The 212305-nt window shown below is 44.2% G+C and overlaps 1 long non-coding RNA gene across 4 annotated transcripts; it reads right to left on the bottom strand.

Moving 5' to 3' along the window:
• Nucleotides 1-92376: 92376 nt before the first annotated feature.
• On the bottom strand, nt 92377-204072 carry LOC122237860. 4 transcript variants are annotated; one of them, XR_006216555.1, is made up of 6 exons: nt 199998-200134; nt 190966-191060; nt 154441-154592; nt 142762-142880; nt 134357-134463; nt 92377-92457 (listed from the first exon to the last, which is right to left on the bottom strand). It is a non-coding gene; the product is annotated as an uncharacterized LOC122237860 (long non-coding RNA). The 4 variants fall into 4 exon arrangements; XR_006216556.1 differs by lacking the exon at nt 92377-92457 and adding an exon at nt 119196-119421; XR_006216554.1 differs by lacking the exons at nt 92377-92457; nt 199998-200134 and adding exons at nt 131496-131634; nt 203876-204072.
• Nucleotides 204073-212305: the final 8233 nt, after the last annotated feature.

The raw sequence follows: 212305 nt of genomic DNA, 5'->3' as shown, positions 1-212305 counted from the left end.
CATGTGTCTGCCCCTATCTGCCTGTGGCATCTGCTGGTGCAGGGTCCTCTCCTCTCCTCTCCTCTCCTCTCCTCTCCTCTCCTCTCCTCTCCTCCCTTCCCCTCCCCTCCCCTCCCCTCCTTTCTCTTCTCTTCTCTTCTCTTCTCTTCTCTTCTCTTCTTTCTCTTCCCTTCCCTTCCCTTCTCTTCCCTTCCCTTCTCCTCTCCTCTCCTCTCCTCTCCTATCCTCTCCTCTCTTCTCTCCTGCCGACATCTTGTCTGGGACTGGAGCTCATAGTACTGGACTGTAGCTCTGCCTCCTTGGGGTCATTTCTTTTTGTCTCTTCTCTGGGGTTATTTCTCCCACCCTCCCCAGGACCCTTTCATCCTCTCTAAGGATCTGGAGCATGCAGAAGCATCCCTCAAATCTCATACCTTCTTTTGAGCCAGATGTCCATGGCTTCGCGCCCACAGCATCCAAGATTGGTGAATGTCTCAGACAAAGTGACACCGCACGGACCCTGTGTGCTGGTCACTGGAATGTTCCTGCACAGCTCTGCTTCTCACAGGCCTGAAGTAGAGCCCTCCAATCTGGTCTCAGGAAACTGCCCAGCGCATGCCATTTGGGCTCCAGGAACACCACCTTAAGCCCATGTCTCCCTTCTCCGTTAGTTATAACCCATCTAAGAGGCTGGCTATTCAGCAAAAAACACTGATTTTTCCCCCGTAGTCTTTCCCAACCTCCTTCACAGGCAATGTGATCTTAAAGATCTTAAAAGATCATTAAGTAAAATAGTTTAAACTTTACTCCTATTCTGGCTTTTTTTTTTTGCCTTAAGAGATTATTTCATTTCCCCTGGGTTTTTCTGTCTGCAGACTTGCTCTGGTCTTACCAACCTCTTCAAAATTGCACCCATTCTTGGTGAATGTAGAACAGAGTGCAAAAAGCATAACTTTGGAGGCAATAGTTCCAAGGAATCCAGCCTGTCATTGCTTGGCTGTGGGTCCTTGGGTAAGTTACATAGCATCTCTGAGCATCGGCTTCATGGAAATAATAGCAGCTGTGAGAATTGCACATAAGATGTACAAAACTCATAAAATACCACCTGGTGGTTAGTAGTTGATAATAAAATGCTGATGAAGGTGGTGATGATGCTCAAATCTGAGTGTTCCTTGGGGGGTGGGTGGGTAGTGCTGTCCTCACAGTGCCCACCCCTCTCCCTCCTTTCAGTTCTGTGAAGCGCATAAAGCACTTTTCTGGCCCTGTGTGTGCAAAGACAGCAACAATATCTACAGATTGAAATCTGAAAAAGTTCTGGAGTCGGGCTCCAGGCAGAGCCCTGTGAGTTCAGCCAGAGAGAACTGTAGTCTTGACTACATGGAACAAATATTCTCTTCCCTTAGGTTTAAAAATTGTTATTATTGCGAACGGGCCCACTGGTGACGGCAAAAATATCAGCGCTGTTTGCTGGGAGAGGGGGAATGTTCTTCACATCTTGTTTCATAGGAAATGTCCCTGAGACTCAAATGCAAATGAGCACGGAGCCAGCCTGTAGTTTCTGGCTTTTGCTCTCGGTAAACCCGGTTTTTCCCTCCCAAATCCACACGACGTGCAGATAGGATACTAAATTTTTTCTGTCAAAGTAATGTCTTTCCCTTTTGACTCTGTCCATATGATCTGCCTGTGCAGGAACCAAACATTCTTTCACTACGGTGCTTCCTTTCTGCCCCTGTTGCTAAAGTTCCCCTCACCTGGGCTCTGGCGCATCCACTCTGGCTTCATTCTGTGCCCTCCTCACTCGGGGGGCTTCTCCCTCTGCTGTGGCTTTTACAGTTGTTCTCTCACTTTGTTAAAAGTTTGTTTGTTTGTTTGTTTGTTTGTTTGTTTATAGTGATCTCTACCCACAACATGGGGCTCGAACTCACGACCAGAAGATTGAGTCTCATGTTCTTCCGACAGAGCTGGCGGGGCACCCCGAGTTGTTCTCTTTGTGTCCCCCTGCCATCCAGACGTCTTGTCCCCGGTCCTGCAGAAAGCACATGGCACGTAGTGGATGGTAGGCACCCGTGGAGGCACATGAGGAGGACCAGGAAAGCTGGATGTGCCAGAACGACATGTCAGAACTTGAGGTTTGCAAATTTTACAGAAGTCTAGTGTACGTGCAGAAAAGTGCATAGACCATTAAGTCCACAGCTCAGTGAATTTTCACACCAGGAGCTCACCTTGGTAACCAGCCCTCAGACCAAGAAATGGAACATTAGAACACGGCTAGAACCCCAGGCCCCATGAGCTCTTCCACTCCTTACCCCCTTCTCCCAAGGGTAACCACTGTTCTGACTTCTAGGCCATAGTTTTGCCTCATCTTGAGATTGACGTTAGTAGAATCATAGAATATACACTCTTCTGAGTCTTGTTTTCTTCCCTTAGGTTTGTGATATTTACCCATGTTGCTCATTTTTTTAAGATTTCAATTTTTTTAAGTAACCTCTATACCCAACATGGGGCTCCAACCCACAGCTCCAAGATCAAGGGTCTCATGCTCTACCGAATGAGCCAACCAGGCGCCCATGTTGCTCATTTTCACTGCGATCCACTCTTCTGTTGTATGCACATGCTAACATTTGTTCATCCGTACTGCAGTGAATGGACATTTGCACTGTTTTCTGCTTGGGGCCACGAGCATTCTTTCACATACCAGTTGGTGAACGGATGGACCCGTTTCTGTTGGCTACATGCTTGTAAGTGGTGCCATAGCCTCAGAGGGTAAACGTCTTGGCTTTTAATGAGGCTATTTGGATAACCAGGAATATTTGGAGGTGCTCTGAAAAGTCTTGGTAGCCTGGTGACCTGTGGATCAATAGTTTTATTTCATTTTGTGCTGTGAACTGAATTGTTGTCCTCTGAAATTTATACACTGAAGCCCTAACCCCAATGTGATTGTATCTGGAGATGAGACTTTTAGAAGGTAATTAAGGTTAAGTGAGGTCATCTGGATTGGATCCTAATCCGATGAGACTGGTGTGTTGATAGGAAGAGGAAGAGAGCCCTCTCTCGCGCGCGCGCTCTCTCTCTCTCTCCATGTGGAAAGGCCATGTGAGCACACAGGGAAGAGGGCAGCCATCTACAAGCCAGGAAGAGAGCTCTCACCAGAAACAGACCCAGCTGCACCTCTATCTGGGACTTCTAACCCTCAAAACTGTGGGAAGATAAATTTCTATTGTTTAAGCCACTTAGCTTGTGATACTCTGTTACAGCAGCCCAAGCAGATGAGGGCGTTTTACTCCAGTTTGTTTTTTTGAAGTTGGAAAAATATCATGTTAGCATCGCTAGTAATTTTCTGTTATTTTCCGAGCATTCTTTCTTTGAGGAAATAACCAGAATGGGCCCCTTGGTCACATGCCTCTAAAGCAGTCACTGCCTCTTGTTTGGGGAGACACTGATATCACCATCCCTGCCTTCGAAACAGATGCTTCACGTGAGATATGGGCTCTCTGTATATTCAGGGAGGCTGCGTCTCCGTCCTCTTGAGGGCTGCTTGTCTGTCTTTCCGCTAAATTTAGTTTCAGTTTTATTAGGATATAATTAACATATAGCACTGTATGGCTTTAAGGGGTACAGACAACGATTTGACTTATATATATCGCGAAATAATTATGATTAAGTTTAGTTAACAGCCGTCATCTCAGATACAAAGAAAAAAGAAAAAAAGTTCTTTCCTTGTGATGAGGACTCTTGGGATCTACCCTTAAGAATGTCCTAAGAGTCTTCCCTCTAAATTTGAATTGAGGGTGCCTTGACCTTCAAAAAATTGCCTGCTCTTGGGAGATGGGTGAAGCTCTTGGGGGTAGTTCAAGAGTAGCTCAGAAGGGACCAGCTACTGTTGAGTGCTGTCTCTGCCACACACTGTTTTATGCCCTGTAAAATGGATCATCTCATTGGTTTAGCATAGAGGTCTTTCAAGGCGGGTACTATTATTATTGCCATTTTATAGGAGGAAACCAATGCACTGTTGGTCTTAATAACTTGTTCAAAATCATATGGCTAGCAAGCTGCAGAGCTCAGATTCAAGCTCAGTGTGATTTTCGAGTCTGACCCCACCATCTGACACACACACACACACACACACACACACACACACACACAAACACAGGAAGGAGATGCAGAGTTGGTGTCTTTGACAATGCTGGAAGGAACGATCATAAAAATGACAAGGTTTGGACATTGCAGGTGGATGGGTCAGCTGGTGGCCCACATGATGTGCTGGCTATTCTCCTTCTGCTCTGCATCTTTCTCAACCCGTTCTCTCCGTTCTCTGCCCTGGGACGCTGGCCCCTGTAGGCTGCATCCTGGGAGCTCCTTGCTGACTGGCTTCCAGGCGGGTTTGGCCCAGGCAGACAGTGGTGGGGCGCCAGAGAGGGAAACAAGGGAAAATGGACAACTGCCTCCATCCTTTTGGTTTCTTACAGATTACTGACCCGTGGCCACCTTCCGCTCTAATGGGCTCCGTTAACTCAATTTCCTCCTTATCTCTCTAGCCTTAGTGGTAGCAGATGACTTCCCAAGTCACTAGTTTCTGGATACCTTCATTCTGTTTTTTCCCCCTCAATCGTGGCCGCACATCTATAAATAGTTTTTTACAAAATCCCTTTGAGCCCCCTGAGATGAATTCTGTGTCTTCTCAGACCCCTGAATGATACACGTGGTTCTGGTTATCACCAAACAGGTCAAACTTTGGCAAGTGTGCTATCAACAATTGTCATTGTCTTCTCTGGGTCGTGGAAGCAAGATCACTGTCAACCCTCTTAGGGCTTCAGATTCTTCTCTGGAGCCAGGGGAAGTTTTCAGTATAGACTCTAAGAAAGACAGCCAGGGCCCCACTGGTGGGCAGTTATCTGGCCCCTGTAGCATGGTGACAGGTAGAGAGAAATACTAAGAATAGAAAAGACCAATAGCAAATTCCCAGTAAACGGTCATGGCCAATGGGCTCCCATCAAATTGAGTTCAGATTGGTTAACAGTGACCCAAAGAATGGGAAAAGTTACATTGTTTCCTATTCTAATTTTATCAATAGCTTATTATTTTGCCTCACCCTCTTCCCCCACCAAAAATAAAACCAGAACACAAAAATAATAAAATGATACTTCAAGCTTCAGCCAAAAAAAAAAAAAAAGTGAGTGTTTAGCTTTTGGGATTGGGACATCAGTGTAATCTGTTACAGTTTTGGTTCATAGTTGTCATCATGTGACTGCAGAACAAGAGGAATCCGCCCAGGTGTGTCCTCTACAGCAGCCATGGTGTTTTTCTGCCTGCTCTTCCTTTTTTCCTTTTGGAACTCTTTCATGTTCTCTAAAAGATCTGTGGATCTTCCAATCGAGAGTTCTCGCTGCCTCTGCCATGGGGACAAGTGCACAACTCAGTCTGGCTGATTAGATTATTTGGGGGCCAGCGAGTGTCCAGGGGCGGACTCAAGGTTAACCAGGATCCTTTATGGATGTAGATACTGGGAGAGGAGCTGGGAGGGCAGCGTAAGCTCAAAGCTATCTCCAGCCATCTTGCTGTTACAAGGAGAAAGTCTTTCAGACAATGACACCAAACAAACAGAGTGAGAGATGGAAAGAGAGAGAGCCCATCTTATTCTTTCAACCTCTGAATCCAGCCATGCCTGTAGTCCACTCTTTGGACTTTCATTGATGTGAGCCAGTGATTTCGTCTTTTTTTTTTTTTTTTTTTAATTTTTTTTTCTAACGTTTATTTATTTTGGAGACAGAGAGAGACAGAGCATGAACGGGGGAGGGTCAGAGAGAGAGGGAGACACAGAATCGGAAACAGGCTCCAGGCTCTGAGCTGTCAGCACAGAGCCCGACGCGAGGCTCGAACTCACGGACCGCGAGATCATGACCTGAGCCGAAGTCAGCCGCTTAACCGACTGAGCCACCCAGGCGCCCCGCCAGTGATTTCGTCTTTAAACAAAGGAGCTAGTGGTTGTGTTTCTGTCCATGTACAGTGAAAAGGTCTTGACTAATTCTCTTGACCTCAAAATGACTGGTATCCATCAATACAAGGAAGTATGTCTTTTTTTTCTTAAAGCTTTAAAGAAGAGGGTTTTGCTTTTTTACCTGTTTCAGTAGTGAAAGCCTCCTTATATCGATCCCTCTAAATCTCTCCTGTAGCAATTTAACTAGGCTTCCTTTGTTCTTTTCTCAGGGAATGTGCAAAATAGCTGGTTACCATCTTTCTCAGAGCAATCTTTGTATACATTGAGACAATTAATGGGTTGCTTTGAAGCCAGGTTCCTCCAGGCTAAGAAATTCTAGTAGCTTAAGTGTATCTCAAAGATCTTTTTAAAGCACATTTCTCTCTGCATTGCAGAATTTTGAAACTTGTCATTTGATCTGGAGAGGTGAGCGTGGGGGGGGGGGGTTCCAGAAACTGGAGGTTTTTGTTGGGAAAAAAAATGCTCCAACTGTAAACAGATCCTCTTACTATGATTTCAATAGTAAAGAAATGTTGAAGTAAATAGGGTACAAAAAATTTCAGGCAGAGAAAACATAAATATGCATATCTATAAACCACTTTTGGGTTCAGTTTAAAAGCAGATGGCAACTTTCTGGGGATGCAGTTAGTGAATGGTTTGGCCATCCTGTAGATGTGCAGTTGTCAATGTGGAGAAGGAGGTGAGGGAACCTTTGATGTCTACAAGGTGGGGGTTTTCAGAGGCTCATCACTGCCATGCCCAAGTCTCTATCCTCAAAAACAGAGTCAACTCCCCAGAATTGGTTGCTCCTGGTCCCTGCGAAAATAAGCTTTTAGAGAATTAGGCCAAAGGGACCAGAATTTCTGGGACCATGTCTCATATCAGGAAGCCTTAATTAAAGAGTGGGAGGTATAGATTTCCTTAAAGAAAGACCTTTGCTAAAGATCTATTTTTAACCTTGATGAATGTGTTATTAATTAAAAAGTCTTTGGATAAGCCCCAAGGACTTGCCATGACATTATTGTCTCCTCCATTTAACCTAGGAATGCGATACAAAATGCTTTAAATAGAAAACTTGTTACATTTAGAGAGACCTTTCTCTTAGTAAAATAACGTGCAGAATAATTAACTTTCAATTTGCTTTAATTACTTTTAAACATATATACATTTTCAAATACCCAGAGAGCACACCTGCTGCAGGGAACCTTGGGGGCAGGGGGTGGTCCCGCAGATGAGCCGTTCTGTCTCCAGCAACAGTCCTGTGCGCGTGCCCACAAATGAACCATTGAACAGAAACGCAGCTCTCCTCTTTTCTGTCACTCCTTCCCTTTCTCTGGCTTCTAAGTATGTTCGATCATAGGTTTTGGTCATTTAATTAATTGAATTACTACCACTTGCAGAAAGAACAGGATCTATTCCTCGTTAGCTAAATTATTTTGAAGCAAATGGAACATTGAGAAAAGGGGTTTGAGTCCCTGTCTGCACATTAACATTACCTGCAGAGCTTTAAAAATTACCCGTACCCTGGTTCCACCTCCAGAGGTTCTGATTTAATGGGAGTAGGAGGGAGGGCAGGAGCTATTAGTAGTTTTTTCAGCCCCTCACCATTGTAACGGGCAGTCAAGGTTAGGATTCACTGATTCAGAGACTGAAAGAAAGAACACCACCACCAGTTCAAAAGCAACTCCCCGGAAAGCAGTGTGGCTTCGTGGAAAGAGTATGGGATTCAGAGCTGAGAATTCTAACCCTACCTCTACTCTGTCCACCGTTTGGACTTGCTTATGTTCTCTGCATCTTTGTGCGTCATCTCTTTAATGGTAAAACTGGGATTATTGTGGCCATTTTACAGGGTTGTTTTGAGGAAAAGAAATACCTAGCACATGGGGGAGCCTCCATAGCAGGAATTGTTATTAATGTAGTGTGTAGCTCGCCCTGAAAAATATTTTTCTCCCTGCTCTCCTTGTTTCCTTCTGCTGTGCTGATAGGAATCCAAGCCTATACTGTTCCTGGAGACCCTGCATTCCCTGAATGGGCGTGGGTGGCCCCCAAAGCTATAATGAGGTTGTAGTCTTGGGGGTTAGAAATCCAGACACCTGTCCCTTCCAAGCTGAAATGAGTCTGAAGGTCTGAAACCAGCTTTTTCACAAACAACTGTGTTTCTGTCTCCATTACTGGAAAGGTTACCAACCAGCTCTGGGCCCCTGCATTTCTTGATTGGTAACACGGGATTGAATTAGATGATCTATTCCATTCTCTTCCAATAACACGAATCTATGAGCTTTAAAGAGCCTTCAAGACTCAAATCAGATAAGCTTGCAAATATTTTTACCTGTCTAAAGGAGAAAATAGTGCCCAAGCATTGTCTGCAATAAGGGGGTCCCATGAAGACAGTGGACTCTGGAAAATTGGTTCTTTTGGAATTAGTAGTGGAAACGGGCCCCATCCTGACTTTTGGCTTGGGCACAGCGTGCCCAGTCAGTCTCCATGAGAATAAGTTCTCAGGACTGACCTTAGGGTTTTATTTCTTATTGAGTCCCTAGGAGATATGGAATACATTTTCCTATGTGAAATTTAGAGTGAAATTGTCAGGCTGGCTGGACCTTGGACACTCTCTAGGTCAAAGATTTTCACACTGAGTATGTCAAAGTGAGGAATGATGTAGGTCATCTGATCCTGGGACCACACTCTCAGGACCCCTGCTCTAGGTCTTATGGCAAAAACTCCTGTGATGCTAAGAATCACATAGAACACTTGTTAAAAATACTAATTCCCAGATCCCTCCAATGAAGAGTCTGATTTAGTAGGTTTGGAATGACTCCTGGGCCTGTCTTTCTTTCTTTCTTTCTTTCTTTCTTTCTTTCTTTCTTTCTTTCTTCTTTCTCTTTCAGGCCATTCTTATTATCAGGGAATTTGGGGAAATCCTGACTGGGTCACTACCCACTCATTACAACAGAATCACTTGGGCGGGTTGGGGAGGGGAGGACTTTTAACAAACACTTGGGACCTACTCCTACTCTCCAGAATCTGATTCTGAAGAGTAGGGCTGGGAGACTGAATTTTTAAATCTTGTCAGGTGGTTCTGAAGTGTAGTTAAGTTGTCTCAGTTTGTAGGTGAGGGTCCTAGGGACGTTGACGTATTGCTCTGGGTTAGTGGCCGATGTCATAGAGCCCGCATGGCTGAACTCCCTGTGCTTGGCCCACATTGCCATATTCCCTTTTGCCTGGACAGACAGAGGCAATGGCTCTTTCCTCTACCACTGACTTTCAAAAGGAGAAGTCCGAGGAAATGAATACTGAACTAAGTTCTGACACTGATTCTCTGACACCAACTGTGTGTCCTCCAACCCAATTTAATTCTGATACTAACTATCTGGAATTAGCATCAGATCTCACAAGTTAAGTAGCAAAGTTCCAGTTCTTTGAAAAGATCAACAAAATTGAGGCGCCTGGGTGGCTCAGTCCATTAAGCATCCAACTTTCAGCTCAGGTCATGATCTTGAGGTTTGTGAGTTTGGACCCCACATCAGTCTCTCTGCTGTCAGCACGGAGTCTGCTTTGGATCTTCTGTCTCCCTCTCTCTCTGCCCCTCCCTCCTTGTCACTCTCTTTGTCTCAAAAATAAATAAACATTTTAAAAAATCACCAAAATCAGTAAACCTTTAGCCAGACTCATCAAAAGAGAGAGAAAGAGAGGGAGAGAGGACTCAAATAAAGTAAAACAAAAATGAAAAAGAAATAACAACTGACACAAGAGAAATACAGAGGATTGTAAGGGAATATTACACAAAATTATATGACAACAGACTGGACAACCTAGAAGAAATGGATAAATTCCTGGAAACGTAGAACTTCCCAAAACTGAATCAGGAAGAAATAGAAAATTTGAACAGACTTATCACCAGCAGTGAAATTCAATGAGTAATCAAAAAACTTCCAACAAACAAAAGTCCAGGACAGATGGCTTCACAGGTGAATTTTACCAAGCATTTAAAGAAGAGTTACTATCTATTCTTCACAAACCATTCCAAAAAATACAAGAGGAAGGAAGACTTCCAATTCATTCTATGAAGACAGCATTACCCTGATACCAAAACCAGATAAAGGCACTACAAAAAAAGAGAACTATGGGTCAATATCTAGATGAACATAGATATAAGAATCCTCAAGAAAATATTAGCAAACTGAATCCAACAATACTTAAAAAAAAATCATTCACCGTGATCAAGCGGGCTTTATTCCCGGGGTGCAAGTGTGGTTCAATATTCACAAATCAATCAATGTGATACATCACACCAACAGGAGAGATGACAAAAACCATATGATCATTTTAATACATGCAGAAAAAGCATTTGACAAAGTACAACATCCGTTCATTATAAAAACCCTCAACAAAATAGGTTTAGAGGGAACATACCTCAACCTAATCAAGACTGTTTATGGAAAATCCACAGCTAACATCATATTCAATGGTGAAAAACTAAGAGCTCTTCTCTGAGAGATCAGGAATGAGTCAAGGATGTCCACTCTTATCACTTTTACTCAACACAGTACAGGCAGTCCCAGCCACGGCAATTAGACAACAACAACAAAAAAATAAAAGGCATCCAAATTTGTAAGGAAGAAGTAAAACTTTCACTATTTCCAGAGGACATGGTACTCCAAATAGAAAACCCTAAAGACTCCACCGAAAACCTACTAGAACTCATAAATGAATTCAGTAAAGCTGCAGGATACGAAATCAATATACAAAAATCCACTGTATTTCTATACACTAATAATGAAGAAGCAGGAGAAATTTAAAAAATTCCATTTGTAATTGCACAAAAAATAATAAGGCATCTAAGAATAAACTTAACCAAAGGGGTGAAAGACCTGTACTCTGAAAACCATTAAAAAACATTGATGAAAGAAATTGAAGACGACACAAACAAATGGGAAGATATCCTAAGCTCATGAATTGGAAGGACAAATATTGTTAAAATGTCCATACTATCCAAAGCAATCTGTAGATTTAATGTAATTCCTATCAAAATGCCAACAGCATTTTTCACAGAACTAGAACAAGCAATCTTAAAATTTGTATGAAACCACACACATACACACACACAAACACACACACACACACACAGGAACACACACACACACACACAAATACCCCAATAGTCAAAGCAATCATTAAAAAGAAGAACAAAACTGAAGTTATCGCAATCCCAGATTTCAAGATATACTATAAAGCTATAGTAATCAAAATAATACAGTACTGTCATAAAAACAGACACACACATCAATGGAACACAATAGAGAACCCAGAAATAAACCTATGATTATAAGGTCAATTAATCTTTGGCAAAGGAGGCAAGAATATGCAACGGGAGAACGCGTCTCTTCAACAAACGGTGTTGGGGAAACTGGACAGCTACAAGCAAAAGAATAAAACTGGACCACCTTCTTATACCATACACGAAAATAAATTCAAAATGGATTAAGGGCCTAAATGTGAAGAGAGCACAGGCAGCAGTTTCTTGGACATTTAGAAGTAGCACCATTTTTGTAGATATGTCTCCTGAGATGAGGGAAACAAAAGCAAATATAAATTATTGAGACTACAGCAAAATAAAAAGCTTCTGCACAGCAAGAGAAATCATTAACAAAACTAAAAGGCAACCTGCTGATGAGAGAAGATATTTGCAAATGACATATCCAATAAAGGGGTAGTATCCAAAATACACATAAGAACTTACACAACTCAACACCAAAACATTAAATAACCCAATTAAAAACTGGGCAGAAGACATGAATAAACATTTCTTCAAAGAAGACATACATATGGTCAACAAACACATGAAAAGATACTCAACATCACTCTCCATCAGGCAAATACAAATCAAAACCACAGTGAACTATCTCTTCACACCTGTCAGACTGGCCAGAATTAACTACTCAGGCAACAGCAGTTGTTGGCACGGATGCAGAGAAAGAGGATCTCTTTTGCACCGCCGGTGGGAATGCAAGCTGGTGCAGCCACTCTGGAAAACAGTATGGAGGTTCCTCAAAATATTAAAAATAGAACTGCCCTACGACCCAGCAATTGCACTACTAGGTATTTATCCAAAGGATACAAAAATGCTGATTTGAAAGGGCACATGCACCCCAATGTTTATAGCAGCACTATCAACAGTAGCCAAATTATGGAAGCAACTCAAGTGTCCGTTGATAGACGAGTGGCTAAAGAAAACATGGCATATATACAATGGAATATTACTCAGCCATCAAAATGAATGAAATCTTAGCATTTGCAGCAACATGGATGGATTTGGAAAGTACGATGCTAGTTGAAATATGTCAGCCAGAGAGCGACAAATACCATATGATTTCTCTCATATGTGGGATTTAAGAAACAAAACAAGTGAACAAAGAAACCAAGAGGCAAACCATAAGACAGACTCTCAGCTATAGAGAACAAATTGATAGTTACCAGAGGGGAGGTAGATGGGGGGAGGGGGGAATGGGCGAAATAGTTGATGGAGATTAGGAATACATTTATCATGATGATCACTGAGTAATGTATAGAATTGTTGAATCACTGTATTTAATACCTGAAACGAATATAATACTGTATGTTAACTACACTGGAATTAAAATAAAATTTTTTAAAAATTACACACACACACACACACACACACAAGGCAAGGTCTTCCACAAGACTGCCCTTACTTCGGATGCCAGTCGCAGGTGTCGTTCTCAAGCTACCTGCACTTCTGTCTGACTGGGCTACAAATTTGGAGCTTCCCAGAATGTCTTCCAGATTGTTGGTTTGCTAGAACAACTCACAGAATGTGGGAAAGTGCTATGCTTCCTCTCGCTGTTTCATTCTAAAGGATACCAACGAGCAGCCAGATGGAGAGACACAGGATGAGCTCGAAAAGTGCCCCCAGAGCAGGAGGTTCTGTCCCAGTGGAGTCAGGGCACATCACCCTCCCAGTGAACATCAATATGTTCACTACCAGGAAGCCTCCTTGAGCTTTGGTGTGCAGAGCTTTTACTGGGGTTTCATGACATAAGCATCATTGATTACATCGTTAACTACGTGATTGACCTCCATCTCCGGTCCCTCTCTGCTCCCTGGTGATCGGGGGTTAGGGCTGAATGTGCCAACCCTCTAATGACATGCCTGATCTTTCTGGTATGGCAGCCGCTTCATGAAACTATTTAAGGTCCCACCCGAGTCACCCTGTTGGCTTAAACTTAGGTATGTTCAAAGAGAGCTCATTATAAATAACAAAATGCACCCCTATCACTCAAAAAATTCAAGATTTTTAAAGCTCTGTGTTAGGAACTTGGGACAAAGACCAGATATATATTTTTTTACTATATCGCATGTACCCACATCCTCCCAAACTTGGCCTCCCAAACACAGTTCCTTAGAGTCTCATCTTCCCATCCCCCACCATGTACAGGGGTAGAGCAATTTGGCAGATTCAAATGCAGGCCACATAGCCGCTCAGCTCATTAAAAAAGATGTTCTCCTCACCTTCATAGGAAGAGCCTCCGGGTTCCAATTCGGTCTAGCCCCCTGAACAACTCTTTTTCTCTCTGGATGTGTGTAGGAAATGTGGCTCCCGGCCAGCCTGGTCCCACCTGTAACTTGCTCATTCCAAGTAATGCAGTTCAGAGACACACGTCTCTCAGTCAATAATACCTAACTTTTGTTTACTGCATTGCAGCTTTCAAAATACTTTTACGTTTCTACCATAGGCCCCTCAACAAGCAACCTTGTGAAGTGAGTAGGGAGGAAAATAATGATTAGCATAGGATCCATTCAAAAACCACTCGGTGTGTACCACGGATGTGCCTGGCATTGTTGGAGCCACCGAGGGACAAAGAGAAATGAAATTTGGTTCCTGCTCTCATCGGATTGGGGAACCCTTGTTCACATAAATGGAAGGACTTGCTCAAAGCCGTGTGGGTCTTTTGGCTCTTTTCTCATTGCTCTTTCTATCACAGCGTGCAGGAATCTTTCAGAAGAGTCCCCGGGCTAGCCTGGCAGCAGGCAGGGTGTGCTTCCCTAGGACGCACGGGGTGGGGCGCAAGGTGTCCTTGAACCTTAGGTTAATGTACCGTGTGGCTGCTGTAACAAATAGCCGCAAACCTGGACGCTTAAACCAACAGAAATGTGTCTTTTCACAGTCTGAAATCACTAGCTGAAAAAATAAAATCACCGTTCTTTGTCTCTTCCAGCTTCTAGCAGCATTCCCTGACTGTGGCCTCGTCCTCCAGTCTTCAGGGCCAACATCAATGAATCACTCCCTACTCCGTCTTCACACCACCCTCTCTCGTGTGCGTGTGTGCACGTGTGGTGTGCGTGAAATTTTCCTCTGCTTCTCTCTTGTAAACACATTTAGAACAGCATTTAGGGTGCCTATGGGTAATCCGTGGTTATCTCCCTCACCCGTCTCAAGATCCTCGATCTCAGGTGCAAAGAGACTTTTTCTATAGGTTCCAGGGAGGGTCGGGGACCATTCTTCAGTCTACTACACACCTGCAAACCAAAGTACACTTTGAGAAGAGACCGTGAACGTTTACGTTTTAATCTCCACAGGAATCCCGCTTGCCGGCCAGAATGCTGGACTTAGAGGGAGTGCGGAGAATCCGGTACAATGGAGGTCCAGGGAAGGAAAGGTCTTTCACAGTTTCCTTGTGCAGAGCTAATAACTATGGAAGGATCTGGTCTATTCGCCTTTCAGTCTAGGGCTTTTTTTGCAAAAACATTGCCCACGGAAATCAGAAATGGGCACTCTGTACCTACAGGCCTCCTCTCCTCTGCTATCATTACCCTCTTGGGCCTCTCTCAATAGGCCTGTTATGACTGTATACGGGAGAAGAAAATTTTACTGCACGCTTCTTAGTTCTTTGGCTGGTCTAATAATTACATTTAATGTGGGACAAATTAACAGGAGAAAAACAAATTTAATTACATATGTATGGGGGTCTCCTAAGAAAACGAGACCCATAGGCGGTCAGGCAATGATGCTTATATACTGTTCTGAGCTAAGGAGAAGGGGGTAGGGGTTTGGGACTTCAAAGAGGAGGCAGACAGTTCACAGGAAGTTGGAAAGAGCACATGTTTGGTAAACAAAGAGTTGCCATGCCACTCAGAGACAATGAGACACAGAGGAATTTGACCTCCAGATTCTTCGGAGCTGAGCTCCCCGCAAGCTTTCCACACCTTGCCCGTATTCTTTGTAGTTACCTCTGGTGATAAATCTCTTCTTGGACCTGGACTCTATTTAAATTCTTTTAGGCAGTTAAGGGAGAGGTGAAAATGTTTCTTCAATCTGTTGGATCTTGATCGCTTTCAGCTCAGAACAGTCCACTTGCCAAAGCGGCACATTTTAGGGAGATAGGTTCCTTCGAACCCTATCACTCACTTGCTTCCTCAACCACTGTTGCTACAGGAGGGACCTTAGGAGGCGAGGCAGGCGGTTCCAGCCTGGTGTGGGAGCAGAGAGGGACAGGGCAGAAGCTGTTCATCCGGCAGGAGGAAAAATCCTGGTTCTGGTCCCAGTAGACCACTGTCAACCGTTCCTTCCTGCCTCCACCTCTGAGCAGAACTCCAGCAGAACTTTCCAGGTGATCTATCTCAGGGCTGCCAAGGCTGACGAGCAGCCAGAGCAAAGGCACTGCCACATCTCATTAGAGCCAGGCGCCAAGGTTAGGTCTCTGCGAATGATGAAAAAGAGGAGCCTTTGAAGTGGAAATTCCGAACTGCTGAAGGGTCTTGGTTGTTTAAAAGATTTCCGCCTAGTGACTGATTAGATGGAAGTTCTGGAAGTTTCACGTCACACAGCATAAATGCCAAGTACTAGGGGGCTTGCCTAGAAGGACACACATATTAGAAAGAAACCTCACCTTCCCCAAACTAGCTACTCCTGCAGATGTCTGGCCATTCTCTGTCACCCAGGCTGCAAGCCTGGGAGTCCTCTTCCTTTCCCTATCACTCCTAATATCGAACCGGTTGGCACATCTTAGAAACTTGGTCTTTGCAATTCAGCTCACAGCAGTCCCTCCCTTTCATCTTCACCGCCCTACTTCTGGCCCTCTTGGCTTCTCCCTTCTTTCTTTTAATCATAAAAGTAACATATACTCGTTTCAGAAGGGGCCAAGAGCCAAGGAACCAACAAATACAGCTCTAGGAGCTAGAAAAGACAAGGATACCAATTGTCCCCTGGCACCACCTAGATTTTGGTCTAGTGAAACAGATTTTGGACTTCTGACCTCCAGAACTGCAAGAGAATAAATGCCTGTGGTTTTGAGCCATACAATTTGTGGTAATTTGTTACAGCAACCATAGGAAACTCATACAGGCTGTTTCCAGCTGTTTGGATTTATAAATATTTTATTACCTTTTACCTCTTGACAGGAACCCCTGACTCCAATCTCCCCTAGCTTCAGCCTGTCCCACATGGCCATTCCTCTGCTCTAGGACCTTTAAGGAGTCCCCAGTTCTGGAAAATGAAATCTAAATTCTTTAGGTAGAAGGCCCTCCGTGCACTAGCCTTAACCCACTTTTTTTTTAGCCTTAAAATTGATTATGCTATGACCACCCTCACTCTCAGCACAGATACTTCCTATATTCAATACTTGGCTTAGAAGATTTTCTATACACGAAACGCCTTCCCTAGCCCATCTGTGTCAATGGTATTTGAAGCTCCAGCTCAAATGGAAAATCTCCCAGAAAGGACCCTCTCTATCCTCAGCCGACCCTCAACAAGGTATGGTCTTTGCCTTTTTTGAACATGCATAACACTTTGCGTCTCTCTTGTGGTAAATATCAGTTCTACCTTGTGTTGGAGTTGTGTATTTATACGTTAGGTACCTAGCATTTAAATGATTAGCTGACTTACTTGCTCATTAAATATCTGTTGAATTGAATTGACATATGAGCCTTGCTACAGAATGAGGCTTATTTCCTGTTTGTGTTATAACTTGATACCCATGGTGAGATGGAAACACCACTGATTTTCATAATGGAAGATGGACATAAGAAAGGAGGACAGAGGAAATGACTGGGCTTACATCATGCTTCATTTTTCAAGTCTCATCCCTGTGTTGTGCCTTGAGAGATTCTAGAATAAATATGATAGTAGTTCATGAGTAAAGAAAGGACTTGAGAATATTTGTTGACCCCAAATTCAGGGATGATTCCCCACTATGATTTGTCGTGGAAAATGCTCATGCCATCTCAGGCTGCACTCACAGGGGTCAAGTTCAGAACAAGAGGGGATTGTCCCATAGTGCTTTCGGACACATCTTCTACGGTAGGTTGGATCAATGTGGTCACTGTTTCCCAGACCTGGATCAGCACCAGAATAACCTGCGAAGCTGTTTGAAAAATGCAGGTTTCTGGATTCCACCTTCAAGAAATTCTGAATGAACAGGTTAGGGAAGAACTGAGGGATATGCATCTTAACCAGCACAAATTGTTTGGGGCTCCCTAGGCTAAATCAATCTTTAAGGTTGTTTCTAATTCTGGAATTCTATTATTCAGAGTGTTCGGTTTCTGGTTCCATGGTCTCCAGCTCCCGGCTTACTGCCTCTGCTGGTTCTCATTATTGTTAGACTCCAGTTTGGGTCTCCTGATGCCCTACCTATGGCAAAGAGGACACCTCTGGATTGGCCAGGAGGTAAGATTTGGGGTTTTAGCTAACTGGTTATTTTAGTGTCAGTCACTTAAGGCAGCAAGCCTCAGTTTCCCCATTAGTAATAAGGGCTATAACTCACAAGCCTCAGCAACTCAGTTTATCCTCTAGAGATGAATGAAATGGACCTAGGATATTATCCCAGCAGAGGACCCACCAAAGAAAAACAAATATGCAAGGGTTGTATTAGATGATCTTGAGTACCTGAAGGTGAGCAGATCCCAGGTGGCAGTGATACAGATAGAACCGGGATCTTGTCAGAGCTGGTTGTGTATTCTAGAAGGAGGCCTGAAAAGAAGTTGTGCTGCCCATAACCCCTTCATCACCCTAGAGGCAGAAGCAGTGTTAGTTGTGGGAGAAGGAAGCCAGCTTCTCTGGCTCTCTTGCTCTGTCCATTCTGATTTCGGAGGTTTACGGCTGCCTTCTAAATAAAGAAGGCCACTGGAGCTTTAAAAGCCCAATCCAGACAGATGACCAAGAGAAAGGAGTTATTTTTTAGCTTTAACACTATTTGTTTATCGTGTGTCCATTGTTGTTGACCCCTAAGAGTGAAAGCAGACTGGGTCATTTCATTTTCCGTTATCTAGTTTATGATGTCGTTAAAATTAATCGAGTGTTCATCTCAGTATATAACGAGTGGGCCATGTGGAGGAGGCAGCGCTCCTGGAAGATCACTGGTGGCGGGTCTGAGTGTGTCCTCCCCTTCGGCACAGAACAGCCCGGGCCCTGTTCCCATGAAGGTCATGCAACCTGAGCTAGGACCGTTGTGTAGTTAAGACAACGGTCACTACCTGCTCTCAGCACACTGTTTCTTGGTAGAAGACGCCTCAGGACTGAAGCACTGCTTGGAGTCAGAGAAGAGAGAGCAAGACAATTTGCATACTTATTTCTTCTGGATTTAAGAGAAAGTGGAGAGCTTCTGTTTGGGATGATGACAATGTTTGGGAAGTGGGTGGTGGTGATGGCTGCACAATATTGCTGAATGTACTTAATGCCACTGAATTGTACACTTAAAAATGGCTGAAAGTTCATGGGTAAGTTTTATATTATGTATATTTCACGTGTGTATAGTTTACCATTTTTTTTTTAAAGAAGTGGGTTGGCTTATCCATAGACTAGTCCAATCATTGGGCGGGAGATAATTAACACTTGCCACCTTCCCTCTTGGTTTCAAATGGCACACTGAATGGGTGACCTTCTGTCTCTTCTGTGGGGTTGACTTATCTTGGGAGCAGTGACAAAAGCTGCCTTTTATTGTCGGAACCATGCAGGTGTTTATGCCCATTCTAATTCTGGACCAAATGGAAATTCCCTAATTCATAATACCTAAATATGTTTTAGAAATATGCTTGAACTCCTTTTATCCTCCAAAAGATGGACCTAAGAGTTTGTCTCTGGGGTAGACCATCGTACTTCACCTGTGGAAATGATAAACAGTTCGTCCCATTTAGTATAGGTACACAATACATTTTTTTTTTGAATGCCAACTCCCTCTACCCCGCCCGTGCCCCCCCCCTTTTTCTCTTCTCGAACTGAATACTTCAGTGCAGAGCTAGAAAAGGTAAAGGCTTTGGATTTATGACCCAGGCTCATGCCATCTTTGGGACTGTGAATGTCTTCACCGGCTGCAATTCAGAAACACATAGAATCGGAAGGTTGGGAGAGGACTGGATGGGCAGATTCACCACCCATGTGATGCCTGCCAAATGGTCACAGTCTTTGGTCAGACACATGCAGAATGGCTTTTCTCTTTGATAAAGGTCATACCCTGTGACCATTACTCACCCTGTCTCTCTAGAGAGTCCTTCAAAGTTTTAGACACAAACATATTTTTAAAGTATCTTCCACTCATCCAGAGGCTTATAGTTCTGCTGGCTCTGGATTGGGTTCAGATTGCATTATTTTACTGTTCCCGGAAGCCTTTTTTGAATTCAGAAATTTCAGTTCAATTCACGTTTTCTACTTGTAATTTCTAGCTGGAAATTATACACAGAAGCTGAGTTCACCTCCCCTCGCTCCTGGAGCTTGCTGGCTGTTTCCAGGGCCTTCCTCATTATTCAAACCACTACTCATTCCCATGAATACCAAAAGCAATACTTGATGGTTGTGAAAGATTTTCATCCTCACAGGTCGTGAAATGGAACAGAATACTTTCTGTTTATCACCTACACTAAGGATTTACGATTGCCTAAGTGTTATATTTCTAGACACTATATTCTGAAGGAAAGCATCCTGCCCTGAGGTAAGGACAACTTCTTTATTCATATTGAAAATGACAGCAAGTAAAGGGAAAGAATTTAAAAAAAAATCCCACTTTTGGTATGTTCAGAATGAAAATCATATTAAAATAAGACCTTTAGAGTGCCTTCTTTCACTGTTCACTTGGGAAGATACTTCACAGACGGTACAGATATTCTGAAATGTTGCCTTGTCTGAAATGTTTTATCTGTAGTTTTAGAAGAGCAAAGGGTATGACATATGGAAAGGAGAAACCAGCCATGGGAAGGCATGGCTAGGGACAGAGACAGGAATGTAAATTATATAACTGATTCTCACCTCAGAAGATTTCTGGTCAGTTTCTAGCCGTGGAGTCTCACACTCGAGTACAGGAGGGAGCTTGCCTATGGGGCAGTTAAGGGAAGATGTGATTCGCTGATGGTGACGTAGACCTGCAAACTTTGTAAGGCCCAGCCCTTGACCAAAGCCACATTGTTTTTAGGTAATCATGGTTGGCAAGGATTGAACTGTGTCCCCCACACCCCAAATTCATATATTGAAATCCTAGCCCCCAGTATCTTAGAATATGACTTTATTTGGACATAAGGTCACTACAAATGTAATTAGTTAAAATGAGGTCATTCTGGAATAGGCCCCTAATTCAATATGACTGGTGTCCTTATACAAGGTGGAAATTTGGGCACAGAGACAGACATGCGCGGAGGGAAGATGATGTGAAGACACAGGTGGAATCCCATCTACCAGGAACACCAAAGATTGCCAGTAAACCATCAGAAGCTAGGAGAGGAGCACGAAACAGATCCTTCTATTAAAAACAAGACAACGGCACCAAATGGAGTTGCTTACGTTAAGCCCCACATCACCAAACCAAGACTTAACTTTATTACGGTTTTGGCTCTCCAGAAATGGAATCTTAAATCATTCGATCACAAATTGCTTAATGAGCATTAGTTAGGTAACATGATAGATCCCTGTCACCCCCTAAAACCTTGCAATAACCAGCCTGTTTTTGCCTGGTATAACTTCCTTGTTCCTGCTCCCTTCTGCCTGGAAAAGTCTTTCCTTTTGGATAGTTGCTCAGACCTGCTTTCTGTCAGTTAGACTGGGTGCTGCCTGATTCATGACTCGGTGAATAAAGCCAATAAGATCTTTAAAATTTATTCAGCCTAAGGGCTCCTGGGTGGCTCAGTGGGTTGAGCATCTGACTTTGGCTCAGGTCATGATCTTGCAGTTTGTGAGTTCAAGCCCCACATCAGGGTCTGTGCTGACAGCCCAGAGCCTAGAGCCTGCTTCTCCCTCTCATGTTCTCCCCACTCATGTTCTGTCTTTCTCTCAAAAATAAGCAAACATTAAAAAATAATAAAATACAATTTGTCCAGTTGAATTTTGTTTTTTAATACCACACAGCACTCAGAAGGAACCAACTCTATCCACACTTTGATCTCAGACATCTAGCCACCTAAATTGTGAGAAAATAAACTTCTACTGTTGAGGCCACCCAAGTTGTGGCACTTTGTGGTCGTGACCTGAGCTGACTAATGGTCAACCTGAAAGCACCCAGTGTGTGTCTTGTTTTGCAAAGAGTTGTAGAGGCCACAACACCTAAAGGTGCGATTTTATTTTCAAAACATTTATGATTAGAAATGTTTCTTCTTTTTTTTAATTGTTTAATGTTTTTTTATTTCTGAGAGAGAGAGAGAGCGTGAGTGAGGGAGGGGCACAGAAAGAGAGAGAAAGACACAGAATCCAAAGCAGACTCCAGCTCTGAGCCATAGAGCCCAATGTGGGGCTCGAACTCACCAACTGTGAGATCATGACGTGAACCAAAGTCAGACACTTAACTGACTGAGCCACCTAGGCACCCCAGAAATGTTTTTTAATATCTTGATTTCTAGTCTATTGCTCATGTACACTCTTCATGAGCCCATGTAGATTTTTATGTAATTCGTAAGGTCTTTCTCTACTCCTGATTCCTTGAAAACTTTCCAAAGACTTGAGAATCTTGATATCTCAATGCTATCACCTTAAAATACCACATCTAAGATTCCTTAACACGTGTTCCACTTTGGGCATCCCTTTCTGTCCACCTTCCTTCTACCTTGAAGAGCTCCTTGCCCACCTGTGTCATTTTTAAAAGTCTGTATGTCTCTGGGGTTATACCGGACAAGTCCATGGGCACTTCCACAGGCAGCTGGAGGTGGGCTCTCTGCTTATGTGGTCCCGGTTGTTGGAAGAGGTCTCGTGTAATTCTGGGGCCTCTAGTGAGGTGACAGGGCAACAGGCACCCCACATTTATTATTTCCAGATCACGTTTGCTCTCAGGGAAGCCGCGGATTCCCTGCTCCCATCCCACTTCCAAATCTCCAACTGCAACTGCATTCTAAATCTGGATGTTTTTGCATTTTGCTCTCATAACCTGAGCCGATACATCTTTGAAGTTGTCATTTCTTTCCCAAACGGTTTTGACGAGGAACCAGTTACACATTTCATATTTAGAAATTTATGTTTCTGTGTGTACACGTATTCACTAAGTTGGCAATTATTAGGCTAATAAGTTTGTTCCTGTGATCAGTCTGCTGAGCTATACTCTGACTTTTTGGGTTTTGGGGCCAGAGTTTTCTGAGGTAAAGACATGGGCAATGACGCCTCTGTTACCTGGAGGTGGCAGGTCTCAACGTGACACTCTTAGCTCATCGGTGCGACTCAACAGAACTACAAGTCAGTTCTCCTAAGAGCATGGAAAAGTCATGCAGACTCTTGAAAAGGCATCGAAGCAGAAATTGCAAGGCACTGAATGTCATGTGGTAACATGTTCCAAAGTCCTTCTCACACAGGAGTGACCCTTCCCTTCGCCATCTCTCCCACACTGCAGGGCAGGTGGACAAACAGACTAAGAACAAGGCCAGTCTGCCCCAGCCCTTCCTGCAATTCACACCCATGGGTCCCTCTCTGGGCCTTTTACTCTCGGGCTGACATTAGCATCATACTGATTCATTTAGCATCTCCTGGATTTTTCCACGTGTCGTTTTCACTCTTATTTAAATCGGTGGTCTTCAGGGGCCCCTGGGTGGCTCAGTCAGTTAAGCATCCAACTTTCGCTCAGGTCATGATCTCATAGTCCGTGAGTTCAACCCCTGCTTCGGGCTCTGTGCTGACAGCTCAGAGCCTGGAGCCTGCTTCCGATTCTGTGTCTCTCTCTCTCTGCTCCTCCCCTGTTTCTCTCTCTCTCAAAAATAAATAAACATTAAAAAATAAAAAATAAATAAATCAGTGGTCTTCAGACTTTTGACTGTTTATACCATGCACAAAAACGGATAAGCAGAGAGAGAGAGAGAAAGTTTTAAAATATGTAGATACTATTGAAGTATATGTGTTATCCATTATAAAATATACATCAAAATTTTAAAAGTTTGAGACAAAGGTCATATTTATAATCTCTTTCTGTGTATATATAATTTTTTTAATGTTTATTGATTTTTGAGAGAGAGAGAAAGCGCAGGCACATGAGCAGGGGAGGAGCGGAGAGAGAGACAAGATCTGAAGTACGCTCTGAGCTGAGAGCAGAGAGCCAAGTCGATGTGGGGCTTGAACTCACTAACTGTGGGATCATAACCCAAGCCAAAGTCAGACGCTTAACCAACGGAGCCACCCAGGCACCCCTCTCTCTATATATTTGAGGTAATTTATTGACAAATTAACAAAACTTTGCCCTCACTCTATAACTCATTAATAATAGCTTTTGATGAGAATGGTATGATTAAATATATTTCATTATTTTAAAATAAATTGGTTTAGTACTTGTGATACACCAATTTTAATTCAGGTTATAGGTATAGTTCTCTCTCTGTCTCTCTCTCTGTCTCTCTCTTTTTTGGCTTTATTGCTTATAGCAGCTGAAAAAGACACACAGAACCAGATGGAAGAAATGGCTGTTTAAAGGCTCATTTTCATTCCATTCCACTGGTTATGCGAAGGTTTTTGTTTAAATTCTGCTAGTAAATTTTATCTTCTCCGACATCAGTCGGTGGCTCTTCCTAAATCATCACAAGTTATTTCATTTTTACGCTTTTAATCAATAGGTTCAAAATCCACTAAAACTCTTGGAGAATTTTCAACAGATTTTTGATAGTCTCTCCAAGTGTACTGATATGGGAGTTTTTATGGGTGACACACAGATTTTTTTTTCAGGTAAAAACAAAATCACATAGACTTGGAGATGTTTCCAAATATCCCCTTTCAAATTGTTCTTTTCATAACACACGTCTCCTCAAAGAGCACTTTCTACCAGATTGACCAATGTCTTTTCAAATCCAGTAGGTCATATCTGATTTTTAAAATACCCCATGATGTGGGCAGATGAAGAATTCACTTGGGGAGTGGGGAAAAGGGTCAGCTCTCCCATGGTCTTGATATTCTCGTGCTTGCATTATTATCTTCAATTGGCTATTTGGGTTGTTGGGACATTTCTAGGCAAGCTTTCTGTGGTAAAGACATAGGCAATTCCTTGAAAGTGTCATTTTAAGCCACTTATTCACTTTGTGAGGGTAAGTTTACTTAAGTCTAGATGACATGATCCACAAATCCATGTAGCCAGGGACATGTCTGCTGCAATATCTCTCAGTGACCTGCCAGGTTGGGACTGTCATCAACCTCCTCGATCAAAGAGTCTCCACTCTTTTTTGAGGATATTGGGGATACCACGGGGCTCCATGACCGGGTTTGAGACATACAGACTGAGTGAGGGTACCAATTCCAACATGCATATCAGTATTGGTTAGGTTAATCTTCTTTATTTTTTAAATAAAACTAAATATACATGAAAGTTCTAACCTTTTCTACTGCATCCCAGTGGATCAATGCTGGACACCTCATTTTGGAGATCACTAATCTAGATCAACACAATAAAATCACAGGACCCAGAGAAACTCAGAAACCTTCTTATTGGGAAGGGTGGCTGGAACGGCTATAAAATGCTCTGATATATATTTTTTTTACATTCTGCTATATTGTTTACAGTCACTTTGGGAAACACAAGGGCGAAATGGATCACCATTGTCCAGTGAAGGAAACCCACAGCAAGGCATCCGGGGCACGTCCAGGAGTGTGCATTACTGGGACCATCTCTGTTATATGACCTTGAATCACTGAGCTTTTGTTCCATTTTCACAAAGCTGTGCTGTCCTTCCCTTATGGCTCCAGTGGGGCTTCTAAAGATAAGCCAGAATATCCAATAGCAAACCGTTAGCAACTGTATCAGACTCATTTGTTAGGATTTCTTTTTGGTCAATTAAAAAAATCGCTTTCCAAAGCTCTCACAAAGGCTTTTGCAGAGCTCGTAAAGGTAATGTTCAAACTGTCTCTAATGATTCCTTGACTATGATTAAGCAAAGCAAACAAAACGAAACAAAAATCTCTCTATTTCCCAGAACCCTGGGAATATCACAAATGCTGATGAGGTTCCATAAGGTTGGGAGTGATTATTATGCTTTATTTTTCTACACACACACACACACACACACCCATGCACTGATTTGTTTCCGAGTGATTTGCAAGGATATTAAAAAAAATCATTTGGTAAATATATGTGCTAGTGTGAGTGGGTAGAAGTTATTAGTTTTAAATACTTTATGTTATATGAATTGAAAGGAACAAGCCTCTCAACTTAAATGAATTTTTAAAAAGTGATACTGTAGAGGGTGCCTGGGTGGCTCAGTCGGGTTTTGGCTCAGGTCATGATCTCAAGGTTAGTGAGTTTGAGCCCCGCATCTGGCTCTGTGCTGACAGCTTGGGATTCTCTCTCTCTCCCTCTCTCTCTGCCCCTCCCCTGCTTGTGTGCACGGGCGATCTCTGTCACTCTCTCTCAAAATAAGTAAATAAACTTAAAAAAACAAAGTGATACTGTAGAAACAAGCGTGGTCCCAGAAACTCCCGTATCAGTGTCACCTGGTGAGGTCCCTCCCCCCAAATTCTGATGTAACAGAGCAGTAACACAGCCCCTAGAGGTGATTCTCATGGGCACTGAAGCTTAAGAACCACTGCTTTCGGCTGTGCGTCAACTGGGATAAAGATATCAATCCCGGTGGGCACACACCACGGATCTGCCGCACCAAGGAACAATCACTTCTTTCTTCCAGATCCATTCATGGCTTCTGTTCATGTCAGAATACCTTCCGAGACTCGGCAGTTATACAACAATGAATCCGTTTCCTCCAGATTCTTGGCTGTCACTCTCCTGACCTGCCACCTATGTCACATTCCATTAGGTTCTGAGAATGAGGCATGAGCACTTGTCACAGACTGACGCATATTGGGGCAGAAACCTGATAGGATAGGATAGGCTGAGCCAAAGAAAGAAAGAAAGAAAGAAAGATGAATCAAAATACGACTTTCCTAGAAAAGCTTCTCAAACAAAACCAACTCTGTGACACAGCACTTTGGGGAAAGTTTGGTCACTGATGGAGGTGAAGTCTAACAGGTCTGTTCTCTCTCTATCAGAGCAATGAGGACAATGATAGCTGGTTCAGAACCCAGTTTCTGTGACATGCGTATCTCAGCGTCTGTTCTGTAGAACACGAATCCTACCGATGCTGCAGGAACAAAGGGTCTCATGGTTAAAATCTTTTCTTGGACGTTTTAAATTATTTTTTTAAACTTTCTGTTTTGAAATAATTACAGAGTCACAGGAAGTTTCAAACTGGCACAAGTAATCCCATGTATCCTTCACCCAGTTTCCCTCATAAATACATTTATATAGCTGTAGTGCAATGCCAACCAGGAAATTGACATTGGAACACTGTTATTAACCAGACTATAGGCCTTATTCACCGTTTCACTTTTTACATGCATTTATTTATTTGTGTGTGTGTGTGTGTGTGTGTAGTTCTATGTAATTTTATGACCTGTATAGATTTGTGTAACCGTGACCACAATCAAGATACAGAACTCTTCCCTCAGCGCCAAGGGACTCTCTTATGCTATCCCTTGGTATTCATACACCACCCCCCAGCCCCCGCCATCTTTCCTCTGGAAACCACTGATCTGTTCTTTACCTTTACAATTTTGTCATTTCAAGAATGTTATATAAATGGAATCACACAGCCTGTAACCTTTTGAGATTGCCTTTCTTTCACTCAGCATAATAATCTTAAGTTTGGTCTAGGTTGTTGCATGCATCAATAGTTGGCTCTCTTACATTGCTGAGTAATTAATATTCCATGGGAGGGACGATTAGTTTAACCATTCACCCAGTGAAGAATATCCGGGTTGTTCCCAGTTTGGGGCTGTGGATAAAGATGCTATGTGCACATCTGTGCACAGGTTTTTGTCCAGATGTAAATTTCCATTTCTCCAAGATAAATGCCCCCAAATGTAATTGTTTGGTCGTATGGTAGTTGTGTGTTTAATTATAAAAGAAATGGCTGGCGTCCCATTTTATATGCTCACAAGGGAATTATGAGACGTCCAGTGTCTCTGCGCTTTCTCCAACATTATTGTTTTTATTTTAGCTCTTCTAATAGGTATGTAGTGACATCTCACTGTGATTTTCATCTGCACTTCCCTAATGGCTGATGTTGAACATCCTTTTTATGTGCTTATTATTCATCTGTATCTCGTCTATGGTGAAATGTCTGTTCACGTCTTTTGTTCATTTTATGCTTGCATTTTTGTTTTGCTTTATTACTGTTGAGTTTCAGAGTTCTTTATGTTTCTAGGCCCAGTCCTTTGTCAGGCATGTGCTTTGCAAATATTTTCTCTCAGGCTGTAGGTTGCCTTTTCTTTCTCTTAACTGGGTCTTTTGCAGCACAAAAGTTTGTGGTTTGATAAGGTCCAGCTTACTTTTTCTTTTATGGATTAGGCTTCTGGTGTCATGTCCAATAACCTTTCACCTGGCCCTCTGTCCTGAAGGTTTTAGCTTATGTTCTGAAAGTTTTATAGTTTTGTTTTTACATTTACATCTGCTTAAATACAGTATAGAGTCATCGTTTTACATTTAGGTCCAGGATTCCTGTGGAGTTAATTGCTATATAAGGCATGAGATTGAGGTCAAGGTTCATCCTCAATGCTTTTTAACATTTTAAGGGCTGACGTTCTGTAATGACAGACATTTATTTTTAGATTTAAGTTGAGTTCCCCATACTTGGCCATCTACTCATGCAGCAAATATTTGTTGGACACTTTCCGGGTGCAGGCACAGGTACAGGCCCGGTCTTTGTTCTTTAGTAACTGTTTGCATACTCACAGTTTGCACAACATGCTCACGACTGTATTTTGTGGAAATCCTTTGGGAAATTCTACTCGAGACAGCAGACTCAGAGACTGAGTCAGATACCGCTGTAAGCAATGAGAGAGGGAAAACTGAAAGAGCGCCCGGGGAAGAGGCAGCCTCCCTGAGAAAGCTGGACTCAAGAGCCAGAAGAGTAGAAGAAAAAGTGAGGACTCGGGAGGCGGGGAGAGAGCGCCAGGGACAAGGCACCTTGTGGCGGACTGTGTTGTCTGCACCCGCCCCCTCCTTCGCGTCTGAAGATATCAGGTGCCTTTTCTTTCCTTACTTGCTGGACTCTTCAACGTTAACGTCTGGCTCCAACCAGCTACGTCATAGATATATGAGTAAGTGTATGTATGTATACATAGTTGATCCTTGAACAACACCGGGGGCGGGACTCTAACCCTCCGGCAGTTCAAAAAGCAGCCTATAACTTTTGACTCTCCCCCAAACTTAACTACCAAGTGCCTACTGTTGACAGGAAGCCTCATCAATAACATTGACTGTCTGTTAACACACATTTTGTATGCTATATGAATTATGTACTGTATTCTTACAACAAAGCTAGAGAAAAGAAAATGTTATTAAGATAACCATAAGAAAGGCAAAATACATTTGCAGTACTGGATGCATTTATCGAGAAAAATCCTCATATTAGTGGCCTCGTGCTGTTCAAACCCATGTTGTTCAAGAGTCAACGGTGTATATACATATATGTAGGTGTATATGTGTATAACTAATATGTACATGTATATTTGTAAGTGTGTGCATATATACATATATATACATATATGTGTGACACATGTAATATACATGTACATATACAGTAAAACCTTGGTTTGCAAGCATAATTCATTCCGGAAATGTGCTTGTCATCCAAAGCACTTGTATATCAAAGTGAATTTCAAGAACTGTTGGCTCAAGACACATGAAAAGATGCTCAATGTTGCTCCTCATCAGGGAAATACAAATCAAAACCACACTCAGATACCACCTCACACCGGTCAGAGTGGCCAAAATGAACAAATCAGGAGACTACAGATGCTGGAGAGGATGTGGAGAAACGGGAACCCTCTTGCACTGTTGGTGGGAATGCAAACTGGTGCAGCCGCTCTGGAAAACAGTGTGGAGGTGCCTCAAAAAATTAAAAATAGATCTACCCTATGACCCAGCAATAGCGCTGCTAGGAATTTACCCAAGGGATACAGGAGTGCTGATGCATAGGGGCACTTATGCCCAATGTTTATAGCAGCACTTTCAACAATAGCCAAATCATGGAAAGAGCCCAAATGTCCATCAACTGACGAATGGATAAAGAAGTTGTGGTTTATATATACAATGGAATACTACTTGGCAATGAGAACGAATGAAATCGTGCCATTTGTAGCAATGTGGATGGAACTGGAGGGTATTATGCTAAGTGAAATAAGTCAGGCAGAGAAAGACAGATACCATATGTTTTCACTCATGTGGATTCTGAGAAACTTAACAGAAGAACATGGGGGAAGGGAAGGGGGAGAAACAGTTACAAACAGAGGGAAAGAGGCAAACCATAAGAGACTCTTAAATACAGAGAACAAACTGAGGGTTGATGGGGGGTGGGGGAGAGGGGAAAATGGGTGATGGGCATTGAGGAGGGCACCTGTTGGGATGAGCACTGGGTATTGTATGGAAGCCAATTTGACAATAAACTATATTAAAAAAAAAAAGAACTCTTGGCTCAGTCGTGATCATGTGACGTTGGGCGTCACATACTACCCGTATTGCAAGACATGGCTCATTTATCAAGTTAAAATTTATTAGAGATGTTTGCTCATCTTGTGGAACACTTGCAGAACAAGTGACTCACAATCCAAGGTTTGACTATATATATTACATGTACACACAGTTAAACATCACCTTTAACGTACAATTGTTTCCTAGTCCGTATCAGTTTGGAGGTAAAAACCTATGGTCCCAGCCACCCTCACAACAGATTTATCTGGCATTTCCAGATGCCTCACATCCTTTCCCATCATTATAGAAGTGCTCATGCGTCGCCCTGTGCTCCCTGGTCCTTCCTGATGACTCTAAGAATGACGTCTGTATTCTTTCCTGTTCCCGCTCTCAGTGGCGACATCTTACGTGGATGCATGGACGTCGGTGTCAAGGGGGCTGCTGATGTCACCGGCTCCACTCTGCCCCCACCGGAAGCACTCGTGTCCCTGCTACTGTCCTGCCTCCAGTGCAGAAAGCATTTCCAATGCACTATAGCTGTGAGCACTTTCTCTGGTTTTTTTCCTTCTCTTTTTCTCTAAGATGTGGGCATTGGTCCATGGGCCCGGCCTGGAGTACGGCATCCGATATTCAGTCACCTTGTTCTCTGACCTTGACTCATGGTCTAAAAACCAAAGTGTGTCCTTGCTTGTCTTCCTGAGGCACATAGGCCCTCTTACAAATATGTTTCCTGCGGGTCCTCCTGTCATTTAGAAATGCTCTTACTTATCTGAATCATAGTTCTGGTTCCAGTCATTTACAAGAGAACTGGCTGTTCCCAATTTACAAGAAGGTAAATTCTGAAAGTAAGTCGGGAAGCCAGTTCTTTAGAATGAGGGCCTCACATCCCATGGTTACAGAATTATACATCATGGCAAAGTTCCCAGGCCCATCCACAAAAAAACCTACTTATCCAAAATGTAGCTGAACCAAGGTAATAAAGCTATATGCAGCTTAACCATGCTTGGTAATGTTTCCATTGGAATGCGAGTCTTGTACCAACTGGGAAGCCAAGAAGGCAGAGTGAAATAAATCTTAAATTTGAATCTATCTTGTTGTTGGGGATTTTGTAGCCTGTAAACCAGGATCCCGAGGGGGTTGAAATGTTGGATGTAGACGTTCATGGAGTCATTTATGAAATCCTGGGAGCTTCCAAAAGAATGTGCAAAATTATAATTTAGTTCTATGGAAGGAAAGCCTCAATTTAATACCATCTACCAAAGCACTGCCACATCTATCATCTTGGAATGAGGTTGAAGTCCCAGAATCAAGAGCGGATGAAGGCACAGCTCTAGGGGGTGGCGCCATGTTCTGGAACACGCCCAGAAATTGATGGGCAGAAATGCAGGTGGGACTCTGGCAGGGATAGCATACTGTTGGCCACCTGGTTTGGGAAGCGGTTTTAATCCATTTTGATTACAACTACATCATGCTCTCTGTTCCTAACAGATGGCTTTCTCTTACCAGTTTGCCCACTCCCCATTTCTCTGTGCAAGGCGTCTTTATCACACACTGATCAAGAGAACAGACCATTAAACAATCTAAGGAAAAATAGCATTAGAGAGAGATTTCTTTAAAACCTAGCAGATGGCAAAGAGGCTTCTTGACCACGGGGAGGAAAGTCATGGATGGAATACCTACTATGTGCTGGGCATTGTGCTATGTCTTTTCACACGAGTATCTTCATCATCCTCCTAAAAATCACAGCACATGGACATTATTATCCTTATCTAGCTGTTGGAAACTGAAGCCTGAGGGGTTATGTTAGACCGAGAACCTTGGACCAATTGTGAGGATTCAAACACAACTTCTGGCTCTAGAGTGAGGCTCTTTCTCCAGCTCTATACCTCCTACCATTGGAATAGAGTATTTCACTGTCCTAGAAACAACTACATGTTACTCACTGGTTTTCAACCTGTAAAAAAGAAAGAAAGAAAGAAAGAAAGAAATTACTCAAGAGCAACGATGCCCCCATTTCTTCTTAACTATATTTAATACAGGGCAGGTGGTACGTGTGCAAAGTAGATTTGGCATTCAGTGGCTTAGCCTGACCCTGCTGGTCAGGCTGAATGAGAAGCCACAGTTTTCAGAGAGTCATGGCAGACACAGGGCTCCTTTGACATGGACCCCAAGCTAGCCAACGCTAAGGAGAAACGAGCCCACCCACTTGTTTGACTATGTGGAGTGCCAGGCTCAGTGCCAGGAAGAAGAGAAGATTATATGTATTATTTGATAATAGAAACGGGGGAAAAACAAAAACAAAAGCAAGCCGGTGTTACAGAGAAAGCGTTTTGAGCTTTTCGGATTACAAGACAAGGGAGCTGTAACGTTCACCAAAATTAAATCTAGCCACAAAATCATATTGAAGCCAGTATACAGAAAAGAGTTGTATTTCCAGTGAGAAGGCGCACACACACACACACACACACACACACACAAATCCAATTTTTTTTTTTTCCAATTCAGCCTCTTCAGTACCGGCTCCTCCTGCTGCCTGAGCTGCGTTAGACTCTCCCCTAGTGGAAGGCTGGGGCATCGCAGCCCTGAGGATCATCTGATTCAGAACAATAGAAAGGGCTCAGGATTTCCATTTCAAAATGTTTCTTTAGTTGGAATTGAGCGAAGACTGATGGATTTTTATGGAGTGGGGGAGACAGTAGAACTCTTTATACTCCCCCCAGGCTTATGCTCAGGAAATCCTAATGGAGCGCATGTTCTGGGAAGTACAGACAGATACTCTGCGCAACCTCATTCACACCTGTGCACACATCAGTTTCTCCCCATCCCTCACCACCAGTGGGACCCAACAACAAAATGTATCCCAGGGTGTGGCAGAGACAGCACACAGCGTAGACCTGCTCAGCTCTGACTCGGTTGGGTGGGTAGAATTCCATCTTGGCATCTGCATTTCCTTTCCGCTTGAGGGTTGACCTTGGTTTGCACTCAAAGGGCTGCTGACAAGATCTGTCAGGTGACGGTTTGCTCTGGTCCCTTCTCATTTTACTAACAGGCGGGCAACCCAAGCCAAACATGAGGAGGCTGCTTGCCCCAAGTCACGGTAGAAGGTTGAGCATATGATGGCTATGAGAAAGAATGGGACGCAGTCATGGTCGCCAGCCTGGCCGTGGAGAAACCCTCAAAGAGAAGTGGCTGTCTCTCCCCTGGTGTGCTGGAAGGAGCAAAAGGTACAGGTCAGTCCGCTGGCCAAACCCAATTGTCTCTGGAGCTGTGCAACTCACTGGCTCTATGGACCCCTTCCAGAACACCGAACACCCTCAAGAAGGAATGGAAGAATGAAATGCACTTTCCAGGCTGCAAACTCTTTCTTTATGTCACAGACCTCAGGACAGGTCACCCATGTAAATTCAAAAGCAGTGGAGCTTTTAATATTAGAAAAGAAGAAAATGACTGCAGAGAAAAGGCCATTTGAGTAATAGTTGCAAATCTTCTGGGGAGTATCTATCCTCTTTAACTTGTTGGCACGGGGGGGGGGGGGGAGGGGGAGACAGAAGGTACAAAGAAAGTCATCACACAGTGGTCTGATAGAATTCCCAGATCCCACAGACAGAAAAAGTCTTAGGACATAGGTATTTGTGCAATATCAATACTGAAAGAAAGTTGATAATGCATTTCCGGCGCTGAAGGTTGGTAATTTGCCAATATAGAATTTGAATGTTCTGAAATCAGCACTTTAGCTTGGGTACAGCAGGGGCCACAGCTCTCCTGGAGCTGGAGATACAGTGGGTGACAGGAGCAGAGAGGTCTTGTCTCTCCAAGACGCTGGGGGCAGGGGTTAGCCCGAGGGTCCACCACATCCAAATGGCTCTCCTCCTGAGTTGGGGGGGGAGAGGAGGCAGGGAAGGCCCGAAGCCTCATGGGTGAGGGCTCCCCAGGGTCCTTGTGGCAGAGACGAACTTGTGCCCACACTTGAGACACTGCAGAATCCGGAAAGCAAAGTCGAGCAGGAAGTTAAGGCCGGTGAAGCAGACAAGAGCATCTGAAGGGACCTGGGCATGAGCGGGTCTGGAGATGAATGGGCAGCCAGTGTTGGTCAAGCTCACGGACCAGGCATTAGAGCCAGGCCTGGCTCGGGTGAGTCAGCAGCAGCCGTCCCTTGGGGGAGCTGGCAGTATGTGAACCAATGAGGCATTTCAAAAAGTTCCACCCCTAAACTGTGGAGGTTTTGGCCAAACCTTGCTCAGGTCTGTCAAGAGTAGTGTACCTGAAGGAGTCCCCTACTGGTTTGGTCCTGGTTAGGTGTTTGCAGCATCCTTAAGTTAAGTCAATTACAGAGATGACCCCGAGAGCCAGTTTCATTCTTTTCTTGCCCAGTGCTGCTCCCCTAAATCCAGGCCGAATGGACACCTTGCAAATACCGTAAGAGGAGGTACGTGAATTTGGGTGGGTCCAGTTGCTGCCGTGGAATCTGTTTTGTTGAGCCATCAGGGATTCGTTCTGATTGGGTTGGTTGGGTGGTAAATTAGTTAACCAGAACCCAAGAAGAGGAGAGAGCTTTGTAAAACCTGCCCGGTACTAACACTTGGCACTAAACACTGGGGAAGTTCCCATCTCTCTCCAGGGGGGTCCTAACAGGTAATCTCTCCATCCCCCCTTCCCCGCCCTCTGCCACCATTTCACGGGCTAGAAGATAACAATGCACGTGTGCAAGCTCCCAGAATGCAGGGGCCGTGTGATGAAATCCTTTACGGCCAACACAGCATTGTCTCATACGGTAGCCACCAACCACATGTGGCTTTTTTTTTTTTAACGTTCATTTATTTTTGAGAGAGAGAGAGAGAGACAGAGCATGAGCGGGGGAGGGGCAGAGAGACAGGGAGACACAGAATCTGAAACAGGCTCCAGGCTCTGAGCGGTCTGCACAGAGCCCGACTCAGGGCTCGAAGTCAGGAGTGGCGAGATCATGACCTAGGCTGAAGTCGGACGCTTAACCGACTGAGCCACCTAGGTGCCCGCGCATGTGGCTTTTAAGTACTTCAGAGTGGCTACTCAGAATTGAGATGTGCTGAATTCAAAGGCTTAAGATGAAAGTATAATGTAAAATATCTCATTAGTACGATTTTATATCAAGTACATGTTGAAGGGATAATGTTTTGGTTAAATAAAATCAATTATTAAAATTGATTTTTTTTCTATTCCCTTTTACTTCTTAGAGAATAGACTTTCTATTTTAGAGCAGTTTTAGGTTCACAACAAAACTGAGGAGAAAGTTCCTAACACCTTCCTGTCCCCACACACAGCCGCTTCCCCAACTATGGCTACCCCACACCAGAATGGTACGTTTGTTAGCGTTGATGAACTCACAGTAACTTCGTTAGCACCCAAAGTTCATATTCCTTCACCTCTTTTTTAAAAAAAAATTTTATTTATTTTGAGAGAGAGAGGGAGAGATTGCTGGTGGGGGAGGGGGAGAGAGAGAGGGAGAGAGAGGAGGAGAGAGAGAGAGAGAGAGAGAGAGAATCCCAAGCAGGCTCTGTGCTGTCCGCACAGAGCCCAACGTGGTGCTCAATCTCACAGTGAGATCATGACCTGCGTGGAGATCAGGAGTCAGATGCCTGACCAACTGATTCACCCAGGCACCCCCTTTAACCTCTTAATGTGGCTACTTGAAAACTGAAAACTCCATTTGATGCATTACATTTCTGTTTTGTTTTTTTTTTAAGTTTCTTTATTTATTTTGAGAGAGAGACAGCATGAGCTGGGGAGAGAGGGAGAGCGGGAGAATCCCAAGCAGAGCTGATGCGGGGCTCGAACCCATGAAACTGTGAGATCGTGACCTGAGCTGAAACCAAGAATCTGATGCTTGACTGGCTGAGCCACCCAGGCGCCCCTGATGCATTACGTTTCTTTTGGGTAACATTGTTTTATAACTTTTCAGGTGGCAAATCTAAAACAAAAAGTTTTCTATATGTTGGATGATCAGCCCACACCTCTACACGAATAAACTGATTTCAGAACGTTTGAGACCTTAACATAATTAAAAGCTGACCTTTGTCCCTTCTTTTTACAGCTAATTAGGAAGGAAATGACTCAGGAAGATCTCCACATACTCTATCAACTGAAAGTCTTGTCTCGCACCCAGACTGACTTTCAACCCATTTTCTGACATTTGACCACCCAGCAGCAGCTTGCTGTGGCTCACTGAGCTGAGACAGGAATCCTCTGGAAAGCAGAGGAGCCCGTCTCAGGAATCTATGCCGGCTTCTAGCTCCTGGCCCTGTTCCCTCCAAAGGCCAGTTTCAATCTCTAAGTCCCACAGGCCATGCACTAGAGTGACTTCTCCTCTCCCTCCCCTCAGAGGCCTGGTCAGCCAGGGAGAGTCCGAGAGAACGTAGTGTTTGGAGTTGTTATTCTTCCTTGGCTCCCGTGAAACCTCACTGAATACTTATCTTGAAGATTGTTTTTCCTACATTGCTTTCTGCTTGGCTGGAGTTACATGGAAGACTGTGCCATTAGCAAATTGGCTTTCCACACCTCACAAACCAACTCATGTACTTACTCCCAGCACGCACACAATACCTGCTCTAATTTCCAAAGTTGGCCGGCACTTCAGGCCCGAATCGGTGTGAGCCTCTGTCCAAGGCCTGGTAAGAAGGGCCCGTTTGCCTAAGAGGATTAAACAGAGCACAGTCAGCCAGGCATCCAGGAGACCATTTAATGACTTCGGCTCTAATCTCACACTGGTGCAGGCCTTGTCAGCCACCAGCGGTCGTGACTGGGTTTCTTTCTGACTGCTGTGTCTCTCCTTGCCCTTCACGAGCTCCATTTTTATTCTTCTGCAGAATCCCCACCCCCCTTCCTCAGAGCTCACATTCTGCTTCTCTCATCTACGGGGTTGGGCTTCTCAGTGACCCCCTTCAGAGCCTACTGAAATTTCAGACAGGAAGTAGAACTGTAGCACAGGCTCACGGCATCACGTAGGACGAATTTGCCTAAACGGAACATCCACCTTCACAAAAGAAACATCTACTTGGCTGGAGAAAACAGAGTCAATGTCTGGGTTTGTGAGCCATCTCAGTCCCCAGCTTTTCTGTGACTTGGAAAACCCAGTGACCTACAGTCCACCTCTTGATTCTGAGTCAATATTCTCCCACCCCATGCTTCGAACACCGACTCTGACCCAGAGGTCAGGCTCAAGAGTCAGTTTTCCCACAGTGCCCCTCTGTATTGTAGAGATCGTTTAATGGTTTCTTTCTTTTGTAATAGGGATGCCTTTCCCCCTCCGGTCAGGGAGAGGTTAGACAGTGTGTCAGTTGCAAGAAAGAAAATCCCAAGGAACATATCAGTATTTAATTTAAGATTTTTGCATTAGATTTATTAGTAAAACCGATCTGCTGTTTTTGTGAGTTCTGTGTGTGCATGATTCACCATCACGGCCAAGCTTTGGTATCAGGACTATGCTGGCTTTAGAGGAGAGGACTTTGGAAGCGTTTGCTTTCCTTTCCCAGAAAAGTTCTTAAAGTATTAGAATGCTCTATGTTTTAAAGATTTAAAAATAATTCTCATGTGAAACTGTGTGGGCCTGGCAGCCAGACAATGTCTCAGCTTCATATACTCTTTAGGTTTTCACATTCGTTTGCTTAAGGTTGAACACAGAATTTTCTTTAGATTTCCTCCATCTTTGCGTTCCTTCCTGATTCTCCTTTCCAATTTTCTGTATTTGCATTTTGTCCTTCCATCTAGGGGAAGGGGGCTATTAAGGGTTTATCTATTTTGTTTAAAAAACATTCTATTTCAGATTCATTTTTTTTCTGCCAACTATTTAAGTTTCCAAAATTTACTCATTTCAACTCTCATCATTATTCATTCCTTCCTTTTGCTTTCTGTAATTACCTTGTGCTCTTTTTCAAACGTCTTGAGTGGAATAATGAATTCATTGTTTCAATTATTATTTTTTTATTTAGTAATGCTGAGTGCTTAAGCCTACAAATTTTCCTCGAAGCACTGCTTGCTTTAATCATATCCTTAGGTTATGAAGCATAGCTTTCACTTTTATTTATAATTACCATTGTTTAGGTTTTCTGCACAAATGTTCTGGGCTTCCTCCTCTGAATACCTTCCTACTTCAAGTTTTTGGCTTTCCTCTCTTTTGTGGTGAGCAGGGCTGGGGTGGGGGTCTTAGAAGGCCCTGGTAGCTCTGGCCTAGGGTTCCATCCTAGGACCCCCACACGTCCTTGCCCCTCGGAAGTGGCAAACTTTAGAACACCACTATAGAAATGGCCTTCTTTCTTCTGTGTTCTCTCCAGGAATTTAAACTTAATGGCCCCCAGTCTAGCACTCTTGGTCGGGTTTTATGGAGTTCTTTTATTTACTTTGAGGGACTTCGGCATCCTGCTTTAGATCTGGAGAGTCAATATTTATCGAGTGACAAGGGCTGGTCTGATTGTTAGTCTTCCTTCCTCTTGTTACTCTGACTCAGACAGGTCCAGAGAGTCTCCAGAACGGTTTGGGGGTTGTAAGATATCATTTCCAGAAAGGGAAAGAGGCAGACAGCATTTTATTCCATCATCTGTTGTCAGATGTATCAGTTCTTCATTTGTCGAAGAGTACTTGTAAAGTTTTCTAGACTCCTGAGGCTCATATGAAACCTAAGCTTGATTTCCACGTGACCACTTTCATGAATAGAAAAAGAACGCTCTCATCTGAAACGTTTCCTCAGTACTAGCTGATTTTTCATCTCGTAAGTAATATTTAGCCTCTATGCCTTTTACTTTCCATTAAGCAAGTAGAGTTTAACGGCCTGATTTATTCTGTTGAAAACATGGGGCACAGAGGGCTGGTAATAAAAGGGGGATAGCTGACTTCTGCCCTTGCCCAAGGGGAGTACCCAGACTCCAGCCTTTTGTAGACTTGACTTTGAAAATGTGCTTAGTTTCTCCTGTGATTGCCTGAGGCTGTCTAAAGGGGTCCAGCCACAACAGCTAAATGAGGAAGGTCATTAGGTATGTCGATGTGCCTATTGTCTGGACTCTTTTTTAAACCTGCACAAATTGCTTTGGTCGGCAATGAGCCTGAGTAAGAGGGGCTATTGGTCTTTGGGTCATGCCGTTCCTATGACTTCCCTGGATAAGACAACCTCCAAAGGAAGAAAATAAAAAGCTAATCATAAATCACACTGGAAGGTTTATATAAAACCACAGAATCATCAGATGGGGTAGAGTGTGTCTCAGTCAGAGTTTTGCTTGGGGCCTGCTAACTCATCAGTGTTTACGCCTCCTTCACCCTCTGCTGGATGCCATAGGCTTTCTGCGAGCAGCTGGGAGATTGAGGCCAACTCTGCATTCAGGGAAGCCAAAGGCAGTGTCAGGTAAGCGGGTTGACACTTTTCAGCCACCTGCCTTATGTTATGATGCTTCAAAATGCCTCCAGGCAAGAGATCCATTTCCTATGCTGGGTCAGGCTTTTCAAACAAACAATCCTCCTGAAAAAAGAGTTGGCAGGCTCTCCTTTAGGGATGTGGCAAATGCAAGAATTTTGGCCCTGTCTCTGCACAGCTTTGGGTTATGTTATGTCTTTGAATTTTGCCGTTATTTCTAGCACTTTCTGAAAGAAGACAGTATAGCCAGGATATCTTCCAAGACAGATGGCTCTTCTATTTACTTTTGCAAAGGAGGGTGTAGAAAACAGAGAAAAGGCAATTAGAGAGATGATGGTAGGGATGCGTGATCTCCAAAGAATCCGGTGATTGTGTGAAGCGAGAGTTCAGGCTCAAGACATTAAACGCATGGACAAGGACTTTACGTACATTGCTTCCTGAAACATGGTACCGAGACACTATATGACTTTCATCCTGCGAGGTTTGTCAAGCTCCAGTGGCCTGGCCGCAGGAGAAAATGCCTGGGCCTTCACAAAGCACAGAATCGAGTAGAAGACCTTCACCCAGAAACCTGGGACCCCAGTGGGTTGTATCTTTAATGTAAGCATGAATTAGATATATGCTAGCCCCTTCCCCACCACCAGCACTCCCCAAACAGCAAGGCATATCGCCTTCCTTCAATCTTAGCACTTGAGGAAGGAAACAAAATCTCCGCCTTGATTATTCATAAACACAAGACCATTGTGTAATTTTCCAGCTTCAAATCACACTACCTGAGTAGTCCCGAGAAACTCAAGTTGAAAATGGGTGGGGCGCTTCCGGCCTGGCAGCAGCCCTAGTCTCATGGCACTAGGAAAAGTGAAGCCTCTCAGATTTATCTCGAAGAATTTCCATTGAGAAAACTTCCAAAAAATATGAGCTCACCAGCACAGATCACAAAACTCACAAAGATACCAGGCTCCACAAGCATAATACCACTGGGGGAGAAAAAACAACAGATGGGATTCAGCTTCTGAAAGGTCTCAGATATTAGATTATCAGCCAAGGAATATAAAACAAGTCGTTTAAACTACATCCAAAGGAAAAACATCGAGGGTCTGTATTAGCTTTCCAGGGCCTCCATAACAAGGTACTACATACTTGGAGGCTTAAACAATAGATATTTATTCGCTCACAGTGCTAGGGGCTAGAAATCCAAGATCAAGGTGTCAGTAGGATTAACTTCTTCTGAGGGGTCTCTCCTGGACTTGTAGATGGCCATCTTCTCGCTGACTGCACATAGTCTTTCCTCTGTGTATGTCTCTGTCCTAATCTCCTCTTCTCATAAGGGCACGAGTCATTTTGGATTAGAACCCATCCGCATGATCTCATTTAACCTTAATTGCCTCTGTCAAGGGCTCATCCCCAGAGGCGCTGGGTGGCTCAGTCAGTTGGGTGTCCAACTCTTGATTTCGGCTCAGGTCATGATCTCACGGTTGTGAGTACAAGCTCCACGTTGGGCCCTGTGCTGTCAGCACAGAGCCTGCTTGGGATTCTCTCTCTCTCTCTCTCTCTCTCTCTGCCCCTTCCCTGTTTGTGTGCACTTTCTCTCTCTCAAAATAAGTAAATAAACTTAAAAAAAAAGAATAAAGCGCCCACCTCCAAATATACTCGGCCCATTCTGAGGCACAGGGGGTTAGGATTTCGATAGATTAATGTTGAGGAGACACATTTCAGCCCATAACAGGCTGTATTCATATAGGTGAGGGACAAAAAAAATTACAAAAATTTTCAGGCAGATTTGAGAAAATATCCAACCAGAACTTCTAGAAATGAAAAACATTACGACGGTTTTTGTAAGCCTCAATGGATGGTTTCAGAGAGGCTTAGCACAGCTGAAGAAATGATTAGAAAACTGGAAGGCAGACCAGCAGTTTGTCTATTTCACAGAGAAATAAAGAGCAGAATTTGTCAGAATTGACAAAAGACTCCAACCCTCAGAATTAAGCATCTCAAGGAACCCAAGCAGGATTTGCAAAAGAGGGAAAAAGAAAAAGAAAGAAAGAAATGTACACCCAGATAGGGCTAAAACCTGAAAGCCAGGGAAAATCTAGAGAACAGGCAAAGATCGATTACTTACAAAGGAATAACACATTTACAACTGACTTCTTCATAGCAACCATGGGTGCTGGAAGACAGTGGAAACATTTTTAATATGCTGGGAGAAAGTAGCTACCAATCTCAAACCACATGTACAGGGAAAATACCATTCAAGAACAAGAATGAAGTAAAGGCATTTTGGGGCAAGAAAAAACAGGCTGTGATGAAAAGAAATTCCAAGGACTTGTTTGAAGTGGAGGGAAGTTATCTTGTGTATTAATATTGAGAGGAAAAATGGCATAATGAGCCAAGAAAGTAGCAAATGTTTGAGTGAATCCAAAAAATACTGACTGTATAAAACAATGGCAATAGAAATGAAATACACAGGACCAATAGCAGAGAAATTGGAAGGGATAACTGGGTTAAAGTGTTCTAATGTCACTAGAATGTGCAGAAGGAAGGAAACATTAATTAAATTTAGAATATAAGTGAAGTATGCTTGTCAACAGTCCTGGATAAGTTCTAGAAGAGAAGTACATTTATAACTTACAAAGTAGTAGGAATAAATGAGAGGAAATCAGCCTCAAAGAAGGCGAAATATGAGAGGAGATCTGGAGATAGTTATGGAACACAACATAGGATAAAGAAAGAAAATATTTCAGTGATTCTGTTTAAATGAAGACCCACTAAATGCCTCTGTTAAAAGTCAAAGATGGGGGTACCTGGTGACTCAGTTGGTTAAGCATATGACTCCAGCTTGGGTCATGATCTCACGGCTCCTGAGTTCGAGCCCCAAGTTGAGCTCTGTGCTGACAGTCAAAGCCTGCAGCCTGCTTCAGATTCTGTGTCTCTCTGTCTCTCTGCCCCTCTCCCACTCGAGCTCTGTCTCTCTCTCTCTCAAAAATAAATAAACATTAAAAAAAATTAAAAGTCAAAGATGGCAGACTGGATTTAAAATATCTAGTTAAAAGCTCTTTTAACAAGAAACAGCTAAAACATAAGGATCAAAAGGTTTGAGGCACAGAATGGAAAAAAGATACAAGAGAAAAATCTAAAGCATTTCTGTGTTGATGACTTTAATTTCCTGTTTGGAACTTTGTTAATTCTGTTATTCCTCTTTTAACCTCTTAAATTAGATGTTTACCCTGTTAATTTTTACCCTTTCTTCTTTCTTTTTTTTTTTAAACTATGAAGTTCAGTGTACTTTATTTATTATTTATTTATTTTAACATTTATTTATTTTTTCAGAGACACAGACAGAGAGAGAGTGTGTGTGTGAGCAGGGAAGGGGCAGAGAGAGGAGACACATAAACCAAAGCAGGTTTCAGGCTCTGAGCTGTCAGCACAAAGCCAGATACGGTGCTCGAACCCATGAACTGCAAGATCATGACCTGAGTCGAAATTGGAGGCTTAATGGACTGAGCCACTCAGGTGCCCCTTATTTATTTATTTTTGAGAGAGAGAGAGAGAAAGAGAGCATGAGTGAATGAGGGGCAGAGAGAGAGGGAGAGAGAGAGAATTCCCATGAGGGGGAGAGAGAGAGGGAGAGAGAGAGAGAGCGCGGAGTGCAGAGCTGGGCTCGAGCTCACCTGAAGCGTGGTTCAAGGTCATGAACTGTGAGATCATGACCTGAGCTGAAGCCGAAGTCGGATGCTTAACCTACTGAGCCACCCAGGTGCCCCAGCCTTTCTTCTTTTTTAATATAGGAACTTAAAACTGTAAACTTCCATCCCAAATAGCATGTCAAGTTATAGCCTATACATCTGGGGGAGGGGAAAAGGATTATTATTATTATTTTTTACTATATACCACTTTGCATTGAAAAATATTTAATGGCATGGAGATACACTTTTAGTAATGTGTTGTTAAATATCAAAACCAAATAAAGTGTGAACATGATTCAATTATCCCGAAAAAGATACAGCTGTATGTATTTGTGTCATACATGTATAGATACAGGACGAGAAGGAAATAGAGTAAATTATAAGCAGCAGTGAACTCAGTGGCAGGGCTCCCGCACTTTTGGTTTTCCCTCTACTTTTCTGTAATCCTTTTGTACCTTTCTGTATTTCCATAATGAAAATGAATTATTTTTATAACCAGAGAGGTTTACAAAAGAGGAAAAACAACCAATACACGAAGCAGGATGCTGGAGGGAGAAACAGTCTGCTCGTGTTGTCCCGAATAAGCACTATCGGATTTCCTGTTAGAGTCCCAGCCTCCCGGACACGAGCAGACAACCGGGAGAGAATCAATGTGCCCCGGGACACTGGGTGGCTAAGAGCTGACCCGTGTCCGGTTTTGTGATCTCACGTGCCTCGTGCTGTGCTACATGCAGCCTCGTTCTCTTCTCCCTCAGAGACAAGATGTGAGGGTGGAGTGGTCAACAGTCTATAATCCGCATTCGAGACTGGGGTTTTAAAAGAGTAACAACAAATGCTCCGGGAATCTGAATGTTTCATGTGGCACATACACAATTTTTGAGCTACATTTGCTCTTCTGGGCTTTCTACTAGAGAGAAGGAAAAGTAAATGGCTTTTCTGATGAAATCCCAAGAGAAGGCTCTGATGACATTAGAAAAGATCTCCCTCGTTTATCCACTCATTGTTGACTTGGAGGATAGGTCTCCCCATCTTCAGAAGCAAGAACAATGCTTAATTCCTCTGACGTCCCGAGAGAAGAAATGATATATCGCCAGAAAGGTTATTACTGAAACATGGCATTTTCTATCAGTTGCGGGTCTGAGTCAGTCCATCCATCCGTCCAATCATTCATCCATCCATTCGTTCATCCATCCATCCATTCGTCCAACTATCCACTCAGCCTAATGAATATACATATAAAAATAATTATGCATTATGCATAGTAATGCTGCAGGGAAGGGAATAAGATATTATCCTTGCCCTTGAGAGCCTCATGAGCAAACAAAGAGAACTATGTACAGAACTAATTATAATGCAAGTTAGACTAAGTGCTAGTGTTTATCATCTGTATGTGAAATGCTGAGGGGAGACAATATAAAAGCATAAGTTATTTCCCCTGCCTTAACGTGATGGACAATCTCACATTCTACATAGAGAATGAAACCCGAGAAACAGTTCCATAACAAATCCTGATGATATTCCCTTGAGTGACCTTGGACTCAGAGTTCAAGGAGAGCAAGCTAGGAGAAGTACATTCCCAGGTCCAGAGATGTGCTCTCCTCCAGGTCCTCTGAGGCAACAATGGTAGGTCTCTGTGAAAATGTACATCTCCTCTGTGCGTGGGCAAGTCTGCTGGCACAGGGTTTTACAAGCTGTTTTCATCAGCTTCTTACCTGCTCAACTGCGATTCCCAGGCCTCACGAGACCTATTGCTTAACCAAGATACAGCTCAGGTGCACTGAGGACTGACAAGACTGGCATTCAAGGCAGTGACATGAGCAGGTGGATGCCCTAACTGCCCCAGGAGCCCATTTTCTAGACCAGCTCTGCCCCAAAGAACTTTCTGCAATGATGGAAGGACATTGTGCAATACTGCGGCCACCAGCTCATGTGGTCCCTGAGTACTTGAAATGTGGCCAGTGAGACTCCAGGATGAAATTCTTAATTTTATTTCATTTTAATTTTAATACATTGAATTCAAATTAAAATGCCTTAATTGTGATTAATTCAAATTGAAATCGTGGCTGCTGGCTTGGAAGGCAAAGGAGTTCTGGATCATGGAGCTCAAGGACATGTGAAGGAAAGAGGTTTCCTTGAGCTAATGGGCGCCCTGGTGAGTCACAGAATCACTCAGCAACCAAAGTGGGTCAGAATGGACCTTGACTTTCAACAGTCGGATGGGCTCATGCCACAGGGTTCAGCTTCTCCATCCCCTCTCCGCTTCCACCAACAACTGCAATCTGGTGGTTTCAAGAATTTTTAGTCTGATGAAACAAAGGACTCACAAGACCACTGAACCCAAATGCCATCAACCTAAATGCTGTCCTCTACTCGTGCCACTGCTGGACTCTAAAGATCAGGACGCCTTCAATGGCACAGCAATAAAGCCTACGATGGGGCCCAAGAATCCAAATTACTAAAAAAAATGGATCGGGACTCCTGGGTGGCTCAGTCGGTTGGGTGTCTGACTTTGGCTCAGGTCATGATCTCACAGTTTGATTCGTGAGTTCGAGCCCCACATCAGGCTCTGGGCTGACAGCTCAGAGCCTGGATCCTGCTTCGATTCTGTGTCTCCCTCCCCTGCCCCCTCCTCCCTCCCACTCACACTCTGTCTCTAACTTTCTCTCCCAAAAATAAATAAACTTAAAAAAAATTGATCTAGGTACTTCTCCTGTGCCTTTAGAAACCATGTTGGCTCACATCAGAAGCAGTGATAGGGTATAGAATATATTACGGTGGGAGCATTTACTCACACAACAAATATTTATTGAGAACACAATATGAAGAAGATATGAGTGTAGGTTAGGGAAACCGCAGTGAACAGGACAGGCCGGAGGGCTGTACTACAGTCTAGTGGGAGACAAAAATAACCATGAGCAAATAAAGAGATGATTTCAAGTAGAGGACGTTTGTTGACGTGTGGAAAACAAACTGTGTAAGGAGAAGAGGGGACCGGGTTTAAGAGCTGCTTTAAACTTGTGTGGTCATATAAGGTCTGTCTCCGGACATGATGCTGAAGCCGAGACCTAATCAGTGCTGCATTCATTATGTGGGGGTCTGAGGGAAAAGCATTCCAGGCAGAAGGAATAGCAACGTGCAAAGTCCCTGAGATAGAAACAAGCCAAGGCTGTTGGAGGGCAAAGGGAAAGGAAGGCGAGAGGACAGAAGAGATCCAGAGGTTGGATCCTGGGGTGTCTAACATTAACAGGGCAATCAGGAAGAGAGTAGGAGAAAGCAATAATGTGACAGGAGGAAAACTGAGAAAACGAGGTATCACGGGACCCCAGAGAAGAAAAAATTTTAAGGAGGAGGGAGGAGTCAACTGTGACAATAGCTGCCATTGTTTTTGTTTTTCTTTTTTGTAAGATGGATCAAAGAATGGACTTCTGGGTTAAGAGGAGGTCAGTGGTCTCACTCTCATGGGGGTAGGGGTGAAGAAGCTGGCTGGGAGAGAGTGGGAAGTGAGAAGATAGAGATGGTGATAACATGTAATTTTGGAGGAATTTTACTATAAGGGGAAAGAGATGAGCCATGGTTGGATGGGAATTAAGGTCAGGGAAGTTTTTGTTTCATTTTTTTAAAATGTTTATTCTTGACAGGGAGAGAGAGAGAGAGCGAGAGCGTGAGCGGGGGAGGACCAGAGCAAGACAGGGACACAGAATCCAAAGCAGGCTCCAGGCTCCGAGCTGCTGCCCCCACAGAGCCCGACACGGGGCTCGAACTCACAAGCTGAGAGATCGTGACCTGAGCTGAAGTCCGACGCTCAACCGACTGAGCCACCCAGGCGCCCCTGTTTCATTTTTGTTTTCAACATGAGCCATTTCAAGTCAGATGTACATATCAGTGGGAATGACACTGGAGTAAGAAGGATTTTGATGATGCAAAATGATAAGCAATTCCCACTATCCTATGAGAAATGAGTCTGCAGTCCCCTGGAGAACACTTCCTCGCCCAGGAGTCAGACAGTGAGAACTGCCTCTGTGAACACTCTTGAGTTTCCACGTATGAAAACAAAGGCTTTTAGTTGGATTGGACAATGGGAGTGTGGCCACTAACAGCTGACGTCATGGTCTTTTAACAACTCTTGGGGTGTGATATCATCAGTTGGCATAAATCTTACCACCCAGGGAGGCATACCGCTCATGATATGGCCCCTGGAGGAGTGGGAAACACTGAGGGACTCCCCGAGCCTGGCGCTCCCTTGAGTGAGAGCCAAACATAGAGCAGTCTCCTGGGACGTCCACTTGCTACTGCAGCCTAGTGCCCGTGCTGTGCCCCTCCCGAGATGACATGGGTGGGTCAGAGGTTTAGGATCGTTGGCTTGCTCAGCCGGGATCAGCCTCCTTTTACCTTTATCACCCGTTGTCCTTTTTTGCCCTTACCAATCAGTCCCTTTTAGGCAGTGGACACTCAGGAGGCACCAGGAACTCGGTGTGGGAGGGCTGGTTCCTTCCTCCACCTCTGTCTTTCTCCTGAAGTGCTCTGCCGTAGGTGGTCGAAAGGAAATGCGTGAGTGGAGATGAAACCCGTCGCACTCTACACATCAATAAGATATGTTGCTACAGAGCCTGGCCCATGAGATGGTTTCTCTAAAAGGGATAGAATATTTCTGCTTTCCCCACAAACCCCGAAACATAGGATTTTTCAACAAGTGCCTCCAAAGACCTGATCATGAACTTGGCAGAGCAAATGGCTACCCTCCAGACCCTAACAGTGGGCAAGGGACTCAGATCCACCTGTAGAGTCGAGTTTGCAAGGAATCAATGCAAGTTTAAAAAAAGGCTGCTTCTGGGGTGCCTGGGTGCCTCAGTCTGTTGAGCGTCCAACTTCAGCTCAGGTCGTGATCTCACGGTCCGTGAGTTCGAGCCCTGCGTCAGGCTCTGTGCTGACAGCTCGGAGCCTGGAGCCTGTTTCGGATTCTGTGTCTCCCTCTCTCTCTGACCCTCCCCTGCTCATGCTCTGTCTCTGTCTCAAAAATAAATAAACATTTAAAAAAATTGAAAAATAAATAAAGGCTGCTTTTTAAACAGCATGACACGTTGCACCTCCAGCCCTCCCTGAACAACTGCCTCGTCCTTCCCAACCAAACTGCCAGCGATCCATGCTGGTGAGGGCACCCTCCCATACCAGGGTGTCTGGGGTGAGAAACGCACGTGCGGGTACTGTTCTAGAATAACTTAGAGGGCTACAACACTCAGAGCCAGGCGTGGTTAAAATGAAGCTTACTTACTCAACACAGAGAGCTTTGGTGATTGCTGTTACTGGAGGAAGCCATTTGGGCAAATACTAGAAAGCACAGCTGTGGGGTGCCCTGCAGCAAAACTGCCTTCTCTTTGCTTTCACAGGAGCTTGTGTCTGAATGAGAGAGCTCCAGTGGCCGCTGGGGGACAATAGAAAGAAAGATCAGATGTCACCATGTAAGCATTAAATAACCTGTGACTCCAGGAAATACCACTGAGGCAGGAAGTCCGAGGAACAGCCCTGGGCTGGCAGGTTCTGGACTGAAACCTTGCCGGGTCTTCCCCCCACCCCTTTTTTTAATTCTTGAGGGACTGGGCTAAAGGCATTGCTATGGAATTGCAGAGCAATTGATGTAATAATTCATAAGCAATATCAATTGAAATAGTAATTTGACCATGGTTTGTGAGTCATAATAGAATAATAACATTGTACCCATCACACAATTATGAATGGGAAAAAGCTTGACAAGGACAGAACATTTAAACCCGAATGAGCAAAATAATAGAAGCAGGATGTTCTGGAAGGGTGCATTTGCCCTCTGCATGTTCTCATTGAAATGGACTTGCTCCTACCCCTTCAGCTAAATGTAAAACCTCGTGATGATGGTTGACCAGGACACCTGGGAAGGACTCAGCAAAGAGAACTTGGGGATAGTCACATCCTGCTTCCAGCACAAAGATCTGAGGGACTACGTGAGGTGTTCTCAGGGCAGGAAACAGTCACTAGGCGGCTTGCTTAGCGAATGCGTTCAGCTACCATGGAATTTCTAAACTACTTTGCTTTAAACGGCCTTTCTGTATCCAGAGGGGGACCCGTATGTGGCAGAAATGGTGAAGTTGATCTTCAGCAGCTGCCCTCCCCTTTGCCATCCCTTCCCCCTCCTATAACTAGCACCCTCCTAAGCGCTCATGCCTTTGATGAAGCAGAGGGGCCCTTTGAAAAGCAGGACTGGTTTGGGCTAGCAGCCTGGGCTTGAGACCCAACACCATGGACTGGTTGTGTGACCTTGAGTAAGTTATTTCACATCTCCGGGCTCAAGTTTACTCATCTGAGCAGATCTCCCAAAGGTGCCTGTGCATTAGGGACAGGGGGGTTGTGGGGGGCGCCTGGGTGGCTCAGTCGGTTAAGCGTCCAACTTTGGGTCAGGTTGTGATCTCACACTTTATGAGTTCGAGCCCCATATAGGGCTCTTTGTTGTTAGCGCAGACCTCGCTTTGGATCTTCTGTCCCTCTCTCTTTGCCCCTCCTTTGCTCACCCTTGCTCTCTCTCTCTCTTTCAAAAACAAATAAATAAACATTAAAAAAAAAAAAAGGGACAGGTGGGATGGGGAACCAATGTTGAACACAAAGACATGAATACCTGATCCTGACTTCCAAAGCCTGTGCCCACTGGGAGGCTTCTTAGGCAGGTGCATTCAAATGGTGACCAAGTCTTTTCTACTTGGACATAAGGTCATCCTTGGCTCCAGATTCCTGGGTACACTTTGTGTGACTGTTTGGGACACCTCATCTTGTCCATATGCCCTTTGAAGAGCCAGCAAGGAATCCAGAAACTGGATTTACTGAGGGCCACAGAGAATGGACCTAGATTCTCCCAGAGCCCCCTCTCCCTAGGAGTATGGGGCTCCCTCCAATGGCGAGGGGCCTCCTTCAGATATTTGGACTTAGCAGGGCCAATGCTCATACCCAACCTAAGTACTTTTGCTCTGTTCCCTTGTACACAAAAGGCACAGGTATCCCCCCAGGACTCGCATCGGGGGAAAAACTAACTAACTAATATAATTTGACTTTGTCTGGTCCTTGATGGCTGATTGATTGATTGACACTAGTGCTTTTTGAGTCACAACGGCAACAAACCAACAAAGAAACAAAGATGAATGACGTGCGAAGGTCGTATTTTCATAAATGCTTATGAGCAAGTTGGAGGGGATACAAAGGGAAATCATGCTTTATACTCAGATGCATCCCTTCCCTTGTGTTGCCAGAACACGCTACAGTAAATTGGGTGGCTTGAATCGGCAGAAATGTATCCTCTCGCAGATCTGGAAGCCAGAGGTCTGAAATCAAGAGGCAGCAGGGCCACGCCTCCTCCAGAGGCCCTCCGGGAGACTCCTTCCTTGCCCTGTACCTCAGCTTCTGGTGGACCCACGCATTCTTTGGCTCCCAGCAAAATACCTCCAATCTATGCCCCCCTCTTCACATGGCCCTCTCTCTCAGTGTTCCTCTGTGTGCCGACCTCCTTCTCCTTTCTCTTACAAGGGCATCAGTCATTGGACTTAGGGCCCTCCCTAAAGCCAGGATGCTCTCAAGATCCGTAACTAATTACATCTGCAAAGACCCTATATCCTCAAGGTCAGAATCAGAGCTATAAATAGAGAAGAAACTGATGGCTGTCAGAGGGAAGGGGGTGGTGTGGTGATGGGCAAAATGGCCACGGGGAGAGGGAGCTGGGGGCTTCCAGTCATGGAATGAATGTCACGAGAATAAAAGGTACAGCACAGGGAATATAGTCAGTGGTACTGTAACAGCACGGTGTGGTGACATATGGTGGCTACACTTTTGGGGAGCACAGCATAATGTATACATGTGGAATTGCTATGTTGAATGCCTGAAGTTAATGTAACATCGTGTGTCAACTATACCCAAATTAAGAAAAAAAATACAAAACAAGTCTTGAATTCTACTCCTGAAACCAATGCTACACTCCATGTTAACTAACGTGAATATGATTTTAAAAGATCTGGGGGGCACCTGGGTGGCTCGGTTGGTTAAGTGTTGGACTTCGGCTCAGGTCATGATCTCCTGGTCCGTGAGTTCGAGCCCCGCGTCGGGCTCTGTGCTGACAGCTCACAGCCTGGAGCCTGCTTCAGATTCTGGGTATCCCTCTCTCTCTGCCCTTCCCCTGTTCATGCTCTGTCTCTGTCTCTCTCTCTCTCTCTCTCTCAAAAATAAATAAACATTTTAAAAAATTAAAAAATAAAAATAAATAAATAAAAATTTTGTTTAAAAAAATACAAAATAGGGTTATGTCCTGAGGTTCAGAGTGGACACGACTTTTGGGAGAACACTATGGAACATGCCGCATGAGGGAACATATAAGTTAGTAAGAGAAATAAGACAACGGTGATTGGTTAACATACAAGGCAAAACATATGTTCTTTGAGAGACTTGCAAGGAGTTATGGGCATAAAAAGGAAAAGATGTTGGGGTGCCTGGGTGGCTCAGTGGGTTGAGCATCCGACCCTTGGTTTTGGCTCAGGTCACGATCTCACAGTTTCATGGGTTTGAGCCCCACAGCAGGCTGTGTGCTGGCAGCGTGGGGCCTGCTTGGAATTCTCTCTCTCCCTCTCTCTCTCTCTCTCTGCCCCTCCCCGGCTCGGTCTGTCTCTCAGAAAAATAAATAAATAAATAAATAAATAAATTGTAAAAAAAAATTAAAAAAAAAAAAAAAAAAAGGAAAAGATGTTCCCATTCCGCAGATCTGGAGGACACTGGTACATAAAGTAATTGAAGAAATAGGCCCGGTCGGATGAGAGACATCTTATAAGGTAGGACATTTCTGGAAGGGGAGAAAGCCTGAGTACAAAAACAGAGAAAACAAGGGTTGCTCAGGAACTGTGGGATTCTGCTTACGGTATTATTTTGAATAATCATTGGCCACTTTATATGTGACATGCACCTTGATCACATGTGCCCAGCACAGTGCTCTGCACACACTGGTCAGTTAATATTTATTGACCGGTAACATGGAAAAGCTTAACTCCGCCTCTCCAATCGAAATTCTTGAATTGCTAAGCTAAGCTTTGTGGTCCCACGTGCTATTTTTCACCAACAGGCACTAAATAATATAATCAATGTAACGATGACAATAAAACTAATTCAGACAGGGGCGCCTGGGTGGCGCAGTCGGTTAAGCGTCCGACTTCAGCCAGGTCACGATCTCGCAGTCTGTGATCTCGCCGTGTCAGGCTCTGGGCTGATGGCTCGGAGCCTGGAGCCTGTTTCCGATTCTGTGTCTCCCTCTCTCTCTGCCCCTCCCCTGTTCATGCTCTGTCTCTCTCTGTCCCAAAAATAAATAAAAAACGTTGAAAAAAAAATTAAAAAAAAAAAAAACTAATTCAGACAAACAGCTAATTAAAGTTGAGCCAAGAAGGGTAACATGGCCCTCATTACTAAATTGACTAATTGTTTTCTCGATTCCTGGAACGAATTCCCCCTTTGCTGTCCTATCATGCAACAAACTGAGGGTTTACAGCGTGCAAGGTACTGACTAGGGAAATCAGCAATGAACAGCATAGACCGGTCCCTGTTCTGTCCCAGTCACAGGTGAACATGTAACCCAGATGCTCATATGTCATCCGCCAGTGACTGCAACAGGAGGTCCCGTGTCTTTTCATACCCAGATTATGATCATTCTGGCTTCCCACCTGTCGACTTCCCAAGGGCCTCGTTCAACAGATATTCCCGAACAGTCGTGAGGTTGCCTACTTTGGTTTGCTGACTGCCAATGCTGGAGGCCAGAAACCCAGGGACTCTTCGCCTGACTCCTAACTGCTGCTTCTAGATTGCCCTGCGTGCAGGAGGATGAGCCGGGGGCCATGGCCCGCTCTGCCTAAGTCATCCTAGCTTTCTGCAGAGACTGCCCTCTGCTACCAGGATCCCGCTGTCCCAGGCATGGTCCAGTCTCTGTTTGGCATCTGAGATGCCCACAGGCTTAAGCCTCTGCCTGGCCACTTGATGGTTTAAGCTCCATCTCCTGCACTTGTGCTCGGCCTCCTCTGGGTGCACCTGTCACTTCTCCGCTCTCATTGGCAGGTGCTATCCATCAAATGGCACTGAGAGGACCAATATATCAGAATCTCAGGGAACCACAGGATGCAAGGGATTTCATTAACCACTTGTTCCAGCTGCTTACAGAGGTTAAAAGATTTTTTCCAAGGCCATACATATAACTGTATAATTTTATTGATACTTAACTTTATTATCAGTCTCTTGTATAACCACCCTTGAGCTGATGTGAAAAGAGGACCGCAAACCGGGTGGCCTCAACAACAGAAATGGGTCCTCTTACATTTCTGGAGACTGGAAGCCTGAGGTCAAGGTGTCAGCAGAATCGGCTTCTTCTGTGGCTGTGAGGGAGAGTCTGCCCCACGCCTCTCCCCTAGCGTCTGTGGTGTCCTTGGCTCGTAGATGACACTTCATCCTGATGCTAGCCCTCGTCTTCACGTGGCGTTCTCCCTACGTGTACATCTGTGTCCAAATTCACCCTTTGTATGAGGCCACCAGTCAGATGAGATCAGGAGTCCACCCTACTCTGGGGTGACCTCGTCTAACCAGTTACAGCCGCAGGGACCCTATTTCCCAACTAGGTCAGCTCTGAGATACCGGGAGTCAGAATTTTAGGGGATGCGATTCAACCTCTAACATCTGTCCTCACTCAGATCAAAGGACAGCAGGTGTGGACAGTCCTCTCCACATGTGATCAGAGTCTGTCAAGATAAAAAGATCATGAGTTCATGGAAGCCCACACAACTGTTTTGTGGCAGAGGTGTCCTGTGTTTACCTTAAAACATGTGTCTGGGGCGCCTGGGTGGCTCAGTCGGTTAAGCATCCGGCTTTGGCTCAGGTTATGATCTCACGGTTCCTGGGTTTGAACCCCGCGTCGGGCTCTGTGCTGACAGCTCAGAGCCCAGAGCCCGCTTCAGATTCTGTGTCTCCCTCTCTCTCTGCCCCTTGCCTACTTGCACTCTGCTTCTCTCTCTCAAAACTAAAGAAACATTAAAAAAAAAAATGTGTCAACCTTCCAGGCAAACTCCATCTTCTTTCTGTCGTTTAAACTAGTTTGCATCAAAAACGTGTACAGAGGGCTCAGCAGCACCTCTCTGGAAATACAGGTTGTCTAAGTGCAGAGGGTGCAGTCGGAACCCCGAGCCCTTTCAGGGGGCACGGCCAACGTAGACACTGTCTGTGGCTGGCCACTTCATTCCAGCCTCGCATTCAGAGCCTCCCCCAGAAGCCGCTGGCATTTATTTAGAAACTAATTGCGCTGCGGTTTGGGACCCGAAATGGAAAAAGATCAGTTCACATTGCAATCCATCTTGCAATGAAATGGCTGCTGTGGCACCAGAAGAAAATCGTTCCATGAAGTCAAAGGCAAACCTCAATTCAAAGGACAGAAAGGCCAGAGCCCTGAGCTGAGGGGCTCTGTGTCTCAGCCATGCCTGCTTTTTAATAGCACTGCCATCACCATGGCATTCAGCTCTTGCGCCCGTAAAGCCCCCTTTCTCTCCATCTCTTTCCCATAACAGATACTTCTAATTATCCGTAAGCACTTTTAACCACAGCGACATTCTATTCTCAGACTGGTTTGACCCTCCTCTTCTGAGAAAGCGGTGCCTCCCCCTCTGCCATTTGGGGCTGTCTCCATCCTCGGAACCATGACCACCTTTAAAATCTGGACCCCCTCATCCAACGCCCAGGAGAAAAGCTCATAGGACACCCGTTCAGCTGCACGCACACATATACCTGGATTTCTCCCGGGAGTGTAGTAGGAATGCAGAGTCTTGGGCTCTACCCAGACCTGCGGAACCAGAATCCTCATCTTAGATGCCCTGTGAGTGGAATACACACTAAATTCTAGAAGTATGCTCTCGCAGGATTAGGGCTGGGTGCAGGCCCTCGATAGCTAATTGTCAAGCCGGTAAATGACTCCTTCTTATCTCTCTGGCACATATTTCGTCCTCACTTGGCTGGCTGCAAACCATCATTAGCATTCATTATTTGTCTCCCCAGACCCACTGAGTTCTCTACAAAACAATCAATATTTTAATATGACTCAGAGGATGGTCAGTCTGAATTTCTGAATTGAACATAAACACTGGATTTTCTGCTGTTTTGGACTCTCTGTGTCATTGTTATAACAGCTCTAGTACACTGGGCACATATAGAAAGTTAAATGCAAACTTTCTATATTTTTAAAATTGAGGATTAGAGAATGTTAACTGTGAAAGGGAACTTAGGGGTCACTAAGGTCAACCTCCTCACCTGACAGATGAGGAAACCAAGTCACGGTAGAGTCTTGGCCTTAGACAAGTTCACGTATCCCACAGGGTCAGGAACCTACACCTTCGGGCTCCAGTGTGTGGGTTCTGGGCCGACGGATTCATGCTGCCCTGGGCTGGTGAGCAGACTGCATTTATCTGGCCTGGTAGTCTCTCACCTCCAGCCAAGCGGAGAGGACTGGATGCTGAACAGGGCTTCTTGGGCTGTATCCTACCCTCTAAGCTCCACTCCGAGCTCCCTGGTGCAAGTGGAGAGTGAATGAAACGAGAGCCTTCATTGTGTGTTCTCGCTATCATAATAAAATCCTGCTTAAGGTGTCTGCAAACTGTCCCAGGTACAAGGGACCCTAAGGGGGAGCATTCTGATTAGAAACCCAGAAACACTGAGAGGACCCACCACCTCCAGATCAATCCATTCTTTGTGAAAGAACCAGACTTCAGATATGGCTTTGCCTCTCCATCTTCTGTGTTTTCACAACACTGAAAAGCCACCAGCAGTGGGGACACTTGGGAATCAAGCTCCCAGGTTCTGAGTAGTTAACTCACTGGACTAAATAGAGGGCAAGGACTATGGGGTCTTCCTGAATGTCATTGCCCTTGGGCACGTCGAACTCTCTAAGTCTATAGCTCCCCAAAAGCCATTGCTGCCTCATCACCACCAGCCTCACATCCACCCCCACGATTCATTGAGTGCCTGCCCAGACCAAGCCTGGGCTAGCTGTTCTCTGTTTCTAATACCCATTAGCTTTATTCACTGATAAGCATCCTGAGGCCCAGAGGCTGAGTGATCTTTACCCCGACGAAATCAAGTGAAAATATACATTGGGGAGGAGGCAGAGATCGTAAAGTATGAAGCCTAAGAAGTACGTGAAAGGCAGAAAGGAGCATGTCCAAGTTGACCTAGAGATGGCCCAGGAATAAATATGTAATATTTATATAATGTCTTCCAATAAATATTTATTTAAATCCTTATGTGAGTATTTTATTTACCTTAAGTAAATAAAATAAAAATATGGGCGCCTGGGTGGCTCAGTTAAGCCACTGACTTCGGCTCAGAACATGATCTCACGGTTTGTGGGTTTGAGCCCCATGTCAGTCTCTGGGCTGACAGCTTGGAGCCTGGAGCCTGCTTCAAATTCTGTCTCTCTCTCTCTCTCTCTCTCTGCCCATCCCTTGCTGGCTCTCTCTCTCTCTCTCTCTCTCTCTCTCTCTCTCAAAAATAAACATTTAAAAGAATTTTTTACAAAGTAAATAAAAATAAATGTGTTGAATACTAACTAGCTGGAGCTCATTCACGCACACAACACGAATCTCGTATGCATAGACATATATCTCATATCTCATATACATTTCATATGTAAAAATAAACCCATGTATGTATATTTATATGCGCACATAATCTCTAGGACTATGGGTCTGATCTGCTCACACTCCCTAAGGATATCGTTCTTGGGCTGTGTTTCCTTATTGGCATTCCATGAGCCTAGAAGTTTGAAGTGGATGTCGGGAAAGTTCATTTGCCCGGAGAAAAGTACTTACTAACAAAAACCAGACCAATGCCATCTGTAGTGAGTCGGTCTGTCCATGGGGTGGTGGTGTTAGTACAACTGACACGGGAGGGAACAAGATCAGGGCACAGAGACAGGTCCATCGAGTTGATTGTGGACTAATAAATCTATGCCACCTTCACCGACTCCCATCCCCATGTCCGACGGATGCCTGGCCTTGGCCTCAGGGACGTTGGAGATTCCGTAAACACAGCTTCCCAGCTCCTAGACGAGCCCAGCTGGAGGCTTGGAAGCAGCCCAAGTAAAGGGAGCCATGAAAAGCCATGAGGAGGGCCGGTCACGTCAAGAGGGCTTGAGGGGAATGCTCCCACGGTACCCGGACACCCCTCTGTGGTCCCCGGCTGGTGGGGGTTGTCTTCTGCAGGCACTGATCGCCGCAGGAAGCATTCCAGCCGACATACCATGCCTGGCCCGGAGACTCCTGCAGCCCTTAGCCTCCCTGGCAAGCTTCTTCTGCCTTTTCAGCACCCACCTGGAGGCTTCCACTGGGCTGAGTCTGTAGAGACAGGACCCAGGTCGATGAAAGAGCTCCGCGTATTGGAAACATTCCCAAACCCCGCTCTTTGTGAGCAATGGCTGCTAAAGTCTGAACCACGCTGAAATAGATATTCCCTCTCTGCAGGATCTTGGAGGAAAAAAAAAAGATGCTACGAAAATAATTCACTACTAAAACCTTCCCTGGGGCCACAGTCTTGTTTTCTAGTTTTATGAAGTTCCATTTCCATGTGAAAAAGTACCCCGTGTCTTCACCACAAAGAAGGGAAAAGCCACGTTGGTTGACTCTGTCTGCTATGGGCCAGGCACGCTACATTATCACGTTCAGCTCATCAGAGACCCTGCCCTTTAAGATTTTAGAGGGGAGAGTCAGGCTCTGAAAGGCACCTGCCTGAGGTCACACGTGTGTCAGACACAGAGGTGGTGCAAACCCCGATCTCTTCGGTTTCCTTCACTCTATTGCCCAGTAGGTAGATGCTAACAATTGGCTTTTGAATGAAAAGTGGTACCAATTATATAATGACACGCCTGCACATTTGGGTGGCCCTTTCCAGTACGCAAATGCTTTTCGGTTGCCCGAGACCTGCTAGGACAAATCCTAGTACTGAGGTGCACCCCCTTATGCTCTGGGTCTCTTCCTCTCTCCTCTCACCAGCCCCAAGCGATGGGTAACCCTACTGGAGCTAGTCCTTGCTCCCCAACCCACTGTAAGCCCGTTGGTTGATTGCTGGCAGTGGCTGCCACAGATGTCCCTGCCCTCGGGGCTCCCAGGGTCATGGATCCCGGGTGGGCCCAACGTGATGGGGCACTAGAAGGAGGCTGCTCCATGTAAGCAAATTTGGCCTGTCTCTCAGTTTTATCCAGGGCCAGGCTTGGCTGATCTGAGCAAAATGTCAGGGGTGAGGGCACTCCCCAGTCTTCCTTTCTTACCTGCCAACAAAGGTGGTCTTTTGGTTAAAGCCCTTAACTTTAGAAAAAAGTCTTCTGTGTAACTCCGAAGTTAAATTGGACCCAAGAATGAATTGGATCTTCATCGAAGAGGAGCCAGAAATCTAATAAGCTCTGGGGTACCTTGAATTTGTTATGTAACAGTTAATTATAATGGCAGATATTTTTTGAGTTCTTACTGCAGACCAAGCTCTCTTCTACGTGCTTCACTCTATCAACTTCTTGTTTCACAACCCTGTCCAATACGTACTATTTGTGCCCAGAAGGCACAAAGAGATGTAGTCACTTGGTCAAGATCCCACGGCTAGTAAAGGGAAGAGTCCGAATTAGAATTTGAAACCACCACTCAGTAATGCCAAAATGGCCCCTGACCTCCTCCCACAGCCATGCCTCACCTTTCCTCTGGGCTCCGAAGCTCCACTGAGATCCTGTTATTTAGGAAGACCTCAACTGAGATCTGACCCTTGGGAGAAGCCCCAGGACAAACCAATCTCTGTGGACCAAATGGGTGGAGACAAGTCCTCCTGATGGTAGCCCGTCATGAGTCTTGGAATCCTTATTTTCTCTCTTTCCTGCTGTTGCTCCCAAATCTTTCCTGCCTTGTCTGTCTTTCAGCTGCTCAACTCCAGTGAGGCCAGTTGAGAGAAAGAGGTCTGAGGACCCCAAGTTATGACTCCACATCGTGTCGATGTTTTGTTTCTTTTAAGGTCAACGGCAGCAAGAATGGGGCAATGTCCATCCTGAGCGACCATATCGAAGTATATTCTTCGTCTTGGTCCGTTTGGGCTGCTTTTACAAAATACCACAGGCTGGGTGGCTTATAATAGACAGAAATTTACTGCTCACAGTTCTGAAAGCTGTAAGTCCAAGATCAGGGTGCCAGCATGATGGGGTGAGGGCCGTCTTCCAGACCGCAGATTTCCCGTTATAGCCTCACATGGAAGAAGGGGCTGAAGAGCTCTCTGGGGTCTCTTTTATAAGAACACTAATCCCATTCATGACAGCTCTACCCTCATGATCTAATCATCCCAAAGACCCCCCCGGCCTCCTAAAACCATCAACTTTGGGGGTTAGGACTTCAACATAGGAATTTTGGAAGGACACAAACATTCAGACCATAGCACTCTTCAGTCTTCACTCTGGCCTCCCGACTCAGACCCCAGCCTGCAGCTCACACAAGCGGGTTGTACTCTGTTTACCCTTATCTTGGTGATATGGCCATGTGGCTGTTTTGTATAGTGGCCTTTTTGGCCCCAGTACATAGGAAATGGGTTTAATTGAAGCTATAAAGCGTATTTGTCAAGAACACAGAATACACTTCACTGCCTATGCTCACTCTGACAGAGACTGTCAATCTAATTAGAAAGCTTGAATTATTAAAGCCCTAACCACTTAGAGCTGCAGGTCACCAAGTCATCACGCACATGTCCCAGAGCGGCACTGGATTAGGAAGCAGCTGGCTCATGACTGGTTGTTATTGTGGACCCCCAAATTTGTCTGATGATAACTCATCTCAATCATGAAATCCCAGTCATCTTTTCTAGGCCTGATCCTGCAGATAGAGCTCTGAATTGGCTCAGGTCCTGGATTCTGATCCTACCTCCACAGTTGACCCTTGGGGTCTTTGGTCAGTTATTTTTCTTCTCAGTGCCTTCATATTCCCACCTGTGCTGTGTAGCTACAAATATTTGCTTAGGATCATTTTAGCAGCTGTGAAGTGTCCCGGGATCCTTGAATGAAAGACGCTCTATTAAAGCTTAGGAACCAAGTGACGACTCTGGCCCCATCTACACTGCAGAGCTCTGCAGGAGACAGACTGGACCCATTCATCCTTCATACAGCCCTAATTTTATTCTAAAGACTCACTGTTGGCCAAGGCAGCAGGGCTTGTCAGAGAACGGAGCAGTCTGAACACTTTCAAAGTACCTTCTATTTCATAGGGTTGCTTTTTCTTCTTCTTTTTTTTTAACCATTGCATATTAGCAAAGGTAAAGCTATCATGCAGGAGAAAGAACAATCGTGAAAAGAAGAGGCCCTTCTCAAGGGAGATCTGCTTCTTAGGCCATTAAAAAGGTCAAGTTGGGATTTATACTATCCGTATGTTGGGCACTTCTGGGGCCCGTGCTGCATGAAGATCAGGGCGCCATTGTTGCGCGTAATTTTACAGAACTGTGCACGTTGTTCCAGGGCACCCGCTGTGCAGGAGAGCAGAGCTGAGAATGAATGGTTTGGTATGTCCAAGGCTGGCTAAGGTTAAGTGTGAGTGTCTTTGCTTCTCTAATCTGGCTCCGTTGTTGCAACCCACAACCCACAGTCTCTCGAGGCTGTAGTGACGCTGTCTTAGAGCTCGCATCTCTAGCTTCCCTGAACCCTGGGACTCTCTGTCTACCTTCCCACACCCGCGTCTCTACTAGCACTCACGAAAGAACAGCGGGTCTGTACTTTCTCTTCTTGAATCTAGTTAGCTTCCTTTTCCTCTGAACTCCTCACTAGCCCTTGGCCTCGGGTGTCCCACCCAGATACCATCCCCCGGCTGTGGACATGCAAGAAACTCAGCAATGACTCACTTCCTCGGGACCTGTCTCCACTCCCTGTGTGATGAGCCAGAACCTGGATGCTCTGTCACCATGGCCTCTAGCATTGCTCTGTTTCTGGGTGAGCATTGCTCTCAGGGGCAAATGCAAACATCTTATGCAAACTTACCGAGGGCTGACGTGATCTGGTCCGTGTCTTCCTGTTTGACTTCAAATCCTCTCACTCACTTCTTTGTTCACCAAGCCCAGCCACACTCTTCTTTTGTTCCTCAGACTCGTCCAAGTTCATCCCTACTTTAGGGCTTTTTACTTTTGCTGATCCCTTGACCCACCGACGTTGATTTTTTGGCTTCTTATCATTCAGATATTTGCTTCAATGTCATTTCTCAGAGGTTAACTCCTTGAGTATCTTGTCTAGAATAGCCCTTCCCACTTACATTGTGAACATCTTAATTGTCTTCAGACTTTAAAGCCGCTGACAATTACTGATGCTAAAGTTGTCTCTGTCCTTCCAACAGTAGAATAGAGATGCCATGAACAGGGACCCAGTCTGACACCCTCTGTGCCATATTGTCAATATTATGTAATGTATCTGGTACTTAGTAGCCTCTCTCTATACATGTTTGTTAAATGAATCAATGAATGAACAAACCAGAAATATTTGTCGTGGACTCTAAGAGGTTGCCAGTGAGGTTTATGTCTCAAACCTCAGTCTTCAGCATCAACACTGGGAGTCCCATCCCAACCCCTTCTCGACCAGTGGAAGGCCACAGTGCTGGGACTGGTTTGGTTTGTGGTGTCCCACCACTGGACTGGTTTGTGGTGTCCCAGTCACCTGGGCCGTCTGGGACTTGCCTGTGACCAGTAGACCATAATACCAAGGTGAGCCAAGAGGCAACGTCCAGAGAGTCCAGCTGGGCCACTGCTCATTGGAGGATAGGCAGAACAGGAAGTTCTTGGGATGAAGAAAAGATGATAGATTGGGGAAACTAAAAGAGGGTGAGAGCCTGCCACATTGTCTAGAGCCAAGGGAACAGACCCGAGGGAATGTGGCCATGGGCCCTTTGTTGGAAGGTCCCTATAGTTTTGGGTGGGTAGGTGAAGCAGTAGTGAGAACCACTTGGCTCAGAGCCACAGCGACCTACACTCCTCCTCGTGAAGGCTTGAGTTGCTATAGTGGCATCTTGATCCATTGCTGAGGACGTGGGGTCAGCACCCAGCAGTGGGTTCTGGGTGGGGTGGTGGTGCTCACTGCTGACCACCTGTCATGCTGCTGGGCAGGGCGTGTGTTTAGAAGGAGGGAAGTCCTCATTAGAAGACCACCCAAAGAGATTACTCAGCTGTCCAGAAAAGAGGGGACGAGAGCAGGCAAGGGCAGAAGAGAACAAAGTGCAGGCCAGAGGAATTATTGATTCATACCGAGAACATGTAGGTTAGATCAGATTCGATGGATGGAATGGAGAAGCAGGGAGGCATGTAAGGGCTGGGGGGTCTGACTTGTTTGGCTGCATAGAGGCTGTTGCACATCTTGACTAAGGACAGCAGGGGAGGGACGGAGTGGAAGAGGGTGATGTGATTTATTTCTGGACAGGCAAAATTTGACAAGCTCATAAGCCCTTGAGAAAGAGATTTTTTTCTTCTTCTGTAAACAGATGGAAATTTAAGCCTAGAGCACACGGGAGTTGAAGAAATTGTATTATTTGGAGTAAAATGAGGCTCCTAAAAGTAACCAAAAATTTTAGTGGAAGGAGAGGGAACCAGGAGCACATTTTTCCCTTGAATAAAACCTAATACTGATTGAGGTAAAGCCTGAAGCTGGAGGACGGTCTCTCATTCAAATGGAGGGCTGGAGATTTAATTTTCAGAATTGATCAGGTGGTTTCAGATATCTGCTTCTTGCCTTACAAAGAGAGAGAGAGAGAGAGCTCAGGGGGATCCCTTGAGGGGCAGAGAGGCCCAGAGGCCAAAATTCAAAGGACCAGATCAGGAAAATATAGTTCTTTCCAGTAAAAACAAGAGAATGTGTTCCTGTTCAATGCAGCTGTCCTCACCATAACCACCTGTGAAGAGCATTCTGTCATGTCATTCTGGAAAAAAAAAAAAATCATATTTAAAAAAGAATCACGTTATGAATACTAAGCATGAAAGCAAAACCGAATTAAGGTCTCTTCTTGCCTCCATGTGAAGAAAAACCAAATGTCAGAAATAAAAACAAGTAAGATAACACACGAAGACGGAAAAGCAGATCAAACCTCAGAGAACACACACGAAATTAACACAAAGAATTATTAACGATGTGAACTGGAGGAATCCCGAAAGAATCCCTCTGCTCCCCAGCCCCCCAAGTTTTTAAATGTGAGAAAAGGAAATAATATTTCACAGGCCGGTGTTCCAGCAATGAGAGACTATTCATGCTGTAGCCTGGGCCTTCTTGCTGAGTTCTTGTCCTAAGCTCAGGGCCGGGGCTGAAAATATCAAGGAATGGGAACAATCAGGAGTTAGGGGTGAAGCTCGCAGACAGGGCTGGTAAGGGGATGTGAGTGGGAGGTACGACTGGGGTGGGGGGAGCGGGACAGGTCTTAGTGAAGAACAGGAAGGGAGACTCCCCAGTAGGGAGCAGGGAGCAGAGCTGATGGCCCTGGATGGCTGGATCCCCTGCTGTGGCCTCACAGGCTACCTCCAACTCCCCCTCCCCCCACCCCAAGCACGGGCATTTTCCTCTAGAAATATAGAGTGGACTCAAGCAGTGTGGACCAGGAAGTAGGAGGGGGTACGGTAGTCAAATCAACTTGGGAGATACTGGTTATAAAACCTGTTTTTGAATTCATGGTGCTCATTTGCATATTTAAGGCTCTGAGAAGTTCTGCTTTTAAAGAAACCAGTTTAACCCCAAGGAACATGCCAAAAAGCTAGAGATCCACAAAATATGCTTTATGTTTGCTGCCTTCAGGTTATTCTAAACAACAAGAACAATATTAATGATCACCAAATTCGATTTGGCTGATCCGATTGACTGTGTCCATTCCCTTTCATTGTGCTCTGTTTCTGTCTTAAAGTTGCCTGTTACTCTGAAGGGAACAACTTTCTCTGAGAAGGCTATCTGAGTAGGGATCTAGAAAACTGCAATACTGATTATCAACGTATTTGTAGAACACCCTGTTACAAAGCACTTGCACAGAAATCCTATTACTTATCACCTCTCACTATAATATGGCCTCTCACTTCCTACCATGTAGGAAGCTGATCTGATTCCATTCTAGGAGCGCAGCAAACAAGTTTGGTGCTTGGACAGTTTAAATCGGTGAGCTAAAGATTTAGGATAATTAGACACCTACTTTCTACAGCAACTTCGCTGGTCAAGAGCACACCCACTGGCTGCTTCGGAGACGTTTCTCCCACTGTTCCCTTCTCAGGTTTAACCTCTGATGACCACCCCTAGAAGGCTAGGTGGACAGGTGGTTTTAGAGTGGAAGACCTAAAGTTCATATTAATTTCCAGCTCCTTGCTGAGTTATGTGATTATTAGACCATTGCCAACAGGGTCAGGACAAAATGGTTCAACTTCCCTTCACATCTGACAGTGACCCAACCTCCCAACATCATGGCCGATCACTTTCCAGCCCTTGAGTATTGCATTCCGACTCCCCACAAGCATTTGGGGATGCTTCCTCCAAACCCCGCCCCTCGACACACTCTGCCTGTGTTCTCTTCCCCTTTTCTTCCCCTGCCTGCAAATTCTACCCTGGCACCCCAAGGCAGATCTAGTCCCTTTTTTTTCTAGGCCCAATAGGACTCTGAACCTAGTTTTAGATAGTGGCCGAGCAGTTTGAAATTGTTCATGGATCTTTCTGGTGCTTCCTGAAGGCAGGGCCTTTGTTTCATGCATCATGGTAGCCTCTGGGCTTGCACAGTGCTTAATGGTGCATAGATGATGCATAAGAAACGTTTGACTGCACAATGTCTGGGTTCGAAAGCTCACCAGTGATCAGTCACCAGCAATCAACAGAGAAGGGTGAGAAGAAGGAACCAGAGCTGGCACTGACCGTACCAAAGAGGTGGTGGGTAGGACAGGCTCGGGCCCAGTGGGTGCCTCTCACAACCTCTGGGGAGGGGGTATATATGATAATTTTTTTTAAAAATGCTTTTCAAAAGGAGAATGGATTAAAAGAGTATGGAAAACATGGCCCAGAGGAAGAATGCACTCCAAGTGGGCCATACTGGATGGGAGAGGGAGGAAGAAACAGGACAAAGGGCTATACCCGGGCCCAGCTGTGCAGTGGGGTGGGGGATGGGTTTCCTCCCATATCCTCAAGGGTCCTCTTTGGCTCAGGGACCCCAGGGCTGGGGGCGGACTGAACGCATTGGCCACCTTCAGCCTCCATGTCATGGATGGGGCTCATTGCTTCTCCTGGAGAGGAAAGAAAGCTAACAGATTCTTCATTATCTGCTTTTTACCTGCTTTTATGATATTTCCTCCTCGTATTTAACCTTTGATTATTTGATTAAGATCTCTAGGAACGTCTTGATTCATTCTGAGCTCATCCACCCTTGCTAACTCTCCTAAGAACTTCTGAACTCGAAGGGACCTCACCCAAGTGTCCGGACGTTTAGCTCGGCCTTGCCAATAGCCCCTAGTAATTCCAAGCCAGTAGCAAAGACCAGTGGCAGATGGGGCAAGCTGTAGATTCGGACTTAACTTTGTCTCTGAGATTATCCATAGCAGAGAGACAGAACGAGTCATTACATTGTGTTTGTTTTCAAAAATTGCTTTCCCTCTTTTGAGCCTAAAAACCCAGCTGTGCACAAAAGGGGACCACAGGCTATTGGAATTAAAAAGGACTACGGGGGTAATTAGCCCTTCCTGTCTCACTTCGCGAGGTGGATATTGACAGTAGGAGAAGTGGAAATCCAACATTTATCGCCGATTTGATAGCATTCTGAAGCTCTTTTCCTCTAGAGACCTCAGACTCAGTTTAAGGTACTTGTAGATAGGCACCGTTGTCTGATTTATTCCTTCAGAAGCAGGACAGCAAGTGCAAGGCTGGAAACGGAAGAGCGAGGAGCGCAAGAGAAGAGTGGGTACAAGAGCCTGCCTGAGCTTACTCAGATAATTGCACTTGAAACCAATCCTTGTGCAGAGGACACTCCACCAAATATTGAAGAATTAGGGGGAAATGCTGAGTGGCCCACTCCTTAAAATGTACCAATCGACAGTTCCAGTGAGAAGGATACATATTTTAATTGCTAATTCAGTAAACATCGTTAAACATCTACTCCGTACTAAGTCCGTGGGGATTACATTAAAAGTAAGGCCATCAATAGGAGCAATGAGCAGTGACATTTATGGAAGGCTGTGACATTCGAGGAGCTGGGCCAAGAATTAGCTCCTCTAACTTCGACGGTAAGTGCAATTTTTATAGGCAAGGAAATGGAGACTTAGGACAATGAAGTCCCTTGCCTGAGGTCACGCTGGTAGGTGTGGTGGCAGTGCTGAATGTCTGGCTCAGGTCAGCCTGAGTTCCTAACCATTAAGCTCTAGAGACTCCCGACTCCCTCGAGACTAGATCCCTGGAACTTGTAGTCGAATGGGTGGGGCACACCTGAACAAAGAGTCTGTCCGGTAAGGACTTCTACTGGGAAAGGGAATGACTAAGGAAGGTCACAGAGAAGGTAACACTGAGCAGGAGCTTAAAGAATGAGGAAGGAGACGTCCCTTGGGAGAGAGGTGAGGGAAAGTTCGCTTTAGGCACAGTGCCAGGATAAACCGGGGCATCCTATCTGATGCCACAGAAGAAGCAAATGGTCCTAGGGTCAGACCGACCACACCCCAGGGGCTCCGATCCCAGCCCGAAACCAGCTCAAGAAAGAGAACAATCTTGACACAATCAGAATGAGGAGTGATATCTGTAGAGCACTGGAGAGAGTAGCTGGTGGCCATCAGCGTGCAATCGTCACACAATCGTCACGTAGGTTGGTCCACTACAGCCTTCCCGGGTAGCGAGTTGGACGCTGCTCTGGGGTAGACTTGACCCGGGAACTGTCAAGGGGCAAGACAGATCTAGACAGATCTGTCAAGGACCGGGGAAGTTACTGAAGATAGTGTCAAGTTAGTGCATCTTCTCTAGAGCGGCCCATGGCTTTATCCAGCCTCACCGTTTGAGCAGGAGCCATGTGTGGTCGGGGCGTCTGGAAGAAAGACAAAGTAGAGGCTGGGTCCACCGGGGCTCTTCATGCCCAAGGCTCTGTCCGTCACCCGGTGCTTGTTTAGGTAAGTCATCCGGTTCACACGACAAAGACCAAACATCGTGGTCTCCAATCATCTGCGTGACCCCCAGCTCCTGGTCATATTCACTCACTTCTCCTTACAGAGTCATTTCCTTTCTCTCCCCTCCATACGGATTTCCTTTTCCCCATTTTCTGCTGTTCATGGTCTCGAATGCTCCCTATTTCTTTCTTTTTCCAGTTTCTCCCATCAGCCTCAGGGGGACTAGCTTCATGGCAGGCAGCTCTAGACCCAGGCTTTTGCCCTGGTGTCCATGGACCACCTAAATCTGAATTCTCTCAGGGAGCTGGGCTACTAGAGAGCCCTGGGCCCGCCCCAGAGCCCCCGAAGGCGACTTGCTGAACCAGAAGCTGTCTTTTAAACAACTCTCCTAGGTAGGTCACTTGTTGTGCACTGAAGTTTGAGAACCACTGCCCTAGAGTCGAAGACCCTGGAAAGCTTCCGGTCTCTGACGGCTTCCTCCCTCTTTCCCCTCAAACCTTCTCTGGCAAATGTACATGCAAGGTAGAGGCACAGGGACAATGCGGGGTTTATCCCTTCTCTTTCTTCCTTTTGTTTTCACTCACCTGTCTCCTCTGCTAGACTGTGAGTCTCTGAGGACGGGAGTCATGTTCTACTCAGCTCTCGACCCCTGGGACTCGGGTGGTCCACGGTCACAGTGGACATTTCACAAATGTTTGGGAATGGAATGGATAAATTATTGATGTAGGGCACAACCACCGCCCCCATCCCTTTCCCTGTCCTCTCCTCCTCTCCTTTCTCTTGGGGCCCTCTTGGCCTTGGGCACTAAACACAAACGTTTTAAGAGATGGTTAATGTTTAAAGGGAGACAGTCAGACACAGGCATGGCAACAGCAGGTTGCTCAACTGACAAACAAACCCACCTTCTTCTGTTCTTTCCTAAGCCAACAGGAAGCAGCCAAAAGTCGGTCACTCACCCAGCAGCGGCTCAGACGGGCTGTCCCGCACGGCAATTGCGCAATGTTGCTGCAACCGCCTGAGGCTATAAATAGTCTTTATTAGAAGCCCCATCTGGGATTGGACAGGCCTGATGGGTGGCCCTTATTTATGGCCCCTTCAAACAAGTGGAGGAAAAAAAAAATTTTTTTTTTCGAGTGTCACTTTATAGAATCTAACCCTGGGGCAAAGTATTTATCTTCCCCTTCCAGTTCCACCTGCTCTCTCGGCTTCTGGCTACATTTTAGGGTCCCTGTGGGGCTCTGACTCTTTCTGCTTACTATTAGCCAATATGATATAGTGGTGATAATGCAGATGATAGTAATGCTTTAGCAGGCCTTTCCTGTTTTCCTCATTTCTACAGTTCCTATACTGGTCTAGTCTCTTATCTCTTCCATGCAGGCCACTGTCATGCTTTCCATATTGATTGGTGGCCCTACTTCCCTCCAGTCTACAGGATCAATTCTCCTACACACTTGTGTTTTCCTTGCTCATCCCTGTTTGGAATTTTTCAATGACTTCCCATTGCTTAAAACAGTGGCTTCTAAACCTTTCAATGCATACCCTGCTCTTAGATCTTTAAATTTACTTATTTTGAGAGCGAGAGAAAGAGAGAGAGAGAGAGCAAGGAGGGGAGGGCAGAGAGAAAGAATACCAAGCAGGCTCTGAGCTGTCAGCACAGAGCCTGATGCGGGGCTTGAACTCACAGACTGTGAGATCGTAACCTGAGCTGGAACCAAGACTTGGATGCTTGACTGACTGAATCACCCAGGCACCCCATGCATACCTTATTCTTAATGTACATATTTGTTTAGAAATTAAATACATGTGCTACTCATGGTCCATACGAAGTATTGGAAAAGCTAACACTTATTGTTAACTTTTGACAAACATAAATATAAATAGGAGTTCTAATATTTTCTACTCTAATTGTGGAGCACCCCACAGTGGGTACCACTGAGAGCTGAGATTGTATCAGTTTGCTGGGTCATCAAGGCCTTACAAGACTTAGTTCCAGGTCATTCATTCACTCACTCAACATTTCTTAGAGACTATGATGGCCAGGCATGGGGTAGGCTCAGAGGGTAATAATAGTCATAGGCCCTATGGATAAGAAGCTCACAGATGAATGGAGATAAACAGATAAATAAATAACTCTCGGAGAGCCACGTGTCTCACCATAGAAGTTGCACAAGACCTTAACAGAGAAAAGAGAAAAGAAATAATTTTGCCTGTGCGAGTCAGGAAAGGCTTCACGAGGACTATTTGAACCGGGTCTTGAAGGATGAGTAGCAGTTCTTCAGGGGACAAAAAGAAAAAGGGCCTTCCAGGCACAGGGAAAAGCACAGGCAAAAGCAAAAAGATTTTAAAAAAAAAAAAAAAAAAAAAAAGAACATGGTGCATTTGACAAGTGACCAACAGTTCTCCGAGGCTGGTGGAATGTGTGGGGAATGAAGAAGTTGGGTATTGGAAGGGAAGACTGAGGTAAAGTCATGGAGGACCTTGTCTGCCATACAGATAAGTTTGGATTTTACCCTGACGTTAGCGGGAGCCGTGAGACATTTCGACAAGCTACCTTTCCCTCCGATGTGTTTTTACCTATCTTCTCTATGGGAGTATGGGGAATAGGAAGTCGGAAGAAGAACGTCAGCTGTTTCTCAGGGCAAGTGCGGCATGCCATCCCTTCTCTTCCCTGTACGTGCTTTTCACTTCTGAAGTATTTTCCTTCACACTTGAAAATGGTGCAGAGGACAGCCATCTCCTCAACGGGCACCGTGGGTTGTTCTGCCCCAGAGGATGCCAGACTCGTCCCAAGCCACCTATACTCTCCCTCTTGTGACCAGGGCCAGGCATTTATAAGGCCCTTGGTCTACGTTTGTGATGGTCTATGTTCAAAGACTGGAACTTTCTCCTGCAGAGGAGGGCTTTACTCTGCACACTGCTAAAAAAAGTAGCGTTGAACTTTTGGCCCTATGCGCTAACAAAACGAAATATTCAGAGGGAGGACATTGTGTCGAATTAGAAATGATAGAGATCCTCATCTGAAGTGGGAAAAGACCCCCTGAGGTCATAACGCTGAAAGGACACACATGAGGAGTAACTTTGTAGGGACGTGACCGTCAGGGCAGCTGACACCCTGGGAAACAGCAGGGTATGGTAGACGGTGGTCCAGAGTCAGGGACTGCAGTGCTGGTCTCAGTTCTGAACACCGGTCATGTTCTTGAGAAGCTCACACCCTTTCTGTCTTTCCACACCTCACTCTGTCAAAAGAAAGTACGAGGTGCTTGCTGGCTCAGAAACTGGTTCTGAAGTATTGCGCTTACTTTCTCATATTTCCACAGAGCACCAACTAAAGCAAGAAATATTAGGTCAACACTGCCTCTTTCTCTGAAACCTGGCTGCTTTCATAATTCTGGTCTAGATAATGATACTGGCCTGCCATCTTAATTTGGAAATTCTTCGGAAGGGAAGAGAATGAAACATTCTTTGCTCTCTGCCGTTCTCACCCAGGCTTCATCCTGCAGCTTTTCTAATATCTTCAAACAAGGAGTGAGGATAAGGAAAGAGGAAAGAGGCATGCAAGGGCAAGCAGGGGACTGATGCCTCGATGGGAGGCAGAAAGACCGAGAAACCATTGTTCCACCCAATCATGAAAGTTGATTGTAGCACCTTGAGTACTATGTTTAAATGGTCTCCTCTTTGCAAACGAGAGTGACAAAGCCAGTTTATGCCATTAGGGCATCATAGGAGAAATAATCACACAACTTAACAATGCATTGTCATCAAAGTGTGCCAATTGTCACAAGCAACATTAACTGCTTCTTATATGGGTAGTGGTTACCTCCCAAATAAAGCCCATCACCCCATTTTTCCTGCAGGAGACATGCCCAGGCAGCACTGGCTAGGGAGGGAGGATGGTCTGCACAGGGTTTCCTTGGGACGAGGGCCCAATGAACCTCTTAGGCCAAGTGGAGGCTGAAGGCTGGCCTCTGCTTTAAGACTACTAAGCAAGTCAGCATGGATGCTGTGGTCTAGGCCAGGAAGAGCTCAGTAAATAGCGAGATATTCTAGCGGCTCTTGAATAAGATGGCCTTAGGGCTGGGATACAAGTAATTTCACTACTGGAGGCCCTAAGTCAGAAAATACAATGGATACGTGTATTTATTTATATTCATAGACTATTGATATATCATTTATTTATTAGTATTTCGATTTCGATTTCTCACAACCACTGGAAGGCAGACCTTACCTCCAGCCCTCACCTGTGCTTTGTCTCAAGCAGAGGTTGGCAAATTATAGCCTGTGCTCTAAACCCTGCCCTGGGTGTGTGTTTGTGCAACCGGTGAGCTGAAACGATTTTTACATTTTTAAAGGGCTGTAAAAAAAAAAAAAAATCCACAAAGAAGAACAAATAACAGAGGCCTTGCATGATACACAAAGCTTAAAGTATCTAGTACCCAGCGCTTGGTGGGAAACCTCGCCCACCCCTGGTCTGGAGGCCTTATTGGTCTCTCGTGTATAACCTGATTTACGGCTGTTTTCTCATTTCATCCTTTCAGCCACCCTGTGAAGTAGGTTGGACAATTGTTATGATGTCCATTTTAAAGGTGAGGACACAGAAGCCGGGAACAGTTACATAACTGCTCCAGGGTCACGGACATGGTCGTAAGGCTGGGAATAGACCTGAAGTCTAATCCCCCATCCAGGACTCTTATCAGGACATCACAGAATCACTGACCCAGCTCATCTTCACGGGGCAAAAAAAAAAAAAAAAAAAAAAAAGGTGGTACTGCATCCAAACTGATTTGAGGGTATTGGGTCTGTCCACCCTTTCTTAACAGGCAGCTCTCTGGGGGGAAACCATGAGAATTTGGAAATACTAGAAATGTTTAACTAGCCTCATTATAGACTTAGGCAGGTCAGGCAACAAAAGTTCACGTTCCCTGGCAGCCGGGGTCTCGGCGCCGCTGGGAGCTGAGCCCGACCGGACCGCCGCCCTTGCAGTTGCCCGAAGAGCAGCCCAAAGGGCGGCCTCCCGCTTGTGCTTTCTGCCTTCTGGCTTCCTCCTCGCCCCGCTGGGCTGGGCACGCCGAGAGCACTTGCGCATGCGCGGCGCCAGCGGCTGGAGGGCTTGAATGACCACATTATCCCCCCGCCGGCTGTCAGTCGCTTCCCCGCGCGGTCCGGGCGGCCGGTGTGGAGCGCCCGTGTCCCCGATGTAAACAGCCGCCGGCTGAGTAGCGGCTTGTTCTCCCTGCCGCCTGGGCAAGGGCTCCCTGACCCTGGGACACTCCCGCCCCCCTCCCCCGCTGCCCCGGGGGCTGAAGAGGGGCCTTGTGCCCTCGATTCAGACCTTATCCTCCTGAATGCTACCAGGGTAGAGACCTGAAATAAAGACAGGCGTAAGACTGGTGTCTGTGTCACCTGCGGGCAGGAGGGATTGGGGGCTGCCAAGACACAGGGCTTTAGGAAGTTTCCGTGCACATGGTAGGAGGCTGGACTCTGTGCCTTTAGGGGCTCTTCCAAGAACTTACAATTCCAAGTCCCCAAATGTCTTCCTACCCGCCTGTCATGGAGCGACAGAGTGCCGCTCCTGGAGATAGACCTCGAAGAAGCAAATTGGTTGGGTCATTATAATTTAGTCATTCTGGCCATTTAGTAATTTAGTCCTCACTATGCAGAGAACCAGGTTGCTGGGGAGGGAGAGGAGAGAGGGGGAAAGGAGGAGGACAAGCAGAAGTGGGCTCCTGCTGACTTAGTCGCGTTGGGGGGGGGCGGTTCTGAGGATGTGGCTGAAGTTGCAAAGAAGGTCAAGGTCAGGGAGAGGTCGTACCACTGAGGGGCCTGTCAGGGGTGACCTCTTGCTCTCCTTCTACATGGCTTTATATATGGCTTTGAGATTTCCTCATATTTCCTCTTGTCCCTGCCTTGCACTTCTAATGACCCTTCTTTCTTTCCACCTTGAATTACAATTTGCAGGGTCCTGCCCTCCTTCCATCATTAGCTTGAAAGCCGCTTGAGGGAGGGCCCTGCCTGACTCAGCAGCACCCCGCACGGTCCCTTGTCCCTAGCAGACATGCAATAAATATGGGGCCACTGCAGTATTTCCTCGTGGTTCTTCTAGCCACATGCGAAGAAAACCTTTTAAAACCCTAGGTAAGGACCACCTAGGGGACTGAGAGCAGCTCTAAATCTAAGAGAGATTTCTTCTGGTCCAGAACATTTTTTTTTTTAAAATAATGTTATTCAGGACATCAGTTGCATCAGACACTAACAGACATTTCCAAACTTGTTAGCAATCCACCCATCCGATACTGCTGCCAGTGCAAACATTGCCAACGATGGGGGAGAAGAAGGAGCCTTCTTTCCCTCTCAGAGTTGTTCACATATAAAGATCGGCTAGGATTTACAGAAGACAATTCTTACAAAGGGGCTCACATGCTTGCTCTGAAACCACATTTTTCTCTCTCTGTTGCATACTTTGTAGGTCCCTTATTATACCTGCCAAGAGAGGCAACCTGCTGTGTCTGCTTACCTGCTGAATCATTGCTGATTTAAACTCAGCAAACAGCAACAAAAAGCTGTTTTAATGAGATTTTCAAGTTCGGCCGTGAAAATTGAAAACTACCCACTCCCAAACCGCCCGACCATCCCTAAAATGTTCTTGTCACTCACAGGGATTCTATTCCTGACCGGTCTGCAGTAGTGGGAAAGTGCCACGGGGAGGAAGGACGAGCTGAGCTGCTGTTGGCTTGCCTCGGCTTGCCAGGGACGCCTTTGGGAAAATTACAAAGCTGAAGTTTCCAAAGGGCCCAGCCTAGTGCCTGACAAGGAGGAGATGCTCGGTAAATGTCGGTCATCCTGTCTGCACTCCCTTTTCTTACATCTCATCTGAGTCGGGTTCGTTTCACTGCTTAGCAGTCTTCAGTATGGAACTTGGAGAATGAATACATTCATCACTGTGAATAATTAAATAAATGCATTCACCCAGATGCGAAAAGAAACCATGCCTTGGCCAATGATGGCAGTGTGCCACAAATCAAGGGTTAGGGTTCGTCCAATTCTATTGCTGAGATGTACTAAAACTAAAAATATAAATTAATCTGTCCTTTATTGTTTCAATCAATCACTTAGGCCCCGACTTGGCCTATTAACAGGAAGTCAAGTATCTGCCTCTTGAGAGCCTCTGTGTCTCCTTCAAAAAGTATTCTCACGGCTCGGGGCTAGCTCAGTCCAAAGGAGCTGATGCTCCGTCCTGGTTCCGAGGCCTGGCACAGGGGGAGGGAACTGAAGACTTTTAGTGGTCAGCTACAGTCTCTGAATGTCCATGGCACCCAGCATTACGGACACAGCTTCGTGTGGCACAGACCACAGATGCTCGCCCATGCAGTGGCCATGCCCCGAGTTTCTGCTTCTGAACTCAGATATTTAGACTTCAGCGTCAGTCACATGTTGTGCAGAAACCAGTCTTCCCTCAGGTTCAGGGACCCTCAGACTAGGGGTTGAAAGATGCATACCTATAGAGCAGGCAGGTTGCAGAAATGAGCAAAGTGGACTGGATTTGAGAACAGTTAGCACACAGGCTTTATTTTCGATTGAACTTTAATGCGTGCAGGTTATCCATAAATATGTGTAACATTGCTCATATTTTATATTCATAAAAATGCAAATTGAGAGAAAGAGGTATTTAATAATAGAGCAAAACTTTCTTTTTATAAATCATTTTTGTCTTTAATATAAATCTGGGTATCTGACACCTTTTCTTCCGTACCAAAATGTCCATGTCTAGTCCTCTATTTGGTTCTCCAAACACATATAGAATATTTGCCCTGTTAGAATTCTGGTACTTCCATATTGTCATGCTTAGCTTTTACTGCTATTTTGCCCTACAATTCAATAATATCAGTCTACAGTGCTCCCTTTATCTTATTAAGCTTAATTGACAAAAGCAAACTCAACAGAGTTACTTCATTTTCATTAAGCTTGAAATACCCTTTTTGGAGTCCAGTCTTCCAATCTACAATTTTGAGAATGAAGTTCAGGCTATCGCTTTTCTTTCTGGGAAACATATTCCAGGGTAAGTAAGTGAGCCAGATAATTCCTCCACAAAGTGAGTTTCTTAGAGGTTAATTTCTTGATAAATGAGTGAATTGCAACTTACATTTTTAGACTGAAGTGTAGAGAAACATAACTCAAGGACATTCTTGAAGAGAAAGATTCCAAGCTTTTCAATGGTCTAATTTTTTTGTGGGTTGGTGTGGAGAGTTTTCCTTGGGTCATACGAACAAGTCAGTTGCCGTCAACCACTCAAAAAACCCTCTCAACTCAAGACCACCTAAAATGATCCAACCCAAACTCCACGAAATACAGCAGAATATGGTATCCATGCTTCAAGAGGATTCCTCAACTCATCGAACTGCAAGCAGTTCAGGCCACAGAAACATATCCAATGCTAGTGTTAATTATTACCTCCCTGACAGTTTCCAGTGCTAACCTTTTATGACTAAGCAATTTCTGGAAATTAATGTAATGAATAGGCATTAGTTCTATGTCCTTATAAATGTTGCCTTACTAAGTTTCATAAAAAGTCAGACATCAACACAGACCAGATCACAGGATCACAGCCTGTAACCATGCTAATATTGACCAGTCTACACCCAAACTATCAAGACTGTCTTGGCAACTCACAATATGCCATTTTCTGATAATTACATTTATCATAATGGTATCCTATCCAAATGGTCTTCCAGCCCATGAGTCCTAATCCACTCCATGAAAAAAATGTATATATACTAACATACTAACTCATCAGATGCAAGAAAACTCTAGAAATTATTTAACTTTCTTATGTAAATTTTGCTGTAGATTTTCAGCCATGCTTTTAAAACACTAAGCAATGGGCTTTCTGGTTGCTTCTGTTTGGGATGTATTACATCTATTGCATTTAATAGATACTGTTTAATAAACTCACTATCTATCAGCATCTATCGTCTGTCATCCTTCTTTCTTTTTTGGTGCCCAGGCAACATTTTCCTTTAACGTATAGTGGCATTTAATTATAGCCTCATTAAATATATTCACATTTAAAAAAATGTTCTAAAAATGAATGTCCTCTTATTCTAGTTTAGAGCTTTTCCATCACTCATCTTTTCCATACTGATCATAGTTACGACTGCATTTTATTGCACAACTTACATTCTTTTGACACAGAAACACAAATTTCTCAGAGTATCTTTCCATTCAGGAGAGCAGTGAGTGGGAATTCAGTCTAGCTGGCGTGTGATATTGAACTAGGCAACTTCTCTGAATCTCAAGTTACTTCCCCCTCCATGATGACTGGTGACCGGATTACCTCTGGGGTCTTGCCAATCCTAATAGTATTTAAAAATATTATGGCCCAAAGTCCTAATGGATCTTGTGGCCCCAGATGTCTCTTCAACCTTCCGGGTGAGCTGCTTGAAAGAGGGACTTTTCCCCCAAGGAAAGTGAGCTGCCAGCTGTCACAGAGACTTGTAGCAAAGCAACAGAATTACTATCCGCCCTGGCGTTTCCTAACCTAGATGTGATCTCTGCAGATCATTTGGTTGGTTTTCACTTTGTGTCCACCCATCTATAAGGCAGAGAAAGGGAAGCAGGAAGACAGGAAACTTAGATGTGGGAGAGGATCTAACATTATGCACCTATGGCAGATCAGCAGTGTGAGTCCTTTTACGTGCATCCTTTCTTCCTCTCAGTCAAGCTGTGCATGCCAGGATGATACTATCCCCACCTTACAGATAAGAAAGAGGAGCTCAGGGGCGCCTGGGTGGCTCAGTCGGTTAAGCGTCCGACTTCGGCTCAGGTCATGATCTCACGGTCTGTGAGTTCGAGCCCTGCGTCGGGCTCTGTGCTGACAGCTCAGAGCCTGGAGCCTGTTTCAGATTCTGTGTCTTCCTCTCTCTTTGACCCTCCCCCATTCATGCTCTATCTCCCTCTGTCTCAAAATAAATAAACGTTTAAAAAAACATTAAAAAAAAAAAGAAAGAGAAGCTCAGAGAAGCCAAATTTCTGGCCAAGTTGGTACAGTTAGCAGCAGATCCAGGACGTGAGCAGCCCAGCTCAGCAGCCCAAAGCCTACACTGTATCTACTAAACACTGCATGATTCTTGGTGCCAGTGCACAGCCTTCCTTGCTAGTGAGTTTTCTTGGGTCCCTCATCTCCTGGGTCATCTGTGCTAAACAAGAACACTCTACTCTCTTTATGCTTATTGGACCCGGGGCCATGGATCAACCTTGGGTTGAGTGGCTTGGAGGCCAAAATGAAGGGAGACAAGGCCAGGATGAAGAGCCTGGTGTAAAGGCAAACAAGCTGAAGGCCAAGGCAGAGTCCCGGGTCCTCGCTGGGTGAATCTGAAGGAGGCAGGGTCAAGAAGAGGCTGACCCTCGTGACCAACTAGGAGAGGGAGGAAGCCAGTCTGGGGCACAAGGCTTCATTGGACTTGGGGTCTGCAGCACCTCATGCCTCAACTTAAAAGCAGTGACTGACTGTCAGAGAGTCCAATCCTTCTCAGAAGGAGAAGGAAAAATCAACCAAAACCATCAGACTGATTTTATACCATCTGATACCTGTGCTGGTTTGTATTAATAGAACATCAGTGGTAAGATATGGTGAGAGGTAACATCCTGATAGCATTTGGCATTTTCTTTTCTCTCTCTCTCTCTCTCTTTCCCCTTCCCTCCCTCACCCATCTTTCCTTCTGTTCTTTCTTTCCCCTGTCATTTCCCTCCTAATGTTTATTATGAACATTGAAAAAAAGGAAAAGAAGGAAGAAAGGGAGGGAGGGAGGGAGGGAGGAAGGAAGGAAGGAAGGAAGGAAGGAAAGAAGGGTCTTATAATAAGAAGCTACAATTGGCCACCCACGCTTCTTAGGGCCTACCCTAGTTTCCAGAAGTGAATGCTTTCTGCTCTTAATTCTGGTGGTTACCAGCCTGACTTTAAATTTACACATGCTTCTTGACTTATTAATTTAAGACATGGTCTAATCATTCAGAGGATTTAATGCACTTTTTCCTCTCCTCTCCCCGATTTTTTGTGATTATTTTTATCCTACTATTCATGTCCGTTGTACCTCTGACTAATATTGTAAACATATATTTTTATATCCCATCAACTTTAGAAAGTACCTCTTTTTTCCCCAACTTTATTGAGCTATAATAGACAACTGTGAATTTAAGGTATACAACATCATGATCTGGTATACATACACAGTATGAAATGATCACCACAATAAGATTGGTTAATATATTTGTCTTCACTTTTCACGTAGTTACTTTTTCTTTGTGTGGAGAACACTTAAGATCTACTCTCTTAGGGGCACCCGGGTGGCTCAGGCGGTTAAGCGTACATTTTGGCTCAGGTCATGGTCTCACAGTTCTTGAGTTCAGGCTCCGGGTTGAGCTCTGCACTGACCCTGGAGATCCTGGAATTCTCTGTCTGTCTCCCTCTCTCTCTGCCCCTCCCCTGCTGGCTCTCTATCTCCCTTGCTCTCTCAAAATAAATAGATAAACCTTAAAAAACAAGATCTACGCTTTTAGCAACTTTGAAGTATACAGTACGGTATTGTTAATTATCCTCACCATGCTATATGTTAGATCCCCGGAATGCAGTCCTCTTATAATTAAAAGTTTGTATCCTTGGACCAACATCTAGCCATTTCCTTGACTCCCCAAGCTCTGGCAACCACCATTCACCATTCTACTCCATATTTCTAAGAATGTGTCTTTTTTTTTTTTTTAGATTCTACATGTAAGACTATGTACTATTTGTCTTTCTCTGACTTATTTAACAGAATGCTCTCAAGTTTCATCCATGTTGTCCCAAATGGCAGAATATCTTTCTTTTTTTTAATGGCTGAGTAATATTCAATATTAAGATTAAAAACTCAATAATATTCAAATATGTATATACATATATATGTATATATATCACATACATATACATACATACATATACATACATATATACATATATATGTATGTGTGTGTGTGTATATATATATATATATATATATATATATCACATTTTCTTTATCCATTCATCTTCCAAAAGACACATAGGTTATTTCCATATCTTGGCTGTGATATATAATGCTGCTGTGCACACAGAGTATAGATACCTTTTCAAGATAGTGATTTTGTTTCCTTTGGAAAGATACGCTGAAGTGGGATTACTGGGTCATATGGTAGTTCTATTTTTAATTTTTTGAGGAACTTCCATACTAGTTTTCCATAATAGCTGTACCACTTTACACAGAAAGTGCCTCTTGATTCCCAGCTAAATTGGATGAAGATGTAAGTGCTCTACTTTTCTTCTCTCTGTGTCCTTCTCATTTTCTGACATCTGGAATATGTTTTTACACTGTCAAGGTTGATCCTGGTATATTTTTTATAACCATATTTAAGTCTTCTGTGTTCTAGTAGGCTGATTCTCAAGGTTAGTAACCAATAAACTTTATGTTAATATAAACTGAAATGACTAATACCTTAATCAATTCTTTCCCTACATATTGAGGCAGGCACTGGGCTGATAATATACTATGGGGCCCAATATCATGCAGCATGTCCTGTGCCTTTAAGTTAAATGGATTTCCTTCATTAAATCCATTGGCGTCCCAATACCATGCGACCATTTGGTGGGGCTGGTTGATGGGCAGGCTTCACTTTGGTGTGAGCAGAAAAAGGATTCTGGCTAGAAAGCTATCAAATGTCAAAAGCAGGGGGGTAGTTAGGGATTCAGAAGCCCTAATTTTCAGAAAGAACATTCGACATCTGTAGAGAAGGGAGCTCTGATATTTGCCTGGCGTTTGGCCATCCAGGGGAGGAGAATGTGGGGTGCCACCAACTGGCCAATTCTACAGACAATTTCGGTGATCTCTGCAATCCCACCCCTCCACCCTCACCACCATTCTGGAACGTGGCTTCTTTGTGCCTCTTGGATTTCAGTGCCTGTTTCCTTCCCCAGATCGGGGAAGTTCTCAGCTATGATTTGTTCGAGTACACCTTCAGCCCCTTTCTCTCTCTCTTCTTCTTCTGGAATTCCTGTGATATGGATAGTGTTCCATTTGATTGCATCACTTAGTTCTCTAATTCTCCCGTCATGCTCCTGGATTTTTTTTTTTTTATATATATATACGTTTTTACATTTATGTATTTTTGATAGAGAGAGACAGAGCACAAGTGGGGGAAGGGCAGAGAGAGAGGGAGACACAGAATAGGAAGCAGGCTTCAGGCTCCCAGCTGTCAGCACAGAGCCTGACGCGAGGCTCAAACTCACTAACTGTGAGATCATGACCTGAGCCGAAGTCGGACGCTTAACCGACTGAGCCACCCAGGTGCCCTACTCCTGGATTTTTTTATCTCTCTTTTTCTCAGCTTCCTCTTTTTCTATAATTTTATCTTCTAAGTCACCTATTCTCCCCTCTGCCTCTTCAATCTGCACTGTGGCTGCCTCCATATTATTTTGCACCTCATTTATAGCATTTTTAAATCCATCATGACTATTTTTTAGTGCCTTGATCTCTGTAGCAATAGGTTCTCTGCTGTCCTCTATGCTTTTTTTCAAGCCCAGCAATTAATTTTATGACTATTATTCTAAATTCTTGTTCAGTGACATTGCTTAAATCGGTTTTGATCAATTCATGAGCTGTCACTACTTCCTGGGATTTCTTTTGAGGAGAATTCGTCCGTTTCATCATTTTGGCTAGTTTTCTGTCCCTTATGCGTTTTAAAAGCTTGTTGTGTGCTCTGCACCTGTGAGCACTGCTATATGAAAGGAGGGTCACACACTGTCCAGGGCCTGGCCCTTCAGGAGGTGTTTTTCCGGAGATGGGTACTTGCTCTCTGTTGTTGTGACTGTGGTTATTTTATTGCCCTACTCGTAGTGATATTTTGGACCCTCCACCAGGTGTGCTTTGATTTGTCCCTTGGAGGAGCCCTGTGTGGCAGGGCAACGTTTCTATACCACATATTTCCTTGTCTCATCTTCCTGTGATCTGCCTTCTTGCCTTTTGAAGCGCCAGACCCCCTCTCCCTTTCCTTAGCTCAGGATGGTATATAAGGCTCAATTGCTTGCGTTTTGGAGTCTCGTATCTTTGTGGGGCTCCTGTACATAATTACAATGGCTTTTCTGCCATTAACTTGACCGACTATTGTGTTTCATCTGTCGGAATGTGGCTTCTTCGATCTGATTATCTATCAATGGGCTTTTATTCTCTTCACCTCCACTGAAGACGTGTTGGGATCCCTCCTACAACTACCTCCACCATTTTGAGTTTATTCCCTCATTGTAGTTTTACTGAGGTCTCTGAAAAGAGGCATAAGACACGATCGTGTGTATTTTATTTTGTACCTGATTATAATATAGTTCAGCTTTATTATAAAGAGAAATTTCAAACAATCAAGAAAGATACAAAAAGGAAGGAAAATCCATAAAATCTTGCAGCATGGAGATAACCACTGTGAATATCCTGATGAAAATCCTTCCTAAATCCTCCAGCTCTTCTGGCTCGGCATGGAATTTCCAGAGGGAGTTTGCTTGTACTTTTATCTCTGAGTCTGCACTCCTTGGGTACCATTAAGCTAAAAGTAGGAACAAATAGAGGAACGCTCCTCACTTTCCATACTGTAGTCACCGTCCAGGTCTTTACTGAAAGAAGGAGTCTGGGTATATTATTTTTCCCCCACAGGATGGTCCCCTTCTTTTCTACTTTAATTGCTTCTGACTTTTGAAGCCTCTTATGATAGAGATGTTGTATCCCCTGAGCAGTCTTTGTGCTTCTTCAGAGAAGCCTTTCTAGAACATTCTTCTGGGTTCTTTTTTCCCTGAGTCAGAGTGTGGGCATGTGAAATACCAAATTTATTGGTTTCTGAAACCTCATAGTTAGATCAGGCTGCTGAGTATTCTTGGGAGTTAAAAAAATAAATGCCCATCAAGTCTCCTTTTCCTGGTGAGTGGGCCTTCTCTCTGAATAGTGGCTGGGGTGGAAGGGAGGGGGTGCTTTGGGACAGATTTGGTCAAGATTGGAGGACCTGAAAGTAAAATGCTTGGGGAATAGCTATCCTTACCATCCTTCTTCTCCTTAGGAGCAAGGTCATTTCCTTTCTTCCTGTTTCTCAGGAGCTGTGTTTGTTTGCTTGTTTGTTTTGGATATGAGTTGGGAAAGAGACAAGTTTGACTCTTCTCCAGTTGATTGCTGCACCCGCTAGAGTTAGCAGGAGGTTACTTTCCCTTCTGCTGTGCGACGTGACCCACGGGGTCACCCACCAGAGAACTCTCCACGGGCGTGGGCCTGCCGAACCCAGTTACAGTATTTTTTACATGAGGGGTCCACGCAGGAACCCGTATAAAGACATCAGATGGTTTGTGCTTCTCTGGGCCATCAGTCAACTTGGCGGAGTCTGGGCTCCGCTTCTGACTTGGCCCAAGCTCCTGGCAGAGAAGGGGCTGCGGAGTGGGGAGGGCCTCAGTCTCTCAGCCACAGACTGGCTTAAAGGAACAAAGCCATCACAACCTCTCTCTGAGAAGGACTTTGGAAACTTCTTTGAGTTCATTCTTTTCTCCTCTATCCCCTTGTGGGACACTTCAGACAGGACGCTGAGGCTCTGTGCCCGGGCAGGGAGCGCGCAGAGAGGACAGGGTTCTGCCCCGGGGACAACAGCTTGGAAAGTGGCCTCACTCTCTTGCCAACACTTGATGACTGTCCCAGGGATCGGGAGACAGAAGTTTCTCACCTTGGATACACAGATCATTGGAGACCTTGATTGAATCTCACTTTTTCTGAGTCATGGTCCTTGTGGTCCATTCTATGGTTATTTTGGAAGTAAATTTCTCTATAAGAAATGTGTCTGTTCTAAATTTGTTCTCATGGCCAAAAATTCTGTAGCTATAGCCTGGCAATGAACCCTTTCCAACATTGTTTTTTTGTGTTTTTTTGGCAATGCCTCAGGTGATTGAACCGAGAGATCAAATATGGACATAGAAACACAAAAATAAAAGTGATCTTGCGAAGCTTCCCACACCGAGGAAAGAACTGGTTATAGAACAAGGGCTCCTTGAGAACAACTACTTATCCTTCCAGACCCAACCCCCTTCCCTTATTGAGGGTAGGTTTCTTGGACCCCGAGAGACAGACCTGAACGTGCCGTTCTTTGTGCTACAGAATATATTTCTTGTTGCACCATTCTGTAATTATTTGTTTATGTCTTTCTTCCCTATGAGAATTTGAGCCCCTCAAGGGTAAGGATTCTTAACTATTGTTGTATTTCTATCACTGAATATAGGACCTCCCTCCTAAACTTTTAAAAAAAGTATGGTAAATGAACAGATGAATGACTAGCATGGAGGTCATACACTTTCCTTCCCAGCTCAAAAGTCCAAAGGGGTATTGTCCCTTGAAGCATACCAGTAATGACAGAAATGACAGCTACAACTTACTGAGCACTACCGTGTGACAGAGACCATGCTAAGCACTTTATGCGTAGTATCGCATTTAATCTGGATCCCTCCCCCAAATATGCATACATCGTTATATGATCCCAGAGTATGTTGTACTTCCCCATGTGATACTCATCACACTTACAAATAATTGTTTACTTTCTGTCTTTCCTCGTGTCAAAAGCCCCTGAGGGCAGAAACGTTCTCTTTACTTATATGACGCTGAATCATCCAGCATGTAGTCCATACGATATAACAAATACTAAATTCATATTTTCCTTTTAATTGATTCTTACAAATCCCTGTTGAGTGTTACTGCGAGTACTCTTTAGTATAATTCTTGCAATCCTGAGTGTCTCTGTTCCTTTCCATTCCTCAGACAGAACATAAAGGCAACTGGCAAATTTTCCTCGTGGTAGTTGAAAATATTGATGACCTCTAATACCACCTCTGGGTTACTCTGTGCCTTGAAACGTGGAAGAGACTCTTCCCTGCTCTCTGACTGCTTATCCTCTTGGTCACCATTGACACATCTGTGGTGTCGTCTCCACCAACAAGACATCGCTTCCAGGCATTACCATGGTTGCTTGGGGATCCCAAGCACTAACAGAACTAGAATAAAGTAGGCACATGCAGGAACAAGGAAAGGCAAGGCAGCATTCAATGCAAAAAGTGCAAGAGTCTGATGTTGAGATTCCCCAGTCCTGGGTCTGAAAGCTTAGAAAGCTAAAAGCGCTCCCACTTCCCTTGAAGGAGTGAGGTGGGTCCTCGGTCGGAGGGGATTTCACTTTGACTTCAGCTGGCTCCCATCCCCAGCCCATTTTCCCTTCTGCCACATTCCACATTCCACATTTCCATCCTAATAGGATTGTCTGCCTTTGTCTGTGGTTTGTTCTGCTTACTGGGGCTCCTTGCCATCATCATAGATCCCAACTTCTCTTCACTGTTCTATTTCCAGAGGCAGCCATCTCCTTGTGGTCTATTCCCCATGCCAGGACAGAGTCGAGCAATCTCCACAAAGTGGGCTGAGAACATCCCCATTATGCCAGGGCGCGGAACCAAGTTTCTGAAAATGGTACGTTTGTTGGACGCTGTTCTCCCTTTCTCCTTCACGAATTCCAGAAATGCGGATTACCCCCACAGATCCTGGACACTCTGCCAACCTCTGGAGTTTTTGCCATTCTGGTTCGGGGCATCAGGAATCTAACCATTTCAGAACTAAATTGGCTGAGAGTGGCGGGAGTGTGATTTCAACTGGCACTGGACGTCTTTGGCATCCCAGGCTTGTTGTTGGGATCATGTAGGGGAACAGTGGCGACTCACAGTTTCCATTTTAATAATAAACTGCAGATGCCTATTTAAAGCACGCAGACACTTATTTCAAAGCTAGGGAGGCAGCCTTGAACAGTGGAAACAAACAGGACTAGGTGCTTGGAGTCTTGGTCACTCATTGTGTGACCTTGAGAGTCATTCAATCTCCTTGGACTCAGTTTTCTCAGCTATAACATGTGGCATTTGACGGGATGGAGGTGTTAGCTGACGCCATGGTGGTTGGTAGTCATTTTGCAATAGGTAAATGTATCAAGTCAACATGTCTACACTTTAAATGTACACAATGGTGTAGGTCAATGACATCTCAATAAAGCCAGGGAAGAAATGAGGGGGCTGACTAGTTCATCTCTGAGGTTCTTCTTAGAGCAAAAACTAGGGTTTGGGGAAGGACTTTTATTTCTCCAGTGAGGATCACTTCAATCTTAAGGCAAGATACCTGCCCATCACTGGCCCCTCTCTCCCATCCTGAGGTATTTATTGGGAAGTTACTTCTTCAGATCCATGCACCCGGACTTGAACCAGGCCCCAGGTATTCCACCTTGGAAGACGGTCTCCTTTTGTAAGTCACAACTCTGGAAATGGCCTTCGCAGCCAATCTCCAGTATTGCTGAAACTACCTTGTCCATTGTGAGTCGACACACACAGCTTTATGTCACGTAGGAGAACAGCTTCAAATGGAAGATAAGAAAGGTGCCTCATGAGAGATCATGTTTGCTATTTACACAAGACTTTCTCTGCTTCTTTTTAGAAAGATTGCTTCTTAATTACAAAACGAACTCATTCTCATTTAAAACTTGGAAAACCATGATCAATTTAGGGAAAAGGGTAAAATCACTTTTAATCTCATCACTCTACTCCTCCTATAGAGAAACTTTAGCATTTTGGTGTATTTTCCACTTTCTATGTAGTTTTTTTACATCGTTAAGATCGTGCTACCTGTATTATTTCAACCTTTCTTCCCACTTAAGACTGCATAGTAGGCATTTCCTCATGCCATTGAAGCCATATCTAATATTTTAATGGCTTCATAAGATTCTATGTTTTGGGCACTGCCCTGAAGTTGACCAGCTAAGTCATTTGTAGCTTTATTATTATTATTTTTTTTAATTTTTATAAGTAATGGTAAGATGAACATCCATGTTCACGTATCTCTGGAAATTTCCGATTATTTCCTTAAAATGCATTCCTAGAAACGAGTTGCTAAATTAAAAAGTATAAATAGTTTTTAAGAGCCTTGAGGCTGTTTAGGTCTTCATTTTTCCGGCACATTTTAAGACTTAATATCACCATTTTTTCTCTTAAGGACTATCACATCCATTTTCATCAGGAGAAAATTTCTAACATTTTTCTTGAAGCAACACAGGCCTACGTCTCCTCCCAGAAAACATCAGAACCCAGATCTTTGTCAGCAGCTGTCAATCAGCTTCGAGAATGCCTGTCTGACCCCAGGTGACTCTAAGGCCCCAGGGTACTTATTCTCAATGCCATTGTGAAATGGGGGATTATAAAGAAAGCGAGAGCAGGGCTCTCGAGTGTAAGGAATAGAAAATGAGTGCAAAAAATCCTAAACTGTATTTATCAGAGCCCCAATTCAAAACCCTGTACTTGAGCCACCTTAAAACATCATAGGGCCAACTCTCACTAGGACAAGCTGTGTGACTTTGGGTGTTCTCCCCAGCCTGGCTGTGGTCCAGGCTCCTCCTGTGTAATGAGAGAAGAGTGAGCCAAATGATTTATAAGGTGTTTGTAGGCCAGCATCAGATGATTCCATATTTCTTAGGACTGTGCGGACCGTGAGGTCATGCCCTAAAGCTACCTTGAAACGATTTTGAGGTTGACATTTTCTTTGATATGATAATTATTAAAAATGGCCATCTTGGGGGTGTGGGGTGTTGCAGGAGTATAGGTGAGGAGTTTGGATTGAAGCTTTGCTAATTATTAGCCATGTGTGTCTTTCGGTCAACGACTTAAATACCTTGAGTATTTGTTTCTTCGACTGCAAAGGGGCTGATAACACAGCCTCTTCCCCCAGACCGTTGGAGGATTAGGTAGATAATGTGTGTGACGGGCACACAGGAAACACACAGGAGATACTGTGAATTTGCTGTGCCAGAACGAGCACCGCCCCGAGCGCAGCGGGGGGAAAACAGGGTCAGGGAAGTTGCCCATTGACGAGAACCACACGGCAGGTTAGTAACAGCGCCGGCAAAGCCAACTGCCAGCCTTTTGCGTGTACCGTCATATATTATCCAAGCAAGATGGGAACGTCCTGAGTAGTCACCACCATCTGAGAAGGATGAGTTCTGAACTCTCCTGCCTGATGTTAGGGATCTCTCTTAGCTTGGCCTTGGTCTACCTTTCCATTCTCACCCCCCACCACAGCCCCTCAGGGCCCCAGGTTGCACTAAAGCCTGAGTTCGGCATCCTCCCGACACAGGGGTTTCACCGGGGCTCTCTGCAGAAGCCACCACCTTCTTCCAGAACACCTTAGCCCTGTGCCACCTGCAACTTCCTCCTCATCCTTGGAGGCTTAGCCCAAATGATGGCCCTTCCTGGATGAAGGCTTCTTCCCCTGCCCGGACATATTCATTGCTCCTGGCCTTGGCTGAGTTACCAACACGCCCATGTGGTATCACCACGTTACATGGTGTGACCGCTGCGATTTAGCTCCAGGACGTGTGGGCAGAAGAGGTCCTCCTCCTCTGGCAACTCTAGCCTAACCCCGGGTGGGTCGGATCTTCCAAAAAGTGCACAAGGTTCACTTCTGCAAGCCCTCAGAAATCCAGAGAGTCTGAAACTGAACACAAAGGCGTGGTTGCTCTTCTAAGAAGACAGCTAGAAGGAAAACGTTATTTCCATTTTTTTTGTTGTCTCATTCAATAGCAAAAGCAATTAAGAAACAAATGCCTTAAACACACTGCCATGCCACGATCATTATTTATATTTTTCTTCCACTGTTAAAATGGGAATCTATTTTTGTTTTTCATCTGTGGAGCCCCGATGTCTACAGTAGGGCACGTTAGAACAGCCACGGTAGCTGCTCTGTGGTTCACTAAGGGCTCTGACAATGAGTCAGTCACTTACTGCATGGCCATTACCGTGACCGGTAATTTGCTGGGTGCGCTGGAGACTCTCGGAGACACCTGCCTTTTCAGCTGAGCTCAGATGTAGCCACAGCAATTAGCCTTTTCAACCCCAGAGATGCTCACTCTGTTAAGTGTTAGTATTAAGGAGTTGGGGTGGGTTAAGGCCCCACAGGGGTCTCTGTGGTTCTTTGCACCTGCATTCCAACCCTTCTAATCTGTGTTTATTTCAGCGTAAGCTTATCACCCCGCATTTCTGCCGAAGCACCACCGTGCCCAGATGGGTGTCTCTCCTCAGGACGCCTTCCGGTCACAGGTAGGCTTTCAAACACAGTCTCCTGTGTTTCACTTGAGTGGCTTTACGCTCGCATGTCTTATCTCCTCTGTAAGATTCTAGGTTCCCACACAAGGGGGTTCTCATCTTCTTTTCAGCGCTTCGGGGTCCCTAGCAGATTGAGGGGCACACAGCAGGCACTTAATAAATAAATCATTCGTGAGGACGGACATCCTTCACGTTCCAACAGATGAAACTGGGATCCTCTAATTTCATTACTCAAGTGTGATCTGGACCAGCAGCATCAGCATCTTCTGGAAACTTGGTAGAAAAGCAAATGGAGGCCTGGCCCAGACCTACCCCCCGCGAAATCTGCATTTTAACAAGACCTGCAGGAGAGTTGTATTCTTGAGAAGCAGTACACTAAATGACACTAATCGCCAAGGTCTCCACTGTTTCTTCCTCACTCGGTCCACCTTTTTTGCTTCCCTCACCACATCCCCTCACCCCTGTGCTGCATCCCCCCCACCTCCCAGGGCATCACTCCAACCATTTTCCCTATGATATCCTAGTTTTCTCATTTCTTCAAGATCTCTGTTCCCATCCGCAAAATGCCAACAGCTCACTTTTCTCCATCTTTGCCTATTGTTCTTTGAGCTTCTGGCACCTACCGTGCTGCTGATACACGGAAGGGCCTCCTGTTTTGTGAAATCAATGCTCACGTTCCTCACCGAACTTCCCCGGGAGAGGTATTCAGCAGGAAATCTGAACTCAGTCTTTTCGTGAATGGGTTATAGCTCTTTCTGCTGCCTTTTCTGTTTATCAACTGACTCCTAACCGAACATAAGTTAGGAATTCATTGGTCAGCAAAAAAAAAATGTGCGGTGGCAGTGAAATCCGGGCTCTTCATTTAGAGATGCAGCTGCTAGAAAGAATTTGAGAACTGAGCCGTCTTCATTAGTCAAGCCTAAACCTTTGACTGAAAGAAAAGTATGCCTCACATTAAGGCAATCCAACACAGAAATCATACTTAGAAGAAAGACCGGCAGAGTTTGCTTTAAACAATAATTCTTCTACTTAAAAAAATTCTGAGAGGTTTTTAAACTCTCTTTAAAGTGACTTTGAAAATTACACATGTGGGGCACTGAGCTGAGCACTCGGCTGAGCTTCCTACTTTCGATCTTGGCTCAGCTTGTGATATCAAGGTTTGTGGAATCGAGCCCCGCGTCAGGCTCTGTGCTGACCGCATGGAGCCTGTTGGGATTCTTTCTCTCCGTCTCTCCCTCTGTCTCCCTTGCTTGCATAGGTGTGTGTGCACGCTCTCTCTCTCTCTCCCCAAATAAATAAAGAAAGAAGCATGAAAAGTTTTTCGAAATAAAAATTATATTTGTTCACATCTTGATAAGCACACAGATGTCTTCAAATCCAAGGGAGGCTTATTTTTAGTTTGAGTTGCTGTATTTATGTGGAGTCTGGGAAAAAGCAGGTTTGGGCCTGAATAACAGAAAATTACTTCAATTCTCCAGCCCCATATTTTATAGCAGGACCTAAGCAGTTAAGTACTGCTATGAAGATCATATTACTTTTTGACTCATTTCCTACCTGAGGCTTGATTTACAGTGATAATTTTCTTTAGACATTTTAAAAAGCGATTGTTCATAACGAAAAGAGATATATTGAATAGACTTCCTTAAGGCCAAGGGCTGACAATAATTGGGTCGTTTGATTTCTATTCATTTTTCTTAAATCTCCGATTGCTTGCACAATAACTTCTTCCCCAATCAATTAGTCTAACAATTCATATCAATATTTTATTTTTAATGGTTGACTACTCATTTCATTAAAAATGTAAGTGCATTAGCTCTGTGTAGAATGATTCCATTGGGATAGGCTTATTTAAATATTCATACCATAAAAATTAATAAATCTGAGCACAGTGTTTGCATTTTAAGAAGTCAGGCTACTGTCAGGTGTATTTGGTCCTAGATGAGATTCACTAAATTAAAAACCTTGAGTGTCATCTTTTTATTGATTCTTCTTTATAATGAAACAATGCAACAGAAATGCTATGAGAACAGAATTACTACCCAATAATTCATTGGTTCTCTCAACTTCATCCACTGATAATGAGTTGCCTTCCCTTTTCTTTCATGCTACTCCCCACTCTTATCACCTAGATTCCGACCACTGAATCAGCCTGTCTGAAAGCAAGGAAGTTGAACATTGATGATGGATGTATTTACTCCCATTTTATTCAATCTCCCTCTTCTCCCCCTACTTCCTATCCCCACCACCAAAGTAAAATCAATGAATCATAATGGCATACAGCAAGAGCTCTAGGGACAATTGCTCCCAACCGGAAGAAGAAGCATACCTCTCACAGGGGGTAAGGGCTGTTATATGTTGGTTCATGAGCACATATAGCCTTAGAATTGGCAGATTTGACAAATCTATACATTGAGTTAGGACGCGGAAGAATCCAACTAGAGCAGGGCGTCTCTGATAAGCTACCAAAGGCTTGGAATGCCATTTACCTCATGCACAAAAATGAACTTCAGATGGATTAAAGACTTAAATGGGAATGTAAATTGGTGCAGCTACTATGGAAAACAGTATGGAGGTTCCTCGAAAAACTAAAAATAAAACTTGCATGTGATCCAGCAATCCCACTTCCAGGCATTTGCCCAAACAAAATGAAATCACTATTCTGAAGATAGATCTACAGTCTCAGGTTCGTTGCAGCATAATTCACACTAGCAAAGGTACAGAAGCAACGCAACTATCTAGCTATGGATGAATGGACCGAGAAAATGCGGTTCTAAAATTCAGCCTTAAAAAAGAAGGAAATCCTACCATTTGTGACAACATGGATGAAACTAGAGGGCTAAGTGAAGTAAGCCAGACAGAGAAAGACATGTCTGATGGCATGGTATCAGTTACATGTAGAATCTAAAAAATAGTAATTGTTTAATTATAGAATTAATTGTATTACATATTTAGTGTATAAATATATAATATGCAGATAACTCTATTATATATTTATTATATATATGATAATAATAAGTATTGTTGTTATATATCGAATAAATAATTATTTGACTCTGATAACGAAGTCAAACTCCTAGAACCAGAGCGCAGAATAGTGGTTGCATGAACAAGGCGAAATGGGGAGACGCTGGTCAAAGGCTACAAACTTCCAGTTACAAGATGAAGAGCTGCTGAGGACCCAATCGATGGCACAGTGACTGTAGTTTCTAATACTGTGTTATATACTTTAAATTCTCTAAGAAAGAAAATCTTAAGTGATCACAACACACACACACACACAAAGTAACTATGTGAGGTGGTGTATATGTTGGTTGGTGATCATTTCATAATGTGGAGGTATTTCAAAATCATCACATTCGAACATATATACAATTCCAATATATACAATTCTATTTGCCAAATATACTTCTGCAAAGCTGTGGGGAAAATAAAAGGAAGGGGGGGGGGCGGGGAATCTGAAAAGTGCAGGGCATTACTGAGAAGCTACCAAAGGCTTCAAAATTCAGAAATAAGGACATGGGGGTAGTCAAGGCATGCTCTCCCCTCAGAACGCTCAACAGCCTGGTCTGGGGTTGCTCTTTTCTCGTGCTCAACCTCAAATCACTTCTGTTAGCAAAGCGTGGCTGGATTCGCTAGAAAAGGCCTCTGCTAGAACAGGAGTAGGCCCCTGGCAGAATGGGACCCAGGGGGTCCCATGCATCCAGCCTCCAAAGGTCCCACCCGCACCAATATGGATAATGCTTATGAAGAACACAGAACACAGAACACAGAATTTGGAATCAGGAGACTGGGCTTCTAACCTTTATTCATGAAACCTCTAAATTCTTGTCCAGTTCTAAAATTGTGTATAAAAAGAGTAGGCTTTTGGAGGAGAAAACTCAGGACTGGACTGGCAAAGAGGTGGTACAAAAGTGACCCCATCCTACCCCCTAGTGACCCAGATCACAGTTCCTCGTTGGGAGCACACAGAGGGCCCCAGGATCCTTCTGTACCCACTCCTTTGGTCAGACTTTACAAAGCGCTCACCATCAATTCATGAGTTCAGACTCACCTGCCATCCCTGAAGATGTTGAGTTAACAGAGGAGGAGATGTCATTTCCACTTGGCCAAGGCCGGGCAAGGCTCTGGAGTAACAGCTTCTAGATCCCCGAAGCCTCCACTGGGCATCAGACTCTGGAGGTCAAAACGCAGGTTCGACGCTAAAAGGAAAGACAAGGAATCAGCACAGTCAAGACAAGGTCCCCGAGTCCTTTGGAAACAGTGCCTGAAGTCGAGCGCAGAGACACTTCCACGTTGAGTTCTCAGAGATGCGGAGCAGTGTTTGTGATTCTGGTTGTCCTTTATAAATTAAATTCTTCTCGGCCAAGCGAGGAAAGAAAATACACAAGTCTGTACACCGTATTTATTTGGCTTTACCAGAAACTTATAAAATTCAGTTGTTCTATAATAAATGAAGCACCCACGGAATCCTTATACACAGAGGAGAGACAGATGGTATAGAGTCTCTCTCTGCTTGTGTGCACAGAGGGGATGAATGTATAAGATATACAAAGAATTGAATGTTTAGAGATTGTGTGTATATTATACACAGCTGGAAAATCCTGGAGTCATCTGCTCCAGAGTTTCTTGAAATGAGGTTTATGAACCATCTGCCCCAGAGCCTCCTGGTGTCTGGATGGGGGCCCCACCACAGACCTTCCTGAGTGGGTCTCTCCCAGACTCCACCAAGACTGGTCCTGGGCAATGGTGACTCACTGGCTGGCAGCTGTCTCTTAAAGCAACAAGCGCTACCCTGTGACTCTGGAGACCGAGGCACGTGCTTCCGGGCACAGCTGAATTTCATAGGCAAATGTACATGCATTTTAGACTCAATAGTGGATTTTATCCCTCGTTAGCCCTTTCTTCCACTCTCGGCAAACTGTGGCTTTAATCAAGCGTGCGTTGCTTTCTTTCATTAGTCCTTCCTTCCGGGTTTGTAGTACACTATGTTGAGCTACGGTGAAGCTTCTAGAAGCATCCTTTGTTACCTCTGGACTTGCCTCTTCCTCCTAAGTCATTAGAGTCTCTTTGCGGTTTCCCGGCTGTGCCCTTGACACCATTAAATGCTCCTGATTTTCTGAAATCGAATAATGAAATGGGCAAGAATGAGCTAAGGCAAAATGAACATGAGCAATGCTGCATATTTATACCCTTCTCCCTGCGTCTGGAGGCAGCCCACAAATTGAAGCTCATATGATTAAGCCAGAACGCAGCGATCTCTTTATCATTATAGAAAAGCAGGCCCCTTGGAGGAGTACATTATGGCACCTGTTTAGTTGCATTACAATCACTACCCAAAAGGTATAGATAAGAATTAAGTAATATACCATAAGTAACAGAAACCGAAGGGAGAATTTTGGAAGTTAAATGTACTAAAGGTCTCAAGTTGGCCGGGGCCCCGAGCACAGAGCCTTAATTCGTGGAATCCAGTGACGGCTGCACCTGATAAAGGACAGACAGATCGAAGGGCCTCCTAGCATCATTTCAGGACCAGAGGGAGGAAGGTTGCTGTCCACTGACGAATTACCTGGACTATTCTGCACAAACAAGGTGGGCCGTCAGCCTGAGGGTGAAAACGGCAGCCTCGGGATTCCAAATGCTAAGCCAAGCTCCTGAAAAATGCTGAACCACATCCAACGCGTTTTGGGGTGTGGAGTGATTTTCTCCCGGAGAGCTATTTTCCCTTAGCATAGGCGGGCCTCTGGGCCGTCTTTGGGAAAAGAGCCGTTGGCAAAATTTCTGCTAACGGAAGAATCTCACAGATCTTATTATGCTACAAATTGTTACATGCAACCTGGAGTAAAAGTTTACGGCCTGACCTGTGGGAGTCAGACCCTGATACAACACCTTGACTGCTGCCACCTCATCCGGGAGCTAACATCACCCAAACCCCACTGCAGTCGTGCAGACGGGACTCTCATACCTTAATACAGAGGATACATCAGGCAGAACTGAGTGAGAACGCGTGACTCAGACGATAATGGGTGGTCAGGAGTGGCAGAAGAAATCAGCGTGAGCCACAGTGGTTGGGAAAGATCTCCTGGAGGAAGGGGATTTGAGGTGCATAGAAAATATGGTGATATCTGGAGATGCAGAGAGCCATTTAATATGCATCTTTGCACCTAATACTTCCATATGTTCTCCATGTGCTAGACATGGTGGGGAGGCTGAAGAAATATGAAATGCACTTTCTACTCTTAAGCGGCTTAGAGCCTAGTTGGTGAAATAGAACATATGGGAAGTGACAGAGATCAATACTAACCAATATCCAGTTTAGGGCTAAATTTTGCTCCATTATCTCAAAGTGCTATAGAGTTTCGGAAGACGAGAGATCAGTAAGGGGGGTGGGGTGGTCAGAAAAGGCTTCCTGTGGGAGGTGGCCCTTGATCTATGGATTCAAGAATGCAGGGGCTGGAAGGAGGGAATAACACCCCTAAATGCAGGCGATGGGGACAGGACATGCTGTGTTCGTGAGTCAGTGAGCAGGGGAGGGGGCAGGGGTGTTGGGAATCTTCAGTAGCATCTCCGTATTTGCGGGTTGGGAGAAAGCAGGTCCCTCAAATTTACCCAGAATAATTTGGAATTAAGGTCTATACTCTATAAGTTAAACCATGAAAGTCATATGCAGGGAATCAAAGCAAGAAGTACAAAATCACCCAAGAGAGCCTGCCTCCAGCCCTGTGGCGCTCAGCAATGGCAGGGACTTAGACATGTTTTCTCTTCCTCTGTAAAGATAGGGCCGTCAGAAAGAGGGATCGTCGACCACAGAGCTAGGAGCCTCATCGAGTGAGTGTCCGCTATACCCGTCTCAGGTTGTCCACTCTGAGTAGCCGGGGTAGTCGATATTTTTAATCACAGCGGCCTCTGCGAGCATAGCGAAGGTGGGTCCTTCCCCAGGAGGACCTCGATTCTTCTCACAAATGAGGTGGTCAAACCTCTGAAATGAATGGTAAGTCCAGACTGTGGCAAAATTGCCCCACAAAGCCACTCTCTAGGGATGTGCTTATTAGCCACCAGACTTCCCGAGATGACCCCAGGGCCATTGCACATGCCTCCCTGGTTGTGCACTCTACAACTCCAGGTGTCGTCACCCTCTCTCATGTGTGCACCCGGCAACCCTGTGGGATCCCTTAAATGAGGTTCTATTCGAACTTCAATGAATAGATGATGAAGGCCCTCAGAAATTCTCGGTGCTGGAGAGCAAGGAGAGCTAAGTTAGAGCCCCTTTCTGGGCCCCCCTTGGGCTCTGGCAGCTGATTGCTCTGAGTGCAATCACGGGCAGCAGGGACCACATATGAGGGAATGACTTCTCCTTCGCCACCACCACGGGGGGAAATACTCCACATTCATGTCCTATCTTTCACAGAGCCCCGGGTTCTGGCAACTGTCAGAAAATCATCAGCGTTCCCAGGCTTGTGCACCAAAGAAACAAGATTGTGGGACCAGCTACAGCAGATACTTGAAAATTCCAGGCTGTGCTTATCTGACCTGACATTGACCTGATTTCAGAGACAGTCTTGTTTTCCTGATGGTTCATTTTGTGCCGGGAAACGCTGCTGTTTTATAAATGACCAGCCAATACAGCTGGGCAGTGCAGGGCTCCTGGTGTTGCGGTTGAGGCAAATGGCCCCAGGAATCTTGAATAGAAATGAGGCTAAAATGAACAAATCAGGAGACTATAGATGCTGGCGAGGCTGTGGAGAAACGGGCACCCTCTTGCACTGTTGGTGGGAATGCAAGCTGGTGCAGCCGCTCTGGAAAACAGTGTGAAGCTTCCTCAAAAAGTTAAAAATAGATCTACCCTATGACCCAGCAATAGCACTGCTAGGAATTCACCCAAGGGATACAGGAGTGCTGATGCATAGGGGCACTTGTACCCCAATGTTTATAGCAGCTCTCTCAACAATAGCCAAATTATGGAAAGAGCCTAGATATCCATCAACTGATGAATGGATAAAGAAATTGAGGTTTATATACCCAATGGAATACTATGTGGCAATGAGAAAGAATGAAATATGGCCTTTTGTAGCAACATGGAGGGAATTGGAGAGTGTTATGCTAAGTGAAATAAGCCAGACAGAGAAAGACAGATACCATATGTTTTCACTCTTATGTGGATCCTGAGAAACTTAACAGACGACCATGGGGGAGGGGAAGGGGAAAAATAGTTACAGAGGGAAAGAGGCAAACCATAAGAGACTCTTAAATACAGAGAACAAACTGAGGGTTGATGGGGGGGGGAGTGGGTGGGAGGGAGGGGAAAGTGAGTGATGGGCATTGAGGAGGGCACCTGTTGGGATGAGCACTGGGTGTCATATGGAAACCAATTTGACAATAAATTTCATATTAAAAAATAAAAAAAAAAAGAAAGAAATGAGGACATCCCTGACAATAAGAAGGTGGCTCTTGAGAGCCCTGGGGTCTTTCACAGAGCAGGGGCTCAGTGCATCTCTGCACGTGGTGGAGGAGGCATGCCCACATTATCCGAGCAAGGGCATGATCCAAGCCACCTCGTCACTGATAACTTTCCCCTCGGTGGAAGGAAGCCAAGAGTCCTTTCGTGCCAGCTAATCTCGCTTGATGTGTTAGGGTCCTGGAACCTGGAGAGGAAGAGAACAGACTTTGGGAACGCTAAAGCAGGAGGGAGAAATCGTGTGCGTTGGAGGAGGGTTAGGATAAGAGAAGGGTAAGGGGTTTTGTTGAAGCTGGCTGGGAACTGGCAGGAGGGCTCCTACATAACACCCAGTTTCTCCATCTGAGCTCAAAACCCATAGAGAGAAAGATACAGTCAACGGCTGGAGAGCCACAGGTCGGCTTTATTACGAATAAGACGGCACTCAGTGCGGATGTAGATCTGTAGCCTAAGGGGTGTCCCTGAAATGCCCAAGCAGATGAGAGCTCAGCAGTCCTCCCCCATGGGGATGGGCCCCTCTGCAGGCAAAGGAGCACCAGGATGAATCCCCCCTGTCTGCAGGCAGATCTGGAGCAGGAAGGAGCCAGGAAGAGCTGAGCCACAAAGACCGAGATTCTTCTCCTAACACACCGACCAGACAGCTGACTTCCTGCTAAGCCCGAGGGTTGGATGTAACTAAGGTACCTTAAAAGTAGCCCCCTCCTCATGGAAACATAAACCCAGGGAGCAAAGTCCCCCCAGCCCTTAACATGCCCTATGCAGGCACAAAGCAAGGGTTAGAATCCCCAGTCACTGCATGGCAAGGCTTCCCTCATGTGCGCCTGGTCTACACGGACTAGGATCAGATACCTCTCTGAATGTCCTGGAGACTTCCAGGATGCGCATTGGTCATTTGCTGTCACCAGGCTTGGTTTTCCAGGCCCAGAGAGGCCTGTACGTTGCTATAGTGCAGACCGAATTCTGGGAACAGAAGAAGAAAAGTGTTTGTGTAGGTAAAGAGGGCAGCCCCAAACTTGCCTGTATGCCTGTGCTTACTGAGTGTTGGTCGTACCTCTAGACCAGAATGTTCGCTCCTTGAGACTAGGACACAGGCATGGTCTTTCTCAAAATTATCGCTGTCCGTCCTCAGTTTGCACACATGATGGTTCGACGATCTGGTCCCCCTCTGTCCCATGTGACTAAAAAGTGGCAGACGGAGAGTCCCTAGGACCGTTCCCACCCATCATTATCGCCAACAATAGATCCCACAGTTGAAAGGTCACCTTGTCCAATCTCCTCCCCCATTCCCAAAAGATTCCCTCAGAGAGGCAGGGGCAGTGTGTGTGTGTGTGTGTGTGTGTGTGTGTGTGTGGAGGGGGGGAATTGGGGGAAGGAGGCCAAAAGGTACAAATGTCCAGTTAAAAGTTAAATAAGTCCCGGGGAGGTAATGTACAGCATGGTGATTATACTCTATTTTGTATTTGAAAAGTTTCTGAGAGAGTAGATCTTAAAAGCTCTCATCACAAGAAAATAATTATGAATATGTGAGATGATGAATGTCAACTTATTATGGCAATCATTTTGTCATATATGCATGCATCAAATCAATGTGTTGCACACCTAAAACGAATACAGTGTCATATGTCTGTTCTATCTCAATAAAACTAAACAAAAATTGGGGGCGCCTGGGTGGCCCAATCAGTTGAGCATCTGACTTCGACCGAGGGCAGGATCTCACAGTTTGTGAGTTCGAGACCCGCGTTCAAGCCCCGAGTTTGAACCCAGCCTCACTCCGGATTCTCTGCCTCCCTCTTTCTCTGCCCCTCCCCTTCGCATGCACTCTCTCAAAAAGAAATACAACATTAAAAAAGGGAAACTGAACAAGAACTTGTTAAAATTCTCTCAACAATCCCTTTCAGAGAGTTGCCTGCATAGCTTCTGTTTTCCATACCTCCTTTAGTAACGGTATTGAATCCCACATTCATTCCGGGACTATAATCTCAGTTAGCTGGACCCTTTGTGGTCGGATTGTGTTCAAGTTCATCTTAAGCTTACCTGGTGCCTCACCCCTTCTTTTAAAATGCTGTGGTGTTACAGAGCTTTCTAAAATATGTTGAAGGAGTTGAGGCTCTCCTTGCTGAGCCAGTTTGGTGGGGTTAATCTGAGACAGGACGACGCTAACGGGCTAGGGTTGAATATTTCGATGCCGGTGGGGGTTACAGTGGGAAGCCAGGTGGAAAACATGGGGGGACCCTCTCGAGGTTGCTAAGTCAGGCCACAAAGAGAAGAGGTCAGAGTCAGGGAGGGTTTCCCATTAGGGCCCAGAGTCACAAAGAGAAGGCCCTCAGGGGCAGAGAGGGAGCGGTGGGGTCTCAAGCACCAGTGAAATTCTCTTCACGAAATGAGGCTGCTGGGTGACTGTTAGTCTCCAGCGTTCTGCTTCCTTTTCAAATCCTGGCACCCTGCCGTATGAGCACCGGAACCTGGACACAACTACAGACGTTGCAACACCCACCAGAATAATTCTGAACCTCGTTGTCCTATGCCAGAAGACTTTGCCTATATTAAGGCATTAATTACTTCCGCGAAGCACTTCCATGTACCTAACAATGGTAGTAAAATATTGAACGAGGTCTAGCGCACCACGGATACAGATGGAATGGAAACTGGAGTTTTTGGTGTCCACGTTACGGAAAGGTCAGTGTAATCGTATTTAGTCTCCTTTCCAACTGGCTTCTTGGCTATGCGGTGATGTTCACCAAGACTGGGAAGCTCTTCTTCTTACGGATCTCCACCCAGATCTGAGAAAATGCTGCTCTCCCCCTGACGGAAGTAGATGAGGTTAATCTTGCTTCTCTGTGTGGCTCTGGAGGGCACCCAGGATCTAGACAATGCGACTTTAGGAAATGAGGCTGCCTGTGAATCCAGTTTATTTTTGGACTCCCGAGGCTGGAACATTCACCAGAGCAAAATAAACACGTAGGAGGTAACTAATTCCGTGAACTGCCTTCTGACCACTGTTTCTCTCTCTTTGCCCTTTAATATAGTTGAAATGTCCCAGTTTGAGCTAGAAAATGAGTCTGTGCTTGTTGATGAAATCCAATTGTGTGGATAAGATGGTGTTCATAAATCCCCTGAATTCAGCCCTCTGGAATTTTCCCAGATTGAAATCAAGTACTCACCCTCCTGCCTGGCTTTCCAATTCCAAGTCAGCAGAGTTTCCCATCACACACAACCTGTACGTGACATTTTAGTGGGAGGTTATCATAGCGTAAGGACTGTGCGAGTACTTGGGGCTTATCTAATCGGGTTTTCTTGACGCTTGTTTTATTGCATTCAAATCTCACCACCTGATCAAGTGACTGCACTGTTTAGCCAGCTGTCGGAAAAGAGAGCTTCCTGACCAATCTCTGCCCTTGTTTTAAACCCATTCTCCCGCCAGGTAGAGGAGTTTCTTTTCCGGGTTTGGGCTATATCATTCGTTCCCGCCTTGTCACTGACCTGGAAACCTGAGCCCTAAACCATCTCTCCAGTTTTAGGAAACATTGCTGAATGGGGTAGGTGTTGGTCAGGAAGATTCTTAAGCTCCCTTTCAAGTGTTGTTCTCAAATGTGGTTGCTACAGCATTCCTGCCCACTGCCACCAAAATAAACATTCAATAAATGTTCGTGGAATAAGTGAATGAGTGAAAAAAGGAACGCATGAATGAATCAATGAATAGAATTGTCAAGTGACCACGGCCTCAAGTCCTTCTCCTAGGTTCTCCCCGGAAAACCATTCTGCTTTGGATAAAAATTCATGCAAATCGGTCCTCTGATTCCAAGCACGCTCCCTGATACGCCAGAGGTCCAGGTAGGCCAACAAATGTTACTCTGGGGGTTCTCACACCATGGAGATGTAACCGATACCCTTCAAAACAGATCGGGTTCTGGGGCGCCTGGGTGGCTCAGTCGGTTGAGCGTCTGACTTCGGCCCAGGTCATGATCTCACAGTTCGTGAGTTCGAGCCCTGAGTCGGGCTCTGTGCTGACAGCTCAGAGCCTGGAGCCTGCTTGAGATTCCATGTCTCCCTCTCTCTCTGCCCCTCCCCAGCTCATGCTCGCACTCTGTCTCTGTCAAAAATAAAAATAAACTTAAAAAACAAAACAGATCAGGTTAGCACTTCCCCCCATTAAGATGGCTATTATTTAGAAAAGGAAAGCAAGTGCTGGTGGGGATGTGGAGAACCTGGAACCCTTGTACGTTGCTGACAGAGATGAGAAATGGTGCAGCTACTGTGGAAAACGTTCTGACAGTTCCTCAAAGAGTTAGGCATAGAACTACCATGTGATCCAGCAATTAAACTTCTAGATCCTTATCCAAAAGAACTGAAGGCGGGACCTCAAACAGTTACTTGTGCATGAATGCTCATGGCAACATCACGCTCAATTGCCCAAAGGTGAAAGTGACAACCACCAGGTGAATACGTAAACAAGATGTGCTTAATGTCTACGCGAAATATTATTCAGCTTTTAAAAGGGACATTTCGATACGTGGACGGTATGCACGAAACTTAAAAACATCGTGCTAAGTGAAATAAGCCAAACACAAAAGGACACATTTCGTATGATTCCACTTTTTTAGGAAATACCTAGAGTAGGCATATTCACAGAGGCAGAAAATAGAATAGAGGTTATCAGGGGCTGAAGGGAGTGGAGAATGGGGAGCTATTATTTAAGGGGTACAGAGTCACAGGTTGGGATGATGAAAAAGTTCTGGAAATGGGTAGTGGCGATGGATATACAATATTGCGAATGTACCTAACGCCCGTGACTTGTACGCTAAAAAATGGCCGCGATGGCAAATTTATGCGTATTATAGTGCAATAAGAATTAGTGAAAATAACTAAACAAAACGAAAGGGGTATGTAAGGGACCAGAGGTAGAAGAAGGACATCAGGTAACTTTTGCCTTAAAATCCTGCTAACCACAGGGGCTGGCATTTCATGGCGCTCTCTCTCATATATCACGACCTCAAGCCTTACAACATCCCTGGGGGGGATTATTATCCCATTTCCCCAACGAATAAACTGAGGCTTAGAGATGTTGACTCACCCTACATCACGTCACTAGCCAGTAGCAGAGCCGTGACTCGAACACCTGTCTTCGCACTGGAAATGCGGAGCGCTTCCAGCCTCCTCCCCAGCCGCCTCCCTAGAGTGGTCCCCCCGTCGCTTGCAGAAAGGCTGCCCACACTTAGGACCAGCCAGCGAGGCTGATGAGGCAGGGGGGTGTGAGGACCCCGAGAACAAGAGCTTGGCCTACAACCCCCAGCTGACCTCACTCTCACCCGCCCTAGGAGAGAAGGCAGGTCCCAAAGCCAACAGCTGCACCGAAGGCATTGAAAGGCGTTCGCTTTGAAGATAATATCTCGACTGTAAAATAAACAGAACCCTCAAGCCCCCCTTCCTCCTTAAGGCTTATATATTCAGGGATCTCTTCAAGGCATTTGACATCAACTTCTAATCTTCTGCACATAGAATCGCACACTTCTCCCACGGCCCCACAGGCAGTCTTTCAAGAAAACTTTCCCACAGTTTGACGTTTGAATCCAGCATCCTTGGTGTGAAATCAGTATCTGTGGGGATCATGAGGCATTTCCCCCACCTGGTAAAATTCACGCATATCATTTTTACTTTCTAGGTGAGGTTAATCTTTTCAGGGCCCCATTTACCACAGAGATAGCCATACATCTCCTGATTTTATGGTCGCAGAAGTCACTACATCAAACCATCCCCCGGCTTGTTCTGAGCAAAATGATCCATCTGTGTAATTAATCTTGACCACTCTCCTGCCAAAACCGGGCATGTTCAGCGCTGCCTGTTGCTGTCCATCGCAGCTTGAAAGGTGGCAACAAAGGCCCCTCCATCCTGATTTTCACCCCCAAGCCGTTCACCCGTGGACTTCTGTTGTTCTTGGCATTAACAGCAAGTGTGCTGTTAATTAAACTCACCAAATTGGTATTTTCAGACAGTGGCTGCCTCAGGGTGCCAAGGGCAGGCCATGCACACTCCGCCTACCGTCCATCTGGCCTTGATTTCCAGTACTCTGTCTCTGAAACAGTGAGTCTTGAGTTCCCAGGCCTGACAGCGTGTTCTCCCAAACACCTGCCCACTGCAGCCAGGGGGCAGTAGTGGTACCTAGTGGGTAGGAATAGGGGCTCAGAGACACTGCTGGGGTTTTAACTGCCACTCCACCATGAACAAGTCCTGCGACTCAGTTTCCTCGTCTATAAAATGGTGACAGTAATAGTTTGCCCACCTTTGAAGTGGTTGGGGTTCAACAGATTCTACTGTGTAAAGCATTTAAAATAGTATTGGCAGCAAAGTAAGAACTCAATAGAGGCCAGTCCCTACTGCTCTTAGTATTATTAATACGTACCAGAATATACAGAGCAATTCACCGAAATGCTAATCTTCAAAAATTTCCTGGCAGCACCTTGTCAACACCCACGATTTAAGTTCTCAAGGGCAATCATGTTGAGTGACCATCCTTGGCCTTCCCCAGATCCTCTATAAATCTTCAGAGGCTGCAGCAACTTGGAAGTCGAAGATTATGAATGTTCAACTGCCAGAGTTTTTGAGTCACTTACTCCTACACTGATTGTTTGAAGAGCACTTCATAATTTACAGGAAACTTTGCCCTCATAGTTCTCGTCGCCTGCCATATTGATTGAGCTCTTTGATGTCATGTGAGTTCTGGCGCTCCTTTTGCACATGCCTTTTTCTTTGTGTGGCATGGCTCCTAGAGGACATTTTGACTTTCCCCTATTCTCCATAACTCCTCATGTGGCTCATCCTTCTAGACCTTCATGCATTGCCTTAGGTTTCTCCTTCCTTAGGGACCTTCCCAACAGGTCTTGGCCCAGTCCGCACGACAGCATCTTGTATTCATCACATCCCACTGTCGTCACATGTTACTTTTCTCTGCTAGACCCTAAGTTCCTTGAGGACAGAGACCATTATTTCTTGTGTTCTCTCTGGTCCTTACCATAGTATTTGGCATCTCAAGAGTGTTCAGAAAATAACGTGAACCACCCCTTGAGGGATACAGAACTGGACAGGGAGGGTCCTTGGAGAGGAGAAGCAGTCAACATGACTGGGAAATTTGGGAATGGCTTCCCAGCATAAGTGACATGTGGAACTGAGCCTTAAAATTTTTTTTTAATATTTATTTATTTTTGAGAGAGAGAGAGAGAGAGAGATAGTGTGTGAATGGGGGAGGGGCAGAGAGATAGAGGGAGACACAGAACCCGAAGCAGGCTCCAGGCTCTAAGCCTTCAGCACAGAGCCTGAAGCGGGGCTCGAACCCACAGACCATGAGATCATGACCTGAGGTGAAGTTGGTGCTTAACCAACTGAGCCACCCAGGTGCCCCTGGAACTGAGCCTTTAAAGGTGAGAATGATTTGGCAAGCAGAAGAGGGAAAGCAAGGGTCTCCAGACTCAGCAACTGATAGGAGTGAGTGAGACTGGGGTTGGAGATCTGCTGAGGCCAAAACCTGGAGGGTGGGGAGCTGGAGGGAGGGAGCACTGGGCTGGAAGGAGGTGGCCAGGGTCTGCCGAGAATGGGAATCTGTTAAAGTATTTGAAGCAAGATAGTGTTTTAATTTTTTTAAGTTTATTTATTTTTGAGACAGACGGAGACTGCACACGAGCAGAGGAGTGGCCGAGAGAGAGAGGGAAAGAGAGAAAATCCCAAGCAGGCTCTGTACTGTCAGCACAGAGCCCGACGTGGGGCTCGAACTTCAGAGCTGTGAGATCATGACCTGAGCCAAAATCAAGAGTTGGACACTTAGCCAACTGAGCCACCCAGGTGTCTGGATGGTGTTTTAGAAAGACCACACCTGAAACAGCCAGGTGTAGTGGTGCGGCCTGAGCTCACATCCGCGGAGAACTCGGACAGATAGGTCCTTGTGCTGATATAGGCACTCGCCATCTCTGGAAAGACATACTCCAGAAACTGGTATCAGCGATTGACCCTTCACAAGGGAGCTCTTTGGGGAGACAGGCGTGGTAGGAAGACAGTTTTTGTGACATTCTGTTTGCACGGTTTCCGTTTGCCCATGTGTTTGTATTATATTTTCTAAAAGAGTACAGGTTTTAAATAGCTGGTAAAACTGAGCATGAAAAATGAATTGACAAAAGGAAAGAAAGGAAGGAAGGAAGGAAAGGAAGACAAAAGGAAAGAAAGAAATGAATCATGCATGGCGATGTGAGAAAGTAAATCAGCGGGGAGACAGCGGGGACAGGGAGGGGGAGGGGTGGTCATCGCCCACCCAGGGCTCTCCTGCCCAGACAGCCAAGCCCATGGCAGCCTTGAGCTTGCACGCTCCCAGACGCAAATTCCCAACCATAAATCTTATTTCAGGGGCGCCTGGGTGGCTCAGTCAGTTAAGCGTCCAACTTCGGCTCAGGTCATGATCTCACAGTTCGTGGGCTCGAGCCCCATGTCAGGTGCTGTGCTGACAGCCCAGAGCCTGGAGCCTGCTTCGGATTCTGTGTCTCTCCCTCTCTCTGCCCCTCCCCTGCTCATGCTGTGTCTCTCTGTCTCTCAATAAGAAATAAACTTAAAAAAAAAAATCTTATTTCAAACTGTGATCCCAGCCTCGAATGTTCAACAAGGCAAATTCCTCCTCAGTTGTCATCGGAGAGATGGCTGTCGTTCCTCTGTTGACCTCCGCTCTGCCTCACCCCCATCGGCGTCCCCATCGGCGTCCTCAGCTGACAGACCTCTGTGGGCAGGGTCTGCTTCCACTCAGCAGGTCACATTGCTGTGGCTCTGTGCTGAGGCCAGCCTCTCTTGGGGACACCAGTGGACACTAGCAGGAGGAAGGAGAAGAGGTGCTCCCTTCCTTGGAAAAGCACTTCAGAGTGTTGACCAGAGGCTTCCCCTCCCAGCCTCCAAAGCCTGCTGCTCTGTTTTCAGAACATTCGGAAGCTGACGACCAGGGTGAAATGCCATGTCATGTGAGAAGTCCAGATTCAGGAAGATCAAATCAACAGGGACACCTATCTGGGCTCTTACAGTGGCCTTGGGCTTGTGACGAGCTAACAGTTTTGGGCTGCCAGTGAGAGAAATTTCTAGAAAAAAATATTCACCGTATTTTTCACTCAGGGACGTATCATTTAAGGCACTGACGGCAACACCAATACAGGTATGCCTCGGTTTAAGAAAACCCAATTTTAAAAAATCTGGTCTTCGGAACTGGATGTTTTAAAAGAGTACATCAAACAAAAACGTAACTTTCCCAGGTCTGGTCTCAGGAAGACCTCTCCGGCCCTGTCTCGTCAATCTTGAGCAAATCATTTCACCCATCTGGGCTTCAGGTTTTCTTTTAGATCCACGGGATACATTTCAGCTGTCTCCTTAATTCTAGCAGCAAATATTTGCCCTTGGAAAACTTATTTGATTTATTCATCGATGCCGTTACCCGTTGACCTGAAGTACATCCAGCACTGTTTCTCAAGCTGCTGGCAGCCGGTCTGAGGTCAGGTCGGGGTGGGGGGGGGGGGGGGCGGGGGGGGGTACCTGGGGCATTTTGATCACCCAGAGCTTTAGTCTTTCAAATGTTGGGGAGGGGGCTGCTTCGTTTTGCTCTAAGAACACCCCCGGTGCCGCCCATCATCTCACGACCCAAGCTGGGAGGTGCCCGTGATAGGGGCCCTCTTGGTGGCAGCAGGAACCTCCTCTTTTGCACGTGAATTTGTTGAGATGAAAACCACGCTTCTGACACTCCTCGCAGACCAGCGCTTGCGTCTGTCAGTTTTTCAAAAGCCTCTGTGGATGGGAGCTGGACTGCTGCTTGCTAACAGGGATCCGAAAGCGGTTTGAAAGAATTTGAACAAATTTTTCAAGATGTGCTTGCCTTTTAGGAATATGCAGCAAATAGTAAATATCGTTAAAATTAATTGCACCGAACACACTCTCACAATTTAAATGGAATTGTCAGCTTTGCGTAATAAAAGGTTAAAATTATGCGCCGCACAAGGAATAAATTTGACCCGATTATTTGACTCAAAATTAAATTAAAGACTGAATGCACTTACATGTTAATATGTTTTACGTTGTTATATGACTTCCCTTAGAGTCATTTATATCTCAGCCATATTTCTTTAAAGCAGGTAATGTAAATTTGCTACTTCTAGTGTCTTTTACATTCCCAAAGCATACGATATTTCTTCTAAATAACTTTGTTTGCTGGTGATAATAGTTCATGCATCTTAGTATTTCTTTTTTTTTTTTTTTAATGTTTATTTCTTTTTGACGGGGGAGGGTGGGAGGCACAGAGAGATAGGGAGACACAGAATCCAAAGCAAGGTCCGGGCTCCCAGCTGTGAGCAGAGAGCCCGACGCGGGGCTTGAACTCACGAACCGTGAGATCATGACCTGAACTGAAGCTGGATGCTCAACCAACTGAGCAACCCGGGCGCCCCTGCATCTTAGTATTTCTAACATTTGCTCTCTCTTTCTCTCTCAGATTCACATGGAGAACAATCTATTTCCATATGGTCTTTAATCTGGGGTGACCCTATTGGCCATCGTAGCAAATGCTGAAGATACTGATCCTTACTCCTCCCTGTCCAACAGATCCTGTGGCGTGGAAAGACCAGACAAAAGAAAAGACCAACTGGCCTGGACTTTTATTTAAGTCAGGCAACCCAATACGAGAGCCCTGCTCCCATTCTCAGCCTTCCACCTCTGCCTTGTTCTTCCCCTCCTCTCTGTATCCTCTTCGTACTATGCCCACTGTCCGTGGTCTTGCTCACCTGCTTGCTCTCGTGGCCCCCTCCCACACTCACCCATCTTGAAGCGCTGACCCTGTGGACAGGGTGCTCCCCATTGTAGGCCTCCATCTCTAGCCTTGGCTAGACGGATGGATGGACAGCTAAGCTTCCCTCTCACTCCCTGGGCTCAGTCTTTTGCCGAATATTTCCTATGTCTGTCATGCCCACGTGCTCAGCTCTTTGCTGAGGGTGACAGGAGGGATTCACCCCGGTCCTGAAGCACCTTTTTTTCATGGCGGTGGGTGACCAGAGCACATGGATGAAACTAACAGGAGACAGAACCAAAAGACCATCACCCTGGGCTGGGTTCCTAATGTACAGGAACTTCTTAATGTGAGCAGCCCTCGGCCAAGACCACAACCAAACCATCCTGTGTGTCTACAGACCATCCAGACCCTAGAGGATGTGCATCTGCTTTCTTAGTACCGAGTCACTATGTCATGAAACGAGCTGGACTCAGAAGAGCCCAGGCAGAAGGCAGTGACACTATTTTCTCTGTGCTAAGTTGACTGCTTCTTCTTTGCTCCTGGATGAAACCCCAGGCAGGTGCTGTGGGATTAACAAACCTCATGTTTCAGATAATAAAGTGTCCAGGTCAATCCAGATATCCATTTGGCATACAATTTACAAGCCCTCGTTTCCTGCCAGATTGGGCCTGATACAAGATTAGGAACCGGAGGTGAAGTCAACTCCGTGATTGGCTTCCCTCACGACTTTCACTCCTCCTGTCGGATTCAGGCCACCCCGGAACCGGAGGAGAGTGAAAGGAAGGGAAGCGGGAAAGAAAGGACTTGCTTGATTGTCACCATTATCATCTGCTGTCAGGCTGATTCTTCGTCCTGTGCAGCATTTTTGTGGGTTCTCTGGGGGGGTCTTCCCCCGGCACCTTGCTTAACCTCATGGGGTTCTCCAACTCGAGCTCTTTCAAAGAAGTCACAGTCGTACCCAGTTGGCCACGCACCCCCTGTGCCCGTTGCCCCTGGTATACCCCACGTTAGGGTACCTTTGCCTTTTCATCTTGTCTCTTTACTTGGCTTCCTGGCAAGGAACTCCAACCTCCCACCTTCTCTTTGGGCTTTCCAGATGGAAGGCAGACATCAGTCTACACCCACACAATTCCGGGCCACACAGGTGAAGCTCTCTGAGTGGTATCTGAAGTCTCTCTCACTTTGCTTAGGTTGAAGGGAAGATACCTTTTCTCTTCCTCCCAAGCCAGGGTGAGGACAGGGTGGTGGGGATGCCCAGCTACTGACAACTGTCTTCAAGCTAATCCTTGCTACTGGCTGCTTCGACTTCCTAATAAGTTCCTGGCCTCCTCTTTGAAACTCTTGAAGTGGGTGGCAGGCAGAGCAAGTTTTGGACCACTCCTTTGCCAGCCCCACACAGATGGTCTAGCACCCTCTTTGGAGCTTTGGGGGCTCACCCAAATTTCAATGCAGGAAGAGGGTCACATTAATATTCTATTACAGTTACTACTTAGGAAACTATATGAGAGAATTGAAAAGTCATTTATAGTCAGAGAGCTTGTAGAAAGCTAATTGTGCTAAATTTTGCCCTGTTTTTATCCTGCATTGATTTCTCAGGTGGGTGAGGATCACACAAAGACTACTGAATGTACTAGGGGTGTTCGGAAGGGAACACTGGACACAATTACACGAACTCCTTCTATTTTTTGGAAAGGAGATTTCAAAGGAGGAAACGTGCATCTCAAATGTTCCCATGCGAGGCACTAAAAGGGACATGGGGCCTACGGTACTCTGAAAGTCAGAGTTATAACAAATGCTCTGGTGACAAAGACAAGGGGCGAGTCTCTAAGGAAAGCCATGTGGTCGTAGAGTATGTCCCGTTGAGCTGGGCACCCGAAGGACATGGGCGTAGGCTACAGGGAGACCACAGGCAGAAACACACAGAGAGGAGCAGCCTGAACCTGGAAGGGAAGTAGAAGGAGAGTCAGAGGCCACGATGAGTTGAAGCTTGTGAACAGTCAGGACAGCACATGTTCTGTGTTCAATGCAAAACAAACAAACAAACAAACAAACAAACAAATCCACTAGGTTCCACTAGGCTCAGTTCTATGCACTTATATTTGAACGTGTCTGCGCATCACAATGACTAGGTACTACTATTATCTGTATTTTACAGGTGGGGAAATGGAGGTGTGGAGAGTTCAAGCAATTTTCCCACAGCCAGACAGCTAGAACGTGGCAAAGTCACGATTCAAACCCAGGCACCCAGACTTCGGAGACCGCGCCCTAGACTCCCACCCGCTTCCTCTCTGTTAGTTCGTCCATTCTGAGTTCTACCAGGAGCTCTGATCCTCTGAGGGGGTGGATTGTGTTTTGCTCACATTTGTAATCCCAGGCTTTAGCTCAACGTCTGGCGTGCAGCACACCCCAAGTTTGTCCGATTGAATTAAACAAGTGTAACAGGTAGGATGAGCGCCTCCTGTGTCCTGCTTTTGCCAAAGCCTCCAAAGGCTTTTAGAAAGTATTATCTACTTTCTAAAGAGAGGGGCTGGCCACATCCACCTTGAACTTACAGGAGCCCGAGCAGACCCAGCAACCCCCTATGCATATGGCTTGTGGCTCTTAGGAGAGAAGAAGATTTCTTTGCACTTGTGGCCCCACAACATCTCCATTTCCCCACCTGTAAACATGGAGGTGGGGCCCCTCCCCTTCCTCCCCGCAGCCTCCTAGGAGAAGCGAGGAGGGACCCTAGGGAACCACTGGTGGATATTAGAGTTTTCTTTTAAGGAAGGGGGTGCTTACACCTCACTTGCTGGCCAGGTCCTGGCTGATCTACCCGACCTCTGGGGCCTTCCTTGTGCTATGGCTGGACGAACACAGGAGGGCTCCTGGGAGAACGTGAAATACAGTCCTTGGGTTTGCTGGTCATTAGACTCTTCCCTCAAGTGGCCTGAAGGTAGGGGTTGGCTGAAGCCCCTACAGGTGGCTGGGAGAGGAGAGAGGGCAATGGTAGGAATGCCTTGCAATGCCCTGGCTTGAAAAGGACCACAGCCAAGAGGGCTACCAGCTTGGACGAAGGGAGCCCAGGAGCAAACTGCAGAGAGGCAGAGCTGAGGGGCATTCTAAGAGGCCATCTAAAAATGCATTGCCCCCACTGGACGGTAGTGTTTTCCTGAAAAATCCATGTGCATCTGAAATAGAGTGGGTTGGGGATGAGGGGAGTGATAGTGGTAGGGAGGCGTACCTAATGAACCTACAAAAGGATCCCCTGGGAATTTTCCAGTGTGTGCACATTAGCAGTAAGAGGGGAGCAGTACACAGCTGAGAAAAGTACAAACCCATAGGCCCTTTTCCCTGGCATTGGCCTTGGCCCTGGCTCTGGAGTAACCAGAAGTAGCAGAGAGAGCACCGGAGGGGCAGGTCTCAGACCTGAGCTCAGGTGGTGGGCTGGAGAGAACAGAGAAGCTTCTGCTGAACGGAGGGAGCAAAGTTTTGATTGGATTGTGCTGGACTTTCTACTGCTTGAAAGTGACCAGGGCATGGTAAGATCTGCTAGAGATGCCACCAAGGCATGGGGACAGGAGAGCCGACTGAATGGGCCTGAGGGAGACCATGGAGGGAGGAACACAAAGCTACTTCCTGATTTCCTCCTACCAAATCTGGCCTGTTCAATAACCCATCACACAAGGAAGTTTCCAGAATGTTAACAGGTAACACTGAGTTTTCCAATTTTAAGACACACTTTTTTTTTTTTTAACATTTTTAGTATTTCTGAAATCTGGTGCCTTATAAATCCAAATGCACATTTACTATTTTTCCCCCTGAAAACATTTTTTGAATTTATGCTGCCTTAAAATATATTGCATTTTAGGACTGAGACTGTTTTGTGGAGCCATTTAGAGGTTTTACAAGTTTTCAAGTGCTCTCACTTGCATCACTGCAAGTTGAATGTCACTCTCTGACCTTCTGGCTCTAGGAAGTTGTGTTGTCCAGCCTAGGTTGGGGTGTCAGAAAACGGGCAGGATAGGAATGAACAGTGAATGGCCGGAGACCGTAGGGCAGAAAGTACAAGGATCTCCCACGCCCATTCCCCGCAAACGATGTCCCGGGAACCACAACACAACACAAGGTTTCAGAAACGGACCAAAGGGGGAGGTGGGGGTGAAAATCCAAGCTAGAGTAAAGGGTTGGTGGCACAGCATTGTGAGAGTGAGTCCAGAGAGATTTTAAAGGATGGAACCTTACAAATTAAAACGAAGCAAGACAAAACAAAACAACAACAACAAGTATCCATTCATCTATTGATGGATACTTAGGTGTTTCCTTATCTCGGCTCTTGTAAATAATGCTGCAGTGAAGGGGGGTGGGGCGGCGTAGATATTTCTTCAAGATAGTGGTGTTGTTCCCTCTGGGTATATACCCAGAAGTGCGATTGCTGGATCATATGGCAGCTCTGTTTTTAATTTTTTGAGGACCCTCCGTACTGTTTTCCACAGTGGCCGCACCAGCTTACATTCCCACCAACAGTGCCCGAGGCTTCTGTCTTCTCCACATCCTCGCTGACATTTGTTATCGCTGTGAGGTGATGGATGTTAATTAAACTTACAGTGGTCATCGTTTTGCAATATATACATATATCAAACCATTATGTTGTACACCTCGGAATAATACAATGTTATATGTGAATTATACCACAATAAAACTGGAAAAATAAGCTATGGCAAAAAAAAATTTTTTTTAAAAGAGTTGTAAGTGCATTGGGTTGGTTCTATTGACAAAAAGGGAAGCTAAGGGGGCCAAGATAGTATAGATAGTCACAACTGTGTAAATTTAGCCTAAGAAAAAGTTAAGTTGAACACTTTAAAATAAGGTTAAGCAATTTGCTCAAAGTCCCGCAGCTAATAGCCAACGTCATGAATCACCCCCAATTTTTCTTCAATTTTATCCTTTAATGCAAAAAGCCTTTAAAATGAAAATGAAATAAGACAAAGACACATAAGGAAAATAAAGCTTAGGATGGTAATGAAATCGTGCAAAACATCTAGCTCCAGATCAGAAATACAGCCTTCTGACACAGCCATGCTTCTCATTGGGGCCAGTGACTGACCTTGACATTGCATGACAGCAGGACTTCTTGCCGAGCCTGGATAAGGCTTAAGAATCCTGCCAGGGTCGCGCCTTGGGCAATAACCACCAACTGGACCTGTCTGCCCCCACAAAGTTGCCTCTACTACATGAATTTTGCCCTCCCCGGCCTGGATGTGATCTCACAGCGTCCAGGAAGAATTTAGAGGCAGATCCTAGAACCTTTGTCATAATCTCTGAGACATCTTGGGGAAGGAGATCTCCCAAATTTCAAAAAGGACACAGGAGGATTGCTACTTCCTGGCAAAATTCTAGAATTGAATATTAAACAGAGGAACTGAGGCTTCTTAGAAAATAAAGATCTGAGAGTCCACAAAAACAAATCATGCAATAATAACCTCTTTCTCTTTTCATAGTGTTTCTATCCTAGCACGTAAGGGGAATTCACAGAGTCAGGCGTTGGATAAAGTTTCTTAAAAACAGGTAGAAATGTATTCATTGAATGAACGACGGTTTGGTAAACTCATACATGATTGAAAGCCTATACCCAAAGAGAAAAAGCTGTTCCATGAGTAGGTATTAATAAATCATTGTCAAAAGAGAAGGAACATTCATTTATTTATTTTATTGCCTATATTGCAGTCAACATTCCTATTAATGATTTGAGGCGATAAAAAAATATCTGTTGACGGAGTTAACTGACATTTCTGACAAGAACATGATTACTTGGGGAAAATAACAGATGTCTGATCTTTATTTGTGGGTAAGGATGATTTATACCCCTTGTTTATGGAGAACAATGGCTTGTAGAATATCCTAATTTATACCCCAAATCTTGTTTTTGGGCGAAGGGAGAAGGAACTTCCACGCTTGGAAGCTACTTTTGACTATCCCAGGTCCTTGGATGGTACAGTATGGATGTTGCTTCATAGTCGTAAAATTTGTATGAAGTTCAAAGTATCATCTGATCAATCTTCGTGTAGCTTTTGGTTGTTTCTTCTGGCTAAACATCCTAAATTCTTTTAAGGTGTCATATGTCGTGACATTTATAGTTTTAGCCTCCTACACTCTGTGCTCTGAACACAGTCTAGCTTATCAATGTCCCTCTTAAGACATGACACCTGATTATCAATTCCAATACTCCAGGTGGGGTTTAATCACCTAAGAGCACAGTGTAATGATGTCCAGACTTGATCTAGAAAGTATCAAAACAGCCTAGTATCACATCAATTCTTTAATATGTGCTTCATACATTTGGTTTCTACTGACTTGTGAACTGAAGTTCTTAGATCTTTTTCATTTGAATTGCTGTTGAAACAAGTATTCTCCCCCTTGTCCCAGTGGATTTTTTGGAAACAGAATGCATGGCTATACATTTACTCCTGTTACATTTGAACTTACTAATTTTAGCTTAATACATCAGTTACAAGTTTTTAAAAATTTAAATGTATCACCAGTGTATTAGTTTAGCACGGCTCATCTGCAGTATTCAACAAAAATTTTTGTGCTTTGGATATTCTGGGCATGGCAAAAGCAACAAAATTTAGGTTACGAGTTCCAAATATTTGTAATCTGCCATAGAACCAGTATCTGTTTATTTAAAGATTTTTATTTTCTATTTTTTTAAGTTTATTTATTTTTGAGAGAGAGAGAGCGCATGTGCGTGTACACGAGTGGGGAAGGGGCAGAGGGCGAGGGAGCGTGAGAGAGAATCCCAAGCAGGCTCTGCACTGTCAGCACATAGCCCGATGGAGAGTTCAGTGTGGGGCCCAAACTCACAAACCATGAGATCATGACCTGAGCTGAAATCAAGAGTCAGATGCTTAAATGACTGAGCCACCCAGACACCCTAAAAGATTTTTAAGAAGATTTTTAAATAATCTCTATAGCCAAAGTGGTGCTCAAACTTGCAACCCTGAGATCACCAAGCCAGCCGGGCACCCCGAACCAATATCTTTGAGAAGACATGATGAAGGAATTCTAGACAGTGGGAATGTATCCCTACTTCCAGCAGATTTCTCTCCAAGCATCACTTTGTGAAGCAAGGTTGTCCTGAAACAGGCCACCAAGCGTCCCCTTGCACTCTGCTTACCAGCTCCCAACCCTGCTTATTGCAGACAAAGGTTAGGTTCACGTTTTTCTAATTGTCTAAACAAGCTCTTCCGAAACTAGATCTTCCAATGACCCCGGTCCTGTCAAATGTCCTGGATGCACATGTCACCTCTCATGCCTTTGATGCTGGTGGCTTGAACTTTTTGCCCTACCATTAATTAATCACTGGAATGAATAAATACGGAACAGTCAGGCATTCCTTGGGGGGGGCATGGTAGCAAGAAAAAAATTCTCAGAGTGAGGAGAGCTGATTTTTCCTAAAGCCTGGCTGTGTGACGGAGAGGAAGTCATGCCACATCTCCAAGCTTTGGTTTCTCTGTCAGCTGGGGCGGGGAGGGGGGGTGGGGCCTGGCCAGGCGAGGATGCATCTCAACCATGGGATTGGCAAAATAACCACAACTCTTCCTTTTGCATGAGAGCTATTAAAGTGGAGCATAGAGAAAAATGATTATAGTTGAACAAATAGTTGTAGACAGTATGCTCATGTAACCACTGGGAGATCCTTTGGGAACTGCTTAAAATGCTCAGATTGAAAGTTCAACGGGGTGCCTGGGTGGCTCAGTCAGTTGAGCATCCGACTTCGGCTCAGGTCATGATCTCACGGCTCATGAGTTCGAGCCCCGCGTCGGGCTCTGGGCTGACAGCTCGGAGCCTGGAGCCTGCTTCGGATTCTCTGTCTTCCACTCTCTCTGCCCCTCCCCTGCTTACTCTCTCTCCTTCTCAAAAATAAAATAAAAACATTAAAAAAAAATTAAAAGTTCAACGCCAAAGTGAACTCACCGATCCCAGGTTGTCAGCTCACAAGAGCTGAGGGCCCCAGGCCTCCGTCTGGCTGATTTCTCTCTTCCAAGGCTGGAAAGTGTAAATGGCCACCTGCATGCTAAGTGGTCCTGCCTTGCCCCGGCTCCAAAGGAGCAGGATGGAGAACCTCCCAAAGGAACAGGAGAACAAGGGGCTTGCTGAGGTCACCTTAGGCTTCAGCCAGGGGTCCAGCCCTGCCCTCTGTCCCACTGGAAAGGCCAGCCCCAGGAAAACTTGAGAAACAGGGACACACATCATTGGAGCTCTTCCGATCCCTCTCAGGTGTCCCTATTAGTTACCTAACTGTCTTCTTTTTGATAAGGACAGGAATGCATTCATTGCTGTTGTCACACACAATCCCAGTAAGCCGCAACCGAGAGTGAGCTGAAAAGGGCTTACAGAGTAAATGCTGGAGAACACCCTGCCAGGCCAGAAGGGAAGGAGCTCCGAAGCCGAGCGACAGGAAGAAAAGCGGAATACGTCCCTCTGCCCCCTCTCCCCTTGCCCCAGGGATGGCCGCAAGGTCACTTCAGCACAGGCACCTTCCAGCGGGGCTCACCAGCTGTCATCCGTCCTCCGCTCTCCCTCCTCCAGGCCGGTCTCCCTCAGAGGTCCAGGAGTTTGGTTCATGGGCCTAGACGCACAGCTAACAAGAAAGTGCATCCAGCAAAAACTAAACCAAACCTAAAAGTGTGCATTTGAGTTTGCTGCTGCTCCTCACACAGGTACTACAGCAAGTTCGTGGTTGAGTCTAGGTGAGCACGGAACTCACAGCAAGACACTTCTATGGACACCCCAAACCTTAGCTGGTGTCATCATCGTTATCAATGACAATTTAAGGCCACCTCACCGCTGAGGGCTAAATACGGCAACATCTACCACCTGCACTGTCTGTCCCTTCAACTGCTTCCTTTTTCTCCATAAGAATTAATACCATCAGACACACCGTATTTTTTCTCATTTGTTTGTGCACTGCCTGGCGACGTCCCATGGAGTGTCATGTCCATGAAGGCAGAGGCTCTGTTTGGTTCATTGCTATAGAGCATAGATCGGCACCTGGCACACAGGAGGTTCTCAGTAAATACTTGTGGTGGATGAATGAATGAATGAATGAATGGTATTTATAACAATACTTGACACATAAGAGGTCAAGCATTGGGTAAATAAATGAATGAAGAGCATTTAGATTGGCACATAGAAAGCACTCCATGTTGAATGAATGGATTGAAGCATTTAGAATAGTAACAACACAGAGTAAACGGTAATAATCTGTTTATTATTCAAATATCAAAATTCCATCAACACAGGCTACTCCTTTCCCCCATACCCTCGAAGGACAGGAGAAGCTCCTAATTTGGCAGAAAAGGAAGGTCACATCAGCCCATTCCTGAGATCTCCTGTTTCAGAGGGCCCGAGGATAGGAACTGGGAACACAAGGACCCTGTATGGGACTGAAGGCTTTCCTTGTATGTCCATACGGAGGTTTCCGTGATTCTCATCTAATCTGACTGTGGATCTCCAAATATTTGAGGGTTACCAGTATCATCTGCTATTCCCAGATGCAACATTCCCTTTCTATCAGATTAAGGAGCACAAGAAAGGGAAGTCTCAAGACATAAAACCTTTTTGCTGTTGGTGTTAATGAATGAAACACCACCATTCAAGAGCTTAGCTTTTAAACCCTGAAAGTGTGTAAGCAGGATGCTTGAATTCGCAAAAAGTGTTAGGATCGCTCCAAGGATTTATCAGCTATTTACTTGTTAGTGTGAATTCGTTTGCTCCAAACTCCTTATTGATGCCAGTCTGAAGTCGAGAATGGGGGTTTTGCTTGGGACGAAGAAAGACTGAGGGAGGGGAATTTTATAGCCAAGCCAGCAGGGGAAAGAACAGTGGAAGCGTTGTTGCAAATATTTGGGTCTTCGAATGACAGAGTCAAGCGGATAGGAGGAAAGAAGTTTGGGGGCGAGGGTGGGATCGAATGTAAATTTCTCCCAAATGAAAACCAGGCATCACCAGCGTTGACTGTGCTCATTGTGTGAGGCCAGGAAAACCAATTCTCATGACCCTGTTCCAGGGCAATGGTTTGATGCTAATTCAGTTGGGCAGCTGGAACCCAAGGGAAACCTCTATGTAAATGTTCCTCCAAACTTATTTTTTCTTTTCACTCCTTTGAAGGGTGTCAGTTTGCAAGACTAGGTCAATACTCAAGCAGTCCAACCGAAGCATCTAAGTATACCGTGCTCTGTGGCCAGGGATTGGCCTCGATTCAGTAAACGCACAGGCCTGGCAGCATTTGCCTGCCTCTCCCCTACTTGCACAGACGTTTTATTACTTCTGTAGGCGGAGCACGTCACCTCTGCAAATGCTGGCTCTTATCTGGAAGCAGCACCGCCATCCCCTTGCCTTGACTCTGCAGCTACAGAGATGTTTAGGAAGCATCCACTATCCTCTGCAAGGATCAGGGGAGTTGCATGAATAAAGTTATACACAGGAACCACATTTCAAGAACACTCGCCAAAGGAAACCTGAAAGTCAACCAATGAGGGGGCTGGTTTGCAAAGTTTATTTCTAGATTCTGTTCCTTGATGGGTAGTCTACAAGACCAAAGAAACCTGAGGCAAAAATGATAAATCTCCAGGGCTGCTTAGAGACCTGTGATGCCCATTTGGGCTCTCAGAAAACTTAAAGTCATCAACACAAACAATTTGCAGGTCCTTCCATGTCCTGTGCTATGTTCTAACCAAGAGGTCCACAGCCCTACCCTTAAGCCATCACCTGCCGTGGTGATGAGCCCTCACCTCACTAAAGCAATCGGTCCATCCTTGGTTAACTTTGCCTGCCAGAAAAATCCTTTATGACTGGCAAGAACAGGCAACTCAAGTTAATGATACATTTAATTTTACAGAATTAATTATGATTTTTTTTATGATAGTAGGGATAGCTCTAAGTACTCCCATTTTGGTTCTTACAAATCCATGGTGGTCACTGCTGATAAAATCCAAGTCTCAAGGTCCATAAGAGTGGCCCCTCCACCCTGCACTGGATGCTGGGAGCCTTAACAACAGGCAGGTTGGACTCTGTTAGCCATGGATAACTAACAGTTACCAGTGATGCAGTATTTATCACAAGATGGGCATTACGCCAGCTGCTGGCCCATACATGGATCATTCCATTCCCACCATAGCCCTTTCAAAGAGAATGGCATTACCTCCATGTTTCAGATTAAAACCAAAAACAAAAAAAACAAAAAATTGAGGTTAGGTGACAATGTGAGTCAGCTGAGACTTGAAGCCCAGTGGGTTTGATTTCTAAGTTCAGGCCCCACACATAATGTTCCCGCTGAGGGTGGTCCTATCCCCAGCCAGTCTGCATGGACCCTTCAGGGCTGGGCTGGATGACGGCAACAAAGGAGTTCTCAGCTGACCACAAAATGACCTGATTGCAGCCATCACAAGGTCATTTCCGTTCTGATTTCTCCGCAGCCTAGTGGAAATGTGACCTGCCAACTGTCAATGCCTGAAAGGGATTCCAAGAAAGCACTAATATGCAATGGCATTTCTGGATTCTCTTAAAACTTGTGAGGCATACCTTTATCTTTTATATAACATTGAATTGAATAACAGACTTGCCAAGTTAGTTGGGACTTTGAAGATCATCTAGTCCAGGCTTCTTCCTGATGTACCCATTGGGAATAACTTTACAAAGAAGGAACTGAAAATTGATGGAAACCAACCAAACATGAACGTGGACATGAACGTGGCTGGCGGGGCTAGAATAATTGCTTTTGCTGTCCAGCACCTTTGGGGAAGAAAAGAGAACCTGAGGTCCGGTTGTTTCCTTGGAAGGATTTGGAGAGTGGGGAAATGAACAGAGCTGAGTTGGAGTCCTACTGAGCTCTGGCAGTCTGTCTCAAAGTCTCCACGAACCAGCTCCTGTTCCACAGCTCTGTATATTGAGGCAAAGGATAGAGAAATATCCCTGAGCATATAGAAGGTTCTCTGCTAGCTACATGGAGCTAAGAAGAAAACTATCACCCACACTTTTCCTAGAAACCATTCAAGTGAGAAAGGTGGGGTCAGTGGCAGTCCCTACTGTGTGAGGATGACCGCTACCCTTTCAGGAACCCCAGCTGTCTGGATACCCTTCCATTTCCTGAGCAGTTGTCTGCTTCCTCCTAAGTTAGTTCGCATCTGCAAGCCCCAGGTTTCTTAAAATCTGCAGAAAGAGAATAACAAATGTATTTCTCTCCCAGGATTCCCGTGAGGGTTAAATAAGACAATCTTAGTAAAACTTGTGAAAATAAACTTGGGAAAGACCTTGGCACGTAGAAAGCCCTCAGCTTACACTGCCTGCCATCATTATTATCACTCTACCTACTGGCAAAAGCTAGACACGTCTTAGGGAAACACTTTTCGAAAAAAAGGGGGAAGCTTTATGTTGTGTTTCACTTTCTTTTTTTTCCCCCTTGCATTGTTGTTGCTGTTGTTGTTGTTTTTTTAATATAATGTATTGTCAAATTGGCTAACGTACTGTGTGTAGTGTGCTCTTGGTTTTGGGGGTAGATTCCCGTGGTTCATGGCTTACATACAACACTCAGTGCTCACTTTCTCTTTTAAATTTTCTTGAACCATCTAATGTACCAGTTTTCTTATAATTCAGGCTATGGGGTATTTAGAACTGATGGTGAGATTGAACTTGATTGAGATTGTAGATGTGACCCCAGCCCAATGGGGGTGGGGGGGACAGCAAGGAGAGGAGAAGGTGAAAATATAAATGAGGGAATTTTAGGGATTCTTGTCTCGTTTCCTAAATACCTCAACTGAGAGGGACTATTTCTGCAATGTTTTTTCCTAGGAGGAAATTTTACAGTGTCCTTAGTTAATGTTATTAATGATCTATCACTGATTGAGGATTTAATGTGCTTAATCCCTGCGTACATGATCTCTCTTGATCCTTACAACCACTGGTTGAGATGGACTAATTTGTCCCATGCCACATCTTGCAGGGCTGGGATTTGAACCCATTTTTATCTTACCCCAAGGCTCAGGCTCTCAACCACCCCACTATACTAGAAGCTCACTGGAAAGACAGTGGATCTGGGCCCTATGGTCAGGTTCAGACCAATGAAGCTGAGAAAGAAAGGAGTATGTCACTGTGCTATTACCCAGAATACCTGCCCTGGGAAACCTAGGGATCTTTGAATAAATCTCTTTAATAAAGAATGGTTCTTTGAAAAACAGTGTTGCCGGAATCGGGCTCTAAGGAGCCCTGCCGGGCAGGTGATGGGAGCAGCTTCTATGGGGAAGTTTCACCGAGACAGACTTCAAACTGGCCAGACCTGAGGTGATTCACTTCTGGAAACAAGAAGGCACATCCAAACAGCCTCCAGGGTCACCTATTGTGAAAACCGTCTGGGATCCCGCCATCATCCCAGGATATAAGGGCAGGGGGCGGTGAGAGAGGGCCCGCAGCCCCAGGCTCCATCACTTCTTCCATCCACCCCAAATACAAATGATAAAAATAACATTTGATAGGGACAATTAATATTTTCTTAACCTTGTTTACAGTAAATGAAATCATCTTGAAAATTTTTAAAAAAAATTTTTAATACATTTTTGAAAGCTTATCTATTTATTTATTTTGAGAGAGAGAAAGCATGAGTAAGGGAGGGACAGAGGCGGGGGCTGGGGGGGGCGGGTAGCGAGAGAATCCCAAGCAGGCTCAACACTCTCAGCACAGAGCCCAAAGCAGGGCTCGATCTCCCGAACCATGAGATCATGACTTGAGCTGAAGCCGGACGCTTAACCAACTGAGCCACCCAGGCGCCCCTTGAAAATTTTTAGGTGGAGTAATATGAAATCTGTTTTTTCAAATGCAGCTTTAAGGTAAGACCCCAGGGCTGGCCTCCTTACTGCCCTCATCCATGTTTCTACTTCATGTCCCTCCTGGCTTCCAGAGCTGAAGCCAGATGAAGCCTCACTGAAAACAAAACAGTTTGCTGACTATCTTCAGGATGTAGGGGAAGGCTGGAGAGACAAGTCGTCAGGGAAGAGAACTCTCTGGTCGCAGGTGGGGTACAGATGGAAGAGAGGTGACAACAGATGTACAGGGACAAAACAGCACTCATCACAAAGGCCCTGCTTTACGCACTTCTCTGAGAAGCGTCTGTGAAAGAGAGTTGGTACTTTGACAGCGACCACTATCCAATTCTTTCTACAAAAGGTAACATCTTGACCCAAGAGCTTAGAAAACGTAGCCTGTTTTTAAGTGTCTTTATTCTGCCCTCATACATTTGGTTATGGTTTTTCTCTCCCTACATTTGATCAGTTGTCTACCAGGGTACGGAATTCTACTTTGGAAATCACCTCCTTAAGGCTCTCGAAACCTTGCTCCAATGTCCTCCAGATCCCCTGTTGCTCCTGAGAAGTTTAAAGACATTCTGTTTCTTCTTTGCTTTTTAAGTTTATTTATTTATTTTGAGAGAGGGACAGAGAAAGTGCACGTGTGAGTAGGGGGAGGGGCAGACAGAGGGGAGGGAGAGAATTCCAAGGGGGCTCCACGTGCTGTGAGTGCAAAGCCTGATGCAGGGCTCGAACCCACGAACCATGAGATTGTGACGGAGCTGGAATGAAGAGTCGGATGGGCACCTGACTGAGCCACCCAGGCACCCCAAGAAGTTTTGTTTCTTAATACTTAGTGAGTGTCTAGTTCTTTAGGATCTTCTCTTTATTCCCAACTTCCGAAATCTGACAATGATGTGTCTTGATAAGAATCTATTTTTACCTACTGGCCTGGCATCAGGTGGGCCCTTTCTGTCTGGGAATCTATATTCATCAATGCTGGGAAACATCTGTCAGTTATTTCATTGAGTATTTCCTCTCTCTGTCTTCTTCGTCTGGATTTTTTTTTTTTTATTTGGATGTTCATCTTCCTAGACCAGCAATTTTCAATGACTCTCCTACACTAATCCTTAGATTTTTCTTTCTTCTTCCTATTTGCTTTGTCTTTTGGCTTTACTTTTTCATTTTTTTTTGTTGAATCCTTCATTTCTACTATCATATTGTTAAATTTTCAAAAGCCTATATTTGTTGTTTCCTAAAGGACTCCTTTCAAAAAATAGCTACCTCTTCTTGTTTCACAGATGAAATATTTTTTTCTTACCTCTCCAAGAGTATTCATGTTAGTTCTTTCCCCAGTTGGAGTTTTCCCACATGGACTCTTTTTCCTCAAAGACTGTTATTTCTTCCAGTTTATTTTCATCTCCGTCTTTCTTCTGATATATGCCCATCCTTGACTGTCCATGTTTATAAGGAAGGGAAACTGCATCCACGGTGAGATTTGCTAAAGAGCAGCGGTTCTCAACTTCAGTGTGTACTTGAGGGTCTTAAGATTTCAGGGCCCCACCCCTAGTGGTTCTGATTCTGTTAAGTCTGGAGCGGGGTGCAAGAATTTGCATGAAAAAAAATTTTTTTTAAGTTTATTTATTTATTTTTGAGAGAGCGAGAGCACTCACTGGGAAGGAGCAGAGAGAGAAGTAGAGAGAAGATCCCAAGCAGGCTACACAATTTCAGCACAGAGTCTGATGTGGGGCTCGGACTTACAACCTGTGAGATCATGACCTGAGCCAAAGCCCGACACTTAACTGACTGAGCCACCCAGGGGTCCCAAGATTTTGCATCTTTATCAGGTGCCTAGGTGGTGCTGAACCACTGATCTGACTGGTTGTTTTCTTGGGGACTTTCCAAGATTATCCTGAGGTATTTCTCTTTGGGCTGGCCAGGTTCCTCAGACAAGGGCCTCCCAATCTCATGCTCAGGGTCCAGGCCTGGCTCCAGTATTTCCTTAGCCTAAGAGGGCCAGGAGGGAGGATCTCATCATTAGATATGTAAATGGCCATTTGACCCGCCTCTTTTATTGTGGTGTTCTTGCCACAGCTACTTCTGGAGTCTTCCAGTCCAGAGGCTCTCTGTTTCACACTCCCCAGAGGTAGACACCTCTTGACCTGTGCCAATGTGGGGAGGGATAGTCCCTCAGCTGGGCAATGTGGAAGAAGAGATCTGGGGATCTAAATGCTCCCTAAGCAGACCGTCAGCTGATGCTTTTAGAGCCCCACCATTACTCCCCAGCTACCAGATCCCCAGTTTTGGGGGGAGGGGTGCGAGAGACAGTAGGTTTGCTTCTCACTTCCCAGTCTGCCAGCATCAGATTCCCCTTTCTTGGGCTTACAAACCCAACTGCCCTTGTTTTCCAGCTTCCAGCTTCCAGGATTCTGTTGTTCCTGTCTGCTGCTTAATTTCCTCTGACCTTATGGGTTTCTACCCCTTTTATGCCCCGAAAGGCTTTCAAGAGGACAGGGAAATAAATGAAAATGTTCAATCTATCTTTCCCCCAAAAGTCCCGCACCGCACTATGAAAAGATTTGGTTTGGTATTAACTTCAAACCATTCTGAGCTATTTGTATTTGTAAAGACAGATGTGGCCTCATTGTGACCATTTCGGGTTTATGGGCTATTTTTTTCTTTCTGTTGTAAAGAAAGCTTCCTATTTCAAAATTATGTTGTTTTAAGCACATCTCTAATAATGACCCCTAGAAGAAAATATGGAGACTCTCACTCCTCTGGCTTCTCAGACTTCTATTAATTAGCAAATGCCCTCAAGAAACAGTGAAGCTCTAAATCAGATTCATTTTGAGATTCCATGTAACATATTCAAGTTGTCTGAATTTTTACAATGCGTCTAATGAAGTGCTCAGCATAATGAATTGTACAAGTATAACAAAATGGGGTTCTAATGAGCAATTCTCATTCCAAGCAAGAACATTCCAGGGTCTTTTTATTCTCCTTCTCTCAAACTGGAGGCTAACAAGTAGTTATGAAAAAAAATTAATGGGGAGTATGTAGCACAGAACTCAGTTGAAATGACTCTTACAAACTGAGTTTTGCTCTAAGTTTGTAGGTGGCAATATAGCTTTAAAAATGGGTTCTCAGGGCTGTTGGTGGGAATGTAAATTGGTGCAGCAACTCTGGAAAACAGTATGGAGGCTCCTCAGAAGGTTAAAAGTAGAACTACTATATGACCCAGCAATCCTACTTCTGGGTATATATCCAAAGGATATATATATCCAAAGGAAATGAAAATAGGATTACTATAGTTTACTCATATGTTTGTTGCAGCATTATTCACAATACAGAGACAATATTCATGTCTGTCAATGGATGAATGGATAAAGAAGATATTGGTGTGCGTGTGTGTGTGTGTGTGATGGAATATTATTTGGCCATGAAAAAAGGGAAACCCTGCCATTTACGACAACATGGATGGACATGTAGGGCATTTTGCTAAGTGAAATAAGACAGAGAAAGACAAATACTGTATGATTTCACTAGTATGTGGAGTCTAAAATAGCTGAACTCTTAGGAAATAGAGAATAGAATAGTGGTTATCAAGGGCTGGGCGGGAATGGGGGGGGGAATGGAGAGATATTGGTCAAAGGTTACAAACTTCCAATTATAAGATGAATAAGCTCTAGGGATTTAATGTAAAGCATGGTGATTTTAGTTAATAATTCTGTATTATGTATTTGAAAGTTTGTAAGAGAGCAGATCTTCAATGTTTTTACCACAACAGAGAAATTATGTGGCATGATGGAGGTATTAATTAATTCTATGGTAGTAATAATTTTGTAATATATAAGTGTATCAAAATCAACATGTTATACACCTTACACTAAGGTCTCAGGTATGGTCCCAAGATCCTTCCTGATCCACATATGTGAGATGGAGCTGTATGGATGCGGAGGTCAGGCAGAAATTAGTTACTAGCTGCCCTTGGCTGTGAATTGTGTCTCTTCCATGGAACACTACCCTTCCCTTCTGTCCTATGAATTTGTGGTCTCATGTGACAATAGAAAGGTAAATGGCCCAGAGGTTCTTCATTGCCATCAAAGATCTGAGGCTGAAATGTCTGTGAATCATTGCTCTAGTTAAAATCTTCCTCTTGCTGAATGCCCATCTTGTATGCACTGCAATCACTACATTAGATAGATGATTTGCTGGAAGTGATTTTGTATTCTTACAATAATCTGCAAGGTGCGTATTGTACAGATGAGAAAAGCTGAAGCTTTGTGATGCTAAGGGAAATGGCCGAAGCCTATAGGCAAAAAGAACCAGAGGCAGGCGTGCCTGGCTCCACACTCCAGCCAGACTTTAAGGAGCCTCCATCTTGGCTGGACTCACCCTGGTTTTCTTACTAATCCTCTCTGTGACCCAGATGAATCTGTTTGCTCCCTGCCTGCTTCCGGGACCCTGCTTTGTACAGCTCCAGGGGCGCTGATCACGTTATGGCCTAGACATTTGTAATGTGGGAGCTCCGCTTTGACCGTCTGCTTTCCTCACTGGGATGGTGAGTAATAATAAAAAATTATCATTGTTATTGATTAGAGTGCTTCTACTGCAAAGAATAGGAAACTCCAATGTGATGAGCTTAGAAAAGTAAAGAAAATGGATTATCTCATGGAAAAGAAGTCTTGGTAAAGAACACCTATAAGCACGGTAAAGTGGATGACTTCACAATGCCACCAGAGTCCTATGTTCCTCCTGTCGTCTTGCTCTGCCATTCTCGGGGCACTGGCATTGCTTCAGCTGGGCTTCCCTGGGGCTGTAAGGGGGCGACTGCTATTCCAGGAGTCACATCCAGACACAACAGCAGCAGGTGGAAGAAGAGAAACGATTGGTGTTACCGCTCTTCCAAATCAAAGTGACAAGAAAACGTAGGAAAAAAGCTCCTTCGCGTGGACCCTAGAAATGATTTTTTGGATATGCCATCTAAAGCACAAGCGATGAAATAAAAAATAAACACGCGGACATCAAACTAAAAAGCTTCTGTACAACAAAAGAAATGATCGGCAAATGAAAAGGCAGCCTAGAGAATGAGAGAAAATATTTGCGAACCATGTATGTGTAAAGGGTTGATATCCAAAATATATAAAGAACTCCTATAACTCAATAGCAGAAATCAAAATAATCCAATAAAAAATGGGCAAAGGACCTGAATAGACATTTTTCCGAAGAAGACATACATATGGCCAACAGGCACATGAAAGGTGCTCACCATCACTAATCATCAGGGAAACGCAAATCAAAACCACAATGAGGTATCACCTCACACCTGGTAGAATGCTTATTATCAAAAAAGACAAGACACAACAAATGCTGGCAAGGCTGTGAAGGAGAGGGGACCCTTATGCACTGTTGGTGGGGATGTAAAATGCTGCAGCCACTATGAAAACCAAGATGGAGGGTCCTCAAAAAATTTAAAAAAGAACTGCCATATAATCCAGCAATCTCACTTCTGGGTATATATCCAAAAGAAATGAAATCACTGTGTCGAAGAGATATCTGCACCCCTATGTTTGTTGTAGCGCTATTTAGAACACCAAGACATGGAAATAACCTAAGTTTCCATTGACAGTCCATTGACAGATGAATGGGTGAAGAAAACAATATACATAACAGATATATCCATATATACATAATGAATATGTATATAATATTTATTTATTTGTCTGTTTAGGTAGTTAGCTATGTAGTGAAATGGTGTCCAGCCACAAAAAGAAGGAAATCTTGCGATTTGCAGCAACATGGATGGACCTTGAGGACATTGAGCTAAGTGAAATAAGTCAGAGATAGAGAAATACGATATGATCTCACTCATATGTGGAATTTAAAAAACAAACAAGCAGATAAAAATCCCAGACTCATAGAAGAAGAGATCAGATTTGTGGTTACCAGAGGCAGGGAGTGGGGGGGGGGGACTTGACACAAAGGTGGTCAAAGGTATAAACTTCCAGATGTAAGATAAATAAGTACTGGGGTCATGCACAACATTACGACCATAGTTAACACTGTTGTATGATGTATTTGAAAGTTATTGAGAGAGTAGATCCTAAAAGTGCTGCTCATAAGGGAAGACAACACATTTTTTTTTTTTTTGGTATCTGTACGAGAAGATAGATGTTACCTAAACTTATTGTAATTACTTTGCCATATATGTGAGTCAAGTCATTGTGCTGAGCATTTAAACTTATAGAGCACTGAATGTCAATTATATCGCAATAAAACTGAAGGAAAATAATCAAGGTGCTATTTCCAACAAGTCCCCACGTAGGCCTGTACTTACACCTCATTGGGCAGAACTGGGTCAACCTTAAGCCTATCACTAACAAGAGGTCCAGTTTTTGTGATTATATCAGACTAGTTTGGGTTTGCTCCTGAGTCAGGTTAGGAAGAAGTGGCCAGCTGGACAAAACCAGGGCTCTGACAGCAAGGAGTAAGGAAAGGACCGGCCTTTGGATTGACGACCGACAGCAACTTCTACTCAAGTGAAGTGTGTTTAAACTTCTCTGAAGACAGATCACATAAAAATCAAGATTTTCATGTTTCTGTGTTTTCTACCTGTTCTTTTGATTGGGGAAATGGGTCTGAAAGGGATTGGCTGGGGCCTCTGTTGAAGAGCTGCAAAGAAACTAGGGAAACTTCATCTATGTTAGGACTCCAACTAAATCTCCATGCGTTTGGAAAGTGCTGTCATAGAGAAGTGCATGTACCTATCAATATTTCAGGGCAGCAATAGGACTGAGAATCCACGAATAAATGGATATTTGTCTCTTAGGTTAAAGATTAAGCTACAGGCTGTCATCAGCTGATGAGAAACAAGTTGAAGGCTGTGCCAGAGACGGCATACAAAAAGAGTCACTGCAACTGCCTGAAATCTAATTTTAGGGTTCCGAGCTACACCGTGGAGTTTCCAGTTGCTCTGGTTCTCCCAACAGCACTTGGACAGAGTTCTCTGCCAGGCTGACAAGTGATGCCTCCTGCAACTCTCCTTACCCATTATAGTTCCATCAGTAGGGGGTTGGCTCAGTTCAGCAAAGTGGGTCATATAGAGACATTTGATTCTCCTGTGTTACTCTTGCAGAAACTGAAGAGTCATTATCTGTCATTTAGATGTCCACTGACCTCAGCCAACAATCAAATACATGGAAAAGAAAACATCTCTTTTAATAACATAAATCTGATTATGTTACTACCTATTCAAAAAGGTTTCATGGCATCCTTTTGTCTGTGGAACAAAATGCAAACTATTCACCCAAACATCCAAGACCCTTGGGAATCTAGTTTCTCTTCCCCCTCCAGTCTTGTTGCCTCCAGTCTTGCCAGATCCCTTGGTGTTTCTGAAGGTACGAACTTTCACATTTCTGTGCCTTGTCTAAACTCACTGCTTTATTTCGACCATTTTGATGATACCTAGTCATCATTTAAGACCCTGAACAAACTCAGTTCCTCTAGCAGACTTTGCTTATCCTGTGTTGATTAATCAGAATGAATCAATCTCATCTTTATGGGCTCCCCTCTGTGTTTCCACTTCTGTTTAATGCTTTTGACAGTTGTCCCCTAAGTGTCTTCTGGTCAATCTGGGCCACTAAATTCCTAGACAGAAGATCAGCTGTATCTTCATCAACCCTATTTCTTCTTTCTGGGCACACAGGGAGACCTCACCCAGTTTCCCTTGAAGTTAGTTTGAGGTTATATGTTTGGGTTCTGACTGATGGACTTGGGTAGAAATATAAGCATCTTCCAGGAAGGTCTTTAGAAAGCTAGTCTTTAATAATACCTGATGAGCCTCCAGTCCTGTTTTGACCTTCTGTGGATCAAGGCCAGAATCACAGGCTAAAAGGAGCCTGGATCCCTAAGCGATTGCTCGTAAGACAGCTACCTATGGGAGATGCCTATCCTCGCTGGAGATTGTGTGAGTGAGGAATAAACCAATAGTGCACCAGGCCATGGAGATTTGGGGATTTCTTGTTATTGCCATATCACCTAGCTTTTCTTGACTAATACAATTCCTAACATAGAGGGGATCATGTATTATTCATTTTTTATTCCCCCTGGTGCTCAGTGCTTTGCATGCCTTTCCAAAGCGAAACGAAGAGTGAATAAAATACCTGTCCTAAAAATTATATATTTTCATCTAAGAAAGGACTGAAATTCCCTTAAGAGCAACATGTCTGTTTTCTGTGAACATGAGATTAATGATTTAACAAACATGTGTTTCTGGTATTTTCTGGCAGACTTCAGCAATGAGAGTGAGGGGAAGGTGGGTGGAAAGGGTTGCTGCAAGGAACAACCCCATGGCGGTTCTCCCCGTGGTTGGCTTTCCTCCTCCTTCAGGACACGGCTTATCGTCCACCTCTGCAGCAAGACCTTCACAGCTCACCCCACTGTAGGAATTCCACTTCTCTAATATTCTCTATCTTAGCAGTTATCTTCATAGAGTTTGCCCCGGACTTGAAGTATTTGCTTGGTTTGTTTGAATTCCAGATTAGACAGGAAGCTCTGTAAGGGAAGCAACCACCTCTGTCTTGTTCACTGTTGTTTCCAGGTACCGAAAGTATGTGTGGTTCATGGTAGGCACACATGCATGATGATGAGTAAGGGAAGGAAGGAGACAGAAGAACCATGGAGTAACAAAATCACTATCTAGTGGTGGTCGTGGTGGTGGGTCCCAACAGCTCACATTTCAAGACCCCCGAAGTCACAGTTGTACACAGCAAAATAACTAACTCTACTTCCCAGAAGAGTTAAAATTATGTTCAGGAAAATATACTGAAGAAGAAACATGACCGATGCACTAAAAATATGTCCATATGGCATGGTTCAAACACATTTTCACATTTATAGAAAGAAGTCTTAGTTAACTGGAAAAATTATCCAACCCAACACAATTCCTCAAAGGGTCAAAATAAGTATGATATCGCCAATCATTCGTTCACCTATCCATTATCATTGCTCAACAAATATTTACTCTGTGTCTAGTACACACAGAATACAGAATATTTCCAGAAGTTGCTGGGAATTCTAAGCAATAGATGACACGCTCCTTCCTCCTCCTCTTCAGTGATTTATATATAATTGAAAACATAAAGGAAAGAGACTCTTGTCTCTTAGTTACTCTGGTCTCTTAGACCAGGTGCCATGGTCCTATTTCCATTTTGAGTCCAGTGTTGCACCTGATCTGGAACCCTAAGGAAAGTGAATTTTATACTAACCACAATCCCTATTCTCAAATCCCTGCCTGTAGCCACCCCTACCTCCTTCTATAGTACTTTTCATGAAAAGATGCAATGCATTCTACATAGTAAATACTCAGTCATTGTTTGCTATGTGGTTAAACAAACACACCCACAGAGCTCACATTTCTATGGATTTTCCCTCGTGAAGAGAACACATCTCCCCTCTCTTGTGATCTACCAAAGGACTGGTCTCCACATTGTCACTCAGTTCCTGTAATCTGTGGGTCAAAGGCCAGCAGTATTTCCTGAAACCCTCATGGTCACTAGGACCTTCTAGAGCCATTGCCAGCTTGTCTCCCAGACTTGCCAAAATGGCTGCCTGCCCCCTCTCCCCATTCTGAAACAGCGGCTCCATCCTGGAATCTGGGGTGAGGTTCTGAGAGGCAGAGGCTTTTCTTCCTTGATGCCTATCTCAAGTGTAAAGCAAGTTGAATATTTCTGTTGACTTTTTAAACTCAAATGATTCCAATGTGTTCCCTAGGAGGCAGCTTAGTAAAATAGAAAGAGCCCTGAATCCACAGTCCAGAAAACTTGTTTTCGTGTTCTGGGACTGCCCATAACTAACTGTGTGATCTAGGGCGCACAGGGTCTTAACCTCTCTGAGTTGGACCAAAAGGTCATCACCTTTCAACTCTAAAAAACTACAAATGTGTTTTTCATCCAAGAAATATCTCATATGGCAAGGTGTGCCTTTGATGTTTCTTAGTCTCGGTATTCACTTGACACGCGGGGCTTTATTTCTACGGAGGCTTTTCTAGAAAATAGGATGTTTAAATCAATAAGTCTTATGGTATTATTTAAGTTAAACAAACAGCAATTTTGAACAGAAGCTGATTTGAACGCCTTGAATTTATTTGCACGTGAGATGATAATTAGCTGCATAATCCACTGCTTTGTTCAAGGCTTGTGCTGAAATCCCATGTCCCTGGACTGTGATTAGACTTCCTAATAATCCAAAGGGCTGTTCAGAGATTATCTCCACTTCACTCTGGAGATGGGCATCTGAAGGATACTTTCCCCCGAGCTTCCTGAATATGAAGAAACAGCACTTACAAATCCTTCATTAAGTAACTATTTAACTATCAAGGTCATGAAACTGAATGAAATGAAGCACTCAGTCAATCATTAAAGATAGGCTTTTTAAGCAACGCTCATTGTTACTGTCATTACTTCTGCTATCAGGAGGGGAAAGAAATCACTACCTCGTTTCTTTTTGCCAAGGGGAAAGTAGCTTCAGTGGGTTCTGGATCTAGACCTGGAGAGTTTTTCGAAGTCATAGAAGTTAATGTGGAGATACAGACTCCCGGCAAGAAGACTGACAGGTGACCAGGGATGGTCTCTGCTCTGAACTAGTGGGGATGTCTGGCCCGTCCCCGTTTTCTCAAGTGGGCTCGTCTAGGGACACGTTCTCCCAGTGAGCCTACCCTGTATGTTCTTTTTTGTTTCTTAAGCCACCATCTGGAAGCTGCTCACGATGCTGGTCCAGCCTAAGGGGAAATCACTCCCTCTCCATCAACACCCACCAGGCAAAAATAATCAGATATCAATTACTTGGCTGAGGGAGTGAACAGTTGCTAATTAGAAAGGGACTGCTTTCCTTCGTGAATTGATAATTTGGCTTATTATAGTAAAAATAATTTTTAAAGTTTGTTTCCTCAGGAGAGACATGGCATAAACTGAAGGGAAGAGTGGGAAAGGTCAGGCATGGGAGGTTTCTCCTGCAGGATTTCTTCCCAATGCTCTCAATCTAAAGCCTCTGGCTATTTCACAGTGGCATTTCAAGGGATCCCACCACGTGCCTAGGTCTCAGGATTGGTGAATGGCTTAGCCATGCTTTTGGGAGGCACATGTGGACAGGGTGCCGCCATTGTTGTATTTTGCACATGCTGTGTAAATGACTAATGTAGTCACCCTCCCCTTCCTCCAACGTAGCGGAGAGACAAAGCGGTGGGTCCTCCACTTTGGGCAGGAGGTCATTTATGCCAGAATGCCAAAATGACGTGATGAAAGTCACCTGTGGTTCACCGTGGCTTCGTCCTCACCTCACAAGGAGGTGGCAGGGGGGCTAAGAGGCTACAGTGTATTGTCCTATTTTCTCCTCTGTTCCTTTTCCTCTAGGAAATGGTATTTCAATGGGCTCAATATGTGCCAGGAATTACTTTAAGGGCTTAACACGTATTAACTCCTTTTATCCTGACAACAGCCTACGTGGCAAGGGCCATCCCTGCCCCACTTTAAAGATGAGGTAAATGAGACACAGAGGATTTAAGTAACATGGCCAGATTCACAACTTGTAGCTGGCAATGCCAGGATTCAAACCCAGGCTCCCTGACCCCACTGCCCATGCTCTCTACCATTTCACAAATTGAAATTAATGAGTAGGTGCTAACTTTCAGCTATGTGATGATACTAAGAACACCAATGAGGAAAAACCACAGATACGGTCTTGTGCTTTCGGATCAGTTGCCTTTAGAGACTGCTCTAATTGGAGCCGAAAAAACTACAGACAAAGCTGGGCTGCTTTGTTCACTCCTTGAAATCTACCCTCCGCCTCCAGCCCAGGTCTCTGCTACCTGCCTACCTGGGAAGCCCACATCTCTTCACAGTCCTAACCTGTATCCTCCATCGACGCAAGTTCTCCCAATTGCTGGTCCTCGAGGCAACGATTTCGGCTCTGGGTTCTCCCCACTGGATGCACAGGGACTCCTGATCCCCTCCCCTCTTTCCCGAAAGGCATTCAGCTGCTGGCTTTCTTCCCTCACTTCAAGTTTCTCCTCACTAAGCATCTCATCCCATACAGTCTCTTTTCTTTGACGATGCACTGTTTGCTTCAACATAAATAGAAAAAAGGCCAAATTCTGACCACCCAATCCAGGCCCCTGCGGGTCACGTGCCGGGGTCCACGACCCAGCTGTCTCTCCGCCTGTGGGTCTTCTTGGTCTATCTGGCCCTCTTGCTTCCTCTCCACCTGCAGGATAGATGCCCTGTGGTGGGCTATACAGGGAGAGAAAAGCCGGGCACAACCAGAGACCAGGAGGGGCATCTCACAGTGGGAAATGGGCACAGCTTCCTGAGTCTATTACATCATTGCTGCTATTAAGGAATGACCAATACCTGTCCAAGAGTCACAGGCAGGAAGCTGAGCGGAGTTTCCAGAGTATGACATCGGAAATTCATTTAATTCAGACAAATAGAGGCAAACGTTAGACTAAATGAGAGAATGTTAAGAAATAGATGACTAACAGGCTGCCTAAAGTTGCCGTAGCTGCCAGACCTGGCAGTCCCCACCAAAGCGACTGTTTGTCCCCCAAGCCTCAACAGTTGCTGGCTTCCTTGAGTTCTCCTTTCCTTCACGTTCGGTCGGCAGGTCCTGTCGGCACCACCTCCAACGAACGTCCTAAAGCTTTCACGTATCTGCATCTCCGTTTCTGCCTCCCTGGTCCACGCCACCCTCCTCTCTGCCCACACTCTCCCTCCAATGTCCCGGTTCCACATCGCCCTTTCCCATCCACCGTCCACACAACGGCCAGAGCAAGCTTTTAAAAATACACAGTGGATCCTGTGACTACCCTGTTCAAGGCCTTCCAAAATCCCTAGACTGCATAACGGAATAAAACCCAACCTCCTTGCCATAGCTTGCAGGCCTCTGCAGTTCTGGACGCTGCCGGCCTTTCTGACCTCACCACGTGTCACTCTCTCTCTTGGTCCCCAAACTGCAGCCACACCACTTTGTCTCTTCACTGTGCTCACCTCTGGGCCCCTGCTCTTGCCGCTGTTCCCTCTACGTGGAGGACTCTTTCCCGAGTAACCAAGCGGTTGGCAACTTCTCATCACGCGGGCCTCAGCTCAGACGGTGTCTAGAGAAATCACAACATTCCACAGGTTAGAACAGTGCAGCTCCCGCCAGCGTTGGACGGCAGTGTTTCCTAAGTGGCTTCTGAGTAAGTCTACGAATCCGCCGGTGAACAGCTAAAGAGCATCTACTCAGAGAGAGGCCTTCGACGATGTTAAGTCGAAACCACCCACTCCTGCCTGGCCCTTTGATTTATCATATCACATTCTTGTAATTTGCTTTCTTCATACTACCTGTGCCCACCTGGAGTGCTCTCGCTCCTTTGTGTTCTGTCTTCCCCCCAAGATGAGAGCTCCCTGGCTCTTGCCCGCTGCTCTATCTTTAGCATCCAGAAGTGCCAGGCCCAGGGCACAGCATAACAAAGGTTACACACGGACACAAGGTACAAAAGGGCCTGAGACTAGGCAGCATTGAGCTTTCTTGCTGGCTTTCCATTTACGAGCTGTGTCAACTTGGAAATGCCGCTTCGGTTTTTCCTTCACTGAGGCTCGGATGATAATGAAAATGCTGTTAAGATCTAGGTTCTACACATGGGAGGAAAAGGCTTAACCAAGTGGAGCGCTTGGTGCTGGGTCTTTCAGAAATGGATGGGAGCAGGGCGCCCGGGTGGCTCAGTCGGTTGAGCGTCTGACTTCGGCTCAGGTCATGATCTCACAGTTTGTGAGTTTGAGCCCCGCGTTGGGCTCCGTGCTGACAGCTCAGAGCCTGGAGCCTGCTTCTGATTCTGTGTCTCCCTCTCTCTCTGCCCCATCCCCACTCGTGCTCTGTCTCTCTCTGTCTTAAAAATAAATACAACATTAAAAAAAAAAAAAAAAAGAAACGGATGGGAGCAGCTCTCAGGCCCTGAAACACTTTATGATTCAAGAAAAAATGAGCTTACGTTCTTTTTCGGTTTTAAAAGTCACATGTATTATATTCTAATTTCTCCTTAAATTGTTCTCTGTGCAAGGCCTAGGTTGTATTTCTCAATCAATCCCAGCATTTTCTAGATTACATCCGCTTGTCTCCTACCAGCATGGGATGAGTTAGTCTGTGACTCCCTCAATGACCACGAAAAACCTGGCTCATCATCTGAGTCTCTTGTCTCCCAGGTGGGAAGCCGAGGTCCTGAGGGTGTTATGAGATACCGGGGAAGATCTCAAATCCAGAAACTGTTCTTGCCTCCAGCCCACACTACAGCAAATTTCATCACCAAGAGAGCCGTCTGGGCTCATGTCTTGTCGATGGGCTACCCTGGGGCCCAAACAATGGTCTCATGATTCTTCAGCCAATAAACGTTTGGGTGTCTACACTGCCAGATACCATCCCGTCTCACAGAGTTTTCCCTCTGCGGCAGAAACATCAAAGAGTCTCACTTCAAGAGCCCAGAGTTCTGTAACCCAAAGCCGCTTTGGTCTCCCCTTCTAAATCGTAAGCTGAATAAGACCAGAAACTGCTCTATGACCTCAAGCTGTTGTAAACATACGAGGGTCTATTAATCAATTAAAACAATAATAAATCTATGAATGAATACGTTGGAGGTGGGGGACAAGCAGATGTTTTCAAAGAACTGGCACACTATAATCTATGAAAACCTGCATATTCAAGTAGGACACTTGAGATTCTTGTATGAATGAAAAGACTGGAATTTTTTTTTAAGCTCTTCCCAAAGTTGAGAGCTGGCCAAAGAGTTTTCTAGCCTACTGCCTCTTCCCTAGTTTCAGGATTAAACTGTATTTGATTTGATTATATAAGAAAAAGAGAAAAGAGACTTTGGCCTGAATAACTAACCACAGGGCCATTCTTATCTAAAAGTGCACATAGAGGTATTTTTTTCATCCCTAAAGTAAGGTCATTTCACACACGCACAGGCACATGAAACATGCCAGCGTGACAGATGGCTCTTTTTTCCGGGTCCTCTGCCTGAGGATGCAGAGCTGGTGGGCTGGTCTACACTGGCCGTAGACACAGAGAAAATCCAGGGTTCCTAGGAACTGGAGGGCTGCTTTGTCTTGGCTCAATGTCTTCAGCAAGCCAGCTGCTGCACATGGTTCCCTGGTCGTAATTCAGTCACAATGCTCTATAAAGTGGTGGCCTCCCTAGGGCTCCAAGGATCTAAGAGATCAAAGACAGAAGTGTAACTTCTGGTTCCCTTTGTAAAACTACGCAGAGAGCCCTATGGTCACCCCAGAAACACCTTCACTCTGCTTGGTCCTGGGTTTAACCCTATGTGTCCCCTGGGGACTTCAGTGTCTACTGAGCCTTCTGATAAGCCTGCTATGGAAATGCAACTTGGATCCAGCCACTAAGATTTCCAATCCCAAATCGGGACCCATGGTCTGGAACATGATCTGGTAAGGAGTCAATTCTGGAGTATTAATTACTACATTTATCACTTTACCACTCATGGGAAACTCTACTGGTTTTAAATACTGAAATATGGGAATATGAATCCTGGCTCTGTCCTCTGTTAACAAATCCCTCCTGATTTGTTAATAATAATAATAATTTTTATTAATTATTATAATATAATAATATAATATATGATATAATGATATATAATAATATATAATATATCATAATATATAATAATAATATATATAATATTATTATTATTAATTATATCATATGTTATATATGATATAATAATTATTAATAATAACTAATAACAATTATTAATTATTATAATATAATAACATACGGTATAATTGTTATTAATTATTAATAATTATTAATAATAATAATGCCCCTGCAACCACTTCCACCACCCAAGATGTCCACACCTTAATGGAACCTATAACAATGCTACTTTACGTGGAAAAGGGACAAAAATTCAATTAAGCCTCTTGAGATGAGATGGTGACCCTGGATTAGCCGGGAAACACAGTGTAATTATTTGGGGTGCTACAGGTAGGAGGCAAGAGGCAGGGTCAGAACCACAGGAGGAGATGGGACCATGAAAGTTTCAGTCAAAGATTTGCAGATGCCATCTTGCTGGCTGTGAAAATGGAGGGCGGGGTCATGGGCCAGAGGACGCCGGCAGGCTTCAGAACCTGGACAAAGCAAGGAAGCAAAGTCTCCCCCCAGCCTCCATAGGGACACAGCCTGAGTCTGGCCAGCACCTTGACTTTAGCCACATACAACCCATATCAGATTTCTGACTTCCACACCTATAATAGAGTACATTGATATTGTTTCAAGCCACTAAGTTTGTGGTTCTTCATTGTAGCAACAAGGGGACACTAATACAATAGCTAGTGTCATCACTTCTTCTAATCTATGCACAAATGCCTCTTTGACCACGGATTTGATAACCAAAACAGAATATTAACTCACTGGATGCTTGAGGAGATAAAGTCAAGAAGACCAAGAGAAAGATGAAGAACTCAAAAGTAGGGGACCAGGAGAACACAGATATCTCACGATTGCCCCTGCAACTTGCTTATTAGATACAAAGTAGGTAACACTGATTCGTTTTGTTTTATTTCATTTCATTTTTAAATGTTTATTTATTTACTTTGAGAGACAGTGTGTGTTCACAGGTGTGGAAAGGGGCAGAGAGAGACAGAGAGAGAGAGAATCCCAAGCAGGCTCCACACTGTCAGTGCAGGGCCTGATGTGGGGCTCAATCTCACAAGTGTGAGATCATGACCTGAGCCGAAATCAAGAGTCAGATACTCAACCAACTGAACCACTCAGGTGCCCCTTCACTGATTTATTTTAAAAAGAACTTCTAGGTTATAACTGGAATCAGTATCCAATTTGGCTCAAACTTTCTTTTTAACAACATCAGTATCTGAAGCACTAAAGTAGGATCCCAGTAATGAACTTCAGATCTTACAAGAGGCTTTTAGTTCATTAGCTCTTCTTTCTACTATATTTGCTCCATCAGGAATATGAACCGAACGCATTAGTATTTATAAACACCCTTCTACAACAATGTAAGAAAAAAAAAGAGTACTTGAGAGTTAACATTCTTTGGACTAGAAAATTCAGTTAATTAAAATATTCTCTAAGCTTCCATTTTAATCAAAGTTTTATTTGAATGTGCTAATGGGTATAGTAAATCACAAGGCTGAGACAAGAGGGAACTCTTTCTGCACTAGAAATGAATGGATCCGAGTGCAGATTTCATCACGCCAGAAAGCCCTTCTGCGACCCCCTACCCCATTGCCCGATTTGATCGTCTTCATTGACAATCGGAGCTTATGTTATTTATTTCCTTATCAGGTCCTTGCCTCTTTCTTCTCGCTAACATGCCAGCCCTTCAAGGACAGGAACTTTATCTTGTTCACAGCTACCTCTGTAGTACTCAGAGCAGTGCCCAGCACATAGTACGTGCTCAATAAATAGCCATTGAATGAATAAACTATTAGAAATTAGTCAAAGGGTCTTTGACTTCCATTGGCTTCCCCCATTCGGCCAGCATGGTGTGGAATTTCATGTAATCCTTGCAACTAGCATAGTAGCACGAGGATGTTGGTCCCATCCTACACACGAGGAGATGAACGGACAGCACGACTTCTCAGCGAGTTAACACCAGAAGCCAGAAGAATAGCTTTTTCTCTCCAAGGGTTGGGTGAGGATGGAAGGATGGTGAAAGAAAATATGCAAGTGTCAGCCTGAGTTTTAACTGAGAGTAGCAGTGGGGTTAGCTGGAAACCTAGACCTTCGCACAGGCTCAGCCTAGTCACTGGGGGCCTCAGGTCTGCCCGGCTTACTTACCCTGCTCTGCTCAAACGTCCACTCCCACCCGGGCTTTATTTCTCCTAAGAAACCATCACTCAGCTCCCTTCCTTTCCAGGGCATTTCCTCTGCACACCCAGGCAGAGGGGGCCGTGGCTCTCAGAGACTGAGGGGACTATTATGTCTGCTGTATCCATGCCGACGTGGTCGTTGGCGCCTCCTGTGGGGTGAGACGTGGGTACCGAAAGGCCCCTTACCCACAAGCCTCTTCTCCAGCCACCCCACAACGCCTACATTTCCGCTACTAGAATTCCACTTTTGATTGAAACAAGGTGTTTTCAGAAGGTATCTGTTAAAATACAGATTTATTGGTTTACTTATTTTATCTTGGAAAGGATCATGGACACTCATTAATGATCTGACGTGAATTATTGTGTAAGATTCAACATCTGAGAGCAGATTTCTGAGACAACGAATGCTTAAATAGGTAAGTGTGGTTGGGGCAGGTGGGAAGAGGTGGGTGGGGGTGAGGAAAGAAGGAAAGGAACACATATGTGCCAAGCAAGGATTTCAGAGTCCTAATGAAGACATGATCGAACATAAGGTGTGATCCTCATTATGGTGGAATCACTGTATATTTATCAGGCACATTTAACTGATCTTAATTTAAAATGAAAGAAAGAGAGAGACTGAAAGAAAACTTAAATAAATCTACATACCATGGATACCGTGGGACCCCTGCCATCCCACTTAACGGCCCATGTGCCCCACAGTGCGTGAAAGGAAGGAAGCATGAAATCACTGGTCTCGTGTCCTGGGGGCCTCTCAGAGTGTGAGCAGCTCCCTAGGCTGCGAGGGATTCTAGTGTTTGGAGACACACATTTTCCCCCATACAATATGGCCCCCAATTAGAAGACAACTACTTCACCAGGTGTTCCATTAAAGAAACATTATGGACACTGGAGGAAAAAACAACCTGCATTGGATTTAGTGGCAAATAATGGTTATCTTTGACTTATTCTTGATTCCTTTCTTTCTCCCACACCCCATCCAACCCCTCAGTTACCCCCATCAACTCGTCCTCCAAAGCATAAACTCAATCTGTCGCTACCCCCCAATCCCCGCCACCGCCCCAAGTCCGAGCTCCCAGCATCTCCTGCCTTCACTGCTACAAATTTCCTCCCCAGTCTTCGTGTTTCCCTCCTCCCACGCTGCCATCCCTCTCCATGCAGCTGCCAGAGAAAGCTTGAAAAGGGGGACCGGTCACATCCTGCCCCTGCTCAGAACCCTCCTGGCACACTTGGAAAACAAATGAGCCCGGAATAATGTAATTCCCCACCTTAACCCCCCGGCCTTAGTTTGGACGACTTCCCCTTAGCCTGCTTTACTCTGGCTCATTCTCTCCTTAGGAGCTTTATCCCGGCTGTTCCCTCTGCCTGGATGATCTTTCCTTTAATCTTCACGTGGAGGCTCCTTCTTATCACTCAGATCCCCGTTGAAATGCTGTGCTGTTGGAGGGGCCTTTCCTCATCATTCCTTCTTACTCCTAAGTCTGCGAGTAATGCTTAATGTTCACAGAAGGGTGAGGACTGTCCCCCTCCGCCAAATAGCTGGGCCCCATTAAAGCAGTGACTTTGCCTATCTCGATCACCTTTGGAGAAAGGTCTCTGACACGCCGTACAGGCTTCACGTGAATTCATCAAGGACACACCTAACTATCTTCGTTCTCTGCTTACTTGCTCATTTCAGAACCTGACCCCTGGGGAAAAAAAAATATGGGTCCACTATGAAAATAAATAAACATTTTATAGATGAGGAAAGTGAGCCTAAAGAGATTCAGTAATTTGCGCACACATTTGAGGCACAGCACATGTGAGGCCACTTCTCATGACCTTTAAGAAAATATATTTCCCACTTCAAGAGAGCAGACAGTGGCTCTTCTCAGCTGGAGACAGGTACTTCAACAGGGTAGAGTGTCAGTCTCTACAGAATACAAGTCCTCATTTAGAAATAACACCTATACAAGAAAAAGTGTGCCCCTAAAGTGTGTGTCCATTTGGGTTTAATCCAAAGGACCAATGACAAACGAGTCTCTGGTGTTCAGTGTAGGCCCTGGAGACCAGGGTCCATCAGCAGAGGAGGCTGGACTGCATGTCCCGGAGCCTGGGCAGCCCTCACACTGTACTCTCAGCTCGTGGTATCTCTAGAGCCCGTGACTTTCTCTAGAGGCAAACTCCCTTGGCTAGCTTGTCAGGAACGCCCAGGAAAACATTGGAATCAGGGTTTGAGTGGCAGTTTGTTGGGTCGGGCCAGAAGAGTCAAGAATCAGAATCCCAGAGCTACTAGGAGTCTTGAAGATCGTCTAGTCCAAGGGCCCATCAATTGCCTGGACCCTCTCTACTCCATCCCACCACTGCCCCTTCTGAGCTCGAACACCTGCAGCAACGGGGAGGCTCTTCCCCTTGTGGAAGCTCCCATCTCTGCAAAGATCTGGTCAAACTAGAGTATTAGAAAACTTGGCTTGTATTGATTGGAGGATCTGTCTTCCTTTTGCTTTTCTGCTCACCCTTGTGACAGTTCAAGGCTTTTTAACATGGAAAAGCAGCTCTGTTTCCTCTCCTTCAGGCCAACCTCCTACTTCCTTCAGCCTCAGCTACATTCGCAGGGATAATCTTGGGCCCTTTCGCTAATCTGATTACATTTTCCAGTCTGTCTAAATCCCTTTTTCAATGCCGTGCTCAAAACGGTGAACAACACTCCACATAGGATCTGATATGTTGTACACAGTGTTTCAGACAGTGTGGAGATACCATCCCTCATTCTGTATTTCTCTTAGGGTGGTGCAAGCATATGGACGACCATGTGCCTCAGATGTCTATTGCTGTGCTTACCATCCGATGGAATGCCTCGGTCTTTCAACACCCTCGCCTGTATACATAGGTATTTCAGAGTCAAGGAACATTTTAGGGAAATTCGACACCACAGAAATGGTTTCACATGCATCCTGTGGACTCTGGTCAACCAGTTCTGATGTTCCAGCCTTTACCCGTAGCAGGGTCCTCGTCAGGACCTCATTCTAGGGGCAGGGCTTGAGGACTATGGGCCAAGTCATACCTAGTCATGGTCCTAAGGAATCCAGTTCAGGTGGCCAGGGCTGGTGTTTTAGCATCTGATCTTACAGGTGTGGGCATCGTCGGGAATTGTGCAGAGCTATAGGGTTGACCATGGGAACGTGAATCCAAAGATAAGTCAAAGCCTGAAGGGTCACTCTACATGTTTGTGATAAGCAAGACATGCTTATTACCTCGTAAGAGCCCCAGACGTTGTCCAGTCCAGATCCTTTCTAGCAAAGATCCAACACACAAGTGAGCAATATCCAGAAGTCTGGGAACAGTCTGGAGAAGCTGGGTTCTCAGATCTGAGAATTAGGACACTGGGGTGCACAGCAGTCCTCAGTACCAGAGAAACCAAAATGCAGGTCAGGAATCAGAACGGGAACACTGAGGTCAGACAGACACTGACTGCATGATGAATTGCAGCCTGATTCCAGTTCAGCAACCTATTTCCTCACAGCCTGTAAGTGGAAGTGAGAAGGAGCCTCATCTTTGCTTGTTGTCCAACAGCATCAAAGGCTCACCTTCTCCTGTGTTCTCTGGCTTCCCCCGCGGAACCTCTGGCAACCTCATCTCTGGGTCCCAGGACACACAGTCAGGTCTGCACGTTCCCTGAATCACCAAACAGTAACAGCCGGTGCAGCTATAGATGCAAAATGCAAATTAGCCAACCACCACTCGATCTTTGTTTCCATTTTAAAAACCGATACCACAATTTCCCCCTTGTCTTCAAGCAAAGTTAGGTGCCCCTTTAATAAACGTTCATTGTATGCTGTGTTTTCCTTTCATGACTTTCGCCACAAACACAAGTAATTGTCTGTGTAGTAATTTGTTTGGTATCTGTCTCCTTGATAGACGGCGAAAACAAGCACTATGTCCGTCTTATTCATTGCCTTATCGCTTAGTACCTAAAACTATGTCTGGTGAGAGGCTAAGAGAAAAATTACCAGGTGTACTCACAACTGCAAAGAAAAGATCTTTCCCCTCCCCCGCCGTTCCCGAAACCAGCCAGAGCGCGCCTGTCATAGTCTGACATAAAGGCGGGAACCAATCAAGTTCTGCTGAATGGTCTGAAATAAAGGCGGGAACCAATCAAGTTCTGCTGAGTGTTCAAATTTAAATGTCAACCTATAACAGCTCTGTAACCTCAAAAAAAAATCCCTAACTTGTTTGTGCCTGTCTATAAAAGAAGCTGTAAGATCCTTGCTCGGGGCCTCTTAGCGTCACCGGCAACGAGTGTGCGGAGGACCGGGTTCGAACCTGCAATAAACGACCCTTGCCGCTTGGCTTTGACTCTGGACTCTGGTGGTTTGTTTTCGGGGGGTCTCTTGAATCGGGGCATATCATCTGGCACACAGTGTGTTCATAAATATTACACAAATACAATGAGCAAGACAAATCAGGGCCAGAGGTGGGATTCCACTTTGAGACCAAGATATTTGTATTATTCCCTATGTAGTCTTAAAGGTTAAAAGGTTTACCAGCTGGCCCACTCCATTGACTCAGACAGTTTGGGATCCGGTGCCTGATTCACTCCCAGCCTGTTGACAATATCCAGCCATCTTTGATGTCGCCTCCCTTATCCATTTTTCTGGTGTCCTTCCTCATTTTCCTGTCTTTGGATTCCAATTTCTTCCATCTCTGTTCTCTGGTATGGGTCTGACTTTCTTATTTAAAGGACTGTGGATACTATTTTTTCTTGGTTTGTTTTCTTCCTATACTATAGGCTGTGGTATTCTTGTATTTAAGGCCACCAATGTTGGATTGTCTTTTTGCATATTTTGTGAGCCCTTAGCAAGTTCCTACAGGAGTCCTTCTGCCAATCTGGCCTCCCTGAAAGGCCAGATGCTATGGCCTGGATATCTCTGCAGAATTCAGTTGACTCATTTTTGTGATTAATCCAGGGGGACTTTTATGCAACATTTATTTACATAACGATACAGAAAATTTAAGACTTCCTCCTTCTCCAAAATTGACAGTAATTTTTGAGGGAGGTGCTCTTTTACAACAGAATGGAGGAGAGAGAATTGGGACAATATCTAAGACAAAGATATCAAGAGGGGCAAAGTTAAATATCATTGGCTAGTTAAGAGGCATAGGCTGGCCATTTAATGAGCCACAGCTTCCAAATCTCTAAAATAAAGGAATTAGATAGTTTCTCAAGTCCTTTCCATTATGATTGTCTAGTATTTTGAATTTTAGAAAAAAGTCCTTTATAGAAATATTATTTTAAGAATAATTGCTAACTGTCACAGTTTGAACAATATCAGAACTTTGTGTTAATTTTTTCATAGTCCAAGTTGGATTTACATTTGTGCCTTTGACAAAATAAGTATTGGCTTTTTAGATTTTTTTAATTACCATGGGACTAGCATATTGACATGGTTCTCAGAGCAATCTTAGAGCACAGGGAACTGCTTGTAATTCTAGTAATCCCGCAGTAGGTTACTCACACTTTGGTATTTGGTTTGACATTTACTTTTCTTTTTCACTCAAATTGATTTAAATATCATTAGCCTCCCAAAATGCACCAAAGGGTAATTGCATTGACTATTTTGGCTCTGCCCAGCTATTACTTTGCAATTCATCTTTTACGGCAAAACTTCCCTTGTGAGCAGGCCAAGGAGGGCTGAGCTTGAAACTTGGTCACACCTTCTGAACAAGCGTAGAGTCTATTTTAAATGTAACTGAAGCAAATCAAAGGACAGGACAAAACACTTGCTAAATGGCAAATGGCTGTGAAAGGGCGGGCCTACACCGGCCGACTCCATCTTGTTCTGTGTTCTCCACCTTGAGTGACTATGTCCCCGACATGACCCCTTTTCCGGGAAAATCACAGAAACCTCAGACCGCGCCTCCTCCCCTTGAGTAACCTCCCGCTCACCCGTTCAAACTTTCTGATCAAAACACGCCCAGCGACCTGCGTAACAGGTCTCCGACCCTTCCCCAGCCAATCGGCTGAGGCCACAGCCATTACCTCACCAACTGCCCCTAGACCCCTATAAAACCTTTGTGCTTTTGAAACTCGCTCTCTCTCCCTGGTATCTCACCGCTGCGTCGGTGCAGGTAGGGGATTGAGCTCGAGCTAGCTCGAATAAAGGTTCTTTTGCTTTTGCATCGGACTCGGCTCCCTAGTGGTCTTTGGGGATCACGAATTCTGGGCATAACAGGCTGATTTGGAACTGCGTATGTGAGAGTGTATGTTAGGCGAGGTCTGAATGGAACTGTTGAATTGTGCTGTATGACAAAGGAAAAAAGGATAAACCAATTCCCATGAAGGCATCTTCGCTGAAAAATCTCCCTGATTGATTACACATCTCACAACATGGGTTAATTTGAAGATTCAAGTAACCCAAAGGCTTCTAAGAACCCATCAAAGAAGAGAGCAAGGACCTTTGGGACTGTGGGACTAACAGTCTCCAAATAAGATACTTTTCTTCCCAGGGGGTCAGAGCCTAGAAAAAAAGAAGAGAATAAGGCAGTCTCTGTCACCTAGGAATGTAAATATTTTGGGAAACCGGTTTTTTGAAATCTCCTTTTTCTAACTGAGATTCCAAATCTTGGGGAAGTTGGGTTTATATGGGAGGAATCTGACACCGTCATCTTATCCTTCTAAATATCTGTCATGATATTAACGTGGGTTCTGTTGAAACTGAAAAGGAGTACTACTACGGTGGTTCTAACCCTAAACTGAAGCAGTTTTCCTCGTGATTCTTCTGCTGAATTTGTGTTATGGATCTTACTTTGCTAATAAAGCAGCCAGTGCCCTGCCTTTAGGACAAAGGAAGAGTCAGCCAAGATGGGGCACGAGCAGACAAAAGAATAATAACAAGGCAACAAGGGGCGCCTGGGTGGCTCAGTCAGTTAAGCATCTGACTTTGCCTCCGGTCACGATCTCACTGCTTGTGAGTTCCAACTCTGCGTCGGGCTCCGTGCTGACAGCTCGGAGCCTGGAGCCTGCTTCGGATTCTGTCTCCATCTCTCTGCCCCTCCCCTGCTCGCTCTCTTTCTCTCTCTCAAATGTAAAAAAAATAATGATAAAAATTTTAAAAACATCAAAAAAATTTTGAAAACTAAAATTAAAAAAGAAACACAAGGCAACCAAAGCAAAAATAAACAAGTGGGACTATATCAAAAACCCTGTACAACAAAGGAAACCAACAAAAACGAAAAGGCAACCTACCGAATGGGAGAAACTATTTGCATATCTGGTAAGGGGTTAATATCCAAAATATGTAAGGAACTCATGCAACTCACTGGGGGAAGAAAGCAATCTGATTTAAAAATAGGCAGAAAAACTGCATGTACATTTTCCCAAGGAAGACATACAAGTGGCCAACAGGCACATGAAGAGGTGCTCAGCATTACAAAACACCAGGGAAATGCAAGCCAAAACCATAAGGAGATACTACCTTACAGCTGTTAGAATGACTATTATCAAAAAGACAAAAAAATAACAAGTGTTGGCAAGGCTGTGGAGAAAAGGAAACCTTTTTGTACTGTGGGTCATAATGTAAGTTGGTATAACCACGCAGAAGCAGCAGGAGGGATGCTCAAAAAATTAAAAATGGGGTGCCTGGGTGGCTCAGTCTGTTGAGTGTCCGAATCTTGATTTTGGCCCAGGTCATGATCCCAGGGTCATGACAAGGCCCCCTCCACCCACCCCCATCTGACTCCATGCTGAGTGTGGAGCCTGCTTGGAATTCTCTCCCCCTCTCTCTCCCTCCCTCCTTCTCTCTCTCTCTCTCTCCCCCTCTCGCCTGCTCATGCTCTCCTTTCTCTCTAAATAAATAAATAAATAAATAAATAAATAGAAATAGAACTCCCACACCATCCCACAGCCCCACTTCTGGATATTTATCTGAAAGAAACAAAAACACTACTTCAAAAAGATACCTCTGTGTTGATTGCAGCATTATTTACAATAGTCAAGATGTGGAAACAATCTAAGTGTGCCTTGACAGATTAATGGAATGGATTATTCAGCCAAGGAAAGGTAGGAAATCCTGCAACATAGATAGACCTTGAGGGCACTATGCTAAGTGAAATTGGTCAGAGGAAGACAAATACTATGTGATCTCCTTTTACCTGGAATATTTTGAAAAATGAACTGAAAGATACAGAGAATAAATTGGTAGTTGCCCAGAGGCCGGTGGGAAGGTGGGTGAAATGGGTGAAACTGATCAGAAGGTACAAACTTCCCCACAGAAGATAAACAAGTTCTAGGGATGTAATGTACAGCATAATGACTATATTAGCAACATTGTATATTTGAGAGTTGCTATGAGAGGAGATCTTGAAAGATCTCATAACACACAATAATTATGTGTGTAACACGATGGATGTTAATTAGACTTACTGTGCTGATCATTTCACAATATATACATATATCAAATCCTTATGTTGCACGTCTAAAACCAGTACAATGTTATAAGTCAACTGTAACTCAATTAAAAAAAAAATTTAGGGGTGCCTGGGTGGCTTAATTGGTAAGGGTCTGACTTTGGCTCAGATCATGATCTTGCAGTTCACGAGCCTGAGCCCTGTGTCAGGCTCGGAGCCTGGAGCCTGCTTCAGATTCTGTGTCTCCTCTCTCTCCGCCCCTCTCTTACTCATGCTCGCTCTCTCTCTCTCTCTCTCCCTCTTTCTCTCTCTCAAAAATAAATAAATACGTTTTTTAATGTAAAAATATTTTTAGAGAATAAAAACTCAAATTCCTGTAGAGATCCCATTTTGTGAGGAGTTCATGTACTTTCCCTGTGTATTCCCCTCCCTTCTCAATCTTCCCTCTCTCCCTCCTCTAGAATTTCTTCCTTTTCTATAGGTCACTCTTTTCTTACCCAAGTCTTGAAACTTGACAACTCCAACCCTGGATTGGCAACACCGAGTATCTCAAGAAATGTTGGAGTATTCTACCAGGAATACTGCTCTATTCAAATTAAAGTTTAAAAAGTGTATTTTCTCTCTTAAAAATCGGAAGCAGTCTCTCTCTGGTTTCCAGGTCTGTTTGTAAGGAACTTGGGAGTTTCCACCCCACTCTACCAACTGGAGAGCTGAGCAGACTGAAAAATTAACAACTCTTATTGGATCTGCTAGAGATGGAAGGACACAGGGCAAACCACTGCCCCCCAAGATTGGGGAGACAGACAGGAGAATACAGGGGGTCATGGTTTTCGGGAGCAGAAACTTGCCAGCGGAAAGTGCCCTGGGGACCAGTACCAGGGTAGGAAAACCTGAACTGAAATGGAGGAGTTGCTGGAGACTCAGTGCAGACAACACAGGAAAGTTAAAAACTCCAGGGGACCGAGTCATAGGGGAGCCTCACAAAATATGAGATTTAACTCAAGCAGCGCGGTCGGGTTCCCATAGTAAATATCAGGGGAAAATCCCCTTGTGCTTCTTGCAAGGTGGAAAGGGAACAAAACCATTCTCAAATATGCAAGAGCACTCTGTTCTCCTTAACAAGATCTGCCCTGAGGGGGAAACTAGTTAACCAAAGCCTAACTTACTGGGATATCATCAGAGCTGAACACCCATGAGGGAAAGAAAATACCCAACTGCAGCCCACTCCAGACAATTCCCCCTAAGGGATAGGGGAATGAGGAGAAAAAAATCCAAAAACACTTGCAAAGTTTGAATTTAGCACAGGCTCAGTAAAAGACTGAGACCTAGGGGTGCCTGGGTGGCTCAGTCGGCTGAGCGTCCGACTTCGGCTCAAGTCATGATCTCGCGGTCCGTGAGTTCGAGCCCCACATGGGGCTCACTGCTGTCAGTGTAGAGCCTACTTCAGATCTTCTGTTCCCCTGTCTCTGCCCCTGCCCCACTCCTGCTCCCCTTCTCTCAAAAATAAACATTAAAAAAAAAGAAGAAATGACAAGCCAATTGAGACAGAACAAGCATCAGAACCAGACATGGCAGGGATGTTGGAAATATCAGACGGAGAATTTAAAACAATGTGATTAGTATGCTAAGAGCTTTAATGGATAGAGTAGATGGCATGCGAGAACACGTGGGCAACATAAGCAGAGATGGAAATCCTAAAAAAGAAGTATTCCTAACTCATTCTAGGAGGCCAGCTATCAGGCCATGAAAAAATATGGTAGAATCTTCAGTGGATATGACTAAGGGAAAGAAGACAATCTGAAAAGGCCGTATGATGCTGGCTGCGTGATGCTCTGTAAAGGGCAAAACGATGGAGACAGGAGAAAGGTCAGTGGTTGACAGGGGTGAAGGAGGTGGGGAGGGAAGGGATGAGTAGGTAGAGCACACAAGGCTTCTGAGCAGTGAAAATTACCTTGAAACACACCATCATGATGGATATATGTCATTATACATTTGTCCAAATCTATAGAATGCTAAACACCAGCAGTTAACCCTCAGGTAAACTATCGACTGTGGGTAATTATGTGTCAATGTAAGTTCATCAGTTGTAAAACATATAACACTCTTGGGGCACCTGGGTGGCTCAGTCAGTTGAGCATCCGACTGGTTCACATCATGATCTCATGGCTCATGGGTTCAAGCCCCACATCAGGCTTTGATGGCAGCACAGAGCCTGTTCTGGATATTCTGTCTCCCTCTCTCTCTGACCCGCCCCCACACGCATGCGGGCACACTCTCTTTCTCTCAAAAAAAAAATAAACATTAAAAAAACTTTTTAAATATATCACTCTGGTGAAGGGTATTGGTAATAGAGGAGGGTGGGGGTGATGCAAGGTGATATGAGAAATCTCTACCTTTCCCACAATTTTGCCATGACCTAAAACTGCTCTAAAAACAAAAGTCTAAATCATTTTTTTTAAGCTTGACCATAAAATACTTTTTTAATGTTTTCAAACGGGGCATAGTGAGGGATTTGAGAAAGAAAATATAAGGAAGTTTCAGAAAACTAAACAAAGTTAATACACAACCACCATAAACGGATAGGAAATGGTTGAAATCTACAAACATATTGTAGAGTTGAGAGAAAAGGAACCACCAGATCAACATGCAGGGTGAAACAGAATGGGATGGTTGTTCACCAGAATCCACTCCCGCTTGTTTTCACAGGGATGAGTGGAGGCTGGTGTGCAGCCCAGGGAGCCACTGAATCTTGTGTGGCCCCTTGGAGGGGAGGGTGGTCATGTGACCACATTCTGGCCAATAGAAGGAAGTGTGCCGTTTCCAGACAAGCCTGTAACATCTGGCAAGCACACCTCTCCACATTCTTCCCACTTCCTGCTGGCTGCAATCTGAACTCGGAACACATAGAGACAAGGGAAATGGTTTAGATGACGGAGAGTAAGACAGAAGCAACCTGGGTCCCTGAGCCACCACATGGACAAAGATTCTTGCTGACCTAGAGCACCCATCCTGGACTGTGAGGTGAAAAAAGAAACCGACTTCTATCTTAACTGAGCCATTAAATTTTGGGTCTCCTTGTTAAAACAATTTATTCTGATGCTAATAATTCAGGTGCTAGTCTTTAGAAGTTAAATCCAAAGCTGATCAACAATGGGACTTTTTGTCAACAACCTTATCGTTGTTTTCTCAGTGGGGGGCTCTATCTCCGTGTCACTGTTCCTGACTGTGGGCCCTCTGAAGACTGGAATCACGCCTCCCCTCTACTTAACCGTTGGCACAGAAGCACTGAGCACGCACCTCAACAGCAGTCATGTCAGGTAATGCTCCATAGTGATGATGGGGTGACAACTCTCATGAACCCTTGTGAAATAAGTCTACATGTCTTTGTCTCCCTGTCCATTTGCAAAACTGGCTGAAGTCAGCAGGAAGGGAACCTAGCGTCAAGGTCACTCGCTCTCTGTGCCCGCTGATAACCACGTATAACCGACACCCATGGTGCCCTTATTTTCCCTTCTTCCAGAATGCAGCAGCTGTCCTGTGGGATGCCACCTGACCAGTGGCAACTTCTTTCACCAAACCATTGTCCGTACTAACGTTCTATCATCCTGAAGCTCCCTTGTGTCTATGATGATCGGCTTACCACAGCATCTCTTGGGTCTCACTCCTTCCGTGCTGCTAGAATCTTCTTTAGTGCTTTTATAAAAGGCCATCAACCTCACTTCCACTGCCTGACCACAGCCCATCTCTCCCTAAGAGTAACTTCGAGGTAAGTGGTTACCTTAGGATGGATCAATTCTTATCATTTTTGCAGAATATTGTAGATAAGGTAATTAACTATAGGACATGCTAGAGGTCCAAATAGCAGACATACAATACCAACTGTCTGTTCAAATCTATTTCTTAGTTGGCATGTGGCACGGAAGACAGCGCTGTTACAGTAAAGGATCAATCTTATTTCCTTGTGGTGTATTGGATTCAAACCATAGTAATAGTTCACATGTCCAGAAATTAGCCACCTGACAATCTCACTCATCTTGATCACAGCTCAAAGTCAGAATGTAAGGAAAGGGGCTTCTGGGTGACTACCATAGAGGAGGAGATGGGGGTTGAGTGGAAAACAGAGATGACTCACAACCTGGGCACTGAAGGGCACGTGTTTTGCTCAAAGAAGAGCTCCCAAGCCCCTCCATCAATGCCTGTGTTCTTTTTAAATAATAGTTAAGATAACTGATTTCATTTGGATTCCCAGTCCACAAGTAACCAGAAACAAAAGCTGATCACAACAAATGATACCTCAGAGGCCGAAAATGATGATAGAGACAAAAAAAAAAAAAAAAAAGCTATTAAAATGAGTACAACTAAGAAACCCACAGAGCCCAGGGGGCATTTAGTAAGTAGCTCACTCACCAACTAGCCTTTATCCCCTGAGGACACCTCTGTATTTTTATAATTCAGTTCCACAAATGATGCACCCAGTAGGTTTTTAAGCTTTGGTTTTAAAAACAACAGACTCTAGTTATCTGTAAATTTTAATGTTGCTGAATTTCTCGCTACCAAGAAATGCCTTTAAATGAGATATTCTTAACTCATTAATAGAGATAAAGTCTCAGGATTAATTGGCCTGTGTTGTATATACTGCTTATCTAAATTAGACCGCCCATATCCTAAAATACACTCACTCCAGAGGAGGCCAGCACTGGGGAAGCATAAGTGTTCTCCTTGGTGACAAAAGAAGTAGTTACATGGGATGCCTGGGTTAAGCTCAGTGGGTTAAGCGTCCAGCTTCAGCTCAGGCCATCATCTCATGGTTTGTGAGTTCGAGCCCTGTGTCGGGCTCTGTGCTGACAGCTCAGAGCCTGGAGCCTGTTTCAGATTTCGGGTCTCCCTGTCTCTCTGCCCCTCCCCTGCTTGCACTCTGTCTCTCTCTCTCTCAAAAATAAATAAACATTAAAAAAAAATTTTTTTAAAGACGCAGTTACATAACTTGCCCAGCCTGGAGGTGACCAGGACACTTGTAAGGCGCGTGCGCACTTTCTTGAGGATGGCCAGATGGCAACAAGCCCAAGATATGGCTGGGATACGAATCAGAGCCACTCTCATGGCTTTTGCACTCACAAAGCTGAGTGTCTTCTTTGCAAAGTTACTGAAGGAGGTAGTCCCCACCTAAAACACCCTTCCACTTCTACCCTTATCTATCACCTTCCTCTTCTCTTAAGGTCAAGTTCAAGGCCTACTCTTGCCCACAGTGCCCTCCCTTACCACATACGCCCTTCCTGGTCTCCTCCTCTCCTCTGCAGTCTGCTCATATTACTATCCGGAACATTCGTTTGATGCTTGCCGTAACTGTTTTATACCATCAGCTCTCATTTCCTTGCAAACTGGTGAGTGAGGTCCTGGAGGCCACAGACTGTCTTAGAGGCCTTTGAATCTTCCATTGAAAAGAGCATGGGGCCTTGAACATGGCATACCTTCAATAAACACAGGACTGTTCTGTTCCCTGAGCAAATGTTTATTGACTGCCTGCTATATGTCAGCTACACAAAATCCCTGTCCTTGTGGAGTTTGTAGTCTAGCGGGTAAAGACAGACAGTAAAACACGCTTAAAATGGACCAGACGCTAGTATTAACTGCTAATGAGAAATAACTATAACATGAAATCTGGGCGGTGGGGGAAGCTTTCAAATTTTAGATTGTGTGATCAGGGAGGAAGTGATCTTTGAGTGAAGACCTGAAGAAGTTGGAGAGTGAGCCATGGAGACACCTGGGGGAAACACGTTTCAGACGGGCATCGGCAGACACTACTGTTGAACCTCTCAGTTTTCAAGTTGGGATATTTATTTTTTAAATAAATAAATGTACATTGATATCAACTTTAAAAATGTCCTGCCTATTATATGTAATATAGATTTTATATTGTATATAATAAGGGTAGAATTAACATACTATTATTAACTTTTCAAGTATATACATTAAGATATACATGTACACACACACACACACACACACACACACACACGTATACATATAGTGATTTAATAAGACTGGTGTTAACAGCAACTCCTGTCGAATCCCCGGGAGCAGGACATTTTAAGCTGTAAGAACACGAGCCACATTAAACAAATCACTACTCATACCTTAGAGGATTAGACTGAGAGTCTTAAAATTTTTGTGCCCTTGGCCATATTGGCAGGTGATATCACTCCTTAGATTATCAGCCCCAGGCAGTTAGTTTACTTTGCCACAGAAGAAGCAAGATTGGCCCTAACGGATGGAAGAGCAGTCTCACTTGGGGCACGTTATCAGTGACGCTGTTAGCAAGCACTTCCATTATTAGCTCCTGCCAGAAATTGTAGTCAGGATACCTCCTTAGCTGCAAGATACACTGACAGCGTGAATTTTGCCCATCGTGAGGTTTGGTTTGCGGCTAGTCTGGAGTTGCCCAGAGGGGCTCAATCTGATTGGCTAAGCGGTTATTGCCTAGCCAATCAAAATTCAGTTACGTAGTTTCCCCTTATCCATGGGAGATATATTACAGGACCCCCAGTGGATGCCTGACAGCATACATAGTACCAAACCATATATATATACTGTGTTTTTTTCATATATATATATATATATATATATATATATATACATATATATACATATATACACACACATATATATATACATATATGTGTGTGTGTGTATATATATATATATGTGTGTGTGTATATATATATATATATATATGATAAAATTTAACTTAAAAATCAGGCACCGTAAGAGATTCACAACAATAAGAATAGGACATCTATAACAATATACTATAATAAACGTTACTCTGTCTCTCTCAAAATATTTTATTGTACTGCACTCACCCTTCTCTTGTGATGATGCGAGCTGATTAAATGTCTACTCAACGAAAGGAAGTGATGTAGGCATTGTGTCGTAGCGTTGGGTGACTATTGACCTTCTGACGCTATGTCCCGGGGAGGATCGTCTGCCTCCGGATATTGGTTAACGGCAGTAACTGAAACCACAGAAAGTGAAACCACAACCACAGATAAGGGGGGACTGCTACAGTCTAGACACCAGTTGAAGAAACTTTTCCCAGCCCGGCACTACAGCGGCCTCTGGCAAAATGAAGTGTGAACGTACTGTCCTGTCGTAACTTCTCTTTCCTTCTCCAATGGGCCAAACTATTCTCTTGCTTACTTTCCTTAAAGACCAGAGGTAGTAACCTCAAAGCTATTGTCAACACAGGATAGCATCAAGATTTTTGTCCTTTGGGAACAGCTGCATAAGATCACGTCTCCTCTCCATGTCCCTTCCCACCCAGAGCCCCTGAGCGGCCATAACGCTCAGCCTTGAGGGAAGGTCTTGCCTCTCCCTCCACCATCCTCTTTCACCGCTCCCCCCATCCCGCCCTTCTCTTCTGGAACTCCACAGCTGACTTTCGAGAGTTACTTTCTGCCAAGACTTTTTTTTTTTTTTTAAACATCTGGTGTCTGTGCCACTGCCAAGCTGGGATTGACTTACCGAACACAAGGACATTCGAAATCCACAGAGTCAGATCAATCTTTAATGAAAAACCAACAAACATTCAAAAGCTGCCACTAAGCAGCTAGGGGTTGAAGGCAACTCCAGCTTAATTGGCATCCATAGCACTTTCACCTGCTGCCAAGTTCCAGAGAACTGGCTCCTAGAACTGCTCCGCCAAATTAGGCCAGTTCTCCATCGGGCTCGTGTTGCTATGTTGCTAATTAGGGCGATGCAGAGCATGCCTGTCCAAATGGGGTTTCATCTAGGCATAGATGCTCCCTGAAACTGGAAGGTTTCTAAATGCTCCCTAAAACTCACTGCCATTTTGTAACTTGCATTGATCAGTGGTGAGGAAATCACTAAACAGTCTCTGTTCTCACCAAATGGTGTAATATCAACTCCCTGCTGGTTGGGCGACTCGATGAGTGGAGACGTCTTTGGACTAAGAAGTATAATTTATATTGGTGGGGTAATATAAAAGGATTTATGAAATCTAAATCTTTTCAAAGATAGAAATACAAGGATTCTCTTTGTTAACCTTTCAACTCTCAGGATTTTTCTAATCAGCTGATTTTTGAAAGCAATTTTTCTCACCCCCAGCTATGCATTAGGTTGGGCGTAGGGTGCTGGCACTCAACACAGATCAATCATTCAGAACCTCTGGAGATGGGGCCGACATTGGTCGTTGGCCTCCAAATCCCTTGATTGTAAACAGGAAGCTGGGCTGGAGAACTGCTGCTCCACAGGAATCGAGTTTGTTGTTTGAAACATTTATTTTAAACGAAGAATGGAGACAAAAAGTGTTGTGTGGGACTTCGAAAAGTCTGATGGTTATAATCCCTGCTTACCCTCGTGGCTTTGGGTATATTCTCTCGTGGGGTACTTTTTACCTGCACGAGGAGTATTTTTCTCAGAGATGTCGAGAAAACGTGTAGGGGCGCTGTATTAGTTTTCTCAGGCTGCCACAACAAAGTACCATGGACTGGGTGCCTTAAAGAACCAGAAATCGATTTTCTTAACGTTCCGGAGGCTGGAAGTCCAAGATCAAGATCAACAGCGTTCTGTCTTCTAACGCCTCTCTCCTTAGCTTGTTGATGGCCATCTTCTCTCTGTGTCTTCACATGGTCTTCCTGCTGTACATCGCTGTGTCCCAATGTCCTCTTCTCATAAAGGCACCAGTCATGTTGATTAGGGTCCACCCAACAACATAACCTCATCTTACCTTAACTACTCCTTTAAAAACCCTATTTCCAAATACAGTGAGCTTCTGAGACTAGAAGTTAGGACTTCGACGTATGAATTGGGGGAAGAAGCAACACAATTTAGCCCATAATAGGCACTTTTAAATAATAGTGGATTGTGAGGGGGGAGGTGAAAATTCCTTTTAACAAGTTTATTTTTAGGGGCACCTGGGTAGCTCAGTCAACTGCGTCAGGCTTCGGCTCAGGTGGTGATCTCGCGGTTTGTGAGTTCAAGCCCCCATCAGGCTCTGTGCGGACAGCTCGAAGCCTGGAGCCTGCTTCGAATTCTGTGTCTCCTCTCTCTCTGCCCCTCCCCCATTTACACTCTGTCTCTCTCTCAAAGACAAAATAAAAACATTAAAAAAATTTTTTTTAATTAAAGAAAACAAGTTTATAATTTATAAGTTTATAAGTTTATTTTTAAAAAATCGAGAAAAAACTCAAAAGTTGCCTGGGCATGTGTAGTGTAAAGATCTTGAACCATGGCCCATCATGATGGGAAGATCATGCCAGAGGAAGGAAGTCTCAGGACCCACTGAAATCCCAGTGCTGGGGTATTGCAGGAGATGCCTTGTAAAGATGTAAAAGATCACCTACTCAATCTGAATTCTTCAATTGCCTCCATTGTTCAGAGTGCCCCAGACAGCCTTGGGTGCTGTATCTGCATGATGTAATAGACTTTCCCTTCCCAAGAGGTCTCTCGTTTCTTGGCCCTTCAAGTTGCTCATAAAATTTATGTTAGTATAAAAGGTATACGATGCATAAATCTTTGGTAGTCTTGAATTACAGATAACTTTTAGAAATAGTAAAAACTATTTTTTTAATAATCTGCTCCCTACATTTGTGGTTCCTGGGAAATACCACCTCGGTGGGTTTGACCTTAGACACTGAGTTTAACTTTTGTAAAATTCAATATTTCTAGAGAAGGGAAGACAAGGAAGAATATAGAAGCGAAACAGAGAGGTACGTGGTGTGTGTGTGTGTGTGGTGTGGGGGTGTGGGGGTGGGCTGGGGAGGTGCACAGATAAGGCAACACAGAACCAGAAAAAGCCAAATGTAGGCTATGGCACTCTTGTGGAGGATACCATCTACCGGGGTTGTGGATGTAGAAGACCCTCACTAGGCAGGAGATACTCTGATTCTGAGTTACTGTTTGAATAAATCTCTCTGTCCCTTTACTTCAACAAGGGCAAATGTAATCATCATTTGGGGCAGATTCAGTGCTCCAAATCAGTCATTGTACCAGTCCCTCAAGAAATTGTTTCTGAGAAACTAATATGTGCAGAGTACTGTTCAGAGAGCTGTGGCCAACACACAAAGGTACAACCTATACCCACTAATCTCAATGAGCTTAGAGTCTAGCTGAGCACACAATACAAACACAGGTTCAAAGATAAACAACAGCATGAAACTTAGAGAACAAGGCAAAGGCTATTGTAAGATGATGGTCTATAATTGCCCGCGTAAGGCTCTAAAGGAAAATTTCAATCATTTCAGATTGGAGGCTGCAGTAAGAGATGTGAATTCAGAACCATCCTCATAGGCTGGGCTCAGGGCAAAAGAGCCCAGAGAAATGGACAAGAGAAACTTCGAGAATGAAAGGCAAGGACAAAATGGACTAGCCATCATTGTTTGTTCCTCACTGGTTTGTTTTAGGATGCACTTATTAGATTTGGGTTTCAATAGAAAAGCGCTGAACACATTTATAAAAAAAAAATGCAAGTCAATTTTCAGTCAATTTCTCAGTTTCTATCAGGTCTTTCAGCCCCGTCCCCACTCCAAACAACTAGGCAAATAAACACATGACCTGATGGGCCAGCTCACACTATGACCACTGTCAGTGGGAAACTAGATCTTGGCTACGGGCACGGTCATTTAAAAGGGGTCGGTTTGGTCCTCAATATAAACTGGTCATTACAGAACATGTGAGACCTGACCCTTCTTCAGGAACTTGCCCAGTGTGGCTAAAATTGGCCTCCCGATTTAGACATTGCTAAGGAGAGAAAACATACCGCGGGCTGAGAGACTTTCAAAAGTCTTTTCTTTCTCTAAAAGGAAACGAGGCCAAAATCAGCAACCAGAGTAGACTCAAGTTTATGAAAGCTATCTAGCTTCCACCTCAGGAATGTGAAGGAAACTCGGGTCTTTCTTAAGCAATGTCTTTTATCCAATTTGCTTTTAAAAAAACTTTTTTTTCAAAGCTGCTGCTGCGTTCAAATTACCATTCCTTTTCTGCTATTTTGTTTTTAAATTCTGTTGCTTTAAAATAAAAGCCAAGTATGTGGAATACCATAGGAGATGATTGTTTTCAACCAGGAAGATTTTTCTCACTTCTCTGTCCCAGGCTTCAACACAGGAGCACGGTACTGACCTGCTCTTTGGACCTTGGAATGTGTGAGCAATGGGGGGCATGATCTGCCTGCCCTTTGCCACTCAGAGAGCAGGGCACCCCTCCATTCAGTGGCTGGGCCAGCAAGCCATTGTGCAACCTATTCTCCCCCACCCGGATCCCATGCTATTGCTACACTGTCTTTTACTTTGATGCGTAGGGAAGGTACCTCCTTCTAAATGGTAAATCCACTCTTGTAAGTAAACTGAAACATTTGCATTGGTTCTTGATTAGTGACCAACTAGGTTTCCTTGTTCTTAGCTCTGCTGGGTAGGCAGCAGAGGCGAATTATAGATGAATTGAATTTGAGTAAGAATCCTCCCTCCCCAAATCTATACTTTGCCCTCCTCCTCTTCTTCCCTACCTCTTAGAAACACACATCCAGTTAGGGGCTAAGACCCTATTCTCTCCTTTCTAGAACCTCCACCTTCACCTAACTCTTATACCTCTCTGGCATTAAAGCCATCTTGAAAAAACCTGTGTCACACCACGTTCTTGATGGCAAACTCCTTTTGGCTTGCCAATCAGGAAGACCTAATGTGAGTGAATACAGATAACTCTGTGAACCAGCTAGACAACTCCAATATGTGGATTTGGTGGCATTTTTGCATATGCCCAGGGATCTTGGCACAGGCTGGTGTAATGGGGTTATTGTTATTCTACTCCAGCTCTTTGTTACCCTGTGGGAATACTGACCCAGTGTTATTGTAGGAGTTTTCAAGGGAAGCTCGAAGTCAGAGGAGTTGTATGTAAGATGTTCTAATTTTCCAAGGTTGGCTGAATTTTTTAAAGCATTGTGAAAGCCAAACAAAATATGTCTGAGGGTCATGTTCAACCTCTGGCTGCCAGTGTGAAATCTCTGCCATACTCATGGCTACCATCTTGAAAGGGATCAATACCTCCTGTTTGCATGAGAATTGGCAGTTAATGGAAACATGGGGAACGTTCACTCCAAGGTCTACCTGGTTGCCTTCATACTTTAAAAATTCAAGACAGAGGTATGAGTGCTAGTGGTTAGCTAACTTAACTGTAGCTTGGTTTTGACTTTGCACTCAAAGTCCCTGTATGGCAGACAGCATGCTAACCACACACTGGGCACCAAATGGTGAATGTCATCTCTGCCTGGGTAGGGAGGAGGGGCTCAACGGGGCACGAGCCTCCAATTCCTTTCTTCTACCTCGGCTGCCAAAGCATGGGTGAGCTTAATAAAGGAGGTACCAGGCTAGACTAAAGCAGCCTAGACTTTTCTGATTGGGTGGATTTGGGGGAAAGTTCTGGGTGAGCCACATGGATTAACTCTCTTTCAGTCCAAACATTGGCGGGGATAATATACTGCAGGGAAATTATAGCAAATTGCTGTAGGCTCTCCTTGCCTTTCTAGACACTCTCATCTCTGGCCCTTCTCAGGTTTCTATATGCGCCCTATGCACACACGTGTGCTCTCTGGCTGTCCAGTGCTACCTCTTGTCTCCCCCTTTATTCACACACCAACACACCAGGCCTTGTCTCAAAATGTCCACTGCTTCCTGCCCAACCCACTTTGCTCTAGTGATCCAGTTACAACAGAGGGAAGCTAGAAGCCATTTCAACCTGTAGAGCAGCACTGTCTCATACAAATGTCACATGAGCCACAAATATGAGCCTCAGATGTAATTTGACTGTTTTCTACTAGCCACATTTTAATAGGTAAAAAGAAACAGGCAAAAATAATTTTAATATATTTTATTTAATCCAGTATACCCCAAATATGATTTCAACATTTCATCAATACTTTTACAGTTGTTAATGAGAGATTTGATATTCTTTTTTTTTTTTTTTTTTTAGACACAGGCTTTGAAATCTAGTGTGTATTTCGTACTTACAGCACAATCTTAATGTGAACTGGCCACACTTCAAGTGTTTACCATCCATATGAGGATAGTGACTACAGTTTAGATAGCGCAGCTCTATATTTTGAAGGAAGAAATTTCCCTAATACGGTGATCAAATTTCCACCTCCAAGTCTTTGTCAATGGGACAAACAATGCAATTGCTTAAAATATCCTATACTGATGTGTCTGAATAAAAATTCAACACGTTTTGGGGTACCTGGGTGATTCAGTTGGTTAAGCGTCCAACTCTTGATTTTTGGCTGCAGTCATGATCTCATGATTTGTGAGTTCAAGCCCCGAGGTGGACTCTGTGCTACAGCTTGCTTGGGATTTTCTCTCTCCCCCTCTCTCTCTGCCCCTCCCCTGCTCTCATGCACACGCACATGCACTCTCTCTCTCTTTCAAAATAAGTAAATGAACATTAAAAAAAAATTAAAAATGCTTTTAACAAACTAAAATGAGTAACTGACTCTTACAAAATAAAAGGCAATTAGGCTAAATGCAAAATTCTGTATTCAGACCCATAAAAGTAAAACATAAATATAAAATGAGGGAGATCAGCTTGGCAATTCATGTAAAACAAAAACAAAAACAAAAACGCTTGTTTTTAAGTTAATCACAGTCTCCTAAGAGCCATACCATGACAGGATTTTTTTTTTCATTGACACAATCAACATAGTAGCCTGGAACGCAGAAAATAATTGGTCAGATCTAAAGCTGGATTAAAAAGTGCATCAGCCATGCCAGTGTCCAGGGCTCCAAACTACATGCTCAATATCATAGAACATGTAAAAAGATGGAGAAAATGTCAGTTACCAGAATAATTCGTTGAACTTGATGCTTTCCAATCAGCTCATTGGCAGGAGCGCTAAGCTTTCTGAAAACATGTTTGAGTTATAAGTGAGGCTCGCTAACTAATGTTTAACGAGGTGGGTGCTATTAGCTACAGGACTTGTGTCCACTGGGTAGGGTGCTCATGATTGCACAAGAACTGAGCCCATGAGGGCAACAAAAAGGACCAAAGCTGCTGCTGCCCAACCTTCCCAGCCTTACTCCAAGTAACAGGCAAATATTCAAGGCACGTCCATTTGAAGGAGCATAAAACTATTAACCTGTCTAGAGTAGGTATAGTGTCCTTTTTAGGCCACATCTAGAGAAGTATGCTAAATTATAAAGACAACATTTTAGGATGAACTTTGACAAATTAGAGCTTCTGATGAGTGGTGAGGAAAGATAATATGGATGATAAGCAGTTGGTCAATTATCTCATGAGAATTTGAAGAACTAAAGATGTCTGACCTGTTCAAAGGATTCTCATAAGAAAGATGGAGTAGATTCATCCTATTTTCTAATTCCCTGGATACCAAGTGGGAGTCCAACAATTCACTTGATTTCTGACACTAACTACCACGAGTTAGCATCCAATCCCCCAAGACTGCCCTCAATTCAGATGCCAGTACAGGGTCCCTAGGTTACCCACATTTCTCCCTGCTTTGGCTAAAAATTCAAAAGCTCCCACAACGACTCCCCTCAGCTTTGATAATTAGCTAGAATAATTCATAGAACTTAGGAAAATGCTATACTTACTATTACCACCTCATTATAAAGGATAGAAATGAATAGCCAGATGAAAAGGTCCATAGGGCAAGCCTCTGAGAAGCCTCTGTCTCCCTGGATTTGGGGTGTGCCACCCTCCTAGCACATGGATGTGTTTGTCAACTTGGAATCTCAACAAACCCTGTCATTTATGAGTGTTTATAGAGGTTTCATTACATGGGCATGATTAATCATTGGCCATTGGTTATTGAACTCAATCTGCACCTCTCCCTCCCCTCCCCAGGGGTCAGGGTGGTGGAGCTAAATGCTCTAACCCGCTAATGATGGCTTGGCCTTTGGACCCCCATCCTGCAGCTAGCTAGAGTTCCCACCTAAGTCACCTTATTAACACAAACTCAGGTGTGATATAAAGAGGCTCATTATGAATAACAAAAACACTCCTATCACTCAGGAAATTCCAAGGGTTTTAGGAGCTCTGTGACAGGAGCCATGGATAAAAGTGAAATATATTTCTTACTATGCCACGCTGTGATGGTTAATTTTATACGTCAACTTGGCTGGGCCCAGATAGCTGGTTAAACATTATTGCTGGGGGTGTATGTGTGAGGGTATTTCAGGAGGAGATTAGCATTTGAATCAGTAGACTGAGTAAAAAAGAACCTCCGTCACCAATGTGCTCTGGCATTGGCCAATCCATTGAGGACCTCAATAGAACAAGAAGACAGAGGGAGGGCAAATTCTCACTCCCTCTTCTTGAGCTGAATGTTGCCTCCCTCCCTTGGGCATCAGAGCTCCTAGTTCTCGGGCCTTTGGACTCAGACTGTATCATAGCACTGGCTTTCCCCATTCTCCAGTTTGCAGACAGCAGCAGATTGTGGGATTTCTTGGCCTCCATAACTGCATGAGCAAATTCCTATAATAAATCTCTTAAACATGCATTGTTTCTGTTTCTAGAGAACACTGCCTAATATGCATACATAGCATCCCCAGCACAGATAACTTAATGGAAGTTGGAAGACAAGTTTTAATTAAATATCAGAAAGGACCTCCTTAAAATTAGAATTCTGTTAGTCAAAAGCTGGGTACTTTTGTCCCTTGGGTACTGAGACACTGAGCTCCCTCATCTTCAGACATACGTGGAGGTAGGCTAAATTTGTCAGGGTTGTAGAGATTTTTCTGTGTTTGATAGTTGAACCCAAACACCTTTAAGATATCCTTACCATCCCTGATAGTCTGAACTATTTTTTGAAAAATCAGAGGGTTCGGATTTACATTTTGAAGGAACAGTTCTTTTAAAATGTCAGAGTAGGTGTAAACCACATGGGGAAATTTCAGGTTTTTCAGGTACCTTGCCAAATGTCAAAATGATGCTGGTGTTTGTCCTCAACCTCAAGCAGGAAATTCATAGAGTCAGCATTTGAGCTCCACACCATTTTGCTATTGCTTCACTAGGCACAATCCCCACCCCCAACTTGGTAAACTCATGCACAGATTTCTCTCAAACAAGCAAAGAGTTAGGTCTGGGGGAAGGGTGAGGGACGGCCCAAGAAAATCTGACTAATAGGAAGAAGTGTTAAGAATCTTCCAGGAAATGCAAACCAATTGGCCAATGTTTTCTTTTGCCTTTGAAAAATCTCAAACTAATTTGGTCAGAAGGCATAATAGATGCTGTTTGTTTAGTCAACGACTCCTCTCCAAGAATGCACATAATTATGACCGGACAAACCAAAATTCAGGTTATCTTTGTTAAAAGCGAGGAGATTGTCTGATTGGCTACAGTTTAAGTGTTTGCCTTATTTGGGAAGACCCAGTTGGTTGTTTGTGATTGGTTACCCTTAGGTTTCAATTTCTTAACCCTGAGGCTTTTATAGGTTTAAGTTTTGGTTTGCTTAGTAAGCTGCTAAGGTATGAGAACAACCTCAGTCGCATGGTCCCCTTGTTTAATCAATTTAATACTTTCTACTTTTATAACCAAATACCTTTGATTATTGGACCCGCAAGCTGCTCCAGGGCATCACTTTCCTTTAATCGGCTCTGTCTTCAGAATACAGTAGTGAAATTGCTTTCCAGGGGGCCAGCTAGCAACAGCATTGCTACTCTGTGCTTCTAGCACCCGAAAGTACACATTAATATGTCAGCTTAGAAGCATGGCTTCTTGATGAAACAGAAGACCTCCATATTTCCAAACCCCATGGTCACTTCTGTGACTTCATCTCGCTCAACTTCTCAATAGCATTTGACCTACCTCGTCACTCACTCCCTGTTGCCTGAGTTACTTTGTTTTCTAGGCTTCCTTAACAAAGGAGTGTGGCCCTCTTGCAGTAAATGTATTGTTGTCCCAACTCTTCACTGTTAATCTCCATGAAAGAATTACAGCTTTCCGCCCTAGTCACAATGAGCTTGAGCCTGGAAAGTAAGTGAACGAGAGAGGTGCCACATCCTGCCCCCTTGTTTAATGTGTGGGGTTCAGGAATTCCTAAATCACCTCCTCAATCTACAGCTGATATCTGAAATTAATTTTGGGGATTCCTTCCTTTGGGATTTCTATTAGGTTACAATTCTCTTGGGTGATGAAACCCTTAGAGACAACTGTAAGGATGAGGAAGTTAACATTTATTGAACACCTAATATGTGACAAGCCCTGTATTAGAAGTTGTATTGCTCTGTCATCACAATCCTAACATCATTCCCATTTTATAGATAGAAAAATGAAAGCTCCTGGAAGTTAGGTAAACTTATCTCTTAATCAATGGTCAAACATAAAAATTGGTTGCCGTGATTTGAACTGAGTCTGTATGTGCCCTAAGCCATAGTTCTTACCACTCTATTATGTTAGCTCCCTGTTTTGTCATAGACATTGAGTGAGAATGAAGAGGGGAGAGGGGCAAGAAAATAGCAGATGCCTTCATGGATGAACCCAGTGGACCCAGGATGTGGAAGGAAGCTGGTCACATTGCCTTAGAATCCTAGATGATTAGAACTGGAAAGGACTTGGGGCACCTGCGTGGCTCAGTCGGTTAAGCATCCGACTTCAGCTCAGGTCATGATCTTATAGTCCATGAGTTCAAGTCCCGCATCGGGCTCTGTGCTGACAGCTCAGAGCCTGGAGCCTGCTTCAGATTCTGTGTCTCCCTCTCTCTCTCTCTGCCCCTCCCCTGCTCATGCTCTGTCTCTCTCTGTCTCAAAAATAAATAAAAACATTAACAAAAAATTAAGAAAAAAAGAACTAGAAAGGACTTAAGATAGCATGTGAGCCAATCGGTCAATTTCACACGTAATGCAATAGAGGCTTAGAAAAAAAGATGTACCCTTTTCCAATGTGGAAGGATAATTATTTACATATTTCACTAGTAAGCTTTGGCTAGATTATACTATGATTACAAACAACTCTAGCCCCCAGATCTTAGTGGCTTACAATAAAGATTTATTTTGACCTCATGTTGCACATCAGCTGTGGGTTGGCTCTAGCCCACAGCTCTGCATCAGCTACAAGTTGTCTGAGGGTCTTTTTAATAAGAATCAAGGCTGAAGGAGCAGGCTCTCTTTGGAACATACTATTCTCATGGCACCGGGAAAAAGTAAGGGGAGCTAATGGAAACATAGGGTTATCATACCATGTCTGCTCATCTTCTATTGACCAAATCAGGTCTCAGGCTAAGCCTGACATCAGTGGGACAGAATATATATATATATATATATATATATATATATATATATATATTTCACAAGGGAGAATGGCAAACCACAGCAATGTGTGCGGATGTCTAACACTTTTGTAGAGAGAATGAATAACCGGAAACAGTAACACAATCTACCACACATATTAATCTGAGTTTCATTCATACTGGATTTTGCCTTTCCTAGTGAAGATGGGAGCCCAGCTGTTGCATTTGCTTGTCTCAGAAGGGTTCGCGTTGCCAAGGTAAAGCGTAGCTTGCTGGTTTTGATTTTAGAAAGCCTAAGCTACTTGAGATGTCTCAGGGTAGGGGAAGTTGAGGAGGCGAGGGCCTTCGAGAGAAAAGAGAGAAGCTGTAAGAACAAGGGAGAGATTTTATTCTTGAAGCTTGAAAAGGGAAGAGCATTTGGTGGCAGGGGGTCAGAAGAGGTGAATACCTGGTCTCAAAAGTTGTAAGAATCTTCTCTCTGTCTCTCCCTCTCTGTCTGCCGCTCCCCCACTCGAACTGTCTCTGTCTCTCTCAAATAAATAAACTTGAAAAATTATTTTTAAAAAATCTGTGAGAATCACTTGAACTCTGCTACATCATGCGGGCTGGGGATAAGAAGACCTCACAGGAACGCGTTTCTGAGGTGTTCTTGGGGACGCCGAGGATACGAGCCTCAGTGAGAAGCCCGGCTTGGTTCAGGCTCTGTTCTCCATGTGCTCAAAGAACAAAAGGCTTCTCCAAAGGTTCTGGATGGTTCCAAAGGTTCTCCAAAGGTTCTCCAAAGGCTCCCCAGGACGTAAGGTAGAGGGGAAGCATCAGGCCATCAAAGTGACTATCAACCTAGTGGGATGGGGAGCAGAATACATTTGATTTAAAGAAATACAATAAGTAAGACATTTCTTCCATCTCATAGTGTGGATAGAAGTCATTCATCAAGATCTCACAGCTTGTAAGGGGCCAAACAATACTTGGTACTTTCATTTAAACAAACGGCCATCACTCTCTGTGCCAGGCAGAGAGTACTGGTTTGTTGGGCCTGCCATAACAAAGTACCACAAACTGTGTGGTTTAAACAACAGAAATTTATGGTCCCTTAGTTTTGAAGTCCGCAAGTCCAAGATCAAAGCAGGGCCATGCTCCCTCTGAAGGCACTGGGGAAGGATCTATTCCAGGCCTCTCTCCTAGTTACTGGTAATTCCTTGGCTTGTGACAGCATAACTCCAATCTTCACGTGGATACTCTCTGTTTGTGGATCTGTGTCCAAATTTCCCCTTTTTATAAGGACGCCAATCATACTGGATTAGGGGCGCACTCTAGCCCTTAATGACCTCATTGTAACCAATCACATCTGCAAGGACCCAATTTCCAAATAAGGCCACATTCACAGGGGTCAGGACTTCAACATATAAATTTGAGAGAAACACAATTAAAACTGTAATAATTTCTGAGAGGCACTGGGGTATAATGCCACTGACCCAGTCACAGACCCCGATCTCATGGGGTCAACCGTTCAGGAGAGGGCAGATGCTGAGCCTGTCAGTGTGAGTAGGAGGCAGATTCCAGTTCTTTCCATTTCAACTTCCTGCCGTTCAGTCATTTGTGGGCTAGTTTCTAATTAAATAAACATCAGCAACACTCTTAAGAGCCTTTACTGACACCTGGCAGCCTCTGGTGCTATACACACCCACATCATCCTCTCCCCTGAGGAAAAACTCAACAGCTTTCCTCCTGTGATGTGGCTTTGGCCAAGGAACACATCCCATAGGAACCCTCTCAGAACAATGAAGTTAACGTATTCCTTGTTTCCTCAAGCTAATTGAGCGGCTGGTGTCGTATTTCTAAAAGCAGAAGAAAGCCAGCAAACTCAGGTGCCCTAATTCCCCCAGAAGCCACCCTGGAAGTGGTCAAGGTGGCCAGAGAACTGGGGATTATGTCTTCACAACTTTTGGGAAGTCTGTCTTGATGTGAGGTATCACTTCTCGCACTCAAGCTCATCCCGTGCCAAGCATATACACACACGAGGCTCCCCTGAATTACCCCCTCCAACTCTGTTTCATTGCCTTTCTCACCCATGTAAAGAGAGAAGCAACTTCTTTGTGCAGATTGAGCCACGTGTGGGACTTAAGAGTAAGTTTTTGAGAGCCTGAAATTGAGAACGTGCAGTTTGGACTACCTGGCGAAGGATGATCCCAATACATTTCATGAATGTTCTCCCACTTTGCATCTTTCCTGCACCAAATGATAATTTTTCTCATGCAATGAAAAGCTCCTGAGATCAGCTGATTTATGTAGAATCTGGAATTAGACGGCTGTCAAATGCCTTCAAACATGTTAAAGACCATGACCTTGTCTTCCATGTCAGCACTTTCTTTAAAAAAAAAAAAAAAAAAAAAAAATTAAGGTGAAATGAGATGGGATGGTCATCCCATAGCTACAGCTCTGGCTGGACATCTCAAACACCCCCACCCTGTCTGTTGCCTCCTTTTCTCCATGGTAGATCTCTCTTCAGGGTTTTAGAGTCAGGAAAACTGTCTGGTTCACCAGAAAGTGCCCTTGGCCAAAGGCCTTCTGCATCGTGAATCCGGTAAGGTTGCCCTGCCGCTCTGGCCCAAATACTGGCACTGTCCCTGGGCTATGAGGCCTGGCCTCGGACAAAGGATGGGTCATCAGCATGGCTATTCCTTCCCCTCTACCTCCTTCCCATCAGGGATAGCAACAACTGTTCTCTATAGCCATGTGTCCTGCCTTTTCCATAGCCTGGCGATCTAATTAAATAATCACGGGATCTACCTTTCAAGGTTCTGACTCAATTTGGGAATGCTCAAGTTCAAAGAAAGGCGTATCAGAGAGGCATCACAGCATGGACTGAGATCTTAGGCGTGGAACTAGACGACCTAGGTCTGAATTCTTTCTCGGCCACTTGCTACCTACATTAAGTCAAGTGATCTTGACCTGTCCTCTTGATCTGTCCTCTTACTCCTATGAATATTTTATAATACTAATAATATTAATATTAATTAATAATCAGAAATATTACTAATAATACCACATATGACTTCAACTTGGCCTAAGTGGGTTTGGGACTGTGGGTTTCTTTCTTTTTTTTTTTTAAGTTGGAGTTTTTGTGACTATTTTTCCATGTTTGGGTGAGTTTCAGAGGAAAGGGAAAGAGAAAAATGTGTTTATTCCTCCATCCAATAACTGGCAGATTTTCTGATGACAATCTTCAAATTATCCCAAAGTTCTAGTAGAGAAGCTATATTTCAACTTCTCCAGTCAGTAACATTCTGTCCCTTGAACTTACCCCTCTTCTCCATAAAGGAGCCAACATTTTAAGCCACTGAGAGCATTTGGACCTGAGCATGACACTCTACCTGGAGGCTGCAGGGCCGATGGGCCCTGTGTGGGGAGAGAAGGGGTTGATATGACCGCATGGTTCAGAGAAATGGACTGAAGGAATAAACATTAAAATGACAATAATAATGACAGTGGCCATTAATTGAGCACCTAGTACGCACCAGACTCCATACTAGGGACTTCAAATGTATTGCCTCATTTAACTCTCCCCATTTTACAGGTGACAATATTGAGGCCCAGAGAAGTTAATAAACTTATCTAACCAAGCAATGAAATGGCAGAGTTGGGATTAGAACCCATAAGGCCTCTACCTTTTGCTCATAGATTTTCTATTTCCCAGCTCCCCTGTGAGCAGGAGTGAAAGAATCTGTCTCATTTGACCCTCAGGGATCAAGACTGCAGCTTGGCTCCCTGCCTTGGAAAAGTAAGCCTCTCTCTCTGTCCCTCTTCATGAAAGCTGGTCAATTATGTGTATTCTCAAGCAGGTTTCTAGAAGAGAAATAAGCATTTGCCATATTTTGACTGCCCAGCATCCGAACACCTACCTTGAGTTCTACATTCGTGTGAGCCTACATGGAAAGCAGCCAGGATATGGGCTTACAATGAAACTGCAGCCATGGTTCACCTTTGCCTAAGATTTTGAGTCTAGAGCAGTGACTCCTAGGATAATTTATAACCCATCCTGGGGGCACCACTGGCAGCATTCATGGTCCAGTGGCACTCATACAACCGTAGTTGTGACAGCAGCTCCCTACCCCGCCTGTACCCGATGTGTGGTGGTCTAGCCTGGGCGACCATCCACTTCCCTTGGTGCTTGCCAGATCCTCCCTATTAATTCTGTTAGCCACCCCATATTCTACCTATAAGTTCCTCTTCTGCTTCTAATAGCTAGAGTTTGTTGCTCACAAGTACGGAAGAGGCATGAACAATTGCAGACACCCAATGAATAGGGCCGGCTTCATCCAGCTTAGGAGGAGATAAACCTTGCTCTGAGATTCCTCAGCTGTGATGCATCTCCCCTGGCCTCATCAAAAAACAAAAAAGGGGGCGGCCTGGGTGGCTCAGTCAGTTAAGCATCTGACTTCGGCTCAGGTCATGATCTCGTGGTCGGTGATTTCGAGCCCCGCGTCAGGCTCTGTGCTGATGGCTCAGAGCCTGGAGCCTGTTTTGGATTTGGTGTCTCCCTCTTTCTCTCTCCTCCCCCGCTCGTGCTCTGTCTCTCTTCCCAAAAATAAATAAATTTTTAAAAAAAAATTTTTTAATTGTCATCCTTTACACATTCTAAATTGCTTACCCTTTCACTGTGCTGAGCTGTTCTTTAGAAGAACTGCAATGAAGTAAGAATAGATTTTGAGCAAGAAGTCGAGGACATATAGGTGGGCCAAAGCCAGACCATCTCGCTCATTGTAGACTAAGAATCCTCTCTATTAGCATTTTGATTTTAATTTGTTGATATAATGTTTCTTTAGGTTATTTGCCACAGCTGCATCTTGGAACACGTTTAAGCAAAGTCCAGTTAGCCATGGCCACATGAGGAAGTTTGGAAGGAGCCACAACCTTCCTGGACCTGACCCCTGGGGAAGGAGTTGGGGAAATGGCCTGATGTGGTAGAGAAAACCTGATAAACCAGGACGAGGCCCAATACAGGCAAACAGCGTGTTTAGTGTTGGGACTGGCTATGACTGACACGAGGTATGGTTATCCCTTCCTCAGTCATGGGGGATTCCTGATTCCCAGCAGGCAGCTATTAGATAAGCAATGCAGCAGGAAGCATAGAACCAACCCTTGAGTGGAGAAGAGGGTGAAGTTCAGGACTCATGTGAAGAACAATACAGGGTCTAGCTTCTAAAGAGACTACAGAACCCCAGGTTTTACAAAAGAGTGATACAGAGAAAGAGAAAACAGGGCAAATACCAGTCGTCAGACCTGGGCACAAAGGAAAGCAGAGTCACCAGCAAAAATGGATTTGCAGCCCATGGCTAAGGTCATTACCAGGAGAAGGAAAGCTGTAGGGCCAGGCCCACAAATGGAAGCCTCATGTTCAAACAGAAAAAAGGACATTGCAAAGACTAAACAATCAACTTGTAATACATCTTGCCTCATTCAGTCTTTTCCTACAAAATTTTATCATGTTAGACATCTGGAAAAATCCTACAGGATGAGTTGGTCTTCATCCCATCTAAAGACCAGTAAGAAAAGCAGAAGCACTCCAAAAGCGCCATTTTCTTCAATTTGTTTTAGGAAAAGTTTCCAAAATTTCCTTTTGTATCTGACTCCACTCTTTATTTTCTACTTTTGTTTTATGTCTGACTCAGAACCCTCAACTTTGATTAAAATTTGTTCAAGTATACTTATGTTATGTGTATACTTATCAGTAGCCTCAAAGATATTCCTTATTTGCTTCAAGTTCAAAATGATGTCACTTTATTCAACAGTGTAGAGTTTACATATTGTATTTTAGGTTTTGGGGATTCGAAAATAAATAAAATACAGCCCCACCTTTGGGAAACTTACAGTATTGTATACAGCTGCCTTTTTTTAAGACAAATCAATCCCAATTCCTACAAACTTGTTCGAAAATTTTAAAAGGAGAGGAAATTGGCATAGGATAATGGAAAGATAAGAGGAAATGGTAAAAGAGATAAGAAAACATGCAGGGATGAGCCCCATCACTCCTATTTCTGGGATTGGCTACCTCCCAGCACGAAAGACAAGGGCTACCATGGTGGGACACCTACTGGTCCACAGCACTCATTTCACACACATAAGGAAAGCCAGTGTGATTTACTCCTTGACTGAGTGACACAGTTTGTGTGTAATAAACTATTGCCCATATGACTTTTGCCTCACTTAATGACAATAAGAGCACCAAAAATACACATACACACATGGAAAACTTCTCACTACACACACACATAGATATGGAAAGATTTATAAATATAAAATCAAAGGCAAAAAATTATGTATTCCTCTTCTATGTATCAAAAAGTATTCAGAAACAAAAGTTCAAGGCAAATGATCACCAGCAACATAATAAGAGCTCTTATACATAGAAGGGCTCTGATAATTTGGGAATAAAAAAAAAAACTAACACAATAGCTAAATTGACACAAAAGATTACTAGAAATTCACAAAAGAAAAAACACAAATAGTAAACACGTATGGGAAAAAAGTTCAACCTCTTTAGTAAATAAATTAATTAACATCATAACAAAATTATTCAAATGAGATGCCAACTTGCCTTTTTTAGGCTAATATTTATACAAATCTCAACATAAGCCAGAGTGTGGTGATGTGGACATTCTCAGATACTACTGTAAAAGAGCACATTGGTATAGCCTGATTGGAGTTCCACCTTCTCAGGCAAGTCACAACCACTCTGGATCCCAATTTCCTTGTCTGTGTAATGAAGGAGAAGATCTCAAAGAACTATTTACATTGAAATGGTTGGGATTTATTACACCAGTTCTTAAGCTCCAAGTCAACAGAACATTCCAGGGTGTTCTGTGACTGAAATCTAGCAACAGCTGTCTTCAGTCAAGCTAATGGAGAGAATGTCCAAAATGATACATTTTCCTCCAACATTTCTTTTATGAGACCCTGGGCCCTTGCCAGAGTAAAAGTAGAACAAAACCAAACAACAAGACGCAAGCAAACATGAACATGAACCCCTTGAAACAGTCCATCTTACTTAGTTGGACAGTTTTATGGGTGTTGTTTTTGTTGATGATGTTGCTTATGGACATATGTGTTTATAATTTGGTGTTACAAAGATCATATGGCTATACTTTCTGCTGATAAGCTGTTCCTACTTGATATGATGGGATTAAACATCAATATTTTATGCCATTCCACAGGAGTGTCATGATTTCTTCATGTCTTTTCACTTCAAGCACTCATTCCTGCCTTCAGTAGGTATTTATTACATGCGACTCATTGTTCTGAGTTGGGGATACAATCATGAGCAAAACAAAGTCCCCATTCTCACAGAGCTTACATTCTTATGGGAGAAAACAGACCATAAACAATAGAAGATAAATATCTAACATGATAGATGGTGATAAATAAAACAGAAGAGAAATTCAGCAGGGTGAGTAGAATGTGGAAATGAGATTGCTGTCATCTACAGGATGGTCAAGGAGGGTCTCACTAATAAGGGGATATTTGAGCAGAGTCCCAGAAGACAAAAGATAAGACATGCACTTATTTAAGGGAAGAATATTCTAATTAGAGAAAAGAGCAAGGGCAAAGGCCCCTAAGGTGGGAGCGTGCTTAGCATGTTCAAAGAACAGCAAGGAGGCCTGTTTGAGCAGAAGAGAGAGAGTAAGGGTGATGCTACTGTGTGATGAGGGCTGACAGGTAGTAGGGAGTGGCTTTATAGGTAGGGTGACCATACATCTTACCTGCCTAAGATAGTCTTGTTTATGTCCATTTTGGGGGATGATTCATAGTAACTCTCCTTTTTACTCTCAAACTGTCCCTGTTTGTAGGACAAGTTGTACAGTCACTCTACTTATGGGCCGTTGTAGGGGTTTTGGCTTTTGTTCTAAGCAAAGGGAGAAACCATTGGAGGGTTTAAAGCGAAGAAGCAGCATGTTCTGACTTTTATTTAAAAGGAACAGGGCTTTGGTAGAAAGAGAGAGATCAGCTAGAGACGCCTGCAGTTTAAGCCAGGCAAGAAATAATGGCAGCTTAGGCTGGGATGTTAGTAGTGATGAAATGGTGGAACTCTGAATATGTTTTAGAGCCTACAAAAGATTTCACTGGAGAGTGAGAGAAAGAACAGAGTCGTGATGACTCCAGAGGAATGTGTTTGGAACCCCTAATTTATTATATGTTTGGTTTCCACAGAACCTTCACACATCATGGGTCTCGACTGCTTGGAGTTTAGATCTTGGCACACTCACCGTTGACGTGAACAAAACATTTGTCACCAAAAATAGAAAATCTGGTAAATAGAGATTATGGTCTGGGAACCCAAAGACCTACCAAATGAGGAATAATACACTTCTGGCATTTTTCTAGAGTCTGGAATCATAACTGGTACAGGCCCTACAGACAGTTCAAGGCTGTCCCAAGCCGTTGCTGATTCATATGGGTGCTATGGCTCAACGGACAGGTGCTTTGTAAGCTCTCTGATTCCAGAGCAAACCACTCTTCAGCTGTGAGAGAAAATGCTGTTTGCTGAATCTGGTTAATTCCTTTTGACTGCATCTGTAATTCTACACAGCCATTCTCCAGCAAAAGAAAATGCATAGAGTAGATGATTTCTGCTTTGTGCTGGGATCTCAGTGATGATGAGTCTGCCCTGCCATTTAGGGCTGAGGGAAGATCACTGAAGACTTGGTTAGGTATGATATATACCTGATCTAAATCCCAAAACTATGAAAAGTATTGAATAGTGCTGAATAATTCAGAAACTTACTTAATCTGGAACTTGGATGCCGCATTGATGGTATTTTCTGAGCACTTTCTATAGAACCCTGTAGTGCTATTATTTGATTTTCCATTTAGCCAATAAGATACATGGTAAACACAGTCCTACCAGAGTAGCCTAAGTTATTGACCACTGCTGCTTCTCTCTCCATTTATTTCTTTGTGTTATTTCCATGAGAGATGTTTTATAGATTTCTTCAAAAAGATTTTTCACATTTTAAAAAATTTATTTATTTATTTATTTATTTATTTATTTATTTACTTACTTATAAGAGTGAGACTGGGGGAGGGACAGAGAGAGAGGGAGAGAGAATCTCAAGCAGGCTCAGCACTCACAGCACAGAGCCTGATGTGGGGCTTGAACTCATGAACCACAAGATAGTGACCCGAACTGAAATCAAGGGTCAGACACTTAACAGGCTAAGCCACCCAGGCGCCCCTTCACATTCCTTTTTAAGTATATTGTGAGTATTTTATGGTTTTATTGCTATTGTGAATGGATCTGTTTCCCATTAATTTTTTTAACAGATGATTGATGCGTGAAGAAAAGCAACTGAGTTTTGTACTTATTTTTTCTCTACATTTTACTGACCATAGTTACACGTTTCCTTTTTTTTTTTCAGCTGATCTTCTTGGATTTTTTCTGAATGAAAATATGTCATTGGAAAATAATCATGTTTATGTCTTCCTTTCCAACTTATTATATGTATTCCATTTTCTCCCATATTTCTTTGACTATAGTCTCCATAACAAGGTTAGATGCTACAGTAATGGGGGTGCACATTCCTGCCTTGTTTCATTTATAGAATTTCTTTATTAATTCACTATTTAATACAATGGTTACTATTGGTTTCTGCTATATACTCATTGGCATATCAAAAAGCTTCTTTCTATTTCTAGTATAGTAAGAATTTATTAGCATTAACTGTTTTTTTTAAATTTTTTAATGTTTATTTATTTTTGAGAGAGCAGGGGAGGGGCAGAGAGAGAGGCAGAAGCAGGCTCCAGGCTCTGAGCTGTCAGCACAGAGCCCGACGCGAGGCTCAAATCCACAAACTGTAAGATCATGACCTGAGCTGAAGTTGAACGTTTAACCGACTGAGCCACCCAGGTGCCCCAGGGTTTTAGAGCACCAACGGATATCACTCCACCTGTTCTCCACCTTGAGTCTAGAACCAGTTCTGAACACAAGAATCAGACTGATGCAGATTAAAACACCAGCTTAACTGGCAAGATTAATCGGAGAATGTGGCATAAATATGTGGACTCAGGTGGCTCCCTAATTGTTCACCTAGAAATAAATTCACCCAGGCAAATGTGGGTGATGGTAAGCCTCCTCCACAGAAGCACAGCTGCCCTGGTAAATATAATACCACATGGAGGAAAGCATTGCAGAAAGGAACCTCTCTGGCAAGTAAGCCCATCTAAAACAGAAAGATCTGAAGGGGCAGAGGCAAGAGATCTGTCTTTTCTTCAACATTCACCAGACATCCCCATGGGAGGAAAATACAGAGAGAGGACAGACACAATGCTATTAGAAATTCCTTTATGGACAGATGAGGTCCACTTGAATAGAGGTCTCCCTCGCAAAGATGGCTAGTCAATTTTGCCCAAAGATCATTAGGCATCAGTATTAGTTATCTACTGCAGCGTAACAAATTACCACCAAGTTAGCCACTTAACACAAGATACATTTACTGTCTCACAGTTTCTGTGAATCAGGAATCTAGGCATGGCTTAGCTGAGTCCTCTATCAAGGGTCTATTACACATTCAAGGCGTTGGTCAGGGCTACACTCTCATGTGAAGCCTTAACTGAGGGAAAGATTTGCTTCCAAGCTCACTTACATGGCTGTTGGCAGGAATTGGGTCATTTGGGACTGTTGAACTGTGACTGTTGAACAATTCCTAGCTGGCTCTTGGCCAGAGTTCCTTGCCACGTGGGCCTCCCCAACATGGCAACTTGCTTTATCAAAGCCAGCAAGGGAGTGAGTCTACTACTAAGGGGGAAGTCAGAATCTTATAATTTAATCAAACAAATGACATCCCCCTCAACGCTGCTAAAGGGTTGTTAGAAGCAAGTCACTCAAGGGGAGGGGACACCAAGTGAACACCAGAAGGCAGGGATCAGTGGGGGGAGTCTGGGATGTTGCCTAGCAGAGGCACCTATGAATTAAGACACAACTAATATATTTCTTAATTTTGAACTATCCTCAAATTCCTGAAAGGAAAGTTGCTTGAATCATGACACATTATTCCTTTGACTTCTAGATTAGATTGCCAGTATTGTAGATAAGATATTTACATGTATATTTGTGATGTATTTGGTCTACAACTTTTGCCAATTTAGTGGGTTTGGAATCTGGATTTCTCATCCTTAACATTGTATACATACGTCTTCTGAAGTGTTTTCCTGGCCACATTTACCAGAAGTTTGTCTCTTTTGACATTTAAAAAAAACTGTCTGTATGGTTTTGTCAATCTTAAACGTTTTTGTTGTCTAATTCTTTATTGATTTATTTTTCTAACTTTATTTTGGTCATTTTTTATAACTTTTTGAGTTAAGTGTGCTAATTTTCCATTTTTCTTGTTTGATCACAAGATAATTTAAAGCTGTGAATTTTTCGTGAGTATGGCTTTGGATGTAGCAATACCTACAGATTCCGATGAGTGCTATTTCACTTTTATAATTTCTGAGTAGTCTGGATTTTAGATTTGATTTCCTTATTTACTCAAGAGGTATGATAAAAATAGTTTCGCTTCAATTTTTAAGTCACTAGACCGTCTTTGTTATCTTCTAATAGGCAATTTCCAGTTTATTATATTATAATCAAATAATATATCCTGGAATAGTACTAATTTTTGCATTTTATTTAGATTCTCTTTGTGGCTTAGTACATGATCAACTTTTGCAAATATTCATTTGGAGATTTGGAAAAACTCTGTAAAGACCAAAATTTTATATGTCTACAATTAAGTTTATTATATATTCAAAACATTTATGGTCTTATTTCTTTTTAAACTACTTAATCTGTTTAACACTGGAAGAGTAATTTTAAAATCTACCACTAATTCTGAAATCTATTAAATTCTCATAAGCTTTCTAATAGTGTTATTGCATAAAATTAATATACGTTATATATAAATATACAAAAATATACATTTTTGCTATGTTAGTATAAAAAGCTTTATGATTATGATGGGTTTTGTGTGTTTGTATCTTTTGTTATTTATAATTATCATATAGTCCCGTTTAGATCCTTTTGTTGTTAGTTTTACCTTGTGTGATAATCTTACCATTCTGCTGTATTTTTTATCGTTCTAGTATACCTTTGCCCATCCCTTTATTTTAAACCTTCGTATGACTTACTTTTTAAGTCAATCTTATAACAGATATGCAGCTAAATCGTTTCTGAAACAACCTAAGAGTCTTTGTCTTGACAGATTTTAACCTATTCATGTTGATTGAGTGTACTTACTTAATGCTGCTAGAAATATAGTACACATGTCTTGGACACACAAGGTGGTGGGCTCGTATATTCCATAAGGGTTTTCTCCCTTGTTCCTATTATCTAGAGCTGATCCTGCAGAAAATGATCAGCTTTGTGCTGAATAAACATAGGACCTTGGTGAACTTCTTGGGGCAACAAAACTGGGTTGTTAACTGCCTCAACTTAGGTCGATTACTGGCATCGTATACTTAAATGAAATGGAGGCAAACAGTAGATGTCTGAGAGCTGTTCTCTGCATTGCAAAAACTACATTGACAATATTTCGGTACTTTCAGCTCTTCTGCGGTGACGACGAACGTGGCAGCAACGTTGTCCCTATAGCAATGCCCGTCCTATAGCAACGCGGTCCAGTTATCTGTAGGGTACTGGAGTACAAAGGAATACTGAGAAAGCTGCATTTGTCAATTCTGTCTTTCCTTTAACATGGAGATAGCATCCTTGCTCGAGGGATAGTATCCTTGAAGTTAATCTCAACAAATCCCCAGGTCTCCAGAAAACTTTTGCATTCTTCATCACCCGAACTTCTTTAGTAATTGGACAGAAGTCCATGCTGTGCACTTTGGAAGCTCTGGTGTTTCCCTATGCTGTTAATATAAGAATTTAAACTAGAAGAAAGACAAGGTGACTGTATTGAAAGGAAATAGATGGATTGGATAACAGTCCTCTTTCGGTCTGCCTGGGGTATGCTAAATAAAATCAGAGAAAGAAAAAAATGGCATGGTGTTATCCCATGCCCAACTCTGCCCCTGTAAAAACTACTTGAAAGAAGCTTCTACAAATGTGGAATCCTAAGTAAGAAATGAGACAGCCTTGCAGTGTCTTTGGAAGAATAAAAGGTAAAGTTTGCTTTACTGTACAGTTACTAAGGGTGATAATGTAGGAAGGAAAGATGAGGAGTTTTAAAATGATATTTTTAAGTTCATACATAATTTCTCACTTTTGTAACTACATCCAGGCACTTAAGCAGGTGAGGTGTTAAACGATTTTATGTATATTCTACGATTGGACAAGTATATAAATACATGAGGACAGGATTCTCACTGTCAGAGGAAAAGTTTACAAATGAGAAAGGAGGGGTTTGGACTGGAACTAGAGGTAATATATACTTATGGTTTTTAATATGTGCACAGATAGGTAGAAATGGAAACAGACGGGCACCTGGGTGGCTCAGTCAGTTAAGCGTCCAACACTTGATTTCAGCTCAGGTCATGATCTCACGGTCCATGAGATCGAGCCCTGGGTCGGGCTCTATGCTGAACATGGAGACTGCGTGGGATTCTCTCCCTCCTTCTCTATCTGCCCCTTCCCCACTTGTGTGTGTGCACATGCACTTTCTCTCTGTCTCTCCCCAAATAAATACATATTAAAACAAAACAAAACATAAACAGATGTGTGTCCAAAATACATATATTTCTTATCTCTGCCCACCGTGAGAGCCCAAATGGAATGACACCCCAAAAGCAATGAGAACAATTAGCTACAAGATCTTAGATTCAAAAATAGATTCAAAATACCATTCTCCAAGGAAAGGAACAGACTTCCTTGAGTAACTGGCTAATTCCAGGGCTGGGCAGCAGAAGGACAAAATGAGCCATATGTCAGAAAGTAAGAAAGTGCCCAAAGAATGGTAGGAACATGTCAAAAGGACACAGGAACCTCTTTGAAGGGGCTCCCAATGGCCAAATCTGGGGGTAACTTGAACAAGAAAATAAACCACAATGGTGATGAATTATATAAATCATAGAAGAAAATAAGAATCATGAACCTATGCTGATATAAATAAACAATTTTACAATAAATAAATAAGGGAGAAGAGGAAGCTCTTCCTTATTGTGTAATTTCAAGTAATAAACAGAGAAGGAATGATAAAATTAAACACATCCTGGGACGCCTGTGTGGCTCAGTTGGTTAAGCGGCCGACTTCAGCTCAGGTCATGATCTCTCAGTTCATGGGTTGGAGCCCTGCGTTGGGCTCTGTGCTGACAGCTCAGAGCCTGGAGCCTGCTTCCGATTCTGTGTTTCCCTCTCTCTGCCCCCACCCCCACTCACACTCTGTCTCTCTCTGTCTCAAAAATAAATTTAAAAAAATTAAAAAAAATTAAAAGCATCTCTGTGATAATAGCTTCAGGTAAGCATCGTAAGGATGCTGAAAGTAGTGAGTATCAAGGTATCTCCTCATAAGATGGAAAAAATAGGGAAAAAGGAACCACACTGAAGGAGTCTGGCAGACATCCTCTTAACCAAGTAATCAAAGTGGACCTTACCAGTAATGGGACATATCAACATCCTGATATATGCATGAAAATGCACAACCTGAATCTAATCATGAGGGACCATCAGACTAACCCAAACTGAGGGATATTCTGCAAAATAACTAGCCTATCATCTTCAAAAGTGTCAAGGTCATGAAAGACAAAACAGAAAAAGTTGAGGAACCACTTCAGATTAAAGGAAACCAAGGAGAGGAAAACTAAATGCCAGGTGAGCTTCTTGATTGGATCCTGGACCAGGGAAAAGAACATTAATGGGACAACTGGCAAAATGGGAATGTCTGAAGATTAGGTAATGACATTGTGTCAGTGTTAATTGCCTGATCTTGATCACTGTGGCCATGTAAGATGTTGAATTTGGGGGCTTTGGGTAAGGGATATATGGTACTTCGAAATAATTTCATTTCAAAATGAAAGTTAAAAAAAGAGAAAAAAGTCCTCCAGGCAATACTTTCCTGTAGACAATGTGTTCTTGCGACCTTGCCCTCTCCTTGTGGTTTTGAGCCCGGGAGTTTGTTGGGCTGTGATCCCCCCATACCTGATAGCACATATGACCGTAGTTGAGGTTTCCAGAGGCCGAGAGTACAGACAAGGTGATACTACACCACAGACACGGTCACGGTCATAGCCATGGGGCAATTAAATGAACTCAGAAGTTCCTGTACTGGTGAAGCCACGGAGAAAAGGAAAGTTAGAAGCCTATAGAAAGGGACAAACAAAAGTCTTATCTTTTTTCCTCAGTGTATTTTCTTTTTGCTTTCTGGCCGCATTGAACTAAACCTAGGCGAGGTCCAGTCTCTTCAAAATACGGGCTGACATAAGAAGACGTGTTTCTCATACTAGATTCAGGCCTCTAGTGAAAGCTTCTGAGAATGGTGAGGGACAGGGGGTTGGGGAGGGGACAGGCTATGGCTTACAGGCTCTCCTCCCCAACTTGGGGAAACTCTGCTGGCCAAAACCTGTAGCTGGACAGACAAACGCTCAAGTGCTCTCTGAAAGGAGCCCAAGAATCCAGCCTTCAGTAAGGAATGAAACTGACTCTGGTTCCCAGGCATCCTCAGGGAGCCTCCAAAGACCAGAAGGAGTCCTGACAGGGAGAGCCCAAGAGCCAAGCGTGGACCTCCTCTCTCCCCAGGCATCTTGCTGCCCGTGTCCACTTCTCCTGCAAGACTGCTTCTCTGCTGCAATTTAGAGGTTCCAGAAGTTTATTCTTTGTATTCGCATTCCTTGAACGCCTGGTCAACCCAGTTCATCTAAATGAAAATTATTTTAATTTAGACCCAATACTTGACATTTCTTTACAAAGGTTGTTTTGGCTGTGGGTTCAATTCACACTAACTCTGTTAGATTTATTCTAATCTCCTTGGCTACATGGAAAAATCCAGGGTGCACCAATTCCCCTCCGAATCATTGAGAGACTATAGGTACGATAATTCATGGTAGCTACTCTATAGGTAACACTAGGAATAGTTATGTTTTATCAGTGTGAAATAAGCAGCCACGGGTCCCCTTACACATTTCTTGCATTTTTAATATAACTAACGCTGCAAAGTGGGTCTGGTGGAAGGAATCCCTGCTGTATTCGTTTTCTGCTACAGATATGGAAAATCATTAGATTTGTGCGGGGGCAGGACATCCTATCTTTCTGTTTAGACCTTCAGACACTGTGTGTGTGCCTGGAATCTCAAACAGATGAGATGCCTCCCTAATGATCCAGGCGATCCGACTGGAGGCTTCATACAACCTCTGAAGGAAAATATGCAAGACTCCTGAGTGGTGCTAAGGGGATGCCATTTGCACCGACTTCTAAATTTTCCTGCAGGTGGGGAGTCAAAATGGCAATCGGTAAATTTAAATTTTAATTCGAACCCCTCTTCTACCCACTCTAAACTTCCTCTCGAGACAAGCCGCTTGGTCATCTGCATGCGTGACAAGTTCCCCACTCCTGCTGCCAGATGCTGCTTTGCTACTGAGTGAAAAATGTGTTTAAAATTAAACCTTTTTTTTTTCCTTAAAAAAAAAAATCCAAGACACTAAGATAGGGTACTTTTTCCCAAAAGGACTGGCACAAATGGAGAGTTTTTAATGAATACTGATAAGTCTGAGTGCGAAATGAAACATTAACAGCCATGTAAGCCAGTGACAGATGTTGCAACCCAATATAATGCAGCCTCAAATGCCACGGGCATCCCTCCCAATAGAATTAGAGAGCAGAGCTGCTCGTTAACATAGAAAACATCTCCCCTCTTTCTTCCACTTGGAAGGAGCCACTCGGTTTCTTCGATACCAGACTGGTTGTTTTAAACACTAGTTACAATGTATTGTCTTGGCATGGGCTCTCGGGGCAGGGGGAGCCTTACCGTTGAATTTTATTCATATAAATCTCATTACTGTTTAATTATTTTGCAGCAAAACCCAAATTTGAAGACAGCACTAAAATACACAAGCAATTCTAATTTATATTCTAAGATATAGCAAAATGACAGAAAGCCAGAGAAATAGCATTTTTAAAATCTCGACCACCTAAACCAGGCAGCATTCATAGAAATGAGGCGAATGAGAGCTAAGAAGACACTGTAGGTAAATGCTTTGCTTGGTGTTCACCAATCCGTAGAAAGGTAAATACTTTTCTCGGTAGTCACCAATTGGTGGCAAAACCCGCCTTAGAACTGGAAGTTCTGGGAGCATCTGGGTGGCTCAGTGGGTTAAGTGTCCCACTCTCGATTTTGGCTCAGGTCATGATCTCATTGTTCATGAGTAGCTCTGCACTGACAGTGTGGAGCCTGCTTGGGATTCTCTCTCTCTCTCTCTCTCTCCCTCTCTCTCTCTCTCTCTCTCTCTCTTTCTCTCTCTCTCTCTCTCCCTTTCTCTCTGCTCCCTCCCACTCACTTCGCTCAAAATAAATATTTTGAGCACTTTCCCTCAAAATAAATAAATAAACTTAAAAAGAGGGAAAAAAAGAACTGGAAGTTCTGGAAAACTTGGCCAGAACAGAGAACAGAAGGGTAGGGGGCAGTGGAACAAGATGTTCTTTGCCATGGTGAGATCATAAAGTCCTCTGATAGTCCATAGTTTAGATGGGTTGATTCTATTTCTCATCTCTCCTGGCAATGTTACTTTAGAGAACTAACATTGTGAATCTGAATGTAACGATGTCAGATGTAAACCTCCTTTTTCACTGGAGCCATAATTTACACATATATCAAAAATATAAATAAAAAAATAAGGATCCTATGATTTAAAAAAAAAAAAATACGACCTACTTTGGAGAATCTCAAAATGCAAGGACAGTACAAGTTAGGACAGGTTAGTGAGGAGGCCTGTTTATCTGCAATCACAAAAGGAACTCTCTTAGACATTTTCTTGGTTGTTTTCTTACAATTGGCTATTTGAACTTGACTTGGGGAACCGTGGGTCTGGAGGCACAACGGGAAAGAGCACTGGAAAACCAGAGCATTCCAAAACACTGGAAAAGCAAAAGGGTAGACAAATTTGTATTTCAATGATTTCTAACTTGACTTTTAATATTATGCCATGCTATGTGTTTTCTTCATGGCATTTATCACAATCTGTAACCATTCAATTCATTTATTAGTCAGCTTATTACCCTCCTCTCAGATGCAAGCCTTGTTCAGTGCTCTAAAACCAGAGCTTCACCCAGAACCTGAGGTGTGGCACACAGGCACTCAGAGATGCCTTGTAACAAATAAATAAGTATGTGAACGAAGGAAATTCATAATCAATAAACCAGTACAGAATCAATAAGGAATCACTGAGTAAGTACATCAATAGAAAATAAGATTTGATTTTTAAAATTTAATGTTCTTTTATTGCAGGCATTCCTATCATATAAAGGCCAAGTGGCCTCTAATGTTCTGTAACTAAGTGACACCATCTTGAATGTCTCCCATAGATCATGGGACCTATGACATGGGTACACCCATCACCAACACAAGTCTTTAAGGACTGTTGGTTCTGTTTTCAGTCTTGTCTACTCTGGAATGATCCATAGGCTTCATAGGCTATTTTTTTTTTCTGAAGCTTCTGTCAGAATGATAAAGGCTCCTAAGTTAACATTTTGGACTGAGTCACTGAGATACAAGCAAGAACATTTTATATACCTTCTTATTCTCAATTAGCTGAGGAAGCATTTCTTAAAAGTCTGTGGGGGAGAAATTACTCCTCAGAAGCCAGCTGGAAGTGAAGAGAAAGTTGTCTAAGAAAAGTATGGGTTGTCAGCAAAAGACAGAAGTTATATGACGGAAGTTTAAGTTTTTATGCTATTATTGTAACTTCTTTTTACAAGTAGGAACTTGAAAGGGATTTGAGTGAAGACATTGGGGCAGCTTGTGTAATGAGGGTGCCTAAGACACCAGTCGCTCTGAGGCAAGTCCCAGACTATCCCCAGTTCTGATTTGGTCACTCTGAGCCACTTCCTAAAAGGCATCTCTAGCCTCCACCGCCATCGAGAAGGCTACAGTCCTCTTGGCCCCGAAAAGCTGGAAGGTGCCAGAGTGTGTTCAGGCCCCTGGAAGGAGAGGCCACAGGAGGGTCTGTGTCAACACTGCAGGGAGCATTAGGGCTCTAAAGAAAAGAGAAGCATTCCGGGGGCTGATGCATTTGGGAATAAAGAGGAAAATTAGTGCAATGCCGGACCGTTCAGGCTAGAAAAGACTTTCATTTAATAAAAGAGTAGCTGGGACGCAGAGAAATAAAGTGGCTTGTATAAGATGAAATCATGGTAGAAAAATAGTTGGCAGGCAGGATATAGATCTTAAGAGGATAGAAACATGGGCCGCCTGGTGGCTCAGTCAGTTAAGCATCTGACTTCAGCTCAGGTCATGATCTTGTGGTTCGTGGGTTCAAGCCCCCTGTGGGGTTCTGCACTGACAGCTCGGAGCCTGGAACCTGCTTCCGGATTCTCTGTCTCCCAGTCTCTCTCCACCCCTCCCCCACTTGTGCACACACACTCTTTCTCTCTCTCTCTCTCTCTCTCTGTCTTGAAAATAAATAAATAAACATTTAAAAAAATAATAGGATACAAACAGAAGGTCATGTTTGATTGTGAAACAGACTTGTCAAATCCTCCTGTCCAGTTGAGATTGTTCAGGAAGCCCTTAGCCTAAAAACTGTTCTCTTTCTGGAACAGACTATCCCTGTGCCGCTACAGCACAAACAGAAAGGAGACAAAAAGAAAATAACACTGCAGCAAGTACACAGGAGAAGTTCTGGCATGTGCACCGATCGGAGGGGGAGTAAATTATAGAAAGCTGTCTCTAGAGTATTCGAAATATAGTTAATGAACCCAAGGACATTCCATTCTAAACTTGATTCAACTGTGCTCAGATGCAGGGGAGTTTTTGCAGTTAGTAGGAACGCTCTGGTAATGTCAGTGAGAGCATTCTGACTCCAACCTGCGTGGAACAGAGAGGAGGTGTAGCAGTGACAGAAAACTGTGACAATCAAGAGGAAGGTCCAGATGGACGTGACATTGCCTTCAGCCACTGCAGGCTAAGGGTTTCACAGCAGTGCCCAGCGCCTAGGTCTGTCACCTGCACAGCCGTGGATCCCAGGGTGCTTTGATGAGCATTGGTTATGCACATATAGTGGCGAAGGGCGCTGCTAAATTGTGTAGACATCATTCCCTACCAGGCTTCTGTTGTTCTCAACTAATCCATTTAGAGGGTCCCTGATGTCTGAAAATTTTTGGTAAAGGTAAGAATTAAATTTTCTGGGTTTGTCAACATTAAATCTTACCAACTCACAAGACTGGGGGACCCAGGTGGGATATCCCAGTGGAGAAGCACACCTCACAGGGATGTGTCTGAGGAAGGGCGATCCACCCTGAGCGTACTGCACATGACTCATGCTTCTCTGAGGCTCTAGAAAGAGTCAGAGAGGGGCCTCTGGGTGGCTCAGTTGGTTAAGCGTCTGACTCTTGATTTCGGCTAAGGTCATGATCTCATAGTTGGTGAGGCCAAGCCCTGAGTCGGGCTCAGGCTGACAGTGCAGAGCCTGCTTGGGATTCTCTCTCTCCCCCTCTCTGCCCCTCCCCTGCTTGTGTTCTTCTCTCTCTCTCTCTCTCTCTCTCTCAAAAAATAAATAAAATTTTTTAAAAAAAGGAGTCAGAGAAACCTGTCAGGGCAGAAATTTACATCCAGAAAAAGCACGAGTGTGGGGATTGGGCAGACCTGGGTCAGAACCCTAAGTTCTACAAAGAAGTGACTGTCCTGGCCTTTAAGTTCAATGACCTTCTCTTTCCTTATCTGTGTAATAGGAACAAGAAAGAGCCTAAATGTCCATCGACTGATGAATGGATAAAGAAGCTGTGGTTTATATATACAATGGAATACTACTTGGCAATGAGAAAGAATGAAATATGGCCATTTGCAGCAATGTGGGTGGAACTGGAAGGTATTATGCTGAATGAAATAAGTCAGTCACAGAAGGACAGATATCATATGTTTTCACTCATATGTAGATCTTGAGAAACTTAACAGAAGACCATGGGGGAAGGGAAGGGGAAAAATAGATACAAACAGAGAGGGAGGGAGACAAAACACAAGAGACTCTTAATACAGAGAAGAACAAACAGAAGGTGGACGGAGGGGGGGTAGTTTGGAAATAGGAAAAATGGGTGATGGGCATTGAGGAGGTCACTTTTTGGGATGAGGACTGGGTATTGTATGTAAGCCAATTTGACAATAAATTATATTTAAAAAAAAGTAAAATTAGTCTTAGCATAGCACCTGGCCACATGGTAGGTAAAATTTACCATCCCAACCCTTAAGAAAAATTTTTTTAACATTTATTCATTTTTGAGAGACACAGAAAGGCAGTGTGAGTGGGGGAGGGGCAGAGAGAGGGAGACACAGAATCCGAAGCAGGCTCCAGGCTCCAAACTGTCAGCACAGAGCCCGACACAGGGCTGGAACCCAGATCATGACCTGAGCTGAAGTCCGATGTTTAACCGACTGAGCCACCCAGTCCACCCACTCCAAAACTCTTTCCATCTTGAAAAAGTGAACTTCTATACCCATAAATAAGTCCCCATTTCCCCCTTCCCCCAAACGTTTTAACTGAAAAAGAACAAATCAAAAAGTAAGAACTTCAACCACGACACTGAACAAGTACTAAGAATCAAGTTTATCTAATGAACTCAACTCCAGATTTAAAAAATATAGACATCATAAGTTGTTCAACAATTAGCAGTTCGTGAAGGAACACGCAGTAAGTTAAAGTGTATGGGAAGATTGAGCTGGCAAAAGTCCATTTTAAAAACATTACAAGGGTCGGGGCGTCTGGGTGTTTCAGTAAGTTATGCGTCAGACTCTTGATTTCGGCTCAGGTCATGATCTCACGGTGGTGAGGTCGAGCCCTCAGTGGGCTCTGTGCTAAGTATGGAGCCTGCTTGGGATTCTCTCTCTCTCTCTCTCTCTCTCTCTCTCTCTCTCTCCCTCTCCTTCCCTCCCTCTGTCTCTCCCCTGCTTGCACACGTGCTCTCTCTTTCTCTCTCAAAATAAAGGAATAAACATTTTTTCAAACCCAAACATGACAAAAGTTTAAAAATCGCCATATTCTATTCAAACTGCCAATAGAAACGTATACCTTCATCACAAAGACAGTGTCCTTGCGGGGCAAACATGTCACAGGCCTATGTGACTGGGGTGGAAAAGAAAAGAGGAAAGTTGAGTACACAATAAAGCTGTGTTTTCCAGGCTTCTCTGTCGATAAGAATCATCCAAGATACTTGTTAAAACTACAAATTCTTGGGCTCCCTCCCAGACCCACTGAATCAGAATCTCCAAGTTGGATTCCAGATATAAAGTTTTAAAACAACAAACTTCTAGAGGGTAAGAGATCCATATCCAAGTACACATCCATCTTTGGCAAAAGCTGCCTGGTAACACTGATTACAATATAAAACAAGTAATCCAGTATGGTAGTTCCAATCTGTTCAACTCTGAAAGGTGAGCTCAAATGTTTATTCCAAGCACAGATGCTCAATTAGTTGCAAATGAGGCTAATTGCTAGGGGACACTGTTAGGGGCACTTGGACCAGAATCAGAGACATGGTGCCTGTAGGATTGGCGTAGAACTGAACTAAGGGCACAGGTCATAAATATAACACGGGAGAGCGGGAAGGGCTTATTCATACCCATGTCACAGGGCCTCTTCCAACTTCTAAAAGAAAAAGGTATAACTTTTCACAACATCATAGAACAGAGAACCAGTTTTTTTCTTTAAGTTTATTTATTTATTTTGAGAGAGAGAGCGTATAAGCACGAGCAGGGGAGGGGCAGAGAGAGAGAGGGAGAAAGAGGATCCCAAGCAGACTCCGCACTGTTGGCGTGGAGCCCAACACGGGGCTCGATCCCATGAACTTCGAGCTATGACCTGAGCCGAAATCAAGAGTCAGACGCTTAACCGACTGAGCCACCCAGATGCCCTGAACATGGAACCAGGCTAATACACATGGCTCTATTTGTTCTTTGACAATGAAAACTTCACTAATTTTTCATCACAGTGGAAACTGAAAGCAAAGAAGAGCTATGTACTACCTTTTAGAGAGATCTGTCTATACCACCTGGAGCTTCTAGTCCCAAGAGCAGGACCTACTGCCAGCAACGAGGGTGATAATGTCTTAAATATCTCTATTTCAATTTACATCAGAGAAGAAAACTAAGAAATGCTTCTGTGCAAAGTCACTCAACGTTCTCAATTCGTTGAAAAGCGAGCTTTTCTTACATCTGCACATGTCCTCCACCTCTAATAGTTTAAGCATTGATTCATATGCAATTCACTTGGCCAGATTTTCCATTGCTTTTCCTTCCGTTGTTGAAGGATTAATAGATTGTGTCTAACCAAAGTCATTTAGAAGGCCGTGGTGTGGGTGGAGGAGAATGTGGGGGCTGTATCAAAGCCATGCACTCCATGTTTAAAGAAATTCCATTACATCTAAATTCTGGACTAAAGCATGTGGCCTCAGATAAATCACTGTGTTTCAATCCCCACTTCCTTCGGATCTGCATTACTGAAGCGTAGCACGTCATTGTGAATGAATGTTATTCAAGTCACTGATGAAAAAGCACAAACAATTGTAAATCCCTTTTGCTATTGCAATGTTTCACAGATCTGCTGCTGTTGCTGCTGGATCGTGGTTCAACAGTAAAGGAAGAACTACTCAAGGTCAGAGGACGGTGGGTGAGGCAGGAAGAAAGGACTGGAAATACGGGAAGAATGGAATATGTCTATGAGGGTCCATAAGTTTTTAATAAGATTCAGTTCTCAAAACTGCCCAAACTTAACACACGTTTGCAATTCCTTAAAATACATATACTCGAATAAAAACTCTGCCAAATTTTTTTCAGCAAATACGTATTCTACAGAAAAAGTAGATTTTTAGAATGCTTCATCTATCCGATAGGGCGATCTTAGAAATTACTTCTGCTATAACTAAAGAATTAGAAGCACACATTTAAAGGCTACATTAACCTTTCAAGCCTCCTGAAAGTGAGATTTGTACCCAGGGGAAAGAGAGAGGATAAGGGTATATATAACTCCACCTTAGTGCCAAAGAGAAATGCAATGACCGAAATAATTTTAAGCAGCAGGAAGTACATTATTTTCCCAAGCTTCCCAGTAGTCCTGATTATCCACTGGTCATTGTGTCAAAATAATAGAGACGGAAAGCCGTATTATTCACAGAGATAAAGCTACATATACCAATATTTTATCTGGATTCCACACAGCAAATGCCTAGGTATAGCAACATGCAGGAAAGTACTAGGGAGAAATGAACCTAAAGCAGTAACCCTAGAAATAAGGAGAAAAACTAAGCCAGTGCAAACAACGGCTCACAAATTAATCCCACGGCAATTGCTTAGAAAGCCTGCATTATAGAGACTTGCAGCTCCTCAGAGAGAGCCCCGGTGATTGGGAAAGGTGGCGAGGAGTCCGGTGACTCACAGGGTCCCTGAGGCTCAGAAGATAATATAATATATAACATATGATTAATATAATAATGATGATAATTCAGTGATGAATGTTTATCAAGCATTTACTACCTCCCTATTCTATGCTAAGGGCACGAAATACATCCCCTCGTATAATCCACACAATATCCAGTGAGGTACTTGCCATTATTATCCTCACTTTACAGACTAAGAAACTAGGTCTTGCGAGGTAAAGAAAGTTGCTCAAGGTCACACAGCTGGTTGGTAGCACTAATGTTCATGGTAGAACTTTCTGGAACTTCCTAACATTACAGAGTATCGGAGCTCTACCATTTTAAACTTTATGTTCCAGTCAAGCAGGAGTGTTGCCTCCCTGCTCAGAAAAGCTTGGTCCCATCTACCTATGCTGACTGACTTCTACTCACCTCTCAATTTCAGGTCAAATGCATCCTCTTTGGGGAAGCTTCTGTTCCCTGGTATTCTCACGCTCCCTGACACTTCCCTGTTACAGAACTTAACTCTCGGTACCGTGAGTTCCTGATGACTTACGATTTCCCCCCTGGAAGACTACCCTCTTTGAAGGCATAAGTCTCATCTCTGCTACTCACTGTTGTACCACGGTGCTGAACGCAGTGTCTGATACACAGCAGCTGCTCAAAAACAGTTCTGGAATGGACAGGTCCTCTAAGTGTTCCATTTACTGCTGAGGAAATGAAAAGTCAGAAAGGTTATGTAGCAGGGGCGCCTGGGTGGCTCAGTCGGCTAAGAGTCTGACTCTTAATCTCGGCTCAGTCACGATCTCATGGTTCGTGAGTTTGAGCTCCGTGTCGGGCTCCGTGCTCAGTGCAAAGCCTGCTCGGAATTCTCTCTCCTTCTCTCTCTGCCTTTACCCCACTCGTGCTCTCTCTCTCTCTCTCAAAATAATTGAATAAATGAAGTTAAAAAACTTAAAAAATAAAAAAAAAATAAGAAAGGTTATGTAGCTCGCCCTATGCCCCACAGGACGCTGGAGCACACACAGAAAAGCCGGGTCCCTGGACTCCTGGGGTGCGGGGGGGGGGTGGCTCTTTCCACTTTGCTGTTGCCACTTTCTTACCTAGAATGTCCCAGTGCTGCTCATCACTATCTAAATCCTCCCGCCCCTCCTCAGGGGCCCTGCTCCTATCCCCTCCTTGCTCACACTGACTCAGAGGGTCTATCAAGGTCTAAAGCATTCACCAACCACCTTGTGCTAGAAATCCCACTGTGGTCTCCACTTGCTTTTGAAAGCTCTCCTACCCATAGCTAATACTCTTCGGGCCCCCCAGCTGCACCCCCACTTTGCTTGCAGCCTGCAATAGGGGTGCCAGCCAGTATTAATTTGATTTTCTTGCACCAGGCAACGTGCAGACAACCCTTCCTCTTTCCAAGGGGAGTGACAGCAAAACAATGAACTGAGCGTTCCCTACCCCAAGGTTGCTGGAGAAGGCAAAGTGGATTCCCCTTCCACATTCTTGCTGCAGAGCTAAAAGTGCTCATACATAATACCCAGTGATTCTAGTCCTAGTGGCCCAGTGTTTTCTGATACCTGTCTCCTCCCTGACCATATGTATTGGTTTAATGAGAGGCATCAACCAGCCCCGTTAGGAGCTATTCAAACCAGTTCATAGGATTACCTCCAGAAACACTGCAGGCTGGTCAAGGGATGAGAACAAATAATGCCGAGGTTTCAAAGCCACTACCGCATGGAATGCTGAGGGCCGGAAATCAAACACAAAGGAGAGAGAGGACGAGATTCAAGGAAGCCACCAAGCTGTCGCCCTGACCCTCAGGCAAGAGAAGTAAGGGGAAACCACAGACCGTTCCATATACACTGTCCCCAAGAGAAGAAAATATTAAAATATATTATCGAAGTGTAAAAAAATCTGGTTGCAGGAGGAAAATCTTGGCCCATTTTATTGCTCTGTTACACAGTAAATACATTCATTCATCATTTAGCCAGTGTATCTCTTTGAAATTCTATAAAATGCTGTCTACTTCATCTTGAAATATCTGTGCTTGGAGAAGAATGTGCAGTTTAAGCACAAAAGCTTTAAAATGCCACAGGAGTAATATCAAAAATCAGCTTAAGAACTTAATGCAACAAGACAAAAGACCAATAAATCCCAAGTATGAGTGCGCGTGTGCATTTTAATAAGAGAATTCTTGAGTACGGTATTATAGTTTTGCTTGCCAAACATAAGATACTTTCCAGTGTCCTATGTTCTAAATTGTAATAAAAGGTCTTGTTGTAAATTCTACAGTCAGGGGCAGGGGGGCATTTTAGATTAAAGAGTTTTATTAAGGAGGCTGATTTAGGATTGCTGGGAAAATTTAACACTGATTTTCCAGCTCAAATGTAGGATTTGAAACAAGGCAGTTGAATCTTGCCTTTTACATTTTTTTTTCCCACAGCTTTTAGTTTTAGTTAAAAATGGTTATTACATGGGAAGCTCCCACAACTTTTATTTTTTACTTGATCAGAGACACAGTATTTATACTAGTATCCATCCACACGTTTTCCTCGAAGCGCCTAGGAATATTCAGATGTATTTTTTTTGGTGTTAGAAAAACACCAACTTCTCTTCCAAACCTTCACTTCAAAAACACGAGTTCCCATTCAACATTTCAGCAGGTGACGAGAAAAGAGTGCGGTGTCTCCGCTTCTAGAGGCATCAGAGGGAGACTGTCATCAGACTTGCACGGTCAGGAGGCAGGCTGAAAGCAGGGCATTGGGCCAGGTGGCTCTTCAGGGATATGAGTTTGTTTTCCTGCATCCCCGCGTGGATGGGACAGAGTTAGAACAAAAACAGCTCTCTAGACAGCATGGCAGCTGCAATGTCCTAACAGATGGTAACGTTGTCCATGGACAGAGGAGAAAAATAGACAAAGGATTTTCTGCTTTCTGAAATCATGAGTAAACCATCTTCACTTTAGGATGAGATCAAGGTGAATTATTTACTCTCTACTTACTGTTATTGGAAACGCGCGCGCGCACACACACACACACACACACACACACACAATTGAATTATGCTTACGATGCCTGCCTTCCATCCCTAGAAAAGTCAGGCAGGGGCAACTCAGCCACTGTAGGTACCCAGGACAAAGTACTGGAAAGGTCACACTATTGAAGTTTTGCAGAGGCCCCTGAGGTATCAGTAAAGACAAAATGTTTGAAAGAGAATTTAAGTGTTACTCAGGAAAAAAGAGTAAGAGTAAGGTACAGCACCTCATGAGGTCACTCTGCAACTCCTTTCTTGAGTCTCAAAGTGTATCACCACTCTGCGTGTGTGTGTGTGTGTGTGTGTGTGTGTGTGTGTGTGTGTGTGTGTTTTGACAGAGAGCACGTTACTTTCTATCAATCCCCTTTGGGCTCATAAGCAAGCGTCTGTTTGCAGGAAAAGGAAAAGTGGCTCTTTAGCACCTTATATTGACAAAACAAGCCATTCAAAGCGTATCATTGATCAACTTCCTGATGGCTCAATATCAGAAGGTCAAAATCAGAGAAGGGAAGAAAACTGACTGGGGAAAAGCCAGCAATTGGCCAAAGTGCTAAGCGCTAAGTCATTATCTCTTCTGATCCCCAAAGGTGTGGAAGCAGGATCCCATTTGTTACCTCCTGGCATTTACTTTGAGACTCATTTAAATTTATCTCCAAAAGCACCTTGAACAGTCTCCAGTCCCTCTCCCTAATTTTATTACTGAGAAAGCTGAGCACTAAGTAGGTTTGGGGTTTCCACGACTTTCTTACAGTCGTAATAGGAGATAACTAAGTAACAGAGCTCTCGGTTTGCGCAGGGTGGGGGCAAGAACCTATCTCCAGCCCTGTCCTGTGGTGGTGACGTCCATGTGCTCCTGTCCCTGTGCTAATGGTGATCAACACCACCTTAGGAGTATGACATGTTGATCCTCCTAACAACCTGCATCCCTCTTCTACAGATCAGAAACTGAGGATCCGAGAGCTGAGGCCACTTACCAAAGTTACCTGGCTCATACATGACTCTAAATTTTTCTCCACTGCTTCTCTCTCTGCTATGTCCAATTTTTCAAAAAGCTCCTACAGACATGCAAATCTTACAGAGAGAAAGAAAGAAAGAAAGAAAGAAAGAAAGAAAGAAAGAGAAAGAGAGAAAGAAAGAAAGAAAGAAAGAAAGAAAGAAAGAAAGAAAGAAAGAAAGAAAGAAACGGGAAAGCTTCACATACCTACTCCTGACAAGTTACAATGAGGCTGACCCATCACGTGCACGCGCCCGCACGCGCGCACGCACACACACACACACGCACACACACACACACTTAACTGTGAAAACAATTGAACGGTACTTCGAATGCTTGTCTTAGATCAGTTTTCTGCATGAAGGCCAACATTTATTATTACAGTGCAAACTGAATTGAAATTGAAGTGAGATCCTTCAAAGAACTACATGATCCCACCCTGACTCGTGGACTATTGTTACTGCCATGTTGTTTCTTTAACTTTTTGGAATGTCTAAAACTTACACTCCTTAGTGGAAAAATGAGAGAAAGTTGCTATTGTTATTGCAGACTGCGGGCAAGTGTCCATCCTTGAACATTTCTATTAAGTCATGTTCATCTCTATGTCCCCAGGACTCCATGGTGGAAAATGGAAAATCTGATATATTGTACACCTCAAACTAATGTAACACTACATGGTAACTATACTGCAATTTAAAAAAAAAAAAGAAAGAAAATGAATATCTGACCCCACACAAGCACCAAGCACTGGTCTTCACATTTGGAGCCTCTCTGTCCAAAGCAGAGGATTAAAACAGCCAGGTGCAGTCCCTTTGAGACCTGCCCCCAGATGCTGTTTGGAGAGCAGCAGTAATTCCAAACCAGGGGATCTGGTCTCTGAGCTGTGCTCCGAGCAGATTTCTATCATGTAAATGGATGTTCACAGAAACAGATTGGTACATTAGCCAAAACTCAGGGGCATGCAAAATGTATTAGGTAATTTGTAGTCCAACAGGTTTCCTGTGGCAAAGGCAGAGAAACATTTCCAAAATAAATGCCATTTTAATTCTTAACCTAAAAAGAATCAGCATAACCCCTACTAGTTTTCCCCTTTGTAATTCTGCATGATCACTTCTAATGGAGCAGGACAATATAAAACTGTGACAACCTTCTGTCCCTGCCGATACCGGTTTAGCAAATGTGCAGCACTTCTTGGCATTACCATCGTGTCTCCCAAATGCACAAAAGTCCTTTGGATTCCCTGAAATTACATAAACCTAAAAATGTGGCATATTGTGTAGGCTCTGTTAGTATACTAGGGCTATGATATTAGTATACTAACCTATGATAACTATGTTAGTATCCGTAATAACTGCCATTGCTAAAAATGATCTTTTGTGGTTGTATGTATTTACTGCATTTAAAATACTCATGACAGGGGCGCCTGGGTGGCTCAGTCGGTTAAGCGTCCGACTGCAGCTCAGGTCATGATCTCACAGTCCGTGAGTTTGAGCCCCGCGTCGGGCTCTGGGCTGATGGCTCAGAGCCTGGAGCCTGCTTCCGATTCTGTGTCTCCCTCTCTCTGCCCCTCCCCCGTTCATGCTCTGTCTCTCTCTGTCTCAAAAATAAATAAATGTTAAAAAAAATAAATAAATAAAAATAAAATAAAATACTCATGACATTGCATTGTGGAAATAAAAGGGAAATGGAAAAAACTCTCATTACCTGCAGATATGATTGTGAGTAACTATAACTCTGGTTTTTTTTAATGGTGCAGTAAAATCAGTAGCATAAATAAATAAATAAATAAATAAATGACTAAAATCAGACAAAGACACCACCAAAAAACAAAATTACAAGGCAATATCCCTGATGCACATAGATGAAAAAATCCTCAATGAAATATTAGGAAGCCAAATTCAACAATATGTGAAAAGGATCATACAGGATGATCGAGTAGGCTTTATTCTAGAAATTCAAGGATGAATCAATATCTGCAAATAATCAACATGAAACACCACATTATCAAAACAAAGGATAAAAATCATGTAATTATCTCAATGGATACAGAAAGACTCCAGATAGCCAAAGCAATGCTAAGAAAAAAGAACACAACTGGAGGTATCATCTGTCTGATTTCAAACTATAATACAAAGCTATAGTAATCAAAACAGTGTGGTACTGTCGTAAAAACCGAAAGACATTTAGATCAATGGAACAAAACATAGGGCCCAGAAATCAACCCACGTGTATATTGTCAATTAATCTATGATGAAGGAGGCAAAAACAGTGGGAATAATGGATGGCCACACACAAAAGAATGAAACTGGAACATTACCTTACACCATATGCAAAATTAATTTCAAAATGGATCAAAGACTTGAATGTAAGAGCTGAAACCATAAAACTCCTGGAAGGAAACATAGGCAGTAAGCTCTTAGCAGTATTTTCATGGACCAGTTTCCTCAGGCAAGGCAACAAAAGCTAAAATAAACAAAGGAAATTACATCAAACTAAAAAAGCTTCTGCAGAGTGAAGGAAACAATCAACAAAACAAATAAGCAACGTACTGAATGCAAGAATATATTTGCAAATCATACATGCAATAAGAGGTTAATATCCAAAATATATAGATAATTTACACAAGTTTATATAGAGAGAGCCATAGAGACCATATATAAACTTATATATATTATATAAACTTATATAACAACCTGATTGAAAAACGGGCAGATGACTTGAATAGACAATCTTCCCAAGAAGACGTACAGATGACAAAGAGTCACATGAAGAGAGGCTCAACACCACTAACCATTAGGGAAATGCAAATCAAAACCACAATGAGATATCACCTCACACCCGTCAGGTAGGCTATTATTAAAAAAAGACAAAAAAAATAGAGGCTCCTGGGTGGCTCAGTCGGTTGAGCAACCAACTTCAGCTCACATCATGATCTCATAGCACATGAGTTCAAGCCCCGCATCGGGCTCTGTGCTGACAGCTAGGAGCCTGTAGCCTTTTTCAGATTCTGTGTTTCCCTCTCTTTCTGCCCCTCCCCTGCTCACACTCTCTGTCTCTCTTTTTCTCTCTCTTTCTCAAAATAAATAAACATTAAATTTTTTTTATATAAATCTTTTTAACGTTTACTTATTATTGAGAGACAGAAAGACACAGAGTGTGAGCAGGGGAGGGGGCAGAGAGAGGGGGAGACACAGAATCCGAAGCAGGCTCCAGGCTCTGAGCTGTCAGCACAGAGCCAGACGCAGGGCTCGAACTCACAAACTGCGAGATCATGACCTGAGCCCAAGTCGGTCGCCCAACCGACTGAGCCACCCAGGCGCCCCCAAAAAATTTTTTTAAAAAGACAAAAAATAACAAGTGTTGGCGAGGATGCAGAGAGAAGAGAATCTTTATAAACTGTTAGTGGGAACGTGAACTGGTGCAGTCACTATGGAAAACAGTATGGAAGTTATTTGATTCAAAAGATTAAAAATAGACCTACCCTATGATCCAGCTATTGCATTTCTGGATATTTATCCAAAGACAATGAAAACATCAATTTGAAGAGATACATGCACCTCTATGTTCATTGCTTTTATTATTTCATATACTGACAACGGCTCTCTGAACAAAGTGGAAAAGGTTTCTTTAGGTGTCGGACAGAGCACTCCTTCCGGCAGTCCTGAATGGCATAACAGACCCGGACTAGAGCCTCCGATAACCACCGCACCCTGGGCAGCCCTAGAGCCTTTAAAAAGCAAAAGGGAGAGGGAGAGAGATTGAGAGAAAAGCAGTGCCTCCAATTGCCAGAGGCTCTTTGCCTGTAACCTGGTAAGACCACCTGCGTCCTGAGGAGGAGGTGAATGGACAGCTTGCTTAGCAGCTGAGTCCTCAGAAATTGAGTCTAAGTGGGTGGCATTAAGACTCTGAATCGTTAGCATATCTTTAGCTCATTGCCCCCTGGACAGCTCTGCAGAGGCTTTGTGTTGTAAGAAAGGAGGGAGGGGAGGTGGTGAACGTCTCAGAATAACAAACAAACAAAACCCTCCAGGTGGTTTCTTAAAACACGAAGGCCCTCCTTTGCATGGATTTATCAACCTGCTCAAGACTTGGGAATGTTCTGAGAGAACCACTCCTCCCTTGGCCTTTTTGCATCCTAGCTGCTAGCCTTTAATAAAACGGCCTCATTCAGAAAACGCAGGATAACATTTTTTATATTCAGCATTATTACAACCACATACATATTTTATGCAGCCAGGAAGAAAACACATCAAAATGCTACCAGCAGTTATATTAGATTTTTTCCCCAAATTTTCTTTAATATACATGCATTACTTTGTAATATAAAAGGGTCACAATAAATTTGGTGGGGGAGGACATTTTATTAGTGGTTCTGTCCCCATACACGGCCTACTGGAAAACACACAAGATATGCCGTTTGAATAATCCGTCGGGAGAGATGAGGACGGTCAGGCTTGTCAACAGCACTGAGCAGAATTCACAGAAGTTGCAAGGCTGTGTTGGTAGAGACGGCTGTCACCCTTCAACCATTTTCACTAGACTCTTTCTCTGTACAATTATTTTCCTGGCCATTCGTATGGGTCCAGCAGAAAGGTAAAGACACGAAGGACACATGACGTTGCTGCTTTAAGTGATGACAGCAAGCAAATTACTTCTTTTCCCTAAAATTCTGAACCGCCTAAGTGTTTACGCAAAGTGGATTTTTCATTCTTCAGCTTTTTTAAATTAGTATTCATTTGCACAACAGAAAAATATGCCTCTCGTTTCGACCAGATGGGGCAAGAATCAACTCAAGCCAAGTCGGTAAAATAAAAAAAAAAAAAGAAATCTGATTTAATTCTGACCACCCAAGGGTCCCCTCCGTGGGATAAAATGGACTGGCAAACCTTGTGTATTTATGTTAAATATTGTGACCTAGAAGTGGGGAAGCAGCTGTTTGGGGGAGGAAAGGAGAGAGAGATAAGCGAAAGCAAGGTTTATTAAACTTTCCTTATCTCGCCAGGGAGACCAGTGGAGGTCGCCGGCACTGGTGATGCTGAGCCAAGGTCGACTACAACAACCTTTTGATCAGTCTGCCTTTTCTCTGTCTGTTCTCTACTTTTCCTCTCCTCAGACTTTTCTCCCTCCACTGGCTCTTCTGCCTTGGGATGATTTCTCTCCACTTTGGCCTAGGCCAGGTGTCTGTGGTTGGTAGGTGTGTGGTTCCTTTGGTTCCCACCAAGAGGAGACTGGCCACAAACAATCCATGTTGAGAGCCACGCAGTGGAAAAATCTCTATGGTGACTGCTGGGATGTGGCAAGATCAGGTTTCTACTAGTCCAACCACAGAATGGTGCCCTGCAGGATTTAGGTCAGCACCTGGTTTTTATATGAAGATCCAACAACCCACGGGCTGCCCAAGGCCACAAAGCTAGCTTGTGGCAGAACAGACGGGGGAGCCCAAATGGCTCCCCGGCTCCTTCGGTTTCAAGTGGGAAGCAACTGAATATCATCCATGGGTGACTCTGAAAAACCTCAGGCACTCTGGTGGTTCGGCAGGTGCTTGGGTGCCTCACAGTGACTCTAGACGGCCTTTGCCCTCATCAAAGCCCCTCTGACATAGATAGGTCAGGATATTACTTACCAGGGTGCTTGTTCAATGGAATGATGATAACCAAGAACTTACAGTAAGACGAAACCTTGTTAACAAAGAGGGAGTGGCAGATGGTATATTCCAAAAATGCTCACAACAGGATTTCCAGACCCTCAGGCTCTTCTAGGACCTTGCCATTCTCTCATCAAGAGGTGGAATCTATGTCCTCTCCTCCCTACCCGGGCAGGCCTTTGTGATGGCCTGGACCAATAGAGTGTCACAAGACTTCCAAGGGTGGGTCATAAAAGGCTAAAGGACTTCTGGCTGCCTCCCTTCCCCTCTCTCTCCATGCACCTTTGGAGCGCTGAGCTGCCATGTAAGAAGTCAGGCTATTCTCACTTTGAGAGGCAGAGAGAGAGAGAGAGAGAGAGAGAGAGAGAGAGATGTCTCTTGAGCAGCCCCAGCTGTTACAGTCTTCCCAGTCCAGGCACCAGACACGCGAGTGAATCTTCAGATGATTGTATCCCCAGCCACTGCAACTGCACCCAACTGAACCCCAGTGAGTCTTGGAGGCAGGAACAATCAGGTGTGGAGAAGCAGGTGGGTTGGAGTGAAGGTTACCTTCACAGAGACAGTACAAATTGACTTGGGTCTTGAAGCATGACTAACAGCCCACCAGACAGTCAAGGGAAGAGGCTATCTGGGCAGGGGTAGCAGCAGGTGAGGTGTTGAGGCATCAAACAGTCACAGGAAGATGCAGGAAGTTCTGGGGATAGAAGTAAAGGACTCAGCTTATAAAGCCAAGGAAGGACATGGCAAAAAGAAACGGTGATCTGATTTTCACATGGGAAAGGTCATCCTGGCTGCAGTGGAGAGGGCAAGGTGGAGGTGACAACATCCATTAATGCTACGTAAATAGCTCAGGTGAGAGACGATGAAAGCCCCGAGTTAAGGCAGCAGCAGTTGAGATGGACAGAAGGTGGCAGCAGGGAAAGGGAAGTGACTCAGACAGGATTTGGTCCCCTGTTAGAGGGAAGAGGGAAGAAGTGTGAAGAGCATCCAGGTCTCTGGCTCAGATGGCTGATGGTGCTGCTCGCTGAGCTTTAGATTGCAAGTGGCCTCATGTGCCCCCCACGCACACTCCCATCTCTGTGCTCCCAGGGAGGATGCTCAGGGACCAGGAGGATGTACAGGTCTGATCAGCAACAGAGGCACTTTTAAGTCCAGAAAATGAGCGAGCCTTGGAAGGGTAAATACTCTAGCTATAAAGAAAGAGCAAGGACAGGATCCTGAGGCATACCAGCCTTTGACAGATGGACAGAGGAAGCAGACCCTGGAAACGAGAATGGGAAGAAAGCAGAGAAACAGAAGACAAGTCCAGGGACCAAAGAGCTGAGAGCTCACCCCTCCCCAATGCAAAAATATCAGCTACGAGGGGTGCTTGTCTCTGGATGGAGTCCAGATGCTTCTGTGGGTCCTTTCACAGATCTTCATTGCACAACATTCAAAGAAATGCATGAGCCAGCCTGACACCCTGATCGCTGACACATCACTTAGGGGTAGTAATAACAATGCAATACCGTGTTACTTTTTTCCAGTTTACCCAATGACTGTAGTGGTTTTGGTCAGAAGCTCACTTAATTCTTTAGGCATTCATCAGAAAGTTCAGTAAGAACACACTTGAAATTCAGGAAGCAGAGTGAGTGGCCTTTGGATGTCGCCCAATTGATACAGTAACCAGATCTGCAGGTATATCCAAATTCCTCATGGGCACACAGGACGAGTGAGCTTGCACATTTTTTAGAATAACTAAGGAATCCTGAGATCTGCCAGCACTTAATTAATATTGATGGGTCCCTTCCTAGAAATGTTGAGCTTTGAAAGCAACTTGGATGTCATCAACTCCGACCTCTCCAGACTTTGGGTGTATCATTAGATGGCAGGGGAGTTTTAATTCAACTGGAAGCAGACCAAGTAGGGGAAACTTGATTCTACACAGAGTTGACCTTCAGGTGTGTATAAATTATTGATGAGGACTTGCCTGATGAGTGTGGGGGTAAAGGTGGGTTGGCCACAGATGAATCATAGACTTTCTCTCGACTAGAGTGCCCGTGGCCAGGACTCTCATTTTCCAGATGAAGAAACAAAGGACTGAAGTGAAGCAACTTGCCCAAGGTCAAACCCAAGCTAGAGCCAGAACCAGGATGATTTCTGCAACTGAATCCCTTATAGTGTCCATTTCCTTCTGTGGAGCCATCTCCAGGCCATTCCTGGTTTTGTCTTATGTGTTTTATGTCAAATGTTGTAGAGATTGAAGGCAGAAGGTGTTGTTGACACACGTTTTCCCAACATCAGCAGCCACTTGCATTGGGGATTTTTTTTAAAGCTTTCCCAATGTCCCCCAAATGCAATTGTGGAATATGAAAACAAAATGCATACTGCGTATGGTCAATCTAATCCATCTGAGAGATAAGGTGCTTACTGCTCTCTTAAGATAGGTTTGGAAAATTGACTGAAATTTTATCCGCAGAGAGAACATGTAATTGCTAACTGCTTCTCAAAATTGAATTATGTTTATTTCTCGAGATAAAGCATCACCCTGGGTTACTAGGAACTTGGCAATTACAGCCTAAGCTTGTTGGCTCCAAGCACAGTACACCCTTGAGCACGCAGCAGACAGGAATGCCAGTATCTGCTTGAATCCTGCACTCAGACCACAGTCCTGCTGCTCTCTTAGGGGTCCGTGAGACATCCTATTCACTTAGTCCTGCTGGCTTTTTTCAGGCTTTGTTCTCCTCTGCCTCTCTACAAAAAATGGCTCCCACTGAACCTCTCCTTTGTACAAGCCTTTCTTCTCTTGGCTTCCACGGCACCAAAGACAGCAAAGAGTTTCTCTCTCAAGAGCCAAATCTGATTAATTAGCGTTGCTTCCTGGAGCATGGTGCTGGCAAGGACTCTGAGGCAAATCTAAGCTCTGTGGAGAAAATCTTCATGATCTACTAGTGATGTCTGCAGTGCGTAAAGCAAGAAAGAGTGGTGATGATTGGTAGATCTGCTATCTGCCATTGCTGAATGCTGTTCTCAGTTCTCTGCCTCCTTTCCTAATCTTGCGAATGCTGGTGCTTTCTAGGCCCTCGGGCTAGCATAGTGTCTGGTACATTACAGTATACACTATACACAATCAGAGATTGTGAGTTAATTTCTCCATATCAATACTTTCTCCCTTATCACTCTCTCCTGTTGTTTCAACCAACACTGCCATATACCCAACTCTTCAATCTATATCTCTTGACCTGAGTATACGCCTGCCTGATGGACAACCCTACCCAGATGGCACACCAGCATCTCATGTGCAAAATTTCTAAGACCAAATTACCTTCTCTCACCTGCATACCATTCCTTTCTTTTTTCTATACCTTATGCTCATTGGTGGCCATCTCACTTCCTTCCCTTTTCTTGCTTCCTTCAGGCATCCTCTGACTTTGGTCCCCGTCATCAGACAACTGCTGTCATCCCTTCTCTGGTCTGTTCATGCAGTCTCTCAGCCCTCCGACCTGTTGTATACACGGCTACCCGGTTGCATTTCCTAAACAAAAGTGCAGATCCTTCGATTCCTGTCTTTGTTTTGATTCCTCCAAAAGCCGACCCTGAGAAAGACTACAAAGAAGAAAATAGATGGAAGTGGAAATGATTACAGATGGTAACAACTGCTCTGAAGACCTCAGACTGGAAGGATCTAGATTGGCCGGGATGTAGGGGCATGAGGGGACCTCTCTGCGCATGTGATTCTTCAGTTGAACCCAGGAGGCTAAGGAAGAGGCTGCCAGGGGAAGAAAGGTGAAGTGGAAGCTGTCTGTTCCACACTCACAGGGCAGGAAAGCCTGCCAAGGCTCTGTGGACAGTATTTGTCAGTACCTAGTACTACTTACTAGACCTGGAGCAGAATCTTCACCCTGGGTCATTCAGAAATAGGCTGGATGGTCAGCTCCCTCAGTGTGTCTATAGCAGCACCTCGGAGAGGCAGAGGAAATGGCAGCCTTTGAAACTGGTATCTTATGGAATGCGGGTGACAGCTAGATGGTGCCTTTGGTGACTCTCGGGCGGGTTCTCATTGTTTGCGAGTGTCTCTAGGGCAACATGCACAATTTAAGAGTTCTGTGGTGTAGGAATAGCTGATTTTAGAGGATTAGGCCAAGTGGTGTTGATGTGCTTACTAGAGACATAAGTTCCCTGCTCATTACTGCAATTATTACTTCATTAAAACAAACAGCATTTGTATACAGACAGAGCATCATAGATGCAAATGCAGGCAACATTAGAACGCGGCCAAGAACAAGGAACTACACATTCTCTAGGTGAAGGGGGCCAAATTCCCCACACACCTCTTTGGCCAACATGTAACTTGATAGAAACCCTTCATCTCCAGACAGAGGTTTTATGAGTAGCTTTCTATTTTACCATTTATATATTTTTAAAAAAGCAGTTGAAAGTCCCTCGTCATTCTGTCCAATGCTCCTGCGAAACCCACGAATAATCTCCACACTGAGGCTGGGCAGACATTGTCAAATGGACAGTGCCAGAGTTGAATTCTGAGTTTCCACATTTTCTCTTTTAACGTTTTCAGCATCTTCCAGAGTGTTGTCTGATATCTGCTTCCAGAGCCTTCAGAAGAGATATACATTGCCAAGCCTGGTAGTTAATGTTTGGTTTTGTAGACAATCACACAGCCATCTGTTGGTTTGCCTCAGTGACTGAGAAAGCACTGTTTAACTGCTGTAGGGATCGAAATAGATAAGCTACACTGGGGCGATCCCATTCTGGGTCCAGTCCAGTGGCCACAGTTATCCTATTATGAAGATCTCAACGTGGTCGCCTGTGGTTAGGTGCTCCCATCACTTCTGTGTCCAACATGAGAGCTGACCCATCAAAAATCCTGGCTTGCTCACTCTGTAGTCTCAGCTCTGACTGGCATAGGTAGGCAATCAACCAATTGCATTGAATGAATGAATGAATGAGTGAGTGAATGAATGAATTTTGATCCTACAAAGATAAAAATTCTTCTATTATTGGGGGGCATGGGTGGCTCAGTCAGTGAAGCATCCGACTTCAGCTCAGGTCGTGATCTCACCACGCGTGGGTTCAAGCCCCGCGTCAGGCTCTGTGCTGACAGCTCAGAGCCTGGAGCCTGCTTTGGATTCTGTGTCTCCCTCTCTCTCTGCCCCTACCCCATTCATGCTCTCTGTCTCTCCAAATTAAATAAACATTAAAAAATTAAAAAAAAACTCTTCTATTATTATTTTTTTGGCTTGAAACAGTAGAAATTTATTCTCTCACAGTTCTGGAGGCCGGAAATCCAAAATCAAGGCATCAACAGGGACAGGCTTTCCTTGACGGCTCTAGGGGAGGATCCTTCCTTGCCTCTTCTAGGCTCTGGTAGCTCTATCACTCCTTAACTTGTGGCTACATCACTCCTATCTTGGACATGGCCTTCTCCTTTGTGTTTCTGTTACAACGCCCATATTTTCAAAAGAAGGAAGAGTTTTCCCGTTCAAACCTGCACAAAATGTTCACATGGGTGAACGGTGGGTTTGTGCCGAGTACTAGAGCTGGAATCAAGTGAGGCACTTGGGTCTTGTCTTTACGTGTCCATGTTGTACAAGAAAGGCTCTTTCGATACGCCTTCTTTCCTTCCGATAAGCCTTGAACTGCTTTTATTTCATCTCTTCCATCTGGTTCCACTTCTTCCATTGTGGCTTGCCTCTGGTCTTGAGTGGCAGAAGGCATCCTTCTGATCATTCTGTCCTAGGGAAAGCTTTCTGTCCTTGCTCTCTATGGAGGCTTAACATTACACAGAATTAAATCAGGTGTAATATATGTACTAATTCTGCTAGACTTTCTTTTCTAAAATTTCAGTCATGTTCACCTATGGTTTTTTTTTGTTTTGTTTTGTTTTGTTTTGTTTTGTTTTGTTTTGTTTTGTTTTTTTCACATTTGCTTCTTGCCATACAGTAAAATGCTGCTTTGCAGGACAGGCAAGTTCTCAGGCCGGTCTAGGAAATGCCAGGTTAAGTAAACACAGCCAGCTTTCTTCACTGCAGGATTTGTCAGATGCTCTCGAGCACTGTGAATCTCCAAAGTTGGTCAGAGTCTCCAGATTTGTCATCAGTTGATGAGCCCCTGATGTATTTGATCCCAGAAAAACTTCTGGTGATGAACTTCTCTTGGGATTAGTGTTTCGGCCAAGGCACTTTGGGAAACCATAACATATAAGCTTCTTCATTGTCTTTCCTTCTTTCTTTTTTTTTTTTTAACTTTTTTTTAATGTTTATTTTTGAGAGAGGGAGAGAGACAGAGCATGAGTGGGGTAGGGGCAGAGAGAGAGGGAGACACAGAATCCGAAGCAGGCTCCAGGCTCTGAGCTGTCAGCACAGAGCCCTACATGGGGCTCGAACTCACAGACCGTGAGATCATGACCTGAGCTGAAGTCAGATGCTTCACTGACTGAGCCACCCAGGCACCCCATGTTTTTCCATGTTTCCTTATCACGTCTTTTCTCCAACATGCCTTTAGGTATAAGATGATTTTCCTTTATCCAATTTTGGCTGTCTTTTAATCAAAACGTCTAATTTAAACAAATGGATATTAAGTACATTTGAAATTGAAGTCGCATTAAATACATTTAAGTGCTTGGCAGACAGAGAGAGGTTGAAATCTCGGGCCCCAGAGCACCCCAGGAGGCAGTGACAGCCCATGTTCTGCCTGCCTTGTGGGAGGGGAGGAGAACTCCCCTGTCCACTGGCGGCATGACCATAGGCTCTGGAAGGGCTCCTTTTCTGCACCCTTGCTCCATACCCAGCAGTGGTCAGAAAAGCGCTAGAAACTCATATCCCAGTAAAAGTTTTTCCAGGATCCTTATAATCCTAAACATGTGACTTCCCGGTATTCTTTGGGGCCTTGGAGTTTTCATTACTTTGCTTCAACAGCATTTCCTCTCATTTATAAAAATGCCAGATGGCACACGTTCATGTCTTAAATTGGAGTAAATTGGAATTAAAGTTGATTTTTGTTTTGGTAGGATGTCTTTGAGGTTGGTATGACCCCCTTGAGAAAATTGTCTATCTTGAGATCCCAGGAGTCCTCGAGGCACAAAGGTCAGTGGAAAATAAAATTCGTGTCCAAGAGGACCCACTGGCAGACTGTGCTCCGCCCCTCCCCCAGTCACCACCTCTGTCCTGATGCCTTGCAAGAGTCCCTGCCTCACACACCATATGACAAGTGGCAGTTCTGGCCGGGGGCCATGGAGGGGGGCCCGGAGATGAAAGGACGGGTGTCAGTCACAAGGGACTGCTTCTCCCCTACACAAACCACACCCAAGTGTGACACCCCTTTTGCACACTGTAGCCCCATGCCCCGGGGTTGTGACAGAGCCAGAGAAGCCAGCAGACTGCCAACTGTCCTGACCCCGTGGCATTCACCCATCCTGAACAATGTTCACAAAGCGGTTTTCAGTAAATGAATTCCTTCTGGGTTTACTATGGAATTTCCTACCTTCACTGTGCTTACAGCAGGTTGCTTTGTCTATTTATTCTGCAGGCTGTCTCAGGACGTAGGTGTACTTGAGAATTGTTTGGGGTCAGAGGCCTTCTCTCCATGTCTGACTTCCTCCTGAGAACAGAGATGTCTGGCATCTGTTCATCCATTGTGTGGCCTTTCCTTTTTCCCCCCCGCATAAGCCTCGGGCACCTTCCTCCCCACATGTCCCCTATCTGCCTCCCTTTTCTCCAGCCCTAGGCTTGTCTTCTCCACCTCCCCCCGGTTTCCTTCCAGCCCACTCCGCTGTGACCAGCCAGGGAGGCTGAGGATCCCTCTGCCTCCGCTCCCAACCACAGGAACCTAATCATCTGTTCGTTCCCGCAGGCCTGTGAATGGGGCACTTGTCAGTCAAATTGAATTGAGGGCTATGCTTGCTTATAAAATCCAAAGTCTGTTCTGCCCGGGGCCTGAAGTTTAATACAGCACACTGAGGAAGCAAGACCAGAAGTCCCTGAGGTGGGGCCATCAGCCATCAGCGGTGGAAGGAGCCTAGGCTTTGCGGACAGATTTGACTTTGAATCGAGACTCTGCATTCTGCTACTATGTGATTTTGGGCAAGTTGCTGGGCCTTTGGTTTTCTCCCCTCTGAAGGGGACTTCATAGAAATAGCTACCTTTCAGGCTATGGGTATAAAGTATGTAAAGTGCCTGGTACTGGGCTTAATAACTGAAATCTGTGGCTGTTTAGATTGGGCCTATGGAGCATAAAGATGGAAATGAAGCCCAAGTGCTGGCAAAAGGGCTTTCCCCCCACGGAGGCTCCGGCTCTCGCTATGCTTGAGCTGCACCAGCCAGCTGGACAGCATTGGAGCCAAGGGCTGATGAGGGTCGCCGGTGATGCCCACCTGGGCAAGCGCGAGGGCATCATCTTGCAGACTCCAGTGTGGACGTCTCCTCCTCATCTGAAAAGACCCCGTGATGAATTTGTTTGTTGCCTGGTACGAAGCAAGTGTATTCCTCTGCCCTCCCTCCTGGTAATTGTCATATATAAGGAGGGGAGACGGCACCAGCAGGACCCCTGGGACTGGCTCTGGGAGGGAGTAGGAATCATCCACGAAGCATGGCAGACTCCTGGTTACTCGGCTCGTGCTCTCTGGTTACTCGGTGCAGAGTGCTAAGTTCTCGTGCTCTCCGGCAGTCCTTCCTGGCCACCAGACGGCATCCAACACCTTCTAGAAGTGGGGTTGGTGAAGGTGGTGAAGGGGAAGGCAAAGTTAAGGAACTACTCATTTCCTTCCTTTTCTTTCTTGGAAATACAAGATGGCACTCATGATAGGAAGACAGTATGCTACCTTCTGCACACTATATGAAACCTGTTACGATAGTAATCAAAACACTCGCTATTGTTTGTATCTGCCTTGTACCCATTTCCTGCCCACTCCCTTTAACTTAGTGACAGAAAATGCTCCGCAACGGAGAAGTGGGCATGGAACAGACTGGGCCATCTCTCGGGCCAGTTATCAGTCCATCAGCATCCCCCCTCCCTGGAATTTTGAATGCTGACATCAGGGGAGAGATTCCCTCTTTCCTCTCTGCTCTCTGAGTCAGATGAGTTTTGGCCCACAGAGTGGGTGGCAACATTCCCCACAGTGTGGAAAAGTTACTCCTAGGACCAATCCCACCCCTGCCTTCCTGGTATTTGGTTGCATGAACCAGTTTATTTATTTTTTTCCTTTTATTTGTTTGATTAAGCTAGTGGAGTGGGGCTTCTCTCTTTTGTAACTTAATGAGTTCCTGACTTGCCCACGTTCAAGTAAAAGAGCTATGGAATCTCCGAATGCAGGCGGTGACCTTGATCCCTGTTTGAAGACAGGATGCCTAGTATCATGGGCCAAGTCTGCTTGTTTAGAAGGAAAATGTTCTGGTTGCTAGAGTCCTTAAAAGTTAAATCTTTGGGGAATTCTGAAGAAGACCCGGCCGGAGGCACACTACCCGTGTCCTCAGACACTTCTATGCTGGATACCTTTGGGTGTCAGCTGCTTTGAGGTGCCATGTTGAAGTTGTGCCTCCACGTATTATTGGAAATTCACTAGCCTTTCGATTAGTGGGTATTAGCTTTACATTCGGCCATTCTATGGGCTTTGGGCACCAGCCTACAGGAAGACTGGCTTGTGTGGGCCTGTCAATAGATGTTGCTCATCAGAGCCTGCCTGGAGGTGGATACACAAAAATCAGGAGACCGGGTAGTCCCAACTCAAACAGTATCTGACTCTATGACTTTCAAAAAGTGATGGCACCCCTCTGGGTCTCTGTTTCTTCACCTGTAAACAGAGGGCCCCGGACTAATAAAGTCCTTTTAACTCTAGTAGTCTATGATTTTTTAATAGGATTTGTAAACTCAAGTCTTGGCATTTGGAGTGGAATCAGGGAGCAGAGACTTGGTATGTTGAACTCTTCCACCTGAGCAAACACTACACCCACAAAGTAAAAATTCCCACCAGTAAGGAAACAATAGGACCACCCTAGAAGCGGGAGAGGTTAAGACGTCATCGGTCCAGAGAGCTTTCTCGGCAGCAAATAACACTATTGCTGCCAGATGACGGGATCACTGAAATCAATGAGAAATGGGAGCACAAAATAGACTTTTATATGTAACGTTAGAATCTCATCAGGGAACTAAATTAGCTTGGTGGGTTAGATGTAGCCACTTTTTTTTTTTTTTTAAATACTATTCAGTCTCATTGCTGTATTTTGTGATGGAGGGGAAAATTGGTAAGAAAATTGGGAAGTGTTAGGAAGAGAGGTCATGTACACATGAAAGTCAACTTGGCTGGGTACAAAATTCTTCTAGATCCTTCTCCAAAGTGTTCTGACAGTGCTACAAAGAGGTCACAAGTCAGGCTGGTATTTGTTCCTGTTTGGGGGGTTAATTATTTCCTACCTGGATACTTGTAACATTTTTGTTTCTGTTTTTGTAATTTAAAAATGTCATTGGTATGTGTCTCATTGTGGGTCTTTTAAAATTGATTTTATCTGAAATATGTGAGCCTATTCAATCTATTTACTCTGGTCTCTTTCCAGCTTGGAAATGTTTTCTTCATTAAAGCTATTATCACTCTTCTGTTTCTGTTCCGATTTTTTCTTTAGTAATACTATCATTCTTAAATTGGATTTCTATTCTCTTTCTCAGTAGCTGTCTCTTTTTTCAGTAATTCTCTTCTCATGTCATTTATAATTCAATGTTCTTTTCCTATACATCCTAGTAGACCTCACAAGATTAACCTCCAAATCATTGATTCCATTTTCTACGCTGTCAGTTTTGCTTATTTCCACATCCACAATGGAGTTTAATTCTTCGACTGCGTTTTTGGCCATACATTCTTATCTAACTCATCTCTCTTCATAGCTTATCTTGCTGAATTTTTTTTTAAGATCTGATTTTTTTTTTAGAGATGTTTTAGATTTACAATAAAATTGAGAGGGAGGTACAGAGATTTCCTCTATACCCCTTGCCTCCACAGCCACATGGCCTCTCTCATTATCCACATTGCTCACCAGAATAGTACGTTTTTTACCAAGGATGAAGCTATATGGACACATCATAATCCCCAAAGGTCAATAGTGTTTATCTTAGGGTTCACTCTTAGTGTTGTACATTCTATGGGTTTAGAACAAATGTGTAGTGACCTATATACCCATCATTATATTATCATACAGAGTATTTTCACTACCCTAAAAATCCTCTGTACTCTGCCTATGCATTTCCCACCCACCCCGCCCTGACAACCATCGACCCTTTTACTGCCTCCATAACTGTGCCTTTTCCAGACTGTCATACAGTAGGTGGCCCTTTTAGATGGTCTTCTTTTGCTTGGTAATATACATTTAAGTTTCTGCCATGCCTTCTCATGGCTCAATAGCTCATTCCTTTTTAGTGCTGAATAACATTCTATTTTCTGTATGGACCACAGTTTATTTATCCATTCACCTACTGAAAGACACATTGGCTGCTTCCAAGTTTTGGCAATAGTGAATAAAGCTGCTGTTAAAATCTATGTGCCGACTTTTGTGTGGACATAAGTTTTTGACTCCTTTCGGTAGATACCAAGAAGCGTATGGTAAGAGTATTTTTAGTTTTGTAAGAAACCATCTTACTAGGGGCACCTGGGTGGCTCAGATGGTTAAGTGTTTGACTCTTGATTTCAGTTCAGGTCACAATCTCAGGGCTCATGGGATCCAGCCTCGCACCAGGCTCCATGCTGACGACACAGAGCCTGCTTGGGAATCTTTCTCTCCTCTCTCTCTTCCCCCCTCCACTCATATGTGCTGTCTCTCAAAGTAAATAAACAAACTAACAAACATTAACAAAAATAGAAACTTTCCTGCTGTTGTGTTAGAGACCAGTAGGTAATTCCTTATCTCTGGGAGACAATTGGGAATAAAAAGGGCTTCTGTACATCTAGTGGATAGATACTCTGGAAATTTACTAATCTATACACTTAAATGTATTCACTTTTCAAAATGCATGCTATACCTTGCTCAAGGTTTACTACAAAAATTATTATATGGTAGAACCACCTAAGAAAGCAATGAGCTGTATAGGATAAACTCACATATTTCTCAACAAATTTTTCTAAACTAAAAGAGAAAAAGAATCATCATGCTAACTTTTCATCTGAATCCTTTCTCTGTATGTGGTTTTCTGTAAGTCATAATGACCTTGTCTTCTAGGGATCAAGGATCTTAAAATTTTCTCGTGTTTCCTACGGTAAACCTGGTGTAGAGGTTGGCTCCTTTTCAATCTTTAGAAATATCCCTTTCTCTTTA

The sequence above is a fragment of the Panthera tigris genome, chromosome B1 (genome assembly GCF_018350195.1).
Source record: "Panthera tigris isolate Pti1 chromosome B1, P.tigris_Pti1_mat1.1, whole genome shotgun sequence".
In the NCBI taxonomy this organism is placed as follows: domain Eukaryota; kingdom Metazoa; phylum Chordata; class Mammalia; order Carnivora; family Felidae; genus Panthera; species Panthera tigris.
Note: the sequence above shows the minus strand (reverse complement) of the source record. Positions and strands in the feature narration are given on the sequence as shown.